Source organism: Boleophthalmus pectinirostris, unplaced genomic scaffold (genome assembly GCF_026225935.1).
Source record: "Boleophthalmus pectinirostris isolate CB_2022bp ecotype Guang Dong unplaced genomic scaffold, ASM2622593v1 HiC_scaffold_6, whole genome shotgun sequence".
NCBI lineage: Eukaryota > Metazoa > Chordata > Actinopteri > Gobiiformes > Gobiidae > Boleophthalmus > Boleophthalmus pectinirostris.
The window spans coordinates 6252599-6475550 of NW_026571447.1; the positions used below are offsets into that span (position 1 = coordinate 6252599).

General features: G+C 39.5%; 1 protein-coding gene and 1 pseudogene across 6 annotated transcripts; one reads left to right on the plus strand and one right to left on the minus strand.

Moving 5' to 3' along the window:
* Positions 1–20004: 20004 nt before the first annotated feature.
* Positions 20005–179959, minus strand: dgkb (diacylglycerol kinase, beta). Of its 6 annotated transcripts, XM_055163585.1 has the most exons (23): positions 179872–179944; positions 172374–172423; positions 167022–167096; positions 162285–162404; positions 152479–152596; positions 150531–150619; positions 147013–147129; positions 146648–146746; positions 145745–145754; positions 145664–145701; positions 142637–142738; positions 138916–138989; positions 135128–135202; positions 128258–128343; positions 125614–125703; positions 122148–122308; positions 105962–106026; positions 67151–67158; positions 55263–55345; positions 50484–50679; positions 25692–25812; positions 25545–25605; positions 20005–20112 (listed from the first exon to the last, which is right to left on the minus strand). In XM_055163585.1, exons 2-23 carry the CDS (start codon positions 172419–172421, stop codon positions 20005–20007), a joined length of 1944 nt encoding a protein of 647 aa, XP_055019560.1. In that variant the 5' UTR covers positions 172422–172423; positions 179872–179944. The 6 variants fall into 6 exon arrangements, with proteins under 6 accessions (XP_055019560.1, XP_055019561.1, XP_055019559.1 ...); XM_055163586.1 differs by lacking the exons at positions 145664–145701; positions 145745–145754; XM_055163584.1 differs by lacking the exons at positions 145664–145701; positions 145745–145754 and having other exon boundaries at positions 146600–146746.
* Positions 179960–197755: 17796 nt separating this feature from the next.
* Positions 197756–197873, plus strand: LOC129411932 (5S ribosomal RNA; annotated as a pseudogene).
* The last annotated feature ends 25079 nt before the right edge of the window (positions 197874–222952 follow it).

Below are 222952 nucleotides of genomic sequence, written 5' to 3' on the forward strand. Positions count from 1 at the left end.
GAGAGGTGGAGAGAGAGAAGGAGAGAGAGACGAGGAAGAGGAGGAGGAGGAGGAGGAGGAAAAGGAAGAGGAGGAGGGACCAGCAGAGGCAGCCCGAGCGCTTCTGTGTGAGCGCTTCTCAGAGCCGGAGACGAGTCCCCGCGGCTCCCTCTCTCCGCCGCTTTCACCAACCAAGCGCTCGTTTTTAGTTTTTTTTTTGTTACTCATAGATCCCATTGTGTAACTTTACTGGGTCCGTCGCCTTCTCGTTGCTATGGAAATGCCGTTGCTCTGCTTAGAATGACTTTAAACAGCTCTACTTCACGTTTTAGTCAGTTAAAAGTGGTTTTATAGCTCAAAAATACCAAGTTAAACAGGCGTTCTGACTGGGAGCGGGGTCGCCTCTCCGCAGATCTGACCTGTGACTTGAACCGGTTTGGTTTCCATGATGATAAAAAGGTTTAATCTCGTACTGTGAAACATTCCAGACAAAGCAGAAGCATCTACATAGAGAAAAGAATGAAACAAACCTTGCGTCTTTGAGAAAGTAAAAATAAAATGTTTTGATTTTTGATTTGATTTTGATACAGAATTCAGCTCGGGACTCGGGACAAGGGACTCGATTTCTTAAATATTCTAGCTGTTTTGAGCTGTTTTTGTGTATTTGTATATTTAGTTTGCTCAAAGATGGAACAGAAACGCAAAATATTTTGCTAAGATTTTGAAAAAGAATTTACTGATTTTAAGTGATTCAACTGATTTCTTAATTGTTCTAGCTGCGTTTGTGTATTTGTGTATTTAGTTTGCTCAAAAATGGGACTGAAACTCAAATGAAAAATAAGTCTTGACCATTTCAGCAGGTCTCAAACCGAAAAGTAAAAAAATGCATCTTTGAGAGTAAAAAGTAAAAGTACTTTGACTTTTGATTTGATTTTGATACAGAATTTAGCTGATTTTAAGCAATTCAAATAGTTTCTGAAATTTCCTAGCTCTTTCTGTGTTTTGTGTATTTAGTTTGCTCAAAGATGGGACAGAAACTCAAGTGAAATGTGTAAAAAAAATAACTCCGCCATTTCAGCAGGTCTCAAACCAAAAAGATGCATCTTTGAGAGTAAAAAGTAAAAGTATTTTGAATTTGATTTGGTTTTGATACAGAATTTAGCAGATTTTAAGCGATTCAACTGATTTCTTAAATGTTCTAGCTGTTTTTGTGTATTTGTGTATTTGGTTTGCTCAAAGATGTGACAGAAACTCAAATGAAATGTGCTAAAAAAAAAAATTAAAAAAAAAGTCTCTGCCATTTCAGCAGGTCTCAACCATAAAGTACATAAAATACTTTTTACTTTTCAATCCAGATTTACAATCCAGATTGTAATGTAGAAAGTATTAGAAAGTACAGACATGTGCGCTCAAAACGTTCCAGACAAAGCAAGAACATCTACACGGAAAAAAGAATGAAACGAACCCTCCAACAGAAAAGTTACACAATACATCTTTAAGAGTAAAAAGTAAAAGTATTTTGCCAAGACTTTGATAAAGAATTTAGCTGATTTTTCTCAAAATATTCCAGACAAAGCAAGAACATTTCCATGGAGAAAAGAATGAAAAGGACCTTGCGCCTTTGAAAAAGTAAAAGTAAAAGTATTTTGATTTTTGATTTGATTTTGATACTGAATTTAGCTGATTTTAAGCAAGTCAAATGATTTCTGAAATTTTCTAGCTCTTTTTTGTATTTTGTGTATTTCGTTTGTTCAAAGATGGGACAGAAACTCAAATGAAATGTGCTAAAAAAAAAAAAAAAAGTCTCTGCCATTTCAGCAGGTCTCAAACCATAAAGTACATAAAATACTTTTTACTTTTCAATCCAGATCTAAAATGTAGAGTAGAAAGTATTAGAAAGTACAGACATGTGCGCTCAAACATTCCAGACAAAGCAAGAACGTCTCCAAAAAGAAAAGCATTTGACAAACCCTGTGCCAGAAAAGTTACACAATACATCTTTAAGAGTAAAAAGTAAAAGCAATTTGCTACGATTTTGATAAAGAATTTAGCTGATTTTAAGGGACTCGATTTCTTAAATATTCTAGCTGTTTTTGTGTATTTGTGTATTTGGTTTGCTCAAAGATGGGACAAAAACTCAAATGAAAAAGCAGGTCTCAAACCGAAAATTTAAACAATGCACCTTTGAGAGTAAAAAGTAAAAGTATTTTGCTAAGATTTTGATAAAGAATTTGTCTGATTTTAAGCGACTCAATTGATTTCGTCAATGTTCCAGATGTTTTTGTGTATTTGGTTTGCTCAAAGATATGACAGAAACTCAAGTGAAATGTGCTAAAAATAAGTCTACGCCATTTCAGCAGCTCTCAAACCATAAAGTACATAAAATACTTTTTACTTTTCAATCCAGATTTACAATCCAGATTGTAATGTAGAAAGTATTAGAAAGTACAGACATGTGCGCTCAAAACGTTCCAGACAAAGCAAGAACATCTACACGGAAAAAAGAATGAAACGAACCCTCCAACAGAAAAGTTACACAATACATCTTTAAGAGTAAAAAGTAAAAGTATTTTGCCAAGACTTTGATAAAGAATTTAGCTGATTTTTCTCAAAATATTCCAGACAAAGCAAGAACATTTCCATGGAGAAAAGAATGAAAAGGACCTTGCGCCTTTGAGAAAGTAAAAGTATTTTGATTTTTGATTTGATTTTGATACTGAATTTAGCTGATTTTAAGCAAGTCAAATGATTTCTGAAATTTTCTAGCTCTTTTTGTATTTTGTGTATTTCGTTTGTTCAAAGATGGGACAGAAACTCAAGTGAAATGTGCGGGGAAAAAAAAAAAAAAGTCTCCACCATTTCAGCAGGTCTCAAACTGAAAAGTTAAACAATGCAACTTTAAAAGTAAAAAGTAAAAGTATTTTGCTAAGATTTTGAAAAAGAATTTAGCTGATTTTAAGTGATTCAACTGATTTCTTAAATGTTCTAGCTGTGTTTGTGTATTTGTGTATTTGGTTTGCTCAAAAATGGGATAGAAACTCAATTGAAATGTGCTAAAACTAAGTCTCAGCCATTTCAGCAGATCTAAAACTGTAAAGAAAAGTACTTTTTTCCTTTCAATCCAGATCTAAAATGCAGTTTACAAAATAGAAGAAAGTACAGACGTGCTCTCAAAACATTCCAGACAAAGCAATAACATGTCCAAGGAGAAAAGCATTTGACGAACCCTCCAACAGAAAAGTTACACAATGCACATTTGAAAGTAAAAAGTAAAAGTATTTTTCTATGATTTTGATAAAGAATGTAGCTGATTTTAAGCGATTCAATGGATTTCTTAAATGTTCTAGCTGTTTTCGTGTATTTGTGTATTTAGTTTGCTCAAAGATGGGACAGAAACTCAAATGGAATGTGCTAAAAAAAAGTCTCAGCAGGTCTCAAACCGTGAAGAAAATACTTTTCAGTCCAGATCTAAAATGTAGTGGAGCAGAAAATACAGACACATGTTCTCAAATGTAAAGTAAAAGTAAAAAGTATCCACTGAAAAATGTCCTTAAGTAAAGTCCAGATATCTAAAAATTGTACTGTATAGTAGTATTGTATTTTTACTTTCAGTTTGTAATTACAACTGAAAAGTTCAAGAGCAAAAACAGCTTTCTCTGTTACAAAAAATTGCCATATTGTTTTCTTTCTTTCTTTTTGTTACCATCTCCTACAGATATTATCAATGACAATAATGTGTCTTGTTTTTATCAATAAGGATCGACTGAATAATTTGTTATCAGTAAAATACATTTGGCTTTTGACTCTTCAAATGTTTACTGTGATTGAATAGATTCTGGGGTATTTTTTGGAGTTTTTTTGGAGTAAATTTTTAAACCTGTACTTGTACTTGTGCTTGTAATAGTTTTGTCAAAACACTAAAATTTCAAACTCAATTTTGATCCTAAGGAATAGACTCGATACTCAATACTGATTCCGATACCACGATGATAATAGACACAATCTTTCTTTAGACAACAGAATGTGATTTTCAACATTAAATCATAGCGCTTTCTGTTTGAATTCCCATGTGGTTTTATATGTTTGGAATCCCTCAGTGGTCCTGGTAGGTTCCACAGTCGTCCATGAGTGTTTACTAGTATCAATATTTATTTAAATGAGTTTCTAGTTTGATAGTAGTTTTAGTATTGATTAAGTATTTCAGTACTTTTGACAACCATAACTTGTAATTGAGTATAATTCTATTCGTGTCATTAGATTTTCAAGATTTATTACAATTTGGAAAGATTTTAAGTACCATCATTTCCATCCAGATCTTCACAAACATGTTCTGAAAGTTTATTTGTAGGGCTGAGATGAGATCTCGTGCCACAAGATCTTGCGAGACAAAAATGGTACAAGACTGTGCGCACATGAGAAAAATAATCTTGATTTTTTTTTTTCCCCATTTGAATTCTACAAAAAAGATTTAAGCGCTGGTGGGTTGCATGTTTTGAGAAGTCGTAGTACCAAAAAAGCACTGCAAGAATGAAGTAAATACACATTCTGAAGCCAACTCTGGGACTAAACCGGACTACTTACATTTTAGAAATGACGTTGAAATCTCGTCCTGTCTTGTTCTCATGGACCCAATCTCGTGTTTTGTTATTCAAAGTGCTTTACGCAATAAGAAATACATTAAAAACACAATGCAAAACATAAATAATCATGAAAGCTTTTTTTTTTTTTAAGATACACACAACATAGATAATATGGATTTCAAAAACATATGTAACAATACAGTTTGTGAAGAAACACTAAGACCTAAGAAATCATTATCTTTGTTGGGTTCAGATTCTATATTTTTACCTGTTTTCGTGTTTTCATATTTCAGACTTTTCATTTCAGATCACATGTGTAATCACAATTTTGCTTGTCAGAAATCTGCCCCCTACTGGGGACAGAAAATCAAAGAGAGTTATGAATGGTAGCTTTAAGGGGAGACACTACATGTGTTTTTTGGGTCAGTTTGGTCTCTTACACTTTCTTACGTTTATGAGAATAAACTACAGACCATCTTTTAAACTGATATCTCTAAATTTAATTTAATTTAATGTTTCCTATTCACCTGCAGTTTCACTCCTACAATTTTGGCAGCAGTATTTGTACTTTTACTTCTTCCTACCCCCTTTTATACATACTGAACATGGTGAAATCCTTTATTATTGTCTGTGTATTTTAAAGGGCCAATATTATACTTTTTTATGATTTATGTTATAATGTTGTTTCATCATCAAAAACAGACCTTTTATTTATTTGTATTTGGATTGAGGGGTCCATGAAAGAGTTGTGTTTTGTTTCATCGACACACGTTTAATGCACAAACTCTGCATTCTTAGGCTGAGCTCTTCTCTAAAACTGAAAACACTCTGTTCCACCTTGTGATGTCATGTGGCAATACAGGAAGTGCTCCACTGTGTTTTTACACTCCAGACACCTTCACGGGAATCATTTGGATCATTTCAGCCCTGGAATTGCCAATCTCTACTGAACTAAAGGTAAAAGGTAGTGGTAGAACAGAGCATTTTGAGCTTGAGATGTAGACAGACTAATAATGCAGGAACACTCAAACATGCGTGTTTTTTTTTTCTTCTTTTTTTAAAATTTAAACTTTATTAGTTTTGCATAAGTAAAATACAAAGCCATTTATTTATATAAAAGAACAATGTAAAGAAAAAAAAAAAGAGATAAAAATAATAATACTGTATTTTTCTGTCTATACGTAACTCTGAAGTATACGTCGCACCAGCCAAAAATGCTTAATGAAGAAGAAATAAACATATATAAGTCACACTGGACTATAAGTCAAAGTTTTTTGAGGAGATTTATTTTATAAAATCAGAGACCAGGAACCGACATTTCATGTTGAAAGTCAAGTTCTAGTAATAACAATAGAAGAGAGAACAACAGACTGTTAATGTCACATATGAACAGTTCTTCAGATAAACTATAACATAAACAACAGAACAGAACAAGTTTAACAAACTCTCCATCTCACTCCAAATCACTAAATCCATTCAATTCTTCATCCTCTGTGTCACTTCTGAGCAACTCCACAACCTCCCGAGGTAAACAGAGCTCCGCTTCCTCTTCTGTGTAGCTGTCGTCAGAGTCAGCATCAGTTCCAGTTAGAATTATTCCGGCCTTTCTGAATCCCGACAGGATGGTTTCGGTTGTCATTGTCCGGTTGCCGTGAAGCGGTGTGCTCCATCCCCGCCTTTCGCTAGTCTCTCATGTTTCTTTTTCATTCCAAACTTTCTTTTTGCTTCTCGAGTACCGTTTTTGGCTGCGTATTTTGTTACTTGCAGTTTGTAATCTGCATAATATGATTTTCTTTTTGTGTGTTTCAGTTTTTTGTGTGTTCAGTTTTCTCAGTCGTCTTTATAAGTTTGTTTAAATTTTCAATTTTCAGTGGGAGAAAAGTAATGGTGCGATCGATTGACATCATACAGACAAGACAGTGGCTCTTTCTGCAGGAGACATGCGCAGTAGAGTGAAGTGACAGTGGTACAGGAGGAACAGGAGCAGCAGATACTCACACACAAACCTAGAGCCTCTCATGACATTATGAAAATTTTAGATATAAGTTGCACTGGAGTATAAAGTATCAAAGGAAACACCCAAACCATGAAAAAAAGTGTGACTTATAGTTCGGTAATACTAATAGTAAAAATAAAAACAGACAGGAAATAGCAGAGTCTTCATTTGGGACTGAACTGTGCTTTTTACTCAAGTACAAATGTCCAGTCTTCTTTCCACCACTGCTCACAAGCCTCACCCACACACTTTTAATGGGACAGCTGAAGTAGGAGCTCCAGCGTGTGATTGTACTCGTGTCTGCTGTACCGGGCTCTTTCTTCCCGTGACAGTTAAAAGCGTGTCCCTGTGCCAGGGCTGGAGCGGCAGGCGAGGGGCCCGGGGACAGCTCTGGAGGGCCACCAAAAGGAAAGAGAGATGTTAGAAGACCGGGAGAGGGATCACAGAGAGACGGGGGTCTGGAGTGGAGGTGTGATCAGAGACGCAGTGGTGAAGAGAAGAGGTCAGAGGTCATGGTGTGTGTGTTTGTGCTCGTGTGAGAAGAGTATTTTTAGTATGCATAGATATTAAAGGACCTATGTTACAGAAAAAATAAATAAATAAAAAAATCTTGTGAGCTTTAAGTCATGTTAGAATGTTGTTGTCTCATCAAAAACAAACCTGGAGTTGTGTTTTGTTTCATTCACACACGTTTGAGTAACTCTTTATTATTAGTCTGCCTACATCTCCAAAGCTCAAAATGCTCTGTTCCACCTTGTGATGTCTTGAAGTGGTAGTTTTCAGGTTAACAGCTCCTTTTACCTTTAGTTCAAATGAGATTAGCAATTCCAGAGCTGAAATCATCCAAATAACTCTCTAAGTGAAGGTGTATATGGAGTTTAAATCACACAATGAAGCACTTCCTGTATTACAACATGACATCACAAGGTGGAACAGAGAGTTTTCTGTTTGAGAGAAGATCTCAGCCTAAATATGTAGGATTATTGTGTTATATTGTGGCGTATGGACCACTATGGAACTTAACTGGATGATTGAAGGATTAACCAGACAAAGACCACATAAAAAAAACTACAACAAATAAACAATGATTTAATGCTGAAAATCATGCTGTATTGTCTAAAGAAAGAGTGTTTTTTTTTTTTTTTTTTTTTTATCCTTGTGGTATTTAGAATCATATATATATATATATATATATATATATATATATATATATATATATATATATATATATATATATATATATATATATAATATTGTTGTATATTTGTTTTTTTTTTGTTTGTTTTGTTTTGTTTTTTTGAACACGCATATTTAAAAAAAAAAAAAAAAAAAAACAGTATCAAGATATAACAAAAGGCGTAAGAAAACAAACCAATAATGATATGAGAATTATATAAATGTTCCAGGCCAAAATGTTAAAGGTCCAAACACACTACAGGATTTTTTGACTTAAACGATTCTTTAACATGCGACAAAAAGCGCAGGCGTATATGGCTCCGGACAACAGGCTATAAAGTTGTGAGCGCGATCACGTCAACTATTTCCTATACTTCATTTACATGATTTTTTAAAGCACAAAATATTGTCAGTAAAGTCCACAGGAAGTAGAATCTCAATCTCTAATCTGCAGCTTCACCTCGATCCATGCGCTGTGTGGATGTAAACAGACACACTTGAGGAACTATTCCCACCTTTTTACTTTTAAAGAACGCCTCAAACTGGATTGTCAGCACAGTTTTGTGGGCTGGATGTCATTATTTGTAGAGGACAATTTCTATGGACAATGTGGATGAGACGCTGCACTTTAAAGTTACCACTTTACGAGAAGTGAGTAATAAAGTCTTCTTATTATTTTCTCTATATCCCAAGTTTGTATTTTGCGTCTCTGTGTCCGTTAGTAGAACACAAACAATATCCTTCATGTGCCATTAGTCCGCCTACGAAAATATTCAGATTTTAATTGTATCGGGTTTGGACTAAAATATCTTAATGCCAATCCAGCTCAGGTCGGATTCAATCACTCTAATAACGTCCCAATCCACACTCTAATTCTGATCCCTTTCCAGTGTTAAATAACGTATTCTATGCATTCCGTTTCCTTATCATTTGATCAAGATGTGTACAATTCATGCTTTGTTTTGTTGTTATAGTATCAAGGTTATTCCACAGTACCGAGTTTAGTATCATTAGTATCAACACTGGTCAAAACAACTAAAACAAATCAAATGATGAGACGACTCTCCCCCATACTAAGACCCCTCCTGTCTCCGTTCCTCCCCGGCCGTGATAGTGTCTACATTAGTGATCGTGCGTGGACATACTGGCGGTTGCATGTGTGCGTACGGACCGATGTGAAGGAGGAGGGGGGCTCGTGAACACGGCTAATTGAGATGGTCTTGTTAGCGGTGCAGGTGGACTCAGACCAATTGAATTTTGCTAATGTTTAGGATGCGTGAAATGAACTTCTCCGCTGCTGTGTGCTTACCTCACAGCTCACGGTCAGACGGGCATAATGACTCCTCTGCTTTTGTCATCGGCTCGTCTCGCACAGATTCTCAAATAGAGTATAGTCGTAAGTAGTGTTGATGCTAAGGGGACAATACTCAATACTGACTCTGAAACCACAATGACAATAAAACACACTCTTTATTTAGAAAGTAGAATGTCATTTGCAACATTCAAACACTAATTTGACTCCTGTGAGCTTTAAGCCATGTTATAATCAGTGTTGGGAGTATTGCATTATAAAAGTAACGAATTACTGTAATGCACTGCTTTTGCAACGCAGTAATGTTACGGCATTACATGGAAAAATGGTAATATTTTACTTGGTACAAATGCTTTTTTAACCTGGATTGAAGTGGTGGGTTTTTTGTTTTTCTTCATACAAATTCACTAAAATCATCGCGATATCAGCAGCGGTGAAACGCCATTCGTTATGGTTCTGAGTCTCAGGACGGGCTCGGAGGTGCGCCCAAGTAAACCGTCGGGTGAAGGAGAAAGGACCGGCGCAGAACTCCACGCTCCAAGGGGCGAAACGCAGTCAACGCCCGATCGCGCTTTGCAGACACCGGGCTTTAGGTTGTATCAGGAGCAGTCCTAGATTCCAAGTCCTAGTCCAAGATTAGTCCTGGTTTAGACCTGGTTTAGTCCTGGTTTAATCCTCATTCAACTCTGGGTTGGTCCTGGTTTAGTCCTGGTTTAGACTTGGTTTAGACCTGGTTTAGTCCCGTTCAATTCTGGTTTAGACCTGGTTTACTCCTGGTTCAGTTCTGGTTCAGTCCTGGTTCAGTCCATATACGGCCCAAAAGTTTGGCACAGTCTTCACACAGTTCTTTTGGTGAGAGTAACTTAAAAGTGCTGCAATAGTCGTGTAACGTTTTACATTTAAATGCAGTAATAATGTAATGTAACTAATTACTTTGAAATGACAGCAACAAGTCATAAATAAATAATGCATTACAATTTTGAAGTAACTTGCTCAACAGTGGTTATAATATTGTTATCTCACTGAAAACAGATCTGGAGTTGTGTTTCGTTTCATTCACACTTGTTTGAGTAACTCTTTATTATTAGTCTGTCTACATCTCCAAAGCTCAAAATGCTCTGCTCCAACTTGTGATGTCATGAAGCAATGGTTCTCAAGTTAACAGCTCCTTTTGCTTTTAGTTCGGTAGATTTGGCAATTCCAGAGCTGAAATTATCCAAATGATTCTAGTGAAGGTGTATGGGGTTTAAAAACACAGTGTATTACCACATGATATCACAAGATGGAACACAGTCTAATCATTTCTTTTCTATTCCCATGTGACCAACCACGGGACCAACAAGGTTTAACACACAAACCCTGCATATTTAGCCTGAGTTCTTCTGTCAAATGGAAAACACTCTGTTCCACCTTGTGATGTCAGTCGGTGTTTCAGCCCCAGGCCTGCTGTTCCTTGAGTATGTGTGATTTAAATTCGTTATTGTTCCTCTTGAATCCTGCTTTGAGGGCCCCGGTTCCTGATTGGTGGATTACTTCTGCACCTGTCCAATCCTGCCTCACCTCCTGCCTCTTCCCCCTTATTTAAGGAGATCACCAGCACCTGTTCGGAGCTGCTGGCCTTGGTGGCCAGTCTGCCATTTTATGTTCGTGTGTGTAATTTAGTTCTGTTCTGTTTTGTGCCTTTTTTTGATTTGGTCACTCGATTCTGTTTGTGGGCTTATGTGGATTAATTTGAGAAACTTGTGGTTTAGTTTCGTGTGTGTCCCTTAATTTTACCACTGACACGTTTTTGTGTAAGCCTTCTACAGAGACTTTACTTCAACGTGTCGCTGAGATGATTTAAACATGTTTTGGCGCTGTCTTCTTACCGATGGAGGCAGAACGACAGCGCCATCTGCAGTCCCACTTCCTCAGGACAGTATCCCAGGTGTGCGAGAGTAAATAAGCCCCCTCGTCCCGGTTTATAGTCTTGTGGGCACATTTCCGCATTCTGATTGCCTCTTTAATCGAGCAATGATGTTTGTTTTCCTCTGTCCCAGTGATGTTTGCTCCGTGCCGGTCCAGAATGTGCTTCTCTCTTTTACAGTGTCAGAAATGGCCATTGTAAAATAGAATTGTTCCGGTTCTGCTTTGTGTTTTGTTGCTCGTGTGCACATCTTCTCTATTTCCTTCTCGCATTCTGTCCCATGTTCCTTTTTTTTGTCGACTGAACGCCCTTCCTATTTCCCCGATGTGTGTTTTACTGCCGGACACACTCAAAATAAAGGATTACTCAGACATGTGTGAATGAAACGAAACACAACTCCGGATAAGTTTTCGATGAGGTAACAACATTCTAACATGACTTAAAGCTCCCAAGAGTCAATTTTGCGTAACGTAAGACTTTTAAAACCATCCTGCGTTTGAAAACTAACCGGTAGAGCTGGATTGCCGGGCTCGGTAATAGTCTCATATCACATCGTTGTGCTTAAGCCTGGCCCGTTTCACACACTGTCCACCTGCAGACATGTGTTCACAGACCGGGCTCTTACTTCCTGCTTCCTGTGGGACTTTTCCAGTTGAACATTAGGCGGTGTTTACATGAGTCCTGACATTACAGCGCTCCAGGCCCAACAGAGCAGCTCCGGGGGACAGGCCGGCGCTCCCCTCTCTCTCCGCCCCGGGCCCCCCCCCCCCGCCTCTGCGCTCCGGGGGCCCGCGGACGTACGGTTCGCCCCCCCCACCTCTCGTCTCTCCTCTGAGGCTGAAGGATGAGAAGTGAAGGCTGTGTCAGTGTGAGCCTCCCACACACAGGAGAAGGAGCAGGTCAGGAGGAGCAGGTCTGACTTTGACATAAGACAAGTTGGGTACACGCCTATAGAGGACAGCACCATCACAACAACTGTACGTCTGATTAAAGGCACCTTAGAAACTGACTGGGACGGTAAAGGAGCCTGTAAAGAGACTGAAATCATGTTATAGCACTGTTTGTTACGTTTGGGCACCTTTTTGTTTTCCCCTGTATTATTATTTTTTTATGTTTATTTTTTGTAGTATTTTTCCCAGTTTTGTTCAGCAACTTATTCTTATTTTTGAATGTTTAAAGTTTCTTTTTTGTTTGCTCCTCACTTCCACCTAGAAGCCTTTAAATTGAGCAAGCTCGGCCCTCTGTCCCTCTCTCCTCCTCCCTCGCTGTGGCTCGCCATTCCCGGTGAGCCCGGACGTCCTGTTTTCATTTTATATTTTATGTAGGGATAGTTTTTTTTTTTTTTTTTTTTCCACTGGCTTTTAATAAGTGACATGTATATTTCTTGTTGAGTATTTTACTGTTTTTCTATGTTTTTAGTAGCTGTATTTTATGTGTTCCATATATTTCTTTTACTGCGATTGTTTGTCTGTCCTGTGTTTGTGTACTGCACTTTGGTTTACTGTAAAGTTTTTAAAGTGCTTTATAAATAAAGTTGGTATGGTATAGTTTTTGGGTTACTTTATTGTCAGGGTAGAGACAGCGTCGTTATTTTACCTTGACTCACCAGGGTCTTTTCTTTTCTCATTTTGGACCATGTCAGGTTTTGCCTCCAAACTGCCTTCAAATGACAAAAAATGCTATAATATGTACATCTGGGGTGGTCTGAGGTTGTTTGGAGACGTTTACGGCAAGTTTTGATCAAATCCAAAATTTGTTCAATTTAGAGCTGAAAAGACAGGGTCAGTTCCTGAAGAATAATCTCATTTTTGGCTATGTCAGAGTTTTGGCCCCAAACTGCCTTCAAATTAGTCTCATTCATCACTTTGTAGAAACCATCTGACCTCGCAGCATTATGATTCGTTTGCTCGACAGTAGGCGGGTACTTTTTTTATTTAACCAATCTCTGCTGTTTGGCCGTGAGGTATGTAATGCGCCAAATCCCGTAGGAAGAAGGGCAGTAACGTCTTTCCCCTTCCCCTCGGGAATCGTTGCCAACACAGAATAAATGGCTCTTTGCTGATTGGCTGGTGCCCGGACTCGCACTTCCGGGGTTTTTACAAACCGTCTAGTGTATCCTGATTCCTGACATAGTCGCTGGAGAGAAATGAAATTAAGCGGAGGCACTAGGTGGCGCCAGCGTGGCTACCTTCAAATGACAAACAATGCTCCTACATGTACATCTGGGGTGGTCTGAGGTTGTTTGAAGACATTTCCTGGAAGTTTTGAGCAATGTCAACATTTGGTTAAATTTATTTTTTTTGGAGCACGGGTTAGGGTCTTTTTTTTCTTTTGGTTCAAATACAAGGAAAATATAAAAAAAAGAGGAAACAACATTATAAAATAAATCAGAAAATAACATTGAATGTTTAAAGCTCACAAGAGTCTTTCATTTAGACTTTTAATTTAGCCAGACTGGCGCCACTTAGTGCCTCCTCTCAATTTAATTTCTCTCCAGCGACTAGGTCAGGAATTGGAATACTCTAGATGGTTTGCAAGAACTCTGGAAATTGTGACTGCGCACCGGCCAATCAGCGAAGAGCTGAACCAACCCGAGGTGCGATAGCAAACTGCATACGCTCTCTTCCTTTGGACTTCCTTTGTCAAATACAAACTTCTCATTTTTTGACAGACATGTTCACTCTCTGCTTTGTTTGCTGTTGTGCTGGTAATTACTTTGACACCCCTGAGCGTTCCGGCACATTACGTACATCACAACCAAATAGCAGCGATATAAATAAAAAAGTACCTGCCTACAATCGATCGTATAAATCCTAATGCTGCGAGGTCAGAAAGTTTCTACGAAGTGAAACTGGCTGATGAATCAAGCTACCTTTTTTAATTTGCATTGTATGTCTGTATGTGTGGCATGAGTACTTAAGAAAATTTGTGTTTTTACCTACCCCCTATCTTCACCCACTGCTCTGTGCTATCTCAGTCTGGTCACCACCTCTTCCTCTTCATCTCAGGTCCAGAACCGTCCAATCAGGTTTGTTTATTTCAGTGACACATGTGAATAAAAGCAGCTCATTGGTCATTTGTCTTTTCAAACAAAATCAAACTTCTCTTACCTCAAATGTATTTCATTACTTTGTATTATTTTCCTGTCTTTCTTTCTTCATCTTTGTTTTGATGTGGACAGACCATGCTTGTCTCTGATTGGCTAATCCACCTGTCAATCACACCAATCTGAGCTCACATCTTTGTAAACTACCGGAGAAGTGTGTATTCTTGGCTAACCTGGCACCGTTTTAGATCCTGGCTCTGAAAAAAAAATACAAAGTTAACAAAAATTTGAATGGAAAAGAAATCTCCCAACATTACTCCATCAAACCACACAAGTCTTTATTGGTGTCCTTAGTGTGTCCTCTGCAGAACACGTCATATTTCCAAAGATAAGCAGAAAGAATGAAAGTGGATACAAAAATACCAGAGATCAGGCTCCACGGGGTTTGGCAGTTTAGATTGTCACACGGTCTGACCTACAGTACAGTCAGGAAACATGCAGCGGAGACACTTACCACCGTACAGATGAGGGGATGAGCCATGACGTGCAATGGAACAAAGCTCGTTCGTATGGCCCGTTTTATTTGGAGGCGACCCATATTACACTATTTTCCAAGTTTCCTCATCACAAACAGACCTGGAGTTGTGTTTTGTTTCATTCACACATTTTTTTCCACACAAATCCTGCATATTTAGGCCGAGACCTTCTCTCAAACTGAAAACACTCTGTTCCGACTTGTGATGTGGTTTGTGGTAATACAGGAAGTGTGTTTTTAAACTTCATACACCTTCACTAGAATCATTTGGATCATTTCAAGCCTGGAATTGCCAACCTCTACAGAAGTAAAAGGTGGCTGTTAACATAGAAACTACCACTTCATGACATCACAAGATGGAACAGAGCATTTGGGGCTTTGGAGATGTAGACAGGGTTCCCACTCCTTTTCAATGACAAAGTGTCTAAACTTTTTCATGACCTTAAGTGAATTTTCCATGACATAATGGCACCTACATGTCTAGAATTGATCAGACTTTAAGGTCTAAATCTGAAATGTTGAAATGTTAACTCTTTCCACTCACCTTATGGTTTGGTATTATAGTTATTTTAAAAAATTCAAAAGAAAGAGAATCCATCTCTAAAGAAAAATGGGGGACTCAGACACCATTTATCTCCTATGTACAACTCCATCCTCAAACCAAAATCAAAAAAACAAGAACAATAGCTGTAGTCAGGTCAGGTTCAGAGGTGTGGAAGCTCTATTATGGCCCTGAATGATTCTGCTAATATGAGCCCACACTCAGTGCAGTTCAATAGGACTAACTAATAAACAGAAACTATAAACAAGTAGGTGTGTCAGGCTGCGTTCAGACTGCAGCCTGAAGTGACCCAAATCCGATTTTTTTTTGGCCTCTATGTGACCTGTATCTGATCTTTTAATGACAGTCTGAACGACACAGATCCAATTTTTTCAAATGTGACCAAGGCCACTTGGATATGTGGTCCTGAAACCGATACATATCTGATCTTTTGACATGCGACTTCAGTCTGAACGGCCAAAGCGCATTCATCCGACCTACACGTTATCAACAAGCCACAAACGTCACTATTCTGTGCTGAAGTCAGCAAAAATTGTTAACGAACTCCATGTCACTGAAGCGAAGCACATCACCACTCACCACTCTTGGCTACGTCTCCACATCCACACGTTCCTTTCAATGGACGTCGCTGCCGCTGCCCCACAAAACACCACGGCCAAAAACCTCGTCCTTCTCCTTCTCAATCTCCTCCTTAAAACAAGTAAGTTGTTCATGTTCTGGCTCTGGTACGAGAGGAACTTTAAAATCTCCAGGTGCTCAATGCTCGCGTCCATGTTTGGACAACTTCCGTAAACACAGAGCACACTCGCTGTGGTTGAACTCATCGTGTCCTCCAGTGTGCATGCAGGACACTTTCAGGACGTTTAATGTTCACACTGTAGTTCACATACAAGTCACATTTAATTGGAAATGTGAACTTCGCAAAAATATCGGATTTCACAAAAAAATCGGAATTGAGCGTTAAGCCCTGCAGTCTGAATGTAGCCTTAGTTTCAGAGTAGTTTCAGTGTAGTTAGCTCCTCCCTTCAGACAGATATAAGGAAGTGTCCACCAGTGTCTGACCACAACTGAAGAAGCAGTTTGGATGAGCTGCAGAACATATTGAATTTCTCCTTTGCCGTGGATTCTAGCTGGACAACTGAGGGATTTTTCACACATTCAAAATACTGTCAGTGTATTTATTGTCGTTGCTTTGAAACAAATGGCGAAGATGTTTAGAAATAATCATAATAGTCTAATGAGAACTTAACAGAACACTGTAGCTGAGTGAAAGAGATACTAAAATTCCATGACTTTTCCAAAACTTTCAATGAATTTACAAAATTCCATGACTTTTCCAGGATTTCCATGACTGTGAGAATGTGTGAATGGAACAAAACACAACTCCAGTTATGTTTTTTGACAAAGTAATAACATTCAACAGTCAATTTAGCATAATATAATATTTTTTTTAAAGAAATTGTACTTTACTTTCCTAGCAGCAAACTTCTACTCCAATGTGAGTAATATTTTTTTATTGAACTAACAGAAAAGTTTTGGTTCCTCTTCCCGCTGTGAGCAAGTCTACAAACAGCTAAAGTTTTATGTTGACAATATGAAATAATTGGAGCATTTGTCTCTAACTGAAAGCTCTGCTCTGTCTGAAGCTCTGTTACTCAAGTTAGACTTTAATATGAGCTTAAAGAACTTAACTGAAACTACAACAGGCGAGTTGATGTGTACTGTTAAACATAGGGTGACCAGACTTTCAGAATAAAAAAAAACTGGGACGTTCCTAGTTTGGGTTGGTTGGTAATAATAAAATTGTGAAACGAATGAGTAATTACGGGACATAGTTCTGCACTCAGCACTAATGTGAGTCAGTATAGTCACATTTCTTTGTGTTTTGATCAGTTAGTCACTACCAAAACCAAACACCTAAAGAGAATCAGGCTCCTGAAAATGTGTCGTTGTCGTTGTGTCGTTTTGTTAGTGTTTTATTTCTTGAATTTTCAGACAATCAAAAAAACAATGTTTTTTTGTCTGTGTTTGATAATGTGTGCATTATGTTATCATTGTAAGTAACATTCGTACAATAGAGATACATATAGAACTCCCCCAGTGTGTTGTCACCTCAAAGTATCAATACAATTCCTCAAAATGGAAAAACATAAGAAATATTAGCAAAAGTGCATTGTGTAACTATTCTGGTGATTGTGTCTAATGCTTTTCTCCATGGAGATGTTATTGTTTTGTCTGGAATGTTTCACAGTACGGTATTAAACCTTTCTATCTTCATAGAGACCAAACCAGACTAAGTTACAGGTCAGATCTATGGAGAGGCGACCTCGCTCACAGTCAGAATGCTTGTTTTTCCAGGTATTTTTGAGTTACAAAACCACCTGTAATTGAATAAATGTAAAGCAGAGCTGTTTAATGACATTCCAGGCTGAGCAGTGACCAGAAAAGTTACACAGTGCACCTTTTAAATAGTAGTCTGAAAAGTGGGAGTTCAGTTTTCCTTCTGCTTTTGTGTCTCCAACCAAAATATGATATGATTTTTCTGGAGCTACCACGAGTCATGCAAAACCAAACCTCACTCTACACTGACAGGACGCACTCACGAAATCAAAAATAGAAAACTCCAAACGCGACATCGGAGCCGTTTCAAAAATACCGGTTACATTTATGATTTTCAAAACAGCTACGAAAACAAAACGATAAAAAACAAGTGGAGTGTGCACCTTCCGAGGCTGTGACCGTCCATCATGCATCAGGGCTATGCAAATGCCTAAAAAACGACAATAGCAGCAAAAGATACTGACAATATTAAATAGAAATAAATAAATAAATAAATAGAAGTATCATTTCACAAAAAAAACACATTCAACTGTCACTGTACAAAGACATATCTACGCAAGAGTCAAAATGGCGGCAATTCAGAATATTTGGAGATTCATTTTGGTTTTGAGTAAATTGAGTTTAGTTTTAAAGAGGAGGTATTATGAGAGTTGTGCCATGTTCAAACATCATTCCCTCATCCAAAAACATGCCTCAGACTGTTTTAGATGTCATCCATGCATGTCTGAGTAATCTAGTGATCTCTTCTGGGCCCTATTCTCTGGGTCTTTGCGTATCATGCTTACATGTTCATATTACATCTGATACATCACTTTATATCTGTTTATTTACAGCGCACCTGTTCATGTATATCTTTTGCTCATTTATATACGTCATACATGTTTATACTTTCTATAGTACCCTGAATATTTGTTCATAGTATATTCTAGTAAAGTTTTTCATGTAAACTTTATAATTGTTTACAATACGTCGGCTTGTATATCCCCCATGTATATTATACCTCATTCCCACCTGTTCATACTAACATATTTATTTGTATATATTCACTATAATCTACACTGTAATATACTGTATATTGTCTATGTTGTGTATACTCCACATTTTATAAATATCGCACTTGCTGCTCGTTGCACTTCTGATTAGATGCGAAATCACATTATGTTACCTTGTATTTATACATGTGTATAGACAATAAAGTTTAATCTAATCTAATCTATTCAAAGCCTCTATACAGTTAGCTGTACGAAGCTCCGCCCACAAGCCTACGTCACTCATGCTCCCACACGACAATTCTCCATAAATATACAAAAACATGACGCAAAACGATATGCTACAACTTCACAAATCTGATGCAGTGTGCAGTATTTTCATTAGCAGGATGCATGCTGATTGTGTTGTGATAGTGCTCTGAAGGGGGAGTGACTTACCGTTTTTACTTTTTACAAAGACTTATACTAACCTTATAAAACATGTTGTTTATATAGTATTTTCAAAACATTAAAAGGTAACATGGTGATCTTTATATGTTATGTGTTAGCAGTTACTACCACATAGAAGTAAAATACCCCCTCTTTAAATGATTAGGCCTAGTAAATTGTCCTTGTTTCAAAGTATTTAGAATGTTTTTATATTCAGTGGTGAAACATAATGATATGGAAAAGTACTTAGTTACTTACTGTATAATTAGTTAAAGCACATTGTGGTGTGTCTACTTTTACTTCACAATAATTTAGAGCAACTGCTTTAGAGCAAGTCCTACTCCACTACATTTTTGAACTGGGTTAAAGTCAGTTTCTTTTCTTTTTTTTCAGTTTTTGTTTAAGGAGAATGTTTTTGGGTTTTGTTTTTTGTTTTTTCCATGTCTTCATTATGGATCATGTTTTGGATTAGTTCATAAAGTGTGTGTTTAAATTTCATATTTTAACATCAACTTTAAAGGACCCATATTACACTATTTTCACATTTATGTTATAATTTAATATAAAGTCTATGACGTTCTCATTAGAAATATACCCAGAGTTGTGTTTTGTTTCATTTGTACTAAAGGTAAAAGGCTGTTAACTTGAAAACTACTGTTTCATGACATCGCAAGGTTTGGAAATGCAGACAGAATAATAATAATAAGAAGAAAGTGTTACTCAAGCATGTGTGAATGAAACAAAACACAACTCCAGGTCTGTTTTTGATGAAGTAAATTTGAAGTAATATAGGCCCTTTAATACTAAGTAAATAGTGAATATGAGGTGAATATTCTGAGTGCGCGTCATTTTAGCTCTTGTAAACATTCTTTAGCGTGGGTGGGTTGGCTCCACCTGGCACAAATCACAAGCTTATATAAAAGGTTGGTAACAGCGATGTAGCAGGTAAACAAGACTGGGTCAAGCGTCGGCCGGCAGTGCCCCTCCTCTCACTCCCAGGGCGGGGTCCTCTCTCCTCAGAGGTGCCCACATTCGGCTCCCTGTCGGCGGGGCGGCGTGGGCGGCCGCTCCCCTCCCTCTCTCGGGGTAAATGGTTGTCCGTGGCTGGGCTAAGGTTAGCTCAGAGTTAGGTCAGAGTGGCGTAGTGGGTCGGGTCAGTCTTTGCTCTCGCTGCGTGTGCGGCGCAGGATGGAGGAGAAGAAGCTGCGGCTGTGGGGGGGGCCCATCAGCATCGGGGCCTGGTTCTTGTGCACGATCTCGATCTGTAGGAGAATCAAGCAAAAAGAATCAGTCAGTTAGGTTTGTCACAGTAACACATTTTGACGCACAATGTAGTTCCTTCCTCAAAAGCATACCTTGAGTTTAGCAGTGTGCAAAATTATCTAAATATTGATATATAATGTGATGGTACAGTATCGATAACGTGGGCTGCTGTATCGATTCATCGTCAAGAGTATTTTTTGGTACACACTACCGGTCAAAAGTTTTAGAACACCCAAATTTTCAATTTTTTTATTGCAATTTCAAGTCATGCAAGTCCAGTGAAGAGCTTGAAATGATACAAAGGTAAGAACTGAACAGACAGAGGTTAAAAAAAAGATAAAAGGACAAAACACAAGTCCAAGCTCTGCCAAAACTACCTCAGGAAAAAATAACAAGATGGTAAAGCTTGAAAACATGGAGTGTCCAGCAGCACAGTGTCCAGACTTAAACCCCATGGAGCTGGTTTGGGATGAACTGGACAGAAGAGTGAAGCAACCTACAAGTGCCACACATTTATGGAAACTTCTGCAACAGACTTGGGAAGAACTTTCTGAACAATATTTGATTTCTGTTGTAAAAAGAACGAGCCACGAGTGTGTTCAGCTGTTACATCTGCCAAAGGTGGACACTCAATCAATCAAAAGTTTAGAAATAGTTTTGATCAGTAGTAAACAGTAAAAAAATGGACAAAATGTGGTGTTCTAAAACTTTTTCAGAAGTGTATTTTACAAAATGATGTTGTTACCGCGCTACAGCTTTGTTGCTTGTTTGGACGAAGGAAACTTTTTTATGCAACACATTTGACATTTTCACTGTTTCGAGGATTAAAATGGGTGAGTTTCATATGAACTCTGAACCGAAATCTCACTGTATCGAGATATGTATCGTATCGGGACATATGTCTCGAGATATGTATCGCATCATGGCATATGCATCGAGATATGTATCGTAACGTGGCATATGTATTGAGATATGTATTATATCAGGGCATATGTATCGAGATATCTATCGCATCGTGGCATATGTATCGAGATATGTATCGCATCATGGCATATGTATCGAGATATGTATCGTATTGGCAACTTCGTAATGACGCCCAGCCCTGCTTGAGTTGTGTTTTGTTTCATTCACACATGTTTGAGTTACCTTATGTTAGTCTGTCTACATCTGCAAAGCTCAAAATACTCTGCTCCACCTTGTGATGTCAAGAAGTGTTGAAGTGTGCAGTTAGAATGCTAGTTATTGCAGCAAAACTCTACTCTTGTCTCTGAGATTGGTTAAAAAAAGTCTTATAACCTCATAATTAAGATGCTCGGAATGCAAAAGGTAAGTGAGGAATAACTTTGCACGACTGTAAATCTGTTTTTCACATATTAAGAGAGTAAAAATCACATACAGCGAGAGTTAGTGACTATTTCGTAGCATCGTGTGTGACAATAACACTGTAACATTCTAAAAGCAGACAGACCGCTTTTCCAAAATCGTCTTTTGTGCTAACTATTTTCCATTTCGGGTGTTAATACATCTCTAATACAAGCCAAATATTGAGTTTTGCAGAGATTCTATTAATTCTGTTGATGGGTGATAACTGGAGAATAACAAACATCAAACATGTGTCTTGACATAATAGTACACAGTTCAGAGCGGTATAATGGAGACAGGAAGCGCCCCATCTGTAGCACCAGGCTTCACTGTGGAGCTGCTGTCATTTGGGAACATGGACTTTGACTGAAGAGCAATTACCAGATTATATGGGCTAAATATTCCTCATGTGATTGATAACGCACGCCACAGACACGACATCTGTGCACGAAACACCACACAAAACAACAATGACTAGAAGAGTGTTTTAGTCATAGATATTCTGACTAGAAATGAGCAGTGGATTAATAAATAAAACGAATGGATATTTTTCAGTGTCTTAAAATGTGAATTTTCACAACTTTCAGAGACAAAAGTGGAGTTTGCAGTGAGGCTAATGCTCATAACTAGCATGCTAACAGCGAGTTCGATGATTCTCATACAAGAATAGAGTGGCCAGAATTTCAAAATCAAAAACTGGGGCACTCGGTTTGAAGTAGTTAGTAATAATTAAAGGGACAGTTTGGAATTTTGGACATAGGACCTAATTTCCTAGTGAGTCAGAGTGTTGGAGACGTTTGGAGACACTTTTTAAAAATATCCCATCCAGTCCTTGTATTTGCAGAGGTCGCTGGTGCTAGGCTAGTGCATGTCAATGGCCATAGTTATCCTGCCACTAAAAACAGTCTTACCCACTCCACAAAACCCCCAAAACAAATCTATTATTACACCAGACTGTCCATGTAAATGTCTCTGTCGATAGAATAATGTTTGAAATACAACAAACCTTGCATCGCATGAATTGTCGTATATTGAGGGACTATTTTCTTATATATCAATCCGCCGTTGCCAAGCTTTCTATCAGGAAGTACAACTCGCTGCTGCTGCTGCTGCTCAGACATAAATCCTTCAAATGCAAGGTTGGTTTTATTTCTAAAATTATTCTGATAACTATGGCCATTGACATGCACTAGCCTAGCACCAGCGACCTCTGCAAATACAAGGACTGGATGGAATATTTTAAAAAGTGTCTCCACACGTCTTCAACACTCTGGTTAACTAAGAAATGAGGTCCTATGTCCAAAATTCTGAACTATCCCTTTAAATTATGAAACAAATGTATAATTAAGAGGAATTGTTCTGCACTTGGCCCATTCATGACTTATTCTAACATGACTCAATATACATTTTCTTTGTGTTTTGGTCATTTTTAAGCAGCTTTTTTGTATTTTTCATAAACATGTCAATTTATGCCTAGGGTTAGTTATCATTCAGAAGTTGCCGATAAGATACATACCTTGATACATAAGCCACGATACTATACAGTTTTTTGATACAGTGCACTTTCGATTCAATACAATTCGATATGATATATTTCAAAATGATTTGGTATGGTTCAGTAAAAAAAAATTTAAATCATGACCGTGATACTAAAAGTCTTTGTTAAACCAGTAAATTCATATGAAAAATACCCATTTTATACAAAACTGTGAAAATGTCAATGTATCGCATAAACCATTGTTTCCCAAAGACTGGGTCAAGGGAAGGGAAGACAAGAAATGTTTTGGGGGTTGCCTTGTCACAATTTGCATGTAGGTCTGCAAGATACAGTTCTACAGACTATTTTGTTCCAGTGTTGCTGGTTCAATTGAATGTTGAAAAGAAAAAGAAATGTTCTACATTTAATGTCCAAACAGGCGACTTATGAATAGATTTCATAGCTGCTTCGATGACTGTTTTTCACAAGATATGTATGGCCATTTAACATTTTCAACTGAATAATATATAAATTTACAAGAAATATTTTTTAAAGTTTGGGTCATGTGGTGTCCCCCCACTGTTTGTGAATGGTCCCTCTGGCCCCTTGTACCTGTCAACAGTAAAGAGAGGCATACATTGTAATTTGTTTCGGTAAAGTACAGAAAAGCTGCTTAAAAATGACCAAAACATGAAGAAAATGTGACTATACTGACTCACATGTTCATCATGAATGGTCTCTGCACAACAATTTTCCTGAATTACGTACTCGTTTCACAATTTTATTATTACCAACCGCCAAAAAATGTGTATGTCCCATGTTTTTTATTATTTTTTTTATTATTTTGAAATTCTGGTCACCCTAATCAAACACCTCAACAGGATATTGATCTTGAAAATCTGTTGTTTAAATCCATTTTGTATTTTTTTCTTACAGTCTTACAACTTTTTGACTGCGTTTGCCAATGCATGCTTAACACCTGAACATTCCACCATACAGCTACACGTAGAACACCCCCAGCGTGGCGTCGCCCCAAAGTACCAGCCGACTTACGACAGTACCACGCCTTACACTTTACCCCCAAATGCAAACAGGTGTTAAATATGTCATGGATGCGGCGCAGCTCTCCTCATTTGCATACTTGTTGTTTCTAATAATTGGTGCGCCGCTAACATCCCGTCAGAGCTGTGATGTTTTCAGATCTGACGTACAGTAGGAGCGGGTCGCCATGGAGACCGCGGAGACACAATCAGGGTGTTGTGCGGCGCGAGGTTAGCCCGGCGGCGGAGTCGGTGCTAGCCCGCGTGAGAGCACTTGCCGGGCCCTTGTTTTGGTTGCGCGCGGGATTGGAGCTGTGATCTATATGGAAATGAAATGAGTTGAGGGCTTGAGTCTGCAGGGTGGTAATTATAAGCACACATACCCATAATCAGCCCAGTGGAGTTTGTAAAAATATTTGGAGCAGGTGCAGACACTCCGGAGCACGGGGAGGGTGTGAGGTGGGATCGGGGATGTTGTGAAAAGTAGGGCCCAGGTAACACAATAGAATCTGACAACCGGCTCAGTGCTGGTGTCATTTACATAAAGATCGACAAACGTTGTGATCGAGATTAGTTTTTGTTCAGATTTAAAGGGTCTACATTGCACAGTACTAATTGTGTTATTTGTGCAAAATATTCAAAATCTGCCTCAGTCTATTACATTTTTCACAAACACAATATTGCTTGTGTCAATCCGTATTGATGCTAAAAAAGGATGAAATGTAACTGTTGGTGTCGCCATGTTTGTTTTGGTTCGTTTGGGTGCTTTGCCTTTTGCTTCAGCTCAAATCTCAGTGCTGCGACCATGGATCTATATAGTAAAAAGTGGATAAGACATTCCCCGTCTGTTCCGGCTCGAGACTGACTAGTGGCTGCTTCATTGGTACTGAAGTTCCCGGGAGCTTGGACCCAAAAAGTATTCTCCCATAAAAACACAATGTATTTTTTTGGGAAATTCAAACTGCCCATATTCGGCTGACAGGGCATCAACAACTTTCACAAAGGTCAGATTTTGTAGGGATTCTTTTCGATTTTCACGGCTTAAACTTAAAAGTTTTTTAAAAACCTCAATCCTAAAAGTTAACATTGTAAGACTTAGTCTAGCCTTTTTCTGCTAGCTCTGCTCTAGCAGCTCTCACTCTGATTGGTCCAAACGCTCCACGCCGTGTTACAAACATCACATTGATGGGAGGGGCTAGCCCGTATTGAGGAAGTGATGCAGAAGAGAAAATGATTTTTGGACCCATGCGCTAATGAGCACAGGCCACTGAAACCAATATGATGCCATCTTGGGTTCACCTTCCAAATTTTATTATAGCTCTATAACTGCAACGTGATTGGTCGCCCACCACCTATCGAGCTCTATCACACCAACAGGCACTAAGATGGATTCTTGTTTTGAGTTTCTGAACTCAGAACTATCGTGAGAAACCATCTTTCTGTGCAAGGAAAGTTCTATGGCTGTGATGTGACTGGGCTGTAAATGAGCACACATAGTCTTTATCATGATGTCTTGAGATGTGAATGGGACATAGAGTGAGGAGAAACTTACAGTGCAGGGAGTCTGCATCCAGGGCTCTCCATCAATCTGCATGGGCAGGGACTTACTGGTTCTGCAAAACACACAAATGACTTCAGTTGAATCTTTGTACATGTTATAGTCTTGAACCCGCAGATCTACACAGAGCAGTGCACAGACCTGATGGTGACAGAGGAGCATTGGGCCAAGCGTCTCCCTGCGCTCTTCAGACCAGTGTAGATCTGACCCATCTCCATGGCCCCCTCCAGACCCACCACCTCCAGCAGCCCGTCCGACACATCTGCAGACACACAGACACAGGGTTTAGTTTAAACAACACTTAATTAAACAGCGAACTAGGTGCAAGCACACAGTACTGCTCAGAGAAATGTCTCCAACCATAAAACTAGTTTTAAAATCCCTCCCAAAGTTTTGACATTATATTTGCATATGTGAAAGAACACAGTGCACTTAATTCACACAGTTCTAAAAAGTAGTCCTAAACCTTAGAAGAGATCATAGTGTGGCACCTTTCTAACAATAGAGCCTTGTCTCAGCCCTTCCCGCTCCAGTGAGCTCCAAACAAAACAGCTATTAATTAGATTGCACAGGCAATGCAAAGCAATCTTGTGATCATATAATTATTAATTTCTGTGTTTTGCAGTTGAGCATTGATTTTGGCTCTGCTGGAGGCCCCGTGTCACGCAGGGCCCATCTGTCTGCACGGCCCTCTCCTCTCCTCCTCATCCACTCGCCCTCAAAAAGCCGTGGGAGCACAGCGCACTAATGAAAGCAATAGGCATTTTAAAACATGGTTCATGTGCAAAGTGCAAAGCATGTGCTCAGAGTGTGCAGGGTTCTGAGAGTGTGTGCAGAGAGTGTGTAGAGTGCAGAGAGTGTGGGGAAGAGTGTACAGAGTGTGTAGTATGTGTATTGAGTGCAGAGTGTGCAGAAATTGTGCCGAGTGCAGAAAGTAAAGAGAGTGCAGCATGCAAATAGTGTATGCTGCGTGGGCCGAGTGCAGAGAATGTGTAGCATGTATGTTGAGTGCAGAGAGTGTGCAGAGTGTCCCAAGTGCAGAGTGTGTAGTGTGTAGAGCACACTGAGGTGAGACACCTTTACAAAGTGAAAATGCCAGGATGCTACTACTTTTACTGGTCGCAAGAAATTCAGTAAAATGTAAGAGCCGTGGCAAGTCTTAGATGGGGTACAGTTAAATGCCTATAAACATAAGCCATTATCCAATTATTAGTGCACAAAGTTAAAGGCATCAAAGTTATACATGTACAATGGTAGAAATTTAATTTTTGTATTTTTAGGACTATAAGGCACTCTGGATTATAAGGCGCAATATCAATAATGTTGAATTCTCTTGTCTATTTTCATACATAAGGTGCAGTGGATTATAAGGTGCATTAAGCGAAACAAAAGGCGACACTTGAGACTGATCCTTAGCCCAGGCGTCCACGACCCATTGACAGATCGTGGTGTAATTCGCCCGGTGTTACCTCCCTGTCTTGGTGAATGTGTATTATGAATGTGAATGTGGGTGGATCATTTAAGTTTGTTTTATTATTTCCTACGAGGACGACTCAAATATACATGGAGTAATAATGTGTTTAATGCAGCTTTGTGCACATTTGTTTTGTTTTTACAGAAACAAAACTTAAAACCACATGGCTCATTTGCATAAACTATAAGCTCGCTCCTTGTGCTCTGATTCGTTCAGCTTCTGTTGGACTAACTCCACGAGGCTCCTGACTACAGTAGCCGTAATGTTGCGACAATCCATCAAGCGGTGCAGCTTCGTAGTTTACCAAAGTCGTACTAAAACATTTTGACAGATTTTTGAGCACAGTGTACAACATAAAATCGCTTCGAGGTCAGTAAGCACAACAGAACACAAGGTGCAATTAAATGATTTTAAGTGCGCCATATAGTCAAAAAAATATGGTAATGACATTTTTGTAGTTCAGCACCATATCTATAATTCAAAAATCCCTTGGCAAGCTATTTGGTAGGGGTGAGGAGCTCCGGAGCTACAGGTTGGAGACCCCTGGTGCAAAGAGTGTGCCAAAAGTGTGCCAACCGCAAAGAGTGTGTCGAGCGGAGAGAGAGTGCAGAGAGTGGGCAGTGTGTGCAGAGAGTGAGCCGAGCGTGTGAGCCATCTCCTGCTCCGGGCTGTTTCCTGGAGCCCCGTGCGCAGGTCTGGAGGTGTTGTTGTCCTGTCCCCCCGTCGTCATGGTGATGGACGGAGGTCTGACGTGTCCTCCCGTCGTCATGGTGATGGACAGCGGTCTGAACGATGTGACTGGTGCTCTCTGCGGGGTCAGGGGGGGAGTGTGTGTACATACAGCAGGTTGACCCCGTGACATTGAGGAGGAGGAGGGGGGCTACCTGCTCTTCACCTCTATCTCTCTCTTTCTCTCTCTCTGTCTCTCACGGGTCCAGCTGATATGTGGAGTATGATGGACAGCTCCACCACTGCTCCAGAGGGTTCCCAGTGGCCCAGGGACACATCAGCTACAAGAGCTCAGGGAGGACACGCACATGACACTAAAGCTGCCGGCCTGGGGATTCCCAACCAAAAGAAAAAACCCAGATGTGGTTTTTCAACTAGAGGTGAGACATATATGTAAAGAAATACAACAATTATTTGAGATATTTGAAGGTATTTAATGTAATTTCTGCTCTTCAAAAAATAATATCTATGTAAGGTTAGATGGCTTAAATTAAGAACATTATACTTTATTTAAGTAGACACAACTTGACAAGTAAAACTATCTATCAATGGAATAAGAGTGTTTTTCTTAATTCAAGCAACATTAGATTTTGTGCAAAAAGTTGTTGTTTTTCTTGTCTTAAATGTAGCAAGATGTATTTTCATATTTTAAGTACAAAAAGTCTTGATCCATTGGTAGATACTTTTTAAGTGAAATTTACTCAAATCATGCTAAAACCTTTTTATTTCAAGTAATCTTAAGATTTTAGTTTTTGCAGTTTGGAGTATTTTTTAAACTGTGTTCACTGTATTCATTTTGTTGGGGCTTGAAACTCCCTCATCATCTCAACATTTGCAGACATTTTCTGACAAATTTTTGAAGATTGTCACTGGTATAGTTCTGTATCGACCCACTCTCATTTCAATGTGTTCTGACAGCACAAAAGATGGAAAAAAAATATATTTAGTTCTACTCTCATTTTGTCAAATGCTAATCCTATCCTACTATATGTAATATAGTCAAATTAACAGCTACGTTTATCTTTAAGTTAGTTTAGATTGCCAAATCCTGAGCTGAAGTCAACCAAATGATAGGCTGTATTCATGCTTACATCACAAATTGCAACCAAAAAAGTGATTACAACTTCTGCTGGGCCCTATTCTAAAAAAAAAAAAAATTGAAAATGGCCAAGTTTTCTTGATCTCCATGTCATTGTAGTGTTCTATTATGTTTGTCTAATCAACAACCATACCTCAGTTTTCATCATTTCCCCACTGACACCCAACTCCGAGTGCACTGGGTACATGCGATTAGAAGAGACAAGGCGCCAAATTCAAGATGATTCTCGACATCACATATGTATGCAGTCTTCATTTTACCACTGATCACATTTACTTCAGTGGTTTTTTTTTTGCATTAATCGCATCTCTCTAAAAATCTTCCTGGTTTGTGACGTAAGCGTGAATAGGGCCTATTCTAGTGAAGGTGTATGGAGTTTTAAAAAAATAGCATTTCGTGTATCACCACATGACATCACAAAGTGGAACAGATTGTTTCATTTTGAGAGAACTCAGCCTAAATCTGCAGGGTTTGTGTGTTAAACATGCGTGAACGGAACAAAACACAACTCCATGTCTGTTTGTGATGAGGAAACAACATTATGACATAGGTAAGAAATAGCGCACTATGGACCAAAAAGTTGCGTAGTGCCCCTTTAAACGGTGTAACACGTCACCTTCTCATTGTTGTCTTTTCCCCAATGGCCGAGCCTGAGTCACATTTGGAGAAATCTAAAAATAGCTTTTGTTATTAGAAAAATAAAAGGGGAAGTTAAATGAGGGCGCTTCAGATTGTGAATAACAGTTCTGTTCTGTTGATTTCCATTTTATCTTTAGTGACATACTTTATAAATAACATTATAACTGACATAGAAATTGGTTCTGCCTAAAATACATTTTCAATAACTGTCAACAAATACTGCGAACAACAGCTATTAGATTTCTGTGAATAAGTCCATCTAACCGGCAGAACATTGGATCACTTAAAGGGCCCATATTATGCTATTTTCTGATCTGTCTTATGATGTTGTTTCAATCATCACAAACATACCTGGACTTGTGTTTTGTTTCATTACACATATTGCAGAGTTCTTCTCTCGAACAAAAAAATACTCTGTTCCACCTTGTGATGTCATGTGGTAACACAGGAAGTGCTCCACTTTGTTTTCAAACTCCATACACCTCCACTAGAGTCTATTGATGATTTTAGTCCTGGCTAGGAACGATTGAAAGAAAAAATTAAATTGTGATTTTTCTGGCAGATATTGTGATTTCGATTTCATTTTTTTCAAATGAAGTTTCAGTGCACATGAACATTTGCAAACATCACAGAAACTTACATCATACCAGAGTCCTGCACCAACGATTTGACGCTGGATCGTAAAGCCCACTTTAGTGTGGGCTGTGATTGGTCCTCTCTACCACCGCTCTACATATATTTCCTGCACTCCGCTTTCCTTTCTTTCAATATACATTGAAAAATAATGTGTTTAATTAAGCTTTGCGCACATTTGTTTACGTTTTACAGAAACAAAACTTAAAACCACATGGCTCATTTGTATAAACTATAAGCGCTGAAAAAAACAGCTCACTCCTTGTGCACTGATGTGGTCAGCTTCTGTCAAACTGAAGGACACAACTCAGTGGAATATGTGTGTTCTTTCTGTGACAGAAGATGTGCTGGTGATGGTGAGTCTGTTCTGTGCTTCTATCTATTAAACCCTTACATGAACGCAAGGTTTAAATCCTCAGCTCCTAATGCTGTGGTGGTGAGTTACTATGTGGTGCGTAGACCTCGATGCAGATCCAAAAATCAAAAACAATAGCGACACAGCATTGAGTCGACGCAGAACTATACTTCGCCCTTAAATTCGCTTTGGGAGCACCGCAAAAAAACACGGCTTTGACACTCTCAAAATTGTGTTGTCTGAAATCGCGATTTTTGGTCCAAACAATCAATCATTCAGCCCTAGTCCTGGCATTTTCAGTCTGTACTAAACTAAACTTTAACTCCAAAAGGTCTTCATGATGACTTAAACATTTTCTTGTCAGTATTCATCTTTGTTGGGCTGCATATGGGCTTGATTATAAGATCCATTATGTATATATAACCACACCAGTCTTACTCCATAGTTGAGTGAATATATACAATGTCTATATGTATTCAGACATTCAGTTTTATTTTTCAATTATTTTATATCACATACTCTATTTGGTTATATTACACTGTATATGTGTTGACTGCCTTTGTATTTTGAATTATGTTGTTTTAGGTACACTGTTCCTTTATGACCTGTCACCCTTGGGTGCTTGTCACACCCTATTTAAAATGGCCACATGAGGACTCACTCTATTTGCCTGATGAAGGCATAGTGCTGAAACATTGTATGTTCTAATAAATCTCACATTTTGCAAGATGGTGTGCAGGATTTGTGTCTATGTTTTCAGTCTGTATTAAACAAAAGGTAAAAGGTCACTCTTAAATGGAAAACTACTTCATGACATCGCAGCATCAAAGATTACTCAAACATGTGTGAATCAAACAGAACTCTCAGTATGTTTTTGATGAGGTAGCCGAATTATAACACGGCTTAAATCTCACAAGAGTCAGTTTTGTGTAACATAGGACCTTTAAATATAATTCCATTGACCACAGTTCAGTGAAACTCAACTCATGGTGCACTTAAAGCAAAAATATTTGTATTCTCAGAGAAGAGAAAGAGTAGACTCTGCTCACCGAGAGAGTTCAGACAGGCTTTTGTGTCACTGTCCACACCATAACTGCCCACTCCCAGCGCTAACTCGAGAGGACAGGGCACGGGGAGGGGGCAGAGGGGGGAGGAGTGACGCAACTGCTAAGGATGAACCCTCTGACCAGAATGTCTTTAGTTCAATATAGCCCTTGTGAATAATTTCTTTTGTGAATCAATAAAGTTTGTCCAAGTCTGTCACTGATTCTTTTATCTTAATTTCACGGCTGGTTGTGACTGGGAGTGTGCACAATATGATCACCAAAATATCGCAGTAACTGAAGTAATGATGTAAAATGGACAAAAAGGCTTTCCGTTTTTATTTGGACCCATTGTTTCTTGTGCCAAAAATGATTTAAAATATTGCAATAATATCATTGTCACAATACAAAACATAGTCATCGAATATTAACCTGGCTCCAGAGTTCTACACATGGTTCATCGAGTATTGCACCTTGTTCTCTTATCGTGTAGCTGTAAATTTACAACAAGGAACCACTCACCCATCCACACACACATTCATACACCAATGTACGGAGGGGCGAGGTGGGTTAAGTGTCTTGCCCAAGGACACAACAACAGCATTCATCTGTGGAAGCTGCAATCACACTGCCAACCTGTGATCTGTCAGTCGATCTGACTGCTCAACCAATGATGTTTTAGGCCGAGAGCAGGATTCAAACCGCCAAACTTCAAAACAGCGGACAAACTCTTTTACCAACTGAGCTACTGCAGCCTACAGGAAGGGCATCTGGTGTAAAAATGTGTGAGAATTCATCATTTGGGGTTTCTGGGCATTGAAAAGACCATGGAGAGAACTGGAGTGAACTTGAGTCATAGTAAAACCATAAAAAAGCCGGTCAAAGGTGCCTGGGCCTGTGTTGGTCACTTGGAAAAAAAGCGACTGAAAAAATATCAATACCAATACACAGCCAATCAGTGTACATATTTTATAGATCAGGCGTGTCCAACCGTTTTCCTCCGATGAGCTACCTTTACAAAACGAAAATGCCAGAGAGCTACTAGTTTTAGAGCTCACAAGAAATGGAGTATATTAAAGTGCCACAGTAAGGCTTAAATTAGGTACAGTTAGATTCCTATTAAATATAAACCATTATCCATTTATTAGTCAGGTATCAAAATAATACATGTACAGTCATAATAGGTATTGAATTAATTATCGTACTTATTCAGGACAATACGTGTAGCTCAGAAATCCTTTGGCGAGCTACTTGGAAGGGGGTGGAGATCTACCGGTAGCTCTCGAGCTACAGGTTGAAGACCCCAGTTATAACCCAGTTATTGACACTTGCCTGTTTACATGAGAGCTTTAATTCCAAATAAAAATGAATTCCGCTTTAAAAAGGCCATGTAAACATTTACAATTCCTACTGAAAATTATTATTCGGAATTAAACTTAATTCAATAAAAGTAAGTGGGTGGCAGATTCCGATTTTAAAGCTGAATTAATTTATTCATCGATGTGAACATTTATTCTTCTTACAAATAATTCCTGTGGTTCAGCGCATGCTCGTTGGGTTGTTCTTCTGACGTGATCTGGACGATCCAGTTCCACCAGTCCTGTCTTCAGACTTTCAGCCACGTCTCTTTGGATTTGTGAGCGGGATGCGGGAGTGGGCTGAGGTAGAGAAGCCGTTGACTCAGTTTGTCTTTTTCCTCCCTTCTCTCGACACTCTTCCCTTCTCCTCCTCAGCTGACAGACGTAAAGCGTGATGAGACAATTCTTGAGCTGTTGCTTCGTTATCATTGGAACGACTGCAGAAAAAGTTTATATCATGTTTGTGTCCGTGACGTAACGATAAAACGAGATGATAAAAAAGCCGGCAGCTGCTGAAGTGTGTGTTTTCTTCTGGTTGATGTAAATACATTTGTGTCTCTGTCCAATCAGAACACTTCACCATCCCAAGATGTTGAGCGGAATTAAATAAAGACAATTTAACGTGTTTTCCATGTAAACCTCAGTTCAGAATTATTATTTCTATGTAAACTCCAAGGAGAATATTTAAATTCTGAACGATTTAATTCAGAACAATACATACATCATGAATTTCAAACTTCAGTTCCACACATCTGATTCCCTTTTGCAGTTACGAAGTTCGCAAATAAATTTCTCGAGCCGTTTTCCGCTTTTAGGACATCCGACAACCACACAATTACGATGTGTGAATCCCAAAACTAAAATATGACAATATCAGAACCAGAAGCAAAAGTGATATGGTTCAAAAGACTAGAAAAGATCGACTTTGTCAATAGACCCACTGGGAAAACAAACATGGCTGTTTGATGCTTTTCAGAAAATCCTTCCCAGTATGCATTGCGCAATGACCGGAAGGTGATGCATGTATTAATTCTGAATTAAAAAACATCATGTAAACGTGGCCAGTGTTTAGTTGTATTAAGTAGTATGTTATAATAGTAGTACTGAGTTGTTAATTGTATTTTTGAAGTATATTCTTAACTTACAAGTAGCAAATTTTTCAACGCACATTCTTTTTTCTCTCTATCATGAATGTAAACAGTTTGGGGTGTGCAGGGAAGCACCTCTGCCCCTCCCCTCACCCCTCCCTCCCCCTCCCCTCCACCTCCCCCCCCCCTCACCGTCCCATTCTAAATAATTCAGCGTGCAGCCATTCCCTTCCACCTGAGGGGCTTGTCTCCTGGCGTCACCAGTGGGACGATTTAACAGCTCCCGAAAGGTCACCCCTTTTTTTTCTTTTCTTTTTTTCCCCCTCCCCGAGCCTCGCGCAATCCACCCACCCACCCATCCATCCATCCTCCCCCAGTGCAAACATACACAGGCAGTTAGACAGAAGAGAGAGGCTGAGGGGACAGTAGCGCTTAAGCTAATGCACTGTACTGTTTACCTCGGGATCCTGGCGCGTTTAGCCGTCCAACCTTCACAAGGACGAGGGACAAACAGGTGTTGTCTCTGTTTGGTGATGTGTTCGGTGGAAGTTCAAATATTCATGGCTAATGTTTTATGAAATATCTTCCAACACGTGCCACGGTATTGGCTGAGAGAGAGAAGAGGAGTGATGGAAATTTGAAATCAATGAGGGTGAATTAGACTTAGACTCACTTGCTTTTTCCATAATCCATGCTACTATTGTGTCTTTATCCGACTTGCTTCCGGTGATGACACTGTTAAAGACTTTTTTGGTGGAGGTTCTGTCACCTGCTTGACTCCATGGAGATATTATTGTTTGCCTAGAATGGTTTACAGTGGTGGTTGAATTGGTCTTGTTGGTTGGATTTGGGATTTTTTTTATCATTCAGGACACAGTGTGTTAAACTAAATGGTACCATGTCCTCGAGACTGTATTGTTCCACTGGATCTCTAGTCTGATTCATCAGCCGGTTTCACTTCGTGGAAACCGTCTGACCTTGCAGCATTAGAGTCTGTTCGCTCAACGGCAGGCAGGTACTTTTTTTTTTTTTATTACCAATCGCTGCTATTTGGTCATGACAGATGTAATGCACCGCTAACAGGGTTAACTGGTATATTAAGCTTTTCCCAAATCCCGTAGGAAGAAGGGCAATAACATCTTTCCCCTTGATAAAATTCACCAAACATTCTCTTTGTTCTGGCTTTATATCCTCGATCTTCGCTGATTTGCTGGTGCCCGAACTCGCACTTCTGGGGTTCTTGCAAACCGTCTAGTGTATTCCGATTCCTGACCTAATCGCTGGAGAGAAATGAAATTGAGCGGAGGTAATAGGTGGCTACTGGATCTCCACAAAGTCGTGTGTTATCTTCCTTACTTGTTATTTTGTATACCAATGACTGCATAACTGCATTTAATAACAGGTAAATCCTGAAATTTGCAGACGATACAGTAATTGTGAATCTCTTAACAGACATTGAGAGTAGTCATGGACCTGTGGTGGATGATTTTATTGAATGGTGCGAACACTTTTCTTTGTCTATTAATGTGACAAAGACTAAAGACATGCTGGTCCCCTAGTGGCACTCATTCTGTAATTCAGGGAAATGAAGTTGAGTTTGTCTCTGAATGTAAATATCTTGGGGCAATTCTTGACAGTGCCCTACTGTACACTTTGAATCAAACACTGATGCCATCTGCAAAAAAGTGCAGCTAAGACTGTCCTTTTTAAGGAAAATGATTTCTTTTAAAGACAATAATGTTCTTGTGACCCTTTTTTATCAGAGTTTTATTGAATCTATTCTTGCATTTTGCATTGTCTCTTGGTTCGGTGCACTCTCAGTGTTTAGTAGAAATCATCTGGCTTGGTCGGTCAAAGTGGAAGATAAAATTATAGGCTTACAGCGGTCCCAGCTGCAGGACGTCTACAACAGAAGGGTGATCTGCAAGGCCCAACAAATAATAAAGAGCCCTGACCACACGCTCTGTGAGGAGTTGAACCTCCTTCCTTCTGAGCAGCGTCAGAGAGCTCGGGCTTCCTTTATTTCTGAAGTCATAACTAGGATGACTGCTCTTGATCAGTCGTGGTGAAATGTGGTTCTCCTGTTTTTATTTTTTGCCTATTTTTAAGTGAACGTTTGTCTGTATTGTTGAGCTAAGCTTAAGTTGTGGTGAAGTGTATTATCAAATTGCGTTGTGTGTCTACTGTATGTCTGCCACTGCTGCACAACTATTTCCCTCTTGGACAATAATAAAGTTGAAAGGTGAAGCGTTGAACTTTTCTATCTCCATGGAGACAGGGCAGCCCCAGACTAGGTCACGCACATAAACTGTATATATAAATGGACATAGTTAGCCTGGTACTTGCTGCGTTCCAAGTAGGAAATGAGCATGGATGTATAAATCAAGACATCAGACCAATCAGGCACCTTCGTTCCCCTAGGTCGCAAATTACACAAAAGAAATGATTTTGTTGTGGTACTTTAAACATGATTTCAATAAAATAAAGGCATTTTCTTTTTTTGTATTTGCCAAACATTTAAACTTAAAATATGTCCAATTTTGGGGGGTAAAATCTTCAATATAATGAGCTTAGGTATGTTTTAGTCAACCTGCCATAGGCCCTTAAACCAAAGCTGCAGGACTCTGTGTGCACTCAAACTAAGTGCCTTCTGTGGTCCTACACCAGCTCAGCTCTGCACTCACACCAAACACATCGATTTGGAGTCAGGCAGTAATGGACTGTTCACTGGGACTAGGTTAAGTTTGAATTGATCAGGTTTCTCCCTCACATGAACCATCTTCAGTCCCAGTTTCATATGCATAGGCAAACTTCACACGTGTTATACAGGCCTGTCTTCAGAACACATTTTGAAGCACATACTAAAATTGAAACTTTGTAAGGATCCGGGTCAGCTTCTGTTTTGACTGATTTACCTTTAAGTAAATTGTCAGACAAAAGTAAATCAAAATTGAGTGCGTATACATGCACATGAATATCCCGGTTATGATCGGGTTTTTTGAGTATCCCGGTTTCGTCATAGTGCATGTATACGGTTTCAGTATCCAGGTTATGGCAGTATCCCGGTTATGAGAAACCGGGTGACTGTAGCTGGTATTTTCCGATAGTAACAGGGATACTGTGGCATGTAAATGCAGTATCCCAGTTACTGCAACATAAATTTGAGTGCGCATGCATCCAAAAGACAAATACTTTTCAGTCTTTTCACCACTACAACAGTGACATAAATAAAGTGACCATACATGAGTGAAATGACTGTGCTAAACCTGCAGAGGAATCTGCACTCGTACGACCTGCACACTTATGATCAATGAAAAGTTAAACATGAAACATCTCCTATACGATATACACACAGAACAGACTCACCATCATCAGCCACTCCTCTGTCACAGAAAACACACATATATTCTACTGAGTTGTGTCCTTTAGTCCGACAGAAGCTGAACCACATCAGCGGCACAAGGAGCGAGCTGATTCTATCAACGCTAACAACAGTTTATGCTAATTAGTCATGCGGTCTTAGTTTCAGTAAAACGTAAACAAATGTGACAAAGCTGAATTATATTATCAAACGAGCTGATGTGGTTATGGTTCATATGTTATAAAGATGAGTTTATTTATGCAGAATATTTTAATCAAAATCTACACATTGGGTTTGATCTGTGCAGTGGATTGTGGGATACCTCAGCTCCGTACCGCTGGTTAGAACACATGGATCTATTCAAATAACCTCCCAAGCTTCCTGTTTGTATTTTTCCTGGTTTATTAACTTAAATTAGGCTAATTTTTGCACTTGAGCATTTGTAAGATTATGTCAAGACACCAGGATACTCCATTTGATCATGTATACACGAAGATGAGTATCCCGGATTCTCAGTGTGCATGTATATGCAGTATCCCGAATACTACCATAACCTGGATATGGCTAATAACTGGGATACTGATGTGCATGTATACACACTCAATGCTGGCTAAATTATCATTTCTGGCACGAAAATTTGTGCTTTTTAAAGGGTCACTAAACACCAAAATCACTATTTTTTCAACTGATTATGTGTGTAAATGTGTCTAAAATATAAATGTATATCTATCCTGGACCTTATTTTGGCATTTTAGTGCATATTTGTTAAAAATCTGATTTTTGGGTCAAAAGCTGTGTCAATAACATCCTCTTTAGGATCAACTACAGCCAGGACATTTGAATTTTTGAATTGGACTAACGGCCGTTGATGAGTCAGATGCAGGTTATTACTAGACGAGCGCAGCCACTGACGTCTGAGAAGCCCCTCTCAGCCCCGCCCCGCCCCCGTTGGTCACCGCAATGTCCAGCTGTGTCTAGAGAAAAGGGAAACAGCGTGATCTGAGCACAAATGTCCGCTCTGTTTCAAAGTCCAGAGCGCACTGGTGTTGGATTGTTGTGGCTGTCGGTTAGCTGTCAATCATCGCTCCAGAGCTTGCTCCCCCCAGCCCGCACCGCCCACTCTGGAGGATTTTTCAGATTTTACTTAAAGGCTGAGTAAAACTTCGGAAGGGTGTTTAATGGCTCTTTAACTGGATAAAACGAGACGCCACCGACCGTCACCCAATGGTATGAAGAACGGTTTACCCAAGGACAAAATGAAAAGGTGATGTTTTTATGGATCTGTGGAGTACGGAAGCGGAGAGGGGTCACAACAATCGCAAACGCCACAACAAATACAAATGCGACAACACAACAAAAAGCCACAACAAACCAAAAAAAGTCACAACACACCAAACTGTTCTTCATACCACCGGGTGACAGTCAGTGGCGTCTCGTTTATCCAGTTAAAAAAGCCACAACGGAAGTGACCGCGGGACTCTATTTTCCGACGGACCGATCAGGCGGCAAGTGAAGAAGAAGAACTACAACGTGAAACGAATAATGATAAAACAATAAATTACTTTTATTTACGTTTTCCAACTTCTCCGTTCCTTTACTTTTCACGTTGTAGTTCTTCTTCTTCGCTTGCCGCTTGATCGGTCCATGTGTTGTGGTGTTTGCATTAAAATAGAGTCGTGCGGTCATTTCCGTTGTGGCTTTTTTTGGTGTGTTGTGGCTTTTTGTTGTGTGGTCGCATTTGTATTTGTTGCGGTGTTTGCGTTTATTGTGACCCCTCTTGGCTTCCGTAGTGGAGGCCTCTGCTTGACTACTTACCCGGTGATCTAAGTGACATTACATGCAGAGTGGTACAAGCTGAATACAATGGTAGGCTATAGGTTTGTCTGTTTGAGTTTGTGTGTTTGGTGATGTTTCGATGTTTCTGAAATGAGGGAAATTCTGAAATTTGTGCTTAGACTGTTCTGTGTTTTGAGTGTCAAGTGTTAAAAGCTTAATCAAATACGTAAAAAAAATAAAAAGTAAAAATTGAAGCATGATATATTATAGAGAAATACCGCACCAGAAATAATACTGAAGCTACTTGATGCCTCTGACCACTGTTGGGCAAGTTACTTTGAAACTGTAATGCGTTATTTATTACCTATTACTGTCATTTCAAAGTAATTCGTTACATTACAATATTACTGCATTTAAAATGTAAGGCTAATAGCTATTACATTACTTTGTTACTCTCACCAAAATAATTTTTGCACTGTGGACTGAACCAGGTTAAACCAGGACTAAACCAGAGCTGTTAGAAGGGCTCGAAGTGACAGGAGAAAGGCGGTCACGGAGGTAAGAGCGGCTGTTCGATGTACCTGCTGCTCTGATTTCAGAACTATTTGTTTGTCTGTTACAGGCGTAACTTCTACCTTCCTTCAGCGTGTCCAGAAGTCTTTTTGTGTGATGGTTTGCATCTTCCTCTGCTTTTGGGTGCGAGCGCAGGAGCTTTTTGCAGAACTTTCGTCGACGTTGTGTTTCGTCGGGGAGAAAACTTGCAACCGTGTTTCAAATTGTGATTGAACATGTATTTAAATTTGGCAGCTGAACACATTCTGTACTGTACTGTACAGGAAACAGGAGTCCCTTGGCCAGTCAGGACGCAGCGGGAGGAACGCACACGTGTTCATACAATGTAAAAAAAAAAAAGGGCATGCAAAATTGCACAAAAAAAAAAAAAAATCAAAATCAAAAATTGCGAAACAGAGAGACCGCGAAAAGTGAACTGCTTGTAAACCAAACTGACCCAGGTCTAAAAGTCTAAACCAAAATAGGTTAGGTTAAAAGCGTGGTTCTTTGTCAAAGGTTAAGGGGCATGTCCGGCGTTTCACCGTTGCTGATATCGAGGTGATTTTAGAATTTGTATGAAGAAAAAACCACTTCAATCCAGTTAAAAAAAATTAACGCGCATTACTCACATTTGTACCAAAAAGTAAAAATATTACTATTTTTTCCCCTGTAATGCCTTAAACTGCGTTACGCAAAAAGTAATGCATTACTGTAATTCGTTACTTTTATAACGCGATACCCCAACACTGCCTCTGACACAATAACAATAAAGCAACATATTCCCAGTAAACCTTTTTAAGTAGACAATATCATTAAAAGGCCTGAGCTGCAACAAATAAAAAGCTGAATGAACCAATATTTAGCGTTAGAAGACAATGTACAGCTCAAATGTATTCGTATTACAACTAAAATAACAAAAATGTTCCACATTTTGCTAAGAAAAAGTACCAACAACAAAGGCTACGTTCAGACTGCAGGGCTTAATGCTCATTTCCGATTTTTTTGTGAAATCCAATGTTTTTGCGAGGTCGTTCACATTTCCAATTAAATGCGACTTGTATGTGATCTCCAGTGTGAACATTAAATGGCCCGAAAGTGTCCCACATGCGCAATGGAGGACAAGATGACGTCAACCGCAGCGAGCGTGCTCTGTGTTTACAGAAGTTGTCCAAACATGGACACGAGCATTGAGCACCTGGAGATTTTAAAGTTCCTCTCGTACTAGAGCCAGAACATGAACAACTTACTTGTTTTAAGGAGGAGATTGAGAAGGAGAAGGACGAGGTTTTTGGCCGTGGTGTTTTGTGGAGCAGCGGCAGCGACGTCCGTTGAAAGGAACGTGTGGATGTGGAGACGTAGCCAAGAGTGGTGAGTGGTGATGTGCTTCACTTCACTGACACTGAGTTCATTAACAGTTTTCTCCTACTTCAGCACAGAATAGTGATGTTTGTGGCTTGTTGATAACGTGTAGGTGGATGAATGCGCTTTGGCTGTTCAGACTGAAGTCGCATGTCAAAAGATCAGATATGTATTGGTTTCAGGAGCACATATCCAAGTGTCCTGGGTCGCATTTGAAAAAATCTGATCTGTGTGGTTCAGACTGTCATTAAAAGATCAGATACAGGTCACATAGGGGCCAAAAAATCTTTGGGTCACTTCAGGCTGCAGTCTGAACGCAGCCAAAATGTATTGTTCCAGTTTTCATAGACAGAAGTCGATATAGTAATTATCGTGACAGGCCTAGCGTTATCACCTTTGAGTAGAAAATGGATTTAGACACTGAGATATTTAAATACATTATGAAAAGAAAATATAAAAGCACTGAACAGTATTTTTATCCTACATTTTTTAATAGACATTTCAAAGCCGGATGGTTTAAATGTGGATTGTGTAACTTTTCTGGTGGAGGTTCTGTCAAATACTTTTCTCCACTGAGTTGTTAATGTTATTATTTGTCTGGAATGTTTCACAGTACTTTCTATCTCCATGGAGACCAAACCAGATCAACTTACAGGTCAGATCTGTGGAGAGGCGACCCAAATCACAGTCAGAATGTCTGTTTTTCTAGGTATTTTTGAGCTATAAAATCACCTGTAATTGAATAAATGTAAATGGAACTGTTAATGTCACACTGTGGAACATTCCAGACAGAGCAACAACATCTCCATAGAAACAAGCAGGTGACGGACCCCCAGTGAGTAGCAGAAGTCACTACATCTAATTCACTAATTTAAGAATTTGTGGTTCTTGTTGAAATAAAACAAAAGATTTCTTAATGAGATTTGTCCAGCACAGCGCTTGATTTGAGAAATGTTTATTATTACATGGTCGTTAGCATTTATGTTAATTCCGTCGCTAATCGCCACATCCATAATATAAGCTAAACGCTGTGACACACGATGTTGTTCTCTAATGAGGCTCTGTAGTTACTCATGTGTGGTGGAGTGGCTGAGTCTGTTGGCAAAGCAGCGGCGGTTTTCATAGCTGGTGATGTATGGTGGATAATGTTAACTCTCCCATTGAAAAGGATTCAGAGCTAATGTACGGGTTGGTACCAGCTTTAAGAATCCAGATGTTCTGTTTGAATGAATGAATGAGATAAGAGCTTATACAGCAGAGATCCGCCTATAGAGAGCCTTTGAAAACTGTAATGTCTCTCCGCTAAATGACAGCTGACCTACTATCACAACTAAAGCTACGTTCAGACTGCAGCCTCAAGTGACCCAAATCTGATTTTGTGGCCCCTATGTGACCTGTTTCTGATCTTTTAATGACAGTCTGAACGACATAGATCCGATTTTTTCAAATGCGACCCAGGCCACTTGGATGTGTGCTCCTAAAACCGATACATATGTCATGGCTTCACAGCTCTTCGCTGATTGGCTGGTGTGCAGTCTACAACTTCCGGGTTTTTTGCAAACCGTCTAGTGTATTCTGATTCGTGACCTAGTCGCTGGAGAGAAATGAAATTCAGAGGCAGCAGGTGGCGCCAGCCTGGGTACGTATACCTCCAATTTATGTTTCTCTTTTTTAACTTTAATCTTCATGATTATTTATGTTTTGATTTGTTTTTATTGTGATTTTAATGTATTACTTATTCTGTAAAGCACTTTGAATTACTTTGTGTACGAATTGTGCTGTACAAATAAACTTGCCTTGCCTTGCCTATACTAACCCCTCAAACAGAAATACAATCACTTTTTTTTTTTTCAAGTTATCAACTAATTTTTACATTTAGTTCAGAAGAAATTGGCCTTTCCAGGGCTGAAATATTTTAAATTATTCTAGTGAAGGTGTATGGAGTTTAAAAACACAGTGGAGCACTTCCTGTATTACCACATAACAAGACAAGGTGGACCAGAATGTTTTCAGTTTGAGAAAAGACCTCAAATATATACCATATTTTTTGGACTATAAGTTGCACTTTTTTCATGGTTTGGGTGTTTCCTGCGACTTATACTCCAGTGCGACTTCTATACTAAAATTTTCAGACTAACAGCCGCGAGAGGCTCTAGTCTTGTGTGTCAGTATCTAGTACTACTATTACTCCTGTACCACTGTCACTTCGCACTCTGCTGCGCATGTCTCCTGTAGAAAAAGCCGCTGTCTCGCTGCAAATAGTGAAATATTCAGCTGAAAACTGTAAAAGAAAGTTTGGAGTGAGTGAGAAACTTGTGAGGGACTGGCAGAAAGCGGTGATGAAGAACACAGCTTCAGTGTAACCGGGAAAGTGCACCGTGCAACTTTCCTGGAAGTTACTGGACAAAGCTTGGACTTCAATGACAATCGAAACCATCCTGTCGGGATTCAGAAAGGCCGGAATAATTCTAACTGGAACTGATGCTGAGTCTGACGACAGCTACACAGAAGAGGAAGCAGCGCTCTGTTTACCTCATGGATTTATAGTTTATCTCTGGAGGTTGTACAGAAGTGACACTGAGGATGAAGAATTCAATGGATTTAGTGATTTGGAGTGAGACTGTGAGTCTGTTATTTATGCTATAATTGAAAAACTGTTAATATGTTACTTTAACTTAGGCTACGTTCAGACTGCAGGGCTTAACGCTCAATTCCGATTTTTTTGTGAAATCCGATGTTTTTGCGAGGTCGTTCACATTTCCAATTAAATGTGACTTGTATGTGACTCCAGTGTGAACATTAAACGGCCTGAAAGTGTCCTGCATGCGCACTGGAGGACACGATGACGTCAACCGCAGCGAGCGTGCTCTGTGTTTACGGAAGTTGTCCAAACATGAACGCGAGTATTGAGCACCTGGAGATTTTAAAGTTCCTCTCGTACCGGAGCCAGAACATGAACAACTTACTTGTTTTGAGGAGAAATCTGAGAAGGAGAAGGACGAGGTTTTTGGCCGTGGTGTTTTGTGGGGCAGCGGCAGCGACGTCCGTTGAAAGGAACGTGTGGATGTGGAGACGGAGCCAAGAGTGGTGAGTGGTGATGTGCTTCACTTCAGTGACACAGAGTTCATAAACAATTTTCACCTACTTCAGCGCAGAATAGTGACGTTTGTGGCTTGTTGATAACGTGTAGGTGGATGAATGCACTTTGGCTGTTCAGACTGAAGTCGCATGTCAAAAGATCAGATATGTATCGGTTTCAGGAGCACATATCCAAGTGGCCTGGGTCGCATTTGAAAAAATCGGATCTGTGTCGTTCAGACTGTCATTAAAAGATCAGATACAGGTCACATAGGGGCCAAAAAATCGGATTTGGGTCACTTCAGGCTGCAGTCTGAACGCAGCCATATTAACGCCTATTCAGCCTGTTGTTCTGTTCTATTGTTATTATTAGAACTTGCCTATCAAGATGAAATGTCGGTTCCTAGTCTCTGATTTTATAAAATACATTTCCCCAAAAAGTGCGACTTATATATGTTTTTTTCTTCTTCATTGCGCATTTTTTGGCTGGTGCGACTTATACTCCGGAAAATACGGTATGCGTAATTTGTGTAAACATGTGAGTGAAACAAAACACAACTCGAGGTCTGTTTGTGATGAGGAAACAACATTATAACACAGTGTAGATCCGAAAATATCCTAATACGAGCCCTTTAAATGTGGATAAAACACGTCTGTTGGCAGGATGAACGTGAGTGAAATGACTTAAATGCATTGTCTAATCTTTAGTCCCTCGCCTGTGCTTTTACATTGTTTATCTTGTCTGAGGCCTTAATGAAAAAACAAGGTATTACATCTCTTTTCAGTACATTTTCTCAAACCAAAAAGCCGCTGCTGTTTGATCTAAACCCCAGTAACACCGTTGCGCCGAAGAGGAGGACATCTGAAAGCGCGGCCCTGCGAGGCAACGGCCCGAACAAAGCGCTCGTACACGGGTCGGCGTATTCCGGAGGGCGCGGCGAACGGGGGCAGTACACAGAGATGTTACCGCGTGTGAAGTGTCACGAGGGAGAGCGGCGGCCATCTTGAGGACCCTCGCTGTCATGTCCGTACGAAGACGAGAAACATCCACCCCCAGTGACGTGTCAAAAAACCAAAACACAAAGCATGGAAGGTACAATATATCCTCATTACCACAACTCCTTTCATGGTACAGTTCAATTTTTTTGTCTTAAAATGTTGTTCCTGGTCAAAAACATGAGTTATGTTCTAGTATTTTTTCCATCAGTACACAGAATATTTACTTAAAACCTGTTTAGGAGTTTGATTTTCAGCAAAAAAGTGAGAGTGAGTAACGGAAAAACTTGTGTAACAGCACAGATCCGTTCACTTGTTGTAATTCCAACTAAGTCGACGTTGTCTGGTCAAATTGTGTTAAAATAAAAATCAGATTAAAGTCAAATTTGAGGAGGAAATGTTCAGACAGAGCAGTGCCTACAGTTAGCATCACACGGCCCGGAAATGTTGATGATATCAGCTGCAAACAAATGATCAATATAGAAAAAGGTCTTCATTCATTCATGCTCTGTCTATTTCTCTCTCTTTCCTTCTCTCTTTCTCTGTCTCTCTCTTACTCACATTCTCTCTTCTTCTCTCTCCCTCCCAGACTCTCTCTCCGTCTCTCATACTCTCTTCCTTTTCTCTCTCCCTCTCTCTTTCTCTTGCTGTCTCTCTTTCTCTCTCTCTTACTCTCTCCTTTTCTCTGTGTCTCCCTCTTACTCTCACTCTCTCTTTCTCTCCTTCCCATACTCTCTCTCCGACTCTTATACTCTCTTTCTCTCTTACTCTCTCTCTCTTTCTCTCTCTGTCTCTCTCTCTCTTACTCTCCCTCTCTCTTTTCTCTCTCTGTCTCTCTTCTCTCTCCTCTCTCTTTCCTCTCTCTTATTCTCTCTCTTTCTCTATCCCTCTCTTACTCCCCCTCTCTCTTACCCTCTCTTTGCCTCGCTTACTCTATCTCATTCTCCCCTCTCTCTTTTCTCTCTGTCTTTCTCTTTCTCTCTCTCTTACTCTCTCCTTTTCTCTGTGTGTCTCCCTCTTACTCTCACTCTCTTTCTCTCCTTTCCATACTCTCTCTCCGACTCTTATACTCTCTTTCTCTCTTACTCTCTCTCTCTCTCTCTCTTCTCTACTCTCTCTCTCTCTCTTCTCTCTCTCTCTCTCTTTCTCTCTCTCTTTCTTCTCTCTCTCTCTCTCTTTCTCTCTCCCTCTCTCTTTCGCTCTCTCTTATTCTCTCTCTTTCTCTATCCCTCTCTTACTCCCCCTCTCTCTTACCCTCGCTTTGCCTCGCTTACTCTATCTCATTCTCTCCCTCTCTCTTTTTCTCTCTGTCCTTCTTTCTCTCTCTCTTACTCTCTCATTTCCTCTGTGTCTCCCTCTTACTCTCACTCTCTTTCTCTCCTTCCCATACTCTCTCTCTCCAACTCTTATACTCTCTTTCTCTCTTACTTTCTCTCCCTCTCTTTCTTACTCTCTCTCTTTTCTCTCTCTTTCTCTCTCTCTTACTCTCACTCTCTCTTTCTCTCTCTCCCTCTTTCTTTCTCTCTTTCTCTCTCTCTATTCTCTCTTCTCTCTCTCTTCTCTCTCCCTCTCTCTCCCTCTCTCTTACTCTCTTTCTCTATCCCTCTCTTACTCCCCCTCTCTCTTACCCTCGCTTTGCCTCACTTACTCTATCTCGTTCTCTCCCTCTCTCTTTTTCTCTCTCTCTTTCTCTCTGTCTCTCTTACTCTCTCATTTTCTCTGTGTCTCCCTCTTACTGTCACTCTCTCTTTCTCTCCCTCCCATATTCTCTCTCTCCGACTCTTATACTCTCTTTCTCTCTCTCTCTTACTCTCTCCCTCTTTCTTTCTTCTTTGTCTCTCTTTCTCTCTCTCATTCTCTCTCTGTTTCTATTTCTCTCTCTCTTACTCTCTCCTTCTCTCTGTGTCTCCCTCTTACTCTCACTCTCTCTTTCTCTCCCTTCAATACTCTGTCTCTCCGACTCTTATACTCTCTTTCTCTCTCTCCCTCTCTCTCTTACCCTCACACTCCCTCTCACACTCTCCATATCTTATACTCTCTTCCTCTCTCTTTTCCTCTCACTCTCTCTCTTTCCCTCTCTCCACCTCTCTTACTCTCGCTTTCTCTCTCACTGTCTCTTACTCTCGCTTTCTCACTCACTCTCGCTTTCTCTCTCTGTCTCTCTGTTACTCTCACGCTCTCTTACTCTCTCTCCCTCCCATACTTTCTCCTTCTCTTACTCTCACTCTCTCTGTCTCTCTCCACTCTCCCTCTGCCTGTCTCTTTTCTTACTCTCACTCTCTTACTCTCTCCCTCTGTCTGTTATACTTTCCTCCTCTCTCTTTCCCTCTCTCTCTCCCTCCCATACTCTCTCTCCATCTCTTATACTCTCTTCCCCTCTCTTCCTCACTCCCTCTCTCTTATTGTTCCTCTCTCTCTTTCCCTTGCTCCCCCTCTTACTCTCTCTCTCTCTCTTACTCCCTGTCTTTCTCACTCTTTTCCTCTTACTCTCTCTTTTCCTCTCTCTGTCTCTCTCTTACTCTCTCCCATACTCTCTTTTCATCTCTTATACGTTCTTCCCCTCACTCCTCTCTCTCTCTCTGTCTCTCACTCTCTCTTTCTCTCTCTCCCTCTTTCTTTCTCTCTTTGTCTCTCTTTCTCTCTCCCTCTCTCTTATTCTCTCTCTTTCTCTATCCCTCTCTTACTCCCCCTCTCTCTTACCCTCGCTTACTCTATCTCGTTCTCTCCCTCTCTCTGTCTTTCTTTCTCTCTCTCTCTTACTCTCTCATTTTCTCTGTGTCTCCCTCTTACTGTCACTCTCTCTTTCTCTCCCTCCCATATTCTCTCTCTCCGACTCTTCTTTGTCTCTCTTTCTCTCTCTCTTACTCTCTCTCCCTCTCTCTCTTACCCTCACACTCTCCATATCTTATACTCTCTTCCTCTCTCTTTTCCTCTCACTCTCTCTTTCCCTCTCTCCACCTCTCTTACTCTCGCTTTCTCTCTCTCTGTCTCTTACTCTCTTTTCATCTCTTATACGTTCTTCCCCTCACTCCCTCTCTCTCTCTGTCTCTCTTTCTCTATCCCTCTCTTACTCCCCCTCTCTCTTACCCTCACTTTGCCTCTCTTACTCTCCCTCGTTCTCTCCCTCTCTCTTTTTCTCTCTGTCTTTCTTTCTCTCTCCCTCTCTCTTACTCTCATTTTCTCTGTGTCTCCCTCTTATTTTCTCTCTCTCTTTCTCTCCCTCTCTCCCTCCCCCTCTATTTTTCTCTTTCCCCTTCCTCTCCTTTGACGTAAATGTTCTTTGGGTAGCCCCCAGTCCGGTCCCATTAACACTGCCCCGAGCGCTGCCCCCGCCCTGACAGCCAGCGCCACGACATCTCTACTCCTCTCTGCCTCTCTCTGCTCCCCTCGCCAAACAAAAGCCCCTGATTCACCTTGTCGTCTGTGAAATATTCATGAACACGAGAAAGTTCCGCAAAGTTGGACCTGGATTGGACAAGGACGACCAGAGGAGTGGCCGCGGGGCGTCGGCGTGCCACAGATCAGGTGAATGAGTTACAAATAACTAACACCAAAACAAACAACGAGCGTGATGCAATCTGGAAATGATGAAGTCCAACCGACATCGTTTTCAGGAGAAGCAGAATTAGAAAACACAATTGGAAGTTACTGAATAAACATGACAGGGATATGAGATGAGCGGCGACTGCTAGTGACACAAAACCACAGTGTTATTTATTTATTTTTTGCTCTGGATTATCAAAATAAGACAGACAACGATACTTAAGTGCACATTTTACGCATCTGCACTTTACTTATTAACATTTTACAGTGGAAACTTTTTTACTTTTACTTCACTGCATTTGTACGGAAGCCGAGAGGGGTCACAACAAACGCGACAACGCAACAAAAAGCCACGACAAACCAAAAAAAAGCCACAACACGCCAAAAAAGCCACAACGGACTCTATTTTAATGCAAACGCCGCAACAAATACAAACAACACAACACAAACGCAAATGCCGCAACACATTAAAAAGCCACAACAGAAGTGACCGCGGGACTCTATTTTCCGACGGACCGATCAAGCGGCAAGTGAAGAAGAAGAACTACAACGTGAAACAAATAATGATAAAACAATAAATTACTTTTACTTACGTTTCCAACTTCTCCGTTCCTTTACTTTTCACATTATAGTTCTTCTTCTTCACTTGCCGCTTGATCAGTCCGTCGGAAAATAGAGTAACACGGTCACTTCCGTTGAGGCTTTTTAATGTGTTGTGGCTTTTTTATGTGTTGTGGCTTTTTTATGTGTTGCGGCTTTTTAATAATGCTAAATTCTTTATCAAAATCACTTAATTGTTCTAAAAAAAATACTTTTACATTTTGCTCTTTAAGTACAGTTTTTATGCTTTTACTTAAGTAGAATTTTCATGTGATACTTACTACTACTTACTACTATTACTTGAGTAATATTTTGCTCCTGTATCTGTACTTTTACTTAAGTAACAAAATTGAGTACTTCATCCACAACTGGGTCTCAACGATGATGTTATTTCTTTTTTTTAAAATGTTCCACACTCTGCTAAAGTATTAACTGTAATCAGGCAAGTCGACAGAAATTTTAGAAATTTGAGCTTTAAACAGTGATGTTCAATGGTCAAATCTGTCACTATGTTTAACCAAATTACAAATGTATTTATTTATTTGTTTTTTTTTTTATTGAGGGGTTGTTGGTTTAACTCTTAAACTCTTGATGTTTGAAATGAACTGTGTATAGTGAGTGTGCTGGTGCTATATTCTTTTATGTGATTGTTGCTGTACTTTTCCCTGTCCTGTAGATGATTTCACATGACTGAAGATGAAAATTTGCCACGCTGGCTATAATCATTACATGTTTATAATTTTAAATGTTCATTAATATGTGCTGACCCTTTACAAATAAATAAATAAATAAATAATGAAATGAAAATGATTCATGTGACGTGCCAGCTCCAGAAAGTGCCTTTTAATAATAGTCATGGAAATTACAAGATGCACCGATCCAGAGCCTCCATTTCCGATACCGATTTCGATGGCTCCATGGTTTTAAGTATCTGCTGATATTCGATATCAACAGATACCAGTACAGGTACTAAAAATAAACTTTATTTTCCTACAAACAAGAAATATTGTATGACAAAATGTGTCATGAAGCTCTTATTTATCTCTCAAGTAACTCCAGAACAACTTTGTGTATTAAAAGCTCAAACATTATGAGACTTTCTGGACCAACTGTAACCTATAAATATCTCCAGAATATCTGCAGAACCGATATGTTGGAGCCGATACCTGATCCAGCAAATATTAGAGTCATGTCGATTAATGAATCAAGTGATTCTGTGACGATTCTTGAGCCTGTGTGTATCTGTTTACCTTGCACAGCGAACATGAGCTCCTTGGGGTCCAGCACGGGGGCCCTCTTGTCCTGGCTCTTCTTGGCCCCTTTGCGGTGGCCCCTCCTCTTCTTGCTCTCGCCCCACAGGTTAGAGCCGCCGTGCATGCTGGGAATGTTCAGGACGGCGATGCCCTCCAGGGAGATGGCGCTCAGGTCCAGAGTCACTCCGTCACACTGCACAGGAGGAGACAAAACGTGGTTCACAACTGGTCCTAATATGACACGGCTAAAGAAGGCGCAGCGTAGTTTTGCTCCTGACTCTGCAAAATGGGACGTTTTCTGATGAGGAATAAATGCAAATATTGTGAAGTTGTGTGATAATACTGTGCAGTAAAGAGACAAACTTTGTACACAGGAGAGCTGCTGCACGTTGTTCACTTCTATAGATATTTGGACTTATATAAGAACAAATATATCGGCTTCTCGGCCATCGACTTCTCTGGATTTTAAACAATTTATATCGGCATCAGCTATGGAAAAAAAAAAAATGGATGAGACGTGTTGTGCATCCATGTCTCTGTCAAAATAATTCCTGGCTATAACTACATCTAATACACAAAATCCACGTATGGAACTTCAGTCGTCTAAAGTTTTAGTTGAGCTGCAGTTGCGTGCTTCCTGTCTTTGGAGTGTCTCTCTGACTGACCGCTGTCTTCTGAGGTGAGGCTCTGAGGTTAAAAGTTTGGATCTTCACCGGTTTCCGTTTGTCTTTATGTGCCAAAAGTACAAAGTCCTAAAACTCAAAGATAAAGTTGTAACACACTGCGTCAATCAACTTTTTGTTATAGAAATTTTAAGTATATTGTCAGTTGGCCAAATTGGGCAAATCGGCTAAATCACCACCTCAGTCATTCATATACAGAAAAAAAAAAACTCTTCTTCTCTTCTTCTAGCACAGCCTCTGCAGCTCAGGGAGTGAATTCTGGAGGTTCTGAGCTTTCACGTGAGGCCTGTCCAAATACTGAGAATGACATTTTTACGCATACAATTTTATGCAAATTTTATGCATAATTAATGAATTAATTAATGAAGAGGTTACTGAAGGCACTTGAAAATTGCCCTATAGGACCTATACTATAACATAGAACCAAATAAATAAGGCGTATTTGAATAATTTGTCATTTTATTCTGGAAACACAAACTGAAACTTGCATAGATGTTATAGCTTTGTCTGGAATGTTTCACAGTATGGCTTCAAACCTTTCTATTAGAAGTTGCCGATACCATACATACCTCAATACATGGGCCACGATATGATACATATCTCGATACAGTGCACTTTCGATTCGATACGATATATTTCAAATCGATTCGATACGGTTCAGTTAAAAAATAATGTCTAAATCATGGCTGTGATACTAAAAGTCTTCTTCTTGACCAAAGTTCATATGAAACACAAACATTTTAATAATCAAAACAGTGAAAATGTCAAATGTGTTGCAAAAATTTGTTTCCTTCCTCTGAACAAGCAACAAAACTGTAGCACTGTAACAAAATAAATTTAGAGGTTATCTGAAGATTTATTTCTTGAAAATCATATCGTTCACGTTTTACTCCAACCACAGCACGGCGTCGGAGCATCAGAGCAGACCCCGAGGCCGTGTGATCCCAGCCCCATACCGGCCCCTGTCACCGGCCTGTGGGTAAAAAAAAAAAAAAAAAAAGGCCCCGTGAGCGACTCAAACCTGGGGAAGATGAATAGAGCGGACGCCATCTTCATTATCACTCAATATCGCACACAGCGGGGTCATACGGGCTAATTACCTGTGTGTTAGCGCGCGACGCGGAGAGGTGGGAGCGCGCGTCACACTTCAGCGAGCTACAAAGAGGGCTATTTATGGAGCCTGTTCAACTCAATGGAATAAAGAGGCACGCTTAATAGAGGTAACTGCAGTATTAGATTAACACAGACTTACATTAGACGTACTGTAATGACCAGACGTACACAGACTGAAGAAGATCACGTTTAATTGTTTGTAATGGAGATTATACAGGTCACAGTATATGACGTTTTGGATCTTAAAAGGTGAAACTTGGTGTAACTTTGCCGGTGGAGCATCCGTCAAATGCTTTTCTCCATGGAGATGTTATAGCTTTGTCTGGAATGTTTCACAGTATGGCTTTAAACCTTTCTATTAGAAGTTGCCGATACCATACATACCTCAATACACGGGCCACGATACGATACATATCTCGATACAGTGCACTTTCCGTTCAAAAAGATATATTTCAAATTGATTCGATACGGTTCAATAAAAATAAAGGCTAAATCATGGCTGTGATACTAAAAGTGTTTGTTAAACCACTTCTTGATCAAAGTTCATATGAAACACAAACATTTTAATCATCAAAACAGTGAAAATGTGAAATGTGTCGCATTAATGAGTTTCTTTCCTCTGAACAAGCAACAAAACCGTAGCTCAGTAACAAAATAATTGAGTAAAATATACCAAAAAATACTATTGGTGATATATCGATCCAGATGTCCACGATATTGATACTGTATCATCACATTAAACAATCTGATATATCAATATTTAAATATTTTTGCACCCTTACTTTCTATTTTCATTAAGACGAAACCAGACCAAGTTACACATCAGATCTGTGTTTTGTTTTGGTTTTTTTTGTATTTTTGAGTAATAAAAACACCTCTAATTTAATGTAAGTAATCTGTAATGTAACGTAATCTGTATTTAATGTAAGGTAATGCTGTTTGTTTTTATTTTTTTTTTAATTTTTTTTATAATTTGTCAATTTTGAGGGAATGGATACATTCCAGGCAGAGAAATGACAAATCCATAGAAACAAACAAGTGACTGACCCCCAGAAAGTTACATAGTGCACCTTTACTGTTAAAAAGATTCTTCTTAGGAGAGGTAAACTTTGTATTAGGCAGACAGGCTGGTAAAAGAACTTGCCTTGATGAAATTGCCCAATGTATATTTTATGAGTGATACACTTGGATACCTTAACGGGATAGTCAGGAATTTTGGACATACGACCTTATTTCCTAGTGAGCCAGAGTGATGGAAACATGTGGAGACACTTTTTTTAAATATTCCATCCAGTCCTTGTATTTGCAAAGTTCGCTGGTGCTAGGCTAGTGCATGTCAATGGCCATAGTTATCCTGCCACTAAAAACAGACTTACCCACTCCACAAAACACCCGAAACAAATCTATTATTACACCAGATTGTCGATGTAAATGTTTGTGTTGACAGAATAATGTTTGAAATAAAACTAACCTTGCATTACATGAATTGTCACATGTTGAGGGACTATTTTCACATATATCAGTCCGCCGCTGCCAAGCTTTCTATCAGGAAGTACAGCTCACTGCGGTTGCTCAGACATAAATCCTTCAAATGCAAGTTTGGTTTTACTTTTAAAATTATTCTGTCGACACAGACATTTACATCGACAGTTTGGTGTAATAATAGTTTTGTTTCGGGTGTTTTGTGGAGTGGGAAAGACTGTTTTTAGTGGCAGGCTAACAATGGCCATTGACATGCACTAGCCTAGCACCAGCGACCTCTGCAAACACAAGGACTGGATGGAATATTTTAAAAAGTGTCTCCACGTCTCCAACACTCTGGCTCATTAGGAAATGAGGCCCTATGTCCAAAATCCCACTGTCCCTTTAATACCTCATAAAGTAGAAAGTAGGTCTGTCACGATAACACATTTTGAAGTAGGATATATTGTTGAAGTAAATGTAAATTGTAATGACTAAATAGTTCAAATCTGATCATAGTACAGAATACCAACACCAAAAAGTTCCTTGCTAGTATGAAGAAAAAGTCCCATGATAAATACTGACCCCAAGAGAGTATCTAATCTACTCTATAATGATCGATATATCGATATAGTCATTATCTTGATAGACCTAGTAGACGGTAACAAAAAATCGATATAATGATAAGGAATATTTTTGCAAGAGAGATCTAAAAGTGGGTCAAATGCAGATAATATCCATCTATACACATATCCATAGAAACAAGAAGGTGACGGACCCCCAACCAAAACATTGCGCAATGCACCTTTAAATTGATTGATGTATTTAATATTATTTTTTAAAAATTCAATGGCTATAAACATCTTAGTAACATTCTTTCAGAAGTTTGGGCATTTTCATTAAATCGTCAAATCAAAGTTTTATTTCAGATTAAGGGATTAAAGCAGACTGGGGACCATTATGTTATATTTTGGACATTTTAAATCACAATATTCATCTAAAATGGATAAATAAAAGAAACAAGTCTGCTGATAACTCAAACATACAGTACATGAATCAAGTGAAATTAGTTTAAAGCTCATAAAACTTTATTTAAAAGGTGCACTTTATAACTTTTTAGTTTGGGGTCCGTTACCTGCATGTTTCTATCGATGGGTAATTTATCTGCCTGGAATGTTCCACAGTATGACATTAAACAGCTCTGCATTACATTTATTCAATTACAGGTGGTTTTACAGCTCAAAAATGCTTTGAAAAACAGACACTCTGACTGTGAACGGGGCTGCCTCTCCACACCTGACCTGTAACTTGGTTTGGTTTGGTCTCCATGATGATAGAAAGGTTTAATACCATACTGTGAAATATTCCAGACAAAGTAATAACATCTCCATGGAGAAAAGCATTTGACAGACCCTCCACCGGAAAAGTTACACAATGTAAAACCAAAACAAAACAAACAAAAAAACCTCAGACATCAAACATAATCCAGTAGAGTATGTGTCCTTCAAAGAGCTCTTACCTCCACCTCCAGAAAGTCATGGAGCTTCTTACAGGTGGCGGAGAAGGTCTCGGAGGTGCCAAACTCAAAGTACCAGAGCTTGTCTTTGTCCTGCACAGATACACAAACACACACAACATCAAGATTACAGTGTGAGCTTCATAACATCCTCTTGTTATTATCCATTATTATTATATGAACAAGAAGACAGGTTTGAAGACATTTTTGAAGTTTTTTTTTGAGAAGTCCACAGCCAGTCACATGGTCTGGAGCAGAGTTCCGACTTTGACTTAGACTAGTTTATTTGTAAACTCAAAAATTGTGATTATATATTGATTAAATATAAGAAAAAAAAACATGTATGAAGTACTGAAGTATGAATGCGTCATTTTTTTAACTCAATAATGAGACAGAAACAAAAAAGAGATGAGAATTGTCAAATGCTTGCACAGCAAAACATTATTATCTTAAATAAGAGAATGCGTTAAAGTCAAGATAAATACTATATTAGATTATTTAAGTAGTAGTAGTATCTTAATTTGAGTACATTTTAACTCTTGAAATAAGATTTGCCAATAGAAGACACAGAACGTTTCACACAGTCAAAATGTACTCACATTAGATGATGACTCAAGCTATTATTCATTTATCTTAATTTAAAAGTGCATTGTGTAACTTTTCTGGTGGAAGATGCGTTAAATGTGTTGTCCATGGAGATTACTGTTTTGTCTGGAATGTTTCACAGTATGGTATTAAACATTTGTGTTATCACGGATCACGGAACCAGACAAACCCGTTTTTCTAGGTATTTTTGAGCTATAAAACCAGCTGTAATTGTATAAATGTATGGTCGATTTGTTTAATGTCATACTGTGGAACATTCCAGACCGAGCAGTGACATCTCCATAGTAACAAGCAGGTGACAGACCCCAAAGCAAAAAGTTACAGTGCACGTTTAATGTCATTTTGTTGTAATGCAGTACATTTTTTTCCTTTTTTTTTTTCCTCTGGAGAGATTGTGATGTTGGAATTAGAGCTGGATATTGTAAAGAAGCTGCCGATGCCATACATAGCCCATGATATGATACTTATCTCAATACAGTGCACTTTCGGTTCGATACGATATATTTCAATTCGATTCTGTGATACTAAAAGTGTTTGTTGAACCACTTCTTGTGCAAAGTTCATATGAAACACAAACATTTTAATCATCAAAACAGTGAAAATGTCAAATAAACTAGTTTCCTTTCTCTGAACAATCAACATTGTAACAAAATAATTGAGTAAAATATACCTAAATATACTCTTGGATATATATCGATAAAGCAGCCCACGATATTGATACTGTATCATCACATTAAACGATACGATATATTTATATTTCAATATTTTTGCACACCCCAAGTTGGAATAAATAAGAATAATAATATTACAATGTTACATGTCTCATTCAAATTGTGTAAAGACAAGCACATTTTAGGATATAAATTACATAATATTGTCATTGGGGCCCCCGCTATAATAAAATAAAATAAAAATTATGATGAGAAAAACTGTATATTTCTTCTCACATTAATATCAACACTCAGATTTCACTTCCTGTCAAACGTGCTCCAATGATCTGTGCCCGAAGCAGTTAATGCGGCTCGCGGGGGGCACGACCTGGCAGGGGGCGCTTGGCGGGGTGGTCAGGGGGGTCTCTCTGCCTGACGCGGGGCACCGGCCGGGGTGCGAGGGGCGTGCGGGGCGGGTAATCTCGCTGGCCCTCAATTAGCCCGGGCCGGGGGGGTGCTTACTCACTTCCCCCCGGGTCCCCCTCCCCTCCCACGGCTCGGGCTGATGATCAATGACCTCTCCTGGGCCAGTCACCATCTGGACACACCACTGCGCTTCATTAGAGACTCCTAATTAACGCCATCCAGTGTTTGCATACAGCGAGGGGGAGGCCCGGGCGGGAGGGTACAGGGTTTAGAGACGACTTAGAGAGGACTGGGACAGGACAGGGTTGGACCGTGTGAATTTGAAGTTTTAATTTCAATGTGTTTCGATATTCCATAACCGATATTTCTCTAAGTTCTGATTGTAACTTCTCTGCTGATGCCCCCTGCTGCTGCTGTAAACCCTCTCCTCACCTCCTCATGTCCCACAGAGGTGTAGCGGTGGATGAAGTACTCAGTTGTGTTACTTAACCCTTATATTGTGTTCAGGTCAAAATTGACTCGTTTTCAAGTTTAGGTATGTAAAAACTACCATTTGCTTTTTTGTATTGGAACGAGACTTCATCTAATAGTCAAACAAAACTAATTTAACACAACAAAATTAATTTTCACCATTTTAGTAAATTGTAAAGGTCTGAAAAACACAAAGTGACATTTGTGGTGTTACGGGTCAAATATGACCCGGCAGAGAATACTGGCTGTTTTATGCATCACTTACAAGCTGTGGGCTGCTCTGTGGATCAAATAAGGCTCAGTGTGCCCCACAACACACACACACACACACACACACTCACAGGCCCCTTCACCACACCTCCACAACATCAACTCAAACTTTCTCATAGAATCTAGATACACACGCACAGACACACACACACGCAGACGCACACACACACACGCAGACACACATACTCACAGGCCCCTTCACCACACCTCCACAACATCAACTCAAACTTTCTCATAGAATCTTGATACACACGCACAGACACACACACACACACACACACAGACACACACACACACACACGCAGACGCACACACACACAGACACACACATACTCACAGGCCCCTTCACTACCCCTTCAAGTCAAGAAAAGGTGACATTTCATGGTCATCAAGCCTCTTGACACCCAATACAATTATACTTATATAAATTATATTTATATTATATGTATTATATATAAAATTATTATGATTATAGTATAATTATATTATATAATTACTAATTGTATCACTATATAAAATATAATTAGTGAATTTAAACAGTTATTGTAATCAAAAAATAATAATAATTAAAAGTGTTTCCATGGACATGAACACATACTAAGTTAGTTATGAGGTGAAAAACAATAATAATAATAATGATAACTAGTGTTTTTAAGTATTTTATTTTCAGGCTGAGTTAAATCACGGGTCATATTTGACCCGGTAACACTAAAGACGCGTGTAGCTTTCTAACACAATACAAGGGTTAAAAATTACTCAAGTAAAAGTAAAAGTATCACATGAAAAAATCAGCTTAATGGTAGATTGTGTAACTTTTCTGGTGGAGGGTTTGTCAGACTCTTTTCTCCATGGGCATGTTATTGCTTTGTCTGGAATGTTTCACAGTATGGTATTAAACCTTTCTAGCTTCATGGAGACCAAACCAGACCAAGTTACAGGTCAGGTCTGTGGAGAGGCGACCCCGCTCACAGTCAGAATGCCTGTTTTTCCTGCTATTTTTGAGCTATAAATCTACCTGTAATTGAATAAATGTAAGGTGTATTGATTTTGATTTTAAAATAGCTGATTTTAAGTGATTTAACTGATTTCTTAGAATTTCTAGATGTTTTTCTCGATTTAATGTCACATTATCAGTCATTATTTCTCGATGGATATCACAAAAAAATCTGAATTGGTCATGAAGCCCTGCAGTCTGAACATAGCCTTATAAGAAACAAGATGGGAATAAACACATAAACAGGCTGGAACAGGGAATAATTCAGAAACAGAATGCACAATGGCAACAAGACATGTTCAGATACAAAGAAGGAGCATGTCTCTTCACTGGTCAACAATCTAGCAAAGACTGTATGAGCAGGAGGAGTTTATATAGATTTCCCTGAGAGGATTAGGGATTGAGTGGCAGCTCTATGAAAAGCAGGGAGGCAGCAAAAGGAGGACCGGAACAGGCTGGAAAATGGAGCTAGACTGGGGATAAAAGTAAAAACGATCTTTGGAAACATGAGATGACAACTTCCGGTGTAGTTCCTGACACTGGGCTCACCGACCGACTGTGATCAAACCCACTGAAGTAAATGTGATCAACGGTAAAATGAAGACTGCAGACATATGTGCTGTTTGGAATCATCTTGAATTGACTATCTTGAATCGCATGTACCCAGTATGCTCGGAGTTGTGTGTTGGTGAAGTGAAGAAAACTGAGGTATGGTTGTTCTTGTTGATTAGCCGAACATAATGGAAAACTACAATGACATGGAGTTGAAGAAAACTGGGCCATTTTCTCGTTTTTCCTAGATTTTGTCAGACTTATGACCGCGAACAAAGCCCGCAAAGGAAGTTGACGTCTTCCTGGTTTGTGACATAAGCGTGAATAGAGCCTATAGGCAGAACTGTGACGATTTTATATACAAAGAGGTGGAGAAAGTCTGCAGATTAACAGCTGATGGAATTCACAGCAGCAAAAAAGCACCCCCATAAACCATGATCATATCAGGTACAGCTGGGTAATGAGAAGGACAGCAGGGGACAACAGGTGAAGACCTCAGGGGCCCTTGGTGGTATCATGGGTAACGCATTTAAGTGTAAAACATGACATCATATGAATTTGGGTGAGGATCATTTCATGCCATAGGTAAAACCAGAGAGTAATTACTTTTCTTTCACATCAGTGAGTGTTGTTGTGGCATTGAAACAGTGTGAAGTGCGACTGTGCGAAGGTTTAAGGCAGTAGACTCCAGGTTAAATACACTAGGTGGTTGTTTACACTGCAAAAATTCAGATCTATCCAAATTAAAATGACTTGATATGCATTGGTGCGCTGAGTTTTCTTGTGGAGGGTCCATCACCTGTTTGTTTCTATGGAGATGTCATTGCTCTGCCTGGAATGTTCCACAGGTTGACATTAAACACCTCTACCTTACATTTATAGGCGAGTTTCAGCTGACGTCATTGTTATTAAAAGCCCGCGTTGCATGCTGGGAAATATTTTGGTCGGAGGCAAGAAACACGATAGAGGTCAAACACAGTGCGTAACCTCGTATTTTATCCCCGATAATGGTAAATTCCTGCTGCATTATCGGATGCACCAATAGAAGCACGGAAGAAGGAAAATGTCTTTTTCGTATTCCGAGTGAAAAGAACCGCTAACGGTGAATTAAACGGCTTTCAAACATTCGCAGAGCAAACGTAGAAGATCCTAACAAACTGTGGACTCCAACAAGTTCAACAACACATCAAGACTCTTGGAGGTTTTCATCTTTTCTGCTGTGAATGGCCCAGGAGTTTCCACCAAGTCATTGTGGATATCGCCGAAGTGAATATTTGTCCAGGTAGTTGGCGATTCTGACCAGAAATTTTTTTTGTTCCACCTTTTGTCAGGGTTGAAAAGGGTGATTTGTCGTCCGTCGATGCTTATGACCAATTTCTGGTCAAATGGTCTTGGGTCCTCTGCCGTTAGAGTGGATAAATAACCGGGATCAACACCCTTTACGTGCTTTCTCGCTCTGTCCGTCATGTTGAATTAGTGTTTCTTGCCGCCGACCAAAATAATTCCCAACATGCAACGCGCGCTTTTGTCAACAATGAAACTCGCCTATTCAGTTACAGGTGATTTTATAGCTCAAAAATACCTAGAAAACTGTGAGCTGACTGTGAACTGGGTCGCCTCTCCACAGATCTGACCTGTAACTTGGTCTGGTTTGGTCTCCATGAAGATAGAAAGGTTTAATGTCCATGGCTTAAAGCATAAGAAAAACAACAACTTAACTTAAAATAAGAAACTAAATGGAATGTTGTAAGCTTGAATTAAGAAAAACACACTTGTTTCATTGGTAGATCATTTGACTTGTCAAGTTGAATCTACTCAAATAAAGTCAGATGTTCTTAATTTAAGTAATTTTAACTTTTTGCAGTGTATTTAGACATTTAACAAATTCTTCTTTGATTTTTCTTTTGGTATGGCCCACTTAAAATCAACTACAGCCACAGTCAATTTTATATATCGGGTATTCTACAGTACATTTTTACAACTCCTTATACATCAAATAAAGATGAAAATATAGTGATTAATAATAATAATAATACATCAAACTTATATAGCGCTTTTTTGGACACTCAAAGATAGTTTACAACTAAATAGGAAGCAACAAGGGGGAAAGACTGTAGAAATCATGGGGACGAATGCCAGGTTGAAAAAGTGACAAATGATAGACGTAGTACCACTAAACGCTTGTTACGGCCCCAGGCCTTAGTTCTAATTTGTTTGTGTAATTTTTGTCGAGTTCTCTTGATTCCTGCTGCAGGAGCCCTGGTCTGTGATTGGTGGGGCAGGTCGACGCCCACCTCACCTGCAGCCACCGCCCCCTATTTAAGGAGATCACCAGCACTTGTTCGGGGCTGCTGGCCTTGGTGGTCAGTCTGCCATTTTGTGTGTGTTTGTGTGTTTAGTTTAGTTCTGTTTTGTGCCTTTTTTGATTTGGTCACTCGATTCTGTTTGTGGACTTATGTGGTTTAATTTGGGGAACTTGTGATTAGTTTTGTGTGTGTCCTTTGATTTTTACCACTCGTTATTGTGTAACTTGTAACTTGTTTCTTTTTTTTTTTTCTTGTGCAGCGTTTGCTTATGTGTGCATTGTGTCACTATGGTAACTTCCACCATAGAGATGCATGGAGAACCCCCCAGCGTGATGTCACCTCTAACTATCAATTGGACTATAGAATATTGTAATGCCATCCAAAACCCACATCCAGAACATACATCAGTGCGTGTGTGTATTTTGAGATATTTTCACCAGAATTAAACCGAACAAAAAGCTCACAAATTGGACTCCCTGGCTTCACTTCCAAAAGATTTCAAATGGAACACCACATCTCACTTTCTGTAGTTAAAGTAAGAACAGTCACCTGTGTAAATGCACTGGATGTGATTGTGTCTAATTATCCACTGTTATACACTGCTTTTCTTATTTACACCTGTCAGTCACTGCTCCACGTACACCTTAAGTCAAACTGCGCTAACAGCAGCCCCACACTGAGAATTAGCTTACCACAGTCATCTGGAGATTTGTTTAGTGTTTGAGATCTCAATTTACAGCTCCAGGAGTGAGGTGTTTAAGCCAATGATGAATGGTGACTAATGGAGCCATTCAAAGCATGTAAAGAGAGCACAGAGTGAAAGAGATCACAGCTACGTCAGGAGAGTTTGGTCTGGATCAAGAGCAAGAACACAATGAATTCAAATTCACTTAAAGCTGCACTATGTAACTTTTTGGTTGAGGTCCGTCGCCTGCTTGTTTCTATGGATATCTATGTATCTTTGCTCTGCTTGGAATGTTCCACAGTGTGACATTAAACAGATCCACCTTACATTTATTCAATTACAGGTTGTTTTATAGCACAAAAATACCTAGAAAAACAACATTCTGACTGTGAGCGGGCTGGCCTCTCCACAGATCTGACTTGTAACTTGGCCTGGTCTCCATGACGATTGAAAGGTTTAAGCTTGTCAAAACCTGATCTCGTCAGGATGGGAGACTGCTGGGAATTCCAGCTGCCACAGGGGGGCGCCAGTGGCAAAACTGTTGTTGTGTCCTTAGGCAAGGCACTTCGCCAACATTGCCTAGTAAGAAAGTGGTGAGTGTGTGAGTGCTGGTGGTGGACAGAGGGGCTGATGGCGCAGATTTGACAGCCTTCCGTCAGTCTGACCCAGGGCAGCTGTGGCTACAGTAGTAGTTTACACCATTGAGTGTGAAGTGAATGAGCAATGAACTGTAAAGTGTTCTGGGTGTCTTTAAATATGCTATATAAATGCAATGATGAATGAATGATTTTTTGAATATAGTTTATTTATTTAACCCTCACGCCCTCCTCGGGGTCACACTGACCCAAAGAAAATTTCTTTTTCTTTCCCGCTCTCTTTCGGCGAGTCAATCAGACCCAAAAATTTATTTTCAAATAAATTCTTGCCAAGTGAGAAAATACATTTTTGGGTCTGATTGACCCGCCCCAAGAGAGCGGGAAGGGGAAAAAAATCTTCGGGTCAATGTGACCCAGAGGAGAGCATGACAGGGACAGTGCACAATATACATTAACCTTAACAGGAGAAATATTGTACCAGGTTTTAGCACCAGAGCAGGTTCATTGATTGATTGTATTTAATTGATTTTAGCTATCAGCTATTCTTCCTGGAGACCTGTGTGGCATGTTTTGGGTTAACTGGGTTAATGAATTAATACTGTGTAACATTCCAGACAAAACAATAATGTAATTTGGAGAAAAGCATTTGCTCCATCAAGTTACACAATGCAGCTTTAAAGAGGGGGTGTTTTGAAAATGCTAAATAAGAACATGTTTTATAAGTTTTTGTTTCGTTTTTGACTCACTGTATCCCCCCCTCCCTTTGCTCTCTGCACTAAGTCACTCCCAGCTCAGAGCGCTATCACAACACACAATCAGCGTGCATCCCGCTAAGGAAACTACTGCACATCACACCAGGTTTGTGAAGTTGTACTACATTGTTTTGCATCACTCTTTTGTATATTTGTGGAGAATCGTTATTTGTGAACCTGAGCGACGTAGGACTTGTGGGCGGAGCTTTGGATAGAATTGTCCCGGGAACTGTAAGGAGGGTCCAAATATGGCATGAGAGAGATCGCTAGATTACTCAAACATGCATGGGTAAAATATAAATGCCATTATACCATTGTGCATAATAAGACTTTTACCTGGGTGTATAGAGGCTACCACTACTTCACTGATGTAACAACTAAATATAATAGAAACTAAAATATTAAAAAACATAAAAAAAAAAAAAAATTTAGAAATTAATGAGATAACTGAAAACCTTGCGCGTTACCAACCACTAAAGCTTTAACAAAACCTTTCTCTTTATAACCTTTTCTTGCCAGTTGAAAACCTTTTGTTAAAACTTCAGAACACTTGGCTTGCAGAAAACACAAAAATATCTCTTCGTTTATTTATTTTTTATACACACAGGTCCTCATAATCTGCAAGTCCCTAATATTGATCCCAGACTTCCTCTCCGCTTATCAGAAACATGTCAGTAATCAATGCAGGAGCTGATTTCTTACCATTAGTCTTTGGACGAAACTGCTGCGATGCCACTATTTCACATTTCACGCTAACTCCAAACTCAAACTCCGGGTTACATCTACAGCTCCCGATCCCTCCGAGAACACGAGAGGGGCCCATTCATCTCGGAGGTGGAGGCCAGAGGAGTGCTGACACATCCCAGTCCCAGCAGTAAATAATGGACCACAACAGGCACGTATTAGTATAAGCAGAGTAACAATCACGGAGCTATTGATTTCCTCATTAGGACTTTTGTCAGGACCATTTAGCCTTGTTATGAATGAGCTTTCATTAGGGTACTTGCAAGGTAGCCCCAGTCCGGCTTGATTTATAATGTGCAACTGAGTCAATACGAGAGCAGAGCCAGGCCAGAGGGAGGCAGGGAGCAGTCCGAGGCCCTCATCCTCAACACGGGGACTGGGAGTGAGTGAGGTGGACAGAGGGACTTATCAGAATTGGCAATATATGGGAATTAAAAGTCCTGTATTATGCAAAATTGACTCTTGTGAGCTTTAAACGGTACATATTGCGCTATTTTCTGATCTATGTTATAATGTTGTTTCTTCATCAAAAACTGGAGTTGTTTTGTTTCATTCACACACATTTAACTCACAAACATACTTAGACATATGTAGAGGTCTTCTCTCAAACAGAAAAACTCTGTTCCACCGTGTGATGTCATATGTTAATACCACTGTGTTTTTTTTTTTTTTTTTTTTTTTTACATAATTTGCAATTTATTCAGTGCTTTTTTGTCCACATAAATCATAATATACATGCCCTATTATTCCCCCCTCCCCACACACACACATTAACTCAATATAAACATAGAAAGTAGATTAAAAAGAAAGAAAAGAAAAAAATAATAAAAAAATTTAGAAAATAACTACATAATAATAAAATAAATAACATGATAGCAATAATAATGATGATACCACTGTGTTTTCAACTTCATACTCTTTCACTAGGAGGTGTATAAAATCCCTCAGTCATCCAGGTAGAATCCATGACAAAAGAGAAATTCAGTTTGTCAACTGGACAAAAGTTCATTCGGTTGAATACGTTTCACAGCTCATCCAAGCTGCTTCTTCATTTCTTGTCAGACGCTGGTGGACACACTGAAACTAACACAGCCACTTGTTTACAGTTTCTCTTTCTGTTGGCTAGGTCATTGTTTCCCAAAGACGGGCTTGTGCCCCTCACATCCCTTGTCACGATCTGCATGTACGTCTGAAATATACAGTTCTGACACTGATCTGCTGCTGCGCTCTCCTCCCACACCCTGGACTGGAACAAAAAATGCAAAAAAAAAAAAAATGCAAAAAAAAGCAGACTGGCCCACCTATCTCATGAGAAATGTTAAGACATGTTTTGTATAATTTTGAATTTCTATTTTGTTTGGATATTACCGGTTGAACTGAATGTTGAAAAGAAAAAGAGATGGGCTACATTTAATGTCCAAATAGGCGACTTATGGATCCTTTTATTGCTGCTTTTCCTTGTTGAAAACCTGAGTAATACTAATTGTTCAGAGACACGATCACTCAGTCAACAGTAAAATATCCTCATTAATGTTCAATAATGGTCAAATCCACCTTTATTTTGTGATTTATAAATAAGGTCTATTGATTTGGGTTGTGAAGGTTTGTAACTTTTAAAATATGGGCCCCATGAAAAAAAAGTTTGGGAAACACTGAGCTCGATCTGTTGCACTGCACTAAGTGGGGAGTCATATTAGCATAGTCTTTCAGGCCCCTGGTGGCTTTCACACCTCTGGACCTGACCCAGGAATGTATTGTTTTCTTTGTTTTGAGGATGAAGTTGTAAATGGGAGACAGATAATAACCAGATGATGTCTGAGCCCTTCGAGAGCTTTCTCCTTTGCCTTCACTAGAAGGATTATTTCAGTCCTGGAATTGCCAATCTCTATTGAAAAAAGGTAAAAGGTAGCTGTCATCTTCAAAACTACCTCTTAATGACAACACAAGGAACAGAGCATTCTCAGTTTGGGTGATACAGAAAGATTAATAACAAAGACTTCTTGAAACATGTGAATGAAACAAAACACAACTCCAGGTATGCAAAGCTTTTGGGGCAGGAGTGCTACTTGGATATGCAAAAAATGTGCAGAATTGTTCTTTAGGTGTTCTTCAATGTAGGGACCAGTCTCAAATACAAAGTAGGAAAAAAACTGAGGCACTGGATCTACACTCTCAAGGCTACACAGTTTCCAGGACTCAATAGAGAGGCAGATTTCTCCCCCTTCCTTTAAAACCACAAGCTTTAAATGTGTAATCGATCCTTGCTCTATATCCCTGTCTTCATGAAATTATTTAAGACTAGCTCTTAAATATATTATGCAAACTATAGCTGAAGCACTTTTGAATTATCGCACTACATATATCCTTACACTATGTATCTTTTTATTTGAGTTTTTTATACTATTTTATACTATTTTCATATAATGTATCTTTCTATGTATTGGTTGTTGGGATTTGTACCATTTATGTCTTGTATTATTGTATTTGAACTTGTATAGCCTGTAATTAAAATTTGTTAAGGCCTACATGTCCCATCATGCATCAAGGGGACTGTGGGCCAGCCCACTGTGAACATGTGACCTACACCTATTACTTTAAATCTGCACTGTGAGAACCATCTGGAGTTTGTCCTGATGAAGGCCGAAGGGCCGAAACGCGTTGGCGTATTTTAACTTTATCTGCCATGTGGTATTAAAGGCTTTTATTTATTTTGTACTTTTTGAGTGCCTCAATTTTTTTCCTACTTTGTATTGTACAACTCCAGGTATGTTTTTGAGGAGGTGACAACATAAAAACATGACTTAAAGCTCACAAGAGTCCCTTTTGCGTAATATAGGACTTTTAACTCTTTCCCCCCTGGACGCCTACTAGGAACAACCCATACATATGTTACTAGTTCTACCCATAGAGCATAACTGCATAAAAGAAAACAGACTTCCACGAGTGATTTCAGGGCAATTTTGGTTCATAATCGAGTATAAAGCCCGGATAGTTTGTTTGGATATCGCAGGACTCCATACAGACGCATCAGTGTCATTCTCATCTTTGTAAGATTCACTCTCTGTAAGTCCGTCGCTATCGCTGTTTTCCACTTTATAATCACCCTCATCATCACTTTGAAATCTATAAAAGTCACTTTCTCTAAACTTATCCATAAAATACGTCCGCTCCTCATTATTTCTAAAACTGTGCGTCGCAGCAGCGCGATCTTTCCATTGCACGTGTTTCGTGTTGTGTTTTTTCCGGAAGCTACCATCATCACTACTTCGATTAACTTCGGATAAAAATTGGCAAAAACATATCCTTGAATCCTAATGGTCAGTCTAGTGTGGGTTGTAGTGGCCCCTACCTATCGCAGTCTCTGTTTAAATGTGAAAAACCGAGCCATTTCTCGAGGTCGTCAAATCACGTCTTTAGTGATACAGCGGAGGTGTCAAAAGTCGTCATTAAGGAAACAGGGGGGTCGTCAAATGTCGTCTTCATGGGGGAAAGAGTTAAGGCATGTTATAATGTTGAAACCTCATGAAAACATACTTGGAGTTGTGGAGATTTAGGGATGTAACAATATCCAAAGCTTACGATATTTTCACAAAATTAATCTCACAGTATTATACTTACTGCAATAGTTTGTGGAGGCTAACAAAATTGTTTATATGATACTTTTTTCCGTTTAAAATGCCATGACAGTCTACTGTCTACATTGAACAGAGCAAAGGATCATGGTCTGTGTAGTTCTTTCTGTTTCTTATGTTTCTGCTACACAATAAATTCAAACAAAGAGACTTGCAATTCAATATATGTGACGGCCAATGATATTATTGACACCTTTGACGATATCTTATGAAATTTCAGTGTTTAGAACTCCAACCTACTCCTTGATACTGAAATCAAGTGTGTAAGATTAGCAAATGACAACAGTACCAAGAAGTGAAGTTACTGTTGTAGGCTCAACACTAGCGCGAAACAATTGTCTTCCTGTTTACTGTGGCTAATAGCAGCTTTGCCTGAGCCTGACAATCTCACAGCAGGATTTATAGCAGTCTAAACATTGGCACCATCTTAATGCGTCTTAAGTCCACCTACAGCACCATTTGCACTCGTCCCACAGTGGATGCAAATGAGCCGGCCTGCCTCCCAACCAAATGCCCCAGACCCAGGTGAGGTGTGCCCAGTGACCGCGGCGAGGAGGAGGAGGAGGAGGCCTGTGTTTGAGTCACCTGTACCAAACAGCCAATGAATTATAGCTTCATGACTGATATTTTGCAGAGACATCAAGATCTGCATTGATGTCTACGGGGGAATGTTTAGCAGTTACAATGGTGACACAATGCAGACATCAGCCAGTTTTAGATGGTCTGAAACCTCATGGGTTTAAACAAAATGATTGATTCTTGTGAGATGTAAGCATGTTTGAATGATGTTACCTCCTTCACTAGGGGTGTGCAAAATATCGCTATATCGTATTGTTTAATGCAATGGTACAGTATCGATATTGTGGGCTGCTGTATCAATATATCAGCAAGAGTATTTTTTGGTATATTTTACTAAATTATTTTGTTACAAAGCTACAGTTTTGTTGCTTGTTCCAAGAAAGGAAACTCGTTCATGTGACACATTTGACATTTTCACTGTTTTGAAGATTAAAATGTTTGTGTTTCATATGAACTTGGCACAAGTGGTTTAACAAAGACTTTTAGTATCACAGCCATGATTTAGCCTTTATTTTTACTGAACCGTATCAAATCGATTTGAAATATATCGTATTGAATTGGAAGTGCACTGTATCGAGATATGTATTGCATTGTGGCCTATATATCGAGATATGTATCGTATCGGGCCCCATGTATTAAGATATGTATTTTATCGTGGCCTATGTATTGAGATAAGTATCGTATCGTGACCCATGTATCGAGATATGTATCGTATCGTGGCCTTTGAATTTGAAATATGTATCGTATTGGCAACTTCTAATGATACCCAGCGCTATCCTTTATTATTAGTCTGTCTACATGTACAAGGCTGAAAATGCTCCGTTCCACCTTGTGATGTCATGAAGCAGGAGTTTAAAGGTTAACAGGTTTTTACATTTTGTTCAGCAGATATTGGGAATTCCAGGGCTGAAATAATCCAAATGATTCTAGTGAAGATGTATGGAGTTTAAGAACCCAGTGGAGCACTTCCTGTATTACCACATGACGTCACAAGGTGGAACAGAGCGTTTTCAGTTTGAGAGAAGAACTTGTGTGTTAAATTTGTGTGTCGAAACGTGTGCGAATGAAACAAAACACAAGTCCAGGTCTGTTTGCGATGAGACAAGAAACAGCATTATAACACGAGCTCTATTCGCACGGGATAAGTAAAAACCTGGAGACGTCTGGTAATTTGCGAATTAAATCACTCTATTTTACTGACACTGACTGAGATTGAAAGAGAAATGAACACAGAATGAAAAGAAAGGAGTAGAAAAGGCAACAAACACTAAGATGCAGATTCGCACGGGACTAGTTTTATCACCAGACGTCTGTGTTTGGCGAAATATTAGGGACGTAACAATAACCCAAATTGTTGTGATATCGTATCGTCAAAAGTCTCACAATAATATCGTGGACTGTCACTGTTTGCTTAAATGCATGGTTATAAACATCGGGAACTACATATCCCATGATTCATTTCAGTGCAAACAACATGAAGAAATATGTTTTTTACTTGAATTCTTGGGATTATGACGGAAATAATTTGTGTGGAATTTTTACTTTACAAATTGCAGGCATGGCGCATTTGCATGGGATTAAGATCTCAAACATCTTCCGGAATTATTACAAATCGCCAAAGGTCCACAGGTAACACTAATCTCGTGCAAATAGGACTATAGATGAGAAAATTGTGCAATCTGGGCCCCTTAATAATAGACAATTATTCTGGTTAATCTTTGCAGTTCCAGATTCAAATAAATGAAAACATATAAGAAAATCTCTCGGTGAATTAAAAAGAAAGACGTGGCCAGCTCCAGAACACAGCAGAGCCTCATGTTTGGGCAGTTTGCACATAAACAAATGAAGGTGGCCATTTTGAAATGCACATTCAAAACCGGCGGCCGGCATTAAATCTGGGCGTGTGAAGTTCACGCAGGTGGATTTCCCTGAAGAGACTCTGTGCGATGACTTACAACAGTTTAATGGCACCATAAAAACAACAAGATGAGGCAGGTTTGTTTAAGGTGTGGGCTTTTTCAGCGAGCCTGTAAACAATGGACAATATTATATACATGCTAAAGATACTCGTGGTGTTTTCTGTATTTAAGAGTTCAAGATATACTGGGTAAATATTTCAGTATAAAAAGAAAGTAAGTAAGTAACACAGTGTTTTCAGTCTGCGAGAAAAGTCTAAATGTGCAGGGTTTGTGTGTTAGACAAGCGTGAATGAAACAAAACTCAACTCAACTGGTCTGTTTGTGATGAGGAAAGAACATCATATCACAGATTTGAAAAAAGTGTATTATGGGCCTTTTAAAATTTACTTTCGGTAACACTTTATAATAACTACGCCTTATTTAGTCTTAATAAAGCATGAACAAAGACTTAATTAATAATGATTCACACTTAGTAACTACTTAATTACTACCTGAATTAGCAATTAACTTGCACTTAATTCACCTGTGCTGTAAATAGTAACTCAGCACTTCTTAATTACTCATGAACTAACCATTTGCATGTTTAAAAATACATATTTAAGTACACATTTGAGCATTTATTAATGATTAATAAGCTATGAGAGATTGATTTACTAATAATCCAATGCAATGATCATTCAGGCAGCTGTTATCTGTTAGTTAAGTCTTTCTGAGAGCTTTTCTAAAGTGAAGGCTAATTAATTATGCTTTATGAAGCATTTGTTAAGGTTGGTCAAATTCCAGAGAAACAATAATGCATTACCAGTAAATCATTCTCTCATGGTTTACTAATCATTAATAAATGCTCAAATTTGTACTTAAATATACATTTAGAAATGCACACACAAATGGTTAGTTCATGAGTAATTAAGTAAGAAATACTTATGAGTAACTATTTACAGCACAGGAGAATTATGTGCAAGTTAAGTGCTAATTCAGGTAGTAATTAAGTAGTTACTAAGCGTGAATCATTATTAATTAAGTCTTTGTTCATGCTTTATTAAGACTAAATAAGGTGTAGTTATTATAAAGTGTTACCGAAAGTACATTTTAAAAGGCCCATAATACGCTTTTTTCGAATCTGTGATATAATATTGTTTCCTCATCAAAAATATACCTGGAACTGTGTGTTGTTTTATTCACACATGTTAATTAACACTAGGGGTGTGAAAAAAATATCAAAATACATATCGTATTGTTTAATGTGATGATATAGTATCGATATCGTGGGCTGCTGTATCGATATATCACCAAGAGTATTTTTTGGTGTTTTATAACATGTCTTAAAGCTCACAAGTCAATTTTGCTTAATATAGGACACAAAATCTCAAAAGATCTGCCATAGATTTCAAAATATCGAAATAGAAAATCAGAAAATATCAAGTATTGACAACAACAGCGAGATAGTGCATTGACTGAATATAAGAGAGTAATAGTTTTATTGGTGAAAAGAAAATATCGTGCTCTGTAGTCATTCCTGTCTACAAAAATGTGGGCTCCCGGGACAAAAAAATTCTCACATGGGCCCCCTTCTAATATTAATTAATAGGAAGAGGGTCCAATTCTGGGCCCCGGGACACCAGACCTGTTTGTCCACCCCTCGTCTACTGCCCTGTCTGCAGTGTCCACTTGGCCTGGACGTCGCATGAGCATTGGCAGCGTCTTGTTTGCATCAGCTGTGGCAAAAGTACAAATGACTCACGGAGCTCCTAAATCCCACACAACACAAACAAATGACCTAACGACGCTCAATCTGTCCAGGTAAACACGCGGTTACTCCAGTGTAATCCCTGTTTATGTAACTTCAGAGCATTATTTCTGTACGTTTAAAGGTTCAATATTATGTCAAATGGACTTGTGAGTTGTAAGCCGTGTTATAATGTTGTTAAATCATCAAAAACAGACCTGGAGTTGTGTTTTGTTTCATTCACACATGTTTTATTAACCCTTAATTATTAGGCTGTCTGCATCCCCAAAGCTCAAAATGCTGTGTTCCACCTTGTGATGTCATCAAGTGATAGTTTTAACAGATATTTTTAGTCTCAATTGAACTGCTTTACTCTTCAATATTCTAGAACAGAGGTGGGCAATTATTTTTTCCATGGGGCCACAGGAGAAACAGAAAATATAGTGGAGGGTCCGGCCAAAATGCTTAACTCAATTCTGCATGATATGAATAGTATTTCTTTATCAAAAGCAGTAAATAGCATCGTTTTGGTCAGACTGGTGAGATTTTATGTTATGACTAAGCAATGAAAAAGTGAGGCTGCCTTACAAAAATGTAATAAAAAAACATATTTAAAATAAAAGCAATGCAGCTTTAGTCCATGCATGAGGTAAGATTATAAAATATGTTTATTGTGTAATTCCAAATGAGCTTAAACAGGCCGGTCAGAGTCAACCAAAGGGCCGTATGTACCTGGGAACTGTACAATGCCCAGGTCTGCTCTAGATACACCGCAAGTTGTTGCTATTATTTCGGAATATTTTAGTTTAACCTTTTGCACAGTTAAGATTGTGACTAGAATGAGGCTAAAACAATAGCTGTAACTGGGCCCGGTCAAGCAGAAGTAAACAACAAGGCCAAAAATTCAAGTTAATTCATCTGATATAAAAATGTATTGAACAGATACATATGTACTCTAGTTTATGAAACTGTTGACCTTTTTTTCTGTACCATTTTTGGTTCTAAAGTTCCATCCATTTTAAACAGACCATGTATGAAACATGGAACAAAAATTATTTCCCAAATTTCAAAGACCTGCAAATCATGTAAATAAATGGATGTATTTCATCATATCTTGTGTTATTCCATCTTTGAACTGTTGATGAAGGTACACGATTTTTCAAAAAAAAAAAAAAAAAAAATTTAAAATGATAAAAATTTGCTTGGAAGGACTGACATATTTTATAGAAATAGTTTCCTTTCATTTTGAAGTAATATTAAAGTATTCGGAAGAAAAAAGTTGACAAATTATACAAAATCCTGCACCTTCTACTTGTTTGCACAGTTTTCCCTCCGTTACTTTTCCCTCCGTTACCATGACCTTTCTTAATAAAAAATCTCATTAGTCAAAAAGTAAGAGGTTTTTCAACCTAATCTTGTACCATATGGTAGAAAACTATATGAAGCAAATATTCAAACCAGTTTGTTAAGGATATGGAAGTGAGAACCAAGAGTTATCACTGTTTGGATTTATTGCCCAAAAAGTGCTGCATATTTCATTCCCTCCGTTAGCGACATGAGTTTTTAAATTTTTTGTCAACAACTTGAAAGAATATCACAGGTTTAACTTGACCCTGTTGGAGTGTAACTCTTTCCTACATTCTGATACTTTACTTATTTCAATAGTCCCTCTAGTTTCTGAATAAGAGACTATTTGAATGTTAAAAATCTGCCCGTTTCCCTCCATTACTGCTTGACCGGACCCAACTTCAAAGTTTGGTAAATCCAAGGTGGAAATGATCCACTGATGACAGTGGAGCACTTCCTGTATCACGACTTAATGACATCACAAGGAGGAACAGAGTGTTTTCAGTCTGAGTAAAGAGCACTGCCTAATTATACAGTATTTTGTGTGTATGTGTTAATTAGGGCTGGGTATCATTACGAAGTTGCCGATATGATACACACATCGATGCATAGACCACAATACGATACATATCTTGACACAGTGCACTTTTTGTTTGACGTGATATATTTCAAATACAGCTCAATAAAAAATAATGGCTAAATACTAAAAGTCTTTGTTAAACCATGTCCTGTGCAAAGTTCATATGAAACACAAACATTTTAATCATCAAAACACTGAAAATGTCAAATGTCATAACAATGTCAATACCAAAAAAATACTGTTGGCGATATATCGATACAGCAGCCCACGATATCGATACTGTTTCATCACATTAAACAATACAATATATCAATATTTTGATATTTTTACACACCCCTAGTGTAAATAAAATTGCGTGAATAAAACAACACACAATTCCAGGTATATTTTTGATAAGAAAACAATATTATAATAGGCTCTTTAAAACAAACATGCCCTATTATTGCACTTTTCACGTTTTCAGCATTATTTTGACTAAACCCTCTTCAAAAACAAATATTTTTCTTGCTTGTACCGTGCACTGCTCCAAATGCCGCGTGCCGAGTCCACTGTAACAGGCAGGTCTGACTGTCTCTTCGATTGGCTCCACTTAACCTAACGAGCTCACCATGGCAACAAATCAGCCATGTCCTGTTCATTAGGTGATTAGCAGCTCCCCGTTGCGGTGCTGCGCCTGCCGTTTGTTAGCTGACAGGCTGACAGGGAGAGCCTCTTGACAGGGGCATCCCACGGCAGGATTGATAGAGATCCACTAGAGCGCCGGGGTTTAACGGCGCTTCTAGTAAAGTGAATGTACGGCGGCCATGTTGGGTTGTTGGTTTTTGACGTGGAGAAAAGACAGGAGCATCAATCAGGAGGAGGAGGGAGAGAGGAGGGACGGGGAACTGGAGGGTAAATGTGTACAATAAAAAAAAAAAAAAAAAGAAAGAAAAACTGTTGTTATTTTGTTTTTTCTTTTTTCATTCAATCTTTTATTTCTGAAATGTAAATAAGAAAATTACAAAAACAGAACTGGTTGATTAAAAATGTTCATGTATGTAAATTTTTCAGAGCGTTCCCAGAATTCTAACTGAATCAAGACATCGTTTTATGGCAGGGGTGGGAAATAATTTTTTTCCATGGGGCCACATGAGAAACAGAAAATATTGTGGAGGGCCGGGCCAAAAAGCTTAACTCAATCCTGCATAATATTAATTTCTTTATAAAAAGCAGTAAATATCATTGTTTTGAAGAGCTGGTAACACTGGTAAGAGTTTATGTTATGACTAAGCAATAGGCGAGTTTCATTGTTGACAAAAGCGTGCGTTGCATGCTGGGAATTATTTTGGTCGGCGACAAGAAACACTAATTCAACATGACGGACTGAGCGAGAAAGCACGTAAAGGGTGTTGATCCTGGTTATTTATCCACTCTAACGGCAGAGGACCCAAGATCATTTGACCAGAAATTGGTCATAAGCATCGATGGAGCCAAATCACCCTTTTCAACCCCGACAAAAGGTGGAACAAACCAAATTTCTGGTCGGAATCGCCAACTACCTGGACAAATATTCACTTCGGCGATATCCACAATGACTTGGTGGAAACTCCTGGGCCATTCACAGCAGAAAAGATGAAAACCTCCAAGAGTCTCGATGTGTTGTTGAACTTGTTGGAGTCCACGGTTTGCTCGGATCTTCTACGTTTGCTCTGTGAATGTTTGAAAGTCATTTAATTCACCGTTAGCGGTTCTTTTCACTCAGAATACGAAAAAGACATTTTCCTTCTTCTGTGCTTCTATTTGTGCATCTGATAATGCAGCAGGAATTTACCATTATCGGGGATAAATACGCGAGGTTACGCACTGTGTTTGACCACTACCGTGTTTCTTGCCTCCGACCAAAATATTTCCCAGCATGCAACGCGGGCTTTTAATAACAATGACGTCAGCTGAAACTCGTCTATAGTGACTGGCAAATGAGTCGGAGCTCTGGAGCACGTCTCGTTCTTTCTGAAACAAATCGCTCTGAAGCTTTGCCTCGGAGCTCGTCTCGCAGCAGCCGCTCACGTGACCAAAGTGTGGAAGTGTCGGTCCCTCCCCCTACTGCTTCACTCTGCGTGTCGATCGCTTCAGTGTATCGAAGCGTTTCATTGGCTCGGCGAATGTTCCGCTCTGTGATTGGTTCAGAGTGTTCAGCGCACTTCCGTGGTTTGACAAGCGCTAAACTGCTACAGTATAAAAGATGCACCAATATTTCTAAAAAAATTTGGGTAGTGAGGAGGATTGTGTGACGTTAGTGGTGATTTTGGTGACTTTTGGCATTTGTTTCATTTTCGATGGCATCTGGTTTGGGATCACTTTGATCTAATTCCACCTAACAAGTTAAGACCTATGTTCTTCTTTACAGCTGCTATTTATGTTGCTCTTTACATATTATTTTAAATCATCATTATTATTGTTGTTGTTAGGTACAGTGTATGATCTGCACACAAGTATTGTCTTACACTAACAATACTTCGTCAATGTTGAGACACCTCCAAGCATTTGAGACAATATTGTGACTGAGGTGTCAATGCTTCACGAGGCTCCATTCGCCCAGCACTACTAAGCAATAAAAAAGTGAGGTTGCTTTACAAAAAATGTAAAAAAAAAAATAAAAGCAAAGCAGCAAAATTATAATACAGTATATGTTTATTTTTTAATCCCAAATTTGCTGAAACGGGCCAGTCAGAGTCAACCAAACCGGCTCCTGAGCTGGACAATGCTCAGGTCTGGTTTGTGCTATTAACAACTATCATGGAGCACTTTCTGATTCTTAGACGATACTTAACTTAATTATGCTATGTACAGACTGCAGGGCTTAACGCTCAGTTCAGATTTTTTTGTGAAATCCAATTTTTTTGCGAGGTCGTTCACATTTCTAATTAAATGCGACTTGTATGTGATCTCCAGTGTGAAATTTAAACGCCTCAAAAGTGTCCCGAATACGCACTGGAGGACACGACAACGTCACATGCAGGGAGTGTGCTCAGTATTTACAGATGTCGCCTAAACATGGATGCAGCATTGAGCACCTGGAGATTTTAAAGTTGCTGTCATATCGGTGCAAGAACACGTACGGCTGATTTGTTTTAAGGAGGAGATTGAGAAGGACGAGGTTTTTGTCCACGGCGTTTTGTGGGGCAGTGGCAGCAACGTCCGTAAGGAATGTGTGGGTGCAGAGTAACAGTCGAGAGTGGTGGGATTGATCTGTGCTTCACTGCTTCACTCGCACGAAGTTCATACACAATTTTCATAAGAACGTTCGTGTACATTTGTGACGTGTAGGTGGGATGAATGTGACCTGACCGTTCAGACTGAAGTCATATGTCAAAAGATCGGATATGTATCGGTTTTAGGAGCACATATCCAAGTGGCCTGGGTCACATTTGAAAAAATCGGATTTGTGTTGTTCAGACTGTCATTAAAAGATCAGATATAGGTCATGTAGGGGCAGAAAACATCGGATTTGTAAGATGTAGACAGTATAAAGTGTCTTAATTTGACCGTTGGAGTCCAAAGAGTTGCCACCACCAATAACTTTAAGGTCCTATGACACAAAATGGATTCTTATGAGCTTCAAGCCATGTTCGAATGGAATCAAAAACATACCTGTAATAGTGTTTCATTTGCACATGTTTGAATCATCCATTTATTTATTATTGTAGTCTGTCCAATGCTCTGTTCCACCTTGTGATGTCATGTAGTGGTAGATTTCAAGTTAACAGTTCCTTTTACCTTTTATTGAGTAGAGGCTGGCAATACCAAGGCTCAAATCACCTCCACTAGAATCAGCTGGATCATTGTCAATCTCTGCTGAACAAAACTACAGCTTCATGACATCACAAGGTGAAACAGAGCATATTAAGATTTGGAGATGTAGACAGACTAATAATAAAGGATTACTCAAACAGGCATTAAGAAAACAAAACACGACTCCAGGTTTGTGATGAGGTAACAACATTCTAACATGGATTACAACCAGATATTTTGCGTAATATAGGACCTTAAACACACTTTAGACTGGACCGAGCTCTGTGCCAAGTCCCTGCGGTCGGTGAATGAGTGGTTTTGAGTTGTGTTATTGTAGCAGCACTGTATCAATGCAAAGTCCACAGCTCGGATGTACTCAGTGGTGTCCCCAGATCAGCTCCCGTGATGACCAATGAAAACAGCAGATCAGGTTTCTGTGCCATTATCAAGCAGCACATTTGCACAAACAAATCAGCATTTGTACAAGCACAGGGACACACAAATGAGGTGGGCCAACCCCATGCTCCCAGAAAAACGTCAGAGTAATGACACTGTCAAAACTGTGTTAGTCTTGATTTGAGTTGTTTTTGGTTAGTAACTGGTACTGAACCTTTTCTGCTTTTTGATTGATCGATAGATTTTTTAACTTACTGACTTGACTGCTGTACACATTTTGTCATTTGCTTAAGGTTGCACTGTGTAACTTTTTGGTTGGAGGTTCGTCGCCTGCTTGTTTCTATGGATATGTCTCTGCATGGAATGTTCCACAGTATGATTTTAAACAGGTTTATCTTAGATTTATTCAGTTACAACAATTACAACTGGTTTCATAGCTCAGAAATACCTCAGAAAACAGGCATTTTCTGACTGTCAGATGGTCGCCTCTCCACAGATCTGATCTGTAATTTGGTTTGGTCTCCATAATGATAGACTGGTTTAAGACCATACTGTCAAGCATTCGAAACAAAGCAATAACATCTCCATAGAGAAAAGCATTTGGTGAACCCTTCACCAGAAAAGTTACACAATGCACCTTTAACCTTTACAAACTGTAAAGAGAAGAAAGAGCATATTTTTTTTAAACCAACAGTTGTCTAATTCTGGGAACCTGGGGCATGGGGGAATGTCAAAACAGTGAACTCTCGAACTCTGTCACCATTGTCCCATAAAAAAATAAAATAAAATAAAAATACACACAACCATGGTCTGTTCAGTTTCACAGTTTCAAGATTCAATAAAACTTCCATTTTCCTTCATTTGAACAGCACTGATCGATCAAAAATCCATCTCAGTGTCCAAAAATATGTAGCACCTGTACAAAAGTATAACATTTTAAAGTATTTTCATTTTGGTGTATTTTGGCAAAATTTAGGAAAAGTCATCACATTTCAGGATAAAAGAATGACACATAGGGTATTTTTACTACTGTTGAATGTCAAAATGGGTCAAATTTGACCCGAACAGTCTGTAAGGGTTAAAGAAGACATTGTGCTTGTGTCTGATGGATCATTATGTTATAATTTTCACATTTTAATTCACAATATGAGTCTAAAATGACTAAATAAAAGAAAAAAGTCTGTTCACTTCCTCATTAAATGTCAACAAGGACTGCAGTTCTGATGGGCAGCTGCAGATCACACTAGCGAGCCAAGGATTACTTTTCGCTCATAATAAAATTACTATGCGACGCTGCCGAATCCTGTGTGCAGGAAGAAGGTCCAATTCTGGGCCCCTGAAATCCTAAGGCCCAGAACAACAGACCCCTTTATGCCCGTGTGTGCCCTGCCCTGCGTATGTGTATCACCGATTAAGAAAATACAATAGAAATGATCACAATATGGCAAAAGTAGGTGATTTAAAGATTGCTCAAACATGCAAGATACACTCTGAATATAACTTCGAGAGGGCACTGGTGGGTTTCAGATGACATCAGAGCATTCTATAGTCCAATATTAATGAATACAGATGTGAAACAGCTAAAATTTATATTGTTAAAATGTGAAATTACGCTGCAATAGAGTGACTTCTTGGGTTTAGACAATTATAGACCTTTTTCAAAACGACCAGAACAACATTAAGGCTTTTCAATGGCAAAATATCTGCGAAAATGTCTCTCGTATTTTCCACCAGCTTCATAAATCTGCTCCATCACCAAATCTTCAACCAATGAGGTCGACAAAGGATAAACATTCTTGCATGAAGGAATTTATCCACACCTATCAAGGGAAGAAAGACGAAAACTTAAAGGCGAACAACGACGACGCATTAGTGAACTACTCCTGAGCAAAACAAATGTGATGGTCATGAATAAAGTAACTTGTCGGTTCAGATTGATTCTAGAATTAAAATAAAAAAATCGATTTCATGATGTAGACATTAGCATAGGCAGTTTAAATGCTCGACATGAAATCTGTGAACATCTGAAACATTCAACCTGCGCAAATCTCTCTATCTATGCTAATATCTACATCATGAAATCGATTTTTTAATTTAAATTCTAGACTCAGTCCGATTTAAAAAGTTACTTATTAATGAATGACTTATTACTTATGTTTTACTCATGACCAAAACGTTCATTTTGCTCAGGAATAGTTCACTAATGCGTCGTCGTTGTTCGCCTTTACATTTTCGTCTTTCTTACCTTGATAGTTGTGGACAAATTCTTCATGGAAAGAATTTGTCCTTTGTCGACCTTGTTGGATGAAGATTTGGTGATGGGGCAGATTTATGAAGCTGGTGGCAAATACGCAAGACATTTACACTGATATTTTGCCATAAAAAAGCATTAACGTAAGTGACGTTTACCCGACATCGCAACACTTCCGACCATTGTGAAACAAGGTCTATTGAAATGATAAGGTTCAACGTTTGTGAATTTTAATCTGAAAACTACCAACATTAGAAGATAAAATGCTGTGAAAGTTTCGCATAATGAGTCTGCTGTAACAAAAAAAATCCAAAAAACAAACATGAAATACTCAACTGAAAGAATCTTTACTGATCTACGTATCGCTTTTCCAGTGAAACTACTCTATACAAGTCAAACTATGATTAATACACTGCATTCAAGTCCTTTTAACTGCTACAAATTCATCTTTCACTGCACGCACTGGTCCGTAGAGTCTGAGCGGCCCGGCGCAGAGCAGGGGTCCCCTTGGGTCACCGCTCCGCTGGACACTCCTAATGCGTCCTGCTGCATTGATTCCTATTAGGCCCGCAGACACGTGATGATCTATGGGCTTATTCCAGTCTAATTGTGTTGATGAGAGGTGATAAATACGGGACCCGGGCCTCACCGCGTCTCTGCGCTGTGTTTGGGTTACCGCGACGACGCCCTGAGCGCTGCCTGCACGCCTGGCAGTTTGAGGGATGAGATGCTTTGTCTTGTCTTTACAGAAGTAGACGCTCGCTGCAACAATGTGCTTCTTTCATTTGCATCGCGCAGAATACCAGACACGCATCAAAATCACAATGATAAAGGAATTAGTTTTGGTGTAAGTTTAAAAAAAAATGCAGATCCACATTGTACATTCAAGGTGTGCAGTATCAAAAGGCGGCGGAGACAATGTGGTAGGTTACGAGAGTTTGTTAAATCAACTTCTTGGATTTTAAAAGGAACCATATTATGTTATTTTATGATTTATGTTATAACGTTGTTTCCTCTTCAAAAACAGACCTGGAGTTGTGTTTTGCTTCATTCACACGTTTGAGTAACCTTTTATTAGTCTGTCTACATCTCCAAAGCTCAAAATACTATGTTCTACCTTGTGATGTTATGTGGTAGTACAAGAAGTGCTCCACTGTGTTTTTAAACTCCATACACCTTCACTGAAAACATCGGATTATTAAGCAGATAAACGGCTGGTGTATTACTTGGTTCAGACTTGTTTCATAACTCCATTAATGTTAAAAATGCTCCATTTGAAATTTGCCTGGATAGTTGCGTCATAGGTAAAAATCTGTATTTCTTCTGCACAGTTTTTAAGCCTGTAAGTAAGTAAGTAAGCAAGTAAGTATGTAAGTGTGTAAGTACATATGTAAGTATGTAAGTAAGTAAGTAAGTACATAAATAAGTATGTAAGTATGTACGTAAGTAAGTAAGTACATAAGTAAGTACATAAGTAAGTATGTAAGTAAGTAAGTAAGTACATAAGTAAGTACATAAGTAAGTATGTAAGTTTGTAAGTAAGTAAGTACATAAGTAAGTAAGTTTGTAAGTAAGTACATAAGTAAGTAAGTACATAAGCAAGTACATAAGTAAGTATGTAAGTTTGTAAGTAAGTAAGTACATAAGTAAGTTTGTAAAAACAAGTAAGTAAGTACATAAGTAAGTTTATAAGTAAGTACATAAGTAAGTAAGTACTAAGTCTTTATTTATATAGCACCTTTCACAGATTTAAAAAAAAATAAAAAATAAAATCACAAACTGCTTTACAGAGTGCAATGAACAACATCTACAAGTACAGAGGAATTACACAGTCAATTAAAAGCGTGTCTAAAAAGCAGTGTCTTGAGCTGCTTTTTAAAAGAGTCTATAGTCTGACTCACTTAGGGCTTGGGGCAGGGCATTCCATAATTTGGGGGCCACAGCCTAAAAGCACACATCCCCCCGATTTTTAAATAAGTTCTAATGACCATCAAGAGGCCCTGACCAGAGGACCGGAGTGTGCGGCCTGAGGAGTAGGGGTGCAGTAAGTCACTGATGTACTGGGGCGCCTGTCCATTTAAAGCTCTGTAAGTTAAAACCAAGATTTTAACTTAACAGGAAGCCAGTGCAGTGAAGATAAAATTGGTGTAATGTGTGTTTGATTGTTTGCTCCTGTTAAAAACCTTGCAGCTGCATTTTCTACAAGCCGCTTAAAACAAGTAAAAACAGAATTACAGAAATCTAAACAAGACTAAAGAAAACAGTGAACAATCATTTCAAGATCAACATTTGATAAAATTGGTCTCAGTTTAGTGACGTTCCGGAGCTGATAAAAACAGTTTTAACCACTTGGCTGCACTGACCCTCCAAAGACCTGCCCGTAAGTCATCAACAGACTCCTAATGGGCACCACAGTTTCTAACACAGAAATCGGGTGACTTGTTTTAGATGACAATTTCGATTTAAAATGTAAAATTAGAACATAATAATCCATGGAAGTATTTGGATCAAGGGCAGGGCAGGGTTGGGCAATTATTTTTTTTTCCATGGGGCCACATGAAAAACAGAAAATATTGTGGAGGCCAGAGCCAAAATGCTTAACTCAATTCTGCTTAATATGAATTGTATGTATTTATAAAAAGCAGTAAATAGCATTGTGTTGTTAAGCTGGTAAGAGTTTATGTTATGATTAAGCAGTGAAAAAGTGAAGTTGCCTTACAAAAAATGTCATTTAAATGAGACACCTCTAAAATAAAAGCAATGCAGCTTTAGTCCGTGCATGAAGTGAAATTATAATATAGTATATGTTTATTTTGTAATTCCAAATTTGCTGAAATGGGTCGGTCAGAGTCAACCAAAGGGCTGTATGTGTCCCGGGAGCTGTACAGTGCCCAGGTTTGGTATAGGGGCAGGTGATAAAATGAGTGACAGTCAAACAGAGCTAAGGGGAGATCTCTTCCTGTAGATTGCTGATGTTACAGTGTGATGTGCTCTACCTGTTCAACACTACACTGCTGCCTTTAGTTGTTTACATCCACGTGTTACTTCCTCTCACCAGCTAATTTGACTGAGCTCTGCACATACCACACGACTGGCATCTGGCACCGAGGCACGCTGGCACGGATCAGGGACGGGGACGGGGCGGGGGCGGAGTGGACAGTCAAGCTATCCACACGCCAAGTCAACTACGAGGGACGGAGACTGACCGCTCAATAAAACCAGTTGCCCTAGTTCAAAACGATTTTTCTAAATGCTTGTAAATCTGGGGACTGTGATTGAGGTGTGAATTGAATCTCAGAGATCTACACACGTCTGGAGAAGCTGGTATGAACTGTGTGTGTGGTCCAATTTACATTTGTAGCAGAAAGAAAGAGAAAGAGAAGCATTCAATTGCACAGTAGAAGAAACAGCCAGGAATTATCCTACTTTTCGGAGTATAAGTCGCACCAGCCAAAAAACACATAATGAAGAAGAAAAAAATCATATATAAATTGCACTGGACTATAAGTTGCACTTTTTGGGGGAAATTTATTTTATAAAATCCGAGACCAGAAACCGACATTTCATCTTGAAAGCCAAGTTACAGCAGTTACAATAATAGAGAACAACAGGCTGAATAGGCGTCTGGTATGTGAACAGTTCTTCAGATAACAATATAACAAAACAAGTCATTTCTGAGCAACTCTGAAACCTCCAGAGGTAAATGGAGCACCACTTCCTCTTCTGTGTCGCTGTCGTCAGGCTCAGTATCAGTTCCAGTTAGACTTATTCCAGCCTTTCTGAATCCCGACAGGATGGTTTCAGTTGTCACTCAAGTCCAGGCTTTTTCGATTCATTCAGTGACTTCAAGGAAAGTTGCATGGTGTACTCTCCCGGTTACACTGAAGCTGTTTTCTCTATCCCCGCCTTTTGCCAGTTCCTCACAAGTTTCTCAATCACTCCAAGCTTTCTTTCTGTTAAGCCAAAGATGTTCATTTTGTCTTCTTATATACTTCAACTTCTTGGGTTCTTTTTAAAGACAATGCAGTTAAGTGTATTTACCTTGTTGACATGTTTCGGCTGCTGCTGCGAGCCATCTTCAGAACTGTCCCCGGTGTTGGTGGTGATGTGTCGTGTATCAGCTGTTGTTACTTCCTGTAGACGTGGTCAGCCTGATGGACCTGGCGGGTCGCTCAGACTGACCACACCTCACCCGATATTCTCTGGAGGAGGGTGTCCCAGGTGTGTGAAAGGAGGAACGTGTCATCACGGTTAATGCTGTCCGTGCCACGTTTCTTGATTTCAATGTCCTCCTTGATCCAGCGTTTGAATTTGTTGTTTTCTGATCCAAAGACCCGAGCCCCGTCCCGTCTTTCTTTCTGTTGCTTGATTACCGTTTTCGGCGGAATATTTCACTACATGCAGCAGGACAGAGGCTTTTTCTGCAGGAGACATGCATAGTAGAGCCAAGTGACAGTGGTACAGGAGTAACAGGAGTAGCAGAAGCCTATCAGTGTGAAAATTTTAATATATAAGTCGCACCGGAGTATAAGTCACAGGAAACACCCAAACCATGAAAAAAGTGTGACTTATAATCCAAAAAATACAGTAGATAAGATCAGCAGCTTGTACCTTTTGATCAGCAGAAATTGACAGTTCCAAGGTTGAAATCATCATCATCATCATCATCTCTAGTGAATATGTATGGAATTTAAAACCACAGTGGAGCAAGTGTTTTCCATTTGAAAGAAGAACTCAGCCTAAATATGCAGGGTTAATATATTAGGTGTGTGAATGAAACAAAACACAACACCAGGTCTGTTTTTGAGGATACAACTTTGTTATATAGCTACTGTATGTTATACGTTATATAGATCAGAAAATAGCGTAATATGGCCCCTTTAAGATTCAGGATTACTTCAAACATGCATGAAACAATCAAAATACAAGTCAGTGATGAAGGAACAATGTTATATCATGCGTCAAAGCTCATAAAAGTTTATTTAAACCTAATATGTATAGCAGTATTTGTATTTCTCCACTCTTTCCCCATGCGTTTGGATAGACTTCACCTGGCTGACATCCCCTCCACATTCTGCTCGGGTGCTAATTAATTATTTGATAATGTTTACAAGGCTGGAGGTGTTTACTGACGTCTGGCACTCCCCACAACACATCAGCCAAAAGCACGTGGATTTTTCCCATTGTCCCAGCGCTCTGCAGTCACCTGAGCTTCATTAATAAAAGAACCAGCCCCTCCCTCCAGCTCAAGTGTTTTTAGAGACTAGCAGCTGTCCCCCCAAAGGCACTACACTGCACTCGCAACTTCAAATACAACGACACCTTATGCAAATAGTTCAGAAGTTGAGACATTTCTCCACAGGGCATGTTTGCCAAATGAATCGCAAACTTTGTATGAGTGCCTCAAGAGGAGAGTTTCCTTAAGTGACATCCTGAGCAGCTGTTCTATTAAAATGACCTGTATTCTTCAACCGTCAGTAGATTTGCCTCTTACCATGGGATTTCATCTAAAATGCCTGACTAAAGTGACCCCCAGTTCAAACTGAAGCAGCTTTGGAGCACCAACAAATGGCTGGACTCTTGGTGAAGCTGAGGATCTGTAGCTTTGGCCTCTGTCTGATCTATTCTCATAAGTGGAAACAAGCTGTGCAATACATTTTATGTGGTACACTGTGCTCAAAAATCAGTCAAAATATTTTAGTACAACTTTGATAAGCTACGAAGCCACACTGCTTGATGGATTGTCAGATCATTACAGCTACCGTAGTCAGGAGCCTCGCGGAGTAAAGGGCGAAGAATCCGTGTATCATTCGTTCATTTGTTTTTCAATATAAAACCAAAAATAAGAAAATGATAAAACAACTGTTTTCTTCATTATTTGTCTCCAAACCAAAATGAAAAAACAGATAATTATTCATTTTTTTCAGTTTTTGATTTTGTGTTTAAATGAAGAATGGAAAAAACAGATAAAGGCCGTTTCCCGTTTACCTGACTTCCGTGACTGTGATTCCGGACTGAACCAGGACTGATCCAGGTCCAGGACCAGACTGGAACCAGACCGGGACTGAGACCGAGACCAGGCCGGGACCAGACCGAGACTGAGACCGAAACCAGGCCGGGACCAGACCGAGACTGAGACCGAAACCAGACCGGGACCAGATCGAGACCGAAACCAGATCGGGACCAGACCGCGACTGAGACCGAAACCAGATCAGGACCAGACCGGGACCAGACCGAGACTGAGACCAGAGCGGGACCAGAGCAGGACCAGACCGGGACCAGACCGAGACTGAAACCAGATCAGGACCAGACCAGGACCAGACCAGGATTGAGACCGAGACCAGACCGGGACCAGACCGAGACTGAGACCGAAACCAGACCGGGACCAGACCGAGACTGAGACCGAAACCAGCATTGTTGGAGGCATTGTCCAATAGACATAGACTGAGTATTAAGATTAAGGTTAAGGTAATTTATAGACTAAAATGGCACATCAGCTGAACCGATATCTTACAACAAATATTTGATCTATGACATTTTAAAAAATATCTCTGCCAATGTCTGATACCAGTTGTACCAAGAGAGGAGATCCATAACCTAGAGAAGACCATGGACATGTAGAACATAAAAAGAAAGCCATCCCCCACTTATTTTCAGTCAGAGTAACAAGTCAGGGAAGAATCTGGATCAGCTTCTACTCCAATTCAACAAATAAAGAAAGAAGCCTAAAATTTACAAAATTTGAATTACAGTATTTTCCGGGCTATTAGACGTGCTCGTAAGTCTCTAACCCCATCAAAAAATGACCGCGCGACCCGCAAGCCTATACACGAATCCACTCGCGTGTCCCAGCATGACTTCAGTAAACTACAAAGCCGCACCACCCGCAGCACACGCAAACACACACGGAGCAGACAGCGACCGCACAGCGAAAAACACCCACAGTCACACTCATCACTCCACGCTGACGAGGAACAGAACGGAGGAACGAACCGAAAAGCGAGTGCAATGTGCCACTTCTAGACACAACTGAAACAAGTCACTGCGAACACGCCGACAATCCAGCGATCCCAGACACACCCTCCCTACACGCCACCACTGAACCGTGAACGTGACAAACAAAATCCCACTGACCCATCCAACTGTTGTGTTTCCTTTAAAGTCCGGTGCGGTTTATTTATGAAAAAAGTTTGAAAATAGACCATTTAATGACAGTGTGTCTTATAATCCAGAGCGCCTAATAGCCCGGAATATAAGGTACTGAGTAGGGGTGGGCGATATATCGATATTTTAAATATATCGAGATAGTTTTTAAACTCGATATGAATTCTGACATATCGTATATATCGATATAATGCTTATATTCAATTTTGATTTTGCCGCTTCACTTGTTTACCTTCTCTCTCGTCGCCTCCGCCTCCCTGAGTTTGTTCGCTTCTGTCTCCTTCACTCCTCACTACCGCCCTGAACGCCGAAAGTTGGTGCCAGTGAAAAGCTTCAAGCACCACGAACCTTTTCCATCATTTACAGACAAAACCACCAGCAGCACATCCTCATATTCCACCGAGTCGCGTCCTTTAGCCAGAAAGAAGCTAAACGAGCTGAGCTGCATGAGAAGTGCGCTGTTCATGCAAATGAGCCATGCGCTTAAGTTTCGTTTCTGTAAAATGTAAACACACGTGCGCAAAACTGCATTAAACACATTATTATCACAAACGGACTGATGTGGCTCTAGAGTCGTTATACTTTATATATTGTAAAGTTTAGCAATGTAAAGTTTATTTATGCAGAAGATTTTCATGAATAATCTGCTGCAGTGTCACTTGTACAATAGTGTTTGGAAACGATCAGTTTGATCTGCAGTGGATTGTGGGAAACCTCAGAGCTCCTTACTGCTGGATAATAACATGGATCTATTAAAATAAGGAACATCCTGAGCTTCCTCTGCTAAATGAGCTCATGGTTCTGGTTCTGGTCTGGATAACAGAGTTAATGCAAAGATGAGCTTGTGTTGAGTTGTTTTATTTATGAATGAAAAGAAGGAAATGTGTATTATTTCTTTTATTTTACAGTTAAATTATAATTTTTTGTAATCTTAAATGTTTGTATATGAACTGCCTACCTCTTACACTTCAATAAAAAAAAAAGACCTTGTGGAATTGGCAGATTTGTTTTTGCAGTTTTCAGTTTTAGGGGGTTATTTTTTCTTGAACATATATCGAGATATATATCGTATATCGAGATATAGCAAAATATATCGAGATATATTTTTTGATCCATATCGCCCAGCCCTAGTACTGAGCTTCAGATGGCATCAAGATATTCTATGGGCCAATCATATTTAATGAAGAGGTGTACAGATTAAAGCTGTTAGGAAAAGCATGTGGTTTAGTCCATCTTGTTTACATTTATCAAATTAATATAAAAAATAATTAATTTGTTTGTTTTTTCTGATCCGAGAAAAAATCTAAATGGAAATTGCAATCGACCAATATGAGGAAAAATAATTGTAATACATGTTATTATTATATTGCACAGCCCTAAATCTCCGATGTTAGACGTTAAACTATTACTGTTGAGTCTGGTGTCTGTGTGCGTCCCCACTGCGCTGCATGAACAGGGCCACAGGTGAGAGCCTCGAAATGACACACAAGAGCTCATTTATAAAACACACTCTGGTCACACAACGCATTTTATCCCCAACGAGTGCCTTAAGGTCTTATGTGTGTGTATGTGTGTGTGCATGTGTGCGTGCTGTTAGTTGCTCAGCAGGGGCCGTACACACACACACACACACACGCACATAGACAGAGAAGCACACGCCTAAAAGAAAGAAGTGTGTCATTAGAAAATTGTCTGTATTGGTGGTTTTCATATGCTAGAATGTGATGATGTCATGTTTCCAGATGGGGGAGAAGGACCAGTTCTTCCTATTGATTACATTGTACTTTACCATAAAATATCCAAAAAGTAAATTCACAAATGTTGAACCTGAACATTTCTATCAGTGTCTAGACACAAAAACTAACTGTAAAGCAACAGAAATCTGCATTTTAACAATATTACCGTACTTTTCGGACTACAAGGCACACTTAACATCTTTTAATTTTCTCAAAAATTGACAGTGCGCCTTATAATCTGGTGCACCTTATGTATTAATTCTCTGGTTGTGCTTACTGACCTCGAACCCATTTTATGTGGTACACAACGCTCAAACATCTGTCAAAATGTTTTAGTACAACTTTGGTAAGCCGTGATGGATGGATTGTTGGAGCATTACGGCTGCTGTAGTCAGGAGCCTTGCGGAGTAAAATGCGAAGTATAGTTCTGTGTCAACTGAACGCACACTGCCGCCATCGCCTTGTCGCAGAAAGAACACAAATATTCCACACAGAGCCATGTCCTTTAGTCCGACAAAAGCTGATCAGCTGTTTTTTCAGCGCTTATAGTTTATGCAAATGAGCCATGTGGTTTTAAATTTCGTTTCTGTAAAATGTAAACAAATGTGCACAAAGCTGCATTAAACACATTCTTACTCAATGTATATTTGGGTTGTCCTCGTACAAAATAAAAAAACAAACTTAAATGATCCACATTCACATTCATTATACACATTCACCAAGACAGGGAGGCAACGGCGGGCAAATTACACCACGATCTGCCGATGGATCGTGGACGCCTGGGCTAAGGATCAGTCTCAAGTGTCATCCGTTCGTTTCGCTCAATGTGCCTTATCATCCGGTGCACCTTATGTATGAAAATAGACGAGAGAATTCAACATTATTGTTATTGCGCCTCATAATCCGATGCGCCTTATTGTCTAAAAAATACGGCAATATTATATTTATTATCTGCCCCCATCTGTATTAAATAACATTGGTTTAAAGAATGTTGTGATGTCATCTGAAACACACCAATACTGAGAAAAAATGTGTATGTGTTCTCAGATCTGCAGGTTAAAGCACTGCTAACCAGGTTCAGTTGGGATCTTTTTATTTATCTATTTTTTTAAACAGCAAAAGCACTGGCTACATACACTTAATTAACCCTGACCCTAACTTGAACCTATTTGAACCCACATCTGAACTTTAATTCTAATCATATAATGCAAGGGACTGGATTAGCGTCCCCAAAAGAAAGCCTGGTCCCGATGATGTTAGTGTGTGCAGTCTCGAGTCCCCATGATGTGATAAATCCCGCGCGTCGTGCTGAGTGAATGGGGTGGCCCACCGGCGCGCACGCAGCTTTGATGAACAAACTCATTATGCTAAAGAGAGCTGTGGAGAGCGGCTTCCCCTCTGCCTCCAGGAAAGGTTAGCTCGGGATGGGTACGCGGCGCGACGAGGGGCGGTGGGCACGCGGGGCACTGGCACAGGAGCAGCGCCCCGGCACCCTCAGAAGTCTGCCGCCCAAAAAGGAGATTGGTATGCAGCGCAAATATCAGGGGAGCGCGAGGAGTCAGCGGAGAGCCAGGGGAGTAAACAAACATGGCAGGTGAGGGGATGCAAATGAGCCCCGCGCCACAGCCACACTCCCAAATGACATATTAGTGTAATATTAATATCAGCCAAATACAGCTGTTTACCACACTGTACATTCAATTAGAGCTGGCTTTCATTCATTAACTAAATGTACAGTCAAAATACTACATCATATTTCCATGTATTTATAAGTAATACAGTATTCAAATCAATCCTATTAATCTTGACTTATATTTGACTTATACTTATAAATATTTTTATTTTTGTCCTATGATAAGCTGATGCAAACACTGCATATTGTTGTTGGGTCTCTAAGCAAAACATTTAATCTAAGAGTGTTTGCACCAATCAATCTAATACCTTTTTGGGAGGAAGAGCATCTGACATTTAAAAAATAAAAATAAAAATCTTCCAAACCACAGGTGCTCATTCACTTCACAGCAAAAACGTTTCAATGCAGCTACTTTTAATAGCCTCATTTGAACTTATATATATATATAACTTTTAACAATATTGCATTAAACCTGTTGTTACGTACTAAAATTTCAAACTCAATTTTGATACTAAGGAATGGACTCGATACTCTAATATGACAATAATTAAAATAATGATTTTCAACATTAAGTGGTAGTACTTTCTTTTCTATTCCCATGTGGTCTTGTATGTGTGTAGTCCCTCAGTGGTCCAGGTAGGTTCCATAATGGTCCATGGGTGTACACTAGTCTATGTGCTCTTATACTTGTTCTGATACAGCTCAACATCATTCTAAAACTATTCAAGAAAGTTTCATTTCTGTATTTGTTCTGATTTTTGGTTTTGTTTAGTGTTGATGCATGCTTAAAGGTGCACTGATGCCACAAGGCCAATTTACAGGTGACATCAGTGAAGAAGTCAGAATGCATATTGTGAGCCTGTATGTTTTTATTATTATTTTTTGATCAATAAAAAAGCCATAATTGAACAAATGCATCTTATAAAAGAATCTAGACTTTATTTTATTTTAAGTATTAGTATCCATTTTTTATGGTGGCCGATGGGAGCCAAATGCACTGCAACAGCCTGATGTGTCTCAGTTTGAGAAAACAGCTTCAAGTACAGAGTTGTGTTGAGTCACAAACTCAAACACAAGTTTAAACGAGGTACAAACAACGAACGTGGTGCAAATGGAAAAAAAAGGCGCTGCAAGAAACAAATTGGAAACAATGTGCATCCAGACATGTCGTTTCTGTGTCCTCAAACCTCCCCTATCCACACAGTTTTGAGCATATTTTTTTACATTTTACAGAAATGAAACAAAACCACATGGCTAATTTGCATAAACTAACAGCTCGCTATTGTGTGCTGATGTGGTTCAGCATCTGTCGGACTTAAAAAGGACATGACTCAGTGGAATATATGTGTTTTCTCTGACAGAGGGGTGTTCTGCTGATGGTGAGTCTGTTCTGTGCTTCTGTCTGTGGAGTTGGTTCATGTTAAACCTTTTCAGAGATTATACGTCTGCAGGTCGTACACATAGACCGTATGTATGAATGGACATATATTCTAGCCTCTTAGTGTTTTGGCGGTGAATTACTTTGTGGAGCACAGACCTACATCCGCGTGTCAATGTTTTCAGGCATCCACACAGTGTCGGATCAGATTCATACTCAGATGAATTCATGGGAGCTGGCGGCACCTGATCATTCCGTCTCTGGAGCCATTTTCCATTGGATTATTGTGGACTAACACTGCATCCACATCAAAAACGACTCGAATACATACTAGCGTGGATGGGGCCAAAGACAAATGTATCATCATCAAATGCTCCACAAATACAGAAACAAAGCAAAGCACAAAACGATGAAAACAAGAAAACACCTGCAAACGAAAAACGCTGCACAAAGAGTCACCACCATGGAAGTGCTCCAAACCTGCAGGGGGCGCTCTCAGTGTAACAGCTCAATGGAGAGACACACGGGATGGAGAGAGAGAAAGGCTCTACTCATAAGCGAGACAGAAAATCATGGAGAAAACGGCCAACTGACGATAAACTACAGCAGGAACAAGTGATCATTATGGCTAATCGACATGGAAAGGTGTAGCCTTGTAAAGTGATGTACTGCGTTGTACAGCGATATTTATATTATTTATAAACACCATATACACTACCGTTCAAAAGTTTGGGGTCGCCCAGACAATTTTGTGTTTTCCACGAAAATTCACACTTTTATTTACCACCATGAGTTGTAAAATGAACAGAAAATATAGTCAAGACATTGACAAGGTTAGAAATAATTATTTGTATTTGAAATAATTTTTTTCCTTCAAACTTTGCTTTTGACAAAGAATCCTCAATTTGCAGCAATTACAGCATTGCAGACCTTTGGCATTCTAGCTGTTCATTTGTTGAGGTAATCTGGAGAAATTTCACCCCACGCTTCAAGTATCTCCTCCCACAAGTTGGATTGGTTGGATGGACACTTCTTACAGTCAAGATGCCCACTTCTCTTTCTACTCTGCTTAGAGCCTTTTTGTGCTGTTTTCTGAAGGGAGTAGTGCACACCATTGTAGGAAATCTTCAGTTTCTTGGCAATTTCTTGCATGGAATAGCCTTCATTTCTAAGAACAAAAATAGACTGTTGAGTTTCACATGAAATTTCTCTTTTTCTGGCCATTTTTAGCATTTAATTGACCCTGCAAATGTGATGCTCCAGATACTCAACCTGCTCAAAGAAAGGTCAGTTTTATAGCTTCTCTAACCAGCTAAACTGTTTTCACCTGTTCTAACATGATGCACAAGGGTTTTCTAATCATCCTTTAGCCTTCTGACACAATGAGCAAACACATTGTACCATTAGAACACTGGAGTGACAGTTGCTTGAAATGGGCCTCTATACACCTCTGTAGATATTGCATCAAAAACCAGACATTAGCAACTAGAATAATTATTTACCACATTAGCAATGTATAGAGTGTATTTCTGATTAGTTTAAAGTTATCTTCATTGAAAAAAACAGTGCTTTTCTTTCAAAAATAAGGACATTTCTAAGTGACCCCAAACTTTTGAACGGTAGTGTACGAATATAATCAAATAAAATCCACATTACTGTAACAAACATTGAGCTGTTATACTGTGAGCGCCCCCTGCAGGTTTGGAGCATTTCTGTTGTGGTGACTCTTTACGCAGCTTTTTTTCGTTTGCAGGTGTTTCCTTGGTTTTCATGGTTTTGTAATTTGCGTCATTTGTTATTTGTTGCGCATTTGATGATGATACATTTGTTTTTGTTTCTTGCAGCGCGTTTTTTTTTTTTTTCATTTGCACCACGTTCTTTGTCTGTATCTCGTTGAAACTTGTGTTTGAATTTGTGAATTTGCATCGTTTCTGTACTTGAAGCTGTTTTCTCTGAGTGGTTGTAGTGCGTTTTCGATACGTCTGACAACCCTAACTGGATCTCCATTCATGAAAAACTAACATTTTTAAAGCTGTATGTATTTACAGTTGTAACCTGATGCTGTAGAGGATAAAATATGGTCTAGAGATCCATATGTTGAGTTGAGCTGTTATCACCTGTCTCCAGAGTGCGATCACATATTGTCAGATCAGATGCAGCATTGACACGTGAGGCGCTGTGTTCCAACAGGAGCTAGCTCATTAGACTGCTTCACAATCAGCGCTAACCACACTCTCCACACTGGATACAGAGCATCTTCAGCTAATAATGTCACTCGGAGCTAAAGCGATGCCAACTTTGTCTAGTAGTTTGACCCCATGGCCCCGATAACTTTGTTCGTAGTTACTGTTGGGTCCATAGACTCTATACTAGAATATAAATGTCTGTCGCGTTCTAAATAGAAAATGAGCAGGGGTATGCTTCCGGCTCCATCGACTCTGGCACAACACACAACACAGCAATCGAGTTTTCACTTGTTTTTCTATGAAATAAATGACCTTTGTCCAACACTTGTAAGGATATTGTATGTGGGATTAGTGTCATATACAGGCCTTGCAGGTTACAAAGTTTTATATGTTTCACTGTCATATACAAATCTTGTAGGATTCATATGAAACATGTTAAAATGGTGTATGATTTGTCTATACCTTTTCCATATGGGGAGAGTGCTCAGTGCTTATGGAAGTCGCCTAAACATGGACGCATTGAGCACGTAGAGATTTTAAAGTTGGTGTCTTATTGGAGCCAGAACATGTACAGATTATTTATTTTAAGGAGAAGATTGAGAAGGAGAAGGACAAGGTTTTCGGCCATGGTGTTTTGTGGGGCAGTGGCAGCAAAAGGAACGTGTGAGTGCAGAGTCGCAGCCAAGAGTGGTGGGATTGATATGTTCTTCTCTGTTTCACCCACACCGAGTTCAGACACAATATTCGTCTGACGAGAAGAGCATTTGTGTACATTTGTGACGTGTAGGTGGGATGAATGCGACCTGGCCATTCAGACTGAAGTCGCGTGTCAAAAGATCAGATATGTATCAGTTTTAGGAGCACATATCGAAGTGGCCTGGGCATTTGAAAAAAATCAGATCAGTGTCATTCAGACTCATTAAAAGATCAGATACAGGTCACATAGGGATTTTGGGTCACTTCGGGCTACAATCTGAACATAGTCATTATATCAGATCAGAAAATGGCATAATATGGCCCCTTTAAGAAACCAATCAGTAAATACATGTTAACTACTCAAAACATCTCCATATGCTTCATCCAAAACTCCTTTTCGCAAAGTTATTGAGCCTTCATCCTTTCTCCTCTCGGAGATTATCGCTACGAGGAGATCAGCAAAAAGACAGTTCTATACAGTCTGATTGTCTGCTTTTAATCCGCGACCTCATTAGCACCTCTGGGTCCGGCAGTGGCAGTAAATGAATCTATCTGCCTGGTGTCAAGTCTTCACACCTCCGCCTCGTAATCAAAAGGATAAGCTCACGATGGAGATGGAGAGAGCAAGGGAGGAGAAGAGATGAAAGAGGGGTATGGGAGGAGGACACACTATGTTTAAAGTGCATATGAAAGAGTTTGATGATTCTCTCTAATTTTGAGGGAATCTGGTGATAATACCTGCTGTAAATATTTAGTTTTAAACCAAAATCAAGAAGCAGTCTGTGAAGAAAAGTTGAAAAATGTGTTCTAAAACACTGATGACGTCTCACTTTCTATCTTTTCTATCCAATTCTGTTTTGACACTATTTAGATGTAAGAAACATTTTTTTATTTTTTTTCCCTGATACTTTAAAACAGGGGTGGGCCACATGAAAAACAGAAAATACTATGGAGGGCCAGGCCAAAATGCTTAACTCAATTCTGCATAATTAATTGTATTTATTTATAAAAAGCAGAAAATAGCATGTTTGACTAGTAAGATGGTAAGACTGTAAAAGTGTAACGTCATGACATAAGCTATGATGAAGTGAGGTTACCTTAGAAAAAACATCATAAAAAAACACCTCTAAAATAAAAGCAATGCAGCTGTAGTCCATGCATGAGGTCAAATTATAAAATATGTTTATTTTGTAATTCCAAAATGCCTGAAATGGGCCGGTCAGAGTGGCCCAGGGACTGTACAATGCCCAGGTCTTGCATTATTTCAACTAAATAAAGGTGTTTTCTTATATTTGCATTTGTCAGATAATAATTTCTGTGAACATTAAAGGAGTTTTGCTAGGACACAGTTATGGAATTCCATAGCATCATGATTTCCAACCAGGAAGCACAATTTCAAACCAAAAAATTGGGAAAATTGAACAAAACTAAAACTTTTAAACGTAATATGAGTAGTCTCACCTTTCATAAGCATTTTAGACTTTTCCAGATGCATGTAGACCCGGGGAACTACGTCTACGTTCAGACTACAAGGCTTAATGCTCAATTCGGATTTTTTTGCGAGGTCGTTCACATTTCCAATTAAATGTGATTTGTATGTGATCTCCAGTGTGAACTTGAAACACCCCAAAAGTGTCCCGCATGCACATTGGAGGACACAACAACGTCAGACACAGCAAGCGTGCTCAGTGTATATGGAAGTTGCCTAAATGTTGGGCTTGTCTCCCAAAATACGATCTAGTTCTTCGTAAAATGGACAGGTTACACGACCACGGCAGCTTCGTTTGTTTGAGGTTTTAGCTTCCTTGTCTTTGGCTCAATGGTTCTTAATTTTTCATTGACATTGGAGGCAGGACTGCCTATAGCCGCGCTCGGACTCTTTGGCAATCATTTCTAAAACTGGTTTGGATAAGACCCATCCAATTTGGCCTGAATACAGCTCAATATATTAATGAACCCAAATATGAACAAACTCGCTAACCACTTGACTAGACTCCGAGCTTGACGTGTAGGTGGGATGAATGCGTTCAGACCTGGCCGTTCAGACTGAAGTCGTGTGTCAAAAGATCAAATATGTATCGGTTTTAGGAGCACATATCCAAGTGGCCTGGGTCACATTTGAAAAAATTGGATCTGTGCCATTCAGAGTCATTAAAAGATCAGATACAGGTCACATGGGGGCAGAAAAATCTGATTTGGGTCACTTCAGGCTGCAATCTGAACATAGCTTTAGGTGTTGTAGTCTAAATCTCCCAGATCCTAAGAAGACATCTGGAGTAGAAGGTCCATAACCTCCTTCCCAAAGCCTGATCTCGTCACCTTTCAGAATCTAAGTGCCACAGTAAAGCACCAGGAGCAAAAACCGTTGTTGTGTCCTCAGGCAAGACACCTCACCCACCTTGCCGAGTATGAATGTGGTGCGTGTGGGAGTGTGTGAGTGTTGGCACAGATTGGCAGCCTCACTTCTGTCAGTCTGCACCAGGGCAGTTGTGGCTTCAGTAGGAGCTCACCACCACCACCGAGTTCTCTGTGCATGTAAACGTATATTAACATGACCGCACCTCTGATCAACAAACTCCCCTCTGTTTTCTTCTAATTAACATCATTATTTGCTGGTGATTAGCTGAGATTAAAAATTAAAGATCTTTAGGTCAAACCAGAGACAGAATGTATGTATACCTTCCATATGTTCCTATGCGTGTCATTATAGCAGTCGGAACATTACAAAGCCCATATGTCAAACAATGGCATTTTTCTGTATGTAGTAATTATGTGTATGTATTCTGACCTTGGTTGAGGACAATGGAGGAATTAAGAAGTAATTATAGATTAATTTACAATGTATAGGTTTATCAGTGTGTTATACATGAAAAAATTGCTATGTTTGAATGGAAGAAGGTAGACGTTACAGGGTTCATTGAGAGACAGCAGCTTGGGTCATATTATACAGTCTATGGTGGTTTTAGAATTCTTTCGGACGTCAGTGCATTGGTTTAAATATGGATATTGTATAGGGTTACATCATAAAACTCAAACACTGCTGCTGGCTTTAGTCCTATAGTTGACAAATCGTTTTATTTAGATTATAAAGATTTATGTGGGACAACTCTTCAGAAGTAAAAGAGCTGAAAGTTTCGTATTTTTTGGTATTTACCGTATTTTTGAACTATAACTCACACTTTTTTTCATGGATTGGGTGTTTCCTGTGGCTTATACTCAGGTGCGACTTATGTATTACAATTTTCACACTGACATCCACGAGAGGGCACTTTGCTGCTCCTGCCCTTGTCACTTGGTTCTACTGCACATGTCTCCTGCAGAAAGAGTCAGTGTCCTGTCTGTATCATGTCAGTCGATCGCATCATTACTTCTGTACCTACTTATAAAGACGACTGACAAGACTGAACACAAATTCTCCCACAAAGAAAAACATATTTTGCAGATTACAAGCTACAAGCAGCAAAATCTGCAGCTGAAAACCGAAATCAAGCAGCAGAAAGAAAGTTTGGAGTGAGCGGGAAACTTGTGACATCGGGAGGGTGCATCATGCAACTTTCCTGGAAGTCACTGGATGGATGGACAAAGCTTGGACTTCAGTAACATCGAAACCATCCTGTCGGGATTCAGAAAGGCCGGAATAATTCTAACTGGAACTGATTCTGAATCTGACGACAGCTGACACAGAAGATGAAGCGGCGCTCATTTACCTTTGGAGGTTGTGTAGTTGCTCAGAAGTGACACCGAGGATGAAGAATTGAATGGATTTAGTGATTTGGAGTGAGATGAAGAGTTTGGTAAACTTGTCTGGTCTGTTGTTTATGTTATATTTATCTGAAGAACTGTTCATATGTGACGTTAACTGTCTGTTGTTCTCTCTTCTATTGTTTTTATTAGAACTTGCCTTCCAAGATGAAATGTCGGTTCCTAGTCTCTGATTTTATAAAAATAAATTTCCCCCAGAAGTGCGACTTATATGTTTTTTCTTCTTCATTACACATTTTTTGGCTGGAGCGATTTATAGTTTAAAAAATACAGTATATATAAAATGTCAGACTAAACTCATGATCATGTTTTTGTTTATTTCGAGCATTCATTGAAAAAGATATTATAATATAGTATAAGGTTTAACATTATTCTCCAATTTATTCTTTTTTTTTCTTTATATTATATTCTTTATATTGTTTCCAAGTACTTTTTTCAGCATGATCGTTTTCGTTTGTTGTTTGTTTTTGCATGACACTCGTCTTGTGAGTGCAGTTTGGCTACGATACATAGAGACATTCAAACATTTTAAGAGCTTTTGCTGTGCCCCCTTTTTAGTAGACAAATTGTTCAGTAGGGTTTGTCTTTTGTCCATCCAGAATTTCTCTAGTCCACTACGGCCCTGGGAGCTTCATCGTAAGCATGTCAAAACACTACAAATCTATATGAAAGCTACAAACGCGATTCTCATTTCAACAAGTAAAGATACTGAAAAAAAACCCAAAACATTTCATTTTCGATGTCTTCCGCCATTATGCTAAAATATAGTATCGAGTTTGACCAATTGAGAATCATGTATATCCTTTAAGTCGCTGTTTTACGCATCCTAATTATTCACTGTGAGGTCATAAATGCACAACAACCAAAGCTGAGCAACTAGCATGCTAACAGTGCACTTCCTGATTCTCTTGGCAATGAAACGCTTTATAGTTACATGCAGACTGTATGCAGCAGACTTATTTGAACTTTTACTTCTTTTTTTTTTTAAGAACCGCTTATGCAAAATATGTGTACGTTTTTCTCATATACATCGAGCACACGTCCTTTAAGATCTCACGTGTTTAAAATGTATCTATAGAATATTGTAAATACACAAACTAATTTACAAGTGGCCCGTGATTTTGCGTTCTTTTCCAGTGGCGAAATCAGCTCTCGTTTCAGTCAGACGGGCCAAATGAGGTGATGTTCCTCCATGCAAAACATCTCGGTAAAAGTGGGCTTCTATATGAATGCCTGCTATGAAAGATTGATAATTCTGACACGTGCTCCTTTTGACTGTCAGCCACACTTCCTGATGAAGAGCCTGGAGCTGCTCTCAAATGACTGCAATATAGTTTCAATGGACACAGCCCCTCGGACAAATCCCACCAAATCTCGGCTACCTTGAAAAACTATAATCATGCATTATTGAATCGGCAAGGATAGTGTGTAATAGAGAGATCCTAAACCCATTCGGCCTCCTGAATAATTTAAGGAATTCAAATAACAGAGGGAATAATTTTCTTAAAATATCTCAATCATTTTTCACCGGGGCCTAAAAGGGTGTAAAACAACAGTTAGGGTCTGTTTCAACTGTCGGACAGTCGGGAACTTTTGTTAAAGGTCCTATATTACGCAAAATGGACTCTTGTGAGCTTTAAGTCGTGCTATAATTCAGTTAGCTTCACAAAAACACAGTTAGAGTTGTGTTTTGTTTCATTCACACATGAGTATTGAGTATTCCTATTATAAGTCTGTGTATATCTCCAAAGCTCAAAATGCTCTGTTCCACCTTGTGATGTCAAGAAGCAGTAGTTTTCAAGTTAAAGGGACAGTCCAGAATTCTAGTGAGCCAGAGTGCTGGAGACGTGCGGAGAGACTTTTTGAAATATTCCATCCAGTCCTTGTATTTGTAGAGGTCGCTGGTGCTAGGCTAGTGCATGTCAATGGCCATAGTTAGCGTGCCACTAAAAACAAACCTTGCATCGCATGAATCCTTGCATGTTGAGGGACTATTTTCTCAGCAGCAGCAGAATTTTACTTCCAAGCTTTCTATCAGGAAGTACAACTCACTGCTGCTGCTCAGTCATAAATCCTTCAAATGCAAGGTTAGTTTTATTTCAAACATTATTCTATCAACACAGACATTCACATGGACAGTCTGGTGTAATAATAGATTTGTTTCGGGTGTTTTGTGGAGTGGGTAAGACTGTTTTTAGTGCCAGGATAACTATGGCCATTGACATGCACTAGCCTAGCACCAGCGACCTCTGCAAATACAAGAACTGGATGGAATATTTCAAAAAGTGTCTCCACACGTCTGCAACACTCTGGCTCACTAGGAAATGAGGTCCTTTGTCCAAAATACAGGACTGTCCCTTTAACGGATAACTTTTACCTTTAGCTCAGTAGAGATCGGCAATTCCAGGGCTGAGTTTAAAAACACACCGGAGCACTTCCTGTATTACCACACGACATCACAAGGTGGAACTGAGTGTTTCCTGTTTGAGAGAAGAACGCTAAATGTGCAAAATTTGTGTATTAAAAGATGACAAGACACAACTCCAGGTCTGTTTGTGATGAGGAAACAACATTATAACATAAATCAGAAAATACTACGAAATGGGCCCATTAATTATAATGCAATTTTGCGGACCATTTGAGGCAATAACAACATGTCTATGAAGAAAACAGCTGGCAGTCATTATCGTAACACTCACCTTCATGCAAATTATTATTATTATTAGTAGTAGTAGTAGTAGTAGTAGTAGTAGTAGTAGTAGTTATTAGTTATTTAGTTATGTATTTATATGTAAGTTATTAGTTATGTATCTATTTAAAGCTGCACTTTGTAACTTTTTGGTTGGGGGTCCGTCACCTGCTTGTTTCTATGGATATGTCATTGCTCTGCCTGGAATGTTCCGCAGTACGACATTAAACAGTTTTGTCTTGCATTTATTCAATTACAGGTGGTTTTTATAGCTCAAAAATACCTAGAAAAACAGGGATTCTGACTGTGAGCGGGGTCGCCTCTCCACAGATCTGACACGTAACTTGGTCTGGTTTGGTCTCGGCAAAGATAGAAAATTGTTGATTTGTTGAAAACAGTTGAATACCACACTGTGAAACATTCCAGACAAAGCAATAACATATCCGTGGAAAAGAAAAGCATTAAACGGACCCTCCACCCTCCAGAAAAAGTTACACAATGCAGCTTTAAACCGGGGTAATGTCCAGGTCAAAGCCTCAGCCTGTCCCCAGCACCGAGCAGCTGAGGCGAGGCTGGCTAAATGTTGTATTAAGAGCGCAGTAACATATGATAATGAGTACAAATGGGATTATTAAAGGGCTGGGTGTCATCAGGCTGACAGATCCAGGATGTCACAGCAGCCAAGCAAATTCAATCAGGGCCCCAATTACTGGCTGACGCTAGTGGAGACGTATTAGCGCTCAAATGAATGGGAAAATACAGTAAGATGCCAAGCCAGTTCATTTTCCAAAGGTGAACACATCTCCTGCAGGTAATCACACGCACTCATAATGACCCCGGTCTGTTTGTCACGCTGTCGGAGCTGGAGTCAAGCCACACTCTTTAGTACGGAGGAGGGCAAAGGTTAGATTAGATTAGGGGTGTAGTCGACGGAAAGGACGCTGTACCTGATTTTTACTGTCTTAAAAATGTGAAAATCATTAAAATCATTTAAAACTGTTTGCAATGCTTCAAAGTTCAGTGCACTTACTGATTCTCTGACAATAAAACACTTTAGAATTACCGTATTTTTTTGGACTATAAAGCGCACTGGATTATAAGGCGCATAAAGTGAAACAAACGGACGACACTTGAAACTGATCCTTAGCCCTGGCGTCCACGATCCATTGGCAGATCGTGTCGTAATTCGCCCGGTGTTGCCTCCCTGTCTTGGTGAATGTGGATTATGAATGTGAATGTGGGTGGATCACTTAAGTTTTTTTTGTTGTTAATTTCCTACGAGGACGACTCAAATATACATTGAGTAATAATGTGTTTAAAGCAACTTTGCACACATTTGTTGATGTTTTACAGAAATTAAACTTAAAACCACATGGATAATTTGCATAAACTATAAGCTCTGCAAAAACAGCTCGCTCCTAGTGGGCTGATGCGTTCAGCTTCTGTCGGACTAAGGACGTAAATTGGACTTTACTCCACAAGGTTCCTGACTACTGTAGCTGTAATGCTCCAACAATCCATCAAGCAGTACGGCTTCGAAGTTTACCAAAGTCGTACTAAAACATTTTGACAGATTTTTGAGTGCCGTGTACCACATAAAATCGATTCAAGGGCAGTAAGCACAACCAGAATTAATACATAAGGTGCTCTGGATTATAATGCACACTGTTGATATTTGCGAAAATATAGTCCGGAAAATATGGTAGATGCGGATGGTACACAGCAGAATTCCAAATGGAAAACACACCTTCTGCAGGTAATCACACGCACTCATAATGGCCCCGGTCTGTTTGTCACACTGATGGCACTGGAGTCAAGCCACACTCTTTAGTACAGAGGTCAAAGGTTAGATTAGATTAGGGTGTAGTCGACAAGACATGTTCTGTTGATTGATTAGTTGACTAAAAAGGGAGTGTGGCAAAACCTCTTAAAAATACTTACTTTTCATGATCACTTACATTGTAGATTCTCACGGAAAGCATCAAAACTATGAATGGACACATATGGAATGTAGTAAACAAAACCATAAACCTAAAATAGCTCCAAAGTTGATAGCCACAATTTGCTTTGATCACTGCTCTGGGCACTTCACATTTATTTATCCTGACATGGCACAGTTATGAAAACCATTTCAGGAGATTTTATTATAAAAATCATTGAGAAAAGTCCAAGGGTTTATAGCTCTGTCGACAAAGTAGAGGGTGGTTACTGTGAGGATTTCAATCTAAAAAAAAAAAAAAAAATATATATATATATATATATATATATATATATATATATATATATATATATTATATATATATTTTTTTTATTTTTTTTTTTTTAAACACTTGAGTTATTTCACTTTCTTTTCTACATAATGCTTCATATATGTGATGTCCATATGCATGTATGTATGTATGTATGTTTGCATCTGTATTTTGGAAGTGGGAGCAACCTCAGGAAAAGAAGGTGCTTGATTTGTTGTTCATATCATATAAACAGCACAATAAAAACACCAGGATGTAGAGCGGGTTGATACAAACATTTTAAAACCAAAATGAGGAGCCTAACAGCAGCAATTATAAAGCGAGGGGAGATGTTTTTTCAATAGAAAGTAAACTGGAGCTAGAATTGATGGAGCTGTAAGTATACCCATACTCAGTTCATATTCGGACTGTGGTGGCTAGCAGATTAGCTATGTCCATTTATATAAACAGTCTGATGATCTGGCCCAAACTGCGCTCACAACTGCGCACGAGCCTATGCAAAACAGCAATTTATAGGGAACTAATAAACAGTGTATTTGCATGTAAAAAGGAAGGATTTAACTCATGATTCACTCCCAAATCTTCAACCAACTCACTCCATGTCTTCTGCTCTCTGTTGTTAGGCGAGAAAAACCCTTAGAATCTTAATAAAATACATTGTTGACTAAAACAAATTAAGACTAATTCAGTTTTTCTTTGTTCCAGACTAGTGGTCCATTTTTAAAACAGACAAGGACAGTGATAATACAGAACAATAAACATTTCTGTTTTTAAAAGACAACCATACGAGTCTCTCCACATATTGGACTGATATCAGTTTGCAGAGTGTTCATTCGTGCAGTAACAAACATCTCAGTCGCACTTGTCCATCTTGGCTTCCTCAAAAGCACCTGTAAAGTGTCATTGTAGGCACCTGCAGTGTTTCTAAATAAGCTTTTTTGTAATTAATCCAGAGATGGTCTGTGTACAACAGTGTACAATATGATTTAAACCAGGGGTGTCAAACATACGGCCCGGGGGCCAGATTCGGCCATCCAAGACCTTTAATCTGGCCCTTGGCTGATTTTCTACTAAAATATTTTAATTATATTTTCTATTAAAATATTGGTAATTTTCTGTGGTGTTTAGCATAGCAGCGTCTCCAGCACCTCTGTACGTGGCCCCTCCCACCAGTGCAGCACTAATGAAGACTTGTCTCTTTCCAAACGCTCTTAAAGGACGATCGTTTTGACTGTTGACCGTGACACCCTCATCAACAAAATGTCCACAATGAGAAAAGTGGAGCCGAGTGCAGGATTTTCCAAGAAAAACTGACTTATTCCTATTTGCAAACAAGTTAGAGTTAAAACATTGTGTTGAAATTGAATTTTTCTTAAAGTTTCAGGTTGTTCATAATATAAAATTTTGTAAAAGAAAGAGTTCATCAATAAAAATATATACAACTATTTGAACTTATTGGTATTTTTGGGGTTTATATGACATGAGTTTTCTGATCCGGCCCCTTTGGGATCAAAGTCGGTTGGATATGATCCCCAGACCAAAATGAGTTTGACACCCCTGATTTAAACAATAACAACTTTCCATCATTTGTACAAGAGCCAAAGTTGTGCATAAAAGTATTTGCCTGAGCATAGAGCGTCCTACATGTCATTGTCATCTGCCATGTCCGCAGTGATGATCTGACTAAAATATTTTATTTTTGTTGTAACAGACATCACAACATTCAACAGGCAAAAGTCAGGACATCTCATGTGCTCGTTTTCTTTGGTCCTACAGATCATGACCATACTCTTGCATTATGACTATGACTTCATTGACCGATTAATCACCTAAATAACTAAAGAACTAGAGCCCTAAAAACTATAGTAAGTATGTTTAGTATTTAGTACTTTGTTGTAATATACTTAAGTACAGTAGAAGGCAGAACATTAAACTGGAGGAATAAAAAAGACCTACCGGCTGTTGAACTTCTCGGGGTGTTTCTCTCTCATCACATGGAAACGATGTGCAATGGAAGCATCCTAAAAAAGAGATACAGTTTTAACAAATTAGCTCTCAAAATAAAGCTTTCTTTGAACAAACCTTAGTATTTAGCAGCACCTGATGAAAGTGTGAAAGGAAGAAGTGTGTTTAAAGCTAAAACTTGTTCCTAGTGCTCAGACTCCCTTTGGCACATGGTTATTATATTTCAGCACGATCTTTTGAGGACACCTTCAGAACAGCTTTTTCTGACTGTGAAGTGTGAAATGAAGCAAAGTGGACCTTGCACAGCGGATCAGCTCTCATCCCAAAATGTTGTATAGTAACTCATTGATTTTTGTCATAAAGTTCGGTGTCCCCAAAATATGAGGTAAACATGGTCTGCGTTTTGGTTCTCAAGACGATTAACCAAACAGAAAGCAGAATGAGCCTCACACGAGTCTCTTATTTTGGGGTGTTAGTTTCAAGATGATATCAATGGACTCTGTGATCTGAATGGTCACTATGAGGGGTGTAACAGTACACAAAAATCACAGTTCGGTACGTATCCCGGTTTTGAGTTCATGGTTCGGTTCATTATCAGTACAGTAAGGCGCATTATCAAAAAGTAAGGCGCAGCACTAACAGTTCCAGCATAAAGTTTTACTCAATCTTCATATTTTTGGCTAGAAAAACAAACTTGTCCATATTGTCTGTAGTAAGTGCAGTTCTGCTGGCAGATACAATGTCCCCGTGCCAGCCCCTTGCAAAAGGCGAAAGTGAGGACCGGGGTGCGAAGATTCACATGGTTCAGAGGAATGTAGTCAAGGCGGCCACCCTAACTATAAAGCGCTGCAGGAAACACTGCCACCCCAATCATGAATGAGTTCCCTTGTGACTATTAATAAGATATTATGTTAATAAGAGCTGAGTCTTCCGTGTAGCTGCACATGTAGTGGTGGAATGTAAACACACAAAACTGCGCGAACTCACTCTTGTACAGCCCTGCACCAAAACGAACGTCCCGTACCAAAATGGTTCAGCACAATTACATGTACCATTACACCCCTAGTCACTACCTAAACCCTAGCACCAGCAGCCAATCATGGATCACTGCTAATGCAGCCTCTGTAGAACTGTGAGTGAATTCTGGAGGTTCTGATCTTTCACATGAGCCATGGGCTGTTCATATAATGAGAATGAGACAAACTTGTGTGTGTCCTCTATCTGCACGTTAAGGCTCTGACAACATAGGTTCAGTTGTGACTGCAGTACTTTGAGATTGTACACTGTAAAAAAGCTTGAGTCTATCAGAACATGACTTAAAAAAATTTAAAAAAAGTTGTGAAATGATCTGTCCATGCAGCAAGATCATTTTACTTGACAAGTAATCTTAAAACAAACTACCTCTAAACTAGAATTAAGCAGTCTCTGGTCTAGTAAGATAGATAATAAGTCTGAAAACAAGATGGATAATTTGATATAAGTTTTAAAATCTTGACCAGATCAGACAGATTTGCATTGTAGTACCTTGTGATTATGGTACATGCAGTTCCTTCGATTGTAATGTCAATAAGAGGGGGAAAAAAGGAAAATTGAGTAAGTCTGAGGCCTTGAGGGACTAAAGTAAAGCTGCCATATCATTAGTAAACAACTTCAAGAACTTTGAACTAAGCCCTGATGAAGAATAGTCATGGTCGAAACATAAAAACAGATCCTCGTGTGACTTTTACTTTCTTTGTAGTGCCTGTATTTTGTTGTGTCTAAAACTTAAATAACTTTTTCATGCAGTTCTCTAATTATCTGTTCTCAACGCCACACTTGAAGAACTCCATGTGAGCAATGCAAAGACGACAAAGTGGCATCGACGTGGCTCTATTCTCTGACGTCTCTCTGTTCGAACCGTCTCGCAGCTCCATCCGTGACGCGCGTGTCACATCCCGCCTCGGTGCAGACGATCCCGGGCTGTGTCTTCCTCTGAGCCCCGGCGTCTGCGCACAGGAAGAGCTGGCGGGGTATCAACACTCGCGTAGCGCCGCACGCCGTCTGCGAACGACTTCATTAAATCCTATCAGAGCGCGAAGAGGGGCGGGCTGACGGCGGCGACCCTATCGGCTGCCTCGCCCTCCTCCCTGCGACCCCGGGCCACAGCCACATTTCGGGGTTGGGTGTTTGCGACAGGAGCTACATTAGCACCATCGCAGCAATACCAGACTGCTAGGTTTCGCATTAAGTGTGAACTCCAAGGCATTCGACGCTAATTGCAGCAAATCCATACGTTGACGTTGTTCATAAACATCGGCGTTCGGATCCTTGTGGAATTTGTTTAACGTTGTTTTTTTAACGACTGGAACAGAAAGAGTGCAAGTGTGAGTCTTTAATGAACAACTAATGACCAAAGTTTGACACGAGATCTCCAAAGTGAAAAGTACAATCTGGTACGTACGAGTTTTCTATTGCGGTGATACAGGAAGCGCTCCACCGTGTTTTGAAACTTCATACACCTTCACTGTAAGAATATCTGGGGTCCGCCGCCTATTCCGACATCCCTTCGTTACGGCATGTCTCTATTTAGATATGCCGGTTTTCCAACACTTTTTACAGGTTGACTACCCCAAATGTAAGACTTTTTTAAGACCTTTTTAAGACCACTTAAATCAAAATTTAAGACCGACATCGCACCCATTATGTAGGCAAAAAACACCAGATCTAATTCTAATAATTCTAATAATGCCCAACCAACTATCAGATCTAGATTCTAGATATAGTGGGACACTTAAAAATGTATGTTTATGCCGCTACTCCGACAATTAGACGTCAATGTCTAAATAGCGTCATGTCAGAATAGCAGCAGGTAACCATATTTCTACATAACTAAAGGTAAAAGGCAGATGTTAATTTGAAAACTACCACTACATGACCTCACAGGGTGGAACAGAGAAGAGCGTTTTGAGCTTTGGAGATGTGGAGAGACTAGTAATTACTAATGAATTACTCAAACATGTTTGAATGAAACAAAACACAACTCCATGTCTGTTTTTGATGATGTAACAGCATTACAACATGACTTAAAGCTCACAAGAGTCAGTTTTATGTCATATAGGATCTTTAAAGCTATTCAGGAAAGGTTCATTTATGTCCTGGGAATGTGTTTTTGTTTGTTGTTTTTTTTGTATCGATACCTGCCTAAATAACTTGCTAGTTTCAATGCAAGTTTAATTGTGCATTATGTAACTTCTATGGTGGAGGGTCCGTCAAATGCTTTGTCTGAAATGTTTCACGGTATGGTATTAAACCTTTTTATCTTTATGGAGACCGAACCAGACCAAGTTACAGGTCAGATCTGTGGAGAGGCGACCCCGCTCACAGCAGAGTCCTGCATGGGCAACGGGTACGGGCAAATAAATCAGGACTAAACCTGGACTACACCAGGACTAAACCAGGTCTAAAGTAGGACTAAACTAGGACTAAACCAGGACTAATCTTGGAGAACCACTCAGTGCATAGTGTCCACAAAGTGCGCTCGGGCAATGGCTGCACATACCTCTGTGCGTCAAGGAACTCTACGTCGTTCCTTTCGCCTGCGGTCACCCGACAGTCTACACGGGCGCACCTCTGAGTCCATCCTGACTATGAGTCCTGGTTCAATTCTGGTTTAGTCCTGGTTTAGTCCTAGTTCAGTCCTGGTTTAGTCCTCCTGGTTCAGTTCTGGAATCAGCCCTGGTTTTGTCCTGGTTTAGTCCTGGGTTAGTTCTGGGTTAGTCCTGGTTCAGTCCGTGGCGTGTGCAGCGCAAAAGTCCAGCATCTCGATCAGTGTTTCTTCTGCTCAGTAAATAAAACCTGTGAAGTGATGACAATCGAGTCAAGTCCGTTCGTGTTCGTACTGAAGAAAGTGTAACCGTGTCATTTCATTTCCTGATTGTAATTCTTGACGTTTCAGTTCGTATTCTGATGGATGCTTCAGTTAGAATGCTTTTAATTTGTGTGTGATTTATCACGGGCATGGGCGGGTAACGGGTGGAATGTTAAGGGGTTCAGGCGGGTGCTAAAATTACGGGTTAACGGGCGGGTGCGGTGCTCTACTGTGTGGGTGCGGGTTTCCAAAAATAGACCCATGCAGGACTCTGGCTAATAGTCAGAATGCCTGTTTTTTCTAGGTATTTTTCAGCTATAAAACCACCTGTAATTGAATAAATGTAAGGTAGAGGTGTTTAAAGTCATACTGTGGAACATTCTAAGCAGACCAATGACATATCCACAGAAACAAGAAGTTAACGGACCGCCAACCAAAAAGTTACACAATTCATCTTTAAGTTCTGTTCAGTGTCTGCTTTCCAATACTTTTGACAACCCTGCCTCACTGAGCTACAAAAATTAGTAGAGAAAACTTTTCACTCAAGAAGAAGTCAATGAACCAAGACATAAATCAAAGGACTTTAAGGAAGCGGAAGAGCCAGTTAACAGGTGCCTCCATTCAAGCACAAGACTAAAACAAAGCGTCTCTGTGCCAGACATTTCTTTAATTCTAACTTCACAGAACGCAGGCAGAGGCTTTCGCGCACAAACCCCTCTCTTAAGACAACTTAGGAGGAAAAAGAACCGTACAAAGTTATATCATGTTAACTTTTTTGGGTCCTCTCCTCTCCCTCCCCACGCAATCTGTTTTCCACTCTGTTTTTGAGGGGCTACGGGAGGACCCCCTGCTAGCTCTCTGTACACACATTTAGAAGACGTCAAAAAAGTGAAGGAAAAAAAAAAATCGATGGCGCGTTTCTCTTGATGTCTCTTGAAGGCGTTGTGAAAAGAAGACCAAACGTTTTGTGGCAGGTCCCAGCGGAGCGCAGGAGAGAAGCAGAAGAGATGGATGGATTTTGTTTTGTGATGGAGCTCAAGTGGAGCGAGCTACAAACGGGACAGCGGGCGCAGACAAGAGAGGCAGGCCGGGCACAGGTTGTCTCCCCTTTGGTTTGGTTGCAGAATCTGAGCTGGGTACAAGGGGAGCAGCGGGTGAGGAGGGCTTTCAAACAGCCAATGAAAGGCCTTCGCACATGAGAGCTCTGCTGGAGCGGGTTATACGCTGGGTACTGGACTGAAGTGCATGGAAGTATAGAAAAAAATAACTTGTTTTCATGTACTATTTAACGATGCGCTGTGTAACTTTTCCAGTGGACGTGATTGGCCAACTGCTTGTTTCTGTGAAGATGTTTTTAGATGTTTACTTAGAATGATTCACAGTATATGGTGTTAAATAAATTGAACACTTAGAGATAAACTGGGGATGCCAAGTTACAGCTCAGATCTGTGGAGATGTGACCCTGCTAAAAGTACATGTTTTTTGCAATTAAAATCATAACTAATTGAATAAATGCAATGCAGATTTAATGCTTTAATCTGTGGAACGTTACAGGCAAAGCTGTAACATCTTCATAGAGATGGACAGATTGGATATCCAGAAAAGTTACAGAGTGCACCTTTTAAAATGCCTGATTTGGTGCAACAACTACCGAAAATATTTTAGAAATAAGTTAAAGAGAATAAGCATGAGACTGACAGATGAATCGGTGCAGCGTCAGCAGTGATGCAGTCGCTGTATCGGACTGTTGTGGTGAAGAGGGAGCTGAGCAGAAAGGCGAGGCTCTCGATTTACCGTCAGTCTACGTTCCTCACCTATGGTCATGAGCTTTGGGTAATGACCGAAAGGACAAGGTCCCGGATACAAGCGGCTAAAATGAGTTTCCTCTGCAGGGTGGCTGGGTGCTCCCTTAGAGAAATAGGGTGAGGAGCTCAGTCACACGGGAGGAGCTCGGTGTAGAGCCGCTGCGCCTCCACATAGAGAGGAGCCAGCTGAGACTCGGGCATCTGTTCTGGATGTCTCCCTCAGGAGGTGTTCCAGGTATGTCCCACCGGGAGGAGGCCCCAGGGAAGATCCAGGACATGCTGGAGGGACTATGATTCTCAGCTGGCCTGGGAATGCCTTGGGGTCCGCCCGGAGGAGCTGGGGGAAGAGTTTGGGGTGAAGGAAGTCTGGGAGTCCCTGCTTAGACTGCTGCCCCTGAGACCCGGCCCCGGATAAGCCAAAGAAAATGGATGGATAGATATCGTAAACACATTTGTAGACATCATTCTAAAACAAAACTCAACCAAAGATGACCAAAAAAAGGAAAGGTGAGGAGAAAATTCAGTTTGTCGACTAGACAAAAGTTTAGTTTGGTCCAAGCTGCAAATCCAAGCTGCAAAACGTCTTCAACCAAACTAACTTTTGTCCAGTTGACAAACTGAATTTTCTCCTCATGGGTTCTACCTGGACAGCTGAGGGATACATCCCACAAAAAGAAAAGTCACATCACATGGAAGAAATGGATGGATGGAAGTTATAATTATTATATTTAATAAACAAAACAAAACAAACTGAATAACAATTTCAAATGATGGACCCCATTTTCTCTCTCATCTCATCTTGTAAAATTTGTGTTACTTGTACATTTTATGCATTATCTGCGACTTCATAACTGAAGCTCAGACAGTTATTTTTACAGCACTGATAACACACCAGTGTCCAATCCTAATTTTACTGCGGTGCAGCCATCACCACTTTCAATATTTCAACATTACTTCACATGATTGAAGGCCTTGGTAACTGGCTCTGCTCTGAACATGAACATTATGAAAAACAAAATATTCACAAAATCAAAGCGAGGTAAATATATGACCCAAAATAGTGCATTACCCTTTAAAAGTCCACTATGGAGGTTTGCTACACATGCTTTCCAGTGCTATGGCCCTCATCTATGGACCTGCAGGAGGAGGTCAGGGCAGCAGAGAAGAACAGGCACTAATACATGTCAGATCTATGGAGAGGCGACACTTCTCACAGTAAGAATGCATATTATGTGCAGTGTTGGGGAGTAACAGATTACATGTACCGGAGTACAAATTATGAGTAACTGTATTCGGTTACAGTTACTGTTTCAGTGAGTGGTAATTAGATTACAGTTACTTTGTTGAAATAAAAGGATTACAGGGCGGTATTTTACTGTTTTCACATTTTGGGCTACTCGCCCCCCCTTTTTTTTTCCCTCCGAGCCAAACCAGGACTAAAACCAGGACTAAAACCAGGACTAAACCAGGTCTAAACCAGGACTAAAACCAGGACTAAAACAGGTCTAAACCAGGACTAAAACCAGGACTAAACCAGGTTTAAACCAGGATTGAACAGGACTAAACTATCAATAATATTTTTAATACGGTTAAGTAAAGTCTGGGCTTTTTATTTTCTTTTAGCAAACAAAACATCTTATGTTACGATATCAGTCTTTGCTTCTCTACAGCAAATCAAGTAATCCAAAGTATTCAGATTACGTTACTCGCTTTAAGTAATTTAATGGATTACGTTACAAACTACATTCTGGGGTATGTAATCTGTAATCTGTAGGGGAATACATTTTAAAAGTAACCTTCCCAACACTGATTATGTGACTATCATTTTTATTTAGAGAGACTTGTTTATGCGCACAAATCAGATCAACCAAGTCAGCTCTTTCTGGTCAGACTGTGTTCAGATAAATCTCAGGGTAGTCTAACTTGAGTAAAAGATCTTCAAATATATGTAGAAATTCACTCAAAAATACAAAATACAGCTGATTATTTGAATTTGACTTTGACCATGTAAAATATTTCACTCATTCAGTTATAAACCAGTAACCTTAGACATCCTTCTATCAACAGTCTCTCTGTCCCTGGCAGTCGGGACGGTACAAGCCCCAACCCCCCTCCCTCCTAACGCCTCTCTCCCCTCTCGAATAATTACCAATGCAAATGTGTGGCAGTGAATGAACGCAGGACATGTGTAATGTGGTGTCATAGCTCAAAGTTTAGTCCAATTACGAGGGGGGCCCGAGAGCAGGAGAGTAATGGTGTGACAGGGGCCTCATTAGGGCCACTCACTGCATTAGGGGCCTGTCTCTCACATGCTCTCTGATTGAGATTATTACACTGTCATCCTCACAAAGACACGGAGACATTTTGTTCTGTCCGACCAAAACCCACTGGGCAAAACAGTGATTGTTGATAAAAATGTGAAGAGAAATTTGGATTGAATGATTAAAAGGTGCTATATTACACGAAATGGATTCTTGTGAGCTCAGGCTTTAATATTGTTACCTCATTAGAATATACCAGAGTTGTGTTTTGTTTCATTCACTCTCACCTTTTTTAGTTGGAAAAAAAAAAAAAAATGCTTGTACTGATCCCAGGCTCCAGAAAATGTATAGCAAAAAATTGCAAAATGGATTTGAAGTTTTCAGACTTCTTTTAAACTCTAAACGTTTATTTAGGTCGAGAATGTTTGTCCATTTGACAAATTGAATTTCTCCTTTGCCATGGATTTTACCTGGATGACTGAGGCCCCATCCACACTAGTATGTGGATGGGGCCTGTAATACAGTGTTCGTCCACACTAATCCAATGGAAAACGGCTCCAGAGATGGAACGATCTGGTGCCTCCAGCTCCCACAAATTCATCTGAGTACAGATCTGATCCGGCACTGTGTGGACGCCTGAAAACGCTGATACGCTGATGTAGGTCTATGCACCGCGAAGTAATTCACCTCCAAAACGCTAAGAGGCTAGAATATATTCATATATACGATCTATGCATATGACCTGCAGACATATAATCTCTGAAGTTTCACATGAACCTGATAGAAGCACAGGACAGACTCACCATTAGCTGAACACCCCTCTGTCACAGAAAGAACACTCATATTCGTGTCCTTTAGTCTGACAGAAGCTGAACCACATGAGCACACAATAGCGAGCTGTTTTTTGAGCGCTCAGTTTATGCAAATTAGCTATGCAGTTTTAAGTTTTATTTCTATAAAACGTAAACAAATGCTCAAAGCTGTGTGGATAGGGAAGGCTTGCGGACATAGAAACGACGTGTGTGGACGCAGTAAAAGGACAGTATTACGACAGAATTATAAACTACTTCACTTGGCGCTCTACTGTGCATGTCTCCTGCAGAAAGAGCCTCTGTCCTGTCTGTATCATGTCAATGTTTCGTAGGATTTCAGGTTCTCCTGGGAGTGGGGATAGGTGTATGGATCAGGTATGAGTGGATGTCCCGTTACTGAAGTTTGAAACATTTCTTCTCGTCATTTAACCACTCACCTGCATTTAACGCATACGGGTCATGAAGATATCCCACTTACTAATGTTTATTAAGCATCATAACTTATTTTGTCAGACTGATAAACTGTTTTAGTGCACTGACATCATCGCTCGCTCGTGTTGCAACTTCATACTAAGCGCACTAACAGCAGCACTTTCTGCACTCTGCTTTCTGCGCTGTGAGCGTATCCACTGTATAAACAAATAATCTGTCCATATATTCACTGCATCATCGTTTAAGCCACAGGGTTCAAAGTGCGAGAAAAACGTAGCAGCTTAGGCTACGTTTATATGATGACGGTCTGAACAGTGGTGTTGTGTCTTCACTTTTTTATTCCGTGTTTAGATGAGCATTTTCGGGAGGAAATCTACGTGCATACAATGACGCAAAAGTATGTGGAATTCTATTGTGTATGCATGCCAGGTTTCTGTGTACTGTATGTATATGACGTAAATGCGACGTGAGCAGATCTGACCAGAGTTTTGCGTCTTGGGCAGTGTAGACGGAAACGCTATGGTGGAGCGTATTTAACTTTTCCACTTTGGAGGGCGGTTTCAGATTTCTGCATTTTTAAGCCCCAAAAACGCCGTCACCGTCTAAACGAAAGACACTTCCAATAAAATATTTTGACGTTTTTACCTGAAAGCCTTCTCATGTAAACAAGCCCTTATAGTCCTGAAATTATCCTGATTTCTTGTACTTCTACTTGAGTATTATTATTCTGAAGTAATACTACTCTTACATCAGTACAATTTTTGGCCACTGTCCACCACATCCAAACATTACTGACTTCCTCTAAACTTTTAAATAAGAAAACACTAGTCCGATTGTGTGTGTGCGTCAGAGTGCTGATCTATGCCTTTCCTTGGTGTCATTACAGAAACAATCTCGTCCATCTGCATAATCTCTGAGCTAATTATAAGCCTGACTTGCCGCATAACCTCTCTTCTAATTCGCGGCGGCGGCGGTGGAAAGCTAAAAAGAACCAAAATGCTGCACGACCCTTGAGCCCATAGAGAGCTCAAAATCCTAATCCCTGACAAACAGCTTCATTGTCATCATCACGCCCACTGACTCCTGATCCGATCACGCCAACCATCACCATGGGAACCACGTACACTAATTATGTTCTTGTTTTTATGGTAGAGGACAATGGGTTAATTTTAATACTGTTTAAAAGTCTGATATTATTAAGGAAAATTGAGCTTTAAATTGTGTTATAATGCTGTTTCATCGTCAAAAACATATCTGAAGTTGTGTTTTGTTTCATTCACAGGTTTAACACACAAACCCTGCAGATTTAGGAGTTCTTCTCTCAGACTGAAAACACTCTGTTTGACCTTGTGATGTCATGTGGTAATACAGGAAGTGCTCTACTGTGTTTTTAAAGTCCATAAACCTTCACTAGAATCTTTTGGCTCACATGACTTAAGACCTGGAATTTCCAATCTCTGCTGAGCAAAAGGTAAAAGGAGCTGTTAACTTGAAAACTACTGTTTCATGACAAAGTGGACAAGGGCGTAGGTTTGGTCTCAGCTTTGGTGGGGACATTATCAGCTAAGAGTCTGATTCTTTCGGGGATAACAGCGATGTAGAAGTTTGGAGCAGATTTCTCTTTGCTTGTTGGTGATGAGATATTTGTGAGGTCATGTTCGTACATTTTTCCATGGAATATTGTCAGTAGAGTCGGGGTCTCATAGCGCACGAGTAGGGCTCCGTTTGGGTTGTGCACTTGTGGGGATAGTTGCTCTTTTTCTGCGGCGACTCATTGTAAGGCAAGCCACCATCTTCAGGTGTGGCCCTGTCCTGCTGCTTCTCCATTTTAGGCTCCTGGCTCCACTAATGACATCACACTGTTGCAGCCACTGAAACAGCGGCAGGAGTAACCCTGTCGTCATATCACTGAATACATCTCAGAACGTCTAATAAACAAAATGTGAACTAAAACGTGTTCAATTAATAATATTGAGTTTGGAAAAATATCCAAATAAAATTATTAAAATTAAATGGTAAATATTGGTAGGGACTATTTTGTCTTCCCCACATACTGGTTGTGATATGACCCCACCGTCCCTGTGCAAACCTACGCCCTTGGAGGTGGAACAGGAGTTTGAAGAAATGTTTGATATTTCATGTTAATGTTGAATAATCTTTCAATTGTGGGATGTTTCATTGTATTTTAATCCATGTTTGAGTCAAATATATTTAATCTAATGTGTGTAAATGTAAATTTAGTAATTTAGTAAATTTTGTATGTAACACACAGCTATAATATTCAATTTTGAGCCCTTTTGGGTTTTTTTTCCTCTTCTTGTACCTACTTTTTGATCTAGTATGGGTACGATATTTACTGCAATATTTTGTGAAGGCTTACAAAATTGTGAATATGCTACTTTTTCCTTTTAAAATGCCATACCAGCTTGTCAAAGCCTGATCTCGTCAGATTTCAGAAGCTAAGCAGGCCGGGCCTGGTTAGTATTTGGATGGGAGATCACTGGGAATTCCAGGTGCCACAGTGGGGCGCCTGTCGCAAAAACTGTCCTTGTGTCCTTAGGCAAGACACTTCACCCACATGAAAGTGGTGTGTGTGTGTGTGTGTTGGTGGTGGTCGGAGAGGCCGATGGCGCAGATTGGCAGCCTCACTTCCATCAGTCTGCCCCAGGGCAGCTGTGGCTACAGTAGTAACTTACCACCACTGTGTGTTGAGTGAATGAATAATGAACTGTAAAGTGCTTTGGGGCACATGGGCACTTGAAGTTTGCCTCTTCCTGCACTTACTTTTTAATGTAGTGTGTCTTTTTTATTGTTATATGTTATATTTTGAACTTGAGATGTAGACAGACTAATAAAGAATTACTCAAACATGCGTGAATGAAACAAAACACAACTCCAGGTCTGTTTTTGATGTTTGTTTGTTAACAACATTAAATCATCCACTTTATATATAGCTCATGACTTAAAGCTCACCAGAATCTATTTTGTGTAACATGGGCCCTTTAAACTCATCAACTACACAAACATTCCCACATGCTCGCGCTCTAACACAGTGGCGCATCAATGTATACAATTCTCATCCACCCGCTGCGCTTCCTGTACACAGCCATCCGTCTCTGTACCGCAGCCCTCGCTAACATCCTCTAACCTCCACATTAACATCCTAAATCAGCTCGCTAACACCTCCGAGCTGTTATTCCGCTAACATTTGTGGGACCATGCATCACTGGGGCCCCGTACAGGTAGACGAGGCCGGGTCGCCACAGCCCGTGACGCCTGGAAATGTCAATTACGGCATTTCCCCCTGACATTTGTGCGTAATGGCCGACATGAGCGCGGCCGAGTCAGTCTCATTATGTCGGACGGAGAGGGGGCTGACGAGCTGTTTATTGATGGAACTCAATTGAGGTTCGAGTGCATTTCAATAAACTCATAATAAGGATCAGATTAAAGGCAAACGGGAATGACGTTTGTTTAAAGCTGCACTGTGTAACTTTTTGCTTGGGGGTCTGTCATCTAGCCTGATTCATAAGTCGGTTTCACTTCGTTTGACTTCGTAGAAACCGTCTGAACTCGCAGTGTTAGGATTCGTTTGGTCGACGGTAGGTAGGCACTTTTTTTATTTAACCAATCGCTGCTTTTTGGTCCTGACGTATGTAATGCGCCGCTAACGGGGCTAACTGGTATATTAAGCTTTTCCCAAATCTCGTAGGAAGAAGGGCAATAATGTCTTTCCCCTTGATAAAATTCACCAAATATTCTCTTTATTCTGACTTTCAATCTCAATCTCGGGAATCGTTGACAACACAGAATGTATGGCTCTTCGCTGATTGGCTGATGCCCGAACTCACACTTCCGGGGTTTTTGCGAACCGTCTAGTGTATTTTGATTCCTGACCTAGTCGCTGGAGAGAAATGAAATTGAGCAGAGGCACTAGGTGGCACCAGCCTGACTATCCATCACCTGCGTGTTTCCTGGAATGTTCCACAGTATGACATTAAACAGCTCTACCTTAATTTTGAATATGCTACTGTTTCCTTAAAATGCCTTGACAAAACTTTGGTTCTGCCTAAAACCAAAGACTTAAAAGGCCCATCTCATGCAAAATCAACTTTTCAGAGATTTCTACCTTGTGATGAGTGGGCCTTGTATTTGTCGTCGAAGTGGTTTTTAGACTGATTTGGCGTTTTTTAAACAAATTGTAGCGTATTTCTGCCACCCTCCCACATGACAACAAACTAAATCCTGCTACAACGATGACGCGGCAGCTACATCTATGACGCGTTTGATGTAGCAGAAAGCTCTTCGCACCCGCCACCCTCCACTACTCCACCACCTCCACCCCGACTGCAGTGTGCACGATATAATAAGTTTATCTACTAGTGTTTATTAATACTTTACCAATCAGTAATGTTCAGCTGTTGTTGACGCGGTGCTTGAGTTTCGTGCACCTCAAAGTCCTCGTCCGATTCCGGGTCCAACACATGCGGCTGAATGCGCTGTATCTCCAAGTTTATTCCTACCACTATCAGGGTGCACGCCTGTCTCCCCCTCCCTCCCTGAGATGGGCGGAGGAAGGGCGGCTCACTCGTCGCCTACTTCACGTTTGGAGGGCGGAGCCTGTGTTTTCTCAGGACAGGGGAGGGGGGATGAGCAATAGTCGGTCTTTCACAGTTCCTGGTCTGTGACTGATTCCAAGAAATCAGTAAGATTTCATAACTATTGTGTAATGGATGTTCCAAAACCCAAATTGTGCTTGTTTATGTGCAGAAGATACAATGTGAAAAGAGTTATTTTACATGAGATGGCCCTTTAAGATTTAAAAGTGCTTCATAAGTTGTTTCATGGTGTAAATTGGACTGAAACAGAGCAAAGGATCATGGTCTATGTAGTTCCTTCTGTTTTAGCTATTGCTGCACCATAACAATGAATTTAAGCAAAGAGACTTCAGATTCGGTATATTGTGATGGTCCACGATATTATTGCAAGACTTACGACATATGAAATGATATGAATTGTTCCATCCCTAGAAGATACCATTTCTTTTGGTCGTCTAAGAAGCAGATGTGAGGGGAGTCCAGGCTGAGATCCTCACGCAGGACTCAGTTGGGCTTGACTTTGGCAGAGGCTGTTTGCCCACACCTGCCGCAGCGTGCCTGGTTGTTAGCATACATAAAGTGAAGCTGGTGTGAAGTTTAGAGGTGTTTTCTTCAGTGGCGCGTGCAGCTGTGTCTCTCTCTCATTATTCATTAGGAGGAGTATTGTTACCTCGTTAGGATTTCAGACTTTCAGAGTATCGGATTGTTTTACTGTTCAAACATGTCAGGTTTTGGAATTATTTTCAGTGGATTCTGCATTGGTGTGGAACATTAAACTTACCTTAAACAATATGAACAAAACTTGTAAGTGAAAATAACTTGTATAAAAACATTAACACTACAAAAAAATTCAAACAGAGGAAGGTAAATCTGTGTATCATTCGTTCATTCGTTTTTCAAAAAATGAGCCCAGAGCTCTCTGGCTCTCAAGTCCAAGATTAGTCCAGGTTTAGACCTGGTTTAGTCCTGCTTTAGGTCTGGTTTAGACCTGGTTTAAACCTAGTTCTGTCCTGGTTTAATCCTGGTTCTGTCCTGGTTTAGTCCTGGTTTAGACCTGGTTTAGACCTGGTTTAGACCTGGTTCTGTCCTGGTTTAGTCCTGGTTTAGACCTGTTTTAGACCAAGTTTAGACCTGGTTTAGACCTGGTTTAGTCCTGGTTTAGTCCTGGTTTAGTCCTGGTTTAGACCTGTTTTAGACCAAGTTTAGACCTGGTTTAGACCTGGTTTAGTCCTGGTTTAGTCCTGGTTTAGACCTGTTTTAGTCCTGGTTTAGACCAAGTTTAGACCTGGTTTAGTCCTGGTTTAGTCCTGGTTTAGACCTGTTTTAGTCCTGGTTTAGACCAAGTTTAGACCTGGTTTAGACCTGTTTAGTCCTGTTTAGTCCTGTTTAGTTTAGTCCTGGTTTAGTCCTGTTTAGTCCTTTAAGACCTGTTTTAGTCCTGGTTTAGACCAAGTTTAGACCTGGTTTAGACCTGGTTTAGTCCTGGTTTAGACCTTGTTCTGTCCTGGTTTAGTCCTGGCTAAGACCTGTTTTAGTCCTGGTTTAGACCAAGTTTAGACCTGGTTTAGTCCTGGTTTAGACCTTGTTCTGTCCTGGTTTAGTCCTGGCTTAGACCTGTTTTAGTCCTGGTTTAGACCAAGTTTAGACCTGGTTTAGACCTGGTTTAGTCCTGTTTTAGTCCTGGTTTAGTCCTGGTTTAGATCTGGTTTAGTCCTGTTTTAGTCCTGGTTCAGTCCGTCTTTGGCGCAAAAGTCTGGCATTGCTGTTTAAGTCACAGAAACGGGTTTACAAAAACTGAAAAAATGAATCGTTATCTGTTTTTTTCATTTTGGATTTGGAGATAAATAATGAAGAAAATAGTTGTTTTTTCATGTCCTTATTTTTGGTTTTATTTTGAAAAATGAATGATACACAGATCGAGGTGTATTAGTGTTTAAAAAGGTACTACACATAAGTACCACAACTGAACCTGGGTTGCTACAGTAGATTTTTTTTTACATTTTACAGTAGATTCTTTTTTACTTCACTACATTTGAGAGCATGTATCTGTGCTTCCTTCTCCACTACAATTTTGATCTGAACATAAAAGTAAATAGTACTTTTATTTATGGTTTGAGACTTATTTTTAGTACATTTAATTTGAGTTAACTCGTCAAAACTTTGAGTAAACCAAATACACAAACACACAAAAACAGTTCGAAAAATTAAGAAATCAGTTGAATCACTTGAAATCAGCTAAATTCTTTATCAAAATCACTACATTTGGTTCTAGTTCTAAAAAAATCTCCGCAAAAGATTTTTGACTTTTTACTCTGAAAGTACATTTTTAAACTGGTACTTCAATACTAATCTTTTGCCCCTGTATCTGTACTTTTACTTAAGTATAAAAAAAAAACGGAGTAAATGTATGGAGACAGCGTACCACTCCGATGGAGAAGTAGTTGTTGATGATGCTGTAGGGGGCGGGGTCTCCTTGCTCCTCTTTGTCTGTGGGGGTGACGTCAATCCTCCAGCGGTCCAACAGAACCTCCGAGCTGTTCTCCACATCACGCAAGATCTTCAGCAGAGACTCCCCCTCGTATCCTGGGCACAAACACACATTTAGAGGGGTGGAGGACCGAGGTGCATGGTGGAGCTTTCTTTATCTTGTCATAGGTTTTAATTACTTTTCAACTTAAAGGTCTTATATTACTCAAAATTGACTCTTGTGAGCTTTAAAGGTTGTATAGAGGATTTTCCAAGGAACGAGAAATCCAGCGACTGTTTGTCCTTTTTCAAATGTTGCGCATGCGTGAAACCCCCCCCTCCCCTACAGCTCCCTACGTAGAAACGCCTCCTCCCGCCTCCTCTTTACGCCAGAAACAGGTTTGTTTACAGCCGGTGAGCTGCACATGACTTGTAAACAACTAACTACAGTGTTGGTTAGGCAAGACGGAGAAGTGAGGAGCGGGGGGCGGGTGTGCGGACATTTCTTCGCGGACGAGAAGTGAGGAGCAGGGAGAAGAGTGGAGCAGGGAGCAGGGAGAGAGAGAGGAGAGAGAGAGAGGGAGCGGGGCGCGGAGATTCCGTGCCCGGAGAAGTGAGGAGCAGGGGGAAGAGTGGATCGGGCAGCGGGGACAGGAGTAGGAAAGGGGAGCAGAGAAGGTTGCGTGGAGATTCAGTGTGAATGAACTAGCTACAACACGCAGCAGCAAGCGGACTCTTTCTTTGCCTTGAAAATTACGTTTTCAGACATAGGATATCGCTTTCGTGTCCTGAAAAACGTTTGACTAGCTCTTGGAAATAAAGTACGTTTTCATAATAAGCAGAAGTTTCCTGTCCAGGAGTAATTTGTGGACCAGTGCGTCAGTCTTTAGACCCTGCGTCTGCTTCAGTCGCACCATCGCTGTAATGAATCTTCAAGAATCACCTTAGTTTGGCTTCGTTGCTTTTCCCCTTTCTTTCAGCGACCTCAAAAACGGACTTTCTTTTGCGGCGAACTGCTCCTGGATTCTTGTCGCCATTGCAACAAACTTTGTGCTAACTGCGAGGAAGATATAGGTCTTGTGTCTGTGGACTGCGTGACAGGCGTACGCAAACCACATAACGGCGGCGCGCAGACAAGTCAGTTACGCTAGAAACATAGGGAGTTTGATTGACAGCCTGTCAGCTCACAGATAACGAGGCAGTGTCATTATCTATTGGCAAATGTTTAGCCCCACTACGTCCAGAGTTGATGAATTTTTATTCTCTTTTTTTTGGTCATCATAATTACAAGGCTACTGCACCTCTATAATGCTATCATTGACAACTTGAAACAAAAAAAAAAAAAAAAAAATCCTCCATACAACCTTTAAGTCGTGTTAGAATGTCGTTAACTTGAGTTGTGTTTTGTTTCATTCACACACGTTTGAGTAACCCTTTCTCACTAGTGTGTCTACATCTTCAGTGCTCAAAATGTTCTGTTCCAACTTGTGATGTCATCAAGCTGTAGTTTTCACGATAACAGCTACCATTTATATTTAGTTTAATAGAGATTGGCAGTTCCAGGGCTTAAATGATCCAGATTATTCTAGTGAAAGCTCTGGGTGGGTCCTGTGGTGGAAATTTATATTGTGGAAAGATTTCTCTCAGTCTGTCTTTGTGTAACAGCTCAGCAGACACAACTGTCTCACCCCCCACAGGAAAATATTGATTATGATTGATTCAATTAAAATAGTGATTAGTTTATCTTTTAGACACATTTGGTCTTGTAACTAAAACTCATTTGGTTTGGTATTTAGGGCTGCAGTCTCCAAAGGCTACTTTTTTGGCTGCATATGTCACTTTCAAGGCCTGTCCCATTTCGTGCAGCCCTCAAACGCAGCCCACTTTTCAATGGAGATCGGGCCGTGAACGGAGGACACATCCGAGTATCCTTCGTGGCCTCCTATACACCACATGCGGTGGCAGTCAGATGTTCAAAAGCGCAGAGCAAAAAGCCCGTCTGGAGAGCGGAGAAAACATATGAGTTCATGCTTTTAACTTTAGAAAATCATTACTAATACAACTGTAAATGTAAAATATTACCGTAACCCATAAATGCATGAACCTCTGAGCTTTGAGCTAAAAGTTTGGCTAGTAATTTGCAGCTAACACGTTGAAAAGTCCACTCACACTTTCATATTTGGACAGATTTCCATGAAACACTAATAATGTTCAAAATAGTGTTCAAAGACCCGTCAATGCAAACACTTCTGTTCCCTTTTTCTCTTCCCTTTCCCTCTTGTCAGGAAGTGACAAATGCAGCTGAATATGGATGCAGATCAGATCAAGCACATCTGACTGCATCTCAATAGGAGTCGTCACCTTCTCATTTTGAAATATATGTCTGTGCTCTGGTCATCTCAGTGTGGATAAACTTGGTGCTTTGCATCATTCGGGGTCTAACGTTGGAGGGACATGCTGCTGGTTATGAAACACTGTTGGTCTCTGGCCAGGCCAGGTCTAGGTTAGATATTCCAAAAAACTCGGGCTTTGCAAATGGATTAATTATTTATCATTAGGGGTGTGCAAAAATATGCAAATATCCATATACTGTATTGTTTAATGTGATGCTACAGTATTGATATCGTGGGACTGCTGTATCGATATATCGCTAAGAGTATTTTTTGGTATATTTTACTCAATTATTTTGTTCCAGCTACAGTTGTGTTGCTTGTTGAGAGGAAGGAAACTTATTTATGTGACACATTTAACATTTTCACTGTTCTGATGATTAAAATGATGTGTTTTATATGAACTTTGCACAAGAAGTGATTTAACTAAGACTTTTAGTATCACAGCGATGATTTAGTTTTTATTTTTATTGAACCAATACAAATCAATTTGAAATATATTGTATTGAATCGTATCGAATCGTAAGCTCATTGTATCAAGTATCGTATCGTGGCCTATATATCGAGGTATGTATTGTATCGGCAACTTCTGAACGATACCCAGCCCTACTTATCATCAAGAGATACTTAATTATTTCAACAACAGGTCCTGTCAACACGAAATAAAAACGGCCGTAATCCTGACACTGAAAATCGAGATTGAGCAACATGGTGGGAAGAAAATAATGATTTATTTATTTTTTCCCCATATTCCCCAGCCCTATGTCTGAGGAAGTAACAACATTCTAACATGGACAAAAGTTCACAAGAGTCCATTTTGCTCAATATAAAGGTGTTAAAGTAATAACATTCTAACATGGACATAAGTTCACAGGAGTCCATTTTGCTCAATATAAGTGTGTTCAAATTTGAGCTTCAATATTCTTCAGCTCTGATTAATCACCGCCTTATCAAGGGAAGGTCTGATCTTAAAAATAGGTTCTCTCGCTGACTCCCTGTGACCCGATGTCTAAATAGAGTGAGCTCGGGTACCTCCTCCCCAGCGCAGACAGCGTGCCAGGTCATTGCCCGTGCCAAGGGGAAGTATGCACACGGGGGGGTTCCGCTCCAGGTTGGCCTTATCTGCGGCAGAGCAAAACACGGCAAATCAACACAGCCAAACCCACGCACACCGGCCAACAAGAGCAGCACAGAAGGGAGCTCAACAGGGACGGCTCCCAATCATTTTTTCCCATAGACTTTCTGAAAATAATAAACAATACAAATAAATAAATAAATAGATGATAAAATAAAAGCTTGGAAGGAAGTAATCAGCTGTCAGTGTGTTAGTTTTTTGTATTAACATGACGAGCTCTGTTATTAAGTTTTGTAAAGTGCTTTTAATCCTCTTTTTTCCCGTTTTTAATAAAAAAAATGTTCGAGCAGTTGAAACCGTCAGGTATTACAACAAACTTGGTCTAAAAAAATAAATGTTCAGAAGACCAACTTAACCTCAATGGACTATCAATAATCCACATTTTAATCTTTCTTGGTTGGACAAGACAGCAAGTTTTAATTCTGACAATTTTCATTTAGTTTTAATCAAAATTTTGTCAATTAATTATGATGATAAATAATGTAGCGGCAGTAGCTCAGTTGGTAAGAGAGTTTGTCCACATTTCCGAAGATCGGCAGTTCGAATCCTGCAGTCAACATAAACATCATTGGTTGATGGTGGTTAGATCCACTGACCCACAGGTTGTCTTTGAGGCTTTGGGCAAGACACAAGTGTCTGTGCACACTGGTGTATGAATGTGTGTGTGAATGGGTGAGTGGTTCCTTGATTTAAAATGCTTTGAGTCCCTTAAAGGTGGAAAAGTGCTGTATAAACATGTGACAATTTACCCACAAAATACTGTTTCAGTCATTATATTCTGCTGACACTATGATGGTACAGATGATCCTTATTAACAGTACGTTATATTTACATAAAAGTCAGACAAGTAAAAGGTAAATTACCGTACTTTTCAGACTATAAGGCACTTAAAATCCTTTATTTTCTCAAAAATTGACAGTGCGCCTTATGTATTAATTCTGGTTGTGCTTACTGACTTCGAACCGATTTTATGTGGTACACAACGCTCAAAAATCTGTCGAAATATTTTAATATGACTTTGGTCTTCTACGAAGCTGCACCTTTGATGGATTGTCGGAGCATTACAGCTACTGTAGTCAGGAGCCTCGCAGAGGAAAGGGTGAAGTATACTTCTGCATCGACTCAACACACACTGCCGCCATTGCCTTTGTCACAGGAAGAACACTCATTGTGTCCTTGAGTCCGACAGAAATTGACCACATCAGCGCACAAGGAGCAGCTGTTTATTCAGAGCTTATAGTTTATGCAAATTATCCATGTGGTTTTTAGTTTCGTTTCTGTAAAACGTCAACAAATGTGCGCAAAGCTTAATTAAACACATTATTACTCAATGTATTTGAGTCATCCTTGTAGGAAATAAAAAAAACAAACTTAAATGATCCATCCACATTCACATTCATAATCCACATTCACCAAGACAGGGAGGCAACATCGGGCGAATTACGCCACGATCTGCCAATGAATCGTGGATGCCTGGGTTAAGGGATCAGCCTCAAGTGGTGTCTGTTTGTTTTTCGCTTAATTTGCCTTATAACCTGGTGCACCTTATGTATGAAAATAGATAAGAGAATTCAGCATTACTGATATTGCGCCTTATAATATGGTGCACCTTATAGTCCAAAAAATACGGTACCTTTAGAAATTATTCTGTCTTTAGGTTGTTTTGTTTACCATCTCTTCTGTCAATAGAAAACCCTGATGAAGCTCTGTGAATTCAGTGGGACTGCATACCCGCCCAAAACCACATTTCAACACGAAGTACCTGTTTTAAAATGTACTTAAAGAGTAAAAAGTAAAAGTCTTAAGTGCATAAGCAGTGGAGTAAAATGTACAGACACCTGCTTTAAAATGTAGAGAAGTCCAAGTAAAAAATACCCACTTTAAAATCTACTAGGTATCTGTACTTTACTTCAGTACACTGCTTTGACTTTGTTACTTCCCAGCTCTGCCCGCAGGTCATCCAGCAGCGCAGTTATATTCACACCTCGGTGCCCCCTCTTGCCCGCAGCCCCTCCACCCCACCCACCAGCCTGCCCCCTAAATCCATTTTCACTCGGCTGTAGTAGAAGCGCCAGTCAATCTGAATGCCCAGCGGTGCGGCCTATTTCGGTCTCTGCATTTGGCCCCGGCCGTTATTACCTTTCTTTGTTTTGATTGATAAAAAATTGCAGCAATTTTTGAGCTCCCGAAGAAGCAACACGTGTCTTCAAGGCCAGATACACAAAACCAGCTTTTTTTTATTTATTTTGTTTTGTTGTTTTTTTTTTTTTTCAAATGATGACTAATTTGTTGTTTTCCCACTTGGGCAATCATTCCATTTTCCGCGAATAGGCAGACCAACGCCAAATCAAAGTATTTATGTACCAGCTATAAAGGAGCTCGGTTTGTGTGGACGTCTCTGGAACTAATAAAACAAATGCAATTCTAGCTCCCAAAATAGGAAGCAGGTTATTTCTACCCCCGCGAAGCCTTATCAGAGAATGAATGATGTACAATAAGTCGCGTAATTGAAAAAGGTATAGAGATGAAATGATAAAGTACCAATGAAGTCCAGGATCCAGCCAACGGTGCCGTCCCCCCCGCAGGCAAGCACTCGGAAATCAGGGACATCTCGGAAAAAGTTCAACCTGTGACAAATATACAAACATACGATAGGTTAGTGGGAAATTAAGCCGTACATTTTTGAATAAGAAAGTTTTGTTCAATTGGCGTCATGTCATTAATTTTCTATAGAATAAACTCAGATCTTAATGTGTGGGAAATTGTACGTATTGTGCTCTGATGGATAAATATAAGTGCATGACGTAAAAATGTATTTTCAATTTGCACATCCACGGGAAGGCCTTTTTTTTTTATTATACATATGTTTTTTTTCATCACTTCATTACTACTTTGATCAGAAAAAAATAAAAAACAGAGGAAAGTCGAAAGAGTAGTCAAGAAAGTCAAGTAAAGTTAAACGGCAAAGACAAAAACTCAGCAGACAAATAGATAGATAAAAAATAATAATAATAATAAAATAAGATTGAAAACCCTTGAGTGAGGCACTGCTCCAAAATGTATCCTTATCTGTATGTTTCAAGATTAGATCAGGGTGACCAGACCCCAGTTTTGAGTCCAGTGTCCACTGTCTCAGTAGATTTATCCAAAACCACTGATTTGGCCCAGTTTTGTTCAAGAAATGTCCCAGGTCTTCCTATTTTTGACCAATCTGATCCCTGCCAATAGTAAAGAGAGACAAAAATTGTCATTTGTTTTGGTAAAATACGAAAATCTGCTTAAACATGGACCAAAACACAAAGAAAATATAACTATACTCTTACGACCCGAGTGGATCAAACATATTAATGAGGACACAGGAGGCGAAAAGATTACAAAAGTAAAAGATGTTTTTATTTTTAAGTTAATTTTAATTCACTTTAAAAACACTAAAACCCATCCTGTGCCCAAAAAACAAAGTAACAGCTGAAAGGTGGACCTGGTGAGCCGACCAAACAGAACAAAATGATGCGGCACCGGGTCAACCTCGTACAGGGCCATAGAAGCTGGTACCAACATCGCTGAACTAAAGGAAAAAAGACGTCCCCAAACTAACCTGACCAAACAAAAGGCGAAAACAGGACAACTGGTCCCACCAATCAAAGCGTTCCCTGTCCACACAGTAACGCAAAACCACCTGAAATGCTGGTCACATGATAGGTAAAAACAAGGAAGTGAAGTTGCAGCAGCTGATTTGGAGCTGAGGGAGATGGCAAGTGTAAAAACAGTCTTTTCGTGGTCCGATGACGAGGTTGAGTTGTTACTTAGTGTAACGCTGGATTTTAAGATGAGCATGACGGCTCTGACTCGTTTCTGTGTCCGCAATTCTTCCCTATCCACACAGCTTTGAGCATATTTGTTCATGTTTTACAGAAATGAAACTTAAAACTACATGGCTCATTTACATAAACTAAGCACTCAAAAAAACAGCTCGCTCCTTTTGCTGCTGAAGCAGTTCAACTTCTGTCGGACTAAAGAACACAACTCAGTGGAATATGAGTGTTCTTTCTGTGACAGAGGGGTGTTCTGCTGATGGTGAGTCTGTTCTGTGCTTCTATTGCGTTGGAGATGGTTCATGTGAAACTTTTCAGAGATTATATAGTCTATGCATATGATTATATGCATAGACCATTTATATGAATGGACATATATTCTAGCCTCTTAGCGTTTTGGTGTTGAATTAGCTACTTAGCAGCACATAAAACTACATCAGCGTTTTCAGGTGTCCACACGGTGAAGGATCAGATCTGTACTCAGATGAATTCGTGGGAGCTGGCGGCACCAGATCGTTCCGTCTCTGGAGCCGTTTTCAATCGGATTAGCGTGAACGAACACTGCATCCACAACGAAAACTACTCGAATACGAACTAGTGTGGACTGGACCTTAGTTTTGAGAGAAGAACTCAAAAATATGTAGGATTTTTGTGTTAAACTTATGAATGAAACAAAACATAACTCCTGGTCTGTTTTGGTTGAAGAAACAACATTGTAAAATTGATCAGAAAACAGAGTAATATGGTCTCGTTTAAAAATAAAACACTATAATAGGCCAATAACACGCTTGTATTGACATGTTCTTGTGTGGTTTTCTGCGGGCCTGGCTGTTTGGCGACTAATCAGATCATTACGAGCGCTGCTTCTTCCGTTCCTTCACTGTACCAGAGCCCGGAGCTAACTGAATGAGGACCCTGTGTGTCTGTATGTGAGCCCAAATCACTCACTCAATTACTCCCCGCTGAGACCGTAAACGTATTAAACACAAAACAGACGGCCGCTGACATGAAAGGCAACTTGGGCCATGTTTGAATCGCAAGAAACACACTTCATTTGGGTTAAGGGCATTACAGAGGACAGTGTGTGCGTGCGTGTGTGTGTGTAGGGGTGTGTGTGTGTGCGGCAGTGACGAGGGTTGGGGTCATTTACAGGACAGGTCACCGAATGAACACGGACTGGTACGAAAATGAAGATGAAGTACACTAATTGTGCCGCATGCGATCTTAAAATGATGTAACAAAGAAAATGTTGATACTTCGCAGCAGATGTCGTCAACGTTCACTGGGGTCGTGACGCGAACTGAACGCACTGCTCTGTGAGATTGGATTCAACTTAGATTAGTTTTTGTTTTTTTTAATTGGTTGAATGTGCCCCCACGTGGCATGGTTTAGTCTTGGTGTAGACCTGGTTTATACCTGGTTTAGACCTAATTTTCATCCTGATTTTAGTCCTGGTTTAGTCTTGGTGTATTCCTGGTTTATACCTGGTTTAGATTTGGTTTAGATCTGATTTTAGTCATGATTTTGGTCCTGGTTTAAACCTGGTTTTAGTCCTGATTTAGACCTGGCTTAGATCTGGTTTTATTCCTGATTTTAGTCCTGGTTCAGTCCTGGTTTAGTCCTGGATTAGACCTGGTTTAGACCTGGGTTTAGTCCCAATTTTAGTCCTGAATTTAGTTCTGGTTTAGTCCTGGTTTAGACCTGGTTAAGACCTGGTTTTTGTCCTAGTTTTAGTCCTGATTTTTGTTCAGGTTTAGGCTTGGTTTTAGTCCTGGTTTAGACCTGCTTTTACTCCTGATTTTAGTAATGTTCAATCCTGGTTTAGACCTGGTTTAGACCTGGTTTAGATCTGGTTTAGTCCTGGTTTAGTCCTGGTTTAGATCTGATTTAGACCTAGTTTAAATCTGATTTTAGTCCTGATTTTAATCCTGGTTTTAGTTCTGGTTCAGTCCCAGTTTAGTCCTGGTTTAGTCTTGGATTAGACCTGGTTTAGACCAGATTTTAGTCCTGGTTATAGTCCTGGTTTAGACCTGGTTTTAGTCCTGGTTTAGACCTGGATTAGACCTGGTTTAGTCCTGGTTTTAGTTCTGGTTTTAGTTCTGGTTTTAGTCCTGGTTTAGTCCTGGTTTAGTCCTGGTTTAGACCTGGTTTAGACCTGGTTTAGTCCTGGTTTAGACCTGCTTTAGACCTGATTTTAGTCATGATTTTAGTCCTGGTTTAAACCTGGTTTTAGTCCCAATTTTAGTCCTGATGTTAATTCTGGTTTAGTCCTGGTTTAGTCCTGGTTTAGACCTGGTTTTGACCTGGTTTAAACCTGATTTTAGTCCTGGTTTTAGTTCTGGTTTTAGTCCTGGTTTAGTTCTGGTTTAGACCTGGTTTTAGTCCTGGTTTTAGTCCTGGTTTAGACCTGGTTTAGACTTGGTTTAGACCTGGTTTAGACCTGGTTTTAGTCCTGATTTTAGTTCTAGTTTAGTCCTGTTTTAGTCCTGTATTTTGTCTTTTTTCTTAAGTTTTCAAACAATCTTCATACTTTGACTTTGTCTGTGATTGTCCTTGTATATTCTATGTTTGTGTACAGCACTTTGACCAGCTGCAAAGTTTTTAAAGTGCTTTATAAATAAAGTTGGTATGGTATGGACTGAAGAAAGAAGGCGTTGGGTGAAGGCTGAAAAGTTCCACAGCGCCCCTTTAAAGCAGAAAACAAAACAACAAAACAAAACTTCAGACGGCAACTTAGTCTGAGACAAAAGGTCACTCCCCAAACTGGAGCAGTGGTTGAGTCCTGTGTATCGTGTATCCTGTATGTGTCACGTTCATTTTTGATAAAGCCCACATTCGAGATCTAATCAAAGCCAAACACGAGCACGGCACGGCCCCCTCTCCCCAGCTCGGACCCCCTCTCCCTGCGCGTGGCGGGACGAGCTGTCCGGGCCTGATGCATACGGAGAGAGGGGTCTGCATCTCATATCTCTTATTACTGTGTAGGAGGCAGGAAGCATGTTTTGTAAACAGGTATTAAAGAGGAGCCGGGGACTACTTCTGATGACTGGGCATGCTTCAGGAGTAAGGTTACGCTACACTTTAATGTCCCCGTAGAGAAACCGGCATTTGACCCACTTTGGTTTGGCAGTCTCTTCTCTCTTCTATCAATGGTATTTCAGTCGATATTTTGAGATAAGATTCACTGCTGATAACTGGAAACAGAGGTGAATGATAATGCATTCATATTGATACTACTTTAGAAGAACTACATCTTAATTAGACTTAATAAAGCATGAACAGTGACTTTATTCATAATGAACAAATTGTTGTAATATAAAGGCCTGGTTACACAAGAACGATTGCGTAGGGCAGGGGTGTCAAACTCATTTTGGTCCGGGGGCCATATCCAACCTACTTTGATCCCAAAGGGGCCAGATCAGAAAACTAAAAAATAACATTAAGTTCAAATATTTGTGCAGAGAAAAGCAAATCTATTACAGAAATCTTTTTTAATTGATGAACTCTTTCTTATTATAATATTATAATATTATGAACAACCTGAAACTTTAAGAAAAATTCTATTTCAGCACAATGTTTTAACATGAACTTGTTTGCAAACAGGAATAAGTCAATTTTTCTTGGAAAATCCTGCACTCGGCTCCACTTTTGTCATGTTGGACATTTTTCTGATGAGGGTGTCACGGTCAACAGTCAAAACGATCGTCCTTTAAGAGCGTTTGGAAAGAGACAAGTCTTCATTTGTGCTGCTCTGGTGGGAGGGGCCACGTACAGAGACGCTGGAGATGCTGCTGTGATAAACACCACAGAAAATTACCAATATTTTTATAGAAAATATAATTAAAATATTTTAGTAGAAAATCACCCAAGGGCCACATTAAAGGTCTTGAAGGGCCGGATCTGGCCCCTGGGCCTTATGTTTGACACCTGTGGCCTAGGGTGACCAAACATCCATTTTTACCCGGACATGACATCCACGTCCTGTCCTGGCCGTCCGGGTTTTTTTTTTTTATAAAGTGATACAAATGTTCAGGTTTTCATTATCTTTCATTGGGTCATTAAACTGAGCGTCTCTCGTAGCTCTCTGTAACTCAGAAGGAGCGAGCAGACACAGACAGTCGGTCAGTCTGCAACACGCTGAAGCACAAATGCGCATTTAACGATGACTTGTACAAGAAATTCCGCGCTTTCCGTCCCAGTCAGGACAAGTGTGAGTCCATGTGCACAGTGTACAAAGCAGCACATATGTTTCAGTGTCCAGTGGCGGTGCCGGGGACCTCAAAGCACCAGGACACCAAAAAACATTAAAAAGCTTTGCCAGGTGAGAGTAGCTCAATGTCGATGATGAGGCCCCACGTCCCAACCCCCGTACGGTGTCCTGGTTTTGACAAATGCAAATATGGTCACCCTACGCTTGCGGGTAAAAACAAGAAAATATTTTATCAGAAGTGATTTTCGTTTAGACAGTGACGGCGTTTTTGGGGCTTAAAAACGCAAAAATCTGAAACCATCCTTCAGAGTCAAAAAGTTGAATACGCTCCACCGTAGTGTTTCCTTCTACACTGCCCAAGACGCAAAACTCTGGTCAGATCTGCTCACGTCGCGGACATGTTTGCGTCACATACATACAGTACACAGAAACAAACATGTCAGATCATTTCCATCCATCTGGCATCTCTAATGAACTTACAGGAGGCTCCCAACAAATGTACAGAATGTGCAGAGATACTATTAGTGAACAGAGAAGGATCTGCAATCACCTCTGTCAAATTCTGGATGCACTAGTTGGTCGCAGGCGAGTCAGACGGATATGGACGAGACCTGGAGAACTAGTTGAGGGTGGAACAACTTTGTGGAAGAAGTAGCTGATGAAAATGCTTGGTGTGAAAACTTTGTTATGCCCAAAGACGCCCTTGTTGCTTTAAGTACAAGCATGCCCAATTCCATACACTTTTGCGTCATCGTATGCACGCAGATTTCCTCCAGAAAACGCTTGTCTAAACATGGAATAAAAAGACACAACGCCACTTTTGCGTCTTCTGTTCAGACCTTCATCATATAAATGTAGCCTAAGTCCTATATTACGCAAAATTTACTCTTGTAAGGTTTAACAAACAAAACAAATCTGGAGTCATGTTTTCTTTCATTCACACATTTGATATACCCTTTTTACCATTATTAGTCTGGTCACATCTCCAAAAATCAAAATGCTCTGTTCCACCTTGTGATGTCATGAAGTGGTAGTTTTCAAGCTACCTTTTAACTTTTGTTCAGTAGAGTTTGGAAATTCTGGGTCTGAAATGATCCAAATGATTCTAGTGAAGGTGTATGGAGTTTAAAAAAAAAACAGTGGAGCACTTCCTGTACCAAATGACATCATAAGGTGCAACAGAGTGTTTTCAATGTGAGAGAAGTGCATCAAATTTATGAATGAAACAAAACACAACTCTGGATATGTTTGGGATGAATAAACATTATAACATAGATCAGAAATAGTGTGAGGCCTTTGATGTGTACATTGTGTTTTTTGTAAATGATGTGTTTTATTGTGAATTATTTGTGCTTAGTTTCTTAATTGTAATAGAAAAGTTGAACATACCCAGGCATAGGTCCGTTCTTGGCCAGGTTGTACACTTGTCTTGGGTTCAGCAGATACTGAAACTTCCGGTAAATCCTACAAAATAAAGAATTAAAAACAACATTCATATAATCCAACTTTAATACTCATAACAAACTCACAATAAAGACATATTTAAAGTAGACCTATTCTGCAAAATAGATTTTTCAGAGAATTTAAAATGTTAGTTGTTTCTCCTTCTTATTTACCTTTTGTTTGGAGTAATTTGTGAATGTTTGACCAATCTTTAGTCACTTATTTTCAAGATGCCATTTTGCTAATCAACCTCCATTTTCACTGCCACTGGTACATGCCTACTGCTCTCATTACTTCATTCTTCAATTTGTTTTTCTTTATCTGTCATATGTGTAAAATTCAGCAAAATTCACATAGCCATTTGGGTACAGATGAAAAAAAGAATAGAATTTTTCACTTCTCTTTAGTCTGCAGCCGTCCATCAGAGGTGCTGGCGACTTCACGGCTCTTTGTTGTGATGTTGTTTACAATGATCTCATTGCGCACTACAGTTTTCTAATGTGAACTTGTTTCTCTTACCAAGTTGTTTTAGATCACGGCTGTCAAACTCAAATTAACAGAGGGCCAAAATGAAAAACTGGAACTTAAATAAATATTTATTGAAACATTTTCAACAACATCTGCATGTTTTCTCTTCTTTTGAGATATGATGTTAAACCTTTTCTTATTAAAATAAATGTTTAATAATAGTTTGTCTTAAACACTGAATCTAGAACAAGCAAAATATAAAATAATAGCAACATTTTAAATAAATAATGTCTCTATAGTCTATCTGTAGCCGGTGGGCAGTTCTAATACATATTTGATAGGATCTCGCGGGCCGAATATAATTATATCGCGAGCCAAATTTGGTCCCTGGGCCTGAGTTTGACATATCTGTTTTAGATGAATATTGCAATTTAAAATGTGTAAATATGCTCTCTACTTGAATACAGGAGTTATTTGAGGAGAGAGAGTGTCAGTATAACCTTAGAAGAACAGGCATCTTTTTAAAATATGAAGATGTAAGAAAAGAAGTAAGAAAATTGTTATTGTATTTCTGTTTGAGGGGTTAATATTATGGAACAACCTGAATGATGATGTAAAAAAGTCTAACACTGTAAAAGCATTTAAAAACAGGTATAAATCATTATGTTTTGAAAGCTAGAGAGCTCTGGAAATTCAATTTAGTTTGTTTTTATTTTTATTTTTATTTTTTTGTCTCTTATATATACAGTAAGTCGTAAGTAGTTTGGGGTGGGGTTTGGCTTTATAAATACTTTTGACTTCAGCTTAAACCCTTGCGGTCACCCTTTCCATCATACACAGGGTTGTAGTTTGTTTTTTGAAGTGCTGCAAAATGACCGAATAAACTGCTACTACTACTAATCTAATATTGCTTTTCAAAATAAGTTGTATAAGTTCTTCTTTCCTCCATGCTGCTTGTAGACCCACCCGTGTGTGACAGGCCAGTGCAGTGGACAGCAGCTCGTTCCCCCCTCGGGACTAACCATTAGAAAGACTAATATATTTTAATTTCAATTCCATTATATCAACTGGCTGAAGTCGTATTTTGATCTCATAATTTAAACAGATGAGGGCGGGGGTAATAGGCAGTGAATGAATATGTTTCAGTAATAAGCCAATTAGCCTTGGGTTAGGCTCGGGCCGGGCGTCACGTGACAGCAGAGGGGAGGGGGGAGGGCAGGCTCACAGTGACAGCCCGCTACCTCTGACTCCCGAGACTCTCACAACATGCTACTTCAATTACTGCATTTGTTGAAGCAGACCTATTACGAAAAAAAAAATAAAAATCGAGGTTTCAGAGCTGAGTTGTTTTCCTTAATCATTTACTCACCCGAAGTTGTATTTAGAGTGATTCGTGCATGTTTGAGCAAACTTTAATTGTTTATTTCAGTGAACAGATATCCCTTTTTACTCAGGACAGTCCCAGTTTTGAGTCCTGTGTCCCCTGTCCCATCAGATTTATCCAAAACCATTGATTTGTCCCAGTTTTATACAAGAAATGTCCCAGGTGTCTCTATTTTTGACCAATTTGATCTCTGCCAACAGTAAAGAGAGGCATAAATAGCCATTTGTTTGGATAAAATACAGAAATGCTGCTTAAAAACAACCAAAACACAAAGGAAATGTGACTATACTGACTCATATTTTAGTCATGACTGGTCTCTGCATAACAATTTTCCTTACTCATGCACTCGTTTTACAATTTTGTTAAAAAAAAAAACAGGGATGTCCCAGTTTTTTATTTTGAAATTCTGGTCACAATCAACCTCCATTTTCACCTCCACCAGAACACACCAACTGCTCTGTACTTCATTCTCCATTTTTATTTTCTTAATCTGTGATACGTGTAGGATTCGACAGTGTTTCGTAGTAATTTTGGTACAATTGAAAAAAATTCATTGTGATCCATTTTGCCTAATATAGGACGCTTAACCTAAACCTTCACCACACATGTTTGAGTACCGTATTTTTCGGACTATAAGGCACACTTAAAATCCTTTAATTTTCTCAAAAGTCTATAGCGTGCCTTATAATCTGGTGTGCTTTATGTATTAATTCTGGTTGTTGTGCTTACTGACCTTGAACCGATTTTATGTTGTACACGGCGCTCATAAATCTGTCAAAATGTTTTAGTGCGACTTTGGTAAACTACGAAGCCGCACCGCTTGATGGATTGTCGGAACATTACGGCTACTGTAGTCAAGAGCCTCGTGGAGTAAATCGTGTCCGTCAATCTGACAGAAGCTGACAACATCAGCGCACAAGGAGTGAGCAGTTTGTTTCAGCACTTATAGTTTATGCAAATGAGCCATGTGGTTTTAAGTTTCGTTTCTATAAAACGTAAACAAATGTGCGAAAAAAGCTGCAATAAACACATTATTACTCAATATATATTTCAGTCGTCCTCGTAGGAAATAATAAAACAAACTTATCCACCCACATTCACATTCATAATACATATTCACCAAGACAGGGAGGCAACGCCGGGCGAATTACGCCACGATCTGCCAATAGATCATGGACGCCTGGACTACGGGATCAGTCTCAAGTGTCGTCTGTTTGTTTTGCTTAATGCACCTTATAATCCGGTGCACCTTATGTATGAAAATAGACGAGAGAATTCAACATTATTGATATTGCGCCTTATAATCCGAAAAAAAAAAAAAATTGTGTGAAAGAAAGTGAAAGTGAAAGAAGTTCATTGTGATCCATTTTGAGTAATATAGAACCCTTAACCTAAACCTTCATTCACACATGTTTGAGTAATCATTTATTATTAGTCTATCTGTTCGACTTTATAATATACTGGTAGATTTCAAGTTTTATCTTTAGTTCGGTAAATTTTGGCAATTCCAGAGCTGTAATTATCTAAATGATTCTGGTGAAGGTGTCTGGAGTTTAAAAATGCAGTGAAACCATTGCTGTATTACCAAAGGACATCACAAGCTGTACGAAGTGTTTTCAGTTTGAGAGAAGAACTCTAAAGGCTAAATATGCAGGGTTTGGGCGTTAAACATGCACAAAACAAAATGCAACTCCAGGTCTGTTTGTGGTGAGGATCTGTAAATAACGTAATATTAAAGCTTTAATTTATTTTAGCCCATATGTGAATTTAAATCGTCAAAGAAATGTAATGTTATAGAATGTAATGTCTCCAAGTGGCATGGACACCTCCGTCTGTGTGTGTGTGTGTGTGTGTGTGTGTGTGTGTGTGCGTGTGTACTCACCGCTCCCCCTGCTTGCCCCCGCTCTTGGGGTTGACGAACACGAGCAGAGGATGAGTGCCCTCTATTGTTGTGATCTGAATGAGAGATGTCAAAACAAAGCATTGGTGTTTGGAGACGGCAGGAAGCTTCACAGGATCCACTTTCAAGCCCCGCTCCTCCTCGCACGTAACCCAGATATGAGCAGCCGAGAGCGGGGAGAGCGGGGCCCTCTGACACCCCCACCCCCCCCCCGTGAGGAGGAGAGACGAGAGACAAACGTGCGCTGCTGTTGTGTTAGTGCAGTTTGTGCGCAGGAGAGTATATTGTAATCAGACTCGTTTACTTCTGTCTGGATTATTAGCTCACAAATTAAGCATCAGATTAAGAAAACGCAGCAGGTGAACAGGAAAACATCTTAAATTTAGACATATAAATCTAAAATTCTGCAGTTTACTCACATAAATGTAAGAAAAAATGTTGTAAATAACCCAGAGCATCATTTTATTTTTTATATTGCACTCTATCTTTTGCTCTTTGCTTTTTTATTTTGAAGGGTCTTATGTCCGGTTAGTGCAAAAACAGTTAATTATCTTAACATCGAGAACAACAAAAGACGTTATACGGAGCAAATATTAATTAATTTATTTATTTTTCATATATTTTCTATGCCTTTGTTTAGATAAACAATAAACAACATTGTTGATTTAAATATGTGTTTTAGCGGTTATCTTGGTTGATTTGTGTTGTCAAAATGAATGTAAATGATAAGATAAACTTGCGTTGAGTTTTGTGTATTTGTATTTACACACTGTATTTTGATATTCCTTTTAGCTCTTACGGCAGATTGGAAGATTTATTGACATTAAAACTTAAAATCACCAGTTTAAGTGTCAGTCTTCATTCAGAGGGATATGCTGCAAATGTATTACCGTATATTTCGGACTACAAGACGCACTTAAAATCCTTTAATTTTCTCAAAAATCAACAGTGCGCCTTATAATCTGGTGCGCCTTAAGTATTAATTCTGGTTGTTGTGTTTACTGACCTCGAACCGATTTTATGTAGTACACGGCGCTCACAAATCTGTCAAAATCAGTTCTTTTTCAGTGTTATAGTTTATGCAAATGAGCCATGTGGTTTTAAGTTTTGTTTCTGTAAAACATAAACAAATGTGCACAAACCTGCATTAAATACATTATTACTCAATGTATATTTGAGTTCTCGTCATCAAAACAAAACAAAACAAAAAAACAATTTTTAAATTATTAAACTTATTAAATTCAATGATAAAATTATTCGCCTACATTTACATTTACGCCACAATCTGACAATAGATCGTAGATGTCTGGGCTAAGGATCAGTCTCAAGTATCGTCCGTTTGTTTCGCTTAATGCGCCTTATAATCCAGTGCACCTTATGTATGAAAATAAACGAGAGAATTCAACATTATTGATATTGCACCTTATAAACCGGTGCCTTATAGTCCGAAAAATACAATACACGTTTTTCATCATGTAATGTTTTCGTGTAAAAACAATGCATTTTATGTAAAAAAAAAAAAAATATATAAAATAATATATATATAAATTATAATATATATATATATATATATATATATATATATAATAAATGTTAACTTGAGAGACATTTGTTTCTTTTCTGTTGTCAACACTGTCACTATTCACAGTGTATAACTTAACATGTTGTAGGTATGAAAAATAAGCTAAATATACAAATTTAAAATTATTAGCGGTGGTATATCGTAATTGTCAATATCAGACAACTTCCCCCAGATAACGGGATCTGTCCAATATTGAAAATTTAGCCAATATTTGGCTCAGGTATTTCTTCTACACTGTCCGAGCCTGTGTGTGTCCATGTCCCAGTTCGTCCTCACTGCTCAGTGCTCAGTGGATTTGTCTTTTTGGGCAGACTCATGAGTAAAAAAAAAATGTTTACATTAGGGCCCGACCGATATAAATGTGCCTTTATATCGGTACACATATAATCAATTACCACAATGCGCACACATTACTGCTAAAGGCTGATAGCAGTAGTTTTTACTTTGTTTAAATAACATTAGGCCGACCTACTGTCTTTAAATGTGATTGTAAAGAGGCAGAATAACAATAAATGTGGCCTAAATAAAACCAACTTAAAATCCAACAGAGCCAAACTTAAGTGTTATAATCAGCTGAAGATTTATAGTGAATTATTACATCACTAAATACTGTATATCAGCTGTTATATCAGCTATCAGCAGCTCCAAAGCCTGTTTTATCAGTATCATATCAAATCCAAAAAAAAAAAGTAATATTGGTTGGCATTAGTTTACATCCCAGACAAATACATTTTGTTTGTAAAAAGTTTAGTTTGTACTATAACTTATAAATTACTGCTGTACTCTATATTTTAAAAGACAAATATCAGCATCGGCTCAAACATCGGACCATCCCTACGATAAATTCTGAATTTCTGAGCATAAAAAATACAAACAGTGACCCACTCAGTAGAGAAGTAGAGTCAATAATCCTCAGTACAGTAGAAAATATTAGGAAACCTGTCCGAACACACCCACAACTGTACAGTAGTGCGGTGTGAGCGTGGGCCTTCCTCCAGCCCAGCCCACCCCCTCGTCCCCCTCGCCCCGACCCCCCCCTTCCCTGTCCCAGCACCGGCCCTGGATTGATGACCCCCGTCCGGCCTGACTGATGCATTACTTCCTGTAATTATAAATAATAATCTTGAATATTACGGAGCTGAGGCGCTGAGGGCAGAGATGGATGTGCCGGGGTGCGATTCGTCTTGTGTCTCTGGAGCGGCCGCCAGAGACGAGACGGCAGGTTTCCATCGGCAACGACGGAGGACAGACTCTGCTGCCGGAGTCTCGTCTGCCTGAACTCTGCATTAAAGGTGCACTGAGTAACTTTTCTGGTGGAGGGGCCGTCACCTGTTTGTCTTCATAGAAATGTTATCGCTATGTCTAGAATGTTCCATATTCTCATCTTCTCCCCCGACGTGGAATCTCATGTTTCCCATGTAAAACAGGTGCTGAAGAGACTCCTGGACAATCAGTTGTATGTTAAAGCACAAAAGTGCAAGTTTCACGTCTCCTCAGTGTCATTTTAGGCATGGTGGTTAGCCAGGGAGAGCTGAAGATGGACCCTGGCAAGGTCCAAGCAGTCAAGGACTGGCCCACGTCCTCCTGCCGAACAGATGTTCAGCGTTTCTTGGGATTTGCCAATTTTTATAGTTTATAAGTTTATAAAAAACTTCAGCTCTATTGCCGCACTCTTGCGTGCACTTACCTCTTCTAAGTTTCAGTTCTCCTGGTCCACTCAAGCAGAGGAGGCCTTCCAAAAGCTGAAAACTTTGTTCACATCAGCGCCTGTGTTGACTCTTCTAGATCCCTCACGGCAGTTCGCGGTTGAGGTTGATGCATAGAATGTGGGCATTGGAGCAGTTTTGTCACAGAGGTTAGTAAAAGACAATAAGTTGCATCCCTGTGCATTTCTGTCTGAGAAACTTTCTTCTTCAGAGCGCAACTATGATACTGGGGACCGAGGGCTTCTGGCTATAAACCAGACTATTTATATAAGGAAGAACCAGCAAACTCCACAAGAAGGCTTCACTCGGGCCTAGAATCAAACTTCATACGAGTCAGTAAGGCTAACCACTCTGCTACGGCACCTCACATTCACAGTATAAAGAGTCCAAAGTGTAAATAATATAAGCATCTCACCTGGAGGCCCTGTCCGTCCACGGTCACAGAGTTGGCCCTCTGCATCTTCCCTCTGCCCGACTGACTGGTGCGAGAGTCCTTCCTCAATGTCGACTGCCTTTCCTAACATAAAAACCATCATACATTTTTATCACAAAAACAGGATTTGACAGAATTTGAACATTTTGGTTAAAAAAGTGTATTTCCCCACCAGTCACCAGTCATGATATGCACTACAGAAAGAACGACAAATCCTTATTTTGAGGAGTCTTGACATTTACTCAGTAGGTTTAGTTTTTCTTGTTTTGTTTAGTTTTTTTGAAATGCACATTTTCAGACGAGACTAGTTGAAAAAAATGTAAAGCAAAAGAGCAAAAAACATCTCTGAAAACAGCTCATTAATCTACACCTAAATCAAAATGACTTGTATACTCTTGAAACAAGATACATTTTCAACATTGAATAAATTTCATTAGGAGTAGAAGTAGAAGTAGCAAAACATTTTTTTTTTTTTTTTTTTTTTTTTTTTGCAGTGTATGGCAATTTTGGTGGAAAGAGTACTGCAAATCTGTACTGAAGTAAGTACAGTTACATGGCCAAAAATGTACTCAGTTACAAGTACTGCTTCCAAAAGTGAAAGTAAAAAGAACACGTGAAGAATTCTACTTCTTCAGAGTACTAGTTACTCTATTTTAAGCAGCAGTTTAGATCAGCGTGTTGCATAAATTGAACAGTTTTAAGTTCTGTCCAATCAGAGCAGGCGATGCTGTTCCGTGTGTTTGTTGGTATATAAAGGAACAGAAACGGACGTGGATTCAGATGACTTTGACTGCGCTGTACTTAGAAACTTCTATGATTTTAACTTTATGATTTAAACTAACTACATTTACATGGTTACAGTTAAATTATACAGTTTGACATGTACAGGTACATGTTTCAAAATCATTTTAACAAATTCATATAACAAAACAACATATACTGGCCCAAATTCTGGAACAAACTGATAAATGCAAAAAATTGATATATTGTATCATTTAATTTGATGATACAGTATCAATATTAGGGCTGTAACAGTATCGAAATATTGTGATATTATATGGTCAAAGTTCTCACAATAATATCGTGGACCATCACAATATATCGAATTACAAGTCTCTTTGCTTAAAATTAGAGTTATGGTGCAGCAATAGCTAAAAAAAGACAGAGGGAACTACATAGACCATGATCCTTTGCTCCATTTCAGTGCAGAATACAGGAAGAAATAACAGTTCTAAACACTTTAAAGTCTTAATTCTTTGGGTTAAGTCTTGTCAAGGCATTTTAAAGAGGAAAAAGTTGCACATTAACAGTTTTAGCTGTTTAGCCTCCACAAAATATCTCAATAAATATCTTATCGTGAGATGTATATCGCGAAAATATCGTAAGAGATTTGGATATTGTTACATCTCTAATCATGAGCCTCCCTCCATATCATGAACTTTCCCATGATATCACAATAAATATATTTCCCTTGGATATTGTTACACCCCTAATTGATATCATGGGCTGCTGTATCGATATATCGCCAAGAGTGTTTTTAGGTATACATTACTAAATTATTTTGTGTAAGAGCTACAATTGCATTGACATTTTGACTGTTTTGGTGAGTAAAATTTGTGTTTTTCATGTTAACCGCACAAACTAAGTAGTCAGGCTGGTGCCACCTAGTGCCTCAGCTCAATTTTATTTCTCTCCAACGACTAGGTCAGGAATCAAAATACACTAGACGGTTTGCAAAAAACCCGGAAGTGCGAGTTCGGGCATCAGCCAATCAGCGAAAAGCCATATATTCTGTGTTGGCATTGATTCCTGAGATCGAGGATTTTAAGCCTGAACAAAAAGAATGTTTGATGAATTTTATCAAGGGGAAAGACGTTATTGTCGTTCTTCCTACGGGATTTGGTGCATTACATACGTCACAACCAAATAGCAGCAATTGGTTAAATAAAAAAGCACCCGCCTACCGTCGAGCGAACAAATCCTAATGCTGTGAGGTCAGGCTGATGAATCAGGCTACAAACAAAGTGGACTTAATAGTTTAATAGTCTTTTAGTATAAGAGCCATGATTTAGCCTTTGTTTTTCACAGAACCATATCAAATCAATTTGGAATATATTGTATCAAATCATATTGTATCAAAAGTGAACTGTATTGAAAGACATATCGTATCAGCAGTGTTGGGGAGTAACAGATTACATGTACCAGAGTTACGTAATCAGAGTACAAATTATGAGTAACTGTATTCAGTTACAGTTACTGTTTCAGTGAGTTATAATTGGATTACAGTTACTTTATTGAAATAAATGGATTACACAGCGGGATTTTCCGGTTTTCCTGTTTTCACATTTTGGGCTATATCCCCCCCTTTTCTTTTTTTTTTTTTTTTTTTCACTCATTGTTTAAACCAGGTCGAAATCAGGACTAAACCAGGACTAAACCAGGTCTAAAACCAGGTCTAAACTAGATCTAAACCAGGTCTAAAACCAGGACTAAAATGAGGTGTAAACTAGATCTAAACCAGGTCTAAACCAGGACTAAAACAGGTCTAAAAGAGGATTTAACAGGACTAAACCATGCTGCGCGGATGTGTCTCCTCCTCCTCTATCAATAATATTTTTAATTTGGTTAAGTAAAGACTGGCCTTTTTATTTTCTTTTAGCACACAAAATATCTTATGTTACGATATCCTAGTCTTTGCTTCTCTACAACTATCCATGCGTTTGTCTCCAGTAGGTTAGATACTGTAATGTTCTGCTCACTGGTCTCTCCAAACGAGCTGTGAGACGCTGCAGAACATCCAGAACATCCAGAACGCTGCAGCTCGGGTCCTTACTCGAACTAGGAAGTACGAGCACATAAGTCCTGTGCTCAGGTCTCTGCACTGGCTCCTGTGCCTCAGAGAATAGACTTTAAAGCAGCTCTGCTTGTGTACAAGTCTCTCCATGACCGAGCACCAAAGTCCATCTGTGACATGTTAGTGTCATATGAACCATCTCACACTCTGAGGACCTCAGGGACCGGCCTCCTGCTGGTGCCCAGAGTCAGGACTAAACAAGGGGAGTCAGAGTTTCAGGTTCATGCAGCTAAAACCTGGAACAGTCTGAACATGTGAGACAGACTCTTCTGTGACGCTGTTTAAATCCAGGCTCAAAACATTTCTGTTTAACTGTGCAAATAACTGAAAGGTTTTCATTCCGCACTCTTCTCTCCAATTTATGTCTCTCTTTTTTAATTTTAATCTTCATGATTATTTATGTTTTGATTTGTTTTTATTATGATTTTAATGTATTTCTTATTCTGTAAAGCACTTTGAATTACTTTGTGTACGAATTGTGCTCTACAAATAAACTTGCCTTGCCTTACAGCAAATCAAGTAATCCAAAGTATTCAGATTACGTTACTCACCTAAAGTAACTTGATGGATTCCGTTACAAACTACATTCTGGTGTATGTAATCTGTAATCTGTATGGGAATACATTTTAAAAGTAACCATCCCAACACTGCATATCGTGGCCTATGTATCGAGGTATGTATCGTATCGGCAACTTCTTCATGATACCCAGGTCTACTGATGATATGTGCATCATCCCAGACTTTGGCATGTTTAAATCCAGACTGAAAACCTTTTCTATTCAGACTGGTTTTGAACTCTCAGTAATGCAGTGACTCTTCGTACAGTTTGTTGTTTTTCATTGTTTAAGTTTGTGAGTGTTTGGGTTGTATTGGAGAGCACTCTGGTCACTCTGAGTGTAGTTAAGGGCTCTATAAATAAAGTTTGATTGATTGGTAGATAGATATAAACTACGTGAGCTGCCGTCCCCATTGGAAACCCCCCTCAGCCCTCAGAGCACAGGTAAAACATATGGACTAATTGTTTTGAGCCTGTGTCTCCGCGGGACTCCGTCGGGCCTCGCTCTGTTCCTCTTCTCGTTATTTGGACGCGCAGTGGGTGATGATTGGCTGCTCGCGTGTGCCCGCCGCGGTGCCCTTACCAGAACCACGGGGCAGATGGAGCTGGGGGGCAGGATGTGGTCCTTCAGCGGGCCGCAGTCGCACTCGGGACGCACGTGGGACGCGCACTTGTTATGAAGCTGCGAGGGGGGAGAGAGAGAGAAAGCGTCAGGTATCATTAACAGCCAAACAAGCAGAAACCCCTGTCGTCAGCGTTTAGCTACAATCCCGCTACTTATTTGCATGCATTGTCTTCGCTTTATTTTCGAGAACAAATAAGTGTTTTGGGAGTGTAAATTGGCGGGGTAGCTAGTGCGGTGGGAGAGGTGCCAGAGCTACAGCCTAAACAAGCCTGAGCAGTGGGGCTATAATGAGAGGAGGCTGGCTCTCTCCGGGAGGCGCTTACCGTGATTTGACACCACACGCAGTGCAGCCCGGTCAGGCCCTGGTAACACTTAATGGTTTTGTGACACTTGTCGCACTTGGTGGGGCAGTTCCCTTCCACCCAGAAATGGTGCATGACCTGCGGAGCGAGAGAGAGAGCGCGCGGTGAGGGGAGGTGAGAAAAGAGAGAGCTGCTGGAGAAAAACAAGACGAGCGCAGCGTCAAAACAACAAAGAGACAGGCCAATCAGCGAGCCGACGCCAAACTGCTGTAAGGTTTTTGAGATGTTGTTATTATGTTTATAGATACACTACCAGTCAAAGGTTTGGACACACCCTCTCATTCAGTGTTTTTTCTACTACTTTACACATTTTATATACATTAGGGTGACCATATTTCCATTTGTAAAATCCTGGACACCTTTCCGGGGGTGGGAGTTGGGGCCTCGACATTGAGCTACAGTCGTCCCTCGCTATATCACGGTTCACCTTTCGTGGTCTCTCCATTTTGCAGATTTTTTCTTTTCTTTTTATTTATTTATTTTTTATTTTTTTGTGTCAATTTTGCATGTCTAAACCAGGTCTAAACCAGGACTAATCTTGGACTTAAGAGAGAGAACGTCGAGCAGTTTGTCCACAAAGCGCGATCGGGCAGTTGCCGCGTTTACCTCCGTGAGGTGCGGAGCTTCCATCGGTCCTTTCTCCTGCGGTCACCTCCGAGCCCGTCCCGACACTGAGTCCTGTTTCATTTCTGGTTTACTCCTGTTTTAGTCCTGGTTCAGTCCTGGTTTAGTCTTAGTTCAGTCCGTGGCGTAGGCAGCGCAAAAGCTTGACATAATCACGGGTTAACGGGCGGGTGCAGTGCTGTACTGTGGGTCTCCAAAAATGGACCCGTGCAGGACTCTGCTCTGTAGGGCTCTATTATGGAATAAATGAATCTTCGGTTCGTTACATAAAGAAGGAGGAAAATAATATAAGGACGACAGCAGCAATAAGTTTTAAGAAGGATGCAAAAAGGGTTGTAACTGTCCTGTGTGAGAAAAGTGTATAAAGTTTGTGGTGAGGGGTTTTACAGCCTTAAAACAGATATAATAATTGTAAAATATAAAGTTTACTACTTTGCAGATTTCACTGGGTTATTTTTAGAACGTAACCACCGCGATAAATGAGGGATCACTGTACTCTCACCTTGCAACCTGTGCACATGGTCTCCCACTTGATGGAAAACAGAGTATTTCTTGTACAAGTCATTGTTAAATGTGCATTTGCATTTCAGCATGTTGCAGACTGACCGACTGTTTGTGTCTCGCTCCTTTTGAGTCACAGACGCTACGAGAGACGCTCAAATTAATGGCCCAATGAAAGGTAATGAAAACCCGGACATTTGCATCACTTAAAAAAAAAAAAAACAGGACAAGACACAAAATACGGACATGTTCGGGGAAAAATGGACGTTTGGTCACCCTAATATACATACGCAAGACGCAAGATATATGGAATTACGTAGCAAACTTTTTTTTTTAATAACTGAGCTAAATATGTACAAACTCTCACAGTATCCACCCTTTGCTTTGACAACGCAGCAAAACTCTGGCCTTCTCAAGATGAAGTCTCCTGAAACGGTTTTTATTTCACAGCTGTGCCTTGTCGGGGTCAAGAAAGGCCAAAAGTGCAAAGCAGTGTCAAAGCAAAGGGTGGATATTTTGTAATTATTTATTATTATTTTGAAAGTTTTTAGTTATTTTGAGTTTATTTGAGTCTAGACTAGATTGAGTGTGTCCATTAATAGTTTTGTAATGTAAATCATCATGGAAATAAAACAATAAATAAATGAAAAGGTATGTTCATACTTTTGACTGATAGTGTATACATTTATATATATATATATTTAAACAGAGCAGCAACTAATGATTATTTTGCTAATTTATTAATCTACTGGTTATTTCTTTTGATTAATCCATTAGTTGTTTAAACTGTGAGTGAATATGAGCTTTTTACTACTTTTGATTCAGATATACAGTAGCTGAAGAGAATCGAGGACAGCCTAATGAAGTTTTTTTCAATCAAAAACACTAAATGTACAGACTGTAATATAAATGTTAATGACTTATCTATTTTTAAATGCAATTTGTGGATAATAAAGGTCACTTATTTCCTCTACTGGTCAAAACAAAGCACTGATCACAAATAAAATATAGTTACATATAATTTTTTTATGTTTAATTATGTGTATGTATCTATTTTTTATTTGATTAACATGCATTTGTATGTAAGGAACAACTGTGGATGCAGAAAGTTTAAAAATGAACTAGTTTGGTTGTTCAAGATGGTCATTTAAGACTGTAAAATCATAAAAATCACATATAGTGCCTTTAAAGGTCTTATATTGCACAAAATTGCCTGTTGTGAGCTTTAAGTCAGTCTAGAATATTGTTACCTCATTAAAAACACACCTGGAATTGTGTTTTATTTCAATCACATGTGTTTGAGTAACCGATTATTAATAGTTTGTCTACATCTCCAAAATGATCTGTTCCACCTCGTGATGTCATGAAGCTGTAGTTTTCAAGTCAAGACCTACATTTTACCTTTAGTTCAGTAGAGATTGGCAATTCCAGAGCTGAAATCATCGAAATGATTCTAGTGCAGTGTTTCCCAAAGACTGGATCATGACCCTCAGGTGGGTCGCAAGAGGTTTTTTTGGGACGACGATCTGCATGTAGGTCTATGATATACAGTTCTAACACATGTCGAAATGTTAAGACATGTTTTGTATAATTTCTAATCCTTTTTTAATTATTTTATTGACTATTTTGGATGAATATTGCCAGTTCAGTTGGAGTTGAAAAGAAAAAGAAATGGGCTACATTTACCGTCCAAATTGGCGACTTATGGATCCTTTTATTGCTGCTTCAGTGACTGGTTTTCGTTATTTAAAACTTGAGTAATACTAATTGTTCAGAGACACGATCACTCAGTCAACAATAAAATATCCTCATGAATGTTCAGTAATGCTCAAACACACCTTTATATTGTGATTTACGAATAATGTCTATTGACTTGGGTTGCAAAGGTTCGTGACTTATGTGAAATTGTGAAAATATGGGTCCCCAGAAAAAAAAAAAGTTAAGGAAACACTGAGCTCGTGAATGTGTATGAAGTTTAAAAACACGGTGGAGCACTTCCTGTATTACCACGACATCACAAGGTAGAACAGTGTTTTCGGTTTGAGAGAAGAACTCGAAGAAATTGTGCGTTAAACTTGTGCGAATGAAACAAAACACAACTCCAGGTCTGTTTTCGATGACAAAAAAAAACATTATAACAGATCAGAAGACACTGGCCCTTTAAGGATAAATTGTAGACCTGAGTTGATCCCTGATTCCTCTTTGGTTTGGTCGTCTCTTCGTCGAGCCCGTCTAGAGCTCTTGTGATTCTTTCTGCTTTGAGGAACACTTGGTAGCTTTAGTTCCATCAGGAGGAGAGGGGCCCTGACACTAAGCCGCCCGTGCCCACAGCTAAACCCTCCAATCGGACTCACCTCCGTGTTCTTCTTGGACTTGACGTAGGTCTTGATGCATGACGGAGGCGCCCGCGAAACACAGCGCTCGTGCACGGTGTATTTACAGACTGGAACACACACACAGACACACACGCACAAGTCAACTGCCGGGTTTGGAAAGGACTATATTAATGAATAGAGATGTTGTTAAACTCATGTCATATAAACCCCAAAAAACAGCAATAAGTTCAAATATTTGTGCAGAGAAACGCAAATCTATTACACACATCTTTGTTTAATTGATGAACTCTTTCTTTACAAAATATTATAATGTTATGAACAACCTGAAACTTTAAGAAAAATGCAATTTCAACACATTGTTTAAACATTAACTTGTATGCAAATATAATAAGTCAATTTTTCTTGTAAAATCCAGCACTCGGCTCCACTTTTCTCATTTCTGACATTTTGCTGAGGGTGTCACAGTCAACAATCAAAACGATCGTCCTTTAAGGGCGTTTGGACAGAGGTAAGTCTTCATTTGTGCTGCTCTGGTGGGAGGGGCCACGCACAGAGACACTGGAGACACTGCTATGATCAGCACGGCAGAAAATTACCAAGATTTTAATAGAAAATATAATTAAAATATTTAGAAAATCAGCCAAGGGCCAGATTAAAGGTCTTGGAGGGCCAGATCCGGCTCCCGGGCCATATGTTTGACACCCCTGGTCTAGTGTAATCTGATTCCTGACCTTGTCGCTGGAGAGAAATGAATTTGAGGCACTAGGTGGTGCCAGCCTGGCTAATATTGCCCAGCCCTAGATTCAACTATTGTCACTTTACCTTTTGGATATTTTGTGGCAAAGTACATTATAATCAACAGGGAAATCTGACCCTTGCCCCCCATCATGGAGTATGACATAACAGTCATAACATTTTAGAATCTGAAAACCACCAATAAGGACAGAGCAGGCTAAAAATGGTGCTTGTAAGGTTTGTAATGTGGAGTTATTTTATATAACTTTGCCTGGAATGTATAGCATTAAACTTATCTCCATGGAGACGAGCAGGTAACGCCACCACGTCATGATATGGCGATACTCATATTTGAATCCCAAACAAAAAAAATTGGATTATTAACAGCCCAAAACAGACCGTTTGTCTTATTATTGTGAGAATTTTGACGATACGTTATCACGATATTCTCGGTTATTGTTACATCCCTAATATATATCCTTACTTCACATTTTAAAGAGAAAACGTATTCTAAATCAGACTACATAAAGAAACTGTGAATGCTTTAATAACTTAGCAGTTTATAAAGTTTCAGAAACAGATTTTAAGTATATTTATAGGTGTTGTGTTCATTCGTTTCTATAGAGCTGATTACGCCTGAACTTTCAAACTTTTATTAGAAATTTATTTGGTCTATGGGAAAAATCATGAGAAATTGACTTCTAGAACCAGGAATAAGCAACCACAGTTGAGCCTAGAAGTTGTATGGTTCTTTTTAAAACATTCTCTTGTGTTTTATATTTTTTCTGTGTGTGGCACTTTTGGATTCGTGCGCAAATGTAAGCAGCGTTATAAATCAAACGCGTGGTTATTCTGAACATTCGAGGCAAAAATGTAACATCTAAACGGAGACAAGAAGATGCCAGACCCTCTACTAAAAAAGCTCCATAGCCATCATTTCTCTTTCCTCGCTTCTTTTTCCTCAATTCTGCAGGAAACGGGTGAGGAAGTCCCGCCCACAGAGGATAAAAAGCGAGGAGAGAGGATCTAAACTCCTCACTTAGACCGATAAAGTTTGATTCTTCCTCCCTCACGTTTACTCCTTCACTCCGTGGTTTTCTTTAGGACGCCACTTAATTCGACACATTTGATTAACAGCTGAAAAAAATGGAGGTGCAGTCGAGGAGAGGAATCAAGGAGAAGGAAGCGAGGAACGAGAAATGCACCGATACCAGAGTAAGAGCAGACTCACATGAGCAGCACAGGCCCTGTTTGCCCAGCCCGATCAGCATGTTCAAACACAGGTTACAATAGGCCGGTTTGTTGAAGTGCTTGAGCCTCCACACGTGCTGCCCGTCGTCTTTCACGTTCTGCAAAACACACCAAAACATCAACAAGTGAGTACAATTCAAATACAGCTCAGACCACCTTTTATTAACTCTCTTATTTCTTCCGTTCGTCGTTGTTTGTCTCTTCATATAAAGCATTTTTGAGGATCTTGAAAAGCGCTATACAAGTGTTATGTATTATTATGATTTTTTATTTTATTTATTTATTTATTTGGGTCACAGGTATATTTTGACATTAATTCACAGTGATATTTAACATACACAGACCGAAAAGGTGCAGGCTGAAGCTTAAGATTATCAGTAACAGTACAACAAAGTTCTACAGCACAAACTAAGTCTCATATTTCATGTATTTGTCCAGAGTTAAACATTTAAATTTCTTTATAAAGTGAAAGACACTGGTGCACAGTTTGAGGTTTTCTGTACAGTTGTTCCACAGCTCCACCCCTTTAACAGATTTACAAAATTTCATAATGTTTGTTCTGATTTTCTTTTTGATAAACATGGTCGTGCCTCTGAGCTCATATTGGCTCTTTCAGATTTTGAACATGTTCTGTAAACATAAAACAAAACAATGTGATTAGTATTATTAGCAGCGTTGGGAAGGTGACTTTTAAAATGTATTCACCTACAGATTACAGATTACATACCCCAAAATGTAGTTTGTAACGGAATCCATTAAATTACTTAAAGTAAATAATGTAATCTGAATACTTTGGATTACTTCATTTGCTGTAGAGGAAGTAAAGACGAGGATATCGTAACATAAGATGTTTTCTCTGCTAAAAGAAAATAAAAAGATGTTAAATCCTGTTTTAGACGTGGTTTAGACCTGGTTTAGTCCCGGTTTAATCCCGGTTTAGTCCTGGTTTAGTCCTGGTTTTAGTCCTGGATTAGACCTGGTCTGGTTCTAGTTTAGATCTAGTTTAGACCTGGTTTCAGTCCTGGTTTAGTCCTGGTTTAATCCTGGTTTAGTCCTGGTTTAGTCCTGGTTTAGACCTGGTTTTAGTCCTGGTTTAGATCTAGTTTAGACCTGGTATAGTTTCCGGCAATGAGTGGCCCAAAATGTGAAAGCAGGAAAACAGGAAAATACCACCGTGTAATCCATTTATTTCAACACAGTAACTGTAATCCAATTACTACTCACTGAAACAGTAACTGTAACTGAATACAGTTACTCATAATTCCGGTACATGTAATCTGTTACTCCCCAACACTGATTATTATTAGTAGTAATTAGGGATAAATAAATTCAACTTTACGACATATAAACCGTAACGACTCTAGAGCCACATCAGCCCGTTTGACATTATAATGTGTTTAATTCAGCTTTGCCCAACTCTCACAGAAACAAAACTTAAAACTGCATGGCTCATTTGCATAAACTAAGCGAAGAAAAAAACAGCTCTTGTGTCGCTGATGCGGTTCAACTTCTGTCAGACTAAAGGACATGATTCAGGTGAATACAGGTTAGTGTGACCATATCTGCGTTTGTCAAAACCAGGACACCGTACGGGGGGAGGGAGGTGGGGACTCGTCATCGACATTGTGCTACTCTCACCTGGAAAAGCTTTTTAAGATAAGATAAGATAATCCTTTATGGTCTCCCATGGGAGAAATTTGTCTTGGGACAGGGGGTAACATGCTTTATCAAAAAACAGGACAACACAACACAAAGCACCACATAAACAAACACCACAGAATAAAGTAAATATGAGACCAAGTATGAGCACGAGTGATGCACCAACAGGACCTTTAAATCATTCTTAACAAGCAAGCCCTTGCATTCTTGTATTCTATTAATTATTGCACATTCTCTAAGCCTTTTATAATTATTTTTTAACTGCACTATCTGAGTTTAGCAGATTAACAGCTAGTGGCACAAAAGAATGTTTGAATCTGTTCAGTTTACAGTTTTTTTATGTTTTTCGGTGTCCTGGTGCTTTGAGGTCCCTGGCACCTCCACTAGACACCAAAACATATATGTCTGCTTTGTACACTGTGCACATGGTCTCCCACTTGTCTCAACCAGGACGGAAAACAGGGAATTTCTTGTACAAGTCATCATTAAATACGCATTTGTGCGTCGGCGTGTTGCAGCCTGACTGACTGTTTGTGTTTGCTCGCTCCTTCTGAGTGCACAGAGAGCTACGAGAGACGCTCAGTTTAATGTCCCAATGAAAGATATTGAAAACCTGAACATTTGCATCACTTTAGAAAACAAAAAAAAAAAAAATTGACAGCCAGGACAGGACATGGAAAAACGGACATTTGGTCACCCTACTCTACGCACAGCAACCTACATTTGGTTTGTCGATTAAAAATGAACATAATCGATGAAATTCTTAATGATCAATTATCGATTAATCGACTAATCATGTCCATCCCTAGTAGTAATAGTAGTAATTAAGGCAAAATTGAAGCATGTTGAAAATCTTCTATAGGCACTAGGGCGGCACAATATATGGCAAATGTACTGAAATCACAGTATTGTCTTGTTAAAGGAGACAGTTTTATGTAACAGATAACTCTATGTCCTGTCAATCATCACATCATCTTTGCACTTACGACCTCTTGTACAAATGGAGTTATTTGTATTATTTATTTCTATTTCATTTTTATTTGATGTTTACTCAGAGGTACACTGTCTAAAGCAGACTTAGAGAGAATTATCCATGCGTTTGTTTCCAGTAGACAAACTGTAACGGCCTGTGACAAGCTGTAAAATAACTGCAGTACATCCAGAACACTACAGCTCAGGTCCTGACTCGAACCAACAACTACAAGTATATAAATCCAGTGCTCAGGCCTGTGCACTGCCCCCTGTCCCATATGGAAAAAACTGAAAAAAAAAAAAAAAAAAGAATTTACTTCATTGTGTCTTTGTAGTAAATCTTTATATAAGGTTTATATGTGTCATGTGTGTGATTTACTTCCTGAAAGTTTCCCCCTTTTGCATTTTTCTCAATTACAACTGGATTTAAAATTATGAAAAAACTTATATAAAGATACAGTGAAGATTTTGCAATGACAATTTACAGGTAATGTGCATGATAAACTACATTTTTCTTTGTATAAGTTCCAATGTAATGTTTGTATTCTTTAATTATATGCTTGCTGTTTTAGCACAATTTGCGTCTAAATCTGGAGAGAGTCATTCTAATATGCCTGAATCGCAACTTCATTCATAAAAAATGACCCAAGAATGACCTACTAAACCTGGTCAAATAGCTCTATCTAGTGGTGAAACGGTGAACTACAGGTACTGCAAACAAACAGAACTGCATTTATATCATACTTATTATCTTGTTTATAACTTTATAATATAACAGTTGTCTAAAATTGTTGTTTTACATTAGCGTTAAATTATAAATGCATTTTAAAGGGCCTGTATGACACTATTTTCTAAATTGTGATGTCATGAACAGTGTTGTGAAGGTGACTTTTAAAATGTATTCACCTACAGATTACAGATTACATACCCCAGAATGTAGTTTGTAACGGAATCCATTAAATTACTTAAAGTGAGTAATGTAATCTGAATACTTTGGATTACTTGATTTGCTGTAGAGCAGCAAAGACGAGGATATAGTAACATAAAGATGTTTAGTCTGCTAAAAGAAAATGAAAAGCCCAGACTTTACTGAACCAAATTAAAAATATTATTGATAGAAGAGGAGGCGACACGTCTGCGCAGCATGGTTTAGTCCTGTTTTAGTCTTGTTAAATCCTGGTTTAGTCCTGTTTTAGTCTTGTTAAATCCTGGTTTAGTCCTGGTTTAGTCCTGTTTTAGTCTTGTTAAATCCTGGTTTAGTCCTGGTTTAGTGCTGTTTTAGACCCAGTTTAGATCTAGTTTAGATCTAATTTAGACCTGGTTTTAGTCCTGGTTTAGATCTAGTTTAGACCTGGTTTTAGTCCTGGTTTAGTCCTGGTTTAGATCTAGTTTAGACCTGGTTTTTAGTCCTTTAGATCTTTTAGACCTGTTTAGTGGTTTAGTCTTGGTTTAGATCTAGTTTAGACCTGGTTTTAGTCTCGGTTTAGATCTAGTTTAGACCTGGTTTTAGTCCTGGTTTAGTCCTGGTTTAGATCTAGTTTAGACCTGGTTTTAGTCCTGGTTTAGTCCTGGTTTAGATCTAGTTTAGACCTGGTTTTAGTCTCGGTTTAGATCTAGTTTAGACCTGGTTTTAGTCCTGGTTTAGTCCTGGTTTAGATCTAGTTTAGACCTGGTTTTAGTCCTGGTTTTAGTCCTGGTTTAGATCTAGTTTAGACCTGGTTTTAGTCTCGGTTTAGATCTAGTTTAGACCTGGTTTTAGTCCTGGTTTAGTTTCTGGCAATAAGTGAAATTACCGAAAAAACAAAAAACAAAAAGGAGGATATAGCCCAAAATGCGAAAACAGGAAAACAGGAAAATAGCGCCGTGTAATCCATTTATTTTAACAAAGTAACAGTAATCCAATTACCACTCACTGAAACAGTAACTGTAACTGAATACAGTTACTCATCATTTGTACTCTGATTACGTAACTCCGGTACATGTAATCTGTTACTCCCCAACACTGGTCATGAAGCGGTAGTTTTCAAGTAAACAATTCCAGAGCTGAAATGATCCAAGTGATTCTAGTGAAGGTGTATGAAGTTTAACAAATACTAGGGCTGGGTATGATTAAGAAGTTGATTAATAATTGAAACTAAAGTGAAATGTACTGATTTGAAATGTTTCGTAACCATCGGTGTTGATGTATTGTCTGGAAAAAGGTGGCAGACAACGTAAGACATGACTCTTCTTTCTGCTCCTTTTCATTCATTTCTTGTATATTTGATGTTGTGACACTGTTGATGTCTTTTTATACTTTATGAATGAAAAAAAAAGTTGCTGATACAATACATACCTTGGTACATAGGCCACGATACGATACGTTTTTTTTGATACAGTGCACTTTCGAGTCAATACGATTCACTACGATATGTTTAAAAATCTATTCGATACTGTTTAGTAAAAAATAAAGGCTAAATCATGGCTGTGATACTAAAAGTTTTTGTTAAATCACTAAGTTTGTGCAACGTTAATATGAAAAACTGTAATTTTACTCATAAGAACAGTGAATATGTTAAATGTATCACATAAACAAGCTTCCTTTCTCCAAAAAGGCGACGCAATTGCATTTCTTTGACAAAATACTGTAGTAAAAAAAATACTCTTGGCAATATATCGATACGGCAGCCCACGATATCAATACTGTATCATCAAATTAAATGATGTTTGATAGAGTTTTTTCTGTATGGGAGAAGAACTCAGCCTAAATATGCAGGATTTGTGTGTTAAACGTGTGAAAGAAACAAAAGAAACACAACTCCAGGTCTGTTTTTGATAAGGAAACAACATTATAACAAATCATAAAATAGTGTCATATGTATCGTTTAAAAGTTCACTCATCAATGGTCGATTCTGCTTTTAAGATTTGGAACATTAAGCGGTTATGAATGTTTAAAGATATGTTTGTTGATGGAGTTTTTGCATCATTCTCACAGTCTGAAGTTGACTTTTTAATATTCCTCAGACACACTTTTTCCGTTATCTACAAATTCATCACTTCGCGAGCAGTAGATATCCATCCTTTCCTAACTAAGAGTAATTTAAAACATTTGGTTACATTTACAATCTCTGTCTCTTGCTATTATAAAATCACATTGGGAAAAAGATCTAGCGTTGAACATATCTGACGATGTTTTGGGGAGTTATCCTTTGTGAAGTGCACTCTTCTTCCGTTTGCTCCAGGCACGGACTTCTTCAATTTAAAGTCCTTCATCGGTTGCGTCATCTAAAGGCCCTGTTACACCTTGACGATTTAGAAAGCGTGTGCCCACTTTTGTTCGTCGGCGGTATGTGTCGTGCACTGTGCATAGGTTAGACCACAGGTGTCAAACATAAGGCCCGGGGGCCAGATCCGGCCCTCCAAGACCTTTATTGTGGCCCTTGGCTGATTTTGTACTAAAATATTTTAATTATATTTTCTATTAAAATATTGTTTATTTTCTGCAGCATCTCCAGAGCCTCTGTACGTGGCCCCTCCCACCAGAGCAGCACAAATGAAGACTTGTCTCTTTCCAAACGCTCTTAAAGGACGATCGTTTTGACTGTTGACCGTGACACCCTCATCAGAAAAATGTCCAACATGAGAAAAGTGGAGCCGAGTGCAGGATTTTCCAAGAAAAATTGTCTTATTCCTATTTCAATACAAGTTAATGTTAAACATTGTGTTGAAATTGCATTTTTCTTAAAGTTTCAGGTTGTTCATAATATTATAATATTTTGTAAAAGAAAGAGTTCATCAATTAAAAAGATTTCTGTAATAGATTTACGTTTCTCTGCACAAATATTTGAACCTATTGTTATTTTTGGGGTTTATATGACATGAATTTTCTGATCCGGCCCTTGTGGGATCAAAGTAGGTTGGATACGGCCCCCGGACCAAAATGAGTTTGACACCCCTGGGTTAGACTGTTGTTGGGCATAAGTTGTGGACGCTGGCAACACGTTAAGCATTAGTTGGTATAAGTTACCTAGAAGTTATCAAAACGTTCTATATAAGTTACTAATACGTTATGTACAGTGTTGGGGAGTAACAGATTACATGTACTGGAGTTACGTAATCAGAGTACAAATGATGAGTAACTGTATTCAGTTACAGTTACTGTTTCAGTGCGTGGTAATTGGATTACAGTTACTTTGTTGAAATAAATGGATTACATGGCGGTATTTTCCTGTTTTCACATTTTGGGCTATATTCCTCTTTTCTTTATTTTATTTTTTTCTTTATTTTTTTCGGTAATTCCACTCATTGCGGGAAACTAAACTAGATCTAAACCAGAACTAAACCAGGACTAAAATCAGGTCTAAACTAGATCTAAACCAGGTCTAAACCAGATCTAAAACAGGTCTAAAACCAGGACTAAACCAGGACTAAAACTAGGACTAAACCAGGTCTAAACCAGGTCTAAACTAGATCAAAACCAGGTCTAAACCAGGTCTAAACCAGGTCTAAACCAGGACTAAACCAGGACTAAAACCAGGACTAAACTAGATCAAAACCAGGACTAAAAACCAGGTCTAAAAACCAGGACTAAACCAGGTCTAAACTAGATCTAAACCAGGTCTCATCCAGGTCTAAACCAGGACTAAACCAGGACTAAACCATCCTAGTCTTTGCTTCCCTACAGCAAACCAAGTAATCCAAAGTATTCAGATTACGTTACTCACTTTAAATAACTTCATGGATTACGTTACAAACTACATTTTGGGGTATGTAATCTGTAATCTGTAGGGGATTACATTTTAAAAGTCACCTTCCCAACACTGGTTATGTATACGTCCAACTCGTTATGAATATGCCCAAAACTGAATAAAAACATGGATGGTTCAGCGTACGCCAGGGTTTTCGGGACATTCTGGTACGTGGGCAGACGCTTTCTACATCATCAAGGTGTGATAGGCCTTTAGCGTGACTGTGTATGTCTCTTTTTTAATCTGTCACTGTGTCTTTGTATTATCTGCTGTTTTTTCATTTGTTATTATTATTATATTACATTTTTTGAAATGTAGTTTTTATTATTACTATTACTATTGCTATTATTATTAATCTATTATTATTATTATTGTATTTTTTTTTTTGTTTTGTTTTCTCTTGGGGTTATTTTTGGAAAAAAATTTTTACAAATACGATGTTTGGTATACATACTTTTTAATTTGCTATCGAAATGTATAAATAAAATTAAAATCCAAGTCCACTGATGGACAAACGTGATGGAGAGACTGACCACGCCGTATGATTATGGAAGATGAGACTCTGAGCCGCTCGGAGTGAGTCAGAGTCATTTGAGCTGAGGCAGGAGCGCAGTGACCTCACCTGTCATTGTTGTCACCTGTCACTTTTGTCCACTACCAAAATGTGCCAAATGGGCCACCGTAATCACAGTAGGACAAGAACACAGCTCTGTACCACAGTCGAAATGTGAGAGATGTGACACTGATGTCAAGATGGAAAAAAAAAAAAGTATTCAGGTCACAAAATAATTGATACTTTCAGCTGATGGCGTGATGTTAACTGTAGGCACTGCTCTGTCTGAGGCTTCTTAGACTTAAGTCTGAACTTTATTTTATTCCAATTTGACCAGAAAGACGATTTGGAACTACATCAGGAGAGATGAGTTTCTGAAAATGTGTTGTTTAAACCCAATTTGTAGTTTGTCTTGACTTTTCAGACACTCTTAAAACGTGGTCAGTGTTTGCTAATGTGTGCGCTGTGTCGCCATGGTAACTGTCTCTTTCTTTGTCTCTTTTTCTCTCTCTCTGTCTTTCCCTCTGTCAGTCTCTCTTTCTTTGTCTCTCTGTTTGTTTCTCTCTCCCTTTCTTTTTCTCTGTCTCTCTCTCTCTGTCTGTCTCTTTCTCTCTCTCTGTCTGTCTCTTTCTCTCTCTCTGTCTGTCTCTGTCTGTCTGTCTCTCTGTCTGTCTGTCTCTTTCTCTCTCTCTGTCTGTCTCTTTCTCTCTCTGTCTGTCTCTCTCTTTCTCTCTCTCTGTCTGTCTCTTTCTCTCTCTCTGTCTGTCTCTTCTCTCTCTCTGTCTGTCTCTTTCTCTCTCTCTGTCTGTCTCTTTCTCTCTCTCTGTCTGTCTCTTTCTCTCTCTCTGTCTGTCTCTTTCTCTCTCTGTCTGTCTCTCTTTCTCTCTCTCTGTCTGTCTCTTTCTCTCTCTCTGTCTGTCTCTTTCTCTCTCTGTCTGTCTCTTTTCTCTCTCTCTCTGTCTGTCTCTTTCTTTGTCTCTGTCTCTCTCTCTCTGCCTCTCTCTCTGTTTGTCTCTCTCTGTCTCTCTTTCTCTGTCTCTCTTTTGCTTTCTCTCTCTCTTTCTGTCTCTCCCTCTGTCAGTTTCTCTGTATCTCTCTCTCTCTCCATCTCTCATCTGTCTCTCTCTGTCTCTTTTTCTCTCTCTCTGTCTTTCCCTCTGTCAGTCTCTCTTTCTTTGTCTCCCTGTTTGTCTCTCTGTTTGTCTCTCTTTCTCTTTGTCTCTTTCTCTATCCCTCTCTATCTCTCTGCCTGTCTCTCTGTCTGTCTCTCTCTGTCTCTTTGGCTCCCTCTTTCTCCATCTCGCTCTCTCTCTCTCTTTTTCTCTTTGTCTCTCTGTCCGTCTCTTTCTCTGTCTGGTTCTCTCCCTCTCTCTCAGTCTCTCTCTCTGTCTGTCTCTCTCTCTGTCTGTCTCTCTTCTCTCTCTGTCTGTCTCTCTCTCTGTCTCTCTCTTTGTCTCTCTCTCTCTCTGTGTCTGTCTCTCTTCTCTTCTGTCTCTTTTCCCCTCCCTCTCTGTCTCTCTCTTCTCCCCTTCCTGTCTCGGTCCCTCTCTGTCTCGCTGTCTCTCTCTCTCTCTGTATTTCTCTGTGTGTCTCCCTGTGTCTCTTTCTCTCTGTCCCTGTCTCCGTCAGTCTGTCTCTCTCTTGTTTGTTGACATTAGAAGAGCACAGTCTACATACAGTCCCTTTAGTCAAAATGTATGTCATTTCACTGCATTATTTATAATGTTGGAGAGTTCCGACGGGATCAGTAACGCATGTATGTCTCTCTCCATCCATCTTTCTCTGTCTCTCTTTCCCCATCTCTATCTCCATCTATCTCTCTCTCTCTAACATCAGCACAGATAATAAGAATAACAGTGTGAGTGTGCGCTGACCGTCTCGAGGCCCAGCAGCACCAGCAGGGGGATGGTGGTCATTCCTCCCTGGATCCACTCCTCCAGAGACACCGTCCCGTCGCGGTCGTAGTCGATCTCCTGCATCATCTCCTGGAGGATCTGACACGACAACAAACAGTTACTATGACAACGCTCAGGTGACTCTAACAACTCTTTAAAGCTGCACTGTGTAACTTCTTGTGGGTCTTTCGCTTGCTTGGTTCCGTGGAGATGTCATTACTCTGCCTGGAATGTTATTATGGTTATTAATGTAGAAAAGTAATGGTTTCTTGTGTTTCTTATTGCGTTGTTGTAAGTCCGTTGTTGATCAGTAAATAATTGGTAGTTTATTGTAATTTTGTTTTTCCTCCATCGTCGTTCTGCCCTCCTGCACTCTCTCTTGGATTCTTTCAGAGCTTCAATATCTCCATGGGGGTTTTAGCTTAGTTTTGATGTTTTTAGTTTTGAGTGGAGCAACCAGATCCAGAGCTGACCGTAGTTTACTGTTAAAAATCATTGGGGGAATTTTATTTAAAACTTCGATAAAATTTGCAGCCACTTCAGGGGTCAGACGGCGCTTCCTCACAGTTCTCACAGAGGTCTCACGTTGTATAAAACCAGTGATGTTAAAAAACACACAGTAGTGGTCAGACACAGCCAGGTCAACAACAGAGGACACACTAGTGGTCAGGCCATAGGTGATGACCAGATCCAGAGTGTGTCCTCTGTTGTGAGTTGGCTGTGTGACGTGCTGAGTAAAATCCATATAATTAAGAACATTTAAAAATTCATTTGCAACAGGATCTAAAAGATTATCTCTGTGCAAGTTCAAATCACCGGTTATAATAATCATATTAAAAGAATTGTGTAAAATAGATAAAAACTCAGAAAACTCATTGATAAAAATACTGCATGTCTTTGGTGGTCTGTACACTGTAACGCATAAAATCTGGGGGTTGCTAAAAACAATTGAGTGGTGTTCAAAACTTGTAAAATTATTCAATAAAATAGGTTTGGTGGCCAAAGTGTTTGTACAGATAGAAGCAGTGCCACCTCCCCTTTTACCATTTCTGGTTGAAAAAGCAAAGTTAAAAGTGGGTGGTGAGGCGTCTGTGAGAACAACTGGTGCATCTGTACCCAGCCATGTTTCAGTTAAAAAGAAGCAGTCAAGTTTGTGTTCTAAAATTAGGTCATTTACAATAAAAGACTTGTTCAGCAGAGAGCGGACATTTAAAAGGGCCATGTTTAGGGTTAATGGTGACTGTGAAACTACAGGAATTTGTGGTGGATGTGCTTTTTGAAGAGGTCTAAGATTATTGATGTTGGCGGTGGCTCTATGAGATGTTTTATGCTTATGCCGCTCTCTGCTGATAATAACGGGAATTAACTGTCCTTGATTATATTGTCATGCTGAACCTAGTGTGAGTTCAATATTATATGAGAGGAAACAGGATCCAGGGATGTTGAGGTGTAGTCTGTTCTTTTTAAAATGTTCAGGTCTCTTAAAAAATGTGATAAAATTGTCCACGTAGGGGATTTTATTGTCTCTGCAGTATCTTTTGAGCCATATGTGCAGTGCTCTTAAACGGCTGAACTTCTCGTCTCCAAGACGAGGTGGTACAAAGGGTCCGGAGACGATACACTGTTTGTCTAAACTGTGGATTGTGGTGATGAGGATTTTGAAATTGTCCTTAAGTGTTTCTGACTGCTGCAATTTGAGGTCGTTAGTTCCGACATGAATAACTACCGTTGATACTGTGGGGTGATGACGTAAGGTGGTGGGGGTGGAGTCTATGATGTCCTTCACGAGAGCACCTGGGTGACAGGAGGTGTGGCCTTTTTGAATTCTCACGTGTCGGACCATGGAGGAGCCGAGAACCAGCACAGACGGGTCTGGTCTGGACGCCGGGGCCGAGGGCACCACAGAGACGTGAGCCGAGCTCTGGGAGGCGGCACGGTCAGGAGCGAGACCATCTCCTCGACATGCGCGAGGAGGGAACGGAGGCCCCTCTCGGCGCACGCGGAGAGGGGGCTGCGGGTCCCCCCCCCGTCACGGAATCTCCGGCAGAACCTCCGGGTGGCACCGGGGCCGCAGGGGAAGACCTGGACAGCAGCGGAGACTCACTCTCGTGCAGGTTACCCAAGGCAGGTGGCGGTGTGGTCATGGTCATGCCGCGTGCACCGGGATGATCTGATGGTGGAGCCGGGGTGAAGTGCAGCTGGCAGTTGTAGGTTTGGGGCAACGGAGGAAAATCCTCATAGTCCAAGACATTGAATTTATTTGCCAGGGATATGGAGGAGCAAGACGGCCGGTTTGCTCGCTTACCTCGCTGTCCGGAGCAATTACGGGGTAGAACAGTCCAGGGATCTGATTGGACTGGAGTAGAGCTCAGCGGGGCTTTAGGTCTAGCCCCACGCTGAAGCCAGTAGTGATCACCTTGTACCAGTTGGGACGCCAGGGTCGGGCGGAGAGGGCTGGTGCTCAGGGGCGTCTCCGGAGTAGTGGAACGGTGTCAGCCAGCTGGGCGCTGTTGGACGGTGGCACGGGTCTTCCCCAGGATGATGTTCTGGTCGCTCTCCAGTCGGCTTTCAAACATGGATATACGTTGTTCCAACTCAGCTACCCTCTGACTGAGGACGTGGCAGCTGTCGCAGCTGTCACAGCTGGACGTAGAGGTGAGTGGGTGCATGGTTCACCTGTAGCCATGCAGCGATTTCACTAGTTGGCTTAATTTCGGGCAATTTCAGAATCAGGTTGTAACCAAAGTTAATAAGTGCCTCAATGTTTTTTATTCCCCTCTAAAAGATGTCTTAATTATTGGTAAAAACTAAGTGTTTGGGAATCGATCGAGCTAGCGTAAACACATAACAGTTTTGAAGTAACTTGCTCAACAGTGGTGAGTGGAGTTGACTCTCCACAGATCTGACCTGTAACTTGGTCTGGTTTGAAGATAGAAAGGTTTAACACCATACTGTGAAACATTCCAGACAAAGTAATAACATCTCCATGGAGCATTTGACACTAGAAAAGTTACACAATGTATGTTTACGGACTTTTTTCAGCATCAGTGCTTAGTTCAAATGAAAATCTAGTGTGATACATCTCTACAGAAAACATCACAATTAACATTAATATTGAAACTACTAAACACAAAAACTGTTTATCTAGTTAAGTCTTTTAAAAGGTCCTAAATAAGCTCTATTCACATTTACAACACAAACCAGGAGGACATTTGGAAACATGCGATTACATCTTCCCAGGCCCAGTTTTCTTCATCTCCATGTCATAGTATTGTTCCGTTATGTTCAGCTCATCAACAGTTACAACCAGGGATGGGCATTCGAAGAAATTTTATTAATCGATTGTCGGGAGAATTAACGATCAATTTTCGATTAATCATTAACGTTTTATATAATCAGTATCATCATTGTTATTACTATTACTAATTTGCATAAATATACTCAACTTGACAACATATAAACCAAAACTACTATAGAACCACATCAGCCCATTTGAGAGCAGAATGTGTTTTAATGCAGCTTTGTGCAAGTCTTACAGAAACGAAACTTAAAACCGCATGGCTAATTTGCATAAACTAAGCGAAGAAAAAAAAAAAACGCTCTTGTGCGCTGATGTGGTTCAGCTTCTGTCAGACTAAAGGACACGACTCAGTGGAATATGAGTGTTCTCTCTGTGCCAGAGGGGTGTTGATGCTGAAGGTGAGTCTGTTCTGTGTGTGTCACGATGTTTTCAAAGATCGTACGTGTGCAGGTTTAGTGCAGCTTGTTATGCTGCAGTAACTGGGATACTGCATAAACATGCACCATGACGACACCGGGACACTGATGTGGAGGTAAACACACTCACTGAGGGGTACAGTGATCTCCAAGGAGGTACCAGAGTCCAAACGTGGGACTGAGGCTGCAACTCCAGTGTTTGCGCAGCTTCATATCTACACACACAAACCTACATTCAGTTTGTTGATTAGAAATTACGTAAAAAAAACGTAATCGACGAAATTCTGAATGATAAATTATAGATTAATCGACTAATCATGCCCATCCCTAATTAAAACCATACCTTAGTTGTCATTATTTCCTCATTGATGCACAACTCTGAGTGCACTGGGTACATGCCAAATTCCAGATGATTCCAAACATCACATATGTATGCAGTCTTCATTTTACTGCGGATCAGTGAGTTTGTTGGTTTTAATAGATCCGTGTTAGCTGAAGTTGTAATCGCATCTTTCCAAACGTCTTCCTGGTAACCGTGAACAGAGCCTATTATGCAAAAATGACTCGTCTGAGCTTTAAGGCATGTTCATGTTATAATGCTGTTTACTTCCTCAAAAAATACCTGGAGTTGTGTTTGAGTAATCCTTTATTCTTAGTCCATCTACATCTCCAAAGCTCAAAATGCTCTGGAATTGTCCATTTCTACTGAACAAAAGGTAAAAGGTTTCCCAGTTAACATGAAAACTACCACTACATGACATCACAAGGTGGAACAGAGCATTTTGAGCTTTGGAGATGTACTCAAGCATGTGCAAGTTAAACTAAATCAACTCCAGGTCTGTTTTTGAGAAGGCAACAGGATTCCAACACGACTAAAAGCTCACAAGAATCAATGTTGTGTAAAATAGGATTGTTAAGCAGTTCATTATTTAGTGGAGCTGCTCAAATTTCACTTTAATATTTTTAAAAATGATAGTTTCCCCACGACAAAAGTCTTACTGGTTTGAGCTCGGTCACGTCCCACTCCAGGTATTCAGCCACGTGCATCATCTGTGATATGATGTGCTCCAGCTCCTGTGGGCATAACACACACCCACACACACACACGCACACACACACACACACACACTTTAGAAACACACAGTGGCTGTATTTATCTCTGTAAGATGTTTATTTTATTTGATTATATTTTATTTTTTACTTTTTAAATGTACCTGTTGAAGATGTATGTGAGTGGTTTCAACACGATGCTTCTTTTTCACACTTACAACTTAATGGTTAATTGGCAAAGGAGAATTTTATAATCTAATTCGCAGATTTTTTATTTAATTAATTAATTTATTTATTTATTTATTTTTGAGGCTTATTAGTTTGAAATTAATCTTAAAAACAGTTTCACAAAAAAACTTTGAAGATTTAAATATATATATTTTTAATTCTTTTTTTTTTTTTTTTTTTTACTTAATTCCATATACCTTCCTTCTGCACTACACTATTTTGTGCATTATTTTCTGTTGTATTCAGTTCAGTTTAATTACATTTCTGCATGTCCAGGCAGTTACAATAAGAGAAGAGTTATTTTTACTTCACTACTTTCCAGGACCACTATATGAATATTATAATAATACTTGAATATAATAATATTATATTGAAGTAAGGATAATCTTAGTACAAGAACAATTTTCGACTGCTCTACCCAGTCTTAGATCATATAAGCAAAGAAAATCTAACCTTAGACTTTAACAAACTTTAATGATCCACAAAAGGAAATGATTTGGACAAAGTAGCTCACACATCACAGTATATTATAATAACAGAGAGCAAATTTAAATAATAATAAGTAGCAAAAATAGAAAGAGACTGGTGTTAAATAAGACAATTATATAAATGTATATGTACAAGTCAAAATATGATAATGATAAAATATTGTAATACAAATATATTTCAGCTATACACAAGACATAACGAAAGTAGAGTACATTTTACTTTAACTGAAGAAAATTTTACTTTTTTTTTAAACAAAAAAAACTATATTTGGTCCCTGTCTAAAAAGAGTAAAATTTATGCTTGCAAAAGTGTACTTTTACCCTAAATGATTAAATTATACTCTTATTTAAAGAGAAATAAAGTTACTCTACCAGCATTCTCCACTAAATACAGTAGAATTTACTCCAAGATTATGAATCATTTTACCATCATTTTACTCCAATTAATAATAATATTATTAGGTACCTATAAGGTAGCTACATGAAAGCTCAGGCTGTGGCAAAAGTCGAAAGATCGCTAGATTGTGATCTACACTTTGCTTGATCTGGATGATAAAACATGTGCATTTTAATCAGCAGGTCAATAGTGTGGCAGTAAAAACGTCTGGAGCTGACGAAGATTTACACTCTTTGTTTAGGAAAAAGCAGCCCGTGCCACTTTGCATCTCTTTATGTCCGTCATGTGATGTTCACAGGTTTTCACTTAAATCTGCATCTCCATTTCCCAGCCTATTGTGATCCCTCTTTGCTACCTCCCTATTTGTCCTACAGCTGCTTCTCAATGCCTCCTCATCCCAGGATAACCATATGGAAAAAAAAAAAAAAAAAAAAAAGAATTTACCACTGTCTTTGTAGTAAATCTTTATATAAGGATTATGTGTCATGTGTGATTTACTCCTGAAAGTTTCCCCCTTTTGCATTTTTCTTATACAACTATATTATGATAAACTTATAAAGATACAGTGAAGATTTTGCATGACATTTACAGGTAATTTGCATGATAAACTACATTTTCTTTGTATGTTCCATGTAATGTTTGTATTCTTTAATTATATGTTGCAGTTAAAACAAAACAAAATCTGATTCAGAAAGGGGATTTGAACCCAGGTCTGCCCATGTGAAAGCCCAGTGACTTACCAATAAAGCTAACCAACTACTACCTGTGGAGGGAACTATAGCAGATGTTGAGGACAGTTACAAGTACCTCAAAATCCCACAAGTACATGGCAACTTCGAAGAGGCAACAAGGAAAGAGGCTACAGGATTTTGCAGAGTAAAAATCTTTTCACAGCCTGATGTATGTTCACTGTGACATCAGTGGAAGAGTGTGTGTCTTATGTTTTTTACAGGTTGGTAATGCAATATTTACATTACTGTGTTTACCCCTATGCTGCCCACACACACACACACACACACAATTTTCTTTCTCACTCTCATACACACACAACACAGCAATCAAGTTTAAGGAAACAATCATCATTTCACTTGTTTTTCTCTGATTTTGTGGTAAAAATGACCTTTGTCCAACACTTGTGAGGATATTGTTTGTGGGATTAGTGTCATATTCATCCCTTGCAGGTTACAAAGTTTTATATATGTTTCATGTTGCACATATTTACCAAAGATCTTGTAACTGTTTTCACTGTATATCCAAATCTTTTAAGATTCAGATAAAACATGTTCAAATGGTGTATGATTTGTCTATACCTTTTCCATATGGGTAGTCTGTACATCCTCCCCTTGTTCATTCAGTCTTTGCTCGATTGTTGACCAGTCAAGAGACACTCAAGCTTTGTGTCTGAAACTATGATTCTGAAATCTGCTGTTTGCAATTTGTGCAATTCTGCATTATTCCCTCTTTGTAGAACCTGTTTCTGAGTTTATTCATTCCCAGCCTGTTTTCTAATTAGAGTATTTCCCAGTTTTGGAGGATATTTTAGTTCACATAATAAAATCATATCTTGCTTTGTTGTTTATCAGCCCAATTTATCATATTAAGCATCACCTATAGAAGGACACTTTCTGTTCAACTGTACTAAGACGTTTGTGTTTGACTGTGTTCTTTGTGATGCATCTGAGTCCAAGTTAACTATGTGATAATGTGGTGTTGTTTAAGCGTTCCCCCTCTCCCCCTCCCTCTCTGATCCAGCCATCTCCTCTGGTGCTTCTCATCTTTATATTCCAAGTTATGGAGAGTAAAGGCAGTAATACTTGCATTTACAATCCGTGTCTCATTCGTTCATTCGTTTTTCAATATAAAACCAAAAATAAGAAAATGAAAAAAGCAATTATTTTCATTATTATTTGTCTCCAAAACCAAAATGGAAGAAAAAAAAAACAGATAACGATTAGTTTTTTCAGTTTTCAATTTTGTGTTTAAATGAATAATGAAAAAATTGGATAAAGGCCGTTTCCTTTTTATGTGACTTAAACTGCGATGCTGCATACGGACTGAACCAGGACTGAACCAGGACTAAAACAGGACTGAACCAGGACTGAACCAGGACTAAACAGGACTAAAACTGGACTGAACCAGGACTGAACCAGGACTAAAACAGGACTAAACTGGACTGAACAGGACTGAACAGGACTAAAGGACTAAAAACTAACAGGGACTGAACCAGGACTAAAGACTGAACCAGGACTGAACCAGGACTAAACAGGACTGGACTGAACAGGACTAAACAGGACTGAAACAGGACTGGACTGAACCAGGACTAAAACAGGACTGGACTGAACCAGGACTGAACCAGGACTAAACCAGGACTAAAACTGGACTAAACCATGACTAACCAGGACTGAACCAGGACTAAAACTGGACTGAACCAGGACTAAACCAGGACTAAAACAGGACTGAACCAGGACTAAACCAGGACTAAAACTGGACTAAACCATGACTGAACCAGGACTAAAACAGGACTGAACCAGGACTAAACCAGGACTAAAACTGGACTAAACCATGACTGAACCAGGACTGAACCAGGACTAAAACTGGACTGAACCAGGACTGACTGACTGAACCAGGACTAAAACAGGACTGAACAGGACTAAACAACAAAACAGGACTAAAACTGGACTAAACTGAACCAGGACTAAAACACTGGACTGAACAAACCACTGACTGAACCAGGACTAAACAGGACTGAACCAGGGAAACCAGGACTAAAACTGGACTAAACCAGGACTGAACCAGGACTAAAACTGGACTGAACCAGGACTAACCAGGACTAACAGGACTGAACCAGGACTGAACAGGACTGAACCACACGACTGAACCAGGACCAGGACTAAAACAGGACTGAACCAGGAACATCGGGATGGGCCTGGAGGTGCACCTGTGTAGACTGTCGGGTGATCAGGACTGAGACTGGGACCAGATTGGGACTGAGACCCGGACCTGACCGAGACCAGGACTGAGACCAGGACTGAGACCGGTTCAGTCATGTTTTAGTCCTGTTTTAGTCCTGCTTCAGTCCGTATGCAGCGCAAAAGTCCGACATCGCAGTGTAAGTCACAGAAACGTCCTTTATCCGTTTTTTTTTCATTATTCATTTAAAAACTAAATCAAAAACTGAAAAACGAATCATTATCCGTTGTTTCATTTTGGTTTTGGAGACAAATAAAGAAGAAAATAGTTTTGTTTTTTTTTCATTTTCTTATTTTTGGTTTTATATTGAAAATCAAATGAACGAATGATACACGGATTATTTAGGTTTAATATATTGTACAAACTCATTCCAAACTTTACATGTGAATTTTTCTGGTAATTATTGGTCCTGTCAACATGAAATAAGAAATAGTGAAGTCTGAAGCCTTTTCTATACGATGGAAGAAGATCAAATCGAAAATCAAGATCGATCATATCGCCCAACACTACTCAAAGCGACTAAAATCAAACTCCAGACTTTAAAAGTACACAGACCCTTTTTTTTGCAGCGTACTGAGTGAATGGGGCAGGAGCAGGCGGGCGAAATGGCAGGGTGCAGAGCCTCTCTCCTCACACATGCACAGAGACAAAAGCTGACGCTCTAATGACTATGTTTGCGTTTCTCCTCCGTGACATTATCCACAAAATTACCCGTGAATCACTGTGATGAGGGTCTGACTCATTACGGTCATTTCAATTTACTCACATGCTCTATTCAGGTCAAGTCTTTAAATACGAGCAGATTATAAGGCCTATTCACACACACCCCGGCTCTGAAAGGTTACAAATAATAAGATCTGTTACACAAACCCGCCGCCCACCCGGTCTCCTCTTCAGCTCCGCACCTAAATTTACTACGTGATACGCACCCACGCTCCAGACTCTCATTTAAGTAAACAAAGACGAACTTGCGTATTGTTCAAAGCCGGTGATCAACAACGTGTTAAAAAGGTTAAAAACGCTTTCGTAAGATGTGGAGACGTCATGACTCAGTTTGCTTTGTGTAGTTTTTCTGTTGTGTAACCTATTTTTTATACTTCAGTGTTTGAAAAATGTGTTGACAGTGGATAGACATGCTCGCTAAAGGATGTGTTAATGCGTCTGGTGCAGTGTGTGTGTGTGTGTGTGTGTTTTGTGTATGTACGTGTGCGTCTTTACCGAGCTGTCCAGGGATCCGTTGCCGTCGGTATCGTAGAGGCGGAACATGACTGCGGGGACACAGAGCTGATGTTAGTGTTAGCGTTTATGTGTCATTCAGGTTTGGCTGCGAGGACGCACGCGGCCAATCGCGGCACGGCACCGCTCGTCCCCGGAAACCATGGAAACGGCCGTCTCCTCATCACAACTGTCACAAGGCTCTTTTTCCAAGTGTCTCCAGCACAATCTGCACATTGGTTTTATTGATACACTGCGGTGACGTCACGCCGGGGGTGTTCTACGTGTATGTTTATGATGGAGTGATCATCGGTTACCATGGCGATACAATGCACTCTTTAGCAAACACTGTCATGTCTGAAAACTCAAGAAAAAATCTAAAATGGATTCAAAGCCTGTGATCAATACGAGGTTCATGGTCATGTTTAGGTGAGAGTGGCTAAGTGAAAAAGCTCATCTGTTGTGTTCCAGCCAGGTGAGTTTTTTTCTGGTCAGATTGTGTTAAAACAAACCCCAGATTAAAATCTAACTTGAGTAACAGAGCTTCAGACAGAGCAATGCCTCAGGCCCAGTCCACACTAGTACATATTCGAGTCATTTTCGTTGCAGATCCAGTGTTCGTCCACACTAATCCGATTGAAAACGGTTCCAGAGACGGAATGATCTGGTGCCGCCAGCTCCCATGGATTCATTTGAGTACGGATCTGATCTGGCACTGTGTGGACGCCTGAAAGCACTGATACGCTGATGCAGGTCTGTACACCGCGAAGTAATTCACCACCAAAACGCTAAGAGGCGAGAATATATGTCCATTCATATATACGGCCTGTGCGTACGACCTGCAGATGTATAATTTCTGAAAAGTTTAGAATGAATCCATCTCCAATGCAACAGAAGCACAGAGCAGACTCACCATCAACAGAACACCATCACCCTCTGTCACAAAAAGAACACTCATATTCCACTGAGTTGTGTCGTTTTTAAGTCCGATAGAAGCTGAACCACATCATTGCACAATAGAGAGCTGTTTTTTGGAGATCTTAGTTTATGCAAATTAGTCATGTAGTTTTAAGTTTTGTTTCTGTAAAATGTAAACAAATATTCCCAAAGCTGCGTGGATAGTGAAGGCTTGCGGACACAGAAACTATGTGTCTGGACGTTTCCGATACAGTGATACAGTGACACACGGATTCCTTCTAGTGTAAACATCTCAGTTAGCTTCATGGTCCCAGGGAATGTTGACGACATCAGCTGCAAAGCATCACTTGCTGAGTTTCAGATATTATCACAGCATTCTATAAGCCAATCATATTTAATACAGATGGGGGTAGCTAAAATAAATATAGTTTAAACTAGGGATGGGCATTTCGATTAAATTTTCTTAATTGATCGTCAGGAGAATTAAAGGGACAGTTCAGAATCTTGGACATAGGGCCTCATTTCCTAGTGAGCCTGAGTGTAAGAGACGTGTGGAGAAATTTTTTTTAATATTCCATCCAGTCCTTGTATTTGCAGAGGTCGCTGGTGCTAGGCTAGTGCATGTCAATGGCCATAGTTATCCTGCCACTAAAAACACTCTTACCCACTTCACAAACCTGAAGCAAATCTATTATTACACCAGACTGTCGATGTAAATGTCTGTGTTGATAGAATATTGCATTTGAAGGATTTATGTCTGAGCAGCAGCAGAGAGTTGTACTTCCTGATAGAAAGCTTGGCAGCCGCGGACTGATATGAGAAAATAGTTCCTCAACATGTGACGATTCATGCGATGCAAGGTTAGCTTTATTTCAAACATTATTCTATCAACACAGACATTCACATGGACAGTCTGGTGTAATAATAGATTTGTTTCAGGTGTTTTGTGGAGTGGGTAAGACTGTTTTTAGTGGCAGGATAACTATGGCCATTGACATGCACTAGCCTAGTAACAGCGACCTCTGCAAATACGGACTGGACGTCTCCTACACTCTGGCTCACTAGGAAATGAGTCCCTGTGTTCAAAATTCCAAACTGTCCCTATAACAATAACATTTTTTGATTAATCATTAATGTTTTTAGGATTAAAATGATCATCATTATTATTACTATTACTAATCTGCATAAATAAACTCAACTTCGTAACATATAAACCAAAACCACTACAGAACCACATCAGCCCGTTAGACATTATAATGTGTTTAATGCAGCTTTGACACATTTGTTTACGTTTTACAGAAACAATACTACTATATGTGCTGAAAAAAGCTTTTTCCTTTTGTGCTGATGCGGTTCAGCTTCTGTTGGACTAAAGGACACGACTCAGTGGAATATGAGTGTTCTCTCTGTGACAGAGGGATGTTGATGATGATGATGGTGAGTGTGTTCTGTGTGTGTGCTGCGTTGGAGATGGTTCATGTTTTCAGAGATCAGACATGTGCAAGTTTAGCGCAGCTCTTTATTTAAGACTCATTTCACTCTATTTATTTTGGCTCCTGTTGTGATGAAAAGACTGAAAATTGTTTGTCTGTCAGACGCAGCCTCCTCTCCTTACGCTGCGCTACAGCAACTTACATTTGGTTTGTTGATAAAAAATGAACATGATCGATGAAATTCTTAGTGATCAATTATCGATTAGTTGACTAATCATGCCCATCCCTAGTTTAAATATATATTTTTTGTTGTAATACAGTGAGCACTAGGATCTTGTCACTAATAGAAATGTTCAGGTTCAACATTTGTGGATTTACCTTTTGGATATTTCATGGCAAAGTAGAATGTAATCAATGGGGAAAGGGAAAGGGTTGGCAAAAGTATCTAAAATGAGATACTAATCTATATCAAAACTAATATCAAAACTAGATCCTCATTTGAGCAAAAACAGTATGTTCTGAAATGTGATTCTTGTATTCCCTTTGTCAGTTCAGATTTTAGTCTTTTGTCAGTTCTTCTGGATGTGCTTAAAATGTGAACTTTGAACAGACTCCTATTATTAAAACATAAATTCAATCGCACCTGTAATGCTGATTTGTTAAATTGTGATTTTGGTTTGGTTTCGTCATAGTCTTTTGGGCATAATCTTGTGTCCTCTGCTGACCTCACAGTAGCTGGCTCCCTGTGAGGGGGTCTAAGTATGGATCAGTGTGAGGGAGGTCTCTGTTTGGAGCTGTTTATACTGTAGGTCAGTAGTGCCCGACCGCCTGGCTCCCACACACAGCAACCATCACAACTGAGCTTCACCAGACGTCACTCTAAACAAATGTGCACCCAGCGTCAATTCATTGTGTTGTTTATTTGAAATTATTGGAGCTGTGAAAACAATTTGTAGTAGCTCTTGATAGAAGATGTCTTAAAAGTAGCCAGCCTGGCGCCACCTAGTCGCTGGAGAGAAATGAAATTGAGCGGAGGGACTAGGTGGCACCAGCCTGGCTACTTTCAGGAATCAGAATCCACTAGACGGTTCGCAAAAACCCTGGAAGTGTGAGTTCGGGCACCAGACAATCAGCGAAGAGCCATACATTCTGTGTTTTCAATGATTTCCAAGATCGAGGATTTAAAGCCGGAACAAAGAGAATGTTTGGTGAATTTTATCAAGGGGAAAGACGTTATTGCCCTTCTTCCTACGGGATTTGGGACAAGCTTAGTTAGCCCCGTTAGCAGCGCATTACATACATCACGACCAAATAGCAGCGATTAGTTAAATGAAAAAAAGTACCTGCCTACTGTCAAGCGAACCTGATTTTTTGCTTTTCTTACCCCTGAATGTCAAAGTAAACCCAGTGTGCCGTCTGTGTAGAATTATAAAATATATTCTTCTTAGTCCGATAATCAGGAAGTGTGAGAATAGCATGTTAGTGGAAACTTTAACTGAAGAAAAAATACAAAATGGATTTAAAGACTGTGATCAATACGAGCGTTCCTGGTCATGTTTAGGTTTGTGTGAAAATAAATAAATAAAAAATAGCATCTTTAAAAAATTTAAGATAAGAACTAAGAAAAAAGTTATTGTTTTTCTGTTTGAGGGGTTTGTGTCTGGAACAAGCTGAGTGATTTAAAAAGGTCTGTTCAGACCGGGGCCTCTATTTGGACGACTTTGCATTTGAACTCAGATGCTCCTGACGCCCCTGGTCTAGTTCTGGTCTTGTCCTGGTCTAGTTCTGGTCTTGTCCTGGTCCAGTCCTGGTCCAATCCTGGGCTAGTGTTGGTCTAGTCCTGGTCTAGTCCTGGTCTAGTCCAGGTTCGTTCCTGGTCCGGTCCTGGTCTAGTCCTGGTTTAGTCTGGTCCTGGTCTGGTCCTGATCTAGTCCTGCTTTAGTCTGGTCCTGGTCCGGTCTTGTTCTAGTCCTGGTTTAGTCTGGTCCTGGTCCGGTCTTGTTCTAGTTCTGGTTTAGTCCTGGTCCGGTCCTGGTCTAGTTCTGGTTTAGTCCTTGTCTGGTCCTGGTGCAGTCCTGGTCTGGTCCTGGTCCAGTCCTGGTCTGGTCCTGGTCCGTTCCTGGTCCATTCCTGGTCCGGTCCTGGTCTAGTCCTGGGTTAGTTTTGGTCCAGTCCTGGTCTAGTCCTGGTTTAGTCTGGTCCTGGTCCAGTCCTGGTCTGGTCCTGGTCTAGTCCTGGTCCGTTCCTGGGCCTGGTTTAGTCTGGTCCTGGTCTGGTCCTGGTCTAGTCCTGGTTAAGTCTGGTCCTGGTCCGGTCCTGGTCCGGTCCTGGTCCGGTCCTGGTCTAGTCCTGGTGTAGTCCTCGTCCGGTTCTGATGTGGTCCTTGCGATCGGTTCGGCGATCTTTCTCTTTCCTCTGGATAATGACATCGCTACGTCACTGGATACTCCTCCCTGATTGGTTGATACGGCGCGTCTGACGCCCTGGATGCGCGTCTTGAGTGTTCTGGTGTTGACGCTCTAGACGCCAGATTCTTGCCGTGCTGAAGCCTGAAGACACGGCGCCAAAACGCAGGACGCCCTAGACACGCGTCCACCTAGACTTTACATATAATCTAGACGCCTTGACGCTCTGGTCTGAACTGGCTCTAACACTGTAGAAGGTCACTAGTATAAAGCGTTAAGTTTTGAAAGATATAGAGCTCTCAAATGAATGAATTATGCATTAAATTGTGTTTGTTTTAATTTATATTTTGTCTCTTATATGTACAGTAAGTCACAAGTAAACTGTAAATGCAAACTTGCTGTTCATACGCTGATTTCTTTCTTGGAATTCTGTTATTGTTTAATAGTTTTAGGCATCATAAATATTTTTAACTTCAGCCTAAACCCTTTCAGTCATGATCCATGGGGTTGTAGTCTATGTTTTATTTTGTTTTGTAGTGCTGTAAAAGGACCGTGGCTAAAGATAGCTTGTGTCACAAATCAGATCTCCTGTTGTAGTTCCAGCTAAGCCATTTCTTTCTGGTCAGATTGTGACAAAACAAAACTCAGATTAAAGTGTAACTTGAGTAACAGAGCCTTCAGACAGAGCAGTGCCTACAGTTAGCTTCACACCCCCAGGAAATGTCGATGACGTCAGCCGCAAAGTGTCAATAAGCAAATATGAAACTAAAAATTAAATCATGATCAATATTTTAATCTGAAGTCGTCTTAAAGGGCCAATATTACACTATTTTCTGATCTGTTCTAATGTTTCCTCATCACAAACAGACCCGGAGTTGTGTTTTGTTTCATTCACACATGTTTGACACGCAAATCCTGCATCTCTCAAACAGAAAACACTCTGTTCCACCTTGTGATGTCATGAGGTAATACAGGAAGTGCAATCATTTGGATGATTTCAGCCCTGGAATAGGAGGGTTTCAGTCACATGATCACGATGATGCACGAATTTCGGTGGAGGGCAGGAAGTGAAGACAAACACGACAAACACGGCTCTGGAGAACACAGATATGGAGAAGAGTTCTTATTGTCAGGATTTAGAGCCAGTAGCGAGGCAAAAGTACGAGCAGTTAGTTTACCTAGTTCTCCAGACATCGTTCTACACCAGACAACAGATGAAGGCGTACAAAAGTTTGGAGGCATAGAACTTTTTTTTGTCAGTGGATGGGTCCTCAACCTTGGTGCAAAACGCCTACGTGATGATTATCGTTTGGTCTTGGCCGGGGTGAGTGTTTCTTATTTTATGTGTATAGATGTTATGGGAAAAACTGCAGTGTATCGGCAGTAACCTCTATCCCAACTATTTAATGTCAACAAACGTCATTAGCTATTAGTCATTAATGATTCGTTTATGTTAAGGTAAACCACAAAAAACAATTTAGCTTTGTAACAAACCTTTGACGAAGTGGTCACTGCAGACACGAGCATTTGCGGATTCTGCTCCTCCCGACCAAAAACAGGTTTGTAATCCACTTTTTTACGGCGTTGTTCTGTCAGCTTTTCCCATTTCTGACCTTTGTGGACGACTATCCTCGGTACTCTAAAAAAATCGCTTTTCCTTCTCTCGGTTAGAACGATTGACACAGCCGTAAACTAGGATGACCATATTTCTGTTTGTGTCCTGTTTCAGTTCTGGTTTAGTACTGTTTTAGTCCTAGTTCAGTCGTGGATTAGTCCTCCTCTTCAGTCCTGGAATCTGTCCTAGGTTAATCCTGGTTTGGTCTTGGTTCAGTCCATGGCGTAGGCAGTGCAAAAATTTGATATAATCTCCGGTTAACGGGCAGGTGCGGTGTTGTACTGGGGGTCTCCAAAAATGGACCCGTGCAGTTCTCTGCGCTGTTGGGCTCCATTACGGAATAAATTAATCTTCAATTCGTTACATAAAGAAGGAGATAAATAACATAAGGACGACAGCAGAAATAAGTTTTAAGAAGGAAGTAAAAAGGGTTGCACCTGCCCTGTCTGAGAAAAGTGTATAAAGTGTGTGCTGAGGGGTTTTACAGCCTTAAAACAGATATAATAATTGTAAAATATAAAGTTGACTACTCGGTATCTTGCAGGCTGACTGACTGTGTCTCGCTCCTTCTGAGTCACAGATGCTACGAGAGACGCTCAGTTTAATGAACGGTAATGAAAACCCGGACATTTGCATCACTTTATTAAAAAAAAAAACCCGGACGCCCCGGACATGATAAAATACGGACATGTCCGGGGAAAAACGGACGTTTGGTCACCCTACGTAAACTACACAACACACAGGCATTTTCCAGAAAAAGAAACAACAGCTTCCTCCAGTCAGTTCACTTCCTGCCCTCCATCTGATTTCTCGCGCTGACAAACGTAGCCCTGTGACGTCACGTGAAACCCACCTATTGCCAGTCTCTATTGAACAAAAGGTAAAAGGAGCTGCTAACTTGCAATCTACAGCTTCGTGATATAAAATAGAAGAGTGCGTTTTGAGCTTTAGAGGTGTAGACAGACTAATAATAAAAAATTCTAAAGCATGTGAGAATGAAACAAAACAGAACTCCAGGTATGTTTTGGATGAGATAACAACATTATAACACGGTTTAAAGCTCACAAGAGTCATTTTTGTGTAATATAGGACCTTTAACTCATTCATGTCTTGCCGTATTTCACACTCACATTCCAGTTTGTCCTCTGGCCTTCCTCCTTCCAGCAGGGACAGGTAGCACACGATGTCCTTCAGCTGGACGGTGTCTCGGGGCTGGGGCGACGGGTGGGTCTGGGGGGTCTGGGGGCCCGTGGTGGGGGTCCGCAGGGGGGTGGAGCTGCCTTTTATCAGCTTCAGTCCTGGGACAGAACACAGAAAAGGTCAGCAGACAGAGCCCACCTGACATTTGGCCCGAACTGATCGATGCTCCGCCCTTATACCAGGTTCTGCAAATTAGATCTCCACCATTTTCACTAATAGGATTCATTGGGTTGGAGGAGGGGCTGGTGGAATGGTCAGGGAGGAGAATGCATGAAAACAAAGCAGAAAAGCACTCTGATAATCATTTCTTTTTTAGGTCTAGCATGTAATTATGGGAAACTATAATAATAACAACCAAAATCAAAGCTGGGGTACCTGATTTTTAAACTGTGAAAGGAGATAGAAGGTATATAAATTTAAAAAAGACATTGTGCTTGTGTCTGCTGTATAGTTATAATCTATGACATGGTTTCCCAAAGACAGGGTCGTGACCCTCAGGTGAGTCGCAAGAGATTTTTTTTTTGGGTCGCCTTGTCACGATCTACATCTAAGTCTGAAATATGGGCCCAGTCAAGCAGAAGTAAACAGCAAGGCCAAAAATTCAAGTTAATGCATCTGATATAAAAATGTATTGAACAGATACATATGTACTCTAGTTTATGAAACTGTTGACCTTTTGTCTGTACCATTTTTGGTTCTAAAGTTCCCATATGTTTTAAACAGACCATGTATGAAACATGGAACAAAAATTATTTCCCAAATTTCAAAGACCTGCAAATCATGTAAATAAATGGATGTATTTCATCATATCTTGTGTTGTTCCATCTTTCCATCTGTTGATGAAGGTACATGATTTAAAAAAAAAAAGTATTTAAAATGATAAACATTTGCTTGGAAGGACTGACATAATTTATAGAAATAGTTACTTTCATTTTTTTAAGTAATATTAAAGTATTCAGAAGAAAAAAGCTGAGACAAATGATGTAAAATCCTGCACCTTCTACTTGTTTGCACAATTTTCCCTCTGTTACTTTTCCCTCCGTTACCATGACCTTTCTTAAAAAAAAAATCTCATTACTCAAAAAGCAAGAGGTTTTTCAACCTAATCTTGTACCATATGGTAGAAAACTATATGAAGCAAATATTCAAACCAGTTTGTTAAGGATATGGAAGTGAGAACCAAGAGTTATCACTGTTTGGATTTATTGCCCAAAAAGTGCTGCATATTTCAGTCCCTCCGTTACCGACATGAGTTTTTAAATTTTTTGTCAACAACTTGAAAGAATATCACAGGTTTAACTTGACGCTGTTGGAGTGTAACTCTTTCCTACATTCTGATATTTTACTTATTTCAATAGTCCCTCTAGTTTCTGAATAAGAGCTATTTGAATGTAAAAAAACTGCCCCTGTTTCCCTCCGTTACTGCTTGCCCGCACCCATATACAGTATTCTGTCTTCACGATGGCGTCATTATCAGGGTTAGACAGATAGCGAACATACAAAAGAGAGTCCACATGACCATATGGAGAAGACTTGTCTTTACTGACGTTTATCTCTACACTTGTCTCTTTATCTTTTTTGTAAAACTGCAACAGAACACACAAAAAATGTGTATTAACAAATTGTACATGTTCCAGCAAAATAAAAGCCCCACTACCCAGCCCAAAAACAGGACAGAGCTAGCAACAGAAACCAGCAATAGGCAACACCGTGAATGTGTCAATCCACTGTTCAACTTTCAAATATGTATAACAATACAAGAAAACAACATTACAACATAAAACAAGCCAAACTTATGGACAAAGATGCCCCAAGGCTGAGAACAGAGACGTATTTTGTCTGAGACTGCACTGAGAACCGATCGCGCTTGAAGTGAGCACATGCGGCAGAAAACAAAACTTAAAACCAAAGGCGTCCACTAGAGGGCGGCAATCAACTTTATCACAAACAAAATATTATGGAGCTAACATTAAATGTGTCAAGAGTGCATACAGTTCTAGAAAAACACAGGTCCAGCTATTTCATGAGAAGTGTTGAAATGTTAAGACATGTTTTGTATCATTTTTTATGTTTTTGTAATTATTTTAATGACTATTTTGTTCCAGTATTGCTGTTTCAATTGAATGTTGAAAAGAAAAAGAAATGGGCTACATTTAATGTCCAAACAGGAGACTTATGGATCTTTTTATTGCTGCTTCAATGACTGTTCATCATTGTTTAAAACTTGATTAAAACTAATTGTTCAGAGAGACACGATCACTCAATCAACAATAAAATGTCCTCATTAATGTCCAATAATGGTCAAATCCACCTTTATTTTGTGATTTACGAATAATGTCTATTGACTTGGGTTGCCGAGGTTTGTGACTTTTAAACTATGGGTCCCCAGAAAAAAAAAAAAAGTTTTATGAAACACTGATCTATGACATCCATGGATCATTATGTTGTAATTTGGACATTTTAAATCACAATGTTCATCTAAAAAACTTAATAAAAGAAAGAAGTGACTTTCTTAACCAATTTGAAAACTGTGATACCCAATGGGAGCTGATGTCGGGATAAACGTCATCACAACAAAGAGCTGTGAAGCTGTTGGCCCCTCCAATGGATAGCTGCACATCACTCCAGCGAACAGTGATTTTTTTTTTTCTTTGGACCAAAATGACTATGCAACGCTGCCGAATGTTATGTCTATCACTAATGCTGTTCAAATGAGTCGGAGCTCAGGAGCACGTCTCGTTCTTTCTGAAACAAATCGCTCTGAAGCTCTGCCTCGGAGCTCGTCTCGCAGCAGCCGCTCACGTGACCAAAGTGTGGAAGTGTCGGTCCCTCCCCCTACTGCTTCGCTCTGCGTGTCGATCGCTTCAGTGTATCGAAGCGTTTCATTGGCTCGGCGAAGATGCTTCAGAGTGTTCAGCGCACTTCCGTGGTTTGACAAGCGCTAAACTGCTACAGTATAAAAGATGCACCAATATTTCTTAAAAATGTTGGGTAGTGAGGAGTATTGTGTGACGTTAGTGGTGATTTTGGCGACTTTTGGCATTTGTTTCATTTTCGATGGCATCTACAAGTGGAAAAAAGCGATCCAAGGTCACCGATTTTCTTATTTACAGCTGCTATTTATGTTGCTCTTTACATATTATTTTAAATCATTATTATTGTTGTTGTTAGGTACAGTGTATGATCTGCACACAAGTATTGTCTTACACTAACAATACTTCATCGATGCTGAGACACCTGAGACGCCAATGGTTAAATTTGTCCACTAGAGGTCAGTGTTTCTCCGAGGCCTCAGACACGTCGAACCATTTGAGACAATATTGCGACTGAGGTGTCAATGCTTCGCGAGGCTCCATTCGCCCAGCACTACCTATCACTGAATAAGAAAATAAAATTGAAGAACTGAAGTAAGTACAGAGCAGTGGGCATTTGCCGTTGGCGGTGAAAAAAGAAGTTGATCAGCAAAAATAAGCGATAAACGATGGCTCAAACACGCACGAATCACCAAGCCAGGAAACACTAATGACAGTTTCTTTTCTTTTTTTTTTTTTTTTACTTTTTTGTTGTCAAGAATTGTGAATAATTATAAAGTTGCAATATTTTTCCACTCTCCTTCTTTCATATTATGACATCCCTAATTAGCTGTCATCGTTTTAAGATTACAGTCTTACACTAATCACTATTTTCTGTTTTCTGCTTGAGCTGCACTAAAGGGCCTTATTCTGTTCTGTTCTAATGTTGTTTCCTCATCAAAAACAGACCCGGAGTTGTGTTTTGTTTCATTCACACATTTTTAACACACAAATCCCGCATATTTAACTCCATAAACGTTCATTAGAATAATTTGGATAATTTCAGACTTGGAATTTCCAATGTCTCTGTACATCTCTACAAAATGTAAAAGGTAAAAGGTAGCTGTTAACTTGAAAACTACCTCTTTGTGATATCAAAAGGTTGAGCTGATCATTCTCTGTTCCACCTTGTGATGTCATATGGTGATACAGGAAGCGCTCCACTGTGTTTTTAAACTCCATACACCTCCTTACCTAGAATCATTCGGATAATTTCAGACCTGGTATTTCCTTTACTCTAATGAACAAAATGTAAAATGGTAGCTGTTAACTTGAATCATGACATCACAAGGTGGAACAGAGCATTTTGAGATTTGGAGATGTAGAAGAGACTAATAATAAAAGAATTCTCAAACATGTGTGAATGAAACAAAACACAAGTCCAGGTCTACTTTGATGAGGTAACAACATTTTAAAAAGACTTAAAGGTGCTCTGCGTATCATTTCTAGGAGAGGGTCCGCCACCTGCTGGTGTCCATGGTTATTGCTTTGTCTAGAACAGACATGTCAAACTCAGGCCCAGGTTTGTCTGTTAGCAACATAACTCAAAAAGTTATGGACCTGCAATATAATTACATTTTGGCCCGGAAGAAATCCTGGATTCTGGATATCAAATTATAGTACTAGAGCGGCCTGTTTCCACCGGCTAAAGATAGAAATGACTAGGGATGGACATTCTTTATTTAAAATTTGGATAACACGTTAGTTTAGGAACCACATATTAATAGCTAGTTAATAGTAAAATACATAATAAGTGCTTAATTACATCTTTGTTAGTATTTATAAAGTACTTTTAATGCATTTTTGTCTAAGGCCGTATTTTGCAAGTACTAACGGATTAACTATTTTCTTCCCATTAAAGTGGTGGAGATTATAATTGATGTTTTTGAGCAGACACTGAAATCTTAATAAGCATTAATAAGTGTTTGATTAATACCAACTAATAGCTAAGTAACAACTAAATAGCAAAACCAATTACCACTTAGTTACCTATTAATATATGGTCCCTAAATTAAAGTGTTACCACATTTTGTTATTATTTTATATTTTGCTTGTTCTGGATTCAGTGTTTAAGCAAAACTATGATTAAACATTTATTTTAATATGAAACAAAAGAAAACATGCAGATGTTGTCGAATTTTTTCAATAAATGTTTAGTTTGGCCCACGACTTGGTCCCAGTTTTTGATTTTGGCCTCTGTGAATTTGAGTTTGACACTCCTGGTCCAGAATGTTCCACAGTACAGATTAAATATATGTATCACGAGGGAGACAAGCAGATTACAGCACTTATGCGACATTACAGTTTAGATCTGTGGAGAGTCGCCTCTGTTCACAAGAATTTATTCATTTTTGAGCAACAGAAACTCTTAATGTACATGTAATGAATAAAGGCTAGAGTAGATGGATATGTTTAATGTCATATCCTGGGATATTCCAGGCAAAGCTATAACATCTCCATGGAGACCAGCACCAAAAAAGTTGAATAGTGCACAATTCAAGTTCACAAGAGTCAATTTTGTGTAACATAGGACCTTTAAAACAAGCGACTGTACGAGGAAACAGAGCTCAGTGTAAACATGCAGAACCAGAGCCAGCCCCATTAGCGAGCGTCGGGCATCACTCCTGCACCAGCCTTGGGTACAGACTTGGCACCAGTCACCCAGAACATCACAAAAACAACGCAGAGAACACAAGGAGGTGATGCATGAGGGACTATTAAAAGAGCCGCAGCAGACACATTATCTCCACCGTTTACTCTGCGCCAGAAGACAAATTCATATTCAGTTAGATGTACTAATTATAATGGCCTATCGTCATAGTTTTTCTTATTTATTGCTCATCAGGTTCTGGAGAGGTGTAAAGGCTCATTTACTTCTGTTGTACGTAAACAGATCTGTGTGTTCCAAGCGTAGAAAACATCACTGCATTCATACTTACAAATGTTTCTAACGTCAAGGCTGCACTCTCGTAAACAGCCACCAGAGGGAGCACAAAGTTGGTTAGATGATTGACTGAAAGGAATGAAATACATGGATCATGAATTTCTGACTTCCGGTCATTGCGCAGTGTATACTGGAAAGGAGTTTACCGAAAAAGTGAGCATCAAACCTCCATGTTTGTTTTCCCAGTGGGATGCGTCTATTGACAAAGGCAGACTTTTCTAGTCTATCACTTTTGTTTCTGGTTCTGATATTGTCATATTTTAGTTTTGGGATTCGGACATCGTAATTGTGTGGTTGTTGGATCCTAACAGCGGAAAACGGCTCGAGAAATGGACTTCAGAAGTTTGCGAACTCCGTAACTGCAAAAGGGAATCAGATCTGTGTGAATCTATGTGAAAGCTCCATTCAAATTGTTTCTTTTTCCAACAGAACTGAAAAATAGTGAAAGGCAAAGGCAATGGGCAGTATTGGAAGGACCAAAAAGGAAACCTTTGGCTGCCTAAGAAATCATCCCGATGATGATGCTCACTTTTTTGAAAATTCTTCCCAGTATGCATTGCGCAATGACCGAAAGTCCGAAATTCGTGATGCATGTATTCACACTTACCGGAAGATGTCAGGAAACATGCCGATGACAACTTCCAGTGTTGTTACCGACACTGGGCATGTGATAAAACCCTGGATTCAGCAGCAGCGTCTTCACAACCTGACAAAGCTTTTCATGGGGGACGGGACTAATCGCAGCTTCTGAACATAACGGAACGTTAGAACAATATCTTTTTAATTTTTATTAAGTTATTAATTAAGTTATTAATAAAGTTATTAAATTATAATACACAAAATAAAATAAAATAAATAAAAGGGAAAAATATATATATATACAGTGACATCTAGATCATTAGTTGGCAACCTTAAACCCTTTTTTTTTTTTTTTTACCTGTATTTTTTACCTGTATGACTATAGTGTGTTGCATATGAAATCAATGAAATGTTACAGAAAACACAATTTTATTTCTGAATGTAACAAAAACACTTTGAGCTCAGAAAAAAATGCACTTTTTTATTGTATATACTCCACATTCTCTTTATATCGCACTTGCTGCTCGTTGCATTTCTGATTAGGCGTTAAACCACATTTGTTACCTTGTATTTATACATGTGTAATGACAATTAAAGTTGAATCTAATCTAATCTAAAACTTGGTTGAGGCTCACTTTCAAATGAAATACTCAATGTGTATTTGTAAGAAATAAAAATCCAAAGTTCAATTATCCACTTACAGCGAATCAAAAATCCTGTCTGCGTCTGTGTTCCGTCATCATTTTATCGCGTGTCTCAGTCTCATCAGCCGTGAAGCAAATGAATCTGCCCACGCAGCATTAATCGTTCAGTTTTGTTCAGAAACTTTTCTTTTGTTGGATGCATCCATCATTTACCTACCAGGAGTTGGAAGGCTCAATAAATCATGCTGCTGGTGTAGGTGCCGGTAAGTCTGAGTGGACAGATTTGTGCCGGGTGTAATGAAAATATTAAAAACATTTTATTTGAATGGTATAAGATTATCATTATCTACACATTTAGAATAACATTTAAGAATGAACAAACTAAAATAAAAATACATTGTAATTAAATACTCATTATTTATTTCCCAAAGTCACAGGGAGCCAGCCACCTAGTGCCTCCACTCAATTTCATTTCTCTCCAGCAAATAGGTCAGGAATTAGAATACATTAGACAATATGCACGAACCACGGAACATGTAGACTGCACACCGGCCAATCAGTGAAGAGCTGTGAAGCCATGACGTCAAACTCAAGCGCCTGTCTGGGTCCATTTGTGGAACAGCACAACAGTAAACAAAGCGTCGAGATGGATGTAGACGAAGACAGACATTCTGTGTTGTCAACGATTCCCAAGATCAAGAATTTAAAGCCAGAACAAAGGGAATGTTTGGTAAACTTTATCAAGGGGAAAGATGTTATTGTCCTTCTTCCTATGGGATTTGGCGCATTACATACGTCACGACCAAATAACAGGGATTGGTTAAATTAAAAAAAGTATCTGCCTACCATCGAATTAGGCTAACAAGGAGCCACAACAGAAGGATGAAAGAGCCACTCCTTGTTGCCGACCCCTGATCTAGATGAAGAAAACCGGGCCATTTTCTCAGTTTTCCCAGATTTTGTTAGAATTACTATCACCAACAGAACCCAAAGGAAGTTGTCATCCACATGTTTCCAAACGTCTTCTGGTTTTGTGACATAGGCATGAATAGAGGCCATAGAGCAGGCATGTCAAACTCAGGCCCGGGGGCCAATTTTGGCCCATGATATAATTATATTTGGCCCTCGAGATCACATCAAATATGTATTAGAGCTGCTTGCCGGCTACACATGGGCTATAAAGACATACATTATTTAAAATGTTGTTATTATTTTATATTCTGCTTGTTCTGGATTCAATGCTTAAGCAAAACTATAATTAACATTTAATTTAATAAGAAAAGGTTTAACATTACATATCTCTAAAGAAGAGGAAAACATGCAGATGTTGTTACAACTTTTCAATAAATATTTACTTTGGCCCAAGACTTAGTCCCAGTTTTTAATTTTGGCCTCTGAATTTGAGTTTGTCACCACTGCCATAGAGCAACAAATAAACAAAGTATTATTTTATGGCCTATTCTTTGGAAATATCTGAAAAAAATCTGCACATTATTTCATGTTTCCCTTAATAATATCATGATTAGTACAAATTGTGGCTGCTCTCTCTTCCCTCCTCTGTTTTAGCCATAGTCTGTATAAAGAAATGGACCAGGGGGATTGTGACATCACCCATAGCATTCTGCTCCAGTCAAATGAAGCTCACCGATGATAGGAATATGAATTGTGAAATGAAAACACCAGGATCATGCAGAAAGTGTTAATACCAACATTTTAAGACCAACATTTTAAGACTCACTGCAGGAGTTACAGATTGAGAGGCCAACATTTTTCAATATAAAGTCAATTGGAAACAGAGTGGATGGAGCCGGAAACATCCCCATGTTCACTTCCCATTTAGAAAGTGGCAGGTTAGCTATGTCCATTTATACAGTCTATGGTCTTAGTGTATAGAAAGTTGCTGTACACACCGGGGACCCTGGGTTTGTCGGCGGCGGACGGGCTGGGTTTGGGGCCCTTGTCTCTGAACGAGAGGAACAGGTGCTGGCAGAAGTCCTCAGGGAGCTCACTCTCCAGGAACGTCTGCATGAAAACCCGGAAGCCCTCATAGTCCACCTCCTGCACAAACAAAACACAGTTAGTCTCCGAGAAAAGATGAAAAACTATAGGCTACAGCTGTTTCCTAAATGTAAAGACGCAATTTTCTATCAAAGTTTCAGCTATTACAGTAAGTCGACTTTCTTAGTTTTGGACAGTTAAAACTCAGTAACATGGGGTTTTGGAAATAAGCATTTAAAGATTGCTCAAACATGCATGAATCGCTCCAAATACAACTATGAGAAGGTAAATGATGAGGGCAAACAACTATTACATGTTAGATTAAATAATGGGGGCACAATGTGTGTTTCTGTCTCTACACGTCTGTTTCTATATTAAGTAAAAATGGTAAAATGTTGTTTCCTCATCAAAAACAGACCTGGAGTTGTGTTTTCGTTTCATTTACACATTACTCTGTCTGCAGTGTTTCCCGCAGCACTTTATAGTTAGAGTAGGTGGCCACCTTGACAACAATTGCACCCACGCCTTGACTACGTCTCTCCGAAAAAAACAAAATACTGCATTGTGATGAGGCTGAATAGTGGCATCTGTTGGTTAAATCTGTTACTGCGTCATCTATCATCTGTTGTGCTAAGTGGCCAACATTGTTTTTTTAATAGGGAAAGAAGCTAATTATCTGGATGGCTGAAAAGCATATCTGCTGTCGTCGAGGAAAGGATACGTGAAGATAAGATAGTTAATAGACGTATAAGAATCTCGGACTTCCAGTCATCGCACAATGTAAACTGGGAAGGATTTTCCGAAAAAGTGAGCATCAAACCGCCATGTTTGTTTTCCCAGTGGGATGTGTCTATTACAAAGCTGATCCTTTCTAGTCTTTTGAACCATATAACTTTTGTTTCTGGTTTTGATATTGTCAGATTTTAGTTTTGGGATTCGGACATTGTAATTGTGTAGTTGTTGGATCCTAACAGAGGAAAACAGCTCGAGAAATTTGAAATGCAAAAGGGAATCAGATGTGTGTGACTGCAAACCTCCGTTCAAACTGTTTCCCTTCCCAACGGAATTGAAAAATAGTGAAAGGCGACGGGCAGTATTGATCCACAGGAAGGACGAAAAAGGTAATCTTTGACTGCCTAAATCATCCCGAGTTTGCAGCGAACATTTTGTATGTGGAGCGACGACAAAGCAAAATCCCCGATCCCTCACTCAAGCTTGGTTACGAATTTAAAATGTCAACGCCAAAGCGAAAGGCACCAGCTGTTCACCAAGAAACACCTTCCACTGCAAAGAGACCAAGACTTAATTATGCCGTAAAACTACAAGAACAAGACAGTGTGAGTTCAGTCTGTTTGTCGTCTGTACCTCTCGCTTAACAAACAGGATTTTGCTTTGATGTCGCTCCACATACAAAATGTTCGCTGTAAACTCGGGATGATTTAGGCAGTCAAATGTTTCCTTTTTCGTCCTTCCCGTGGATCAATCCTGCCCATCGCCTTCGCCTTTCACTATTTTTCAATTCCGTTGGGAAGGGAAACAGTTTGAACAGAGGTTTGCAGTCACACACATCTGATTCCCTTTTGCATTTATGGAGTTTGCAAACAAATTTCTCAAGCCGTTTTCCAGTGTTAGGATCCAACAACCACACAATTAATGATGTCCAAATCCCAAAACTAAAATGTGACAATATCAGAACCAGAAACAAAAGCGATATGTTTCAAAAGACTTGAAAAGATCAACTTTGTCAATAGACGCATCCCACTGGGAAAACAAACATGGCGGTTTGATGCTCACTTTTTCGAAAAATCCTTCCCAGTATGCACTGCGCAATGACCTGAAGTCCAAGATTCTTGATGCGTCTATTATAATTATTCACCCCCCACACGATACATTAACAACAACAACACCCCAACTCACCACGTTGACTAACCAATTTTCTGTAGGACACACTGGTCTACATCTCCAAAGTTAATACTCTGTTCCACCTTGTGATGTCATGAAGCGGTCGTTTCTAAGTTAACAGTTACATTTTACATTTAATTCAGTACAGATTGGCATTTTCAGGGCTGATTCTACTGAAGGTGTATGGAGTTTAAAAACAAAGTAGAGCACTTCCTGTATTACCACATGACACCACAAGGCGGAACTGAGTGTTTTCCGCTCGAGAGAAGAACTCTAACCCTAAATACGCAGGATTTGTGTGTTAAACATGTGTAAATGAAACAAAACACAACTCTGGGTCTGTTCGTGATGAGGAAACAACCTTACGACAAAGATCAGAAAATAGTGTAATATGAGCCCTTTTATCAAAATGCTGTGCAAAAATATTCAGAAGAGAAAAACAAACAACAGGAGCAGATGCATGTAAATTTTTGCACCTGCAGAAAGCTCTGATTTACATATCTGTTTTGTAGTAGAAATAATACATACAACAGGGTTCCCACTCTTTTTCAACTGACAAGATTTCAAAACTTTTCCATGACTTTTTCATGACCTAAAGTGAATTTTCCATGACTTTCCATCACCTACATGTGTACACTGGAAAAAGAAAAAGAAAAACAATATCTAGGTAAATTAAAATGACGTATATTAAGAACATTTTACTTTACTAAGTAAAATGATCTACCAATGGAGTAAGTTTGTTTTTCAATTTAATTCATGCAACATTAGATTTGGTTTCTTATTTTAAGTTCAAGAAGTTGTTTTTCTTATTTTAAGTGTAACAAGATGCATTTTCATATTTTAAGTAGAAAAAGTCTTCCTCCACCGGCAGATCATTTTACATATCAAATGAAATTGACTCAAATCATGATAAAACTTTCTTAACTGAACTCATCTTAACTTGACTATAGTCAGTGTTGGGAAGGTGACTTTTAAAATGTATTCCCCTACAGATTACAGATTACATACCCCAAAATGTAGTTTGTAACATAATCCATTAAATTACTTAAAGTGAGTAACGTAATCTGAATACTTTGGATTACTTGATATGGTCATGCTTTTTAAAACGACATGAATGTAGCGACCACATCCTGAAAATTCATGTTTGTTCTTTTCAAATTGTCTGTTGAGCCCGAGTCTCCATGAACAGACTTTTGTTTGTTGTAGAGAAGCAAAGAGGAAATCTGAACATAAGATAATTCTGCTTAAAGACAATAAAAAGTCCAGTCTTTACTTAAACATATTAAAAATATTATCGATAGAGAAATGATTTTTATATGAGATCAGTGCTGCCTGAAATTATGTCCACACTACTGTTAGTGTCATTGTTTACTCCTGGTTTTAGTCCTGTTTTAGTCCTAGTTTAGACCTGGTTTAGTCCTGGTTTTAGTCCTGGATTAAGTCCTGGTTTTAGACCTGGTTTAGTCCTGGTTTTAGTCCTGGATTAAGTCCTGGTTTAATCCTAGTTTAGTCCTAGTTTTAATCCTGGATTAAGTCCTGGTTTTAGACCTGGTTTAGTCCTGGTTTTAGTCCTGGTTTAGTCCTGGTTTAATCCTAGTTTAGTCCTAGTTTTAGTCCTGGTTTTAGATCTGGTTTAGTCCTGGTTTAGTCCTGGTTTAGTCCTAGTTTTAGTCCTGGTTTAGACCTGGTTTAGACCTGGTTTAGTCCTGGTTTAGTCCTGGTTTAGCCCAAAATGTGAAAACAGAAAAATCCCGCCGTGTAATCCATTTATTTCAACAAAGTAACTGTAATCCAATTACCACTCACTGAAACAGTAACTGTAACTGAATACAGTTACTCATAATTTGTACTCTGATTACGTAACTCTGGTACATGTAATCTGTTACTCCCCAACACTGACTATAGTTTGTTTTTTGCAGTGTAGGATTGATCGGACTTTTAGCACTAAAAATGAAATGTTAAACTTTTCCACTCACTTTATGGTTTGGGATTATAGTTTTTTAACATTCAAAATCCTGTCAGTGCATTTATTGTCGTCTATTTTAAACAAAAGGCGCAGACGTTCAGAAATATTTTGGCGATAATAGCCTAAGAACTTATTAACAGAATGCTGTAGTTATGTGAAAGAGATACTAAAATTCCATGACTTTTCTAAAACTTTCACTGAATTTATAAAATTCCATGACTTTTCCAGGATTTTCATGACTGTGGGAACCCTGATACAAGTCCTAATGGTAAATCACACACAAAATGACCACAAAATGAACAATTTTTTAGCACATTGAATGATAACTAGAGCCCTTAATGCTTGGTTTTAAATTGTTAACTGCTAAGGCAACAGTGCACATTTTTCATCATTCTGAACCTCATAGATACTAGAACTGGGAGTTACCTGGTTGAGGATCTCCTGCTTCTGTTACATGGAACGAGAAAGAAAAAAACACCGTTAGTACAGGTTTGGTCTGGTGAAATTCAATTGTTTTTACAAAACTGTGGAATCAAATCTTTTTATTTTGGTGTCATAACTATAAATGCATTGGCTATTGTTGGGCAAGCTCAAAATGCCGAAAACTATGAAAGATTTAGAATTTTAGATGCTGGTGAATTTCTCTCTTTGAGCTCTGAAAAATCATGTTTGAATCGTTTTTATTCCGAACTTCAGTTGATACATTTTTAAATATGCTTTTCAGTGTTTAAAAATTCTGTGTGTAAATAAATTCACCTTTTAAAAATTCAGCGCAGATATTTTCAAGCTTTGAAATTGTATAGAGAGTAAAATTCACAGCAAAGATCCAAGACGCCAAAGCCTCAGCAATCGATCGTGTGCCTGAGGAGGACAGAGGTCGCTGTTTCCTATTGGCCGTTCTCTTCTGTAGCTTAGAGTCAAAAAATGAAAGAGGCAAGGGATGCATCACATTTCTCTTTCTTCGTTTCCTTCTCCTTGATTCCTCTCCTCGATTCTCCACTTCTCAGCTGTCAATCAAATTAAGTGGTGTCAAAGAAAACCAAGAAAGGAAGGAGTAAATCTGAGCGAGGCTTCAGGAGGCAGACATCAGAGAAAAGAGTCAAACTTTATTGGTCTCAGTGAGGATTTTAGATTGTCTATCTTCTCTGGGAGGGACTTCCTCACCCATTTCCTGCAGAATCGAGGAGAGGAATCAAGGAGAAGGAAGCGAGGAAAGAGAAATTAGATGCGATCAAGGTTTTGATTAGGCTAATCTTAACCAATCCAATTGGTTCCCCTAGATGTTAAGTTAGACCGAATCACTTAGGGCAGGGGTGTTCACACTTTTTCAGCATTCGAGCTACTAACAAAATGACCAAGTCAAAATGATCTACCTAATACAAAGCCAAGCAAACTGCACTGAAACACTCTGTGACCCTTTTTTGGAGCCTCCCCCACAGTTTGAGAACCTCTTCTTTAAGAGAACTTCCTCTGGCACTTTACACAAAACTGTGAAAAAAGTGAAGGAAGATTTTTAAACCTGTTTTTTAAAGTTCCAAATTGGAGTTTCATTCTTTTCTGGTTTTGCAGTGATATTTACCAGCCTCTGCACGTTTACCAAACCAAACGCACATCGTGACAAACACAGATGCATTTGTGCACTTTTGTTTGGCAAACTTCAGCCAAATGTGGCAGTAGGTCTGTTCTGTAGATCCGCTCTATGCTGTAGACCTGCTTTGTGCCAACACTGGAACACAAATTTAGACTGGTTTTTGCTTCACGTTTGGTCTTGCTCTTCTAATCAGCCGCACTGTGGGAGGGGCTTGTGTTCGCTGTACGCAGGAAGGAGCGAGAGCGTGAAAAGGCGAGGGGCGGCGTGCTGACGTGAGGCAGATGGACAGGTAGGATGTTTAGGAAGTTGAACCTGCCCTGTGATGCACGCTGGTACACGAGGGCACACGCTGTTGCAGACGAGCCGTGCATAGGGAGCGTGTGTGTTTGTGATGTGCCGTAGAGTCTCCGCGGGTTTCAAATGAGCGCACAGGCTGCACTGAGACGCCCCACACGCTCCTGCACCCGCTACAAGTTTATTACCAACAGCAGCGGCCGTAATGAAATATGATCACACTTGTTGAGTGTCAGACCTTGAGTGAGAGACAAGACCGAGTCCAAACGTGAGTCCGAGATGAGACACAAGGCGATCTACCCACACGACCTTGGCGATTCGACTGGTAGATCGCGATCGACGTATTGAGCACCCCTGGTCTAGATGTTAAGTTAGACCGAATCACTTAGGTTATACTGCTTAGGCCAGGGGTCCAAGTAGCTCACCAAGGTTTTTCTGAAGTACACAAATTGTGCTCAGTGACTCACATTTGATGAAACACCTTTGTAAATATATAATTGTATTAATATGTTTATTTAATGAGTTTATTTATTCAGTAGGACAGGGACAGTGTACAATCTACATTAACCTTAACAGGAGAGATGCACTGTACCAGGTTGTAGCACCAGTGTTAATTTCAATTTGTAGTCAGTGGACAGGTTAATTGATTGATTGTATTTAACTGACCTCCATTTGCCTGGAGACCTACACTACCAGTCAAAGGTTTTAGAACACCACACTTTTTCCAGTTTTACTTTTTACTGTTTACTGTTGACCAAAACGTATTCTAAACTTCTGATTCATGAAAGTGTCCACCTTTGGCAGATAGAACAGCTGAACACACTCGTGGCTCGTTCTTTTTACAACAGAAATCAAATATTGTTCAGAAAGTTCTTCCCAAGTCTGTTGCAGAAGTTTCCATAAATGTGTGGCACTTGTAGGTTGCTTCACTCTTCTGTCCGGTTCATCCCAAACCAGCTCGATGGGGTTTAAATCTGGACACTGTGCTGCTGGACACTCCAGGTTTTTAAACTCACCATCTTGTTCTTTTTTCCTGAGGTAGTTTTGGCAGAGCTTGAACTTGTGTTTTGTTATCTTCTATCATTTTTGTTTACCTCTGTCTGTTCATTTCTTACCTTTGTACCATTTCAAGCTCTTTATTGGACTTGCACGACTTGAGTTGCAATAAATAACTGGAAGAATTAGGGTGTTCTAAAACTTTTGATTGGTAGTGTATGTAGCATGTTTTGGGTTGGGTTTTGATGGCTTCCTTTGTGAACTAATAAATGGATTAAGGTTTATATTTTATAGCTATCTAACTTTGCCCCATCTAAGACTTTCTTTCTTGTGACCACTTGAGTAGCTCTTTGGCATTTTCTTTTTGTAAAGGTAGCTCACTGGAAGAAAATAGTAGGAGACCCCTGGCTAAGGCCTTGACATCTTGTCTGATTGCTGCCACAAAACTGTAAATTTTAGTCTTTGAATTTTGACTGCTGAATTTGAGAGCTTGAAATATACAAAACCGGTCCAAAGTTTTAGAACACCCTCATTTTTCCAGTTATTTCTTGCAGTTCAAGTTGTGCAAGTCCAATGAAGAGCTTGATATGCTACAAAGGTAAGAACTGAACAGACAGAGGTAAACAAAACAAAAAAAGATAGACCTTGGACTTGTGTTTTGTTATCTTCTATCAAAACTACCTCAGGAAAAAAAGAACAAGATGGTAAACTTGAAAACCTGGAGTGTCCAGCAGCACAGTGTCCAGACTTAAACCCCATGGAGCTGGTTTGGGATGAACTGGACAGAAGAGTGAAGCAACCTACAAGTGCCACACATTTATGGAAACTTCTGCAACAGACTTGGGAAGAACTTTCTGAACAATATTTGATTTCTGTTGTAAAAAGAACGAGCCACGAGTGTGTTCAGCTGTTCTATCTGCCAAAGGTGGACACTTTCATCAATCAAAAGTTTAAAATACGCTTTGGTCAACAGTAAAGAGTAAAAAACTGGAAAAAGGTGGTGTTTTTGTGGTGTTTTGACCGGTAGTGTATGTACTGAAAATTTTAAAAAGTGAAATATTTATGTTGTTATGTTTATGTTTTATGTTTGAATTTTTTGAACACATTAAACATTTAGATTTAAAATAATCCAAACGTGTTTCTTCAGAGTTAAAATTTGAAATTCAGTGGTATTTAAAATTAAAAATCTGACTGAACAAATGAGCTAGAAACCTGCGTCACACCGCTACCATAATGTGTCCTGCCAACTAAACAGGCTAATTCAATTGTTGGACTGTCAAACTTTTTTGGAATTTAATAATTTAAATGACAAATCTGAAAAAAGCCAGCGACTCTTTTAAAACAGTCCAAGGGAGAGAGTCAAAATATGTGACGGTCCAACAGAAAAGCAGGTGTGTGACTATAAAAAGTTGACTTGTATTGACTGGGCAGTTGTGTGTTTAGTATCTGCGAGTGAGGCCGCTTTGTAGTGTCACAATCTCGACTAAAGACACTGGCCAGTCCTGAGCGTGTGGCTACGTACATACCTTCTCAGGGTTGTATTGGGCCAACAGTCCGTCGCCATGGAACTCCTGGAGCACATCCTTCAGCTTCTTGGTGGAGTCTGGAAAAACATAAATAGAACAAAGTCAGAGCCCCCAAACTTTTATCTTTGATTTATTTCAGCTTTTAGACTGCACATGACAGACTATCCCAGTGGCCCGTCTCCCAAATATAAAGAAGTATTTCTCTTAGTCATGGGTTAGTCCTAGTTTAAAGGTCATATATTATGCTATTCTCTGATCTATGTTATAATGTTTCCTTGTCACAAACAGACCTATTACTTGGAGTTGTCTTGTGTTTCTCAAACTACACAAACTCTGTATATTTAGGCTGAGTTCTTCTCTCAAACAGAAAACACTGTTCCACCTTGTGATGCCATGTGGTAATACAAGAAGCTTCACTGTGTTTTTAAACTCCAAACACCTCCACTAGAATTATTTGGATAATTTTACTCCTGGAACTGCCAGTCTCTTCTCTGGGGTCTCCAACTTTTTTCATCCATTTTTTAATGTGTCCATACCGACTTGTCAAAGCCTGATCCTGTCAGATCTCAGAAGCTAAGCAAGGACGGGCCTGGTTAGTACTTGGGTGGGAGACCACTGGGAAAATCAGGTGCCACAGTGGGGCGCCAGTCACAAAAAAAAAAAAAAAAAAAAAAAAAAAACTGTTGTTGTGTCCTTAGGCAAGACACTTCACCCACATTGCCTAGTAAGAAAGTGGTGTGTGCGTAAGTGATGGTGGTGGTCGGAGGGTCCGATCGCACCGACTGGCATGGCAGCTGCGCTTTCGTCAGTGTGCCCCAGGGCAGCTGTGGCTACAATAGTAACTTACCACCAGCAGGTATGGAGAAAAAAGAATAATGTAATAATGTAATTCTCTGTAAAGCGTCTTTGTGACATATGTCTGTGAAAAGCACTATTTATATAAAGACGTATTTACTTACTGACCAAAAGTCATCTATCTGAATTTGGATTTGGAGGATAAGCCCCTTAAGATGTCTCACCATCTTGTTTTCAAGAGGGTCCTCATACTTACAATAACAAAAGAATCTATCAGTTTCTATTTCTATCCCAGCCCTTGGTCTGCTTTGGACCACTAAAAGGGGGCGGTACGAGTCACTTTACGCAGTGGAAACACTCAGGATCTGCGCTGTTCAGTTCCAGTAATGCGCAATTAATCAAACATGTGTGACTGAAATAAAACACAACTCCAGGTATGATTTTGAGGAGGTAAAAACATTCTAACATGGCTAAAAGCTCACAAGAGTCAATTTAGCATAACATAGGACCTTTAATAATAATCTTAGTTTAGACCTGACAGGCACCTGTCTAGACCATTGTTTCCCAAAGACTGGGTCGTGGCAGTGAATTTTTTTTGGATCACCTTGTCACAATCTGCATGTAGGTCTGTAACATAAAGTTCTGACACATGAGAGAGCGAGTGAGTCAGCGAAGAAATGACTGAGCTATTGTAATATGTTTCAGTTACTTGCAAAATACTCCCAAATACACCTCCATGACAGAACGCAATGGACACCAGACAAATGTGCACAGTTCAGAAAAGGACAACGGCACGCTTTAATTAAACAAATATCTTGTAGTATTTTGTTGATATTTCAATATTTCTAATTCATATTTCTCTGATTATCTAGTGTACCTTCTCTCACGTGCGCAGTCAGTCACTCACAGCACATGACCACATGGATTCTCCTCTTTTAATTTAGCTTCTACTTACAATTTAAGGGTGAATTTTTACTGTTTTATCATTTAAATAAGCTACACTACTCATTACATACAATAAATACATGTGATTATGATAATGGTATTGTTTCTCTTCAGCCCACTTCGTTTGTGGCACTGCTGAAGTTTGACGTCAAATGGTTCTGCTAAAGAAGGAGGTTTTTTTCAGATTTATTGATTTTAATCATTTCTGAATTGCTTTAAATAGGATATACTGTAATTGCAAGCACTCGATGAAGTAGTTTTTGTGGAGAGTATATGTGGCAGTAGGCCTGTGCAGCTGCTGACAGTACATTACACGTGACCAGACCCTTCAAAAAGGAGGGTCCTTATAGAACTTACAGATCCACCAGAGTCTCTCATGGACTACTCGGGCGCACCTGACGTCACACACCATCTGAGAGCTGTGCAGCACTACGCAGCACGAGAATTGCAGCCTCCTCAAACAATCACCCTAAAATAACCAATTTAGCCTTAAAGGCAGATTGTCCTGCATTGTTGATCAACAATGCAGGACAATCACAGGCTTTAAGAACAATTCATTTATTTATCCAGCCGAACCAAAACAAACACTACTGTCTATAGCCCTCTGGCTCACAAAGTGTGTGCTCAAGACTCCACTTTGGAACATCTTTCTGCTCTTTTTTTTAATACACTAACATGGCGCTGTCTGTAGAGTGACGTCCAGGTGAAGGCTCTTTTATACGCGAGGGATTACTCCTGATACGTGCTGGGCCTATTTTATGCAATCCTCTTGTCCTCTAAATAACATTTAAGATTAAAGTACAGTCCCTTGATAAGTGGTGGTTTACAGAGTGGGTCATCTGCTCTCCTTGTCCTCTGTGCAACCCTGGGCGCAGATCAGATCCTCTTTGTTACGCCTGGTTCTGAACATCATTATAGGCTATTCTCCTTCGCCCCATCCCCCCTCCCTCCAACTCCTCTTTCATGTGATCATTTCTCCCGTCCACTCCCCAGTACACACTGATCTTAGACTCTTTTTTTTTCTTTAGTTTTGGAGAAGCACACTTTGTCCTGATTGCATGTGGGCGTCTGGTAGGGGCTGTGTTGTACTGCACTAAACCGCTGCACTAAATGTTAATTGGTCTATTTTAAACATGTGAATGAGAAGGTACAGATTTTATACATTCAGAATGAAATGATATAACTGAATATGTAATAAAAGCTGTTTATTTTCTATATCTGTTTCACTTATCTGCGTTTTCTTTGTATCAAGTTAAGCGTCCCTGACACTCACATACCAGGGTGGCACTACTGAGCAACATTGGGTATATTTGGTTAATCAGAGCTTGTAATTAAAATGATTATTCATATATAAACTCATGTAGACTCATATTATCATCATCATCATCATCATCATCATCATCATCATCATCATCATCTTTATTCTGGACTCATGGTCCATTTTAAAAAACAAACAAGGACAGTGACATTACAAAACAATTAATATTTCTGTTTTTAAAAGACAACCACACCAGTGTCTCCACATGCTGGACTGATCTCTTATTGCACTGAATCTCAGATTTGTGAGTGACATTATTATTTCATTGTCTGATTTGTTCAATCTGCAAATAAAACTGTACATTAAAATTCTTAGTCCATCGTGGCCTCCTCAAAAGCACCCGTAAAGCGTCATTATAATCACCTGCAGTCTTTGAAAACTGGCTTTTTTTAAATAATTAGTCCAGAGGTGGTCTGTGTACAATGGTGTACAAAATGATTTGAACAATAACAACTTTACATCGTACAAGTACAAGAACCAAACTTACGCATAAGAGTATTTGCCTGAGCATAGATCATCCTACACTGTCTGTACATATCATCATCATCTGTCATGTCTGCAGTGATGATGTGCCCCAGATATGTAATATTTGTTGTAAAAGACAACACAACATTTGACAGGCAAAAGTCAGGAAATCTCATGTGCTTATCTTCTTTGGTCCTACAGATCATGATCACACTCTTGATTGCATTATACTTTATATCACACTCCACACCATAAGCTGAACAGATGTTGAGTAGCTGCTGAAGACCAGAGGTGCTTGGACTGAAAACAAACAAATCATCTGCATACATTAAATGATTCACAACAAGATTTCCAGCCACACAACCAGTTTTAGATGTTCTAAGCTTTGTTGACAATTCATCTAAATACAAATTAAATAAAATTGGTGACAGAACCCCTGACCCCATTGCTGACCCTAAATTGGTCAGACACACTGTTTCCCCACTTAATCTGCACTGTCTGCTCTGCATAGCAGTACATCAAAAACACACAATGTATTTGGGTACACCCTTTTGAATCATCTTCATAAATAGTTTAAGGTGATTCACCCTATCAAATGCTTTGGATGCATCTAAAAAACACATAAAAACTGATGAAATCTGCCTCTTGTATTTAGCAATAATCTCTTTTAGAGCAAACACACACATATCTGTGCCCAGCATAGTCTTAAACCCAAACTGGTTGTCTGTAGATTTAATCAATAGGTGGGTTTCACGTGACGTCACAGGGCTACGTTTGTCAGCACGCAAAATCAGATGGAGGGCAGGAAGTGAACTGACTGGAGGAAAATGCCGATGTGTTGTGTAGTTTACGGCTGTGCCAACTGTTCTAACCGAGAGAAGGAAAAGCGTTTTTTTTTTAGAGTACCGAATATAGTCGTCCACAAAGGTCAGAAATGGGAAAAGCTGACAGAACAACGCCGTAAAAAGTGGATTACAAACCTGTTTTCGGTCGGGAGGAGCAGAATTCGCTAATGCTCTTGTCTGCAGTGACCACTTCCTCAAAGGTTTGTTACAAAGATAAACTGTTTTTTGTGGTTTACATAAACGAATCATTAACGACTAACGGCTAACGACATTCGATGACATTAAATAGTTGGGAGAGAGGTTACTGCATAACGTCTATACACATAAAATAAGAAACACTCACCCCGGCGAAGACCAAACGATAATCATCATTTAGACGTTTTGCACCAAGGTTGAGGACCCATCCACCTGACAAAAAAAGTTCTATGCCTCCAAACTTTTGTACTTTGCCTTCATCTGTTGTCTGGTGTAGAATGATGTCTGAAGAGCGTTAAATAGTTCGTGATATCTCCTCTGCCTCGATTGTCGGCAAATCTTTTACTTCGGTTAAAAATTCTCTCATTTTCAATAAGATCAGGGTCACGCCCAATAGATTTGTCAACTAACTGCTCGTACTTTTGCCTTGCTACTGGCTCTAAATCCTTATAATTAGAACTCTTCTCCATATCTGTGTTCTCCAGAGCCGTGTTTGTCGTGTTTGTCTCCACTTCCTGCCCTCCACCTGATATTCACGCATCATCGTGATCATGTGACTGAAACCCTCCTATTGTGAGATCCTGTCCAGCAGGATTACTTCAATAATATTAGTCAATATTAGCTGCACATAGCCTATAGTTGCTCACTGCAGCCTTAGAGGTTATTGCTCAGTGTAGATTTACTTTGTACTGAGCAGTTTGCATGATAATGAATGTATATATTTAGTTTTAGCCTGCAGCATTTTTGATTCATGGTTTTAAAATGTTAATATATCTGAACAATGTCACAAATTTGAAATGATAAATCTATTTGAATACTAATGGTGACTCATAACAAAGATTAGTTTTATATTGGATGTACTGTAGTCATGGCTGCGGGCCAATATACTGCTGCGTACTAAAGTAATGTGAGAGCTCTGTGAGGCAATTTGCTGCTCATGAATTTTTGTGTAAACTGAAACAGCCTGGTGAATCCAATCGCTGAATTGGAATGTCAATATTGTGTCCTTCCTATTGTAGAGCACTGGGCTTGGCAGCAGAGGAACGCCTGTGCACCGGGAAGAATACCATCAGCAATTTAAGGTACATTTTGTATTCTAATTTATTTCAGTCCAGCGTGTGACATAAGAAACGTGAATTCTAAAAAGTTCATATTGTATAAATACAAAAGAATCCTTAGAAAAGCTTTGTGAAAACCTTTGTAAAAGCTGTCATTGTGCTGTCAGTCAAACACCGGCAGTTTGAGTTCATAAAAAATGTTTGTGTTGTATGGTAGATAGAACAGTCGATCTCGTACGGGGACAGAGGGGAGTGTCATATCCATGTTTTTGCATCCATCACTAAGTTTGATAGCGGCGTCATATTGGCAGCTGTGGCAATGAATGTACGCTTCTAGAGTTTTTGTCATTAAATGAAATCGTGGACAATGAATAAATTGACTTTACAGATCTGGTTTAACTTTCATCTTCTTATATCATGAAAAAAGACGGATATTGATGATTAGGATGACATTAATAGTGAAAACATGATGTGCACGACAATAATCCACAATCTCTGAAAATCCAGTAAATGTAGTTAACTGTAGTGGATGGGACTTCTCCACCGCGACCTTTCAGACCATGGGGGCGCTTCTGGTGTCCTGTCGATTTGGGCTACCTGTCGATTTGAGCTACCTAACGCGACCGCACATACGCACGACCCCCAAGCGCTGTTAGAGTTTAAACGTCGTCGATTTGAGCTCCCGAGGCAGAAGTGGCGTAACAAGTCACATTTTAAAAGTGTATTGGTTTTATTGTAGGTTTTGACCAGTCGCGCAATGACATGTGCGTCAGGGCTGGGTATCATTATGAAGTTGCCGATACGATACATACCTCGATACATAGGCCACGATACGATACATATCTCGATACAGTGAGCTTTCGATTCAATATGATATATTTCAAATTGATTCAATACAGTTCAATAAAAATAAAGACTAAATCATGTCTGTGACACTAAAAGTCTTTGTTAAACCAATTTTTGTGCAAAGTTCATATGAAACACAAACATTTTATTCATCAAAACCGTGAAAATGTCAAATGTGTCGCATAAAAAACTTTCCTTCCTCTAAACAAGCAACAAAACTGTAGCACTGTAACAAAATAATTTAGTAAAATATACCAAAAAGTACTCTTGGTGATATATTGATACAGCAGCCCATGATATCGATACTGTATCATCACATTAAGCGATACGATATATTGATATTTCAATATTTTTGCACACCCCTAATGTGTGTGTTTGATTTGCGACACAATACCTAAGTTACATGATTGAATAGTTTGGATTTAATATGTGATTTCACCGTTATCATTTTCATTACATCATATTTTATTTTGTTTCCATTTGTAGAAAACATTGTAATTTTGTTTAGAAAGGCACTGTTTAAATAAAATATCACTATATTATAATAGGAAATTCACACTGTAGCCTATGAAATTTATTTAATATAAAGAATTCAGTGTTTTGAGTCATTTCTTTCTCTTTTACAGTGTCTGATAGAAGATATAGGCCTGTCGAAATGAGCTACATCTACCCAAATAAAAATGAGTGATTCTACAGTGGGAGCATTATTCGATGGTTAAATTGTCCTGTCGATATGTGCCGCCTTTAGTTGGAGCCCTGTTTGAGCAGCATACAACTGTCCAAATGAACTACCTACGCATATTCATATAAATGAGTTGAAACTGTACATAACTAAGATATAAAGTATGATCACCGTGTGCAAACAACATAAAAAACGCTGTCTCTAATCCAAAGAAATATGTTGTCAAATTGGGGATGTTAGGCTTTTTGGGATCTACACAAAAGTACACGGAAAAACATTAAGTAGCTTATTTCGATGGGGTAGCGTGAATCAATAGATGTCACTGTCGATTTAGGCTGCGGGTAGCTCATTTCAACGGGGCAACAGAAAAAAGGACTCCATCGACTCTGGTTCCAATTTTGGTTCCAACTCTTTGGTTCCCTCTCTCTGTTACTGCTGCTGTGAGCCCATCATTTTAGTCTGAAAATTCAGTTCAAGTTTCAAGTATTTATATTCAAGTATTTCTATAGCACATTTAAAACAACTTCAGCTGACCAAAGTGCTTCATATACAGGTCAACAGCAACAGAAGAACAGTTACATATAAATATATACAGATAATGTGAACATTACAATAAAAACACCAAGATATCCTGACTGGCTCGTACTAAATGCAGGGAGAAGAGGTGAGTTTTCAGTCTAGTCTTAAACTGCGTTACAGACTGAGAGGATCTGACTGGAAGAGGAAGGTTGTTCTAGTCTGGGCGCTGCCACAGAAAAGCCTCTGTCACCTCTTGTCTTGAGCCTAGTTTTGGGCACGACCAACAGGAGCTGGTGAGCTGATCTCAGGGCTCTGGGCGGAGAACAGGGCTAAAGTAACTACCACAAACAGACTGGATCCATAGTGCAAATATTTGAAAACAATAACATTTTAAATTGCACCTGATATGAGACAGTGAGCCAGTGCAGGTCACTCAGCACAGGTGTGATGTGTTCTCGTCTCTTGGTATTTGTCAGCAGATGAGCTGCAGCGTTCATGTTGTAAGTGCTGCAGGGAGGTGTGGTCCAACCCTACTGTACATACAAAGAATTGCAATAGTCCAGGCGTGATGTTACAAATGCATGGATCGCTTTTTTAAGATCCACCTGTGAGAGGAAGGGCTTTATTTTAGCGAGAAGCCTCAACTGAAAGAAGCTGGACTTTATCACAGCGCTTATCCAGTTTGAACATAAGAGTCCACATTCACCCCAAAATTCCTCACTGCAGGGAGACAATAGTCCTGCCCAAGCAGTGGGTTAGTTTGCCAAAACACCACAATCTCAGTTTTAACCCTCTCCAGGCAGGTGTTGCAGATTTGCAACAGCTAAATGCCAATTACCTACTTACACCACATCCATATTTTATGAGCCTTTTTTACTCAGGAGCCTCTTCTCCCATCCATGCTGATAAACGTGGACGATGCAGACTGTGCGAGAATGTCTACAGGCAAACGGCCTGTCAGAAGTGCAAAACACTTTTGTTGTTTACAAAGGATTAAAATTGTTTCTTGGAGCAACACACGAAAAAGTGATGTTGTTGTGCCACTGTAAAGCTGTTACACTGTGCTTTATGTTTTCACTGTTATGAAAAGTGGTATACACATAAAGTTAGCGTTCATATTCATTTTTCAGTCTTCAGTGTTAATTTACCACACCGGACCAATGTTGCAAATCTGCAACATCCCAGAACACACTGGATGTGAAAAAAAAAAGTCAGGATTGTATATTACTACCCCATATGATCATTTTCCCCAAATATCAGATTTTTCCTGATACTAAAAATGAATTTGAGCTTGAGAGGGTTAAAATGTTCATATTAACCCACTGTACAAGATCCTGGTGTTTTTATTTTGCTATTTTGTCCATAAATCATTTCCTATTCCATCTAGAAAAGCAGTCAGAGAGCGCAGACCTCCGCCAAGGACTACCCCATTTTTTATATAAATTGCGATAAAATCAGTCTTTTGGATCAGATCCGGATCAGCCTTTGGAATATGAAAGAGGATCCCATTGTCCATCCCTGAGTCAAATTTCATGGGGTTTGGTCAATAACTGAGATATTGAGAAACAAAATTTTTGGCCCATTTACCACAATGTTAACTAAAATTTCAAAGTGATCCAGAATCCAGGATTTCTTCCGGATCACCCCCAAAATGAAATCAGTTCTTCCTTTTCACATTTCCAACAAATCCTGAAAATTTCATCAAAATCGGTCCATAACTTTTTGAGTTATGTTGCTAACAGACAAACAAACAAACAAACAAACAAACAACATAACCTCCTTGGCGGAGGTAAATATCTCTACTCCAAATTCACCCTATAGCTGCTAGTCTCAGGGTCTGTTTACAGGAGAACGCTTGCGGGTAAAAACAGCAATATATTTTATCAGAAGCGCCTTTCATTTAGACAGTGACGGCGTTTTTTGGGGCTTAAAAATGGAAAAATCTGAAACCGCCCTCCAGAGTGGAAAAGCTGAATACATTCTGCTGTGGTGTTTCCGTCTTCACTGCCCAGGACGCAAAACTCTGGTCAGATTTGCTCACATCGCGTATACGTTTACATCACCACCGAGCTGCCTGGGATGCATACCCAATCCAATTCTACACACTTTTGGGTCACTGTATGCACGCAGATTTCCTCCTGAAAGCGCTCGTCTAAATGTGGAAGAAAAAGTGAAGACGCGACGCCACTTTTGCATCTTCTGTTCAGACCGTCATCATATAAACGTAGCCTCGGTGAGCTTTATTTAACTGGAGCTGTGGGTGACGTCGCACTCCCTTAGTCCACTTCTTTATACGGTCTGTGGTTAAGATGTGCAAAGCCTAATCCATACAGGATCAGGATCTTTGCTCACTGACTGAAAACAGTGTGTTGTGCTTTTATGAGGTTTCTTTTTCGCATCCATTTTAATAAGCCTCTCTGAGTTTCATAGCATCATTAAGGCCCATTGATGTCACACCAGCGTATTATGTAACACGTTTTATTGCACATACATCACTGGTTTGACATGAAGCTGGTCCCCTGCGCTGCTCACGGGAGAGAGAGGCTGGCTAATAGCTCCGATTCCTCCTGGTACAACACTATTACACCAGCCTTAATAGGAGGAGAGAGAGCGTGTTGGTGCGTGCGCTTTATTACATGGCTCAGGCTTATTGAAACGCGAGCATCAAAACAGACACAGAGCTTTAATCTAGTTTGCTGTTTAATATGATTTGGGGATGTTCGAAATATTGAAAATCAGATGCAAACCGATATTAAAATGAGTGTCGAAGCAAGATCCTTATTTAGGCCCCGTTTACACGTACACGGGTATTTTTTAAAAACTGAGATATTTCCCTTCGTTTGTACACATCTTTTACACGCAAATGGCAAATTCGCCTCTGAAAACGAATCTTTCTTAAAACTCTGTCTAGAGTGGAGATTCTGGAAAACTCTGTTTCACGTTTGTGTGTAAAGTGACATAAACAGAGTTTTAGGAGCTGACGTGCCGAAAGTGTGACCAATGTTTACATTTTGATGATGATGACAGTGTGCGAAATACAAGGGGTGTGGGAGCCGACACCCCCGATTAACTCATCACACCCCCTAAAAAGCTTCAAAAGGAAAATTTTGAGGGGGCTAACATTTTGTTAAAATATAGAGAGAGAGATATAGTCCAGACGCCATCCCATATGGACCTGGACAGGGTTAGACCGATGTTCCCAATGTTCCTCCAATTGCAAAAAGAATCTGTGTTCCCCATTAACACCGTGGGCCTCATATGAAGTTCTCACCACAAACTCATAAAACAGCAGCATGTAGCCTAGAACTTTGTACAAACTCACCGCACATCAGCCCGGAGCAGAAGCTTTGAGTTCAGGCAACAGCGCTAAACACACAGGAGCAGTCACCGTAGCGCGCAGCCCCTCAAGGCGGGGCTGGGGGTCCAGTGTTGGTCAGTTCGGTCCAGAGGCTCCATCCTCCATGTCCTGGTTCAAGACCGGGGCAAACAAGACCAGCGCACAAAGGACTGGGTCCAAGTGCTTCAGTGCCGTCATCTGCACGCTGGTACCTTGCGGGAAAAAAGAGAATGCACTGTGGACTACAGGTCCGGGCTGCTCCGGTCCTCCACACTCGACCACGGCTGGTTCCAAGGCGGTGCAAAGCATCCGGACAGAAGTGTGAATCCCGTTTGGTTTGTTTTATGTTGTCCTGAGCGGTCCGTCCGCGCACGTGTTGTTTTTTTTTCTTCTCAGGCGGAGGCACCGGACACCACTCCCCGCTTCAGTTCATCTATTTCTTCTGGTTGAAACACTTTTCATGTGTTTTATTTGCATACAGCTGATGGATCATATACATGAGCAGAGACCAGTGAGGCTCAGAGGTCAGTGATTTTGCCACTTCTTTAATATATTTGTGGAGAGGTGAGCCTGCTCTCTAATGCATGTTTTTCAAAGTATTTTTGAGTCATATTTACAACTGTAATGAAATAATCCAGGTTCTGCCCAGAGGCTCGGTGTAGTTCTGATGATGCTCGATGGAGGATTTATGCGGGTTGATGTAAACGAAAACTTTTTTGAAAACGATGCTGTGTGCACGATGTTATTTTGGAAAACGGAGGGAGGGAAATATTCGTGAGGAGGTTTCGAATAGTGCCCAGGAGAGATCACTAGATTACTCAAGCATCCATGACTGACAAATAAAACAATTTGAGGCTTTTTTTTTTTGATGAGAGAACATTATAACCTCCAATATAAGCTCCAATAAGTACAATTTGCATAATACCCTGTCTTTAAATCGTTGTGCCTTCACTCCACATGACTATTCGATTTGTAAAAAACACTTTGTGAGCAGATTGGAGAATACTGCTGGATTCTTCATAACCGGTTGTGCGTATTAAAAGACTATTATATCCAAACGCACAAAAACTTGGATCCTCCCACCTGCTCCTGCCTGTGATTCCTACGCACCATTCTGCAGCCCCTCTGTCTTATGTGAAAGCCCTGTGTGAAAACGTCTCCGCTGTGGGTGTGAGGTCACGAGGGGGTCACAGGCACAGCTTAAGAACATTTGGAAGAACAAAAATATGATTAAAACGAGCACAGGATCTCAGTAGCATCTACTTGTTGCTGAAGGGCCCATATTACTGTTGTGCTGTTTAATACATGTATCATTTGTTCACTAGTTTTTCAAAATAAAAGCAAAAATAAGAAAAGAACAACTATTTTATTCATTATTTTTCTCCAAAACCATTTTTAAATTTTTTTCAGTTTTTAATTTTGTGTTTAAACGAATAATGGAAAAAATGGATAACGCCCGTTTCCCATTTCTGTGACTTAAACTGTGATGCCGGACTTTTGCGCCACATATGGACTGAACCAGGACTAAAACAGGACTAAACTGGACTAAACCGGTCTCAGTCCTGGTCTGTTCCTGGTCTCAGTCCCGGTCTCAGTCCCGGTCTGGTCTCAGTCTCAGTCCCGTTCTGGTACCGGTCTCAGTCCTTGTCTGGTCCCAGTGTCAGTCCTGGTCTGGTCCAGGTCTCAGTGCTGGTATCAGTTCCAGTCTGGCCCGGCCTGGTCTCGGTCTGGTCCCAGTCTCAGTCCCGGTCTCAGTCCTGGTCTCAGTCCCGGGCTCAGTTCTGGTCCTGGTCTTTGTTCGGGTCTGATCCTGGTCTAAGTCCCGATCTCAGTCCACGTCTTTGTCCTGGTCCCGGTCTCAGTCCTGGTCTTAGTTCCGGTCTGGTCCCAGTCTCAGTCCTGATCACCTAACAGTCTACGCAGGAGCACTTCCGGGGCAGTCACGAAACTCAGTCCTGGTTTAGACCTGGTTTAGACCTGGTTTAGACCTGGTTTAGTCCTGTTTAGTCCTGTTTTAGTCCTGGTTCAGTTCGGCATTGCAGTTTAAGTCACAGAAACGGGAAATGTTTATCCATTTTTTTCCATTATTCATTTAAACACAAAATTGAAAACTGAAAAAGATAATGCGTTTTTTCATTATGGTTTTGGAGACAAATAATGAAGAAAACAGTTTTCTTCATTTTCATTTTCTTATTTTTGGTTTTATTTTCAAAAACAAATGAACGAATGATACACGGATTCTGTTTCCTCCTCACAAACAGACTCTGAGTTTTAATTTCATTCACACATGTCTGAGTCAAATTCTGTATATTTAGGCTCAAAGTTCGAACAGAAAACACTGTTCCACTTTCTAATGTCATACAAGAAGTGCTCCACTGTGTTTTTAAACTCCATACGCTTTCACTAGATTCATTTCATTGCTAATATCTACAGAATTAATGGTAAAAGGTGTTTGTTAACTTGAAAGTTACCACTACGTGACATCACAAGGTGGAACAGACTATTTAAAGTTTGTTTTTGAGGACATAACAGTATTATAACATGACTTAAACCTCACAAGAGTCTATTCCACATAATATAGGACCAAAATACCAAAATAAAAAGGAAAAAAAAGAAAAACTAGGAAGATTTTTTGTACAATTTTAAATACTTCAACTACATTTTAGGGAAAAGAGTAGTTTAATCTGACAGACGCACTTTAATATGTACAAAGATGGTGTAGATCTTGTGGTCTTTGGAAACAGAAACAGGGAGACCAGATGCAGACCCATTAAAGACAGGAACAGTTGTGTAAGCGCAGTACAAAAGCTGCCTCCGTGTGCATGAATTATTAACATCCAACTTGGCCTGCGCTACGGCAAATTAAAGTCTCTCCTGTACACATCACGTCTGGTTCTATAATACCTCAGAGCCCACTGTATCTTCACTCGGGGGGCGTAAAAATACTGAAAAATCAATATATATAGTATCATTTAATTTTATGATACTGTACGATATTATGGACTGCTGTATTGATATATTTCCAAGAGTATTTTTTGGTATATTTTACTGAATAATTTTGTGAAAAAACTAGAATTGTATTGCTTGTCTGGAGAAAGAAACTTGTTTATGCGACACATTTTTACAGTTTTGAGTAAAATGGGCGTTTTTCATATTTTGCACAAACCCAGTGGTTTAATAAAGACTTTTAATATCACAGTGATGATATAGCTTTTGATTTTATTTTTTTTTTTTATTAAACTAGCTACTGTGTCCAAGTTATTTCCCTTGTGGATCAATAAAGTCTGTCTAAAGGCCGCCACACACTACAGGAGTTTTCAGTCTTCAACAATTTTTAAGTGTGCAACAAGAAGAGCACAACACAGACCTGAGGAGAGTCTTATGAGGTTTTAAATCTCCGATCGCAAAGACCGCAGCGGGATATGTCTGCAGACCACAGGGTATAAAGCTGTGAGCGCGATCACATCAGCTGTTTCCTGTCTCCAGTAAAACCACTCGATTTGAGACTCTTCATTTTTCAAAAGATCAGAGCTCTGCACTTCTAGTTTAGATACAAGTTAAAACTGTGTGATTATTTGTGAAATTTGGTGCAGTACGCTTCAAACTGGATTAATACTAGGGGTGTCAAATTATCGCGTTAATTGCGATTAATTAATTACAGTCATATTTAGCGCGTTATGTTTTTTAATCGCGTTAATCTCATTTTTAATCTCTAACTTTACTGTTTCTGTACGCGAGTTGCCTTATTATAAAATCTGTTTTTATGTGTTGTTGGGACAATAACACATCGCTCAGGCAAACAATTGTGATTTTCATTCTCGTTCTCGCCGCATCTGCGATAAACCTGCACATGTCTGATCTCTGAAAACATCACGACACAAACACAGAACAGACTCACCTTCACCTTCAACACTCTGTCACAGAAAGAACATCTATATTCCACTGAGTCGTGTCCTTCAGTCCCACAGAAGCTGAACCGCATCAGCGACACAAGAGCTTTTTTTTTTCTCACTTAGTTTATGCAAATTAGCCATGCGGTTTTTAAGTTTTGTTTCTGTGAGACTTGCGCAAATCAGCATTAAACACATTATAATTTCAAACGAGCTGATGTGGCTCTAGAGTGTTCATGGTTTATATGTAATAATAATAATGTAATAATGAATTTAAATGAAAATACCTCAAGTTGAAGGCTTTTCTCAGCAATTTTTAGGTGAGATTAAAAAGAGATTAATTAGATTAATTAATTACAGTTCATAATTAATTAATCTCTAATTTTTTTAATTGACAGCACTAATTAATACCTCTGTTTGTGGACTGGATGTCATTATTTGCAGAGGACACATGTGAGATGCTGCACTTTAAATCAGGGGTGAGTCATAATTATTTTCGCTAGTTACTGAGTTTGTATCTATACTACAACTTCCAAACCTGATGCAATTTGTATTGTTTTTTTTTTTAACGAAATGCTTGTGTTGTGATAGTGCTCTGAAGGGGGAGTGACTTAGTAGAGAAAACAAAAGCATTAACCATGTTAATACTGTATGTTGTTTTTGGCAAATATAGCATTTTCAAAATAATAAAAGGTTAAAAAAAAAGGTAAAAATACCCTTTTAATACATCACCCTCTTAAGATATGGACAGGGGTGTAGTGGGTGTGGTACACGGGGTTCACCGTCCACCCACTTCTCCCAACGTGAGATATAAAAAAACAACAAATATAAAATAGCTACAACTTAAATGTCAAACCGGAGCTACTGACAATGATGAAAACAACCTGCAAAGACTCAAGATATCTGCACTACTGTCCTATAATGACCTGAGACGTGAGGGACCAGGACTGAACCAGGACTAAACCAGGTCTAAACCAGTACTAAACTAATAATAACCCGCTGTACATGATCCTGGTGTTTTTATTTTGCTATTCTGTCTGTAAACCTCCTAATATGAAACTCGTCTCCAGATTCTCTCCAATGGGCCCTCCTCGTTGAGCTTCACTTGACTGGAGATGAGATTAGTCACTGCTTTACACAGTCTGCGCTTCCGTCGGTGTGTTTCAGGTTGATTTTAGCCCTTTGATCGTAGGATTCGTAACGCGTGGGCTGCACAGCTGATGTCCCGCCAGCTGCGCCCGTGTTTTCAGACCTGGAATCATTCAGATCTAAAAGTGTCCTAACTTCAACTCACGGCACGGGGAGTCCGCGCAGTCTGCGGCGCTAAGTGGCCGTTTGTAGAGCAGCCAATGAATGATTCAGCGCGCTAAAGTCGGCGCTACAGCCTGAGCGGCCATATCTGCGCTTACACAAGGGGATGGGAGGTTGGTCTGAGAAACTGTTTTCGAAATGTGACTTGCATAACATTTGCTTTTGAAAACTTCCAGGTAGGGCTGAACGAATTGGCCAAAATATCTAAGAGTCTGCAGACGACCTCGCAGAAGAATCCCACCAGAATGCACCTTCACCCACTTTTTTATTTTTTAGTTTATTCTTTATAGTTGTTGCTTTAGTTTGCTCTTAAATTTGTGTTTTCTATGCTCTACTCTTCCTGCATAAGGGATTTAGCAGTTTAAAACACATCACAAACACATTTAACTGTCAACATTTACCGTACGATGATGTAAAAACAAAATTATCTGTAATGGTTTAAAGGTACACTGTGTAATTTTTCAGGTGGAGGGTCGGTCAAATGCTTTTCTTTGTGGAGATGTCATTGCTTCGCCTGAAATGTTCCACAGTATGACATTAAGAAAGCCTTTCTTTTCAACTATTTATTCAGTTACAGGTGGTTTTATAGCTCAAAAATACCTAGAAAAACAGGCATTCCGACTGTGAGCAGGGACACCTGTAACTGTAACTTGGTCTGGTTTGATCTCTGAAGATAGAAAGGTTTAAAACCATGCTCCACTAGAAAAGTTACACAATGCACCTTTAAAGGCCGCCACATACTGCAGGATTTTTTAGTCTTAAATGATTTTTAAACAAAAACCGCACACCATAGACAAGGAGAGAATCTTATGAGATTTGAAGACTGTAGGAGAATATGGCTACAGACCACAGGATATAAAGTTGTGAGCGCGATCGCATCAGCTTTTTTCCATCTATAATAAAACAACTCGCTTTGAGACTCTTAAATGTTCAAAAGATCAGAGGTCTGCACTTCTAGTTTAGATACAAGTCAAAACGGTCTTATTATTTATCTTATTAGGTTCTTTTTCAGACCAAGAGTTTGTTTTCATACCTGACAGTTTGGACTGCTCAGAAAATTACTGGAAGACCAAATGAACCTCATTGGACTGTGTTATAATTTTTTGTGAAATGCGGTGCAAATTTTCAGATACAAGATTTTTAAAGCATAAAAGATTGGCGATAAAGTCCACAGGAAGTTGAGTTTCAATCTCTAATCTGCAGCTTTACCTCGATCCTTGCGCTGTGTGGATGTAAACAGACACACGTGAGGAACTACTCCCACCTTTTTACTTTTAAAGAATGCTTCAAACTGGATTAATAGTGCGGTTTTGTGGACTGGTTGTCATTATTTGCGGAGGACAATTTCTATGGATAATGTGGATGAGATGCTGCGGTTTAAATTTACAACTTTACAAGATGTGAGGAATAAAGGCTTCTCATTATTTTCGCTATATTCCAAGTTTGCATCTTGCGTCTCTGTGTCCGTCACTCCTCTGCCTCTGACGCTTTTTTTTATTGGCTGTTATCATAGCGTTGCTGATGTTTGGTGGTTCCAATCTGACAGTGACACCACACACAAAGACACAAAGTCAGGTCATGCCTCCCTGAATTCGGGAAGAAGCAAATCGCAGCCAAAATCGGGCAAATTCTCCTGTAGTGTGTGGCGGCCTTAAGGTTAGGAAAAGGGTTTGGGTTTGTCTTTAGTGTAAAACAATGTCAACTTTTGTAACATTACACTGAAAAGAGTGATCAAGAAACAGTGGACTTTGGTGGTCTTTTTGCATGTTGTTAACTTTTAGGAACGTGTAGATGGAGGTAGATCACACGAGGGTCCTGCAGCCAGATCCCTCTCAAAATATCTAATTTCATTCTTTCTGACAAGCATTGTGATAAGGTTTTTGTTTTAATAATAGGATTCTGTTCAAAGGACATATTTTAAACACATCCAGAAGAATTGTAGCCAGATTTGCGCCACCTAGTGTCTCTGCTCAATTTCATTTCTCTCCAGGAACTAGGTCAGGAATCAAAATTCACTAGATGGTTCGCAAAAACCCCGGAGTGGTGGAAGTGGAAGTTCAGGCACCAGCCAATCAGTGAAGAGCCATACATTCAGTGTTGTCAACGATTCCCGAGATCGAGGATTTAAAGCCAGAACAAAGAGAATGTTTGGTGAATTTTATGAAGGGGAAAGACGTTATTGCTCTTCTTCGTACGGGATTTGGGAAAAGCTTAATATACCAGTTAGCCCTGTTAACGGCACATTACATACATCATGACCAAATAGCAGCAGTTGGTTAAATGATAAAAAGTACCCGCTTACCGTCGAGCGAACGAATCCTAACACTGTGAGGTCAGACGGTTTCCACGAAGTGAAACCGGCTGATGAATCAGGCTAGAAGAATTGACAAAAAGACTGAAATCTGAACTAGGGATGGGCATTCGATAAAATTTTCTTAATCGATCGTCAGGAGAATTAACGATCGATTATCGATTAATCATTAACGTTTTTACATTAAAATGATCATCATTATTATTACTATCTGCAATACTAATCTGCATAAATGAATTCAACTTCACGACATATAAACCGTAACCACTCTAGAGCCACATCAGCCCGTTTGACATTATACATGTGTAGTGTCGTTTGGCAAATGCAGCTTTGCGTAACTCTCACAGAAAAATCCTCCAAAACTTAAAACCGCATCGCTAATTTGCATAAACTAAGCAAAGAAAAAAAACAGCTCTTGTGCGCTGATGTGGAATACAGGTTAGTGTGACCATATTTGTGTTTGTCAAAACCAGGACACCGTACAGGGGGTGGGAGGTGGGGACTCGTCATCGACATTGCGCGACTCTCACCTGGCAAAACTTTTTCATGTTTTTGGTGTCCTGGTGAACTTTTTCCCACTGGACACTGAAACATATGTGCTGCTTTGTACACTGTGCACATGGACTCACACTTGTCCTGACCCCAACGGAAAGCGTACAAGTCATCGTTATAAATACGCGTTTGTGCTTTGGTACGTTGCAGACTGACCGACTGTTTGTGTCTCGCTCCTTCTGAGTGCAGAGAGCTACATGTACGGACCCCCGTTTGTCCCCGGACATGGATGTTTGGTCACCCTACCCTACGCACAGCAACCTACATTCGGTTTGTTGATTAAAATGAACATAATTGATGAAATTCTTAATGATCAATTATCAATTAATCGACTAATCATGCCCATCCCTAATCTGAACGAAGAAACTAAAACTAGAATCATACTTCAGAAGATGTTTGTGCAGATCCGGGTTTTATTCAAAATATAACAGGAGATTTCGTTTTTAGCTAAATGAATGGAAAATGTCATGTTTATCGAGATCTGAACTCTGTGACAGGCAGGTTTCATAATAAGACTATAAGGCTATTTTTTATTATGTATCAGACATTTAATTGTGGTCTGTGTGATTTTAATTTGATTGAGATTCAATATTGAGTCATCATTTAGGCTTAATGGGAAAAATGACATTTGCAGAAATAGAAATAATGAATTATAAGTCTAGACTGTGGAAGTAGCCGATAAAGGCCCTATATTACGCAAAATATTCTTACCTGCTCAAAAATATAACGTTGTTTTGTTTGAGTAACTCTTTATTATTAATCTGTCTACATCTCCAAAGCTTAAAATGCTATGTTCCATCTTGTGATGTCATGAAGTGGTAGGTTTCAAGTTAAGTTACCTTTTACATTCTGTTTCAGAGGAGTTTGGTAGTTCCAGGGCTGAAATCATCCAAATGATTCTAGTGCAGGTGTATGGAGCTTAAAATCACAATGGAATACTTCATGTATTACGACATCACAAAGTGGAACAAAGTGTTTTCAGTCTGAGTGAAGAAATTAGCCTAAATACGCAGGTTTGAATGAAACAAAACACAACTCCAGGAAACATAATGTAGAAGAAATGGTGTATTATGGGCTCTTTAAAGAGAAGTCCAAAACCAGAGCTAGATGAAAACTAATTTAAGAGGTATGAGCCAGTATGTAACTTTTCGATTGGGGGTCCATCACCTGCTTGTTTCTATGGATACGTCGTTACTCTGCCCGCAATGTTCCACAGTAAACAGCTCTACCTTACTTTTATTCAATTACAGATGGTTTTATAGCTCAAAAATACCTAGAAAAACAATCATTGTGACTCGCCTCTCCATAGATCTGACTTGTAACTTGGCCTGGTTTGGACTCCATGAAGACAGAAAGGTTTAATACCATACTGTGAAATATTCCAGACCAAGCAATAACATCTCCATGGTGAAAAGCATTTGATGGACCCTCCACCAGAAAAGTTACACATTGCATCTTTAAAGCAGCACCCTGAAAACTAAAGAGGATCACCTACCAGTAGTGACCACAGCAGAGTGAAATAAATGGGAGATTTTAATAAATAGACCTTGTACATGAGTAAAACACAGCTGTGATGATGGAAATCTGAAGAAGCAGCTCTGTGTCGACATGTGATACTGCACAGACACTGCGGAGAGAGAGAGGGACTAGTGCTGTAACACATTACAGACTCCAGCATGATGCACACAGGAGCTACAGCATCACAACTATCTAAATCAAAGACATTTTCTGTGTTGTAATCATAGATTGGAAAGGGACAAAGCTAACCTCCGAGCTGCCACTTTCCAAATAGGAAGTGAACATGGACGCGCTTTTAGCTCCATCCACTCCAATTCACTTTCTAATGAAAAACACTTTGCCCTTTCTCTATAACTGCTGCTGTCAGGCTTGACATAGTCTTACATTGGTCTTACATTGTTCGTATTTAACCTGCTCCACATGATCGATTTATTTCACTATTCTATCTGTAAATCAAGATTGGCTCTTGGACACTGTGGTACTCGTGGTTGGTTTGTCCCTGTAACTGCCAGCCTCAATGAGCTTCATTTGACTTGCGCTGACTTGACGCTCCTTTAGTCCATTTCTGTACAGTCCCTGACAAAAGTCTTGTCGCTTATCCATTTTGTAGAAACAAAAGCTTATAACCTGACTTTAAATTAATCGATTGGTTTTAGAAATGTCTCATATGAAAGCTAAAACCCTCCCAAATTATGCTCAATATACTAAAATAAATTTGCTTCACTGAGGAAAGATTGATCATTTAATGAACACAGAAAGGTCAGAAGCGACAAGACTTTTGTCAGGGACTGTATACTGTCTATGGCTGTAACTAGGATTTATTAGTGTTTACTGGAGTGAAAATGACGCCAAAAGAAATTATAATTCTTAAAACAAAACAGTGTTTTGTGTATACTAGTATGGTTAGTTATATCAGTCGATGATAAGTATCCATAGTAACAAGGAAATGTACAGACAGTATTGTTACATGAAAAGTATATGTACTTACAGTGTGTATACTCCTGCAGGAGGGCGAACTCAGCTGGGGTCAGTGTAACCCACTTGTCCTGGGAGCTCATGCTGCTGTTGTCCGTGCTCTTCTCTGTGCTCTGGTGTGTGTTCTGCTTCGCTGCTCTGCTCAGTGCTCTGCTCTGTGCTCTGGTGTGTGCCGTCTGAGAGGAGAGCATGGCACTAGCCCCACTGCAAAGAGATGACACAGGTTAGTAGTCAACACACCTGACATTTACATCACAATAAAGGGACAGGGTTTTAGCAAATATCTATAAAATGATGATTTTTTATGATTTTTTTTAGAGTCAGGGATGTGCACAGAGCCCAGGTGGTGCTCAAGCACCTGCCCCTTTTGCCTTAAGTGTGCTCATGTTCAACTCTAGCCCTGAAGACAGCACATGTAAAGTTGTTTTAAACACCAGAAAGCAAAAGTCTCTAAAGGAGTTAAATCATCTGCTTACCCTGGATGAGTTCATTTTATGGACTTTTTTTTATCCCTTTTTTCTTTTTTTTTTGGTTGAGCAGCTGCCCCTCAATATGTCTGTACCACCTGCTTGCCTCCATGAGTTTGTTATTGCTTCACTTGGAAGGTTTCACCATATGGTATTAAACATCTGTCTCCATGGAGACAAAAAGACGAGACCACTAGGCTCAATCACACTAACGATATCTGTTTTTCAGGGAAACCTAAAAAGTAAACTATAAACATTTCGTAAACACTATACTTGAATAAATGCAATACACATAAGTGTAAAGCAAAGGCGAGCTTTTCTTGGAGAGAATCTTATCTCCATGGAAACAACCACTAGAAAAGTAGCATGTCATTGCCTCTTTAAGCACATCATATGTATTTTCAGATTTCACTTTCACTTTATATGGCAGGATTCTTCAAGAAACTTCAGGCTTAGTTGGGATGTGTGTTTTTTGGGTGGTTTATTGTGCTCTCCCACAGTGTAAAAAAGGTGCCAAATGTGCGTAAAAAATATATATATTTACAGTGGTACTGTGGGAGCTCTTGCTATAAAAAGTTAGATTTAGAGGCAAACAAACAGACAAACAACAGTTTTTAGTAGACCTCCCCTTTACGCTCTCTCACGTTCTTGTTCTCTCAGTGTCTCCACCTCCACCAGGACCAGCTCTGAGGGCAGAGCTGCAGAGTGCACCTTTATACCCCCATTAGTCCCTCCCTCATTACATAACATCCCAGTGAAACATTATTTACAGCAGTTCCACTGTTAAATGGCTAATGTTTCATGTGCCAACAGTTGCACACAGACAGTAGCTTTCATCCAAAATCAATAAGTGACATACAGCAGTTCAAATAATCAGAGAGTATGAATAATTGCTCACATGACCACCGGAACTCACACAACAGGAGGATTTAAACTACTGGCACGGGTGTGTCCGGGTTTGCACCCTTAGTCCCGGCAGAACACGCCGGCAAGATTATGAAAAATGAAGTTTAATGTATGTTTGGTAATGACAGGATTCGGTGTCTTCACATTCTTTCCCCAGGGACAACGCTCTTAGGAACTGACCTGCTCCATCACACTTTAACTCTCAACTTCAATTTATTTATAGTATAATACGAATAGTTCCAAAAAGCTCCATAATTTCCCTTGTATAGCAAAGAAAATTGGTCTAACTGCTAGATCTATATCCACATAGCTGCAGAAAATTGTGTAAGGGAGGGCATCTGAGGTAATTACTATTGATTGGTCTCAGCTAGGATGAACAAATAACATAGCACTGTTTTGGAAATGCAGTAACCAGATACTAGCCGGGCTGGCACCACCTACTGCCTCCGCTCAAAGTCATTTCTCTCCAGGGACTAAGTCAGGAATCAGAATACACTAGACGGTTTGCAAGAACCCCAGAAGTTGTGGACCACGCACCGGCCAATCAGTGAAGAGCTGTGAAGCCATGACGTCAAACTTGTCGCACTTGTCTGGGTCCCTTTTGTGGTAAAGCACAACAGTAAACAAGACAGACAGACAGTAAGATACATAAATTCAAATAAGCATCAAAACAACAAAATCAGCACCAACACTAACACACACTCAGTCACGCTTGACTGTTTGACACATAATAAAACAAATATGAAAGAAAGAAAAAATAAAATAATAATAATAATAATAATAAATAAATAAATGAAAATAAAACAGGGTTCAAAGATAATCACAGAATACAACAAGATGAACAACAAAATTCAACAAAATAATCAAAAACAATGACACGGGTTCTGTAAATATTGAACCAGAGCATTTTTAAATGAAGGGACAGAAGTTAAAGCTCGAATCGAAGAGGGAAGATTGTTCCAAGCAGAAGGAGGTTTATATTTAAATGAGTGTTTTCCTATTTGCTTTTCGACTCTTGGGACAACTAAAAATGTCTGCTCAGCGTGACGTAAATCGTAAGAGGATCTGAATGGAATTAAATACTGTTTGAGATATTCAGGATAACTGAGATTAATACATTTAAAGATAAATAATAACCAGTGAAGTTGACGTCGGGAGGACAGATTAAGCCAGGACAGTCGGTGATACATCGTACAGTGGTGAGTTCTAAAGGGACAGTGGAGAATGAACCTGCACAGACTGTTCTAGATAACGTTGAGTGGTTGGAAAATAGAAGTTGTAGTATATTGATAAATGATATTGCAGTAATCTAAAATGGGAAAACTGGAAATCGAAATGGGAAACTTCAACTTAAAACTTAAACTTTGACTTAAACTTCATCACATCACAACATGGAACAGAGCGTTTTGAGCTTTGGAGATGAAAACTGACTAATAATGTAGGATTACTCAAACATGAGTGAATGAAACAAAACACAACTCCAGATCTGTTTTTGATGCGGTAACAACATTTTAACATGGCTAAAAGCTTGATGAGAGTCAATTTTGTGTAATAGGACCTTTAAATAATAGTCCATGTGAGTGTTAGGAGCAGAGAATAGAGATGAGGTGCAGTGGCCTTGTATGAAGCTGTTGCCATGATTGCAGAAACATAAAGGAAAATGCACTTCTGTAGATACAGTGAATCCTTATCTACAGAAGTGCATGTTGAGTTTTGGGAATTCCATAATTTTGGAATTGTCAAATGGGTCCGGTCAAGCGATAACGGAGGGAAACAGGGGCAGATTTTTTACATTCAAATAGTTCTTATTCAGAAACTAGAGGGACTATTGAAATAAGTAAAGTATCAGAATGTAGGAAAGAGTTACACTCCAACAGGGTCAAGTTAAACCTGTGATATTCTTTCAAGTTGTTGACAAAAAAATTTAAAAAACTCATGTCAGTAACGGAGGGAATGAAATATGCAGCACTTTTTGGGCAATAAATACAAACAGTGATAACTCTTGGTTCTCACTTCCATATCCTTAACAAACTGGTTTGAATATTTGCTTCATATAGTTTTCTACCATATGGTACAAGATTAGGTTGAAAAACCTCTTACTTTTTGAGTCATGAGATTTTTTATTAAGAAAGGTCATGGTAACGGAGGGAAAAGTAACGGAGGGAAAATTGTGCAGCAAGTAGCATAATTTGTCAGATTTTTTCTTCCAAATACTTTAATATTACTTCAAAATGAAAGGAAACTATTTCTATAAAATATGTCAGTCCTTCCAAGCAAATTTTTATCATTTTAAATACTTTTTTTTTGTTGAAAAATCATGAACCTTCATCAACAGTTCAAAGATGGAATAACACAAGATATGATGAAATACATCCATTTATTGACATGATTTTCAGGTCTTTGAAATTTGGGGAAATCATTTTTGTTCCATGTTTCATACATGGTCTGTTTAAAACGGATGGAACTTTAGAACCAAAAATGGTACAGAAAAAAGGTCAACAGTTTCATAAACTAGAGTACATATGTATCTGTTCAATACATTTTTATATCATTATTTATATCATTTTAGATGCATTAACTTGAATTTTTGGCCTTGCTGTTTACTTCTGCTTGACCGGGTCCAAAACTCAACATGGTATTTACACAAAATCCCTCTTTGAAAAATATTCAAACTAATCTTTAAAGAAGACAGATGGTGCTTGTATCTGCAGTACAGTTATGATCTATTACACCACTGGATCATTGTTTTAATTTGGACATTTTCAATCACAATATTGATTTAAA

Coding starts and splice junctions, on each gene's coding strand:
- dgkb (XM_055163585.1), bottom strand. CDS start 172,421: ATGTTCCGCCTCTACGATACCGACGGCAACGGATCCCTGGACAGCTCG. Junction 150,620..152,478: donor ACAGGGCCTGTGCTGCTCAT/GTGAGTCTGCTC, acceptor TGTGTGTTCCAG/TCTGTAAATACACCGTGCAC. Junction 147,130..150,530: donor AGTCCAAGAAGAACACGGAG/GTGAGTCCGATT, acceptor CTCGCTCCGCAG/GTCATGCACCATTTCTGGGT.